The 227,695-nt window shown below is 35.3% G+C and overlaps 5 protein-coding genes across 31 annotated transcripts; 4 read left to right on the top strand and 1 right to left on the bottom strand.

Annotated features, from left to right (window-relative positions):
* Positions 1–1,095: 1,095 nt before the first annotated feature.
* PIG-O (Phosphatidylinositol glycan anchor biosynthesis class O) lies at positions 1,096–9,838 on the top strand. Of its 2 annotated transcripts, XM_074186408.1 has the most exons (7): positions 1,096–1,191; positions 1,251–1,692; positions 2,303–2,583; positions 5,831–5,907; positions 5,964–7,643; positions 8,812–9,206; positions 9,581–9,838. In XM_074186408.1, the coding sequence occupies exons 2-7, from the start codon at positions 1,513–1,515 to the stop codon at positions 9,773–9,775; spliced, it is 2,808 nt and encodes a 935-aa protein (XP_074042509.1). In that variant the 5' UTR covers positions 1,096–1,191; positions 1,251–1,512; the 3' UTR covers positions 9,776–9,838. The 2 variants fall into 2 exon arrangements, with proteins under 2 accessions (XP_074042509.1, XP_074042507.1); XM_074186406.1 differs by having other exon boundaries at positions 1,099–1,692.
* A 12,269-nt stretch (positions 9,839–22,107) lies between these two features.
* On the top strand, positions 22,108–108,345 carry Cpap1-h (cuticular protein analogous to peritrophins 1-H). 7 transcript variants are annotated; one of them, XM_074186416.1, is made up of 7 exons: positions 22,108–22,342; positions 42,313–42,356; positions 60,922–61,040; positions 77,151–77,369; positions 90,990–91,123; positions 98,008–98,457; positions 101,776–103,244. In XM_074186416.1, the coding sequence occupies exons 2-7, from the start codon at positions 42,317–42,319 to the stop codon at positions 103,142–103,144; spliced, it is 2,331 nt and encodes a 776-aa protein (XP_074042517.1). In that variant the 5' UTR covers positions 22,108–22,342; positions 42,313–42,316; the 3' UTR covers positions 103,145–103,244. The 7 variants fall into 7 exon arrangements, with proteins under 7 accessions (XP_074042517.1, XP_074042516.1, XP_074042523.1 ...); XM_074186415.1 differs by having other exon boundaries at positions 22,109–22,342; positions 98,008–98,453; positions 101,772–103,244; XM_074186422.1 differs by lacking the exons at positions 90,990–91,123; positions 98,008–98,457; positions 101,776–103,244 and adding exons at positions 105,498–105,631; positions 105,821–106,311; positions 106,879–108,345 and having other exon boundaries at positions 22,128–22,342.
* Positions 108,346–109,417: 1,072 nt separating this feature from the next.
* Positions 109,418–114,014, top strand: LOC111511894 (DNA repair protein RAD51 homolog 3). Its single transcript, XM_023167908.2, has 5 exons — positions 109,418–109,698; positions 111,548–111,654; positions 113,085–113,257; positions 113,313–113,438; positions 113,693–114,014. Exons 1-5 carry the CDS (start codon positions 109,496–109,498, stop codon positions 113,879–113,881), a joined length of 798 nt encoding a protein of 265 aa, XP_023023676.2. The 5' UTR covers positions 109,418–109,495; the 3' UTR covers positions 113,882–114,014.
* Positions 114,015–117,607: 3,593 nt separating this feature from the next.
* Positions 117,608–176,874, bottom strand: PIP5K59B (Phosphatidylinositol 4-phosphate 5-kinase 59B). 20 transcript variants are annotated; one of them, XM_074186385.1, is made up of 18 exons: positions 176,582–176,874; positions 175,410–175,450; positions 166,148–166,289; positions 162,599–162,810; positions 159,961–160,102; positions 159,683–159,858; positions 159,362–159,577; positions 156,613–156,845; positions 153,168–153,300; positions 153,019–153,106; positions 150,813–150,875; positions 140,563–140,640; positions 136,301–136,351; positions 133,759–133,974; positions 129,538–129,733; positions 127,005–127,201; positions 122,431–122,531; positions 117,608–118,130 (listed from the first exon to the last, which is right to left on the bottom strand). In XM_074186385.1, exons 1-18 carry the CDS (start codon positions 176,700–176,702, stop codon positions 118,086–118,088), a joined length of 2,451 nt encoding a protein of 816 aa, XP_074042486.1. In that variant the 5' UTR covers positions 176,703–176,874; the 3' UTR covers positions 117,608–118,085. The 20 variants fall into 20 exon arrangements, with proteins under 20 accessions (XP_074042486.1, XP_074042489.1, XP_074042487.1 ...); XM_074186388.1 differs by having other exon boundaries at positions 127,047–127,201; XM_074186386.1 differs by having other exon boundaries at positions 136,301–136,348.
* Positions 176,875–212,191: 35,317 nt separating this feature from the next.
* On the top strand, positions 212,192–213,712 carry LOC141487325 (uncharacterized). The gene is made up of 3 exons (XM_074186258.1): positions 212,192–212,707; positions 212,767–212,988; positions 213,048–213,712. Exons 1-3 carry the CDS (start codon positions 212,537–212,539, stop codon positions 213,357–213,359), a joined length of 705 nt encoding a protein of 234 aa, XP_074042359.1. The 5' UTR covers positions 212,192–212,536; the 3' UTR covers positions 213,360–213,712.
* The last annotated feature ends 13,983 nt before the right edge of the window (positions 213,713–227,695 follow it).

The following is a 227,695-nucleotide window of genomic DNA, read 5'->3' as shown; positions in this document are numbered from 1 at the left end:
TTTCTGACATACTGGAAAAAAATCGAGAGGTGTCAAATCCGGTGAACGAGCAGGCCATTCCAATGGACTGCGCCTACCAAGCCATATACCTGAGTATGTATGATACAACCAATCCCTTACAGGACTGAAAAAATTCAGAGGCGCACCATCTTGTCGGAGAGAGATTTGAATTTCGAATTCATCTTGATTGCTGGCCATAATTTCTTGAATTTGTGGATGATATATGGGACCCACAATATGACTCAATCAGAAATAGTGGTACAATGCGAGTACTTGGCGTATCCATTTTTTTGGACAGTAGGTATCTTTTGTATACATTATCTATGTGTTTCAAAGATATTTAAAAACGATACTATTTTTATTATTCGACAGTGGTAATTATGGTTTATCACAATAGTCAAGTCACCTTGCAAATATAATGAACTGTAAAATATATATCTCGAACAGATTCTCTAAACTCTTTTTTCATTCGAAATATTAAAAATTGAGAAAAGCCTTGAATTCGAATAATTTTTCCCAAAACACTAGAACCACTCATGGTTATCATGTGAAAATTCATTAAAATCTGACTATAATCATTTTTATAATACCATTGACTCGAGTAATGATGAATCATCAATACTTCAAATTTCGTCTTATCAACAATAATAAAGACAATCCTTAGAAGACGTCATATACTTGAATATTGACAACTCTGTAGCGCCCTCTGCGAAAATTGAAACTAAAGGAAGTAATAGTCCATTATAATGAAGAAATCAGTTTTATTTGTAATTTCGAGCTGTTTTCCGAAAATAGTTGAAGAAAATTGGCATGATTCTCTCCTTATGTGATTCACGTCAAAGTCTGACTTCCACATCTATAACTATCTCTCTGCAGCTTTCAGTGTAAGCATACAACTAGAGATGACCAGTTAGGGAAACAGGTGGCATTTCAAAGTCCAATTTCTTGTTTGTTAACGATTATAAATTACATATCGAGTTTTGTGACCATTATGTTCGGCCACTTCTACAATTTTCAAAATCATCGGAATGATCTCTCATTAAAACCATTCTTTGACAAAATTCCCATTGGAATATTAGTTATAAAAAAAAGAGAAGAAGATCGGATAAACAACTAACTTAACCTCAATTCCAGATTCCAATTAACCCCGAAATGGGGAGGTATTTATATTATTTCCTTTTTATGTTATGGGTATGTTATTTAATAACATCATCAATAATCCTATTTACCAGAGGATTTTTACTCACTAGAACTGTTCAGCAAAAAAATGCTACTTGCCTTTCGCCGAACGAAATTCCATGTACAACAGTGGATTCAAATGACTACCAGGAACAATGTTCCTCTAATGATAAGGTTTCCAACATTCTAAGCGAATATACTAGTGCCTCTGCTATATGCCTGCCCCCCAAAGCAAGAGTTATTTTGATCATTGTTGATGCTTTAAGATATGATTTCACCACTTATGATGACAGAAATCTGGATCCTTTACCTTTCCAAAATAAGTTACCAGCTATGAATGGCTTATTAAAAAAATTCCCTAATAATACTCGTCTGTATAAGTTTGTAGCTGACCCACCAACGACGACAATGCAGAGATTGAAAGCCTTAACCACAGGAAGTCTTCCAACTTTTATTGACGCGGGTTCAAATTTTGCTACCTCGGAGATCAGTGAAGATAACATCATCGATCAGGCAAGTACTCAGTGCTCTATTTTACAAGCCAGCATTTTTTATTATGAACCTTGTAATTAAGATATGGTTTACAACTAATTGAAATGTAATGAAAGTTTACTGGGTCAAAAAATATTTTGACTTTCTAACTCCCCATCTTCATACAAGAAATTGTGGGGAACTTTCCAAGGAATGAAAAAAGTAATTCAATTCAAAATGAATGTTTTACATAGATGTATCGATCATGCATAGAATTTGCTTTCATATACTAACTGGAAGAAAAAGCACCATCCGAAACAAGTACTTTCATATGAACATTGAATTACACGAAAATAACTTTCTCCTATTCAATTTGTTATCTATACATTTTTCATGGAATTGAATCAAATTACATTCATGGGAACTCTACTCAATATAATATATGAAAGAGTTACAATAAAAAATTCAACTTTTTTTCCCAAAAACTAGTATGTCTTAAAAAATATACCCCTTTCAATTCAAACAATTAATTCTATTATCTGTAGTTTAATGTATAAAGAAAATACTAAGTTATTCTAAAGAAGTTAAGTTTGATTAACATGCAAGTCTTAGCATAATTATCTGAACTATTATGAGTTCCTTATATTTCTAGTTAATTAGACAGAATCATCAAATAGTATTCATGGGAGATGATACTTGGAATGGATTATACCCAAACAGGTTTACAAGAAGTTTTTCTTATCCATCCTTCAATGTATGGGATTTGGATACAGTAGATAATGGTGTGAGAGAACATTTATACCCAGAAATGAATAATTCTGATTGGAGTCTGCTCATTGGACATTTTCTAGGAGTTGATCACTGCGGTCATTGTTATGGTCCAAATCATCCTGAAATGCAGAGAAAACTGAGTGAAATAAACACAGTTATAGAGTAAGTTCAAACAGATACGGCCAAATTCTCAATTGATTTAACTAGTTGTTTATTTCATTTAATATTTAATCACTTCATGAAAATCACACTTTCACCAAGTTGAATTGAACCAATATTGAAACATACAAATATATTTACAGAATGAAACCTTAAAAATTTTGAAATACATTTCACAAGCATAAAACTTCTAAAACACTCTTTTTTACAAAATAGAGGGCAGAAACAAAATGTTCACTTTGATAACTGTAATAAGGCTTACAAAAAAATTACTATTTCAGCTCCTTTTTTACTCCTTAGCCTGTTTTTGACATCTGAATGAATTAATCAGAAAACAGTTTAATGAAAACAGTCCAAGCTTCCTTTCAATGGGGAATGTTCCTCCTGACGAAAATCAAGTAGTTTTCATAAAAGAGCTCTTAAACAACGCATTTTAAACTTATCATTTCAACCTTTTTCTTTAAAAAATTATTTAATTATTAAAAAAAGAGAAATTAAATAATGCATTCAACATTTAAAGGGATTCGTTTCTATTTCACCATTTGGCAACATCGGTTATAGCTAATAAAGGACAATGAATCTGTTACCTGTATGAGACAAACAAATATGACATATTTCAGAGGCGTGTTGTTATGTTTACTCATGTTCCGAGTTCCGAGACATTCTGTGACATATGACATTTTGTGCACCTAACCTATCTATCCTCTATATAAATAAATAACAAAACAACTGTTGTTTATGTGGCTTGTGGAGGTGGTATTGAACTGTAATTTATATTTTGCCTTAAGAGTTGATTTATAAAGATAATTTTCCTTTTTTTAAGGTAGAATATCTAGGTATTTATAAATTATTTCAACTTGATATAGGCGCTGTTCCCAATATATGAATTAGAAACAAATCCCTTTAAAACCCAACATTTGAAACATCAATTTGAATACTTTTAGAAGTGAATTTGAAAAACTCATGAATTAAACTCAACTTTATTTTGTTCAAACTTGCATTTGCTGTAATAACCCAAATTGAGGGGCATTCCCCATTGAATCAGCAAACGTGATAACCCGATGCCTGCAATATATTCAAAAACAATAACTAGAGCATTATTGCACTCATTTCAATTGCTAGCTAATTCAGCAAAATAATTTGTCCGTTTTTACGAATCTACTTCAAACTGTAATATCTCAGTGAATACTTATTCAATTTAATCGAAATAAGTGTCATTTGACAAGTCAAATAATTCCATTAGCATAAAAATTGAGTGCTCGGGTTTCGATGTAGTCGACGAAGGCTGTTTTTTGCCTGGTCCTGGTTGGCGAAGGTTCTACCGTTGAGAAAGTTATCGAAGTGCTTGAAAAGACGGTTGTCGATTGGCGGGGGATCTGGGAAGTATGGTGGATGAAGCAAAACTTCGACGCTCACTTGGCTCAATTTTTGGACGGAGATTTGTGAAACGTGCCAATAGGCGTTGTCGTGGAGCAGGACCGGACCTCTTCTGTTGACCAGGGTCGGCTGATGCGACAGTATCAGCCGGCAATGGTGCATTTTGTCAATTTCCTCACAATAGGACTTTGCTGTGATGGTTTGGCCCGGTTGCGGAAAGTTATAGTGAATCACACCAGCCGCGGACCACTATGTAATTTTTTTAGTAGCTTTCCGCCTTTGGGAAGTTATTAGGTGGCTCATCGGTATCCAACCACTGCCCTGAACGTCTCCTATTGTCATAAAGGATCCTTGAAACAGTTAGTCTGATTCATAAAAATATGTCTGCCCTTGATGATACAAACGAGCCGCACTATAATACACGCTAAGCTAACTTGATCAGATTTCCCGTGCCCACAACAACTATGATTAAGGATTCATTGATAAACAATGGAATAAAGATGTACAATAAAATTCCCATGCACCTGAAGAGTTATTCTTTGAATATTTTCGGGAAAATTTAAGCGACATTTTATTTGATAAGGCCTATTATGATTTGGATGAATTTTATAATGTCCATTCATTTTATGAACTATAGGATTTACTAAAGTATCTCGCTGTATTATAACATATATTTTTGAAGAAAATTTTAGTTTGTTCAGCATTTATATGCTCTGTGAAAATGTGTTTGACATTATATTTTATGTAGATAGAATTTTAGGTACTACTTTTATACTAACTTGACATAGGTCAAAAACGTCTGCCAACAAGAAATTTTTTCTTAGGACAATAAACGTATTTCTCTCTCTCTCTCTCTCTCTCTCTCACTTTTTATCTCACGCGAGGATCCGATTAAAAACATTATTGTTTCGGTTGCGCAAAGGCAAAGAAGAACAGACCTCGAAACGTGACTATTTCTGTCAATCGTTCAAATCGTGGATCATCCACTTTTCGAGATTTTTGACCTTTACAATACGTTTTAAACCATCTAAAACCGCATTGGAGCTGACGCCCAGTTCTTCCGCCAATCCACGCACATTTTGTGATGGGCCAGTCTCCACCTAGATCCCCAAATCCTCGTCCTGGATTACTGCAGGTCGACCACTTCGGGGGCTCATCTTCGTGGCTAATATCTCCGGAATGAAATGTCGCATAACAACGTCGAACAGTGCGTTCATTAACACTATCATTGCCAATTGCTGGATTGATTTTTCAGTCTGTTTCGACAACGCCTAATGACATCAAAAAAATTAAAATTTGGAAGAAATTGTATAGCATCAATGTATAGAGTACAAAATTCTCTGTCGATTAGTATTGTTACGTTACAACGTTACAACAAACACTTCAACTATTATTTGAATGTCTATCGCCTAACTAGATCACTTCGCGTGCCGCACTGTAACGTCCACTTGACTGTGTACTTGACTGTCTCGATACGCTTGCAGCCAGCGAACATCATAGAATTTTCGCCGAAGTTACATCGACATCGGTAGCATGACTCTCGCTGCTTCTTGAGCGGCAGGGAACATTGGGCATTCCCGCGCTCTTAGCCACGTCACGTTTGGTTTATGGTTACCAGTGGCGACCGGCGTTACTTTTTTTCGGGTATGATCTACAACAGTATATACTACGACATGGTAGAATAAATATTTATTGAGATATAGAGCTACAAAAACTTTTGACATTAAAACGGACAAAACCATTATTAGTAAAAATTTCAATATGAATATTTTGAGAGTCATTCTGATAAAGACACTAGGTCACAAAACTTTATCTAGTTATGATTTTGAAGAAAAAAAACTCTTACATATCAGTACTTGGGCCTAATTTTTAGAAATATCGTCCAACAAATGAGCGAAATTGAAAACACAATCCTCTTTGTTATTGGGGACCATGGTATGACTGCGACAGGTAAATTCCATTTCAAAGTGCAAAGAGCTCTACTGAATCGATGTTTTTTGTTCAAGGTGAGCACGGAGGTGAGGGTACCGACGAAGTTACATCCGCTATGTTTGTTTATTCCAAAGAACCTCTATCGAATTTTGAATATACGAACTCGGTGAAGCAGGTAGATTTGGTGCCCACTTTATCTACCTTACTAGGAGTTCCAATACCCTTTCAAAATTTAGGAATACTCGTTCCGAATTGCTTGCCGAAAACAAGTGAACAAGATAATTGGCGAATGATTCTTTATTCCTTGTGGGCGAATACTCAGCAAATGGTAGAGTATATAAAGGAATACTCTGAAAACGAAGGCACTCTTGATCAGAATAGGTTGAACTCGTTCTTCCAGAAGTACTCCATTCTCAATGGAAAAATATTTTCCGTTGACAACGAAGAGAAATTCACAAAATTTTCTGAAGAAGCAATTAAATTTCTCGGCGAACTGCGTCACTTGTGTGAGGAAATGTGGGTGCAGTACGATGCCTTCTCAATGGCCAGAGGACTCCTTTTCTCGTTTTTGACAGTCTTTTTCGTATTCGTCATAACCGACGGTATTCCTTACGAAACGCTTGTTGCAATATTTTCGAGCTCTTACGTGATGTGCTCCTACGCTATGGTGCTTGTAGCTGCCATGTGCGGGGCAGTTTTTTATCATTTCGGTTTGGCAGAGAACTTGTCATCGGTGATATTTTTCGCTACAGGCGGAATGTCGCAGGTTATGTTGGCGTTGATTATCCTCCAGAACTGGGAATCGATAACTCTAAATTGGTATTCGAAGGGTAAATCAGACAGGCTGTCCAATCTGGTATGCCGCCTCGTTTTGGTCTGCAACTTATGCGGGCTGTTTTCGAACAGCTTCATTGTAGAAGAATCCTTTGTTCTTCTCTTTCTACTAATAACTGTTATACTTGTTGGGTCAGTAGGTATAGCTTCTTCGAGTAACCAAACAGAAACCAAGCGGAAGCAAGGCGTGATTAAAGTCTTCAGTTGGTCCAAAGTTAAATTTCTAATGTTGGCAGTAGCGATCGCCGCCTTGGTCAGAAGTTCTATGTATTTCTGGAGGTGCAGGGAAGAACAACACTGGTGTTTCTCGATGCATCACGAAATTGGTTACACAACCAAAACTGAAACCACCAAACTGCAATGGACAATCACCGTGATCTGCCTGGGGGTTTTTGTTTTTGCCACCAAAGAATGGTTGAAAAACGCGGGAAATTTAAACGGCTACTCGCTGACAGTCACGCTTTCCAAGTTTTTGCCTACCGCCATCGTGGTATGCATCGCCGGGTTTTGGGCATTGAAAAGAGTGCCCCCTAACAAGAAACATTCTTTTTCTTTCAAGTCGATTAACATGATGGCGTGGGCTGTGTACGGCTTGACGTTTTTAGGGATTATCACGTGCATATTGAAACCCCTCTGTGCTTACATCTTTCCGTCTAGAGAGGCTAGTCAAACTGACAACTCGATTCCTTCCATTCTGAAGAAACTGAAGAGCGAGAAGAAATCCGAAGATGTTCCGGTGGTGTACGGATTGGGTACTGTATACAGTTCAGTATTTATAATAATGGGGGTGTACATCACACTATTCATAGCTTTACTTTTGGGCGATGCAGTGGCGCCATCTGCTGTAATTATGTTTATGACAGCTTGTTTTATCCTGATAGTAATTTCCATTCTTCGGGTAGAGAAAGCGACTTCTGTAGGTAAGATATCGATTGTTTTTTTTTGTTCAGTTTTGTTTTCTTCAAATGTAGGATGATTCTTGATAACCCTAGTTAGACATATTTCAAAATGGCACAAAAGTAATAATTTAATGTGATCACAGATAATTCTAATGGAATGTAAGTATCGATATTGGTGTGTCACACAAGAGAATATTGACTGCATAATCCTAATTATGAAAAGTTCAGTACACTCATCGAAAAAGTGTTTTTCAATTGTCTGATAAAAAAAACATTCAGAGCTCAACCACCCTGCCACACTATATTGTTGAATATGTTTCTCCTGTCATCTCACTATCCACTCTCATTCCTAAAACTTTTTCATTCAATCTTACCAAACTATCTACTATAATCGCGACAAATGTTTTTTTGCTAAGGAAGCCATGGAGGATATTTTTAGGGGTTTCCAGAGCAAGTCCGTTGCTCAAGCATTGGTGAAGTTTTTCAATATTTCCATTGGTGACATTTATGACTTCACTTTGTTTGCCATCAATGCGAAAAGTAGTATCATACACATAAATCATTTTTTGAATTTGGAGCTGTACATATTTCTTTTATATCATTCACAAACAATATGATCAAATGACTATGACTCACGATTGATCCCTGAGGTATTCCAATTCTCACATAGCTTCTTCGGATTTGAAAAGCAAAAAGATAGATCAATAGATACATTTATTATCCTCTTAATTTACAATAATAGACAGATCACAAACAAATTATTACTACACTAATAATAATTTGAAAGTTTAAGGAACTGATGAACTAGACTTAGAATTCACTTGTTAATTGAAAGTTTTTTCTTCAGGTGGCCCTGTGTCATATGTTTTCATTATATGTTCATTATCACCGACACCTCAAGGGTTGAAAAAATACATTTCATACACTATTCAAAACTGAAAATGTTTTGAAGTGAGTCTAACTAGCTGATATCATGTTTTGGATAAGATGTTTTGTATAAGATGTTTTGTATAAGACGTTTTTGGATAAGATGTTTTGTATAAGATGTTTTGTATAAGACGTTTTTGGATAAGATGTTTTGTATAAGATGTTTTGTGTAAGAGGTTTTGTATAAGACGTTTTTGGATAAGATGTTTTGTATAAGATGTTTTGGGTAAGATGAAATATATGCGAAATCTTTTCTTTTCAGAACAATTATTCGAGGTACCGAATATATTTATATTGATTTGGATTATTTTGGCCCAGTACTTTTTTTATGCTTCCGGACACCAACCGGCTCTTCCCAATATAGCTTGGGAGGCAGCCTTTGTAGGAACTTCAGAAATAGTTTCAAACAACTTCATTCCAGGAACTTTGATAATAATAAATACTTTTTGTTCGAATGTTCTGATTGGATTTTTGTTGCCGTTGGTATTGATCGCACCATTTACCATTTTCGTAATGATACCGTCAGTGTGCGAGAAAAACACTGCTATCAAGCACGTTCTGTTCAAAGGAGAAGTCATATTGTTTGAAAAGAATGGTCTCTTTATGAATTCCTTGTTCACGCTATGCTGCAAGTACATTGTGGGGCATGGTATAAGGGTTAGTATGTTTATTTATTTATTTGTTTCAAATACTTTTCCATTCCGAACATTGCAATAGAGATGTTCACTGTATTCAAATAAAAATATAATCTTACCCGCGAAATGATGAGGAGATAAAACAAGTATCTTGCCCCAAAACTTCGAATTTCACCAATATATCAATTATGAAGTATTCAAATGCATTACTCGAACTTTAAAAAACAAATAATTTCAGCTGTATTACGTCCAAAAAAACTCGAGAATCGACAGAGACGTGACAGTTTGTTTCCGATTTAATTAATCAGGAATATTCAACATCTCTATTCAACGTGAATTTTTAAGTTTAGAACCTTCACAGTTAAACAATTTTTATTATCCTTTGATTTTTTTTAGGTTTTCGTTAGCATGTTAGCCGCTACAATCCACTGTCGTCACTTGATGATATGGAAAATATTTGCTCCAAAGCTGATCTTCGAGTCGATAGGAATGCTGGTTACTCTGGGATCCGTGATGTTGAGTTACATGATACTAATAAGAGTTAACAAACAAGTTGAAAGACTTATTACTGCTCTCAATAAAATGAGTTGACCTCACACACCTGTGGGTGTTCACAATACTAGTCTGAAGTAGTATTAAAGTAAATTTATGATAGGCAGTATTTTATTTCAATCCTTTTGTGTCAAGAAGTCGATCCAAAACAAACACTTTTCCAATCACCAGAACCGCAATAGGTACTGTTTTCGACACGTGTTTCACCAACTGAATTTGCGTGGTCAGGAGTTGCTGAAAACAGATTCCCAACTGCAAAAATGATTTCGGGTAGGAATTTGCGAAAAAATTTCCCGCTAATTTTAACAGAGTGCTTAGCTTTTTCACCCATTAGATTCAGAGGTTTATACGAGAACGAAGTATTTTTATTTGGATTCTGTTCAAAATTATTCGCTACAAACCATTCATCAGCTTTATCCTCTACTCTTAGAATAGAAGAGTCTCTTGTTACTTGATTCATATACCTTTCGGCGAACATAATTCACGAAAAAAGCTTTTTTTTATACAACATGTTACTTAATAACGTGGGTTATAAACAAAAGGACGGTGACTTGAGAAACGTGCGGATGGCCGTTGTCATGGAGCATGAGTGGACCTCTTCTGTTGACCAATGCGGCTGTTGCTGACGCAATTTTCGGTACATTTCGTCGATTTCCACACAATAGGACTTTGCTGTGAGGATTTGGTCCGGTTGCAGAAAGTTATAGTGAAACACACCAGCCGCTGACGACCCCACAGTATCCATGGTCTTTTTTTGTTGGGCTTTCGCCTTTTGAAAGTGCCTAGGTGGTATATTGGTGTCCAATCACTATCCTGAACATCTCCTGTTGTAGAGGATCCACTTTTCACCACACGTGACGATCCGATACAAAATAGATCGCTTTGTTGCGCAAAAGCAAAGAAGAACATATCTCAACGTGACAATTTCTGTCGATCGTTCAAATCGTGGGGCACCCACTTTTCAATATATCCAATATGTTTTATATCATGAAAACCGCGTGGGAGCCGATGATACATTAGTATCATCGGCAAAACACACCATACGTATATTAAAGTTGTTAGTCATGTTGAGATATCTTATGAGGTCATTTGCATAAACTACATAGAGAAATGGTCCCAGGATCGAGCCTTGCGGTACTCCTTGAGGTATGTGTGAGTAGGACTGATTAAGTTTCACAACTTGCTTTTGATTACTTACAAAAGACTCTAGAAGGTACAGGGGTACTCCCCTGACACCATATCTCGGTAACTTAGTAATCAGTAGTTTATGATCGACGCAGTTGAAAGCGCGTGAGAAGGCCAGAAATAGGCCCATCACAAATTTGTTGTTGTCGAGATATTTCATTACACGGCTCTGGAATTCACAGAGAGCAGATTCTGTGCTTTTCTTTTTAATGAAACCATGCTGCTATGACGAAAGCAGATTATATTTGTCGAGGAAAACACACAGCTGGTTTTTCATATTCAGGTCAAATAGTTTTGAAATACTAGAAATAATGCTTATTGATCTATAGTTATTCAGATCACTCTGGTCTCCTTTTTTGTATATTGGACACACCCTTGCGTATTTTAGTTTTTTTGTAAAAATCCCCTTTTGTGCTGATAAGTTAATATATACTGTTAACGGTTTGCATATACTGGGACCAATTTCTTTCAGAATAGTATTACTAAATCCATCTATGTCAAGGGATGTTGAATTTTTCAAGCTGAGAATTAATTCTAATAGGTCATTTTCTGTTATTGGGGACATATAAAATGTGTTAGGGCACAGAGGTACATTGTTATTTATGAAGTCCATGTCATACACTAAGTTAAGGCTAGTTCATGTTGGAACGAACATCGCATAAAAAGTGCGATTTAAAATGGCGTCGTGTTTATCGTAAAAAAGTTGACAAAACTGAACTTTTTTGCGATTTCCGCAAAATGTTATACGTCAACATACAAAGTAGTTATATTGCTTTGACTCTCATTTTTTAAGCCCATACATCGAATTTGAATCCGAAATGGACGAATGTGTCAGGTTGCCAAATTATATCAACTTTACCGTAAAAATCTTCATTGAGAAAACCCCGTCTTTACAGTGGGAAATATTTTCAAAAATAGAAGAAAATATGGAGAATATCACAATCTTGTGGCTGAAGTGAATGAGAATTAGTGATCCAGAGAAATATTTCAACTATTTCAGGCTCACTCTCTCATTATTCAATAAATTATTGAATTTGGTTGGCCCCTCATTAAAGAAAACTCATTTTGCAAAAGAACCCCTCGCCCCTGCAGGCAGTAACGTTAAGATAAGTGGTTTGAGGACACGCTCCTATCAAACAAAACTTGAGCAAATTGTTAGTCCTATATTCTGATATGATGGAGTCTGGTCATAAAAGTCGTAATTCATATGAGTCGTATGTCATTATTCAGGTTCATGTAATAAAATTTAAAATTCAACAATGAAATCCCTAGATATTGCCCGCTTCAACATGAACAGGGTATTTTGACAATTGAGGCAAATTTGCGGAACCGCAAAAATATTATCGCAATCGTTCTTTAGCCACAGGTGCTTTTATAATACAAATGGTATTCGATAGTTTCGGACAAAGAAATATGAATTATAAAAAATGTCTCGGATTTGCTCGGACATTTTGGAGGTTCTTTTCATGACGAATTGAACGAGCAAACAGGCCACACCTTATCGTCTACTAGTTCTGAACAAGAAGTGATAAAATCAAATATTCTGCGCTGGAAATTCCAAGTTCCAGCACGTGCCAAATTGTATTATAAGAAAAAAGCCTGAAAAAGTGATTCTTTTAAATAATCTGGCATTTTAATATGACAATCAAAACAATTTACTTGAGAAACGACAAGCTCGGTACTTTACCTTAGAGCCACAAGGCTACACAGTCACTAGATCATGAAATATAGCACCATATATTTCCCCAATGACACTTTTTGAATCTTTTTTATTAAGAGTTCTCAGACCTCGGATGCGGACTATTCAATTCAAGTACAAAATAACAAAAACAATGAGAAGCCATCAAGCGGTCGCCACTTTGCCATTGTTTGGTATGCAAATAAAACAAACTCATTGCGAAGCCTGCTATTAGCAAGATAATCACTCTTCGCTTATCGGTTTTGCATCTACACCTCCAACTTCTGATGCACAATCTACTTCAATGACGATAACAGAATCGACGAATGGTATCTTAGAAAGTGGCTGAAGTTTCTTGCACCATCTGTAAGAAGCAGCTTGGTCGCCATCATTATAGTCTAGTGAAATTAATATTTCAGTTTATAATGATTCGAATTGGGCAGAAAATTGGTGTGGGTTCTAATTACACTGTTATGAATAAAACGTCGAAAGTCCTGACGATGACATGTGTGCTGAAAAATCTATCGAAGGTCAAACGTTTAAAATATCGGTTTTTTGGTTTTTTATCGTCACAGCAAGTGTTATCGCAAAAACAGATCAGTGGTAAGTTTATAGACCAAGCGATTATTTACAAAAATCGTTTCACTTATTTGTTTTCTACGATTATTACTGAAATATCGCCATTGCAAAAGTTGAAGAAGTTGTGAGAAATGAGAAATAGAACTTGCTATGTTGTTGAAGGAGTTGATTTTCATAAGCTTTTATTTAACTTGCAATGTTTGTATGTTACTTCGGATCAAATTTTGTAATAATAATAATAATGATGGTACTGGATATTTATTTATTTATTTATTTGACACTTTGGTACATTGAGTACATGTGCTAAGTCATAATTAAAAAAACAAAAATAAAACTACAGAAGTTGAACAATACAAAAACAATAAATATGGTTCACATCCACAAACTTTCACAACATAGAAGTATTATATAAAAAATCGGAGAAGCTCTAGCAAATACTCTCAAAATGTCATGAAAAAGTGTCGTGCAAGAATTCCTCAAGACTGTAGTAACACTTCTGTAAGAGAAGTTTCTTCACCTCAATTTTAAAAAGTTTATCTGACTCGATTTTCCTAATAGATGCCGGCAAGTTATTATAACAGTTTGTTGTATTAAATAGTGGGGAGCATCTAAAGTGAGCCGTTTTGTGTGAGGGGTTTTTTGACAGTTTCCCATGACGGGTGTCTCTACCATGTATATCCGTGTTTGTGACAAATTCAGTTATATTGTTACGGGCAAAAGTGACACACTTCAAGATAAATAAAGAAGGTGCCGTCAATAGGCCCTCTCTTAAGAAAATTGGTCTACAACTATCTTGAAAATCTATATTAAAAATTAGTCTCAGCAATCTTTTCTGAGCAACAAAAACTCGTGGAAATTCCCTTGCACATCCCCAAGAAATGATATATTAAAGCTGATGTGAGAATAAGCCATAGAAAAGTAGACATTCATCAATCCAGAATTATCTAGAGTGTTTTTCAATTGTTTGATTGAGTAATATGCGGAATTGAGTGTGTTGCAGACCTTCTGAATATGACCGCTCCAGGTCAAATTTTCGTCTAAAGACGTTCCAAAAAACAAGACTTCGCTGGAAGATCGATACAGCCTGTAAAGTCGTTAGGAGTTCGGATCCCCTTCTCTGCATGGTCCGTGACCATGAGAGACAAGGAATTGGAGCATTTCTGATGCTGATGAACTCGATATAGTTTTCGACTCTGAACGAGGTGACCACAACTCTGTCACCGAGTTGGAACCCGTTCAGCAAAAAGCTCAGATGAAAGCCGCAGAGATCACCTTACTTCTGCGGAGACACAAGGATAAGCCAATGCCTGGGGTATTCTTCAATAACATTGGAAACCTTGGCTTATCAAAGCGCCTGACGTTCGCTTTTCTCAGGTCGAGTGGCATGAAGTCGGCAACTGAGGAGTTCATCATGGTTTGCCAGGATGATGTCTTTAACACCTTAGTCTACCGCAGTCGCGTGATGGGTATAGAGGTTCCTGACACAAGGTGCAGGGCCTGCCGCGAGGCGCCCGCAGCAAGTCCAGCATATGCGGTCTCGGCCTTTGATCATTTAACAATGATATAGGAAACGTCAAGTAAAAAAAACATGTAGATGTATAATACGGAATTAATAAATAACATAGAGATTACAGTACTATGATCACAATTATTTGGAAGTGTACTCAAAATACTCATTAATAGAATGAGAACGTCCCTCTAAAAGGTATTCTTTAACTTTCCGTTTGAAAGTAGACATTAATGGGATAGTCTTTATATTTGAAGGCAGACAATAACTTGGACCCTACTAGAGAGGGTGATTTTTGAAACAATCTCGTACGATGTTGCTGCAAGTTAATTAGATTTCCATTTCTTGTTGGGTAATTGTGACACTTTTAATTAGTTTCAAATTCAGACTCCTTCTTTTTAACAAAAAGCAGACAATTATAAATGTATATAGATGGTAGCGTAAAAATGTTTCTTTCCCTAAAAACGGGTCTACAGGAATCTGTGTGTCGAAGACCATACAACATACGTATTATCCTTTTTTGAGAGATGAATGCTCGACTGATGTTAATTCCCTCTCCCCACAAAAGCACATTGTAAGATAGTACTAAATAAACCATCGCACAGTAAATGTTCAGCAAATGCTCTTCATTCATAACCTTTTCAAGTTGTACTAATGTCTAAAAACTGGTGTTGATTCTCTTGCAAACATAATTTATGTGAACTTGTCAACTCAACCCAGAATCTATATGAAGAAGTGTTTTCCGACGGATAGATTTGAATTAACACCGTTTTGTCGGCATTGACTATACGTTTATTTGTGTGACACCATTTCGTAAATTTACGACTTATTGTGTTTAGTTTCGACAAAAAGTGATATTGATTTTGTACCTAAATGTTGAGGTAAATCATTGATATAAATCAGAAAAATTAGTGGCCCCAAAACTGAGCCTTGTCTACATTGAATTGAATTATGAAGCAATGATACTCAACTAATTGAGCTGAAATTTTGACACGTTTAATTTGGATGACAATGCATGGCTAGCTAAGTGTCGCCATTTTTTCATGAACCCCTTTGATATCGGTATCAAATGAAATGGTTCGCTGAAAATATCACGATAAATTCAATATGATGGGCTAGTTTATTTATGCACAACCATGGAATAAGTATCAAATGAAAGGTTTCGCTGAAAATAATACGAATATTAACATGACGTCACTCTATATCCAACGAACAGCCAAATATACCGGATTTGTTTTTTATGCACCCTCATGATTTGGCGATAGATCGATATGGTTTGCTGAAAATTATGCGGTAAATAAGTTGAAGTCTCTCTGATTTAGATATTGGAGTCTCTCATGATAATCATGATATGGATATAAAATGAAAGGCATCAGAAGGAAAACATTCAAAATGGCGAAAACAAGATGACCGTCATACCGATTTTGAAGGGTTATAAATCGAAAAAGGTTAGAAATAGTTTTGGCCTTCCTCTGTTAATACGGGGCTCTGCCAGAGGTGACCAACTCTTTCCCTGCTACTCGTGGGAACACACATGAATAAAACAAACATAAAAACCGACACAACAAAAACAAAAATCTCGAGGCTGAACAGAAGTGCTCTCCTCAATCTATGGCAGTGGCTGGGGATGAACAGAAATGTCCACCCCAATGTACCGCTTGGAATGAGGCTGGACACGGCAGATGACCTCGTGATGTAATACAAAGGCCAAGGCGTAATCGCATTCGTGGCGCCGAGGCCAAAAATGAGAAAGAGAGCGGTAGAGGCAGGAGTGGCAGCAACTATAGTGCACCCTTCTCCTCCCCCACTCCACCTCCAACAGAAAGGTCACTTCCTGCGGCGGGCGCTAAGAGCTCCGCCTTGAATAAAGGCAAGGAAGCAAGGAAGGCAAGGAAGAAGCCGCGCAACGACAGTAATGTCGCTGCACCTTCCAAAACCTTCACGGAGGCCGCTGTGAGACAGCATAAGGTTGCCAATGAGAGTGTGTGTTAGGCGAGTCTTGGCCTTCACCTGCCGATATAAAGAAAATGTCTCCTAGTGAACTGTTCACCTTCGTGGATAGGACAAGATGGCCTATGACCTAGGAGGACAACTCCTCGGGAGGATGTACAATGGGTCACATGTAGCCTAAGTGCTGTGGGCCTATACTCACCCTCCCTACTCTACAGATACACAATTTATATGAGGTCCGTTCAAAAAATAAGGTGAATGTTCAAATTTCTCGGGCTACGTACATTCGATTAGCGATTTTTTGTATATTTTATGTTGGTACACTGGACTTGAAAATATGTTCACAGTTTCAGCTATTTAGCTTGTTTAGTTTGTTGGTGAGAAGCATGAAATTTAGAAGTGTTTTGCGCGTTCGGCGATGATTTTCTGTTATCGAGAAAAAATGGTTCAAAGAGTTTAAATAAAATTTGTGTAAACAATGGAATTGAGTGCTCAGAACACTTGAAATGTTGACAGTGGCATACGGTGATTGTACTCTGAGTCAGAAAAATGTGAAGCTTCCCACAGAAGGTCGAGAAGATGTGAATGACGACGCTCGCTTTGAACGCCCCAGCCTATCAACAACCGAAAAAAATGTTGAGAAAGTGAAGAAAATTGCTATGGAGAATCCTCGAATCACTATTAGAGAAGTTGTTGAGGATATCGGCATATCCGTTGGCTCATGCCATGCAATTTTTTCGAAAATTTTGGGCACGAAGCGTGTGGCAACGAGGTTCATTCTGAAATTGCTGAATTTTAACAAAAAAAAAACCATAGCATAAGCAGAAAGTGTTGAATGACGTCAACGGCGATCCAGATTTGCTTAAAAGGGTCATATGGTTATGACATCAAAACCAAAGTCCATTTGTCCGAGTCGAAGAACCCAGGAGAGCCAAGATCAAAAGAAGCACGCCAAGTTCGATCAAATGTTAAGGTTTTGCTCACTGTTTTCTTCAATCTCCTAGTTCACTAGGAGTTTTTGCCACATGGTCGTACCGTCAGTAAGGATTATTATGTTGGAAGTTATGCGCCGCTTGCGAGAAGCAATACGAAGAAAACGTCCGGAACAATTAGAATTAATAGTAATTGCAGTTTATAGATCAACATTCTGCCAAAATGTTGATGAATTTCTACGAATTATGGTAAATGCTCTTGACATTGCTGAATCTTATAAGTCAAATCTTAAAAACCGAATACTTCTTGCGGGAGATTTTAATGTGAACTTCTTGGATGTAAATGATAACAATAGCAGCAAAGTAAAACAGTTATTCTCAACATATGGTCTAAATCAAGTTGTGTTTCTGAATACTAGATTTCAAAATAATAGAGGTAAATGTCTTGACAATATCTTTGCTAACTTCAATTATTCTGACGTCAATATAATCGATATTGGCTTGTCGGATCACTACGGTCAGCTAATGAATTATGTGTGTGATTATGATAAATCCCTAACACAATATATTAAAAGTAAAAACTATAGCAAAGGCAACATTGAAATGCTAGTAAATTACCTGAAAGCTGAAAAGTGGCGGGACTCCTATAATGCTGTCTCGAGCGAGGATAAATATAATGCGTTTTATGAAACATTTTTATATTACTATAATATTTGCTTCATTGGTCCAAATAAAAAACGTAAAAATATTTCTAAAAAATGGGTTACAGCTGAAGTGACTGCTGCAAAAAACAGATTGCTCTTTCTGCACTCTTACTGTAAAAAATATCCATCTGATAATAATAAACAAGCTTACAATGAGTACAAAAGAGTGTACAATCTTCTATTAATATCAGCTAAACAAGCTCATAATCAAAAATTCTTGGATGAATCAAATAATTATAACAAAGCTGTATGGCAAGTTATAAATCGTGAAGCTGGCAGAACCCAAAAAAAGGTTTATCCCAATGACATATCTGTAGACAGGTTAAACTCTTTTTTTGTAGAAAATGCTGACAGAATGATTCAGAAAATACCTAAATCCCCGATTGACTCTGAAACTTTACTCTCTAATATGAAACTTAATTCTGCACAGTCTCTATTCATTAAACCAGTCACTCCAGATGATGTGAGAGTAATAATAAACGGTCTTAAAAATAAAAAAACTGAAGATCTTGATGGTATAAATATTTTTATTATAAAAAAATGTGTATTATGGATTATTGATCCCCTGGCTGATATAATAAACTCCTGTATATCACAAGGTCACTTTCCTACTAAACTAAAAAAAGCTAAAATCATCCCTATTTATAAGAAAGGAGATCCATCTCAACCAATAAATTTCAGACAAATATCAATACTACCTTCGTTTTCAAAGATCTTTGAAATAGCAATCTATAGTAACTTAAACAGTTATCTTAATATGTTTAATACAATAATACCTCAACAGTTTGGATTCAGAAAAGGTGTTTCAACTTCTGATGCTATTCTTTCTTTAACCAAATTTATTGAAAATTGCTTTGAAAACAATCAACATTGTATAGGATTATTCACTGACTTATCAGCAGCATTTGATTGTGTTGATCACTCAACTTTATTGAGTAAACTCAATTATTATGGTGTTCGGGGAAACACGCTTGACCTATTCTCCTCTTACTTATGCAACAGAACTCAGACTGTTGAATGTAATAATGTAAGAAGTAATCCCCTTGAAATAATGAGGGGTGTGCCTCAAGGATCAGTTTTGGGACCATTACTCTTCCTAATTTATATCAACGATATGACGTCTTCTGTAACCTACCATAATACAGCAACAGTTCTCTTTGCTGACGATACTACAATCAGTGCTAGTATTGATAGACGGGAGGATCCCGAAATTGCCCTTGAGGCAATTATGAATCAAGCCAAAACATGGTTCTCGGCGAATGATCTCTTACTGAATGAAACAAAAACTGTAACTCTTAATTTTGATTCGAGAGCCTTAAACAACAGCTGTAATTATACTTCCACCAAATTTCTTGGTATTCTAATCGATAGTCACTTAAACTGGTCTGAACACATAAGTACTCTCTGTAACAAACTTGCTAAATGTGTATTTGCAATAAAAAAAATTCGAGAAGTAGTCAATCAAGAGGCTGCTCTTACCACCTACTTTTCTCTGTTTCATTCTCTTCTTCGCTATGGTATATTAGCCTGGGGAAACTCAGCTCAATCACATTTAATGAGAGTATTTATCTTACAAAAATCTGCTGTACGAAAAATTGTCAAAGCAAATTGGGACTCGAGCTGTAAAGTAATATTCCCAGCTCTGAAGATCATGACTTTATATGCCGTCATTGTATATGAAAAATTACTATATGTCAGGAAACATATTAATGAGTATTCAGCTCATTCTGATGTTCACGCCCATGACACCAGGTCAAAGAACAATCTGATAAAACCACAATTGAGGTTGCAAAAGACGCAAAAAGTGGACACTTACCTTTTCAATGCCCTACCCATCCATTTTCGCAACTTATCGTTTAAAATATTTAAGTACAAATTGAAAAACATACTGACTGAGCATTGTCTTTATAGTATTGACGATTTTACTAAAATAGCAACTGATAAACGTATTTTCTTGTAACTTGAAATTGTTATATTTAATTGTAGTTTGTATTATTGTGTGTAGTTTGTATTTTATTAACTGACTGGTCCATAAAATGTAAATTTTCTTAGCGACTCAAAATAAATATTATTATTATTATTATTATTATTATTATTTGTGGAGAAACAATTCATTGCTTTTGATCACGATAGTGCACCTGCTCACTCATCGTTGCTTGTTCGTAATTTTTTGTCCAAAAACAACACCGTAATCATGCTCCAGCCACCGTATTCATCAGATTCACCCACTGCGATTTTCTTCTGTTCCCAAGGTTGAAGAGAGCCATAAATGGACGGCATTTTGTGACGATTGAGGAGATAAAAATTGAATCAAGGACATACCAAAAAAGCATATCAGAACTGCTTCGAGGATTGGAAAAAACGCTGGCAAAATAGAAATCGATCACAAAATGAAAACACTGTCTGCGTTTGTAATCAACACATCAAAATGAAGGCAGTGTTTCATATGATGCGGCAATGGCAAATGGCAATCGTACTGCAAACACAGTAATGAAGAGTAGTTGGTAAAAAATAAGAGTTTAGTAAAGACTAAGCGGCATTGTCCAGTATGCCACCTCATAATTATTGATCCGTTGCTATCAATGTATCGGTGATTCTAGAGAAGGCCCGGCACTAAACCGACTATCAAGTTTTGCTGGGATCCTTATTTTTGTATTGAAATATTCCATTGCTGTTTCATTTGTATTTGGGTGTATATGTGGACCAACACCTGCGATGGGAGGAACACATTGATAACACAGTAAATTATATCAAATCAGAAATCTGATTAATAAAAAGCTTTTACTTATGATTTACCACTCACTCGCTGAATCTTTATTGAGGTACTGTATCATTATATGGGGTGGTCTCAGTAAAACATTATTACACGGTCTCGAGTTTATGCAAAATACCATAATAAAAATAATTTTTAAGAAAAATAGAAGGTACTCAACTGAAGACCTTTACAAAGAAACTGGCTTATTTGATACAAGAAAACTCACGTACTAAATCTGAGCAGAAAACAAATGTTCCCCTCTGTAGACTAACACACACACAGAAACTTATACCATACTTTGGTCCAAAATTGTTAAACCTAGTCCCTTTAGAAATCAGAGTAATTCCTAATAAACGTAAAATGAAATCAAAACTGAAAGAATATGTGAACCAAAATTATAACAAACTGAAAACAGTATATGAACTCGAATAAAAATACAGACCTCACGGTCTCGAATAAAAATACAAACAAATAACGATATTCTCTCTCCCTCGCAATTAATTTAACTTTGTTTTTTTTCTTTCTTTCTACTCACCACTCATTAAATGAATAATCAATGTAACCCAGTTTGTTGACTACAACACAAGCATTGCTTAGTTAGCTAAGCTTGGACTCAAAATTTCCAGTTTTAGTTAGTTCTTTCCTTTTTTTTCTTCTAGTTTATCAAGTTATCTAGTTTTAATTTTGAATTCATATTGTAGATTATACTTACCTAAATAAAATTTACTTTACTTCACTTAATTTATGAGAACATTCACGTCTTTATTTGATTGTAAAATTGTACAATTTTTTGTAGACAATCGAATGATTTACCACTACAATTTGACTCATTTCTAGAATAACACGTATCATTATGGTATCATTAATTGCAAAAATGCAAGAAAACGATATTTTTGACTTCTTTCGCACGCACAGTATCGGTGGGAAAATTTGGTATTTTTTTTCATAACAGTGTAATTAATATCTGTGCTGAAGCTCAGCTCTAAGTGAATTACCATAAGCTCACAAACTTTTCTCTCATTTCGACTGGACTAATAGTACATTATTTAGAAAGTAAGCGGTGCCGCATGATACCGAGCAAGACAGAATTAATGATCTTGACTTTTCTTTAGTTCTTGTAGTCACTTGGTGCTCGATGCTCAGGTGAATGCCGTCGAAAGAAAGAGACAATTTCAGTTTCGTTTGACGTTTCACGGTGCGCGAGGTGAAAATCGGAAATCCTGTGTCTTTTTCCATGTGGATTTATCTAACGTGGTAGGATAGTGCAGCGAGTGTTTCAAAATTGCCTTCCAGACGGCGACGGAAAATTTTGGATTGTACGTATCGTTATTTTGATTTTGCCATATTTTTGAATGATGTGGCATATTTGGTGGAAGTTTTATAATAAATGTACTGGTAATTTGGATCGCTCTCAATTTTGTTTTATGTTTATACCTTGAAAAGCTGGCATTTTTGCGAAAGTGAATTGTGTTCCAAACTAAAAGAGTGGCCCTGTTATTATACGCCAAAGTATTAATAATATTCATTTCATAATTAGTCGCATGAATGCGACTAATTATGAAATGAAAATTTCTACGAAAAATGTTTTGAACTCAATGTACGAAGGCGTAGAAGGACTAAACATTATTTTGAAAATAAAATCACGTGATTTAGAGTTTGAATTCTAAATTCAGGAAAAATTCCGAGTTTCGAGTCAAAATTTAGCAAAATGTCGAGTCCAAAGCCGGAGTATAACAAAATTTCCAGTTCAAAGTAAGAATTTACTGAAATTCCGACATTAAAAAAGTTTTAAAGTCATAATTCAACAAAGTTTCGAGATCCAAGTAGAAATTTACAAGTTTGAATTCATAATTCAAAAAATTCCGTGTTCAAAGTCACAATTTAAGAAAAATCTGAGATCAAAGGCAGAATTTAACAAAATTTCTAGTTCAAAGTAAGAATTTACTAAAATTCCGATATTAAAGTCGAAATTCAATAAAATTCAGAGTTTTACAGTCCTAATTTAACAAAGTTTTAATCTCAAAGTAGGAATTTACTTCAGGTTTGAAGTCATAAATCAAAAAATTCTGATTTTGAATTCAAAGTTCAACAAAAATTTGAATTCAAAGTCGGAATTTAACAAAATTTTGAGTTAAAGTTGGGATTTGAAAAAATTCTGGAATTTGAAGTCTTAATTTAGAGAAAAATCCGAGTTTGGAGCTATAATTTAGGAAAAGTTACAGTTCAAAGTCAGAAATTCTCTAAATTCTGAGTTCAAAGTTAGAATTTACAAAAATTCCGCGTTTAAAATTGGAATTGGAGAAAATGCCGAGTTTGAAGTAATGATTCAACAAAATTTCGAGTTCAAAGTTGGAATTCACTTCAAGTTTGAAGTCATGATTAAAAAATTCCGACTTGAAAGTCATAATTTAGCAAAAGTCCTAGTTCAAAGACGGAATTTTCCAAAATTCCGAGTTCAAAGTTAGAATTTACAAAAATTCCAAGTTTAAAGATGAAATTCAATGAAATTTGGAGTTTGAAGACCTGATTTGACAAAATTTCGAGTTCAAAGTAAGAATTTACTCTAAGTTTGAAGTCATAATTGGAAAATTCCGAGTTTAAAGTTATAATCTAGTAAAAGTCTTAGTTCAAAGTCGGAATTTGACAAAATTTCGAGTTAAATGTCGGAATTTTATAAAAGCCTGAGTTCAAAGTCTTCTAAAATTCCGAGTTCAAAATCGGTATTCGAGAAACTTTCTAGTTTAAAGTTGGAATTCACTAAAATTGCGAGTTTGAAGTCATGATTTCAAAAAATCCGACCATAATTACTAGTTCAAAGTCAGAATTTAACAAAATTTTGGATTCAAAATTGAAATTCACCAAAATTTCGAATTTAAAGTCGGTATTCAATAAAATTAAAATTCCGAGTTCTTACTCAGAATTCACTAAAATTCCGAGTTTGAAGTTTGAATTCAACAAAAATTCTGGAAGTAAAGTCAGAATTTAACAAAATTATTATTCAGTGTCATTACTTTTCGAGTTTGAAAGCCGTGGATTTTTGGAATTTCTTCCTGACGTTTCGCTGGCGCGAGTGGCTAGCTTCTTCAGAGGTTTAACCATCATGGACAGCAAGCCATGATGGTTAAACCTGGACAGCAAGCCATGGTGGTTAAACCTCTGAAAAACAATGACACTGAAAACCTCAGCCGTGAAAGCCTAAACCATTTTGTCAAAATTATTATTCACTATAATCTAAAAATAACGGACCATCCCTCAAAAAAAGAAAGATATATTAAAGTTTTCACAAAATCGCAACATATGTTTCACTATACGATAGCTTCCGTAGGCGTATTCATACTCAACACGCCTGAAGAAGTTGTATAGTAAAACAAATTAGTGTTTCAGTTTTGTAAACCATTCATTGAAAATCTCAAGATAAATTGTTACTTGAAAACGATATGAATTTTTATCAAATATTGGCCAATTCCATTACATAAAAGAAAATTGATTGACAAACTGCAGACACTCGTTTCGTTTATTATACAAATTAGATTTTTTAGTGAGAGAGAAAACTTCCGGACGAGAAGGTCACACAGGTAGCTATAGCTGCCTTCGTGGATATGTTAGTTATCGCCTTTTAAACATATGCTTCCGTCAGAAGACCCCTGGCAGCTATAGCTATCTGCGTGATATCCTGGTCTGAAAATTATCATACAAAATATATGTTTTATAACATACAGGACAGAACCTCGGACAGGGATGTCACGTGGGTAGCTATAGCTGGCTTCAGCCAGAAGACCCCTAGCAGCTACAGCTATCTGCGTGATATCTCTGCTCGATAATTCTTATACAAAATAGATGTTTCATGAGTGAAAGAACTCCCGAATAAGAAGATCACGCAGGTAGCTACAGCTGCCTTTGTGTATATGTTAGTTATCGCCTTGTAAACATACGGTAAAGAAACGCCTGAAGAAGCCATTGCATGGCTTCTTCAGGCGTTTCATGTTGCGTTTTTGTAAAACTGTTCAGTGGAAACCTCACAATGAAGTGTTTTTTGAATACGTTACATATGGCTTCAGTCAGAAGACCCCTGCAGCTATAGCTACCTGCGTGACAATCCCTGTCAGAAAATTATTATGTGAAACCGGTCAAACCGTTTTGATTGTTTGCAAGAAAACTGTTGAAGTACAATATTGAATCGTATTGGGTCTGATATACCTTGCGGTGAAATTGCACAAAAAGTAAAATGCGACAGAAATGCGCAGTTCAGGCGCTTTTTGAGCATTGTTGCGAAGCCTCGTTTATGTTTGATATTCGTGGATTGATCTTCTATAGGGGGAGTCGTCATCGTCTTTATTTCTCAGGTTTGTCCTTCGAGTCAGTAGGATCCAGAATGATTTCATGGTTCAGCAGCATCACTGATGAGACCTAGGGCGGGTCGAAACAGCGCTTTCCCGTGTAGGATCACTAACACTCCGTTTTTTGGTACTGGTGTCAACTTTTTAAACAAATAATAGTTGAAAATAAGTGAATTGATTAAATATTTCATAAACATGTCAATTTTTCAGCTAATACTTACTTCATGATATCAAGGAAAGATTTTGAGGACTGTTTCATAATGCTTTCAAGAGTTGTTGTGAATTGTAAATTCCAAAAGTGATGGCAAGTTATATAATGATAGTTGACTAATTAACAAACATTTTACTCTTCGTAGATAATTCCTAAATATTTATTAATGTTTATCATTTAGCAATGATTAATATTTGGCTGACAAATCTGGGTTTTAGAAAGCGCTAATGACAAATCCATTGGGATTAAGGCTACTTTCTTCTGCATACTCGGCCCATGAATTGTTGCCATAACATTCGATTATGTCAGACTTAAATTGGAGACACATAATACTTATATACATAATATCATAATGTCATTCATTGCATGTAATTGCATAGTATTGAAGGAATGTTTGAAGAGAAATGCAGATTGTCTCGTTACCTAGTATACTTAGTAGTATTTTTGGAGTTGAAGAGTGGATTTCAACGTTTCATTTGACGAGATACTCAAAGATACATAAAGTATAAGGTCGATTCAAAAGTGACAGAACTGTAATATCTCAATGAACACTTATTCAAAAATCAAAATGAATTTGAAAATCCAATTGTTTTCTAACGAAATGATGATCCCCACATTTTTTTATTTCTTCAAAGGATTGGTTGGCGTGCTCTTTCACCAGATTTGACTCCTCTCGTTTTTTTGAGGTCGAGAGTTCATGTTACGCTACCTGGGGACAATACGGAAATCAAGAGACAGAATTACCAAAAATTGTGCTATCACTACCCCACAAATATTCCAAATTGTTAGATACGATTTCAACGTTTTATTTGACAAGATACTCGTTTCAAAATGTTTGTCCGTTTCTATGAGTCTACTTAAAACGTTAATATTTCAATTTATTCGAAAGCGCCATTTGAGTCAGTGCACTTCTACCAACATAACAAGTCGAATAATTCCATCAGCATAAACATTGTCTGCTTGGGATTCGAAGAAGTTGACGAATGCCGTTTTTTACATGGACCTGATTGGCAAAGGTTTTAGCGGGAGAAAGTTATCGAACTGCTTGAAAATATGGTAGTCGGTTGCAGAGGGGTCTAGGGAGTATGGTGGGCAAGGCTGAACTTCGACAATCAATTCTGTTTTGACCCACGATTGTTTTATCGTGAGTATGAAATGCTTGATCTGTTTAAAATCTGTTTAAAATCTGTTTTTCCGTTAATCAGCTGCCGCCCCCATACGAACGACAACTCTCAGAACTTGTGGGAGCTAAGGACTAACGAGGTCTCACCTTTCAACGTGTGATTCCTAACACAAGAATTACACTATCTCTTGTGAAATGATAGGATAAGAAAAATAACTACACACATCGAAAAAGTCTAGGAATATTTTTATAACATACTAAATATCATAAAAATAAATGCATGAGGTCGTTTAATTTCGATTAAATTGGTACACTCGACCACCCTGTAGATTTCTATGGGTTGAACAAAGCCTGCAAAAACGGTAACTAATCTTTTATCAAGTTTTTTACAAATTGTAGGTTTTCGGCTAAAATGAATAATCTGAAAGTGTCGAGTTTGTACATTCTATGCAGTTCTTGCTCAGCAATTAAACTGGAAATATTGTGCTTTAACATGGAACGCCATCACTTACCATTGGCTGAGATGAATAGAGCTGTAGGGCTTCTTCAAGGTGGCATGCGACAAAATGATGTAGCTCTTCGTTTGGGGGTCTCCCAAAGTGTTATCAGTCGATTGTGGCGGCGTTTCCGTGAAACTGGCAGTCCATCCGAACAACATCCAGGGCGAGGACGCGCTACAACTGCAGTTCAAGACCGATTTTTGGTCTTAACCGCAAGAAGACAACCGACAATCACAGCACCTGAGTTGGTTAACGTGTTGCAGCAGACGCACCAGGTAACCATTCGTCGTGATACTGTCAGAAATCGACTGCATGAAGCAGATCTCCACAACAGAAGGCCACTTAGATGTCCACCTTTGTCGAGAGGCAATCGCGGTAGAAGATTAGAGTGGTGTCAAGAACATCAAAACTGGGATGCAAATGATTGGCCCACAGTTCTGTTTACAGACGAATCCAGATTTGGATTTCATCCAGATTCTCGTCGAGTAAGACTGTGGAGACGACCTGGAAATAATGAACGTTTGAGACACGTCAAGGAAGTCCACACATAAAGAGGTGGAACAGTAATGCTATGGGGCGGAATCATGATTGGCGGCAGAACCGATCTCGTTTTTCCAAATCGCTCCCTCACAGCTCAACAGTACCTCGACACCATTCTTCTACTTATCGTCCGTCCGTTTGGTGGTGCTGTTGGTGAAAACTTCCACCTAATGCACGATAATGCTCGTCCACATGTCGCGCGTCTAGTGACTGACTGGCTCACCAACGAAGGAGTTGATGTATTGCAATGGCCAGTACAATCACCGGACCTGAATCCCATCGAGCATGTGTGGGACATGCTTCCATGAAGCATATGGGGAACATTCACACAACGTTTCAATTGAGAGAGCAATCGCTGAATGGGCAAATGTAAATCTCATTTTGTCGATGCACGATAGATGTAGGGCCGTAATAAACCAGCGTGGAGGCCATACTTTGTACTGATTCCAATTTTTTTTGTAATATGATTTTTTTTCGGGGTGCCAAAGGAGAGCCATATTTTTTTTTTAGTTTTGCTTATATGCGCACTCAGTATTTTTGACCATTCAATAAATTTTGTTGTAAGTTACATTCGTTTAATAATCACCCGTCAACTTTTTTTCCCTAAAGCGATCTAAAAAAAAATTATTGTCATTTTTAAAAATATCCCTAGACTTTTCCGATGTGTGTAGTTATAGTCTATTTCAAAAGAGTGTAGAGTAATAAATCATGAAGTGTCATAAAATTTGCCTGAATTTCGTTGTCGTCCATGGGCGTAGGCAAATCTTAGGATTATTAAACTTAATAATTAAAGTAAATTAAAAATTACAGACATAGATAATAATAAAAGGCCATTTTTGGGAAGTAATTTGGTCTAAAACTAAGTACCTACATGTATTTAGGTAAGTAAAATTTCTTAAAAAAAGATTAAGATTAATTTTAGTGGTTCTTGTAAACTTATTTAATATGCAATTTGGGTTCATATACTTGAGCATGATTTCTCAAAAAAGGGTTAACACTTAGTTCCGAGGTGCCATGTCATTATAATAATCCCTTTTTGACCCTGCCCACCAATCATGCAATACCTATTAAACCCAGGTAATTAAGAAAAAGGGTTTAAATATATTGTAATGGTGTCTTAAACATTCGAGTTATAATAGTAATTGTTACTACACCAATTAAACGTACAGTGATATTGTGATATAGAAATAGTGAAAAAGTTATAAAATGGGGACATTTACTCCAAAGAAAAGAAGTGTAAAAAATTCTCCGCTATCTGTTTGCGAAAAAGTTATAAATTATTAACTGGCTGTCAAATAAAGGTATTCAGTTTGAGACGAATTCAGTAAAGAAGGAACTACTAGCCATAGTGAAACAACATAAATCTCGCTTCATGAAATATGCCGTAGAAGATGTAGCAGAAAAGTATAAAGTAACTGTGCTGCGCCTACCGCCATATCATTGCGAATTAAATCCTATAGAACTTATATGGGCACAAGTTAAAGGATATGTTGCAAGGCACAATACCACATTTAAAATGAAAGATGTCAAGGTATTGTTTGATCAAGCCATTATGGAAATCACATCAGAAAACTGGCAAAAAGCAATCCAGCATGTTTTAAAAGAGGAAGATAAAATGTGGGAACTGGACAACTTGGTCGATCAGGTGGTTGACCCTATAATTATAACACCAGGGGATGATGACAGTTCTTCGGATGAAGACTATACTGATGTAGAATAATTTAATTGAATTGTAAATATACTGTAGCGGGATAAGCAATCTGGACAGAGACCAGTGTATCAGTGACAGTGACACTTTTGCTTAGGTTAGGGTTTAGAATTAAGGGTAGTCTGAATAATTATTTTCTCGGAAGGTTCTCGAAAATTGTACCTAGTAATCTCTAGAACATTCAATTAGGGTATAAATAGAGTGTTGTTAAACGTTAAGGGAAGTTCACAGTTTTAGTATTGTTCAAGTGTCAAATTGTAATAACGTATCCAGTAAAGTTCTTGTCGTTTTTGTGAATGAATTGATTTAAAGTCCCCACAAGTGTTTCAATACGTAAAGTTCGTTCGTGTGTGTTTGTGAGTATTTCCCGATTTCGGTTCGTATATATTTTATTGTTACATTTTATATTTTTTTAATAACACTGTTCTGCTGTATTAAATTTTTATTTCCTTTAATATAATTTTTATGAATGCATATTCTTTTGGCAATTATCCCACTAGCGCGCCTCTGGCTCAGTATTTATCCGTCGATAACAATGGACAAATCCCTTAAAACAGGGTGATACCTACCTGCTCTTTATGAAACGACATAATTTTGCAATGCGGACTAAGGAAGTGACAGAATTTATTGACGGATCACCCTGTAGCGCTTTTGAATACTTAATGAGATTTTATTACTCTACACTCTTTTGAAATAGACTATAGATGTAGTGTAGACAAGACAAGATTTAATTCTAACTGTACTCTTACAAGGTTTGAAACGTAAATGAATGAGTTTTACAAAAATGGCAATGTTTCACATCGATAGATACAGAAGAGATTTCAGATTGATCTTTGGAGGGATAAACAAAGGTTTGAATTAACATAGTTAGGAGAGATCATGATAGCGGGTAATTCCCAAGATAAGGGATACAAGGAAAAATTAAGTAATTAAAAAATTTAGCTATTTTATTTGTAGCTTACAATATTTGCGTGAAATACTCGTAGACTTAAATGTACGGGTTGCTTGAGAAAATATAGTCGAGAATATTGAATTTTATGAGGATAAGTGGATTAAAAAAGACCCGTACATTTGAGAATTATCTGGAAAACCCCGATTAGGAATAATGAGAAAAATTTAATAACGTAAACAATATTAGTTAACAATACATAAAATAAAAATAATGCCACAAAACAGTCTGTTTTGTTATACAAATTTTAGAGCTGGCAACTCTAGGCTGAATACTAATAAATTAAGATTCACTTGATAAACATAATAATTTCGATAGCAAGATTTTGAGACCGAACAAATTCGTTTGATTTTAGGACGGTATTTAGGAAACGTGCCGTGCAGAAATGTATCACCTTTGCATATAGGGGCATTTTTTTGCTGACATTTTGCCTCCAATTGTCAAATACGGACTGCCTTATACAGTACTATTCCCGAGTAGAGGGGACTGAATCCTCCGGGAGAAGGAAATATTAAGAGCAGGTAGTTGTTGGTTCACAGATGGATCAAAACCACCTTCCGGTTCTGATGCAGGTGTTTTCAGTCGCAGAACCAGGACAGAAATATCAACCTGCCTAGGGACCTATGCGACTGTATTTCAAGAGGAAATCTATGCTATTGAATTGTGTGCGGATATATTGGTAGAATCTAACCTCATACACAAGTCTAAAAATATTATCGGACATTCAAGCGGCGTTGGAAGTTCTTGGCTCCTACCGAGTAACGTCTAAATTGGTAAAAAATTGCCAAAAATTACTCCTCAATAGGAAGACTCAACAAATTGTATCTGCTCTGGATTCCTGGCCATACTGGCCTGGAAGGCAATGGGGCTGCTGACTTCCCTGCCAAAAAGGGTGCTGTAAGCAGCTTCATCGAACCAGAACCTGTCATTGGCATCGCTTCAGGCTTTGCCAAACAAACATTGAACACCTGGATGGCAAGAAGATTTATGGACTTCTCGCAAAACCAGGATTGGCTCGCTCCAAGGCGTTAATCCACTCTTCGATGCTTGAAACCAAACAGTTGTTGCACTACAGTATGAATGAACTATGACGTCTAACAGGCCTTCTCACAGGTCACTGTCGTCTGATTGATGAAACAGCAAAGTTCATACTTCGTGACTACCCCGCTGCGGACCAAATCAGGTTTCCAGAGTTTGTCAGAGCCGCACTCTCACCATTTGACCTAAAAGATCATTCACCATATAAACTAATCGGCTTCGTAAAGAAGCTGGGTTAATTTGGTGGAGTGGGAATAGGTGTGAGCCTTGCGAGCCACTCACTTTTAATCTAACCTAACCCTCCACTGCTGGTTCAGGGCCTATATATGGTCCTGTCACACTCATCCGTCTCTGGCACACCCAACAATTTTTTCTGTTGCCTGCGATACCAGAGAATCCTGGCACTAAGTATATAGTCAATCTGTCCGCTAGTTTCCGCAGTTTTTACGGCATTCTCAGACTAGTCTCGATGTCACTTTTGCGTCCATCAGTGCCTCAAGTGTATCCTGGCTATTGATCCGATCATTGTTGAAGCCCCAAATTAATTATCCCTACGCATCACAAGGAATTCCTGGAAGACTGGTGCTTACTGACCGAGTGAGTAGCCGATATGTAGATTTCTCCCAGCACGACAAATGCCAGCTCTCGTCCCATGTTCGGTTTTCGACTGGTCTACCGAAAATGTTCAAGGAATGACTGTTCATCCTCCACTCTTTGCTGTTTGAGACATCGGCCACAAAGTTATATCGGTGTCATGTGGTCCGAGAACGTGTTTAATGTTCCTTCCTCCACATATTCCAAAATTTGTGTTTTGCACGATACCTCATATAACTCAGTGAGTTTTTCAGTTAGAAAATGTAGAGGAGCACCTCCAACGCAACTATATGAGTGGTTTTCATTGTTTCCATAATTCCCAAACATGCAAGACTTTGCCTTCTGCTTAGTTTATTAATAGCATTACCTATCGTTTTTTTAATTTCTGTCTACCAATATCATGGGTTCCATAACCACGGTGTAGAGCCAAAACATCATGTCGGGTTTGAGCCCCCATGTCTTTCCTCAAGGGATTATGGCCAGTATCATTGTTACCTCCGGCATTCTTAGAACTTTTCCTAGATGATGGTTCCAATTCAGCCTGAAATCTGGCACTCCCAGATATTCGACCTTCACCGACGAATTTATCTCTTCACCACGACGTTTTAGAGATCCTAGGTCCACTGTTGTGACTTTCTTGATAAACACTACTATGGTCATTTCGTTGCGCTTATATTCAGCGTTTCTACATCGGTCCATGACATTATATTATAATATTTCCTTGAGCTAGGATGACTAAGTCATCTACGTAGTCCCGTACTTTGTGTTCAATATGGGCCAAAGACGGGTAACTCCTTCATTACTAGGTTCCATAACAGTGGGGACAAAACTCCTCCCTGCTTCTCCCCCTTGCTACCCGTACCATTACTGTTCTAGATGACGGTTGTCATATCAATATTTCTCTAAGCAAACATTCCAAGCATACTTCACGATGTTATAACCATAGTTCTTCTTCTTTGTGAAAGAGTATATAAAGTTAGGTTAGGTTAACACGCTTTCCTTCTTGTAGGTCATCTTCCCGGTATACTGTGTGTTCTTGTAATGTAGTGGCGGGTTAGTTTTAATTAAAATATATATCGTTCATCGTTTGTATTACTATACCAGTTAGTACAATTTTTTAAATGAATTATTGAATTTACATTGGAAAACAACTGGATACTCCGACAAACACCAGATACGAACAATAACCAACAAAATCAATATGCAAGAAGTTTTCGTAGAAGTCGTTTGTGTCTGTCACAGGTGATCAAATACATTGAATATAAAAGAGTGGATTTGTGGTGTGCAGACATAAATGAAAGATCCGAAGCAACTGCATATCTCTCACAGAAACTTCGTGTCAATATCGGAATTCCAAGAAACCTATTCAGATATGCAAGGAACGGGTCCGGACTTTATAAGAAGATAAAAAAGAAGTAGTTGAGTTCACATAATTATTCCAGTTCAATACCTTAATAATACTCAAAGAACATTTGCGGAACCGTTAAAATGCAAATTATATAGATTTAATGGCACAAATTTCAGTAGTTTCAGGCATGAAGGACTATTCCTACTGACAAACAGGTTGGGCTTCCGCATTCAATGCATATTTATAATAAGAATTGAATGCGGACCGGAAGTTCAGCGACTTGCTGGCAAAGTTGATTCTTATTTATGTGTACCTACCCAACGCTAGAGAAAATAAATAATGACGCTCATACCATCAATGTATATTTTAGGGATTGGTATACCTAAGGCATTTTGTACAAAACCTCATTCTATTCGAGCCCCGAAATGCAGATATTTCTATCGAAGTTAATGAGATTCTTGAGAGACAATTTCTTGATATTACAGGGCATTATCCCTTAAAGAAACTTGAGTCTTTTCATACCAGAGCTTGACACTCGCAAAGCAATTGCTCTGCAGTTTCAGAGGTAGGTAGAGTTGCAGCAGCTGCGACTGATCGATCTGCCTATTTTATGGAGGTGTCACTTTCAGTATTGTTATTTAGGGATTTTCAATTGTGCCCAAACTGAAGGAAAAATCACAGAACTCAAAGTTATAGTTCTGTGGGAAAAATATTGGCCAAAAGTGCACACTTGTCATTTTCTTCTTCTCATTTGTCACAGAATCTTAGCGAATGCACTGTTTTCCTATTTCTAATCCATAGGCATGGTTGCCAGTTTTAGTACTTTCGTAATAAATCTATTACTAATAAAATGGAAAACGGGAACTTCCAGCGTAGAATAAATCTAAAAACAAGCAATTGCCCCAATCATCAGAAAAGCGATACTCTTCTCGACGCGCGTTCACTAACCAAGTTGTCGTTTTCAGTTTTCTTCATCTCCTAAAGAGTATTGCATTTCTGGTGATTGGGATAATTGCTTGTTTTTGGATTAGAATCTATTACTATTGGATATTTTTATTATGTTGTTACGCAGAAGCCCAATGTATTACATTTTATAATTCAATTATTGTGATCTTTTTGCTAGTGTTTCCACCAAAAAATATTTTAATGTCTAGGAAATCGGTAACATTAACTTTTCTCCTTCTCCTAGCTAATTCAATAATTGGATCTACTATAACCAGTATCGCAAACTATAAAGCTATATTTGCTGTCTTACGCATATGGACATTTTACAGAAATGTAAATCAGTCTCGTACGCGATAGAGATAGATAGCGGACAGCATAACTATCAATTATAACCAAACCTGTAAGGCGAGACTATAATGAAAGTAAAAGTTGTTTCGTTACTCCATTGCCACTTTGATCAGTTGAAGGCATAGCGAAAGATAAAATTGGTGTAATGTACCTATAATGGTCTAGAAACGGATCATGAGTTTTGGACCATTTTTGCGGATTTTTGTGATATCAATTCGGGAGTAGAAAGTCGAAGATTTTACTGTTTATTACAATAATAAGTATACGCTCATTGTTATTCAGATTCAAATTTAAAAAAATCTGATCGGATTTTAGGCAACTTGATAACGAAAATCGTGAAGTCTAGGATGTACAAAAAAGTAGACTTCTATGAAGTGTGGAAATAGCAACTATTATCAGAGACAAAGGTGCCATTAAAAAACATCACTATTTTCAAACAATTTTCAAATTTGCAAGAACTTTCTAGAGAAATTTCTTCCTAATTTTCATTCAATGAATCATTGATGTGTGACTTTGATAGAGATGAACAGGTTAAGTGTTTGAGAGTTAAAACCATATGTATTTTCTCTTGTATCTCTTTTGGTTAAAAGATAGGATCTTAAAAATTTATACTTTAGAAAATTTGCCAACATTTTCATCAAATGACTATAAAACCCCTATGAAAATCTACGAATAAAAGTAAGAGAAGAATATTGTATGATGAATTATTAGCTATTGGCATATTAAATTATTCTAAAAACACTCACAATAAAGTGTTTTTTTGAATACGTTATGGATTTTTATCGAGTATCTGCCAATTCCATCATACATATTAAATTATGTCAAAATTTAATGAAATTTCTCAATTACATTATTTCTACTTACTACCTGAAAATTGGATTTATCCATTCAGATTTTTCAAATCTCCCGCCAAACAACTGCTAAGATTGTTGTAGATCTTTCATATTTCATATTTTTCGAAAATTTTGTTGGTACATGTTCTTTCTGTGACATCTATGTCAAATTTTATGTACCATGTTTCATGATCACGGATCGATTACATTTTCATTTCACATATTTTTGACATGACAATTGGCAGTGACATGTCCTCCATGCGTCCACCAAGATGGTTCTTTACAGTGACAAAATTCTAAATATAATATATAGATAACTCAATGAGTGTTTCTTAAATATGTTACCATCCATATGATTAATACAAATTTTCAATATTTTCCTCATCCTATTTGATTAATGTGTGCCACAATTAAATGTTTCTTGAGGCTTCTTATGTTTAACCTCATTTTTGGTAAGTACCAATCTCACCTATTTGAATGTGTTCCCTACAATTTTACACCTTTATACCTATAGAGTTTCTGAGAAAGAAGTAATAAAGTTTCGAAAGCGTGAACAGAAAAAAAGTGTTTTTATTTTCTCTTGTCTACGACTGCAATATCTGCTCGAAATTTTTAACTGAAGAATGGAAAAACTAATACAAAAAATCTGCCAGAAGGTTTGAAAATTCATGTAAATTGAAGGTATGGTAATTGAATTGAATACTTGAAGCATTCAAACTGTAAAAAAACTGAGAACAACCTTGAAAATGTTCAACTTCATCATCGAGGTTGTTATCAATTCAATGTTGACGGGCCTCTCATCATCGATAGGGAAACGAAACTTTCCGATCTTTCTGCTACACACAAAATTCAATCGCTTGGGAATTTATGTATATACATCTGTATATGTAGAGTAGGGAGGGTGACTGTAGGCCCACAGCACTTCTACTACATTCTCCTAAGGAGCTGTCCTCCTAGGTCATCGTCCATCCTGTCCTCCATCCTGTCCACCTCAGATGTATATACATCATAAAGCCTTTAATTATTTTTAACTTTAAATGATGCTTATTAGGAAAGTTCTGACAAGTGAAATGATAATCATGTTATACCGTTGTGGTATAATAGACAGTAGTAGTGATCCAAATAATTATAGAGTGCCGTGATTTCACATAATTATCGAATTAGTGACTGCATGAAACTATTCGATATCACTTGCCAGTTGTCATTACTTTTCAATAATCGTATTTAAAAGAATCCATTCGAAATCAGAGCTGTTCATGTTTTCCAAGCGATATTTATTCTTCAATTATTTATTCAAAACACGAGAGGTTTCTTCGAAATGAATTGTCAATGAGATGGAATTTCCTGTTATTTTAATAACACTAACGTCGCGCATTTAAAATTCAATTTGTTTCTACTTCAGATCTGCCGACATTAAATTACCTTTAAAAAATTATATACTTCGAGCCTTCAAGAAGTTATTAATACCAAATGATGTTCTAAAAAACTAATTCAGTTTGAATTGAAAGGGGTATATCTTTCATCATAGAAATAATTTTCAGACACAAACTGGAAGAAACAGTTCTTTCGAAAAAGCTATTTTCATATAAACATGCTTTGAAACAAATACTTTTATATGAGCCGTGAATTATACGAAAAACACTTTTCTCTATTCCGTTTCTATTCCAAACATTCGTAATGGAATCGAGTCAGATATCATTCACAGAATTCCTACACAATATAATAAATGAAAGAAGTAAAATTTTACTCACATGGAACACTGTCATCCTCAATGGCGGACATCCGATTTCTATGATCATTTCTATGATCAATGACAGCTGTAAATATTTAATTCAATCTGACACGTATATCCATATTCGTTTTGCCCTAAGCTCTTAGTTATTTATTTCATCAGTTCGGACTTCCATTGTCTAATATAATATATATTGATTTGGAATCCCTGAAAAAAATAAAAGATTAACCGAAAACAACAATTTTATTCAAACAAAAAACTGAAATTACAAGGAAATAACATACAAGCTACAACCAGAAAATAAAAAATTGAAATATTAATAATCATAATCATAATTTATTAGCCCAAGTATGTATAAAGTACATTTAAGGTTGTCATAACAGAGGTATAAGTATATGTGTAGAACGTAGATTCAGTGTAAAACATAGAAAAAGTAAACGACATATAGTTTAGTGACAAACAGTACATGACATTTACAGTATCTGAGAAACTTTCAACAAAATTATTAACAATTTCAGTGGATTATGGTTGTATTTCATCAAAAGAGAAGTAAAAAAATTCGTCGAGATTGTAGAAAGCATTATACAGTAAAATTTCCATAACTGCAGCTTTGAATCTTTTTATCGGAGCATTTTTTAATCCATTTGGTAATTTATTGAAAAGTTTCAGAGCAGTATAATTTGTTGGCTGCTGAGTTCTTTTCATTCTATGGTAGGGAATACTCAATAAATTTTTATTTCTGGTGTTGTAGTAGTGATATGATGAATTTAGAGATAGTGAATTCTCATTTTCTTTAATGTACATCACGCATTGTAATATAAAAACTGATGGTAGTGTTAATATATTTAATTTTTTAAATAATGGTCTGCAGTGGTCCTTGAAGCCAGCTTGAGCTATTATTCGTATGACTTTTTTCTGCAATTTGAATAATAAAAGCTGAAAATTATTAACAAAAATGAAAAATAAGAATAAAAATAAAAATTAAAAAGATTCCAAACCAAGTTACGTCACGACGTTTCGATTGTTAGTATCCACAATCGTCTTCGGGTGATAACTGGACGTATTCCTCTGAGATCTGACTATTTCGGATGCTTTCACGTTTCACCTATCCCCTCTTTCCTCTTTCCGCTTCATTGGTTTTAGCGGGAGATGACCGTTTGGCGGAAGTTGGTCGTTTTTCGCTTGATAAGAGGTTTCCATATGTTACGTATCCCTACGCTAGCTTGATTGAATGCGTTGTTGGACAACATATACGCGGCTTTCTTGAATTCTCTCCTAAACCAGTGTTCCTCTTTGTGGATGATTTCAGCTTGAGCCTACTTGATATTATGTTGATGAGTCCAAACATGCTCTGCTATTCCGGATTTGCTGGTTTCTCCTCGCTGTGTGTGTTTCTTGTGCTCAGCAATGCGAACTTTCAATAGCCTCTTAGTTTCACCGATGTATGGCCTGGTTTTTGTGTTCTACGGATAGTGTTCCCAGATCTGAAGCAGGTCCTGATGTTATACTTGAACCCAATCCTTCTTATCCTTTCCGTGTGTGTTCCTACGAGTAGCAAGAGGAGAGTTGGTCACCTCTGGCAGAGCCCCGCATTACCAGAGGTAGGCTGATTACAATAAGGTTTCGCCCAGTTCCCCAAGGGGATCGTTCGTGACCGCATACCACCCTGCGGCCATTCGGCTGTCTGCACGATTCCTTACACCTTAGCTTGGGTAGGTTGGTCCACGGTGGCATGTTTTGCAAAGGCTTTTGGGAAGTTTTAGTTCCCCTCACCCTACTTATTTCATGGTGGATATAGTGGAAGACCAAGGACCTTGGTCCAACGTAGAATAATTCCCATTATTATTTTCATAATTACCAAAATTTATTTTTGTTTGTGCATACCCTAACGGGCAAAAGCATTCAGCCAATCTTTGGATAGCTAAGTAAGCAAATTAATATATTATAGTAGTAACTAATCATTCGGCTTTAATTTTTTCGAAGTTTTGCTGGTGGGGTTGGGAAAATTTGGATTCCCTCCCCTGGTTTTTCTTTTCGCTACGGCCCTGTTTAACACCATCAGAGAGCTTCGCGGAATGTACCTTGCCCACATTAAATTTTGCGCTTCGCTGCCACTGCGGTCGTAACAAATAAAAATCGTAGTAGAAATTAGACAAAAGTTTTTTTCTTTATCCTATATTCAATAGTTATAAACGACTTGCCATGCACCCGTTGATTTTTTATTTTTAGCGGTTCAACTTCAAGTTCTAAGTCTTAGGTTTAGTTATTAAGTATGTGGTATAAACCCGTTATTAGAAAGTGTTCCAGTAGAATTCAATTTAACAAAATATCTTTATTTCTTCATTCACATATGTTCTTTAGTTATCAAAAGTGTCCGAGTAATGCCGTTTACTGTATATTGAGAAATGTATAGGTCTGATTTATAAGAATATAAGTATTCCACATAAGAAACTGCCGGTATGGTAAATTGGAACGATGAATGCATTAATATGTGAACATTTCCCTTTAAAAATGTTGGAATCTAGGGTAATGTGAATGGGTCGTGCGACACGCAACCATATCGTTTGTTCTTGGTATCGTATTGATGAATAAGTTTCGTACCCATCAGTTCAAAGAAACGTATAAAACTTAAACAGAAATTGACTTTGAAAGTTTCCGCTGAAAAATACTGTATATCAATAAACGGTGACCTTTAAATAAATTCTCCTAGTTTCAAATAATGATTATTTTTTATTCACAATCTTGGTAAATGAAGAATTATTCAGGAAATTTGGGTTCACAAGACAATTTGTTATATCATTGACAAACAAGTTGAATAGCAGGGGGCGCGGTGAGAACCTTGCGGAACACCTGAAATCACTCTGATTGCGGATGATATAAAGTTGTTGATTCGAACACATTGAAATCCATAAGTATGAAAACTATTAATCCAATTCAGTATACAGTGTGGTCCACTAAGTCTGCAACAAATGGTAAACTTTTTTATTGTCGATTTCTCAGGAAATTTTATAATTGACGAAAGTTGGTGTATGTTCCAAAACTATACCAAGTGTACCTGAAATGGCTTTATGACAAACACCATACAGGATAGGCCAAAAAATATAAAGTTCGTTCAAGAGTGAAGTACCCTTATTTCAAAAAATATAGAAATATGTTGGAGAGAAAAGTTGATTAGAATTTAAAGTTGTATTCAGATACGAAGTCATGGCTTGTTATTCGAATTTTATTTTTCTTTTGGAAAATTTTGAATTACCCCCGTATGATACATATTTCTACTATTTTGATATAATATGTATTTGAAGTAGCCACAATCAAATCAGTCTGAAGTATTTTTTTATCAAATTAAAGTGTATTTGTAAAATTTACTTGGATTTGTACTTTTTTAGGTGACCGTCAACTTCATGTTTGTTGCAACGATATTAAACAGAACTCTAGAATAAAACAAATACTCTTTTTAACGAGGCAAATACTTTACTAAGTATAATGTTCATATGAATAAACTGTCAATAAAAGTATAAAATTTCTTTTATTCTGACAACAATGTCTCAACTAGAATAGATATTAAAAAACAATCCAAAATCTATCGCGGATAGCCATGAACAAAAAACACATACGCCCTAAAACAATACTATAGTTTGATAGTGTAGCTTCCTTATCTCCAAACAGAATACATCGATGAAAATCTCGTTGTTCTTCTATTTCCCTCTGTATCCACATAGAAAAATCATATCTCAAATCATAGTCTCTTTCTTGAAATGTACAAATGAATGTAGGTTTGTAAGCATGGTACTTATGTTTCTTGAGAATACGCTTCACAGAGGTTTTTTATGCCAGTATAATCACTAATTTCTTGGGTGGACCTTCTAGGATTTTCTACTACTGCTTGAAGTACGTCAAGCTGGTTTTCTTCTGTGCATACAGGTTTCGTACGCTCTGTATTATGTTTATATTATAGTGAGCCGGTCTGTTTGAAATTCTTTAAAATTCTACTTACATTTGAATAACAAATTTGTTTGTCTGGATGCCGCTCGTTGATGCAGCTTCGCGCATTGTTTTATAACCATCACCACATATTAAAACTAATTCTGCCTTTTCAGTTAACGTTAATAATACTGGGCGAGGCATTTTTAATTAAGGACAAATATGAAAACGTTTTACAGGAAAGTTTTAAGAAGCCACACTATCAAACTACAGTATTGTTTTAGGGCGTATGTGTTTTTTGTTCATGGCTATCCGCGATAGATTTTGGATTGTTTTTAATATCTGTTCTAGTTGAGGCATTGTTGTCAGAATACAAGAAATTTTATACTTTTATTGACAGTTTATTCATATGAACATTATACTTAGTAAAGTATTTGCCTCGTTAAAAAGAGTATTTGTTTTATTCTAGAGTTCTGTTAAATATCGTTAAAACAAACATGAAGTTGACGGTCACCTAAAAAAATACAAATCCAAGTAAATTTTACGAATACACTTTAATTTGATAAAAAATACTTTAAACTTATTTGATTGTGGCTACTTCAAATACATATTAAATCAAAATAGTAAAAATATGTATCATATGGGGGTAATTCAAAATTTTCCAAAAGAAAAAAATTCGAATAGCGGTCCATGACTTCGTATCTGAACATAACTTTTGATTCTAAGCAACTTTTCTCTTCAACATATTTCTATATTTTTTGAAATAAGGTTACTTTACTCCTGAACGAACTTTATATTTTTTGGCCTAACCTGTATGGTGTTTGTCATAAAGCCATTTCAGGTACACTTGGTATAGTTTTGGAACATGCACCAACTTTTGCCAGGAATAAAATTTTCTGAGAAATCGATAATAAAAAAGTTTCCCATTTGTTGCACACTTTGTGGATCACACTGTACATATAAAATCCAAATCCGGGAGCATTTAGGTTAGCCGAAAGTTTTATAATCAATTAATTTCTACTGAACTATTAGTAGACTGAATATACCACGTCTGCAGGAGGGTCAACAAAAATTCTAATAGTTCCATAAAAAAAAAATTTTTAATTTACTTTAAATTTACAATAACTGACATTTTGATAACAAGTATTTTTGTTTTCAGGAGAATGAAGAGGCCGTCAGGCCTTTGGATATTATTATCGGCAGGTAAGTTCATTTCATTTCAATATAATTTAATTAACAAACATATGTTACTTCATTCCTGCTTACGTTTTTCTTATGACATATGGAAATTTGATCATATTAGTATGAAATTTAAAGAAACAGGATGGCTCAAATTAGATAACTTCCGAAAACTCCATTTACTTACCTTCATATTCACCACCCAAATTTTATAACACTTTCCCCAAGTAGATTTGGAACTTCTCTTTATATAAAATTCAGAAAGAAATTGAAAATGTTACTACAGTCACTGTAGATTTGCTATTAAGACGGACCTGTATATGATAATTATTTACGCTGTGGTTACAAATAAGGTGGAAAATACCTTTTAGAAATTTAGGCACCAACTTAATTTGACTTTTATACTTTTATATTTATACGAGGATAAATTGTTCTAAAATAAGTAGATTGAATATTTTTATGTATTTTTGATTCTATATACCCTGATTCTCAAATAGTACTCATATAGTTTTTTCTGATTTTTTTTGTAAGGTTGAGTTGAAAAGCAGCCTAGGCTGATACTTCCACCTTTTCGTCTACATCTAATTATTGTTCTGAAATTTTTTATTTTATTTTCATTATTATTATTAGTATTATTTAAAGATTGTCACCATTAAAATGAGTTACCTACTTTTGTCGGAATGAGCTGTCGGAATATACTATAGAGCTGAATTCCATATATGGTGCTATGCTATGTGTGGTGGTATCAAAGCTTTAAAAATCATATATGTACACATATAATTATATCATAACATCACCAATTGGTGACGAAACATTTGCATTTCAGAAGATTCGATATTTGATTACATGATTTGAATTTTGAAATCATCAATAATAACGAGAGAAAAGATTGATTCTTCACACAGTGAGATCATGTAAGAATTATGAATATTGACATTGCTTATGAGAAATTTTCAGTTCAATTATTTGGTGTCGTCCCTCATCAACAACGACATTGAATAAAGGTACATATGGTTTTACAGCCGGAGACTCAATTAATGAGAATAAAATCCGGGCTGGTTGGCTGAGACCGAATCGAACTTGCAGTACGAAACGTTTCGTTTGCAACTGCGGCGGACATCATCAGTATGTACGTTGACTGCGAGGACGAAGGTTATATCTCAAAGTATGAGCGATAACGACACTGAACATGAAAAGCGAATAACTAATGAATTTTGAATAATGTTTCAAGTTATTAAACAAAATTAAATTAGAGGAACTGCAGCAAATTTGGAATACTGATTTGGTTTTGTTTTTTGGGAATAAGTAGAGAAGAAAATGGCTTAGCCCAATAAAAAATACATCAAATGGTTGGAAAATTATTAAACTTCAATAATAGACAGGATTGAACAAAACAATTAAGAACATTATTAAAATTTTAATCGACCTAAAAAACTCCAAAAGCTTCATTTGACTTATGGTGCAGATAATTTGGAATATATCATTCCACATTATGATCACCTTTTTTTCTTCGACTTTGCTCACACTTTTCCTTACTATCTAATACATTTCTTATTTTTGTAACAGCTTTACAGTTTTCACTTCTCTTGGTAATACTTTTTATAACAAAATAGCTTACACTATTATAATTATTAAGTAATAATCAGTCACAATAATCACAGATGGAATATCCCAAATTTTATTCACTTTCGGTATTCCAAATTAACAACATGACATCCTAACCTAAAATTTCATATCACATTTTCAATTTCAGAAATATTAACAAAATAAAAGTAAAACCATTAACTAAAAAGATCGCTTATTAGTTTGAATAATTACAACAAAGATTTTATGTATCATAGTAAATGATCATCAATGATTGCTTTTTTACCGAAAAAAGTTTGAAATTAGCAGCCGGAATGTCAAGATGGCGGTTGGTTTTTAGAGCTCATTAGCTCCGTATGGCGTGTGGCGATAAGTTTACAAGAAGAAAACGCTGATGGCACTTATAATAATTAGGTATCCAAGGTATTCCAACTTATCTGAAGTATTCCAAATTTGCTGCAGTTCCTCTATGTCTTTCCGTAATTTTCAGAGTAATTTTCCGTAATTTTTTGTGTGAAGTTAAAAGATTTAGGAGTGTCGACATAGATCTGGGGGTTTACCAACTTTTACCTGTAAACCGAACATTTGAAGAAATGAAGGCATTTTTAGATTTTTTGTTTCATGGCTCATGGAGGCGCAGATAATAATTTTTTTGTCCTCGAAAACTGAATGCGATACAAAAAAAACTCACGAGACCAGAAAGTTGTCATTACAATTGATTAATCGATGCATCTTAAGAAAAAAGTGAACCACAATGTTTTTCAGCATAAATATCAGTCAGGTAACTCTTTCCGATGCCACTGAAATTACTTTTTTGAATTTGACTACATCAAAAGGGGATCCTTATTATTGATATCAAACATACCAAGTTTGATCATAATCGTCTAAATATCTTCTGAGCCATTGATGCAAAAGGGCTTTTTCGTTAAAACTTTAAAACGAAGCAATTTTGGACATGTTTATTTGACCTTTCACGGCAAAGAATCACTCCCTGAAATCAAAGTTACACCCTGTATGTATTGATTTGCAAACCACAGAACACATGCATGGTATAGTTTCTGATATTTCCTTTCTTTGTATATTCTTCCCGGACTACGAATCTTGTCTTCTGGTCTTTAATCGGTCCACCTGCCAACCGTTGCGAAAGCTCATATGACACCGAAATAATTGATTTGTTTCATAATTGTTGTACATACCCAACAAAGTAAAAGTCGAACTATTTGTGATACTGGTCGAACGAAATGGAAAGTCTACTTTAATTTGCCAGCAAATTTATTCTCCACAGGTACGAAAAGAGACTGGTTTTCTTATGAGCATGTCGAACAAATAGAAGAAATATAGTAGTCACTACGTTAGATTACATTCATTAAATAGTTTTTTGTTAATTTGCAGTGTTATCATATACAGGGTGTAACAAAAAGGTAGGTCATAAATTGAACCACATATTCTGGGGTCAAAATAACTCGATTGGATATAACTTATCTCAATGCAAATGTACACACAAAAAAATTTAAGCCCTCCAAAAATAAAAAAATCAAAATCAATTTTTTCCAATATTTCATGAACTGTTCAACATTTTGTGATGAAAATGTTGTGGCTTTCCAGTCCATATAGAACCACGATATATATTACGCCCATAAAAATTAATTGGGTTAATTGAACTCCTAAAATCCCCCAAACTTTTCCATGTGTTAGAATTTAATTGATATTGAGTCACCATTGGTTTGATACATCATTTTTGAATTTTTTTTAACCCCGTAGCACTTTTTCAAAAATCCGGTTTTTATCGAGATGCATGCTCCTTTTCATTATCCTTTGAAAATTAATTAATTGGCTGTTCAACACTTGCAGTTCATGTTTTTTTGCTCAGAGCGGTGCCTGTGCGAAAGTAGGGATTGACATTGGATTTGATTCGCTGGAAATTAAATCCATTTGGGAAAATGTTCTCAGGAAGTGTTTTCCACATAAACGTGTTCTCCAGATGAAAGAGTTCTTAAACAGTGAAGTTCGAGGCGTACTGAATTGAATCTCAAAACGATGAGCAGCCACAGTCCGTCGCGTATTTCTGATATGTACCGCTCTTGGTGGAATCAAATGTTCCAAGAACACTTCATGTGAAAGTATCTATAGAAAACAGACAAATCTCTAACAATAAATTGATGGATGTAGCCGTTACTACGTGGTAGGAGATCATAGTGAAAAGAGAAATGAAAATTTCTATGTTTTTCACCACTTTTAATTGTAACTAACGTTACTGCAGTTTCGTCCTATATGGACATTCTCAAACTAATACAATAAACTAGCAATGATTCATTACATTCGCCAATATATACTATTCCGGTACTTGATTGAGTTCCTGAATTTACAGTTCACAATGCGGATGTGCCAATTTAAAAACCAGTGAGTGAACTAAATCGATTTGATCATTTAACAGGTTGCACCCGCAATGTTTATGCTTGTAAATTTCTAAGGATTCTAAATAATTAAGTTTGAAACCCTTCCTTGCATAGTGCAGAATTTCCGTATCGTTTAGATTCGGAAACTTGTGGTTGCATGCCAAGGAATGGTTTGAAAACGTCGAATAATTTTTTCCTGTGAAATATAAAAATCCGTACAGGTAATCAAACCCTCCTAATTACTGGGACAACTGACAAAGCTTTGCTCCACCTCGCATGATCTAGTGTGCCTGCGGCTGGGAGGATGGCAGAGTCATGGCAATTACAAAATTCGTCGAATTCGTATACGGACACGTATACGTTTTTTTCGGGAGGAGATCGTCTCTCTTCACTGGCTTCAACCATAAATATGGTACAATATCGTATAAAACCTTCGGAAGGGATTCGTACAACTCCATTATATCATAATTCCATCGAGCACCGTCTAAAAACAATCCATAGACATAGACACCATCTGCAGGAGGTTCGGTGAATTTAGATCTAGATGAACCTCATAATCGAAAGTCAGGAGATCGATAGGAATCGTATATTTTCTGGCATAGTTTTGTTGTGCACCTGTTAAGAAAGCTTGTGTGAAGAAAAATCCTGATAGCCAAAAGGTGGGGGGCGCTCCTTCATCCATCCATTTTTGTAAAAAGGCCAATCTAGCCAGAAAATCGACATAACTTCTCAGAGGTTTCATAGAAGGACAACTTCTTCCAGATCCACTGACATAACAATCTGACCTTTAATGGCTTTTTGAACGTTCTTCAAGCTGGTCCTGATGGCAGTTAACAAAACGTTGAAACGAGTCATTTCCTGAACCAAAACGGTGTTCATACTCTGCGTGTACGATACGGGGTACTTCTCCATAGCGGCATCACGGTCGAAGTTTGGTGGCAACTTTGCCAAAATATCTGAAGAAACCTCCATCACCATGTCTGAAGGACCCTTCATGTTCAGCATACCGTTTTTGGAAATTTCGGCCGCATTGTCCCACATAAAAACTATTACACTCCGGACACTTAAGCTTATAAACTCCAGATTTTTCCAACTTGTCGACCTTATCTTTGGCATTGAAAAGGAAATGAGATAACCTAGCATGTGGTCAGATGCTACTTCCACATTGTTTTTTCTGAAGAAAGCTGCGATTATTTCTGTTCTTTTTCCAAAATATGTTAGCGTTACCTATTTATTGATTTCTGGTTGTTTGACCTGAGGATATATTAATCTGTAAGTGATTTGTTTCCTGACCAACTTCTGGATAGTATCTGCGTTGAAACCATTATTATGACCTATCTGTGTAATTGTATCAATTTCCCTAGCTAGATTGTCTGCAGACAAAGGCGGTGAGAATGTTCTGTGCAACATTGAGTTGTAGGCTGCTAATTTATGACTGTCTGGATGGAAAAAATCGCTTGGGATGGTGATGTCTGTATAGCTAGGTTTTCTAAAAACATTGAACTCGAATTTATTCTGATTGTGTGTAATGGCCAGGTCTAAGAAATGTATCTGTTTCTCTATCTCTGTTTCCAGTGTGAACTGAATATTGCTGTTGAGATTGTTCATGAATGTCATAATTGGTTCAGCTGTCGTGTAGTACCTCTGAAACAGGCAAGAATATCGTCTACATATCTGTACCAAAAATGAATGTTTTTTACCCAGGTCGGAGTTTACTATAGTGGTCTCCAAGTTGTTCATAAATATGTCTGCTAAAAGTGGACTAAGGTGTGAGCCCATTGATAAACCTGAATCCTGTTTATAGAATTTGTTGTTGAACTGTAAGGAGCTCTGCACATATTGAAAGCTGTTGAAACTTCAAAGGAAGTGATATGGTCTACTTTGGCTTGATCTAATGTCTAAAATGAGGGGCTTACATTCGTTGTACGGTATGTTGGAGAACATACTCTTAACATCGAATGAAACTAAAATTGAATTATGTGGCGTGGTTTGGTTCCTTATATTTTCTACTAAAGTCAGTGAATTTTTAATGCTGTGAGGTGGGAATTGGTAATATTTTTAAACAACTTGTTAAGACGTATTCCTAGTTCTCTAACCGGACTATTCATATACAAAACTACCGGTCTTATGGGGTTATCCTCTTTATGTGTTTTTATCAGGCCATATAGTTTAGGGAAGAGGGGTTCATGTTGGTGATTCTCCGTTGCTCTGATTCCGTGAAAATGATTTCATCATCTTTTTTCATCAATGTTCCAGGCTATCAAGGTTGGACGTGATGTTCGCGTCTCCAATCAGACGGATGGCTCTTTTCTGGATGGAATCCAGCAACTTGAGGGTATGTTTGGGAGCAGAGCTCCATACATGAGAACAATACTCCAAAAAAGGTCTGATCTGAGCGTTATAAAGCATCAAAAGTTGCTGAGGTGTGCACAGTTTTCTGGTTCGGAACAGTGTTCCAAGCTTTTGAGAAGCATCCTTCGCAATTTCAGCGATATGATTGTGTCAAGACATATTGGTGTTCATTTTGATCCCCGACAAACTTATCGAAGCAGAAAACGGAATTGTCTGACCTGACATTATTATATCCGGTTCGGAGACATTTATTTTCTTGAAGAAAACCCATGCCTGAGTTTCTGTGGCATTAAATTGAACGTGGTTACTTTCACCCCAATTTGAAATCACTTCTAGATCCTAATTAAGATCTACAACCTCCTGCTGCTGGTGAAGATGTGCCTCCGTATCTGATGTCCTGGAATCCAAATAGAATGACGAGACAAGTGTGCTGTCTTCAGCAAAGCAGTATATTGGATTCTTGTTTTTTCCAATAGGTCTTTGATATACAATAAAAATAAGGTTGGAGACAATATGGATCCCTGGAGAACACCAGCGTTGATGGTGAAAGTACTCGAGATATATTCATCGACGGCCACTTGCAGGAAACGTTCTTTCAGAAAGTTGAAGAGTCATACACAAGCCATAGTATCGAAGTTTGTGCAGCAAACCCTATGACACACACGGACAAATACCTCAGAAATGGATAAATAATAAACAGTTGCTTCAACAATTACTTGTCAGTGAAAGCTTTCGATTATAACGCATTTTGAAAGTGTTGAGAACAATTAAACTTTCTACAATGTTACGTTTGCAGAAATGGCGGATATGCATTCAATTCTGAGTAAGTTTGGTTAGGCTAAGACAAGGTTTCAGATGATTATCTGTGATTTTGGTGATCACTGGTAAATGACGAAGGAATAGTGCAGCTGCTAGAAGGCGTTATGCGGAAACATATCCCACAATCGGAATACACCAAACAGAAGATAACTTCTTTCCATTGATCATCGTTTACGGAAGACGGGTCCTTTGCTACCGCAAGTTGCTAGTAATAGTGGCCGTTCAAAAATGGATACAAATGATGAGGAGATTTTAGAATTTGTCGAAAAAAAAAACCCTGGAAGCAGAAGAAGGATAGATAGATAGATAGACTTTATTACCTCATTAGCCACATAAGTGTAGGTTCGTTAGTTACAATCATCGGATACAACCGGATACAATCTTTAAAATTTAACATTATATTGAAAAAAAAAATAAAAAAAAAGGTAGAATTAATGACATAAAAATGTTAAAGAAACAGTACAATAAACAAGTATTCTCACCCAGATTTGAATGCAAAATTACTATTTATTAACATTTAGAAGATCTACGAATTCTTGAATATTATAAAGCGGATTGTCAGCCAGTAGAGTTTTTACAAGCTTTTTGAATCTGTTAACGGTGGTATTTTTTATTTCCTTCGGCAGCAGGTTATAAAAGTAACTTCCTGCCCACTCTGGTGATTTTTTATACGAGAGGTGCTTGAAGCTTCTGAGATGTATATTCTCCTGTTTTCTCGTAGAGTATTGATGAAGATCTGAATTTTTTTGTAGGTTGATGATATTCCTATGTGTGTCTATCAATAATTTGAATAAATATATACCTGTTGCGGTAAGAATTTTTTGAGATTTAAAAGTTGGTCTACACGATTCACGGTATTCCAGGCTTATATTAATCGAATAATGCGTTTCGGGATCATGAATACCCGGTTCCGTTCTGTAGCTTGTCCCCATGTGGTGATATTATAGCTAATAGCTGAGTAGGCTAAGGCGTAATAAACGTTTAGCAGGGATGATCTGTTCAAGGTTGATTTCAGTGAATATAGGGCAAAAAACGATAATAGCTGTTCAATTAGATGTTGGTCACATGATGGTTTGGAGAAAATTGAAAGAACAGCAGCTTCATCCCTATCACTTAACAACCGTTCAAGAATCGCTACATGAAGATTATCTTCAAAGAATTGGATTTTGCGATAGGTTCTGAACGGAAAGCAATCGAAATATCAATTTCATCAATCATATTTTATTCACCGATGATGCTACTTTCAATAGAAATGCCATTACGAATCACACATATGGACCGAAGAAAAGCTTTACGTAAAAAACGATTCATCACCAAAATACTTTTTGAAGTCAATGTTTGTTCAGGAATTGTGAATATAAATTTAATAGGACCAGTATTTCTTCCGATTTATTTACAGTCCCTACAAAATAACTCACAATAATACTTGAAAGGTTAGATTAGGTCTAAAGTGAGTGGGTCTATTTGACCCTCCACCTCAACCCGCAAGGGTTTATTGTGGCTCACACCTATTCATACTCGACCAAATAAAAACAGCTTCTTAACGAAGCCGATTAGTTTGTATGGTGAGTGGTTTTTCAGGTCAGATGGTAAGAGTACGGCTCTGTCGAACTCTAAAAACCTGATTCGGTCCCCAGCGGGGCAGGCACCAAATATATGCTCTGCTGTTTCATCGTTAATGAGGTAGTCGGATAGTTAAGGTGCAAGATTCCCACCTTGATATCCGCAACAATGAGGGTTTTTGCACGTCAGCTCTACCTGACGATGCCTTGGAATCAACCGTGCACGGCTTTTTCTCCCCTGGTTTTGGTGAATCATCACTTGAGCGCAAACGTTCGCTAACCTGCTCATGGGGGGTTTGTTCCTGCACCTGAGACAGATTCTGCGTACGCCGCTCAAGAATTTGGTGCAAGGTGGTTTCATAAGGTACCCCGCTCTTGAGTCGTTTCCTGGCTGCACCACCAAACCTTTTTTTCAGGTTCAGTTACTGGATCAGGACTTGGAGAGTTGAGAAGCTCTCGCTCCTGATCTAAATTTACAGGGAGGTCAGTTGGAGTAGTAAGCTCGACATCCATCTCCTCCATAGACTCTCTCCTGATCTAAATTTACAGGGAGGCCAGTTGGAGTCGTAAGCTCAACATCCATCTCCTCTGTAGACTCAGCGCCAGAAAGAATTTTTACGTTCACTCTGTCCAAATAAGTCCCACGCGTATCTAGGAAAAGAAGGTCAATCACGGCAGAGCCCCGCATTACCGTGACAAGGCGATGCTACGACGAGAGGTCGCCCGGTATGTCGAAGGTTCCGTAGAGACAGCTGATAGGCTCAGTGAAATTCATCCTCTCGGCACGGATACACACACCTTAGGATTAAGCTATCGTTGGGATGCTATTCAGTTAGGGAAGAACAGAACCACAAGTGATTCTGTCATTCCCGTATCCAGCGGGGCTACGTGGAAGCAGGCATCCGATGGCCAGTTTGCTCAACCCCCACATCCCAAGCCAATGTACTCGCCAAAAACAGTATGCACAGTGGTTCAGGCAGTGAAAGATGAACAAGGAAGAGGTAAATTTAGGAATGAGGCAGAATATGTGGTATTCAGGTACAAGATGGAACTCTAGCGCATTTCGGTGACCCATGAATATTTATTGAGTGCTGTAAGAACACATGACATTAAAACGGATAAAACTGTTGAAACAATATAATACTTTGGTAGTTTTTTCATCTTGCTTTGCTGGAAGATGGGTGACTTTAAATTGGTTGAATAACTTACTTACAGTGTCGTACCTATAATTAGTTTCAATTAGAGTAGCAAAAGGAACATGACTTCTTTGTAATTCCTTTTCATATTTTATTCAGTATTTTAGGTAGTCGTACAATTCATTGAAATGTTACATAATGATACACTTATCCAAAAATAAAATTTAATCAGTCACTATCTGAATACAAATTTTCTTCATCTTCACTGCTGATTGTGTTTGTGTTCCTATTGTCATTTAAATTAATAATCACTGGATTTACCTCTGTTTGAACGTCTGTGAATGTTTCATTTTCCTAATATTTCCGCTCTATATCTACTACATGTCGGCAACGCTTTGCCATTCCTCAGAACTGATTTGATTAAACTCGTGCTCCGCCAGTTTCATCACATTTTCCAACTTGAAAGTAATATTCTTTTAGGACACGTTGTTTTTGACAGTAGCCCAAATGAGTTCAATGGCATTCAAATCCGGATGATAGGGTGGAAGTCTCAAAACTTTCAGTGTTCAAGCAGAATCTCATCACATTTGTATCTAATATGATGCTTTTCACTAACCTTGATCAACTCGTATAATTTGGGTTTAGGCATGTTGGAGGTGAACATAATTTTTTTTTCGTGCAGCCACTTCACCATGTCAGCCTTCCTGGAATTTGTGTTGGGGGCTGGATTAATTTGAATATTATGGTATGGGGCATTATCGGTCACGACTATTGAATTCACAGGTAAATTTCAGAATTCATTTCTGAATGATAATTTCCTGATGTTGTGCCTGATTTAAATATAGGCCGACAACTAGGTATAAAGCCAATGTCACCTCCTGCATGGACAATAATGAGTCTTGGTCCCTTCGTAATATTTTTAAATAACCCTTTGGTTGATCCGTCGAGTTCTTGGAAGATGTATGTCCACTATGAAGGTATGTTTCATCAACAAACACAATTGGGAGCTGTTGGCTACGGAAATAATTGCTTTTTTGTAAACACTTGATCCTCAATGCTCTCATGTCCATTTTATCTATTGGAATTTTTCTATTATTCTCAGTCCTTCTCCATTTGACACATATTCTCTTTAAAATTCTACAAAGAGATGTTTCGGAAGCCACAATTCCCAAAACGTCATTAATTTTCTGTTGGAACTTTTTCCGTAAGACGACACCCTTCTGTCTTATAAAAGTCGTAAATAATCCGTCTAATTTTGAAATACTCAAACTCGGGAATATTATTTACTGGTGCTCTTTTAGGCCACTTCTTTCTTGGGGTGGAAAATTTCACTCCTTCGTTATTTTCATAAATTAATTGCTTCTTACTTTCCTTCTTTACTCACTCTTTCAATAGTTCTTATTGAAATACCTTATACAAAATGAAAATTATTGTTGAAATAGTTATTTTTTGAATTTATTTAATGTTTCCTGTAGCGAGAGATGAAAGGAGTTGAACACTTAAAAAATTACTTCACGTGCCTGACTCTGGATGACTGTTTTTCTGTTATGCGATGACATTTTTTCAGAAACAACACAAATTATTCAGACAATGCCAAACGCCAACAGCATTGGAGGACAAGTAATGATACGCCTCTGTGCAGAGCATTTGTATGTCTTGCAAGAGCTCTAGCGGGCGTTATATTGAAAATGAGTTTGTGCGCATGGGGGCGGGCTCGCCATCACGTTTGGCGCTTTCTGCATCTTACTTTTTACATCATCTGATATATTATTGTCATTTTCGCAAGGATCTCTAATTTATTAAATTGAATACAGCCCATGTCACTCACTGACCGTATTTTAGTTTACTAGAGGTGAAATAATTTTTCAATTAGCCTGAGTAATTTTGATTGTATCCTTTACAAACAAAAAAATGGAATATCTTCTCTTCGCAGTATTATTTTGGATGATGATGGAATTTCATAATGGAATTTCATTCAAATATTAATGATCATCCTTAAGATAGTAGACATAATTATTATAATCAACTTTTACAGTCATAAGCGACTGATGGGAGGTAATTTAACCTCTGTCCTAGATAAGATCGCTGCTTAATTTCCATTTTTACCATTAGTGAACGTTCATTTTTATTATGAGTATTACCGTATTACACACTCATTAGCATTGGCGACTGTTCAAAAGAATATTCTTTCAAATATCTTAATCATCTGCGAAATTGAAGATTTCAAGGATCTATGTCCCGATCTCAATGATAATTCGTCGAATTAATTATGCAACATATTTGTATTTGTATTATATTTAAAAATATCTTCGAGTTTGCAACACACCTATTTCTTCATTTGCATTCTCAATAAGGCTGTCCACAAATATTTCACAAATTCATTATCCGTAGATTATTGAAGTCTTACCTTGGCAAATTTGGGATTTTTCATACTTTATGATGAACGATACAGTAGAGGAACCCGTCATTTTCTTGGAGACACATGTGCAGTTTGTTATTATACCATTCCAAGAAATCTTCCATTTTATTCTTGGAATCTTCATCTCAGTCATCAAGTCCGAAAGTTTTTTCGTATTAACAACGAAGGTGAGATGAAGAAATCGTCCATATGCTCATGAAACGACGTGCAAAATGACCTTGTGTGATTCCTCGTAATCACTTGTTTTTTTGGGTCCCTTGTTATTCATTGAAAAACTTCGTATTTCATCTTTCCTCGAATTTTTATTCGGTACTTTGATAAGCTGTCGCGAATGTCAAGCGTTGTCAAGAACTATTACGCTATTCGCTTCCAAATTTGGATTCAATGTGTTTTCAAACCATTCCTCGAAAATATTAGCTTCCATGTTCTTATGATAGTCAAAATTGCAGTCCTCAAGTTTTCTTACATGTCATTTCAAAGAATTGGGAACCCATCCTTCACCTCCGCAATGCACAATGAATAGTCGCGATCCTTTGTTTGCAGACATGTTAGGCGTACACATTCTCGAACCATCAGTCCACGCTTTCGTAACTGTGTCGTGAGTGTCATACAAAGTTTCATCCGAATAGAAAGTTTGCCGTTGTTCTTGTCTATATTTAATTATTTGTTCTAAGTATTCGTTACGCAATTCCACTATTCTTCTGCTTTCCATAACTGCTTGCTTGCTAGAGAATTACAGACCCATATCTATTTTATGTATGTTTTTTAAAATTTTTGAGATTATTTTATATAATCGCATATATGCTTCTGTTCAACGGCAACTATCTCAACATCAACACGGATTTGTTACTAAGCGTTCTACTGTTACAAATCTAGTCATTATTACTCAATTTATTTCCGAGGCATTAGATAACAATGGCCAAGTTGATGTTATATACACGGATTTTTCTAAAGCATTTGATAAAATTGATCATGGTGTCTTGCTCAATAAACTGATGAGTTTTGCCTGTCAGCTGATGCAATCCTATCTGACATGTAGAAAACAATTCGTGTCCTATAACGGTTATAAATCTAGAACACATATAGCTTCTTCTGATGTGCCTCAGGGCTCCAACCTAGGTCTTCTTTTGTTTTTATTGTTTATTAATGACTTATGTGAAAGTTTAGCTTGTGAGCGGTTATGCTTTGCGGATGACTTGAAATTATTTTCTATAATTAAGGAAGTAGGTGATTGTGTAAATTTTCAATTTCAATTAGAATTTCTTGTTGCTTGGTGTAGCAACAATAAATTGAAACTCAATGTGGAGAAATGTAAAGTAGTGAGTTATAGTCGAAAAAAAGAGGTTTATACATTCCCGTATGTATTACAGGATTCAGATCTGCTGAAATGTAATGAGATCGAATACCTAGGGGTAATATTCGATCATAAATTAACATTTGATGTTAATGTTGATGAATATAGGCCGAGACCGCATATGCTGGACATGCTGATAGCAAGTGCATTAGGGTCTCGGGCGCCTCGCGGCAGGCCCTGCACCTTGTGTCAGGAACCTCTATACCCATCACGTAACTGCGGTAGACTAAGGTGTTGAAGACACCATCCTGGCAAGCCATGATGAACCCCTCAGTTTTCGACTTCAGCCCACTCGACCTGAGAAAAGCAAACGTCAGGCGCTTTGATAAGCCAAGGTCTCCAATGTTATTGAAGAAGACCAGGTTATTATTATTATTATTGACGTTTGTTTATTATTTTAAATCTGAATTATATAGTTTCTTTATCCAATTCTGAAGAGTTTTGTCACAACAGCTCACGTTGTGGCCGGAAGTATTCAATTTCTTCCTTATGAAATCCTTATGATCTCATTGCTTTTGTAACAGTCGAATATTGTTGTTTTCAATGATTTTATTGGATGAACATCTAAAGGTTTTGGTAATCCTGTATCGCGTTTTGCGTTCATAAGGTTTGTTTTTGACTGTATTACGTACAGTTGAGAAAGGAATTTTGGTCAAATCTGATGCTGTTTGTAATAGTTTGTTTCCCTCGAAACCAAACTTGAGATGAAGATTCTTAGATACATTGAAACATACTCTCTGAGTTTCAATATTCAAATGCATCCGAATCGTATTCACTGGTATCCCTTCTTCGCATTGTTCACCATCGCTATTGGAATCACTACACTGGAAAAAGTCTTCATTTTTATCACACTCGTTATTACTATTGTCATTTGTCCATGGACGCCACATTTCAAACAGATCACAAAACTGTTAAGTAATTATAACTGCACCAATATCGAATTTCAACAATCAAATCGCGATCCGTTTCTGAACTGAATACGACGGCGATAACCATCCTCGCATTCCCCGATTTCTATTCGTCACCGTAACATGCTTTTGAGAGTGGCGTTTGAGAGTGCTGCCAACTGTAATAGTACACAATATCGTTTATATCGTTTATATCGACTATACCAAACATTTTATCATATTGTATATGTGGTTATGAATAATCTAAATATATCACACATTGTCTCTTGTTCAACATTATCGCAATAACAATATTAAATATAACATATGTATGTCAATCGCCAGTTACCCAATTTCTTAAGAAAAAAACAATCAAGTGAAACCGTCAACAAATGTATCAAACTTGATACGTAACAGATGTCTTTCCATAAACGACGAATGATCTTTTTATACGAATGCAGACCAAATATGTAGGTACGTCTAAGACACGCACCTATATCATATGTCAATGGTAGACTTGGTGCAGCATACCGTTTGATGTAGGTGAAGGCTTCCATGGTCGTCAGAGACTTGATCTCGCAATAAGATTAACATTTCATGTTGTTTTACTGCTAATGAAAATATCTTCAGCGATGATAAAATAACAATGAGCGAATGTGGTTCTTGTTAGTCTCGCTAGATTAAGTGAATGTGGATTTTTCCACAACTTTATCCGAATGAGGCGATTTTTAGAGGCGTGGTTCATAAAGTTTCGAATTATATGGATAGATTGATACAATATCATGTTTCGTAACACATTAACGGTTTTTGCAAGTATTCGTATTACAAAACGAATGATGTCTGAAAAACAAACTGTTGCATATTTGGGTGTCATAATGTGTGTGTAATAATAATTAGCACATAAACGTGTCTATAAACAGTTATGATGGTTCTATAAGTATTTGCTGAAGATAACCAGGAAATAGAATAAGAAAAACCTTGGGTGTGTCGCAATCGTTACCAAATATTCCGAAATAAATATTTCTACACAGTAGGATTTAGTAAATGCCTTCAGGAAAATAACTGCATCCTTGGCTGATATCACGATGTTCATTCAATTACAGTGCATTTCTTTAATGTCCCCCCCTTTCATTTTTTGAACTGGTCAACCCAAAAAATTGAAATTTGGGATGATGAAATTGATGCATGAATACTTTATTCTGAAGTGAAACTGACAGAGATGAAACTTTCAAGATGGCGACTGGGAAAAAAATTAAATGGAAAGGGGAGTCTTATGACACATCATTTTGAAGCTCCTGACGAATACTTCACATGAAGTCAATATCTTCACCTACTACAAAATGGCGAAACATTTAATAATTTCCTGCAGACAAACATATTAATATCGATATTTCTAACAATATTTCTTTTTTATCTGCCATAAGGCAATTTCAACAACACGTGTTCCCAATTTCGCCAAAATCACTTGTGAGCGATGAGGCATATGTCCTCTTTTATGAACAGGAAGGAACGAAGCAGCACCTTTGATGTGATTTTTTTTCTTCTTTCCTTTTTTTTTATAATTTTAGTTCTTTGAATTAATTTGTATTTTTATGAGAGAATATCCGATAAGGTTTGTTGAGTTATTTTTTGTTTATAAAAACGTCAAAAAATGTCAGTACTACAATGAACGTCATTGTTCAGTTAGAATATTCTCATTTAGTTTTCGGGTTTACTAGTAGAAAGGTGCCACGTCAACAATCTTTAAAATGGTCGATTCTCGTCCATTGGAAGAAAAAATTGAAGCGATTTTTATTTACGGTGCGACGCGTAACTTTCACGAGACCGAAAGCATTTTCAATGAACGTTTTCCAAATCGTCCTATCTGTAGAAAATATTTGAGAGAACTTGTATCCAAATTCACAACTACTGGTAGTGTACATAACAAAAAGCTACCGGGTCATCCGTCCATTTCGGAAGAACAGCAAGTGCAAATAATTGGTGAGATGGTAGAAAATCCTAAACAGTCTACTTATTCCGTCGCGAATGTTTGTGAGATGTCTCTTTTTACTATGTGGAGACTTTTGAAGATGAATAGGTATCATCCATACAGAATTGAAATGGTACACCAATTAATTGAAGATGACCCTGATCGAAGAACAGAATTCTGCGAAATCATGACGGAAACCATTGCAAGGCATCCTACCTATCTCCACAATATCTGTTTTAGTGACGAACGTACATTTTTTTCAAACGGCAAAGTTCACAGACAAAATTGCAAAACACATACCCAATATCCAGAAGAAATTAAAATTTGGGCAGGAATATTTGGAAACCATATTGTAGGACCTCTTTTTATTGTTTAAAATTTAACAGGGGAACTGTTTTTGAATACGCTGGAAACTACTGTTGATCCTCTCATCACTGAAGTCGTCGAAGCGAATGCTAATGAATTTGATATTGATATTGTATTCCAACAAGATGGAGTACCACCACATTACTCCATACAAGTAATAAACTATTCCTACAGAATAGCCGGTCAGCTCGCCAGATCTGACACCTTTGGACTATTTTTATGGGGTTATTTGAAACAAAAGGTATACGAAACTGAACCTGCTTCAGTAATGAATATATGGCAGAGAATAATAAATATTTGAAAAGATATTGACGTTAGTATGTTTGAGAATGTTCGGCGTGAAACATCGGATAGGCTGTTCATGTGTCAAGAAGTTCAAGGCAACCATTTCGAGTATCTTCTGAACTGACCTCAAGCTAATTACCTCATATTATATAGTTAAATGTCAATGTGTTCAGGCAATTATTAAAAGTTCCGCCATTTTGTAGTAGTTGAAGATATTGACATTATATTTTAGGGTTGTGAAGCATATGTCAGGAGCTTCAAAAAAGGGCAATAAATATCTTCCAAATAACTATAGACCAGTCTATTTGCTAACGGTGATATAAAAACTCATGGAGAAAGTCGTAAACCACCATATCCTCAAATATTTGGAAGTCTTCAACATCTTGAGCGATCATCTATATGGCTTTCGGAAACAAAGATCAACAGCAAATGAATTCATCAGAGTATTCGTAGCACAAAAGCGCATTGTTAGACTAATTTTCAGCATTGAACACCGAGACAGCTGTAAACCAGTATTCGTTAGGGAAAAATTATTACCGGCTCCCTCCATATACATTCCTAAATGTATAGGATTTGCTAGATCTAACATCCATGAACTAGAAACAAACGCAACGGTGCACAGTTACAACACACGTCATGGTGATGTTTTGCGTATTCCAAGTCATAAGTCAACGAAATATAAAAAGTCCCCTTTGTATAATGCCATAAATCTGTATAATAAATTACCAGAGCAGATCAAATTACCTCTGATAAAGTGTTTCATGGTAGAGTAAAGCAATTGCTGCTGCAGAAATGTTACTATAGTTGTGATGAATTCCTGGAAGATGATTTCCGTTGAGCAATGATTTTACTTAATTTTAAGTTATTGACATACCATATGTACATACTGTACCTCAGTGGCAAATAAATACATAAATAAATAAAACAGGCGACTTTCTGTCCCATATTTGGAACTTCGATGCTGTGGTTGTATGTTGTACTTTCCAAGTAGCACTGCTTTGGAAATATCAAGGTCATACTTACCTGTTTCTTGAAGTGAAGATATCTCAGGAACTTTTTTTATGATATACCTACTTGTAACAGTTATATTGAGGACACCAGATAATGGAAACATATTCCAAAATGCTTCTAATGATAGTGATATACAAATGTTTGATTCAGGTAACATTGTTGAATTGCCTAGAGTTGCGAACTACAAACCCATACATCTTTGAGGCTTTGTTTGTTATATTCAGTATATGATATCTAAATGATAATTTATAATCAAAAGTAACACCAAGGTTGATTTCGATTCTGGAGAGGCATATGTTCGCTTTTAAACAGACGGGAACGATGTAGCACCTTTGGGGTGGATTTTTTCAATACAACAAATTCAGTGAATTGATTTACATTTCATAGTTCTAATGAAGTATATTGAATCTGATAATCAGTCACTTATTCTCTACAAATTTTTGTTTCAGGTGTACTTTGGCTTAGCGTACAAAATGTGTATTGTGCGAGACCGACATCTCTAAAGTTCAAGTCAACCACGACGACTACAACTACAACTACGGCACTTCCTGAGACCTCGGAAGAAGAAGTAAGTTATTATCTGCTGCTTGAAAAAATTATCAGGAGTGTATCTTTGAGCATAACGAACCGTGAAAAATAAATTAAGTATGCACTGCTGCTTAGGAGTGCATTTATTCAGTTGTTATCATTACACATTAATGTGTGCAATTAAACAGTATGAATTTATTCATCTTAATAAAGTCAGTGTCGAATTCAAGGTTGTAAATGCGTTGCTTTTTATTCGTGGAAGAATATCAGGAAAAAAATTCAAACTGATTTGTATTGTTACTGAAAGGGAAAACGTTCTTGACCAAATGTAAACAGATACATATTTTTCCCCAAAAACCTGGTTAAGTAGTAGGTAGTTTTGTCTGTTTTGATATCATGAGTTTTTGCAACTCCAAATCTCAATAAATATTCATTCCACGGCCTCGTGACCCCCGAAATGATCGACCTACAGTAATTCAGAATAAGGATTTGATGACCATGGTTGGAGACTGACTCATCACAATCGGTGGGTGGGATGGCGGAAGAAGTGGGCGTCAGCTTCCATAAATTTTATTTTTATTTCCTCGTTCGTTATCAGTTCTATGAGTTCTTCTTCCAGCTGAGGTGATCCTGATGTGTTGACATTTGAAAAAGGATCCAACACCCAGTCGGGTATTTCCAATTTTAAAATGTCCTGGAATCGTTCTGCGAAATCGCTGTGGAGGTTCTCTGAATGTTGGCAGTAAACGAGCAAGTCGTCGTCGTTGAAGGATACTGCTGACAAATTAGGGAATTTGCGAAACTCACGTGTGCCGATATAATTCTTGTATAAGAGCAATTTGGCTACAAAAGCAGCAATTATATTTTTTGTTTCAATTGAATTCAAGTCGTCACCTTGAAGTTGGAGACTGACATCAATAAATAATGTATACAGATCTGTCAAGTACACCATATCATTCTTTGAAGTGATGAGGTTGTCGTGCAATTCTTCTGTGTGATGACTGTACTGATTTCTCCGAGAGATGACTATTTATGGGTCGTTCGAATACGTTCACTTATCCCCGCTTTCCATTTTTTCTGCTTCACTGGTTCAGTGGGAGATGACAAGTTTTGAGTAGCCGAATCTCTGGAGCTGAAGATCGGTCTAAACGGTAATCCATACAAGTGAGGGGGATTACTATGATGCGGTGTTAGCGATGATCTTTCCTTGTCCGAAAAATAAACTTGGTGTTTTTTCAAAATCTGAAACAACTTTCTTTCAATTGATGCAGTAGGGTCCCGTACGATCTTTGTGTATCGTCCCTTCTGAAGAACCTCTTCGATCTTCTGTTCGTAGAGAACAGTATCCATCATCACAGTAGCGTTTCCTTTATCTGCAGGTAGGATTTTGATTGTGTTGTCTCTACGTATGCCGTTCGGAGCTCTACGTTCTTCATTGATGATGTTAGATGTTGAAACTGGTTCTTGATCATGCAGTTCTCTGATTTTTCATCTGAATTCTTCTGCCTCGGTCTGGTCAATAAGGGAACTGGTGGATATCACTGCCGTAATTATCTCCAAAGTGGGCACAGATGTTGGCGCAATGGCGAAATTAAGGCCTTTCCTCAACAAGGATTCCTCTATTCCCGGGAGCGGTGGGAACTCATGTTGATGTCGTTGGCGGCTTCATAGTTGTCCTGTTTTCGGTCTGTATCTGGGCATTATTTCCTCACTAACTTCCCCCACTTTCTGTTGTGGGTATTCTCTGTGGGTATCTTCCAATGTCTTTCTTCAAATCGTTTCGAGGCATCCTGCAACAAAGTTGACCTCTTCCAACGGTGAAAATTGATTTGAGACCTTATCAGTTCTCGGCTGGCGCGTTCAGCTCTCTCTTCTGGGATTGGCGATTTCAGCAGAAAACCTTTGGGGATGTTGTTGTTGTCTCTCGCTCTACACAGAAAACTGAGGTGACTAAAAATAGAACGATTGAACAAAGAAATAAAAATGAAAATAAAATAAAAAGTTAAGAGATTTCAAGACATGTTAGTTCACGAAGTTTCGATTGTTTGTATCCACATTTATGGTCGTTTGAGTACTTTCACTTAGCCCCGATTTCCATTTTTTTCGCTTCACTGGTTCAGTAGGAGATGACCGTTTGGCGGGAGTTGGCCATTTTTCGCTTGATGATGGGTTTCCATATGTTGCGTATTTCTACCCTAGGTTGGCTGAATACGTTGTTGGACAGCATGTATGCGGCTTTCTTGAACTTTCTCCCAAACCAATGTTCCTCTCTGTGAATGATCTCAGCTTGGGACCACTCGATGTTGGTCTGCTATATTGGATTGCGTCATTCCAAATATGGGTAACATTCGATAGAAGGTCCGGCATTGTAGATTGTAGTGTGGAAATAATAGTGGGCAGTGCCTTTCCCTGAAAATCGACTGTGGAGTAGGACGCAAATTGTTCAGCTAGTCGGTTTGCTTTTTCTATGGCTGTTGTTGCAATGAACCAACCCCCTGTGTTAATGGTGGATTTTGTAAAGTTCTGATTAACAGCTTTAGCTACCGACCAGAAGGATCTAGACCGGTTGGAATTGGCAAATAATATAGGAAATAATTTCCTTGTAACGGAACTGTCACTTCTTTCCTTTCAAGAAATTTCGACGAATGGGAATCGGACTTGTTGAAAATTTGTTTTCTCATGTATAGTAATGACAAATAGATTGTTTTTGTTATTACTTCCGTATAAACACCTATTTTTTAAATTTATCCCTACGGAGTAGGGATACCATTCCGCAAAATTTCGTTGATTAGGATAAATAACTCCACGATCCATTATGGTTTCAGTGTGGCTGAAAAATAGTTGTTTGTAATTCCATTGTGATGGAAATGTGATGGATGTAATTTGCTAGTTTGACATTGTCAACACTGCTTTAATCACACCGGAACGAATTTCTAAGTTTTAGCGGCACGCACTTTACGCGGACGCTTTATAAAATATTACATAGTTATCTTGCCGCTCTCTAATAAACATAATTATCAAAAAATGTAGGTTTATATTTTCCACGTGCAGAATATCGTGCAACGACGACAGGTGTTAAAAGTCACCGTCGTTTATCCTTGCTTGATCTGTAGTTGCAAGAGAACAATGCAATGAAAATAGTATCTAATAGAAAGTGAAATATTCAGACCGCAACCGCGCATGCTGTTCTTTTTCAATATCATTTTCTAGCGAGAATTGTATTCGGTTCGAAATTAGCTCCAGGATCGGACTGAAGAAATTATATTATAATAGGTGGAGTTTACTTTATGCCCACTAACAATGCTTTTCTTTAATGTCTCCCTCCTAGTTTATTTTCTGAATGGTTCAATTCGCAAAATTGCAGCTAAACCCGAGAATACCTACCACAGAGAAGCGACATTAACGTCGGATCCTTTGATGTTCGGTGTCCCAACTCCGAACCGAAGATTTTGAGTGATAAACGACCTGGTTCACTGAGAAAAATGACCTCTCAGCGATATACACTAATAAAAATACTTACTCTTACGTCCTAGTATAGTACGTGGGCTCACTGTGAAATATAAAATTATAGTGTGAAGGGCATATTATTCCATTCAATTTGTATATTGCTAATTGAACAACTTTCGCAGTAATAATAGAGAATATTCAACTATGTTGCCAATTTATTATTATTTATGATGAATTGGCTTTTAAGAAATAAATTAAATTACTTTATTTTGTAAATCAAATTCATTAGATAGAAAATTAAAATGAAGTTACGGTAATAGAATAATGCTTATATTATATAATCATTTTATATCCTCTGAAATAAATAAGTCCACTAAAGATGGAATGAATAGAAGTGACTTTTGTTATTTTATGTAATCTTAACTTAAACTTTCATTAACAACATCAATACAATCTTAAGTTTCCTTTTCACAGTTTTACCTTTGGTATTATTGATATCTCTATTGGTATATTTGATACTATAAAAATTTTTTATTCTTATGAATAGCTTAATTATGTACATTTTTGGAAAATTTTCACAAGGATGAAGAAAATCTACATCTTTCATTAGGTTTAATAATATATTCGAAACTGCTCCCCCAGTAGAAATTTCTGTAAATCGATTGTTAAATAAACATTCCAAGTGATGTAATTCAAATAATCTCGTAAAAATTCCCACCAATCAGAAAGTCTAAAATTGTTTTTAAGATTGGAACTCTTAACGTCCTCTACAAGTCCAGCGAATCAGTCCGCAAGAATTACTGACTGTTTTCCGGTATTTCTAATGTCGTGAGCCTGCTACTGATATGTAGATGTCACTGCAAGGGATACAAGGGTTGTAAGGGTTGTACAGAGCTGCAAGAAGATTATGCTGAAAAATAAACACATTTTTTCCCAAAATTTTTGTGTTTTTTTTGTTGGGTCAGTGACAACTCAAGAACAATACTTAACAGTTGTCCGGATCAGCTAAAACTGAACGACTTATCTTCATATTCATTTGAACAACATTAAGGAGTAGGAACAGTAAATTCCAATATCCTGAAGTCACCCACTACCAAAAGTTACCTAATCAAAATGTTCGTGAAACCAAAAAACCTCTTGAACTAACTCCCGATCCGACCCTGTTCCACCTTAGATAAAATTTTAAGCAGACGTATGAGATTTTCTGTTTGAGTATATACGAATGCTCAAGGCCAGATTACATTTATTGATTTCAGAGTTGCGTTAATATAGAAAGTGAATCTCTTGTCTATTGATTTATATCTGGTAAACGTGCAATAAATCACAGTCCACCTTCAGTACTTGGAAACGCCATTTTTATTTCCTCTCAGAACCTTTCACGATGATACAAGATAAAATTTGGTAGCAGGTGAAAATGAAAGTTATGTCACAATTACCTTGGTTTTTTGTAAATGTTACGAAGAAAAAACAACGCTCGTCATTCTCTACAACGTTAACCTTCAATATGTTGTCATTAGATGACTAGTAATTATTATTTTCACGTGGATTTGAAAGTTATTCACGTACCAAGGGTATAAAGTAGATATTCACGTCCTGGGAGAATAATCCACTTCAAACTTGACAGACCATGGTATCATGGTACTGAGAAATTTTTGCTCTTGACCCGATCAGCAGCGAGAACAGTTGAGGTCGTTAAATCGGCATTCATATCCTCTATAGATTCAGGGACGGCTTTTTGGGTTACTTCAAGGTCAATAAAAGGTCGCGCGAGTAGCTAAAGAAGAGGGTTCCATTAGGACAAAGCCCCGCATTGCCGTTAGAAGACTTTCTATGTCGAGAAGCACCCAGTATTTCAGACCATATACACAAACGAATGAGGCCACTTTTTAGAAGGACACTTCTAAAAGCCCACGATGCAAAATGGGGATTACTCGAGCGTCATTGAGACATATTAGGTTGCAAAGCTTAGATGATAAGAAGAAAAAATGTTATATAATATATACCCTTTCATCGGTGGTGGAAGCGGCTATAGATTTTTAAATATGTTAAAAAATACTGTTGCATGGACATACTCGAGAGCGTCATATATTGATATCATCAATGTCCTACGTATTATTAATAATGTTGGTATGTTAATCTGGTCGTTTACATGATGTGGGTGGTTGTACGTAAGGGTTAAAAGTGAAAAGAAAAAGAATTTAATCGAGCGCGTCAGATTTTCTAAGGTGCAACAAAAAAAGCTCTCATTCAATAACCTGACGATTTAGATCTGACGCGGCCATTATTATAATGTGTAAAAAAAATTCGCCATTTTGAAATACTCAAGCGCGTCAGATTAAGATATATATGGTTCATCTTTATGTTTTAGACGTGATGTCTCATAATCTGACGATTATTTAGAGGGATTCGCTTAATCTGACACAAACAATATTTTTAAATATTTTTTCTTATTAATTGAACTCAATTAATTAAAAAGCTCAGGAAATAGCAAACAAATAAATGAGTGTATGTTTTTTAAGTAGAATACTTGTATTTATGAGAATATAATTTTTTTAAATGCTGAAAAAAATTTAATTTTTCATAATCACTTGATTCATTAATGAAGAAAAGAGAAATGAAACTTTCTATGTTTTTTATAGAAAGTTTAATTTCACTTTTCTTCATTATAATTTCCTAACACGTAGTAACGGCTACATCCATCAATTAATTGATTAATCAATCATCATCTTCATCTTCATCATGAACGAGTCTCTGTGATCAGCTGTGATGGTGTCATGGCAATAGAATTCAGAGTGGGGACGGAGTGAGAGAGTAATAGATAGAGAAAAAGTAAATACATCACTCTCAAATTGTCAGATTACTGGAATATTCACTTTTTAGCAGGTAATTAACTCACCCTACCTCAATCTGACGCGCTCGAGAATTTCTGATGATCAATTTTCTTCTACTAATCTGATCCTTTATCCCTGACAGGCGGCCTTATATATGGGGCTCATATTTGGTGGAGATTCTTAACCGGGTACAAGGTATCCCCCTGTATATTAATCTGCCGCGCTTTAGTAAATCCCGAAATTCCCGCTTGGGCTCCCCTATTATATTGTTTTGGTTGGTTTCCGGATTTTGGCGTGGTAGAAATACTCTTCTTGACGTACCTATTAACTGAAACTGAAGCTCTCATTTCTGCCGTGTCACTTTATAGGACTGATTTTCGCGTACTTTCTAATGGCGGATTCGCGCATTTTCTTCAATGGCGGATTCGCGCACTTTCTTTAATGGCGGATTCGCGCACTTTCTTTAATGGCGGATTCGCCGTGCTTCCCGCGCGATTTGAATGACTTGACTTCGTTTTGGCGCTTTTCAATGCTTTGTGCCAGATCTTTGGTAGATATATTCTCTCTTCCTTTCTGTTCAGGTTCTCTCGATGTTTGTGTATTTCTATGGTTTCTAAATACATTCCTGTTGAATAATGATTCGACGTTGCTAGCCTTTCGGTGTTTTCGAACAGGATCTTGTGTTCCCCGTCGGGAATACAAACTTCTCGATCTGTCCCAATCGGCAACTATGGTTGTGCTCGACTAGGCGGGTACCATTGCTTCTTTTCGTCTTACCGATATAGACTTTAGATTAGATTAGATTGTCGGGGAGCTAGCCCGACAATCTAATCTATTCTAGATCTATTGTGATGCTCCTTGGTTGTTAGAGCTCATTTTTCAGCTTGATATCTTTGATGAGACTCCATAGCCTTGACACTGACCCTTTTATATAGCTGGCAGTCTCTGGTTTCTCTTCCCCGCATCTTGCGTGTCTCGGTCTTGCTATCGCTTCCCATTCACAGAGCACATACAGTGTGGTTTATTCTTCTTCTTCTTCTTGATAGAACCTGCATTGGGTTTCTTCTGTCAGACCCATGTTTCCTTAGTCGGATTTGCCCGATTAGTAGATCCACCACTGCCCTTACAACATTACGGTTGTGGTTTAGCAAGTCTTCCATGAATCTGGGCGATGGTTTCATTATGAAATCTTTCGCCTGCCTCATTCCTGGGAGCCTATTCCACCAATCTATCGGCTTGCATCCATGAATTTATGGATGTCTTTACATGTAGACGACTCGGCGTACTTCGAAAATGAAAGTCGTCGTTCATTTTCTCACTGTGTCGACTTGTTTCCTGCCCGGCTAGGCAAGTAGGTCCTTTCGTCGACGCCAAGCATCCCACAAGACCAAAGCTGGGAAGTCCTCTTGACTCCAGGAGGATCTCTTTCGCGTATAAGAAATATACACGAGAAAATAACCTTTAAAATCAGATTCGTAATTATTTTTATTTCCCTACAGAAAAATAATGCTAAACAAAAATCGCGGGGGTACGATCAGCCTCCACGTTGGCCGCTAGGACCGGACTGAAAGGTTCCCTATCGATCCCTGATCTAGAATAAACACAATAAACCGCGAAGTTACCTGCCTAACAGCCTATCCCGAAGGTGAGACAAGTCCCTGGGGACTCAAGGGCTTTAAAGCCGCTGAATATCAATGCAATGAGAGTTTCCACGTGAAAACTCTCGTAGACAGTTCGAGTTGTCGTACCTCTGGCTGTATTTGCTGAGGGTACAGTAAATACGGCGGCGACAGAGGCCTTTTCCTTAGTTCTCCCTTGTTGAATCTAGACGTCCTGGCAGGAACACACTGAGAAACGATTTCACTTGATTAAAAGTTGGTAAAGTAAAGTTAATGTCTTACCAAGTCCGGTTCACTGCACTCGAATCCACTTGTTCAGAACTGAAAAATTCAATTGTTTATTTAGCCTTGAGAAAAGCTGATTTGTTTGTGGATCACTTTGTGATGCATAACGAATCCATTTGGGAAGTAATTTGGGTTAAATTACTTCCCAGCCACTTGAAACGAATCGCCTTTCAACTCCAAATTCAATTCTAAGCAGCAACCAACACCCAAGTATTATATTCAAATCACTCCTCTCGCTGATTGGATCGTTGATACTATTCACTTCTAGTTTATAAACGCAGGAACTTAACTCTTGTTGCTCCACTGAGCAACACCACGAAGATTTATTATAAGTATGCACTACAGACTTTAATAACGTTGAAAACCCGAGAACACTTTCCCAGTAGTTAAAATACCGACTAGTCGTCGTTAAAACTCAATAGTAAAAATCGCACAGCAAACTTTCAACTCATCAAAGTTGACTTCTTGACTTTCCAAAGTCGAATCTCGAATCGCAGTGTAAAACACAAGTTAACATGCTTTCACTACCCTGCAGAAGGGTTACACATCCTGTGGGGTCCAATTACAAATGCACCGATAAAGACAGTTACCTGGAATCTCGCTCATATATAGTACTTCTACCACGCCACTGAAGATGACTGCCGCAGTTGCAGCTGAAACGTTTGGAGATTATAACCAAAAAAGACTACGGCAAAACCAAAACATTGACGCCAGCCATGCAAGCTTAAATTCCTATATTAGGACACTTATTGACACCACATCGGCAGTATTGTTCCAACGCCCTCCAATACAGGATATTTCTTTCCAAATGGCTACCCAAGTCGAAATTTGCTCCACATAAGAGAACTGTTACCTCCACATGTGATGGTCACCACAGAGCAATAGTTCTGTCCAGAGATGTTTCAAAATTAATTCATGACGCATCGAATCATGCGTCTCAAATGACCGAAGCTGCATTCAAATGTGGTGTATTGGTGGATATCAACGACAAGAACTCATGAATAAACACAAGTAAAAAAAAGAAAACCAGTTAACGTACAACAGACAGAAACTAATAATGAGGGCGGTTTCATAGTTGTTACTTTCTACTGTCACATGATTGCTGAAAACAAAACGTTTATTGACTTGTAGGGACCTATTCTCTCTTCACAACAAGTATAAGGGGATGGAAGAATGTAACATACACTGGTTTTTGAGTGGTATAAACGTTTCATTGAAGAACGTAAAGACATCGATGATGATCCAAGAAGTCTTTCATCTGTAGAATTCTAAATGTAAATTGGATTCCTACAAAATGAGCCAAGCATGAAATCCTTGTATTGGAACATCCACCTTACTAACCAGATTTGATGTGGTGAGAAGGGAAGCATTGAAAAGAGCTGGATTTGATACAGTGAAAGCTGTGAAGTGGAGTATATTGATGAAGATAGCATGAAAGTTTCAAAAGATATAAATAAAAGGAGTTTCACCAAAAACCATGTTATTTTCTAGCCAAACTTGGTAACTCATCCTATGATGAGAGACGTAACTCTTGGAAAACATTTTCTGTGTAATCAAAATGCATCTAATGCATCAGATGATTCACATGACATTTTGAAAATGCCTGGGAATAATTGGCACGTAAATATGAAACTTTTGATCAGAATCATAATAATTTGAAAAATACTTGTTGTTTTGCAATCGGTTAACATTTACCAAGCGTGTATTCTAATCTATTAAGTTTGATTAGATCTTAGCTGCATCATAGTAATGTTAAAAACTAACTTTGTTTAACTATTCACGATTTTCTGTCTAATTCAGGAAGTGATTTTTTGTTTATGTCAAGCTATATCGAATCATGATTATAGACATTACCTACCATTATGAAACAGTCTTGAGCGGAAATACAGATATGGTTGTGACCTACTTGAAAAAGAACGGAATCGAAAACTATCGAGAATGCTAATCAATATTTCAACTGATTTCAGTGTGACCAAGGTTATATTTCTCGATATATATTACGTAAAATACCGTAGATCACTTTATTATATCATGTTCAATGGAAAGTCTGTGAAATGTTCTGTATACAGGGTGTCAATTTGGGTCCCAACTTTAATATCTCCCTTCCAGTAAACAATATCAGAAATCAAAAAATAGGTCAATTTTATTGCCAAGGGGACACTTTGTAGCTCTCGTGATTCAACCCCCTAGGAGAGGTAGATGTTACCCTTGGAATTTCCAATGGGAAGGGGGATCAAGTGGCGAATCATCTTGATTGGCGTTCAATTCTGCTTCCAATGATATCCTGTACAATATATCAAGACTGGAGCAATCGATAGGTTGGCCTACTACTTATCCAGACATGAGTCCTATAAAGCATATTTGAGGTATCTTTTCTAGTTAGCAACCGAATAACCCTTTCGCATCTTTCAAGAGTCGGTATTAGTTGCTAGGACAGAATGAAGTATATCTTCCAAAGCATTATCTTGGTAACTCAGACATGTGTTGTTGCTAAGGGTGGTAACATACATAACTGAAAATGTTTTTTTTTAATTAAAATCGCATAAATTAGTATCGTTTTGCGACGAATAAAAACTCGAAGTCGTCTCCACAATTTATCATCACCCTCAGATGATAGAACGGTGAAACTATCAATCAGTACATGTTACTAATGAACAAATGGTCACAATTAAATGTTAATAATAATGAAAAAATATTTTTTTAAAGTAGTAAAAACATCATATAACATCATATCTATATAAGATGAAACTATGGGAGGCTTAAAGCCTTTATACCCACTCAATAACATCAAAATCATAAAACGGTACATGAACACAAATCCGGACTGAATTGAATGAGAATGGAGAATCAACTGTCAAAAATATATAAAGAGATGAAATCGAGATGACATGGAACAATGATAAGAGATTTGCAAACACAGAACACAACAGAAGGACCACCACATACATACCGTCTCGTGTTCTGAGCCAACAGATCCCATACCATCTACTTATCTGTTTGCTCAGATCCCGTACCACCTACTCATCTGTTAACATGTGACAATTTTATTTTTTCCATTATAAAATATTTTTTTCTCCATGTATTTTATACTTCATTGTATTAACTATTGTTATATTATTCTTCTTTTATTGAAGAATTTTAAATCATTAGTTGATGATGATCCTATATAGGTTCGAAACAGGTAATGATTGATGGTATTACCATTGATGGTTTTACCATAAATTATAGAAACGACTTCGAGTTTTTATTCTTCGTAAATCTACTGCACTCCGCTTTGAGATATAAGGGACTTCTACCACAGGTTAGTATCGTTTTGTTGATGTTTTTTAAAGAATTCTTACTTTTTATGTTTTACAGCGAGTTATGTTCTGTTTCTCTACGCTTTCCGGAAATGATTTTATTAACTGGTAGTGACACTCATTTTATTTGAAGATATTTTAAAATATTGTGCGTTGCAAAACGTGTATTTTACTAAAGACAAAACAAGTGATTTCGAGTGAACTTCATTCTTTGCGAAAAGTCATTTGACGGCCTCTGAGAGACTACATTCACATTCCAAGGAGTGTTTACACACCTGTATGAAACGTGATTTTATGCGGGTCCACTGTCGAGCATTCGACTGCTTCAGATTTCCTACAGCTATTTTTTATAAATGTCATGTTTATATAATTTGTAAATTGTGTTTTTTCGCTGCTAATCAAACTCAATGCCGACGAAAGCAACTGCACTCTAAGGGGTGTGGAAAATAAGCAACAAGATAATAGTTGCGGTAGTTTTTACATAACACCTTTCAGTGGAATATTTCGTGAACAGAAAAATAATTGTAATCCAAAATCTCAGAACCGCCAGACTAAGTCACTTCATCAAAATCAATATTTTGAAAATGAATAGTGTGAAATGTAAAAGCATACTTGCTAGTGTGAAAGTTGGTTCACAGATATAGTGGACTGACTGTTCAATAAAATAAACTAAAAAACACGCTTTTAAAGAACATCGAACTGAAAAGTGAAAAATATGTTTTTAAAATAAGTTTGAAACAATAACGAACGGAAAATATCAGTATTATTGTAAAAAAAGCGACAGGCGCTTGATATACAAAAAATATGACACAAAGCGCCTACGCTTTTTTCACAAAAATACTAGTATTTTTCATTCGTTATTGTTTTAAGTTTTCAGAAAAAATCAGAAAAAAATTTTTTTTTTTACTTTCTCGTGTAACACAAACATTAAATACTACCTTCCCCATTTTTTTTAAATCAGTCTGTTTATTGAAATCAGTTTTGCGTGAGTGTGTCGTAGTCTCCCACTCCATATGAATTATTCACATGATCTAAAATAATATACTGGCATGAAACTGGTGCTATAAATTATTGAATGAAAAAATTCAATGTCACGTCCACTACCACAAGAATTGGCATAAAGGAAATTATAATATTCTTATCGTATTGATACATTGTTTTAGTCAAGATTATACAAAGCACGTAGAAGATTCCCGCTTGAAAATTATTATTCTTCGAGCAATTCATTTGAATAAATCGAACTGCATTTTTGTTGATATATTACATCCCGTACCTTTTTGGTATCTTCGTGCATATGAAGTGGAATCAGTTTTTTACATCAGTTACTTGAATTTTTTACAGCCAATTATTATATTTTCATCAATATTACATACAGGGTGGCCCATTTTTGTGAGGAAGCACATGATGCCTATGATGAGTATGATAAAATGTTTCAGATAAAAGTTAAATGGTTCACTGTGTTGCTTATTTTGAAAATATTTTAGATTACACAGAGTGTTACTTTGAAGCGGGGCAATACAAATCATAATTTTTTGAACAAAATGTTTCACACAAGGAGGTATTTAATAATAATAATTAACGTCTTCATTACTACAACCACACAAAAATTCACAGTGTCAAGTTCTAACTACATATAAAAGGTTATAGTAGAAGGCGAAGTTCAATTTTCCCAGCTATGCAAATAACTGCACAATTGTTTCTTTTTTTCGAAAATTTTGCGGTGTTGTCAAGTTATTGCTGAAATTAAAAAATCTTCGGAAAAACAGACCACCACAAATACTATCATAAAAAATTTATGGATGAAATTTAAGCAGAACTACTCGAGACAGACAACAACAAAAGTGAGTTGAAATGTTGGTTTGGACTGGAAGTTAAATTTCTCAAACAGAAGATTTTATACAGAGAGAGGCATTAACTTGACAAACTTTGAATATGCAAAACTTATTTTTTTTTTAAATGAAACACCCAGTATGTTATGTCACAATTTTTTAGAACTATTTCATCGCTGAAAATTTGGAAAAGATGAAATAATCTCTTTTTGAGAAATTTACAATTCAATGTTCAATTTGTCACAAATTTTTATTATTATTATTATTATTACATATAAATAAATACTGACGACAAAGTCCTATGTAAGCCTAAAAACGAAGGATATCAACAAGTTAATACAATGCATGCAAAAAGAAAAGAAAAATAATTAATATATGCATAGAGGTGATTAAGCAAATAAGCAAATGTCTATTTTGTTTTTGAAACTGTTCACTGAGTCGGAATTCATAACATCGTTGGGTAAGTTATTCCATGTTTCGAAAATACGATTCGCCAAAAAATATTGTCTCTGCCTCGTTGCGAATTTTTACTTTTTTATTTGGGTGTGTGACCACGTAACCGCGAATCATGGTTGAACAAAAAGTTATTTCTGATTAGCATAGTTATACTTAGCTATACGGAAAGATATGATGAGGTCCCCACGGAGTCGACGTTGGTCAAAAGCTAGCAGTTGTGCCATCCTCAGTCTTTCGGTATAAGTTGGACGCACTTCACCAAAAGTCATACATGTGGCTCGACGCTGTACATTTTCCAACAAGTCCCTATCGCGCACCAGAACAGGACACCACACTGGACCTGCATACTCCATGATTGGACGAACGTAGGTTTTGTAGAGTTTTATGGAACTTGAATATGATAAATGGAGGAACGTGTTGCGGATGAGGTAAATCAGTGTGTTTGCGCGTTTGCATGTGGATATTAAATGTTCGGACCAAGTTAAGTCAGTATTAATAGTCACTCGCAAGTCTGCATGTGAGGACACTGTACGTAACGATTGACCGCTTACTGTGTACGTATGGAGTGGATTGTTCTTTCTTAGATGAAGCATGAAGTACGACGCATTTGTAGAAGCCAATCCTCGTACCACTAACTAATCGAGTTGAGGTCTACTCGAAGGGAATGATGTTCGACTAAGGCATTATACAGTTGAGTATCATCGGCATAAAACGACTTGCTGGACTTTATGTGAACAACGAAGAGGAGCGGGCCAAAAACAGATCTCTGGGGAACTCCACTTGTGACTTGTCTGTGCAAAGAAAAAGAGTGACCCACTTTGAAAGTTCTATCTGTCATGTAATTTTCAATCCATAGGTTTAGTTGACCTCGAATACCGTGTGTGTCAAGTTTGTGCATTAGCCTCCTCACTGGGACCGTGTCAAAAGCCTTGGCAAAGTCAAGATAAATGATATCTGTCGATATTTTCCTATCGTAAGCTGTCGTCCAATCGTTCATGCACTGTAGTAGATTGCTGGTGGTTGATCTACCTTTGATGAAACCATGTTGTTCTGGTGGTATGATTGCGTTTTTTGTTAAAAATTCTGACATATCTTCTACGATGATGGATTCCATTTCTTTGGAAAGTACGGATGAAAGACTAATGGGCCTGTAGTTAATTGGATTGAATTTATTGCCTTTTTTAAAAATAGCGGTGACAGATGCCTTCTTCCAAGCCCGTGGGATGCGAGATTTTGCGAAAGAGACTGACATGATTGTTGACAACGGAGAGCAGAGAGTTTCGGCAAACTTTTTGAGAAAAAAGGGGCTTATTCCATCCAAACCAGGAGATGAATTCGATTTAATATTCAATAAATGATTTTTAATTTTTTCCGAAGTAGTCACATTAGTCAGATTATCACGTAGTCGTTCTGCTATAATTTTTGGTAATTGGTCATCTCGAGGCTCAACCGTGAAGGAGTTTGTGAAAGAATCGGCCAAAATCTCTGCTGATTCGCTGTCTGTAGACCAAAGAAACCGTCAGGTTTTCGAAGGAGCGGAATGTTTACTTTGGTGTTCAGGTTAGATCGTATGAACTTGTACAATTTTTTATTGTTTTCAGAGTCTGCAATAGATTCTTCGAACTCACGACGTGAAGATCGTATTGTTGATACCAAGTGTTTTGAGAAATTTCGATGAGCTTGGTAATCTTCTGTGGCTTTTGATTTTTTGTATATTTTTTGTGATGTACTGAAATTTAACATGATTGCAATGTCAAACTTGAAACTGAAAACCAGTTGGGAAAAGTCTTGAAAATTCGTCGGTGGACAAATTCATTTCAAATGCTTATTATGAAGCGATAGGTACAAAATTGTATGACATCAATTTTTTGTTTTATGCCAAAATTTATCGATCATTGAATGTCAAATTCAGATCCCACTGGGTGTTCCATTTGAAAGCATCAAGTTTTTGATATTCGAAGTTTGTCAAGTTAGTGCCTCTGTATAAAATCTCCTGTTTAAGAAATGTAATTTTCAGGCCATATCGACATTTCATCCCGAACTTGGTAGTGCTTGTATTCCTGCTTGAATTCTATTCATAAATTTTTTATAATGGCATTCATGGTGGTGTTATTTTTTTTCTTTCAGCAATAACTTTCTTTCAGCGGTGAAAAAATTTACAAAGAGATCCTCTACTGTCCACTCATTTCATTCAAGTTGTAAACAAGGTTTTTTATGAAAAAGAAGATGTTTGAACAGACAGATATTATGAAATAAATTCTATCATAATGAGCATTTTTTACATTTTACTATTAGAAAATAAATTCCTGAAACTTAAAAACGTGACTGTATGGATAAATTCGACATCACCAGTAATAAAGATTAAGTTGTATTTTTGTTTTCAGGGCGTAACAACAGAAGTGAGTTCGGAAGGCAATGTAACGAAACCGACGCTAACAGGAAATCCTCAACTCGACTATATTTATGATCCAAATTTACCCAAAGAATTAAATGGATACAACTTATCAGATTATCCCTTTTATGAAAGGGTTCCAGAAGACATAGACTTCAAGTGTGACGGCCTCCACGATGGATTTTATGCCAGTGTGAAACACAAATGCCAGGTATTTATCTAATGTAACAGTGATTTATTATTATTATAAACTTTTCAATCTCACATCGATGAAAACATGTAATCTTACAATAGTTATTGGATAGTTTTTGTGAAAAAAAAGAGTTTTGGCTTCATAATCGCTCATCATTATACAAAAAAATATGGGAAACTACAGAAAAAAGTAATTAACTTTCATGAAAATTGTTTACAACGATGAGTAGTTCCTGTATTAAAGTTTCTTTGAGATATATTGCGGGAGGAAAAGTCCAACCCAAAACAAACACTTTCAAGAATATGAACATTGAACTAAACAGGAATCACTTCTTCTTATTAGGTTTATAATTCAAGTATTCGTAATGGAATTGGAACAGATATCATTCACAGGAGCGCTACACAACGTAACACATAAAGAGCATTGATATAAACGTTCCTCTTACTTGGAAAACAAGCCCGGTGATCTTTGAAATGTCGTACAAAGACATTGGTTTTCAACATTTCATTACCACAATTTTGGATAACTTCACAAGACGAAGCAATCACTAAGACTTTTCAGACTTTTTTCTGACCGGAGGAGACAGGTTTGCTCTTATTACGATGACAGTTCGTAAAACATTCATATGGTTTTTTGGTTTAATTTAGGCTGTAATGAGATTATCGTTTAAATTGAAAAGGAAATATTTTTAGCAAACAATATGCATTTTTTTTTTGTCTCCACAATTAATTTTTTACTAACTGTCATTGCGACAACCGCAAAATTGTCTTTTCGGGTAACAAAAAGTCGTAATTCAATTCAAGAATTCAGTGCTTCGTTTTGTGTTATCCAAAAAAGGTGTTGATGAGGATGAAGACAAATATCTTTACCTGAATCCGTAAAGTCTAACAAGAGTTCGATCGTTTTCCAGGTATGTGAAATTTTTATATCAATACTTCGTTAGTTAGTAGGTATTCCAGTGATTTATATCTGTTTCAATTCCATTACGAATATTTGGAGCACAACCGTGTACTTCATAGTCTATATCTTTGGAAGTACTTGTTTCGAATGAACTTTTCCTTACAATTTGGATCCAGACGGAACTTCTGTAAATATCTTTGTAAATGAGAGGTATGTTGAACATATAAAGTAAATTTTCATTTTTCTCAAAAAATATTCATTTATTCATCAATTTCTATTTTGTCTCCTTCAAAGTAGGCCGCGTTATGTCGATGAATATAGTCCGAGACCGCATATGCTGGACATACTGATAGCAAGTGCATTAGGGTCTCGGGCGCCTCGCGGCAGGCCCTGCACCTTGTGTCAGGAACCTCTATACCCATCACGCGACTGCGGTAGACTAAGGTGTTGAAGACACCATCCTGGCAAGCCATGATGAACCCCTCAGTTTCCCACGTCAGCCCACTCGACCTGAGAAAAGCGAACGTCAGGCGCTTCGATAAGCCACGGTCTCCAATGTTATTGAAGAAGACCCCATGCATTGCCTTATCCTTGTGTTTCCGCAGAAGTAAGGTGATCTCTGTGGCTTTTATCTGAGCTTTTTGCTGAACAGGTTCCAACTCGGTGACAGAGTTGTGGTCACCTCGATCAGTGTCGAAAACTATACCGAGTTCACCAGCTGCTCGGGCAGCTGCCCTAAAGAGAAATGCTCCAATTCCTGCTCTCTCATGGTCACGGACCATGCAGAAAAGGGGATCCAAATTCCTGACGACTTTACAGGCTGTATCCAGCACCATTCTGTCATGTAGACACTCCAAACTCAAAAGTCCACGGCCTCCCTGTTGTCGGGGGAAGTACAACCGTGGAATGGACAATTTGGGATGCAAACTCCTATAGAGATGCATCATTTTTCGGGTCTTTACGTCGAGTTGATACAGCTCCTCCCGAGTCCACTTCACTACTCCAAACGAGTAGAGTAAGATTGAAACGGCAAGCATATTTGTTGCAGCAACTTTGTTCTTCCCCGACAGTTCCGATGACCAGATCTGTCGAAGTTTGTGCTGATACTTGCCGCGGAGAGAGTTTTTCACTGCAGTTACCTCTTGTGAGTGGCGTTGTTCCACCCCGAGGTAAGTATACGTCTCTCTGGCATCCAGATGGTGTAGGATGCTTCCATCTACGAGCTGCACATCATCTCCGTAGTACCCGCATCGTCCTCTTTTGAGATGAACCATTGCAAATTTGTCTATCCCGAATTTCATACCGATAGCATGCGTGTACTCTTCCACCACCCTCAAGGACTGATGGAGATCCTTCTCTCCAGAGGCATAAAGTTTAAGATCATCCATATAAAACAGATGGGTGACCTTGTGCCTCCGGTTTCCGGGGGTGCCACAGTTATACCCTCGAGTATTTCTGAGCGCAACGGATAATGGCAATAGTGAGATGCAGAATAGAAGAGGACTGAGGGAATCACCCTGAAATACACCCCTTCTGAAAGTGACCCACCCTGTTTGGACTCTTGCTTGACCAGATGTTATGGTGAAGCGAGTTCGCCAAAGTGGTATCAGTTGTTCAATGCATTTCACTATGTTGTCGGGTACCGCAAGGCATCTGAGTAAATGCAAGATGAGCTCATGCGAAATTGTATCAAAGGCCTTACGGTAATCGATCCAGTCCATAGAAAGGTTACGCTTATATTGTATCGAGTCCTGCGTTAGACATCTATCGATGAGCAGGTTCTCTTTACATCCAGCGACTCCTCTCTTCGACCCTCTCTGCTCATATATCCGTTCGAACACTCGATCAACTGCGGCGAGTATTCGTGTGTATAAGATGCTTGTAAACAACTTATAACACGAATTCAAGCATGTTATCGGCCTGTCATTCTTAGGAATCGACAAATCTCCGCTTTTGGGGATAAGAACGGTCCGCCCCTCGACAAACCAATCCGGAATCGGCTGCTCTCCATCCAGCCATGAGTTGAAAACTCTGGCCAGATAGCGGTGGGTACTTGGTAGTTTTTTCCACCAATAAGTGTTCAGCCCATCTGGTCCTGGAGCAGCAAAGTTCTTGAAACCAACAAGGGACCTTCGAACGTCATCCGGGGTTATCGGGTTGCGCAATTCATTGGGTTCAGGCTGTCGAAGCTCTCTGTTGAAAGCTTCGAACTGCGCTAGGGCTGGAGCAACATTTATTATTATTATTATTATTATTATTTACATCTTCTCGCGCTTCTGAGAAAAGCTCCTTTCACTTGTAAACATTTTTCTGGCTCAGAGTACAATCATCGTATGAGCACCTAATTCCATATTTAACACAAACGTTGAACATTCAGCTTATTTTTTTAACAGACTCCGTAATTTATATTCAAGTTAATTATTTTTTCTTTCTTCGTTATTTTCCAACATCTTCTGTATAATGATGCAGAGGTCGAATGCGAAAACGCTTTTTTCCTAAAAACTAAACTATTTTCTTTTGAATTCAAATTGAATAACTTGTTTATTTGAAAAACTTCTTTAAAATAAATATGTATCACACCCACTTGCTTCTGGGTTGTCAGAATATAACTAGTAACTTTTCAAATCAGTAAACGCGTTTAAATTTCAGAGTATTTCATTATAATTTTCGTATACTGAGTGGATAATACCGTAAGGCCCAATAACAAGGGAAAAAACTTTTTGAAAAATTTCAAAAACACTTCAAATATGTAAGTTTTCACCGGACTACCAGCACAAACCCTTCAGTGCTCTAAGCAGGGGTGTCATGCCCAACTGTTTAAATAAGAATGGGAAACGAGCTTACGGTTCTTTATCCACAGCCGCTTTGCTTTTGAAAATCAATCAACTAGTTTAGAAGATATGGCCAACAATACGTGTTCTGAAAAATGTTCAGTTATACTTAGAAACCTACCATATTATCAGGTCAATACTAGAAATGCTGTCCGCAACCTCCATACAATGTTAAAGGTTATCTTGAAACCTTTGTCGTACATTTCGAACCACTTGTGGTCTGCCAATAAGTAAGATGGAGCGCAATACCCTTCGTTTTCAATGTGTGCCCGCAAACGTATCTAAAGAACCCAAGTCGGGTGACCCAGGAGGCCAGTCAATTGCTTTCCAGCAACTCCGAGATCTGCCATTTATATAATTATGCACATTTTGTGAGCAACGTGAAAAAGCACCGTCTTGTTAAAACATCATTTTCTGTCCAATTTGAGCAGGACAATGGCAAGACCTGGGTTGATAATTTTATTCCTGAATGAATCCAGATACATATCGCCTATTGAATTTCCTGAAAGATGAAAAGTGTCTTGGAAGGAATTTTCAAACGTTTAATTCCATACCATTCCATCAAAAACATCACATGCCTTCAACTCTCGAGGGTTTTATGTGCGCGTTTTGTGTGAATACCAGTAACGACAATTGTGGCGATTAGCTACACAATTCAAAAAAGTACCGTTTCATAACTCCTTCATTCATAATTTCTACGAATGGAACTAGTGATTTTTTTAATAACCCCCGGACGACTTCTTGTACCTTCTGTTACATCTACAGCTTTGTTTAGTACCGAATTTTCTCCCTCAATTCTTTATTTTGGACCAGAAATTTTCCAGACAAATGCTATTGAACGCTATAGGTTAAATAGCCCGGCAACCTGATTTAAGTACCTATAACTGAACAGTAAAATGGAAAAGTTATAAAAAAATTAAATCATTTCACCTCAATTCACAATACAGACTATGCCTATTTGAATCATCTTCAACAATGAATTCATCTTCAACAATTTTTTAATCACAAACTCGACGTGTTTTTGAAGTTTTTCAACAGGTTTTATCTCGTCAGGCCCGCTTAGCATTTGAATTTATAGGCTCGGGTTAAAATAATATTAATTCATTTCTACATTTCTGATAACTGTAGAAACTTTTCGTTAACAATAAGTTCTGCTCATATATTCCTTAGTGGTGTTTCGAATTTCAGTAATTTCATACTCACGATTCTCAAGAATTTTCCCTAAAGAGGAGGTCAAAAGGACTTCTGTAGTTTGATATTTTGCTGAAATAGCTAGAATATTGACCAGGACAGACATATTCTTCTAATTTAAGCGAAAACAAAAGCTTGTCAAATCTAGGAAGAGGCTTGGTGATTATCTCTCTCTCGCTCTCATCTCTTTTAATGAACGCACATTTACTGGGCAGGACCATAATTCAGAAAGCTCTTCCTACATTTGACAAACTGTACTAAATTATTACGCACTAACCAATAGGATAAGGGAGATAATTATTTCCTTATCTAGGAGAGCAGTTGAATTTTCTAATTTGTTTTACAATCCATCTTGTATATTAATCGTACTAGAATGTCTAATATGTAATGTTTTCGCCTTCTTAACTGGTTTTCAGCAAAATTTTTACTCACATTGTCACAATAAATAAAAAATTGGTTCTGAAAAATACGAAAAGTTCTATTGGCTTCAGTTACAGCCAAAATAGTGTTGAACCCAAAAATTAGGGATTTTTGCTTGTTGATAAAAATTTGTAAGGATCTCGGATTGAACCTTTCCTAGTATGTAGATACAAACAATTAATATAGTTTGCAATTGACTGGACATTTTTTTTCGAATGTGGAAACCCAAAAATGACAGTATAAAAATATTATTCAATGTGTTTTGAAGACAGGTGGAATTTGGACAAACTGGTTGTCAACGCTCTGAGTAGCACAATATTTTTGTTGAAACGTAACCGAATGTTTTAAAAAATGTATTAATCTGTACAGAAATATACTCACAAAACTACGCTTTTAATTATTCCAAGGGTAAGTAAAATCAGTTTATAACATGTACATAAATGTTTTTAATATACTTACTTGTATCTTTTGTACATATATTTTCATTTACTAGAATAGCAACGAGAAATAATTTCATTTTCCTACTACACAGCATGGGTGTGTGACTTTAAAAAAATCCTGAAGCAGATTCTTCTCGAGGAGCGTTGGACATGACTGCAGGTGATAGCAAGGTATGTAAAAAAGCTTTACTAACTGATAACATTTGATAACGTCTACGTTATTTAGGAATATTTTCATAATCTTTGAATACGTCGAATATTATTAGAATATAAACATTCCATTGTAGTGAAAATAAAATGAATTAGACTCGACAAAAAGAGAAATACTTTCCTACTTATCAGTTACATTTCTCGTTCCATCTCTTCAATTCAATGGATTCTAGAACTGTAAACACTAAAAGGGTTGGTGGATGTAGCCGTAACTACGTGGTAGGAAATCATAATGTTTCTTACCACTTTTATTTGTAACTAACGTTCCTGCAGTTTCGTCCTATAAGGACATTTTCAGATATACTCAGAACCAGTAGTTGATTTATACCGATCCTGAGTCCTTTCCCACCACTCAACCTTGAAACAACCTTGGACCACATCATACGACCTTGATTAGGTTACTTTCAGGTGCTTTAGGTTTGATCTTGAACTGTGTCATATGAACTTGATGAGTCATGTTGAAGGTCATGCAAAGTCACACTTTTAATTTAATCTTGATTATCATCAAGGACGTTCAATGTCAAATATCTGACTCAGCCTTGGAAATCACCCTCAAATGTTTGTCGCATCTGTTTCTCCACCATACACTCTTTGCCTTGCATGGCTACGATTGACCTTGAGCTATGTGCGCGTCATATTACTTTGATGGCCGACTCCTCAATACACGAACTTGAGAACTATATAAAGCGTACCTTCGACTCCTCTCCCTTGTTGATAATTCTCAGTTTAGATTACCTAAAGTATTCGAATAGGTGTTTTTGAAATGGACGATTTGAAATTTGATACTTAAAAGATTAATTTCGCAATAATTCAACAAAGTGAGGCTTTTGAGCAGAAGCCTGGTTATTGATTAAGAATATAAAATTGAAAATATATCAAAGCTTTCCATACGATATGGTAAATCTACTCAAATAGTATTAATGGAAATAGAAAATGATAATTCTTTCAAATCATGGCTTCCAAAAAATGTCACAGAGCAATCCAAGGAAGACATAATTCGTGAAATGAATTCCTCAAAAGTCAGCTTCTGGCTCATTTCGTTGAGGCGACAAACTGATGTTCCTTGCACATTAAAAAATTGCATATTCAGCCTGAAAAACTGGTGGGTTCTGACCGAGTGGGTAACTGAAATGAGGATTTCTTCTCGCCAGCTTGTTCGGTTTTTGACCCTTATGTATACCAGATATTTATGTAGAGCTCGGGATGACTGTTCACTTCAACAACCAAGTTGTGATCCGAATCCATGTTTTATGTGTTCTTTCCTCCACATATTCCGACATTTTCGTTTTGCTCGTCCAGTCAGATTTGGTCGACCCTTCCTTTTCTCTACTATTTGGCTTACACTGATTTTTCATTATCTACCATGATGTAAACGGGTGTAATGTACATTATCATCATCAGATAATTTTAAAAATTGAAAACCATATTTTCAAACACTCAGAGGCATGTTTAGTTTGTCATTCAGGCACTAGGACTATCAGTTCATAGTAAATAACTGTATCAGTTTTCGAGGATCCACATTGCACGCTAGCTTTGCAATTTATTCGAGGTCCTTTTGCGTAAGTTCCAAGGTATTCTTCCACCTAACGAATTTTTTTTATCAAATATACCTTCAATTTGTGTTATCAAAGTCATTTCTATCGCCACAAACTCATTTTCAAACTAGCCAATGTAGATTATTTATTGATAGTGCACATACCAATTGGATAAACAAATTGATCTACTCTTATTATGAAGCGGTTCCCCTGTATATTTGTTTTATCATCTGAGTATTCAAGATGAAGAAGGTTTACCTATATGGGTCTTTCTTTTTGGTTTAGATACGGCTTCAGCTTCCTCTTACACTAGAAGTTTGCAATATAGTTAAAACCTTAACCCTGATGTAGTGAAATTTATAACGACAGCTTAAAGAGACGAGACTGCAATTCAGAAGAATAACTTGAAGTATAATTGATTCTTGTGCTGTCGGATTGGTCGATTTGGAAGTGACAGATTTCGATTAACATTCCTGAATACATATCAAGATTTACGCTTATAACATTTATTGCCTATTAGATTTTCTGGAGATTGGTAATAAATCATTTGAGAATTTTATGTCCTGGACCTAGGAATACTAAAAATTAAATGATGGATTCAGCATTAGTTACTTAGACAACGTATGGTTGTAGAGTTGTAATACCAGTTCCAGTTCAGTTTTGGTCTTTTCTATGGCAGACTATGAAAAGTCGGAACTATCATATTGGCCTCTACTTAAACATATTACCACCCTAATAATATCCAAATTCGGTGTCAGGTTAGATATTAATGAATATATATGAATTATGCTTTACGTTACTTTTTCATATTGGATAATATGATCTATTATTACTGCAAGTCAGATTACAATTCTTCAATTGACAATGTTTGACTTCATTAACTAAATAGGCGCCATTAGGCGCCTATTTAGTTAATGAAGTCAATGTGTTCACAACACATGTTTACAACATGTGAACTTTTACTTTAAGTCATACCTCTGACAACAAACTAGTGGAAAGCTTTTTGTTCTATGAAGCGAGTTGTAATGTGTCGTTTAGCTTGACCAACATTTTCGGGTTACATGACACTTGTTAGAGGAAATAAGTTGTTCTGAAAATCTCTTATATTTAATTTTTGGAAAATTCAATTTTTCAAAGTTTTCAATTGACTTTTTGACTGACAAGTAGAAAAGTATTTCGGTTTGGCTATACAGGGTGTAACTAAATAAGTGTGAAACATTCAAGGAGGTGATTCCTCATAGAAAAAAAGATAAGATCTTGGATATAAATAAATTTCATTGGAGCATCCCTTGTTAAGATACAGCCCCTTAAAGGGGGATACATAAAATTTGTATAACAATGTTTTTCACAAGCACTGACAAAGTTACAATATTGTAATTAACCTGACATTTTGTACCACCAAAAAGACACTTAGCCAGAAATTTATTTGGTTTACCACCTGGTTGTAAGCGGTGGAAAACGAAACCCCTAAAATTTATTTCCAATGTAACTTTTTGTCTTATAATTTGTTTACCATTCAAAAATTTATTTCCGATAGCCTGTTTCATTATAAACAAGAAATGTCTCTTGGGTTTTTTGCCCAAGCAGCAAAATATTATTTTACGAACAACTACAGAGATACATCATCATAAATGTGAAACACGAAACAATCTATCTAGTAGGTCGCTATTAGCGATAGTGACAATTAAATTGGTATGACGCTGTCAGTTTGTGCATTTTCGAAATTGAATTGATACTAATTGTGTGTTGTTGTTCTGTTCTTAATTTGTTACTTTAATAATTCACTAGTTATTAAAATGGCATACACAAATGAGGAAATGGCTGATATGCATTACGTTTACGGTCTGTCGCAGAGGAATCGGTCAGAAGATTCTAGAAGATATGCTGAAATGTATCCTCAACGGCAGCATCCTTCACATAGAATAATTGCTCGACTTCATCAACGATTACGAGAATATGGTTCATTCGACAAAAAAACGCAGGATTGTGGTCGCCATCGAGAAGTACGAATACCACAGCTTGAGGAAGCAGTACTTAATTTGATTGAAGAACAACCTACTACCAGTACTGGAAAGATTGCTTTCCTGCTAAATATTGATCATATGACGGTATTTCGAATTTTAAAGGAACAACTCTTATACCCTTATTGATTTTCATTATTACCACATATGGGTTGATGAAAACCCTCACGCTATTGTCGAAACTAACCATCAAAAACAGTTTTCTCTTAACGTGTGGCCCGGAGTTATTGGGGATGATTTAATTGGGCCTCATTTTCTACCTCCTCGATTAAATGGTGAGGCATAAGTTCAATTTTTAAAAGAAGTGCATCCAGTACTGCTGGAGGAAGTTCCTTTGGGCGTCAAAAGGGATATGTTTTTTTATGCATGATGGGGCTCCCGCCCATTTTAGTCAAGTAGCACTTCAACATTCAACTGAAACATATGCAAATCAGTAGATAGGTTGAAGAGGACCACCGAACTGGCCCGCTCGATCCCCGGACCTCAATCCTTTCGATTTTTCTATTTGGTTTACAGCATTTGGTTTATCGTACTCCTGTTCGCGATGTAGAGCACTTAAGAAACCGCATCGTCGATGCGTGCAGGGTAATCAGAGAGACTCCAGGAATATTTGAGCGAATACGTGGCTCAATGCGCCGACGTCTAGACGCATGCGTAATGTCTGAAGGTAGATATATTGAACATTTACTATGATTTCTACATGTTGTGTGTTTTGTTATTAATAAATTAGTTTTGTTTATTACCCTTTAATCGTTTAATGCAGGTACTAACTACATAATAACAATACATCCAGTTCGCATTTATGACGATGTATCTCTGTAGTTGTTCGTAAAATAATTTTTTGCTGCGAACTGGTTTATTTTGGGCAAAAAACCCAAGAGACATTTTTTGTTTAGAATGAAACAGGCTATCGGAAATAAATTTTCAAATGGAAAACAACTAATAAGACAAAAAGTTACATTGGGAATAAATTTTAGGGGTTGCGTTTTCCACCTCTCACAACCATGGGGTAAACCAAATAAATTACTGGCTAAGTGTCTATTTGGTAGTACAAAACGTTAGGTTAATTTCGAAATTGTAACTTTGTCGGTGCTTGTGAAAAAAATGTTATACAAATTTTATGTACCCCCTTTAAGGGGATGTATCTTAACAAGGGATGCTCCAATGAAGTTTCTTTATATGAAAGATCCTATCCTTTTTTCGATGAGGAATCACCTCCTTGAATGTTTTACTCTTATTCAGTTACCCCCTATATAGAATATACTCCATAATTTTCGAGGGATACAAAATTTGTATTTGATATTTTTGAAACTTCAAGCATGAAAATCTGAAAATTCACTTCAATAAAGCACTTCACGTTTTGGGTTTGAACGGATATTTCGGAGCGATTTCCTTTCCCTGCACTTCTTTTCTAGTAATGCATCATTTCTTTTGTTCCACCTCCTCAATCACACATGGCTGAATAGAACACTTCTTATAAACCTACTCAAGGAAAATTTCACTACGGTGATGATATTTCAAACCACTGAATGAATGAAAATGATAAGCTTAATAATAACAGCTGAAAGAATATATGTTTTATTAGGTTGTTTCAAAAGTTTTGTCCGTTTAAATGTTATATGTTTTTGTAAACTGACCCATCACAAAAGAGTGGGGTGACGGATGAACTGGTCGTCAGCTCCCATGCGGTTTTGATTTTTGAAAACGTATCGGAAAGGTCAAAAAGCTCAAAACGTGTATGCCTTACGATTTGAACGACGACAAAAATTGTCTCGCCTCGAGGTCTGTTTTTTTTGCTTTTGCTCAACCGAAACGATCGTTTTTTTGGATCGGATCGTCACGTGTGATGAAAAGTAGATCCTCTACGATAACAGGAAATGTTCAGGGCAGTGGTTGGATACCGATGATTCACCCAGGCACTTTCCGAAGGCGAATGCCCACCAAAAAAAGACCATGGTTACTGTATGGTGGTTAGCGACTGGTGTGATTCACTATTACTTTCTGCAACCGGGCCAAACCGTCACAGCAGAGTTCTATTGTGAGAAAATCGACGCGTCTGCAGCAGCCAGCATTAGTCAACAGAATAGTTTGAATTAAACGAATTTAGCATCGAAATTCTGCCTCACCCACCATACTCTCCAGACCTCTCGCCAATCATGTTTTCAAGCATTTCGATAACTTTCTCACCGGTAGAACCTCCGCCAATCAGGATCAGGCAAATTAATCGACTTATTAAGAAAAATGAAAACTGAAACGTCCTATGTTTTTATACCACTTATATTTGTAACCAACGTTACTGCTTAACTTTTAATATTATCTAAGAGAAAATTTACATCCAGGTTAGACATTTTGAGTATATTTTCTTTCGAATACCTACATATTGATTTCTCAAAATACTCTTTAAAAACCTCTCTTGTTCTACGTCGTAATGGATAAAACTTTTTTTACTTCCTTTGACTTTGTATTTAGTTTTCTGGACAGTTTCCTGATTTATAAGGCTTTCATTACGATTTTCCCTGCACAAAACGTGTGTCCTTTGAAAAATAAATTCCACTTAATATTTTCTCAGTTTTTCCAAGTTCTTTGTGGAAAAAGTAGTTATACCCACAAATATATTATCCTTTTTGAAGGCGGAATAGAGTTTCAACAATGAAGAATAGGTAGTCTTTGAAAACTATAAGATACATTTTCCCATTACAGAATTTTTGCGTACCATCAGAAAGTTTCAAAACTACCTTTTTTGATTTCTTATATCGGTCTTCATCATTTGAATTTATTTTTTGAAGAGCTTCATGAAGCAAGAGCCGAATTGATCCTTCTACGAAACTCTTCATCTGTCTGAAATCTGTCTAAAATCTGTTTTCCGTTTATCAGCTGTCGTCACCAAACGAACGACAACTCTCAGAAGTTGAGAAACTTGTGCGAGCTGAAGACTAACGAGGTCTTACCTTTTAGCGTATGATTCCTAACACTTGTGAGGATCGATTGCAGCTTGAGAAATGGTTCTTATGCAGATTCTGTGAAACATTTTCTTCCTTACGAATCATTCGAGAGTTGTCCTGAAAATCTTGAGGAGAAAACTGGATTGAATAATTCAGGAAACACTTGCTACATGAATAGCATTTCACAAGTGTTGTTCATGACGACGAAATCCAAGAACGAGGTTTTAATGATGAACGAGAACGAGAATGTTTCCTAGTTATTTACCAAACTCAAACACATGTTCATGCAGCTGCAGTTTCGTAAGAATGTATCATCTTTCCCACCAACCGATTTCTTGGAGTCTTTGAAGACTACTAGATACTCGTTAGGACAACAAGAGGATTGTTCCGAATTCTTGGGGTTCTTGTTGAATACTCTTGGTGAGCAAAAAATTAGCAGAATTACTCCTGACCACTCTGGATTGAATGATTGCGTACAGTCCATCGTCTTGTGTTTGTGAATCTTTTGCTGGAAAAATCCTCACTTGTTTATTTTGTAGTAAATGTTCAAGAGGTAGTAGGTTTCCTAATATGACTAATAACCAGTCCGTGCAAAGCTTATTGTGAAATCATCTGAAAATGTAAATTTCAACAGGTGATGATCGACTGTATTGCCAAATATGCGCCAAACTAACTAACTGTTATAAGAAAACAAGTATAGCTGAAGCACCAGTCAATATAATAATAACACTGATGATTTTCAAACATGACTCAACCTCTGACGGAAGCATCAAACTCTTACGAAGGTTTGAAATAGATGATCACTTCAATCTAGCAGACCACTATTATAATTTTCATGCAATCATTATTCACTGTGGTTCTGGCGTTGAATCTGGTCATTATTACGTCTTGGTCAAAGACGAAACGGACTGGTTTGAGTTTGACGATAGTCTTGTCACTAAGTGTTCTGGCGATGCATTGAATTTAGTAGAGCCTCTGGAGACACCTTAAATTTTGTTTTATGAGAGAGAGGATATTGGCAGATCAAGATCTTCAGATGATGTGGTGCTGCTCCGGAGCGCCAATTAATTTTTGTTGTTGTTTTATAATTTTGTTTGAAGTATTTTCCTTCGAAAATTAATAGGTATTCATACTATGTATTGTTTCAGGTTTATCATCATTGTTTATACGGAACAAGATACGACTTTTTATGTGCTAACTACACTGCTTTTGATCAGAAAACCTTCATTTGTCATTTCGCATCAGAAGTGGACTGTAATAACTCGAAGAAATTTTGGCACAGGTAAGATTTTGATGTTATTCAGAAGATTCTGAATTTTTCATGTCCTAAAAGATGAACATTGAACCTTTGGCGTAGAATAAATCCAAAACAAGCATAATGCGTTACTATTCGTTATGAATTTTCTGTAATGAGTTGAGTTGAAGAAAAGCGTAACGGAACTCTATCGAATGAAATATAGCAATTTTTTATTATTATTATTATTAGTTTTATTTGGAGCGAAATGTACCTCCTTCAACCACAATGACATTAAAGAAATATGATTACAGCATCAATAGTCGTACCAAGAACTTCAACAAACTTCATTTAATGAATTTGGAAGTATTTAAAATAACAACCGATTTCTACAAAATTATCATGTACATAATTAATTCCCAAGTGAAAAACAAATAATCATTACATACATTCTAATGAAATTTCTTATCTATAAAACAACAAAGTCTTGTTTATGTGGAATATCATACAAGAAAGTGTGTTTGTTAACCACGCAAATTGCTCGTAACAGTGATGAAATACACTTCATTTAGAACCTGGCCTTGATATACTGAACTTTTCATTATCCTATCAACAGCTATTATATATCAATTACTATTCATTATCGTGAATATGCAGATTATTTCATTAGTCACGACATAAACACAAATATTTAATATTTATTATCCTTTCTTCGCTTATAAAATTTATCTTATAGTAATAATTCCGTGCTAGGAATCGCACGTTGAAAGGTAGGACCCCATTAACCCTTAGTTCAAACAAGTTTCGACTTTTCAGGATTGTCGTTCTAAGTCGTGAAATACCAATGGGTATGCCGCAAGTCATGGTATTCGGGCCTAAACTTTTTTTTCTCATAAAAGTATCAAAGAAAAATTCTAAAGGCGATACAGCGATAAAATACAAGGGCAACAAGTATATAATATCACTGAATTCGGCCTTCCTAAATTACAAATATGGTTAAATAATCTTAATTTATATATAACCAAAACAAAATATAAGACTTACGTTTTTTTACATTTTTCGATCAGTTAAGTTCAGCGTTCACATATACAAGTAAATCGTTTTAGAATCGCCTCTAATTGTTCAGCATCGACAAGTATCAAAAATTAAATATCTTGGAGTTGATGGATTTGTGATCCAACATCTATGGGATCGCCGGAAGACTGAAACCCCGAATATCAAGAATAATTGAGGCTCCCCAAGGCGGTCAGCTGCAGTGAAAGATAAAGGACCAATTTCATCGGCAATCGATGTCGAAGCTTGGCTTTGCAACTGACCGCCTTGGGGAGACTCGTTTATCTTTGATATTCGGATATTGAGTCGAACACACTCAGACTTATGATGCACTGTTTGGAACCTTTGGTGTAGTAATGAATATTACTGGTGTTTTTTCCCAACATCAAATCATTATTTCTAACACCTCGACACGTGTTTCGATCACCAAGTGATCATCTTCAACCGTATCTAATTTCAATCTTCCTCTTTGAAGATGATCACTTGGTGATCGAAACACGCGTCGAGGTGTTAAAAATAACGATTTGGTGTTGGGAAAAAACTCCAGTAATATACACTCAGACTGTTAGTGTATGAAATATATTGCCTGTCGTTGGTAGATAGACAAATATACAGGTTACTCATAATACATTCATCAAAACGATATGGTACGAAACTGTTTTATGAAGGAAGTGAACTACTTACACTCAGAAACCTATATGTATATCCATGCCTCATTTGGATGTTTCGAAATCATTATATATTACGTGCCAATACAATATTATGCCTATGAAGAATTTGAGAACTGTTACGGATCTCATCATGATTTTCAAAGGATCAGTTCACTGTCCGTGTTTCGTTCCAAAATCGAGTTCAATATTCAGGGTGGAACGTTAAGGCGTACAGAATTCTTTAAGTTAACTTGTACGAGGACATATGCTGCCCAAAATTCACCACTTTATAGGATGCTTAAAACGAATATTGCAACAATATTCAATATTTTGAAATTTCTTTACACTGTTTCAAATGCAGGGCGAAAAAATATTCATTGATGTGTTGTGATCATTTCTGTAGTCGCTGTAACTCTTATGATGATTATGCTCTCCTTCGATCGTACAATTTATTTTTTTCCTACTCTTTTTTTCTCAAAGCCCACCTAAACTAAAATTATGAAGTGGGTTCTCTATTGGATTAGTTAATCTGTTTAGAACCCCTATATTGGTAAATCTAGTACTAATATAAATGTGAAAGTTTGTAAGGATGGATGTATGTATACAGGGTTGGCCATCGAAAATTTGACATGTAGGTTTTAATAATAATAATAATAGATAGATAGATAGAATTTATTTATCCTTTGTGCTACATTACATAGATGATACGTCAAATAAAATCTTGATCGGAAACATATAAAAATTAAATACATATAGTATAATATATATACATATATGTATATATATTATACATATATGTATATATATATATACAGTACATAATAAAATATAATAAAATAAAATAAAAAATATTATAAAAAATATTGAATATTTACAACTTCAAGTAAAAATTCGTCAAGTGTATAAAAGCAATTTGTCAATAAAAATGACTTGAGTTTTTGTTTGAAGGCAATTGGTGGCAGTGTTTTTACACTGTTTGGCAATTTATTATAAATACTCGTTCCAACAAACACAGGAGACTTTTCATATTTTGTATAGAGGTGTTTTCGAGTTGTGAGCATATAGTTTTTATTAGTACTATATTTATATACTTCTGATCGTAGGTCGAAGTGCCTTTTATTTTCATGGATATATGTCATTAGTTTTAAAATAAATATGCTTGCCACAGTTAATATTTTATTCTCTTGAAATATTCCTCTACACGACATTCTTTAATCAAGGTTAAAAATCAATCGTAACAGTGCCGTTTGTTTTACGAATATTCTGTCAATTTCAGTGGCTAATCCCCAGATAAAAATGTTGCAACATACTATGGAGTGAAATTTTGCATAATAAACCATTAGTAGAGATTTGGTATTTAATTTACTTTTCACTGATTTTATTAAGTAATAAGATTGGTTCAGTTTCTCAGATGTAAACTCTATGTGTTCTCTCCATGTGAAAAGGGAGTCAATCATTGTTCCTAAAAACTTTGTACAAATTGTTGATCTCAGAGATTCGTTGAGAAAATTGAAGGTGAAGTTATGTAGACTTCGAAGAGAATATGCAAATTCAATACAAACAGTCTTATTAACATTAACAATCAATCTGTTTTCAAAACACCACTCAGTGATTTCTTGCAGTACAGTGTTGACTTGGGTATTCATTTCATCTGGTGTTTTGCTCGATAATATGATAGACGTCGTAGCATCTGCATAAAGGTATACATTACCATAACTTATGTTATCAGGAAGATCATTAACATACAGTAAAAATATCAGTGGACCAAGAATACTACCCTGTGGTGTTCCTGTTGTAACAGAATACTCGTCAGATAATGTATTATTTTGTTTCACATTGAAATAAGAAGGACACGATGAGCCTATATTGATATTGCCTCTGATAGCAATGTTGAAGAGTTTTTTAGAAATTATTTCAATACTCAGAATATCGAAAGCTCTGCTTGAGTCGAAAAAAAGTCCCACAACGACTTTTCTCTCATTGATTGAACCATGGATTTAGAGAAGACGCTGATAATCGATATGGGGCGATAATTTTCTGTGTTAGTTAGCCTCCAAAAGAAATACATAAGTTTATTAGTTGCGCAATTGGTTCACATTTAATATCAATACATTCTTTGACAAGTTACTAATCTTGCAAATCCGAAAAAACGCTCATATGTGTCGTTTTTCATTGGGAGGGGGGCAGTTTTTCCCCATTTACAGCTTCAAAAAGATGTTTCACAAGACCCCCTTTTTCATTTAATGTTTTTCCCAGATGGCTCCCAGTCGCCATCTTGAAAGTTTCATCTGTCAATTTCACTTCAAAATAAAATATTCATGCATTAATTTTATTGTCCCAAATTTCAATTTTTTGAGTTGACCTGTTCAAAAAATAAAAGGGGAGGACATTAAAAAAAGCATTGTATATCACTCATTATCTGTCAATTATTTTCCACCTGCACAAAGGGAAGAATTGGGGTTCCTATTCCCATATGTTTGATTTTCAACATTCTATTCCCGAATGAACTTCCGGATAAAAGTTGGTAGTGGAGACAATTAACATCTCTCTTTATAGTTCACGCATCTGAGAGACACAGCTAGATCTGTCTACATAAATGCATCTTAATCTGTTCCATCTTTAAAATCTGATGCAACATTGGAAATTTAAATAATTTATTACTGGAATAAAACAATCGCCAACCAACAGAATATTTGAACTTTACTATCGGATCATCAAAGGATTTACCCATCAATCGATTTGTTACACCACATCACTATTAGTATTCCAAACAATGCATCTTTAAAAAAGAGAATGGGCAAATTACAAATGCACAACTAGTTATAACCTTCGAATGAAAAACAATGAAAGTTTTCGCCATCGAAGAGATATTCAGAATTGCGTTAGCCGCTATCACGAGGAAACATTTCAAAACAATAATTTCAAATTTCCGATCGTGAAAATGACCTTTTTTATTGGGTCTGAAGCACTCTCTTGGACGTAATTTTTAGTGGAAACCATTGCTATTTTAGCAATGAATACCATTCCCACTTGAACTCAATCAAGATAGTTTTAAATGATTTAAAATATACTTAGCACAGTAATCAAATTTGATTAATTATGTTAGACTAGTTGTTGCCTGCGGCTTTGCCAGCTTAGAATTTGGTTTGTCACATTGATTTTCGTGACAGACCATTTTAAACATATAGCTACAATATTTTTTTTACTAACCTAGAATTTTACGTTTCCAACTTCAAAACTGACGAAATATAATACAATCTCCGTACCATTATTTTCCACCTTGCGGGTGGATATTCCTGATTCCCTTTCTTGATGCTTATTTATGCTCTACAAAGAACCTACCTGCATATTTCAAGAGTCTAGGTTCAGTAGCTCCGGCTGTACGTTAAATATAAGAGGGGGCAACAGCTATTAATGTATATTTTTGCTTCAAGAATACAGTAACTTAAAAAAAAGCCACCTACACTAAGTTATGAATAGCTTCGTGAATAGAATTATGTTACCTATAAAGAAATTCGTAAAACTAACACAACCGTCAACGACGTCTGCCCTCATGCGTCTGCCCGCGTTCGGGTCGCTTTCTCGGCGATGGCGCTTCATCGCTTATACCGCCCCTCTACCCCCACGCATCGTCCCTCGTCGTCTTACAGTAGACGCAACGCGTAATGGCTTACTGCGTTGCGTTAAGTTAATCTTATCGTTCAAATTACTTAGTGTAAAAGACAAAAATTTATCTATATCAAACACTTGAAACGACAATTGTATCAATTTTTATAAGAGTTTGACAGATATTCTGAAATGTGCATTGTGAAAAAAGTATCTAATTCAATTAAATTTATGGCTCAGTATTTTTCATATGGTGGCTACCACATAAGAGGTAAATATATGCTATCGCGGATTTTTATTTACAACTATTTAAGATAAACAATCTTACGGTACATCATTTGTATGTAACTCCAACGGTATAGGCAGCGCACGTCAGGGAGAAAGAATTTTTCTGATTATATTATGCCCAAAATTACACAAAACCTTTGTAAATTGTAGCCTATATGTTATTCTGATGTATAAGCTGTATTTTGTGAAGTTTCATCTAAATCCGTTCAGTCGTTTAGGCGTGAAAGAGCCACAAATACATACATACATACATCCTTACAAACTTTAACATTTATATGAGTATAGATAGATATTCATTTCTATGATACTCGAGAAAATAATTTTGATTTGCTGAAGTTATACGTTAACAGTAGACAAATATTAATATTTATAAACAGTCTACCGCGGCAAAGTCAACAGAGAAGTACCTCAGGGGACTGCCCTAGGCCCTCCCTAGTTTCTGATTTACAGGGAATCTCTTAATTTTTAATTTTTTGTTCAATTGTTCTATTTTTTACTTATATTTTATTTCACTTTAATTTCATTTCAGGGTTTTTTTCTTAATATATTTGTTATTTTGAGCTATTCTTTCTAATTTTTCATTTGTATTGGTTTTTTCAGGGATTTCCAATCATTCTATATAATATTAGACAATGAAATTCCGAACTGATGAAATTCATCATTGGTATCTACGACTTTTTCTGTTGATCTTGTGGTTATTTTCAATTAACTTAAAAAATGTACTAGTTTCTAGTGATCTATTTATAAGATGACACCAGACATATCTAATTACTGCATAGCGACTTTTCATGTAATTTTATTGCAACCTGAAAATCCCTTTCCAATTTATAAAACTATTCGTCCTGAAGGGTTAATATTCAATAACTTGAAACTACTGAGAATATTTCAGTTATATCATTCTTTACTAGAACAACCCTCCCCTGGTTTTCAAATCGTTTTTCTTTGAAGAAGCTATGATTGGAAGTTTAAGGATAAAATAATTTTTCGATGTCGTTGAAATAAAACAGTTGTAAAGTTCCTCTTCCGTTGTCGAAGGCAGTGGACGTATTGTGGCTTTCTTGTCGACGGCGAAACGCAGAGTTCATTTTGTACACGTTTTATATTTATTGTAATGCGTAAATGTCTGCCGTCCGTGCATCACAATTTTATTGTTGTATTGTTGTCGGCCGTGATACGATCAATATCGTACACATGGCTTGCACTGAATGCCACAAGAGGAAGGGTGATGGTTGGATCCCTGAAGTCTGGCAAGCAAGCAGATTACCTCAATAACTATTTGGCCAATTTTGACTCCTCATTGACTCAGACGCTGAACTATATCATTTTCTCTTTCAGAAATGATGCTCTTTACCAAGCTGCCTCAACTACCACGATTAGAACCATTCCGACCACGGTCGCATACACTCCGCCTCCAGTGATACTTCAAACTAGCAAACCTATTGGTGGACCGCGAAGAGTGGTCGGCAGGCCTTACCGCAGACGTAGACCCCAATTCGAGTACTACGACGAATATTATGACGATTTTTATTACGACGACCGGCCGAGGTCCCGCGGAAGAAAGAGACCTCGTCCTCGACCTAGGCCTGTTTACGATGACGACTACGATGAAGAGTATGACGAAGAACGGTATGAGAAGAGGGGGTCTGGGGCAAGGAGAAAAGAACAAAGGAGGCCTTATAGTAGAAGGCCCAGCGCGAGAGGAAGGAATAAGGAAAGGGTTAAGATTGATTACGATGAGGAAGATCAGTTCGATGAAGAGGGTCAAGTCGAAGATGACCGTGGTAAGTACTATTTCAGAAGGTTCGATATCAAAAAATTGTACACAAGGTGTCGCAATATAAACGTGATTCTCTTTGTAGCTAAGAGTCCAAGTTTATTATGAAATTCAGGGACTTCAGCCGCTTGCCGATAGCAGCTACTCCTTTTTTTTCTCAGTGGCGTGGGAATCGATTGTTACATAGTTCGAAACGTATCTTGTGATGGTTTTTTTTTGTTCGAAATTAATTCTCTCGCTTTCGATAAATTCTCAGGCATTGGAACTGCCAAGTGGTCTAGTGGGGTTAGCCACCTGATCTTTCAATTATTTTTCAAATGCCTAAGGTAGTAAGTTTTCATCACTAGAACTCCCACAAATCAATGAGAGCTGCGTCAGAGAATAATGGATTTTTTGTGGGCCGGAACCATACAAACTCGATCTTGCAATCCGATCTTTCAGGTCAGATGGCAAGAGTGACAATGCAAATACTGAAAACCTGATGTGGTCAACGGTGGAACAAGCTCTGCTGTTTCATCATCTTCCAAAAGAAGACGGCATGCACAGTCATCCAACAGTCCAAGTCTCTTCATATGATGAAGTGGCCTGTAGGTAGTCATATCAGACAACGAACATCATCCCTGATGTAATCTAAATAATTGTTCAGTAATATACTTCGAAAGATATGTAAATGCTTTGGAAAGTGCCAATCCTTGTAGATGTTGGTAGAAGTCTGAACTCTCCCAGTCCAGATATACAGTGTTTGTTTGGTAAAGTCTAAAACGATGCGAATGACAGATTCTAGACCGATGAAACCGTTTGCATCGTCCTCCCTTACACCGGAGTCGATTTGTTATTGGGGGGTATTGTTTGATAGTTTATGGGTCTAGGACTATATACACTGTATCAAAATCAAAGGGTGTTTTGGTCCATCTGGGAACCATCAACTATCTGCTTTTAGCATTTCCTTCTCGCGAAGGATTTAGTTCTATCTGCTTAGGTTTAGGTTAGGTTAGGTTAAGTTAGGTGGTTATTTTTTGTCAATTCTCCTCAACAAGAGAAACGAAAGCAAATTATAGTTTTCCCCAAATAAAACTTTGAACATCGTTCTTGATAACGAATAAACCAATTTATTATGAAAAAGCAGACCTTTCTAATAATGTATTACTCGACCCCTTCAGCCAAAAATATAGGGGGAGCTGCTATCCCCAAATGGGTGAAGTATCAAATCAGAAGTAAACCCCCTAGAAAAAAAATTGACGTGTTCTTTAAAATTATTATAATCACACGTCTTTTTCTGATAAAAAGGTTCACAAAGAGGAATATTATCGGCTATGTCAGAGCATATCTTCTTAATCAAACGTTATAGATATGAACTAGTTATCATCGTCAGAAGCAAGTATGAAGAGGCAATCACATAACTGAGCATAATTCAAAGATATACTGCAAGGAGCTACAGTAATGCACGAACGATAAAGAGAGATGGTACCTGTCCACTACCAACTTTTATCGGGAAGTACCATCGGGAGAAGAATTTTGGCCTAAATAAATTCGGCAAGTGTTGACAATAACACATGTACCAGTAGGGATCAGGAACCCTAAGTCTTCCTTTCATGCAGGTGGAAAATGATTGAAAAATAATGAGTGTAACTACACGAGTTCCTCGATGTTAATGAGCTCTCGCCCTACTCCACCAGCTGATCTACTGGACATCCAGGGGCACAGCTGTACTCACGTCAATCTCAGCAGGGCTGGATCTGTTTTTTACTGAGGCAAAAATATGAATTTAATGCACCAACTTTGAATTGAAATATATGCTCACATCACAAACGTGAATCACTTAGATGTAATAGTCAACAAAAAACAGAGAACAACCATACGTATAATATTACGGCCTAACCTATAGCGACGAAATAAATAAATTGCTGGGTATTGAAATTGAAGTTTCCCCTTCTTTTTATCCCACGAATAGTATATCGGACAATAATTTCTCAGCCAAAAACATCTTGGTGAAAATCAAGTCCAAAACATCACGCGCCAAAAAATCTCAATACAAAAATATGCCACTAACGCGCTCAAAATAAAGAGATCTGGAAAATGTACGGCGATCAACAAAGGAAATACCTACATAAAACGCCGAAGTAAGAGAAGTTTCTGTATGAGATTTCATTTGGCGAGATGTTTTTGTCACAATAGTACATTAGGGATTTTTAGGGAGTAAGCTCCGGGCTTAGGAGCGCCCTCTGCCAGAAAACCAATTACTCACCTGGCTAATACCACGATGAGTATTGGATTATATCTGATAGACTTTTGTGTTTCATCACAAAAACAGTCTTACAGATACGTCTTCCGAATATTTTTCAGTAAATGCGTTAGATACGGGAAAACAAAGATTTCAGAAGTTTCATTACACAAGTATCTGTGATTTCCATCACATTCTTATGTCATATATTGCCAGTTTCTCGAATCCTTTGAAGATTCTATGTAGATTTCACTAGTTCGGACTTCCATTGTCTACTATATAAAATGATTTGAAATCCCTGAAACAAGTAAAAAAGAATAATTAAAAAAGAATAGTTGAAAATAACAATTATATTAAGCAACAATAAACCTGAAATGAAATGATAGTGAAATAACCTACAAGTAAAAATATAATAATTGAATAAATAAAAATTAAAGGAATGCAAAAAAGAAAATAATAAAAATAAAGTGTAGAGATTCCAAGTCACGTTAGTTCACGACGTTTCGATTGTTGGTATCTACAATCGTCTTCGGGTGATGACGAAGACGATTGTAGATACCAACAATCGAAACGTCGTGAACTAACGTGACTTGGAATCTCTACACTTTATTTTTATTATTTTCTTTTTTGCATTCCTTTAATTTTTATTTATTCAATTATTATATTTTTACTTGTAGGTTATTTCACTATCATTTCATTTCAGGTTTATTGTTGCTTAATATAATTGTTATTTTCAACTATTCTTTTTTAATTATTCTTTTTTACTTGTTTCAGGGATTTCAAATCATTTTATATAGTAGACAATGGAAGTCCGAACTAGTGAAATTCATCACGAAACATTGTCAATCACCTTCAAACATTCTATGTAGATATGGGGATGAGTTTCGATTTTATGGTCAATGGCAGACCATTTTGAATGACCCACGTTATAAAAAAAAGATTTTTGAAATGTTTTCAAAAACACTGGTGGATTTTTTCAAGCTCTGTCTACTGCTACAACCTTCTTCTGCAAATATTTGGGTATTGAGAAAGATGAAATAATATCCATAAAACTGCCAATACAGATATATTTTCTACAAATAATAATGATAATTATTTTTTCAGGTAGCAGAAGAAAGCCAGCTGTTTCAGGAGAATCTAGATCGAAGAATTACCAGAGACGACGTCCGTCAGAAGATGAATTAGAAGAAGACGAAGGCATTATTGATAGGCCATCATCTGCGAAAAAGGAACAACGAAATAAACAAACTACAGACTCGCGAACAATCATAAAACCCGTCAGTGGAACAGTGTACGATCGTCCAAGATTGGCCCCTAGAATCAAATTACCCGTACCAAAGAACGAAGCTAAGAAATATGCGTATAAACCAGAATCGTCATCTGAAATTGCATCAGAGGATGTTCTGGAATACGATGACGACTACGAAGAAGTGGAAGCTGTATTTAACTCGAAGAGGAATAAACCAAGTAATGGAGATAAAGTAGAAATAAGCAAAAATAGCCGAAAACAAGAGAGTTCTGCTCCTCGTTTTGTTTCTAGAAAACCCACTGAGAAGACTGAGAACCGGTATGATTCACGGCAATCGGAAAAGAAGAAACCTGTTATTGATGATTATGAGAATTACGAATACGAAGATGATCAGCCCGTAATATATGCGAAGAATGAAAGAAAAGTTAAGCCAACGTCAACTAAACCACCATCTACTACGACAGCAACCACCACAACCACCACCACGTCTACGACAACAACCACGACTATGGCACCGATAGAAAAACTAGAGCAGCCTCTGATAAGGTTGGTCAAGAGACCGTTTTTACCCAGTAGAGGAGGTAACCCGTACCTACCAAGAGGCCTCCAGCCGGTGGGTGCCAGGGTTTTGACCAAGTCGAGGGGAACAAGCAGTGATTTTGAGGAGCAAATAGAAAACATCAATAGACAACGAATATACGATGATTTCGCACCGTCGACAGTTAAGACAGAGGTTCCAGAACCACCAGTGAAAACAATGTTCTTACCATCTGATGCAGTAGTAGATTTCCCTGTTAATTCCGACTCCAGACAAAAGTATATGACTCAAGGGGTTTCTGTTCATCAACCGAAATTTTCCCCCAGGAATCCATTGGATATAGACATAGACGAATACGATGTTACCCTCAATGACGCACTGAATCCGACTCTGCCAAATCTGCCAGTCAGGGGATATCCCTCTGGGTTTGACGTAAGGAATGATTACACCTTCAGTAATTTCCAGAGGGGCAGTTATCCCTCTGATCAAGCAGTGGCCACCGCCAACACAGGGTACAATTTCAAATCTAAACCTCCGGATCAGAGGCAGAGGTACGAATTGCATTCTCAAGTTGCCCCCAGTGAGGAGGTATATAGTAATGCAAATTATAAAGGACAGCTCGACCCAATGCGTGATAGTTACCGACCCAGGCAAGCACAAAACACACAGGCTTTCTATCCAGGATATTAAAATTGCTCAACAGCCATACTGAATTAGGATTTATTTAATATTAGTTGATAAGAAATTTGTAAAATTCCTAGAATATAGTAATAAAGTGTATAATTGTTTATTTTTCCGTGGTTGTGACAACCGTAATTCAGTTTCAATTAAGTTTTTGTTCCACCTTTCTTCAAAACACACATAATCTATAATTTCTAGTTTTGCAGACACTGAAAATTTCATGAACGGTGTTTCTGAACATATTTTTTTGAAAAACAGTCTCTGTATGTGATGATTCAAACGATAGTGACATAAAAGAAGGTCTGTTAGACAACATAGTTCATCCCTGCTGTAGTCTAAGAATTGATTGGTAACATACTTCAAAGGATGTATGAATATCTTCGAAAGGACCAATCCTAATGGATTCTCCAAAAGTCTCAAACTCTTCTTGCAGTCCAGTTATTCACTGTTTGTTTTACAAAGCCTAAAGCGATGCCAATGGCAGATTCTGGTCCGACTAAACTACTTGTAGCGCCCCTCTTTGCATAGGAATCGGTAGCCTCGTTACCTTCCAGGCCTGTGGGGTCAAGCACCTAAACCACAGACATTTGTTTAGTTTCTTTAGTAGTTCACTATCAACTAAGGGAGTGTTCGGTGAGAGACAGGAGCTTTTAGGACCGCTTAGGTGTCCTTGTATATTTTATTGACTTATGTATTAGGTTAGTTTCTACCAGTCTCCACACACAAATCAATAACGTTAATTTTCGCTTGAATTACAGTCTCTAGGCAGGTTGATATTTTTGACCTGCATTCAGACCAGAAAATAGAGGTGTTTTTGATCCATCTGTGAATCAATATTTCTTCTCCCGGGAACAGGACCGTATAAGGCAGTTCGTATTTGACAGTTGGAGTAGGGACCATCTAAGTAGTGAGTGAGCATTTGAACAAAGTCAAGTAATTTTTTACGGAGCTATCAAATTCAAAATTCAAAAACCACTTTAAAGGGTATCAAAATTCGATGAGTCTTTGCATTTTCCCGAAGTGTAGACTCGGTCCTGAAAACGGCTATGTTTTGTTTATCTTGAGCTTTACAAGTCGTCTAAGAACGTGCAACTTGCCCGTTCAACATAATATTCTAAGTTTTTGAGAAGCTGCCATTCGCGGTTCTGGCAAAATGATGTTTACATCTTTATAATCGGGTCTGCACCATTTCCCGTATTAAAAAAAATCGAAAGAGTGATATTCTTGGTATAAAATTATACCAATTATATTTTCATACAATTCTTCATCGAGATTTAAAACTTGTTCTCGGAGGGGATAGACGTCGACAAATAATTTTTGGCATACCTGTGAAATTAAAAAAACAAGTGTGCTGTTGCCACCCAACGCCACCTCTAGTGGATTTTTGGTCGTTTCCAATTCGTTATAATTGTTTAATAGAAAACGGAATGGAGACAATGAGGACCCTTGTGGCACACCAAGGTTTGATGTGAGAGAGAAAACTATTGATAGCCACTTTGTAAGGAGGGGGCACTGTAAAAACCTAAAAGCCTTGAATAAAAACTCTCTTCCAAGCCATCACATCGAAGTTAATTTGTAAGCGCTCATGGCGAACACGAACGAAAGCTTGACATTCAACGACACAGCCCGAGACTGTCCATAACTATATAACTATAGAAAAATAATGTAAAAAACAGTTCAATTTTGCTCGTCTACGTATCATTTGCCTTCACAGTACCCTGATCTCTTCTTATTTGTCACCCATGTTTTGTCGTTGTTGAAATATTTTTTAGTATACCTCTTACCACCGAAAGTCGTTTCAAAAACATAAAAACGAATGAATGACGTCATAATATGGACTAGCCATTGAAGAGAGAACATTGACTCCAACAACTAAAAAAAGATGAAGAGATTCGCGTCTTGGCAATAACGTCACTCACACACTCAACGTCAGATACGTCACAATGTTTTACGTTTGCATATTTCCATTGTGATTTGATTTTTCACATGTGATCCGCAGGTGGAATATAATATGTAAAAGTGACGTCTCGGCTAGTCCATGCAGTAGCCAGAACAACTCGATTTTTTCGACGTGAAACGAAAAGCAATGAAGCCGATAAATTCGTCTAGTACAAAGACCGCAAAAATTATTGCTGCATTCGCTTTTATCGACGTCGCGATAGAGTAAACAAAATTAACATACAGGGCGTAGGGAAACAACTGTAACATGGGTTTTGATACACACTTATATAGCCCTCTAGGAAGTAACCACTTGGAAAATCTTTCTGCCTGGTAAGAGAACCACTAGCCTTCAGGTTCTATTTCACCTAGTTACCTAATATATGCAAATTTATTGAATTCTACCATACATTTTTGTTTTCAGGTATATCATCATTGCCTCTTTGGTAGGAGATATGACTTTTTATGTGCCAATTACACAGCATTTGATCAAACCCTTTTCAACTGCAACTTCGTATCAAATGTCGACTGCGTTAACTCGAAAAAATTCTGGAATAGGTAAGTTACATCAATAACAGACCGTGAAGGTAAATACAATCTCTTGAAAATTCCATAATTATTTCCTCGAACGTCAGTAATACGTTGATGAAACGACGGGGAGGGGTCCCATCAACAGTACTGAAAACAAACCAAACATTACAATGAAAGATACTGTTGAAATATTTCTGTATTTTTTCAAATATCCAGGAACGACGAGCTCTACAAGACCAAAAGTACGACAGCAGCCCCCGTCAATTACAACTTTTACACCACCACGTCTTCCCCGGCCTACGTCTTAACCCCTTCGCCCGTACAACGAACTCAACCTGCCCCAGGGTTCGCCCCTTTGCCCGCCGGAGCCCCCATCGAACCGCGAAGGCCTGTAGGTCAGAGAAGGCCCCAACCTCCGCCTCCGAAACGGACACAACAATTCGAATACTACGACGAAGATGACTACGAGGAGCAACCGAGGATGGTCTACAGAAGAAAGAGGCCTCGCCCCAGACCAGTTTATTACGACGATGACTATGAGTATTACGACGAGAGGAGTATTAGGAGAGGAGGAGGCCGCAGGAGGAGGCCGTACGAGAAGAGGCCGATGAGGAAAAATCAGAGCAGGAGAGTGATGTATGAAGACGATGATGACGATTATCGGTTTGAGGAAACCGGTAGATTCGAGGATGATGATATACTTCCAGGTAAAGATACCAGATAGTTCTCAGTAATAATAATCATAATAATGCCACGGCACTTTGACAGTGTTGACTTGACACCGGTGTTGCCCTATGCTCCGTGGGATATTGAATCCATTGTGTGGGATAAGAAGTGCCAAATTGGGGACTATTGATTCCTCACCACCAGGCTCGGACAAGCTAATAAGCGTGATAATTCTTCACGACCATCAAAAGAAGACGATACTGGTCGTAGAGACAAATATCGTCTGAAAAGAGGAGGGAAAACGGATGAAACATTGAGATTTTCTCATATCTCCACAGAATTCATCCAGACCACTCAGTTGAGATGGTTGTTCTGATTATTGGAGTCCTCGGTGGAATGATGCCCTGTCTACTCTCAAATCTCAAGATCATACCGGCTTTTGCCGCATTAAGGCAAAAATATGGCGTCTACGTCATGATTCTCGGATCCATTTATCACCTTCCTCATAGTTTAGAAAATAGTTTTGATGATACTGAAATATTCACATTTTTTTTCTCATTTCCAATACGATTTGATTTTGATATCTGATAACGAAATGTATTTTCCAGGAAGAATAGATCGAGGCAAGAGAAAACAGCAAAATCGAAGGGAAGGATTCGAAAAAAGACGAACCACGGCAAAACCCCTCAGAAAACGACCCTTTGATGATGATTTTGAAGATGACTATGACTACATCTTAGAAAGTAAAAGACCAAAGCAGGAAGAGTCGCCGCGAGCGAAAGCAGATCCGAAAAGAGTTCAAAAAATGAACATGAAGCGATATCTGCCCCCTAGCCTTGAATACGAAGACAACGCAGAAGAAACCCCGCGACTCAGAAAAAGCGAGAGGGATACAACCTCTAGAAAGCAAGACGAATCCAGAGCGATTATCAAACCTACAACTGGAACTCTTTACGATCGGCCAAGGGTAGCACCAAGAATAAATCTACCAGTACCGAAAAACGCGGCCGACAAATTCGCCTACAAATCGATGAACTCTGAACCGCCAAGGGATTTGGAAGAACCAAGTGACTACGAATCTCGAGAAAGTAGTTCAGAAAGCACAACCACCACCACGACAACAGGAAAACCATCTAGGAGAAGAGCTGCTGCGCTTAGAAGAAATGGAAGTCGGGGCGAAACATCCAGAAATGCGAACAGTTCCGAAAGAACTGTCAACACCAAAGTCAGCAACGATAATATCGAAACTGCTCCTAGAGACCAAGAATCAGCAGAGGATGAGGAGATCCAAGAAAGACGAGCCGACAAAAAACAGGCGCCCGTTATCGTAAAGAGTCCTCTGTCATCAGAAGAGGACTGTCCCGATTGCTCCAGAGAAGAGATCCCGCCAATTCCGAAAATCGTCAGAGGCAAACCGCAAAAGCAAGGGAAGCCTCGCGTGTCCGTGTTCAAAACACCAATTAATTCACAAAGGTACTATTCGTCCGAACTTGACGTAACGGAAAAACTCTCCCGTCAAGATATCCTGGAAGGAAGTTATGACGAGTCGATTAATGAAGCTTATTAGGCCTAGTTGTAGGTCGTATTTTCACGCAATCACAGAACTACAACTTGATAAATTATCTTTACCAGTGTATCGACTGACCTACCAATATATTTTCCGATTAGAGAAATAATTATTTTTAATTCAATAGTTTAACCTGCAAAAGAAACATGTGTTAGATATATTGCTGAAAATTTTTTATCCATATCGGATACCTATCAAGTAGGAATCCTTTTTGATACACTATTCAAAGACTATTCAGTTACTTTGTTGATCTCATTTGAATTTTTAATTGCCCCCAATTCTATACCCGAACCTACTTTCGGATAAATGCTTCAAATATGTTCATTTCAAGGTGTGTTAGAAGTTTTGAAATCAATAATATCTGTAAAAATAGAATTGTTACTGTGTCCGAATATCTCATTAAAAATCAATGTGAATCACATATTATTATAGTTGTCCAACTCATATCTTGTTCTGTATTGTACCAAATACCTCGTTTTTGCCATCAATAAAAATAACGTGGTAACAATGTTGTTTTATTGTCAAATTCCTAACATCTGTACTGACGGAAGACCTTCGAAGTATGCTAAGTTAGTAGCTCTCACCAAGGGTCTCTGAAACTTTCTAGTGATGAGTACTGAGAAATAACTTTCATGACCGCTGTTAAAATGTCAATAGTAGCACTGTTTACTTGTCACAAATGAAAAAAATTACACTGTTCAATCGTCATCATTAAACTTACTCCAAAGCACTACTAACAAGTAAATTGGGAGTGTAATTATACAATTTTCACGCGATAAATTCAATTCGCAGACGCATTTCACTGCGTCCCACAGATGAAACTACCGTTTAGTGAAAATTGTATAAATATTAACCAGTTTAATTGACCTTAGCTACAAAAACGTTCAGTCTTAAAAATAATGAACTTGTCTTTAGTTAACTTTTTACTTACCTTAGATATTTACCTCAACTCCTCCTTCTGCTTGTAAATACATAGTTCTGATCTACATGGACTGTTTAAAAAATAAAGTGAATGTCCAAATTTTGCGGGCCCCGTACATTCGATTGACGTTTTTTTATGTTGGTATACTCGTCTCGAATACATGTTTACAGTTTCAGCTGGTCAGCATGTTTAATTTGTTAGTGTTTATAATCAAATTAGTATTTCCATTATGAAATTGAATCAATTATGTGCCCAGTGATAACTGAGGATGGTGTGAAGATATTTTATCTGCAATCAGTTTTAAGGTAGTTCCTAAGAATAATAGTACGAAGTAACTCAGAAAACATTACAGAAAATTCAAATGCTCTATATTTGATATCAAATAGACATACATAGATGAATCCAACGAAAATGCATATCCTATCTGTATCTCTAGAGTAGGAGGGTGAGTATAGGCCCACAGCACTTAGGCCACATGTTACCCACATACCCCAGAACGATTATCGTATTCCATCAATCAAGATGGCGTCATGATTTTCAGACAAAACTAGCCATTTTCTCTCTGTCTTTTAAAATTGAAATGTTTATCGGGACTGGATCAATAACGCAAAAGTTTAGCCAGAAAATAAATGAGAAGAAGAAGATAAATTTGAATATTTGGCGGGATTATAAACGTCATTTTGAATGACACAATGTTCGTTTTAGATTATTGTGATCTTTAAAATAAAAATTAATAATGAATATGATGATGGCTTCATCTAATGAAATAAGTGACGGCAAACAGAAAACAACTGCATTCAGTCTACTCCAAGAAGAACTACTCAATGGGTGTATTTTAAGTTATAATGAAAATCTTGATAGTATTCTAAAACATGTAATTGTACCTCAATCAATCACTGAATTGACCGGGTACCCTGGATCGGGAAAAACACAAGTTTGGTAAGACTTCATTTCCTGTACCAAAACAATTCGTTATTTATTTTTGCTACAATAAAGGTTGTTTTGTGTTTCTAATGAGAACCATTTTGTCTTGAGGAAAAGTTTAAAAACTTACGGAAAACGAACGACGTCAATCCTGAAAAACAAGTAGTATGTCGCTATTCTATTACATATTCTATCTGAAAGTGTTTCAATGTCCTAACTTTCTGTTCCAATTGAGGGTCAATCTACACTGTGAGACCAATCTCAATGTGCTCTTGGTATGATAAAATATTTTTACAGAAGAAACAAATAACCTAACCACACTATTGCTACTGCTTAAGTTTTGGTTCCATGAGGTTCCGATACAGATGGATTTTCAAAAATATTTTATAGGAGTGATATCATTCTTCTATCAATTCGTCATGGTAGTGAGATTACGTTTCCACTCCATTTCCCCGTTCAGCTAGTGCTTTGCTATACCATCAACAAGTGTGTGTGAGATACAAGAGTATTTACACAAATAATTTTTAATATTGTGAATTTTTGAAAAAGATCAATATATAGGCATTATAAATAAATTTGTATACAAGTTTATGTAGTGTATTTTGAATTCAATGTATTTATAGAGAAAAATGTTGGTAAATATAACTGAATGGAAACTAAAAATGATAGGCAATTGATTGATTTTGAAAGGCTTCATTTGTATCATTGATTTTAGATTATTGATTATTGTTAAGAGTGAGCCAGGGCTATAAATACAATTCAAAACACCACCAAACATCAAACTAATGAAGAATATCCATATATGTTGTAACACAATATAAATTGAAAACTGCACATTTGAATATTACAAATATACTTAATATTGTGATAAGAGTATATAAGTTGAGTGTAACTCTTGAATACATTTTTCAAATCTAGTCTGTGGAATATTCCATACCAAATGGATTACATAACGTTAAATTTGTTACCTAAGGCATACCAATAATTTCTGCAGAGGAGTGATATACATATGTAATTCTTCGCTTGAAAAGTGCATACCTATTACCTTTAACGCCAAAAACTCATTTATGAATTCAACTATTTGTGTCTATTTTGTGGCGGAGCTCAAAGTGTAATATAAGAACAAGGAAATTTTATCAAACCGAGCACGAACCAAAAGCATATGGACCATAATATGTATCCAACCATATTTATTTATTTAATTATTTACGGTTTGTAAGCATATAAATAGTATGAAAGAAAAATTAACAATTGGACAATAATATAGAATACTAAGAATACAAAATATCAATTATTTATTAATAATAATCAGCAGTTTCTTCATAGTAGGTTAATACGATTAATCTGATGTTTGAAAGAATATAAGCAAGAATCAAATAAATCAATATATATGCTATTCTTATTTGCTAGCCTAAGCATTCTGGTAATGAATTCATTCAAGCCATAGCTAGTAGAATGGTAAGTAACTTTGAACAACTCCATCACTCTGGTTCTTCTTGAATTTACATTGAAGTCAATCCGTTGCGTTACATATGGACAGTTCATTTCACCATTTATAACTTTATGAAGAAGTATTGAATCAATTTCAGCTCGGCGGTGCTCTAAAGTAGATAAATTCAAAAGGAGTAGAATACTACTTATAATCGGACCTCTGAAATACGAGCTCAAATGCACATGATCTTAGAAATTTATTTTGTACTTTCTCAATCCTAGATATATCTATGTGAAACTTTTGATTTCATATTTTGATAATAATATAGCGAATGGAAACTTTTACTGCTGGAGATAAATCTTTTAAAACTTTTTTCTGATTAGAAAGCATGCAAAGCTTTGACACCATATGTAGGAACCGTATCAATTTCAGTTTTCAGCTGTGTATATCTGTTCAATTGCCAAAATGTTGTGGTGGATATGGAGGAGCAGCTCTTTACATAAGTACAAATAGAAATTTTGCCGTCCAAAGACTAACAGGTAATGAACATATATTTAAAATTCATATGTAGTTGGTAGACTACACCATCATCTGTCGGTATATTTTATGTTCAATTTTTTTATGCTTGATAATTTTAGGTTTTTTCTGTTTCATCCTGTTTCTCTTTATTGCTTCTCTTATAAAAGAAAACGTCAACCATATTAGAAAGAGAAATATACAAAATTATTTAATTAAAATTAAAGTATACAGAAAAAAATTCACAAAAATTTCAAGTGGCTAAAAAATCATCAAGACAATAAAAACATTTATCCACTTAAAATATTTTTTAGTTTGAACTTAAAGGTACTCTTAAGCTTCATTACCGAAAAAGTCAGGTAGCTTGTTATAAATTTCACCACCTTGCTTCTCTATCTCAGTGGGGTCTAACTAATGATTTTTTTGGGTTCCAATCTCATCTACAGGATATGTCAAATCCTAGAAAGAGATATTTAGTATGCCTCAGTAAGTTGGAATCATAAGGAAAACATTTTCTGTTAATGTACACAAATTACAGTTGAATTTTTGTTGTTATTGTGTAGATAAGTTACGAAAAAAAAAATAAATATATTATTCATTAATAAAATTGTATATTCGAACGGGATTTTCAATTCTGATTGACTTTTTCAAATAATGATTTTCGATATTATCAGAAATGAAGGTAGATACTCGACTATTGAGCAAAACTAATATTTTTTGTCAAACCTTGGGTACGAATGAAATATTTTGATAACTGTTGGTTACATTTTAGGTTTTAGTCATAGGAGAACTTTTCATGAAGAATATATCATTTTTCTAAAATCAATATTTAAAGTTTTCCATATGGTCTCAACTTCGGGAGGCATACTGTACATATACAATTATTGTCCTATAAAAACTAGTTTCTCTTGACGAATGGAGAATATATGAGTAGAGTATGTTGTATACATTGTAGTTGAAAGTGGTAATAAATAAATTGAAACTTCCTTCAAAATTATGTCACAATATAGAGAGATACAAGTAAATTGTACAAGTCATAAGGTCAGTTGTAATATGACACCACGAAACAGGTTGATGGGAATTTTATTTTTACATTTTTATTCCGTTGTACATTATTGAATCTTTAACATTTGTACGTAGTGACAATCTAGTAAGGTTATCCTTGACATGTAGTAGTGAAAACTATGTTAAAATTCGCTTCAGACATAAATCTGTCTCCAGGTTATTTATCCACTCAATATTCCATTGAGAAATGAAGAAAATAGAGTGACACTGCTTTGGGATAATTTGTTTTTCAAGGAAAGTGTTCAAAAGAATCTTTACAAAAAATTAAAAAACAGTTCCATAAGCTTTTGTAATATTCAAAAGTTTTTACTCTTGTTGAAGAAAAATCTTTCATTTCAATGGTCAATATTATCAGATAATTCTCCCAGTCTAAAATTCTTTTTTCAAGATTTAGCAAAGGATTTTACCAGACAGTTTCACCAGATGGGAATTAAAAAAGACCCAGATGTCGACTTAAACGAAAAGACAATTTTAAAAAATATTCACTGTATCAAGATTGATACAACTTTAGAACTTCTAGCATGTTTGACTTACTTACGACAATATCTTGTGGATAAAAATGTAAGACTGACTCGGATTTTGATTGCAACATCATTGTTAATATTCACTTTTTCAGATACGATTGATAGTAATAGATAGCGTATCATATCTCTTAAGGCAACTGGATGTAACAAATAGGATAGTGGTGATAAGTAAATTTTTTCTGGAATTGAGGGTCCTGGCGGAACATTTCAATTTTGCAGTAAGTTACATGAAATGCAATGCAGTTGAATTCAACTAAAACATTATCTCTTACACGAAACTTGCAATTTTTCTTCCAATATGCGTTTTGAAAAACGAGAATTAAAACTTCCTATGTTTTTATACCATTTGTATTTGTAACTAACGTTACTGCAGTTTCGTCCTATAAGTACATTTTCATACAAATACAGTTTATTGTGGTCATATTCTAGGGAGCAACATTTTCCTATTCAAATATTTTGAATGTTTTTTTAGGTTATATTAACAAATGATTTCACGACCAGAGTTGATGGAGAGGTTACTTTGGTGACGCCATCTTTTGGAGACAGCTTTTATCATCTTGTGAATTCTAGAATAATTCTTTCAAAAACCGGCTTTGCTTTTCGGGCCAAACTGATGAAAAGTATATTTTGCGATTGCAAAGAAGTAGAATTTAATATATAGTTGAACTTGTTGATTGCATTATTTTTTAAAACACTTGTTGATAACATTTGTCAGGTCCTTTCAGTGGCTTATCGGCTACTGTGAATGTTAGACGTTTTAATAGATGTATTCATTAAATTCTTGTTTAATTTTAGTCCAGATGTTTGTTTATAATAACTTCATTTGTTTCTTATTTTGTGTAGTGTTCTTGTTTCGCAAATTTCATTATTTTAACGTTTGTTTGAAGGTGATTGACAATGTTTCAGGATGAATTTCACTAGTTCAGACTTCCATTGTCTACTATATAAAATGATTTGAAATCCCTGAAACAACTGAAAAAGAAAATTAAAAATGAATAGCTGAAAACAACAATTATACTAAGCAAAATAAACCTGAAAAGGAATAATAGTGAAATAAAATACAAGTAAACTAGAACAATTGAACAAAAATAAATAAAAATAAAGAAATGAAAAAAGAAAATAAAAATAAAAAGTTGAGAGATTCCAAGTCACGTTAGTTCACGACGTTTCGATCGTTAGTATCTACAATCGTCTTTGGGTGATGACTGGACTGATTCCTCCGAGAGATGACTATTTATAGGTCGTTCGAGTACTTTCACTTATTCCCGCTTTCCATTTTACGCTTCACCGGTTCCGTGGGAGATGACCGTTTGGCGGGAGTTGGCAATTTTTCGCTTGATGATGGGTTTCCATATGTTGCGTATTTCTACGCTGGCTTGGCTGAATACGTTGTTGGACAACATGTAAACGGCTTCCTTGAATTTTCTCCTAAACCAATGTTCCTCTCTGTGCAAGATCTCAGCTTGGGACCACTCGATGTTGTGTTGATGGATCCAAACATGGTCTGCTATTCCTGATTTGCTAGTTTCCCCTCGCTGTGTGTGTTTCTTGTGCTCGGCAATGCCAACATTCAATGGCCTCTTAGTTTCACCAATATAGGATTTTCCGCACTCACAGGGTATCCGGTAAATACAATACTTGGAATCGCAGTTCGCGTTTGGTGGCTTGGTTTTCGTGAGGCTGAAGCAGGTTCTGTTGTTGTACTTGGAACCAATTCTTCTTATCCTCTCCGATAATCCTCTGATGTAGGGAAGTGCAAGCACTGGTTGTGACAGCTTCTCTTCCTTGTGAGGCTCCTGCTGTCTTTTAGCCAAGGTCTTTTCCAAAGCGATGGTAGAAAAGACCTTGAAGAAGAATTCAATTAAATTCGAAACATTGACAAGAAAACAAATGGTTTTTGAGAAAAATCGGTCCGGGTACCCAACTAATATGTGTAAAATTAAACCTCGTGATTCATGCAGAGACAAATTCGTTGAGCAAAAGATTTTAACAGTGATTGCTTTGTTCATTTTGGAATCGGTTTGCCTCATTTACAAAAATATGTCCCTATTTAAGGTTTCATGCCAAAGAGCACCTGTACCCTCAGATATAAGACCGGCAAATTTGACCAACAAAATGTTTAGAATAAGAGTAAAAACATTTTTGGCTGATAGACCCCATTATAATTTGCAAGAATTCTATAATGATGAATTCACCTGACAAAATGTGCATATTTGAATTTAGGTTATATAAGATTTTTGTTTATATTCTTGTTTGATATATGTTTGATTGTCTGGTGCAATGGGTGTGTTTATTTATGTAATATTATATATAAGTATATATGTTTATAGGTTGTTCACGTTAAGAAGAGAATGACTTCACAAGATGACAAGTTATGGCGTTGCCAACATGTGCACTATTTCGAACTTTCAAATTTTTTTGTACTGTTGATATGTTTTATTGCTATTATCCTTACTTATTTTTTAGTATTTGTTGGGACTATTTCCACAATGCTTCAGGCATATTGAATATACGAGGGTCTTATCAAAAGAAATGATTAGTTCTGAAAAGAAAAGAAAGACTGACAGTTTTCGAGTTTTTTCGATTCGGCAACGTCTGAAATTTTACTAGCAGTTGAGCAACTTACAAAATGAAATGTTACTAGTTTAATTGCTGTTGAACGCATTTCAGTGGGAATTTTAACGTTGTTATGTTGGATATACAAAATTACCAAAAATGACGTCATTCTCTTCTTTACATGAACAGCCTATATATGACTATTATGAGTGTTGATAATATTTTTAAACAAATCTGTACACAACCATGTTGATACAAAATTTCGACGTTGAACTATAGACTGTAGTGTATGTTCTAATTTTACTTTTGTTTAGGTGTTTTTCTTTTCATACTTACATTTATATTTATTTTTTAAAAGCTTTGTCCACAAGATTTATTCTTGAAGATTATTATAACCCTTCTTGAAAAAAATTATTAGATCACTAAACCAGTTAAATTTTAATAATAACCTTAATTTCAAAATAGGACCATAATAACATGAAAAGAAATAGGACAAACCATTCTGAAAACACATCGTTTGCATTTCATCTGATATAAAATGAACAGATCTTAACGATATCGAATTTTTTAATTGTTCTTCCATCACTTGTCTATAATATCAAAATTGCTTTTACTTACCCCATATATCTTCAATATCGAGTTTCTGATAAACAGTAGGTTAGCACTAGGGATTTCAGTACCATAATAAATAGTAAGAGCAGAGAATGTTTTGCTAGGGTTTTTACTAGAGATGACACGGATATCCGATAGTTATCCTCCTCAATACTATCCGGCGAACACCTGATAACTAGCGCTTACCGGCCGAATACCGGATCAATTTTTTTTAGGTAATTGATTTAGTGTCCGACCGAAAGTTCGGTTTCCGACGAGTTTCGGCAAAAAAATGAGTTTCGGTGGCAAACCTGCCGAAACGACGACCGAAACCGAAATTGCATTCGGGAGTTCCCGCGCTGTGATCGGTCATGTTCGACGCGTTGAATTTCATACAAGCGACGAAGACATTTTGCCGCGTCTACGTGCCTAATCATGTCATGACTCGTAACTTACTTTGTTCATTACATAAATATTAAGTACCTATTGTGATATTAGGTAACAACTTAAATAAGTTGTTTGATATTTTTGAAAAACCATCAATAATATTCAAAATAAGGATCTACACCTACTCAAATAAACACCTATTTTAAGTATTTTTAAGGTGCAATTAATATTTTCTCTTAAATAAGGGTTTGTTATGTTGATTATCAATAAGTAAAAATGTCGAAGACTGCATAACGTTGTGATTTAAAGATGAAAAATAAAGACTGACTGATTATAATGTTTTCTTTATTTTTCCCTCAAAACATAATCCTTGTAAGGAAGTTTCGGTTTCGGCCGAAACTGAGACCGTTGTCGAAATTCGTTTTCGGTCTAAAAACCAGTTTCGGTCGGACACTAAATTGATTGCTTTATTTAGTTGGTATCACTTGAGAAATACAATCAGTAGTCACACAATAGTTCTACAACTTACAAAATTAGTTAGTACTCATACTGCACTAAGGGAAAATTATAGTAGATGAATACTAATATCTCTGCACTAAGAGCTAGTAAGCGGTTTCGCTTGTATTCATAAATAAGGCCAGTTTCAGAAAAAAGTCTTTTGCTGTACACGCTGCTGCAAGCTGCTGTTAACTTCGCTTATCAACGAAAATAACTCAATTGGACAATAGGGTTATCGTTCGCGCATGCGCAAGCAAGCGTGCTTTTTTCAACCGAATATCAAGGTTGACCGAATATCCGGTATTCGGCAAAACTGCTATCCGTTTCATCTCTAGTTTTAACATCAAACGATATATCATTTTTAGAGAATCTGTATTTGGCATTTTGAGTATTTCATAACAACTATCAGATATTCATGAAAAGTCTGCATCACAAATGGACTAACAAATGTTTTATAATTACAAAAACAGTGGGTACAAGGTTCCTTTTATGCTTATTCATATATTTATATTGTATATTTTCGATAATTTATGGCAGATCTACAATTTTACATCCTAAAACTGCCATCTTCGTCACTTCCATAGAAATTTTACAACAAAACGTTATGATGAGGTGCCACCAAATATGTACATAACATTGAAGCTCCACAAAAACACCAGCATTTGAATTATATCATATTTCGCGTTAGACCTAGTCCTCATGAAGACTCCTGTGTTGGTTCGCAGTGCAAGCCTAGGACAAAGCGCCATAATGGAATATACGACAATCCGAATTATAAACTTCTTGGCCAAACTCTGCTCGAATGGTGTCCTTTGAAAGTCTGACATCTTAATTCATTGTTTTCTTTTTCGGAATGATTCTGTTAGCCCCGAGGAATTCTGTAAAAAAATACGAAGAAGTATAAAGCTGTCATTTTGGACTGCACATGAGGATATTATCTTTTTTTTTTTTTTCGGTGGGGTGAATTCTCTTAGACAGCTTATGTTACAACTACAAAACCGCAATCGACATGAATCACCTTAATAATTTTAGTAGTAATACCTCGTATATGAGCAAAGGATGATCACAGATCACGTCGATTATGTTAGTGAAAGAGAATTGAACCGTCGTCAGACCTAAGTTTATCCAAATCCAAGATAGAGTAAAACAAAACCGAAGCGTGATGTTCATGTGATCGCCCAGTGTCAGATGGAAAGGGCAGCGTTCATTGGTGAATTCGTTTGTGTGGCGTGCGTTTTAGTATATTGTTTAAAATTGTTTTCCAAGATGTCCAGTACAGACACTTCTGATGACACTGTGAGCTATCCTCTGAGTCCAGCCAGGAAACGATCCAAAAAAAGACATTTGAGTGTTGAGATGAAAGAAGTGATTTAAATGTGTTCAAGAAAGAGATGGAAGAAATTGAGATATCGACTGTCGACGAAGTCGTATCGAAAGTTTCCGATAAAATTGGAGTGTGTTGCGCTTCGATTTACAATGTTTTACGGGAATATAAACAAAATCATACATTTTCCAAACCGAATACAAATCAGAATCGTCAAACCATTATAAAATCAATAGATGATGCTGATAAACATGCAATCAGGAGGAAAGTGCATGAGTACTTTTTCAGAAATGAAATACCCACGAAAGACAAAGTACTCACAGAAATAAATGAAGATGTTTTATTGCCAAGTTTTAAGCGGTCAACATTCCATAAAGTATTGAAACATTTGAATTTTGTATGTAAAAAACGAGGGCGCAATAGTTTATTATTGGATAGAGAGGAAATTGTGTTATGGAGGAGAGAGTATTTGACCAAAATTAAATATTATAGGGAACAACAGAGAACAATTTATTATATGGATGAAACCTGGGTTAATGCTGCTCATACTACCCCTAAAGTAAAGGTCAATGAAACTGTGACATCATCTAGGAGGGCCTTTCTAGATGGACTATCCACCGGATTAACAACTCCATCAGGTAAACTTATATTTATATTAAGACCTGCCTCAATCTCGATATATAAAAAGTAACCCTAGTATTTGTTTTATTTACTTTCATACCTCTTCATAATTTCAGGTGAAGGAAAACGGCTTATTATTTGTCACATCGGAAATGAGAATGGGTTTGTTGCTGAAGGGCTGTGGTGCAGATCTCAAAGTACTTTTTGATGAGGCTTTGAAAAGAGTCACATCGGAGAAATGGGAGAAGTGTGTTCGGCATGTGATATCGGAAGTGGAGACAAAGATGTGGAAGCTTGATAACATAATAGAGGCACAAATCGAACCACTGATAATTCAGATTGGTGAGGATGACACTACTGATGAAGAGACAAATTCACCCAGTTGAATAATTTTGATTAATATTCCTTTTGATTTTACATAAAATAAAAATTATCAATAAAGAAATAATTACGTCTCTTTTCATATAATGCTTGAGTGCGCTGTGAAAAATCCAATGAAAATCTTTTTATATTACACATTATCTGCATTTTTCCCGTTAAACTGCAAAACTTTTGCATTTCACTCTATATTATAAAAAAGTTTTCGTAAGTATGATATAGCATTTGCGATCAACAAGATGTTGGTTCTGAATACGACCCTGGCCAATTCTTGGGATTTTCAATATCACGTGCGTAGGGCAGGTCAATGTTTACATCCACTCCATCTTGGATTTTGATTTGCTTCAATTCCATAGTGCCTTAGACAATTGCACTATGGAATTAAATACCACAGTCTAAGCAGTTTTGAATCGTATTCAAGTTACTAAACCTAGCTGATAAGAAGGTACCCTATTCGATATTGGTCCAAGTGTACCACAAAGATCTCTTCTTGGGCCTATCTTGTTCCCCTTATACTTATACTCATTAATGAATGGTGTGATGCTAATTGATTTCAAAAACTACACCTCACGATTTGATTTCCACAAACTTTATTTGAAAAATATATCACAACATGTTTCGTGATTTCAAATCACTTGAGAAAGCTACCGTGCTAGCGAAACATGTTGTGATATATTTCTCAAATGAATTTTGTGGAGATCAAATCGTCAGGTGTAGTTTTTGAAATTACTATGGATCTTCATCAAGTAACGGCCAAATCAATCAGAAAACTAATTGATTTCCTTGCCAATTAAAAACCACCCTTTCAATATTTCACTGTATATTATTTAACCTTCGGAATTGACAATTTCATCACCTGATGCTGTGAAGTAAATTTTGATAATGATTTCAAACTTGAGTAAAATTTTTTCCAGATTATTTGTATGGTATCAAATGAAAAATTGCGTACCATGTCTTATTGGTGCCTATTCAAGGAAGAACCTAAAGTATCCTGTATGTAATTATTCAAAGAGCTTCAGATTCTTACCATACCATGTTTTGTTCATCTAATACATAAAAATGTATGTTGGTTGGTTGGTAAGTGATTAACTTCTACATCGCTCAACCGATCGTGATGCGTAGAAACGGAAGGTTTATACTCTATCAATTTTTCTGTAACTCGCCACTAGATGGCGCTGTAGATTATTTTTTGGAAAGCACTGTTCTATAACGCTGCGCACGCCTAAGTTCGTTGATTCTGATTCTGTCAAAACATTGGAACAGCAGCGATACAGCAACATAGTACTAGTCTAATATATATAGTCTAGTCCAATATATATATTGGAGAGTGGTCATATTTTTAATTGTGGAATTGGCCGCGGTGGTAGTGCGTCCGACTCACGATCGGAAGGTCGTGTGTTCGATTCCCGCCTCGACCAGATATTTTTCTCGAGAGAATGTATCTGGTTGAAGCTGGAATGATTCTGCAACCGTGTTAGGAATCACACGTTAAAAGGTAAGACCTCGTTAGTCCTTAGCTCGCACAAGTTTCTCAACTTCTGAGAGTTGTCGTTCGTATGGGGGCGGCAGCTGATTAACGGAAAAACAGATTTTAAACAGAAATGTGCTACAGAAAAAATAGAGGCGAGCAATCTATCTGTCCATGTATTATTTTATATGCAAAACACATATCTCGGCTTTGCATGGATTTTTTAGAGATATTATTTGGAAATCGTCCAACAATGAGTCATAGCTATAACCCCTCTCGGGATAAGCACCATGTTTTTTTTAAAATATGCATATTTGAAAAAAAAAATACATTTTCTAAACTAGATATATGTTTCATATGGGACGGATTCCAAACGACACTGCAGTACTCTAATTTACTCCTGATCAGTGTTAGGTAAACTGTTTTCAAAGAGCGAAAAGCCTTAAATTCCTTGCAGTTGCGTAACAAGAAACCCAGACTTCTCATTGAAGTTGATATTACATTCTGAAAATGATAGGAAAACGAGAGTTTTTGATCAAACAAAACCTCCAGATCGTTTGATTCCGTGATTCGCGTTAAACTGTCACCATCTAGTAGTGTATAAAGAGCATTTGCTGCTTTGTCAATAAGACTAGTAGTTCTTTGAGCAACAGAAAACATGAAAAATCAGAAATACTGTTACTACAGTTTTTGAAATAAATATTTTATTCAATAGAATCAAATTACACTTTTGAATATTATAAATAATCACGATCTATGAGTGAGTTCATTATTGTTTTCTGTATAAAAACAATATAATTTCACTGTCACATCTCCTGGACCAAAATTATAAACAATTCTTAACTAACTAATGCATCACCTTACATCTTATATATTACATTTGGAATACCCGTAAATAAATAAAATAAATATTCGAATTGAATCTCATTAGGTTTTCATCAATAAAGTAAATACATAAACTATCACTGTTTGTTCGATATAACGAAAGAAACATTTTCCGAAAGCTTTTCTACCGAGCTCGTATTAAAAATGGTTGCTAATAGCATTTTTCCAGTAAGCTACAATTGAACGACAAGAAAGTCGATTCAGATCAAAGCCAAATTTCACTTGGACGGTTCTTCAACTGTTCAATGGTGTAAACATCTCCCCAGTCAACACAAAAAGATGGTATAACGTATTTTCATTGGTTCAAGTTATACAATATAAACCTCACCGAATCCATTCAAAGATGTGTGACTTCCTCAGGAAGGCTTTCCTGAAAAAAAAGTGAGGCTGGATTTTCTTTTTTTTTGCGAGAAAGCCTTTTCAAGTATGCAGAATTTTCAAAACGCCCTATATAAACAAACCACCACCTCGACGACTGAACATTCATTTGGTTGGTACTCACCATTTCTGTGGAAAGGCAGTTGATAGCGTGTTCTACCGTTTTCTTGTGGTGGAGCTTGGTCGACGTGTGGCTGCTTTGCCGCAAAGGTGTTGTGGGACAACCTAGTATGTATATACAACAGATTTACTTAATGAAAGGTTATCTTGATGGATACGGGGGTTTCTCAGAAGACTGGATCTTTGGTAACAATCTCATTGACACAATGAAGAAGAAGAATAATAACAATTTGATTCTGAATGTTGAGAAAACAAATGTTATTTTATTTAGAATGGCACAGCAAAGAATTGAAACACCAAGTACAATTAATCTGTCAAACAATGAACTTGCAGTTCAGAACTCAACAAAATTTCTTGATGTATATGTTAACGATCACTTGCATTGGTATACGCTTACAAATCTGGGGAAAAAAATTGAATCAAATATGTTACAGTATCAGAGTTATTGGCTCCTACCTCAATGAAAAATCACTAAAAATTATATATTCTGCGAATTTTGAATCTTTACTTGAATTTGGTATAATATTCTGGGTAAGCAGCAGTAATACTTCTGATATATTCCTTATCTAAAAAAGAATTATGAGAGTTATATTCAAACTGAACTTTCGTCAGTCATGCCGGGGCATTCAAGGCAAATAATATCTTGACAATATAAGCGATCTATATCTATGAGAGAGTAGTATACCTATTTAAAAATAAAAGTAGATTTTTGGAAGCTGGACCAAGTCATAATGGGGAATGTTCCTCAATTTGGGTTATTACAGCAAATGCAAGTTTGAACAAAATGAAGTTAAGTTTATTTCATGAGTTTTTCAAATTCACTTCGAAAAGTATTCAAATTGATGTTTCAAATGTTAATTTTTGAAGGGATTTCTTTCTAATTCACATATTGGCAACAGCGCCTATATCATTTTCTACTTTAAAAAAGGAATATTATCTTTATAAATCAACAATTAAGGCAAAATATAAATTATAGTTCAATACCACCTCCACAAGCCACATTAACAACAGTTTTTTGTTATTTATTTATATAGAGGAAGATAGGTTAGGTGCACAAAGGCACAAAATATCATATGTCACAGAATGTCTCGGAACTCGGAACATAAGTAAACAGAGCAGCATGCCTATGAAATATGTCATCTTTGTTTGTCTCATACAGGTAACAGATTCATTGTCCTTTATTAGCTATAAGCGATGTTGCCAAACGGTGAAATAGAAACGAATCCCTTTAAATGTTGAATGCATTATTTCATTCCTCTTTTTTAGGTATTTAAATAATTTTTTAAGAAAATGGTTGAAATGATAAGTTAAAATGCATTGTTTTAGAGCTCTTTTATGAAAAATACTTGATTTTCGTCGGGAGGAACATTCCCCATTATCCTAAGCGCAATATGAATATATCTTTTCCGATTGACAAATTGACAGTGTCAGAAAGGCATCCATTCTATGTGTGCATAAGGTTTTTCAATAAATTACCACAGAGACTTAAAATATTAGAGAGCTTGAAAAAATTCAAAACAGGTGTCAAAGAGCTCTTGATCAAGTTAGAACCTTATTCACTTCAGGAATATCTAGATAATTTATAAACCTTTATGTAGAAATTGTTTGATGTTGTTTCATTTTGTTTGATGTTTTCTTTATGAAATGTAGAACATTTTCTGAAATATATTAATATTAATATTATTATTATTACTATTATGAAATTAGTAAATAGACATGTACGGCCCTGACACTCTCAAAAGAATGTTTAATAGTTTTGATTTGGAGACACCAGTCAAAGATTGAACAACGCTTTCCTGAGCGCTAGGTCCCTAGAAACAGTCCCATAACACAGCTTCAGACCCAAAAAAGCATATTAGAGTTTTATCATGATTGAAGAGAACGAAATCCGGAAAAAAAACGCACACACCAGTGATGATAGCTGCTGCAGTAGCTTGAATTGAACCTGAAATACCAAACGTATTGTCTATACGTTTGGTATTTCAGGTTCAATTCAACTACGAACTAGCAGCCTATGTTTTTATTTATCAGCTGAGTTTTTCAATTTATGTGTGTGCTCCATTTTAAAACTCGAGGTTTTAACAAGTTTTTGTCTATTGTGAAAATATAGATAGTTTGTTTTCTGCGGGTCCAGACCTGGTCATTTGTTTTCTTTGATACTACATACTGATTTGTCGGAATACCCCAAAAATAATTTCAACCAAAAAGAAGGGGGAATTAACATCAATAATGTATGGATGCCTGCACTAAATTACACCCACAAAAAGAGATTATTCATTTCAACCAATAGAAATGAAGCCACGCCCGCCACCAATAAACTCAGAGTCTCGAACCTTGAAGGTGGTATGTGATGTGAGAACAACCAGAGCGCTTTGTTTGATGCCTCATAGCTTTTGATAATGTCTATCACGGTCGTAAACAAAACATCAAACCTTCAGGCCACGGTTAACAGAGCAAATAGCTTTCAACACAAAAGTATGCTGATTTAATATAAATTTTCTGTGCCAAGCACGTTTTAGAAGTAAAGAATGATTTTTGGTATCTCATTTTACAAAACTACTAGAAACAAAGTTTCAAAATATATCCAGTATTCTGAGAAACTTTCATCTACATTTTCTAAATATCTTCAGACTAGTGTAAGACTTTACTTCAAAGACAGGCGATACAGGGCTATTTCAAATTACAATCAATGCAAGCATATAATTGGGAAATGGCATCATAGCTTCTTTTTTACCTTACTGTCAAATACAGGATATCGAGATGTATCTTCCTGGACGAATGTTCGTCAAAATCTGAGCAAATGATAGTGCCAGTTCAATGCAACTGAAATAACGCCAAAAAAAATCACTCAATACATGCGGGTTATCTTGAATGATGAGTAACCCTGTATCTCCCTTTATAATTATTGAATGCAAGTAAAATATGTTTTATTAAAAGCCTAGAGCTAATCATTCCATTCCCTCATCCTCGCTATACTGGGTGACGACAAAATCATTGTACACGGCGCCATTCACTTGTTTGCGGGTTGAAAAATTTCAAATTCGGAACGAAGATATAGTTCATTGAAGCCGATATTTCCAATGATGAAACAATTGAAAACCTATTCTGGTTCAACAAACGAACAAGAACTTCATTAGATGTTTTCAAGAGTTTTGTCCGTTTTGATATTATGTATTTTTGTAGCAATATCTCTCAATGAATATTTATTCCGATGGTTCGTAGTATATGCTGATCGATAGAGAATTTTCTACTCTATACACTGATGCTGTTAATTTTTTTTAATCGTTTTATGTCATCAAGCGATTTTTCGCCAATAAGGAAAAGGCGAAAGCGGCCTTCGTCAACTTCATCGAATGCCGAGCACACAATTTTCATGCTGACGGAATTAATTAACTTGTGTTTCGTTGGCAGAAGTGTTGAATCGAATAGACATTCACTGAGATATCTATGGAAACGTCTAACAGTTTGATATAATGATAAAGAAAAGACAAGGGTTGCTTAGTTTTTGAGGAAAAATGCGAAAGCTGAAATTTTCAACTAATTCACGCACATTTTTTTTTTTGGTTCAATTGTAAATCTTAATAGAAAGTGGTACTTTTTAAACTTCAACATCAAAGTGTAGAAAGAACAATTTTTTTTAATTGTTTTCATTTTTCAAATATTCAAGTAACAATAAATAATGAAATTTGGAACAATCATGAAATACAAATCAATTGAAAGAACTAAGATTATAAAAAAAGGAAAGAAGAAAAAAAAATCACATCAAAGGTGCTGCTTTGTTCCCTCCTGTTCATAAAAGAGGACATATGCCTCATTGCTCACAAGTGATTTTGGCGAAATTGGGAACACGTGTGAATTGTTGTATTCATGCCACGTGCCACTATATGGGTGTCTGCAATCTGTGTAATGCCCGTTGTAAGTAGTCCCACTGTGATTTGAAAGTGCATATAGATTATAACGACAAGGAGCTACATTGTCTGCTGCATAACTGCTCAAATCTAATCCATCTGAAGAAAAGTCAATGGAAACATTCAATTTGCCTCTGAACCTTTCCGTCGGAGAGAATCTTTTCAAATGAATTACTAAAATACGGGGAAACTTATAGATTGATAAGGACTTTGTACATTTTCTCCTTTGCTTGCACCTCGAACACATTGGTTTTTCCATCTCCATCCAGAGTTTCCTCTCTTGTGAAAGAATCCAAGCAATGTGACAATATTTTTGGAATGGATGAAGTTGAAACCGACATTTGAATAGAAATGGCCAATTGTGTTATAGAACTGAAAAAATAATTCGACCGGAAAAAATGTTTGGCTTTATTCTCCATCATTGAACAAAAAATGTGGGAAAAATTAAAACAAAGGAAAAATAACTACAATAAGAACTCTGTACAAAGGTATGTTGTCGTTCATCCTAGTTCTTGCAAATAACATATGGAGCAATTTTTTTATTTTAACTGCCCTAGCCTAGTCAGTACAAAAGATTATATTTACTGCAATATCCATTTATTTGTTGAATTCTCTAGAAATTTGTTGCTTTATCAAGAAACGTCAACGCTCTTTTCATTTAATCACTCACCCATATCTCCACTACTTGAAGATTCGGTAAAAGAAGGTGTACCTTCAGTCCACGTAGGCGTGGACCCTTCTACTGATGTCGGAGGAGTCCATGCGAGCCCCCTTGAGTGACTCGAGTGACCAGCTCCCGAACTTCCTGATTCCACACTCAGGGACGACTTATTTTCGGGTCGAGATTCTAGCTTTATATCACTTATGCTGAAATAACATAAAACATTTGTTCATCGTTGTACAGGGGTAGTACAAAACTTTATAAGGCCAGTCAACAGATGAGTTCTTATATATATCAAACCCTTGCCTCTCATGTGAAATCTACATTATTTTGTAGGTATGTATGGCAGATACCCGACGGAAAAACAACAGCTAACCTAGCGAATGCCGCGCATAAAGCTGAAGTGAAGCCATTAGGCACCTGTGCAACGACTTTTATTTGGAAGATTTGTCGCAAGTAACTTCCTATATATAAAAACCTGAAATAGATTTCATTTGGTCGAGATGATAACCGACAGACCGGTTTCAGAGTACTAGCTCCTTGTCAGTGCTGGGTGGGTCATTTCAAACAGAGTGAACCGTCTGAATACCCCGAACAAACAAAACTAATTCCAACCGTCTCAAGCTCTGCCTACAGTTGATTCAGTAGGATGTACCACTGCATCACCTACAGCCAAGGTCCGGAGGCAAGTCCACAAACGCATACTCCAGGGTGGGAGTCAGAATTATGAACATATTTCTGAGAGATGCATATGAAATGCCTGACGGAAATGCATACAGTAAACTATTTTAGTAAGTTGTCATCCAGTATCGGTCAGTTGCATTCTACATCCCATCATTTTCTTCTGTATGTAATACACTTTACAGTTTGTCAAGAATAGGAAAAAGGGTGAAATTTTTGCGGCGTGCGCGTAATGAAGAGCTAGAAAGCATTCGGAGGAACAAAGATGCAGATATTTGTGATTAAAGTTGTCTCTGCTTAGTGTAGATGTACAGTCTCCCGAATAAAACTGTGAAACCAACGTACAAAGTCCCCACTATTAGTCCATTTCATTATTGAATTCAAAATAATTTTGGTCAAGACAGGAAATGACTTGTTTAATTATGGAATCAGTATTATTTTGAGTTAGAAAATTATGAATAATGGTTATGCCATTACTCGGAGAAATGATTGGAATAAATAGGTAAATACTTGCTTTGAATTATAAAGTTGCTTTTATTTCACTTATAAATATGTATATTTTTTATACTTAAATTAAACGCAAAATACGGCGAAAAATTTCTAAGAACGTAACAATTACAAATAAAACAATACAAAGCAAAAAATTATAAAAGGCAAAAAATGCAATAATTGAAATTAAAAAAAATTTAATCCTAATCTTCGGATAATGAATCTTCGCTAAGGTCTGAACTGATGTAATCTGGTTCAGTGTCACTATCTTCTTGCAAGTTGATTATCATGTCGTCTACCATGAAATCTAATGTTGGTTCCTTTTCCATGAAAAACTGTTAAAAACTTTGAGCATGCTCACATCGTTTTTTCCACTCAGTTAAATTTACGCCAGTTGCCATAGCAGCTCTTTCTTGAACTTTTTAAAGTCCTATACAGGTTTATTTTCTGCCGCTTCTCGTTGCATAAAATAAATTACATAGGCTATGACTTACCTCGATTGGTTTGTCAGCACTTCACGATTTAGGTTTGTTTTAAACTCCATCCTGGTTAAGTAACAATAATCAAATTGTACCCTTTACGCTTTATTTCTGCTCGGACTGATCTTACGGTTAACCCGCGATGCTCCCTTCACAACAGACAAATTCGACTGACTGGGCTGTGGGCGTTTCCACTCCTGTCTTCTGTGCACAGCTAAGGCGGTCTCAAATTAAGATTTTGAAACTTTTTCCTATTCTTGACAAACTGTACTTACATGTATTGAATCTTCCTAGATCAATCCATAGCTATAGGTCAAAGTCTGTATACTGTATACTGATACAGTATACAGTACTGATATACTATGTTCATCATGTGCTATCCTTGTTAACTTCTAATCTACGGTAACACAATAAAATTTGTTTTCAAGGACTTGTTTTATAGACCTGTGGTCACATTTTTTCAAATCATACATTGTGTTGAAAACGTCATTATTAATACTCCTTTTTAATTGCACCAAAGTGAAATTGTACACACACCTATTGGATTTTTCTACAGATAATTCAAAATTATCCTCAGCTATCATGAGTCCATCTGTGTCATCTGAATGTACTATCACTTTACTTGGATAAGTATGAGAGTTATGCCATTCATGAATATAATGAACAACAAAGGATATAAAATCAATGATTGAGATACCCCCATTGTTACGTTCACTGGGACTAATTCAACAGTGTCAAATATGTGCGTTTGTTTTTCTAAGTGAAGCTGGTTGATACAATAACTTTCTGATTTGTTTAACAAACAACTGCATTTTCATTCAATGCAAAATAATGATTGTGCCCTAATTCAGACTTCTAACATATATATACGAAGGTGCGGAAACAAAACTCACCTAACAGCATCGTCTTTGTAACTCCTGACGACAATATGGTGATGGGAAATGTAAGACTGGCTGGAAGAATGGGATCCCAAATGGGCATTCGAGGTTGAGGAAGAAGTAGCGCCTACGGTTAACGGTATATCACCGGTATTTTGATCCAAGGCCTCGTAAGTTGGTGGCGGAGTGCTGCAACAGCTTGGCGCAATACCTTCACAAAAAATATAACAGTTTCAATACCAACTCTGGCCAATTAATTCTCTTCGAACGGTGTTACTTGCAAAGTTCAAGACCGGTATTTAAACTACACTCATGTTAAAAAAGTTGAAAACGACAAATAAGCTCAAAAAACAAACAACACAGCAACTAATAAACATACAGAAAGAGTTACGATATCGAACAAATATTTCTTGGCCATCCTCTCTCCTGAATCGTGCATGGACCTAGCAAATCAAAGAAACAAAATTTAGAACATTGGAATATCAAGCTTCTACAAACCATAACAAACAAATGTAGCATAGGCTAGAGTATCATTTATTATTATTATATTCAAAGGGATTTTCTCAAATGCGAAAGGTCGACTATTAAAAATAATTGGATTTCAGTTATGCGAGTTTAGATTTTGTGTAATTCATGAATGACGATTCTGCTACCTACCTCATCTAGAATTTTGACACTTACTGAAAATTATATAACAATAATAGTGGCAGATTCATACAACAAACTACCAAACTTCTACGTTCCTTCTATCTTTTACTTTACAAAAGCTGACACATTGTAAATCAATCGGAGCATTTATACAGCACACTTCTACTTTAAAGAAAGTTCTACGGGTGCATGTGTGGTCAATATTATTTGTAACATAACCCTGTTTTTTTATATAGGCGTTTTCGTCACGTGACAAGTGCAAGCGAGCCGGCATATTGAAAGAGCGACAGTTTAAACGTTTCATACAGTTTGGCAATATTATGTCCTCAAACAAAACATTCATTAGAACAGATTATTTAGGATGCTGTATTTGTAGATAGTTTAATTGAAGCACATGATTGTAAACAATTAAAAAATCGCTAAAAGGCAAAAAAGTAAACTCGTTGAGAGGTTAGTTATCAATACATTGTTAATGTACGAATTAAAAACGATTGAATGATTGTATCGTATTAAACTGAGACAATTCATTATTAGCACTATTAGAAACTCTCAATGGGTATTTGAAATTGAGGCTAAATGTGAGATCCTATTTTAGAGAATATTGTAATCCTACTAATGATCATAGAATCATCAGAAGTATGATTGGAGTCAAGCCTAATATATCTTGTTAATCAATTTTTCCAAAGATAGGTATTCTCACAGTTTCAAATTACTCTGAATATCAAAACACAAGAGAATTCCATTCTTAAAAATAGCAGTTTACACAAGTACGATACAAGAAAATCTAACCTACATCAACCATACTCAAGATTAACCATTGGGCAAAACTCGCACATATATAAAGGTATTCTCTGCTATAATATATTTATAGATTTGTTTAATAGTAGAACTGATCTTGCCGATCTGAGAATTTTCAAAAACTCCCTGTACAAGTATTTAGAATCCAGGGCATTCTACTCGTTAGAGGAATTTCTGGAGACATGAACTAATATGTTGTAATTAGGTATAATTTTATATATGTCTGTATTTTGTTTTTTATACTTCTTCACGTGCTGATTTTTATATGTAGACTAAATTCTAAATTTATATCATATTTTGTGACGAGTCCAATAAGTTATACATTCTGTACTCCTTTTTGTAATAACTTCAGTGACGAATAAAGTTCTATTCTATTCTATTCTACCTTATTGATTGGTTTGTCCATTTTCTCTATAAAAACACAGGCAGCAAATATAAGTATCTTTTGTAACATCGATCTATGTGAAATATGGGATTTCCACCCATATTTCACATTTTCTGTATTTCAAACATGTTTCAATATAGATTTTACATGATTGTTTTTTTTATGATATTTATAACAAGGTTTTGTGAAGGTTATAAACTAGTAGGTATTGTTTCACATGATTTATAATGTGTATCACTTTTATAAACATCTTAACAGCACCGTTTTGATGTTCTTTTTGGGACAGGGTAACGTGATAATTAATGTTTTAGTTTTTTCAAACTATGCCACTTAGGTTGCGGGCACGAAAATAGCGTCGGTTGAGCGATGACGACCGCTGGGTGGCGCGGCGCGATGAGGAGTATTTCGCGTGGGCACGAAACTTCGGTCGGTCTCAATCGTGCTGGAGTAATAACATAAGCAACATGTCAAGTCGTCGTAACACAAGTTTACGTCGAAGAGAACTATTGGAGCCAAGTTTTGTAATGAGAACGGAGTTATTACCTAGAGATGGTGCTCATTCAATAAATGAAAGAAGAAGTACTTTTGGCGAATTTTCTACCCTCAAAAAAAATCGCAGTATTCACAGATTTTATTGAAGCTACTGCACATAAAATTCAATGGTGATCGTAGCATAACATTTGTGCGCGATGCTTCGCAATAGAACTTCAGATTGTGTCGACCTTCACTTCTTGGTACTAAGAAATTGATCTCGGGCAAAAGAACCGTACTGTCAATATTGTTGTTTAGTAATTTATGCAGGAATTTTATACCAAGGATAACTCTCCTATTTTCCAAAGATGTCACATCAAATCGTGCCAACAAAATGTTATAATCGATGCCTCTCGTGAGGTACTGTACATCAACTTTTAGATATAAGTATTTCAGGAACTTCCTTTGCACGTTCTCAATTGATGTTTCTTGGTAGTCGTAAACTGGATTCAATAACACAGAGCTATACTCTAACTTAGATCTGGCATACGCAAAATATAGCATTTTTAAGGTGGCAATACTTTTGAAGTTTTTGCCATTTCTGTAAATGAATCCAAGCATCCTATTTGCATCAGCAGTCATATTCCCTATATCTGTTGTAAATGTTAATTTACTGTCGTATGTTATACCAAGATCGTTTATCTCGTGTACGCTGTTGATTGTAGTATTGTTGATTGAACAATCGTACATTAAAGTTCGCTGTTTTGTTGCAAATGATATTATTTTACATTTGGCTACGTTCAGTTGTAGACGATTATTATTACACCAAAGTTTGATTACATCTAAATCATGTTGTACACGTTGGCAGTCATTAATGTCGTCGATTTTATAGTATAGTTTCAGGTAGTCTGCAAATAGTAGGCTAGGAATATTTAAAGAGATTGCCAAGTCATTAATAAAAATAAAAAATAAAAGAGGTCCAAGATTAGAACCTTGTGATACCCCAGATGCAACATGTACTGAGCCAATTTGAAAGATTCATATTCGACGAATTGTTTTCTGTTAACTGGATATGTTTCAAGAGTAAGCAGTTGGTTAGAGACTCCCAATTTTGTCAATTTGCTGAGAAGAACATAAAGGTATATTTGATCGAAGGCTTTTCGAAAGTCTAAATGAACAACATCGACTTGTTTTTGCGTGTCCAGGTACGTACAGAGATATTGATTCAAACATGCAAGATTTGTCATACATAATCTTTGTTGTACGAAACCATGCTGAGTAGGAGAAGTAACTTTTTGAATGGGAGTACATTACGAGCTAAGGTGAACATTTTTACTGTCCCAGAGAGCAGGTTTTTACAAAATACACGAAATATATTCCTCATTTTCATTTCCATTTGATATTGGTACAATATGCATCTACACAAAGCTACAGTAATCGCGAACGACCTAAACACACTAGTTTGTTCTTGTCGCTTACATTCCCGCCCGCGCATTGCTCAATCGCCCCACCATCGCTCGTTTCGTGCGCGTCACCTCGTCATCGCTCGGCCTTCGCGATTTTCGTGCCCACAGCCTTAGAAATACACAATTTTTCTAACTTATTCCAATGAAATGTGATTCATTTAATATTTTTTTATTGTTTATTTGTACTCGGATATTCTAACACCACGTTTGTTCACAAAAACTGTGTAAAAAACAGGTCTAATGTTGACGCATTCGCAGAGAAATAATTCACAAATCTTTCCGATTTTTTTATATCATTTCCTGAAAGAATTCTTTCGAAAGTGGGAGGTTCTCACTCCGACACCTTTTATTTATCGTGAAATGTTCTGAAAGATGCAATGATTGCCCCCTAATTCACCTACTACGAAGTCACAATTGTGCAAAGCATGCTTGCCACCAAAAATAAAAAAAACACTAAATACATCACACCTTTGTCGCAGTGATCACCCCGCGGTGGTTTCGGCGTCCCCCTGGGGGGTACCGGGGGCGGAATCTTTGTTTTCGTCTCGGTGTTCAAACGACCTACGAGCACGGCGGGGTAGACGGAGGGTGGCGAAGTTATGCTCGCCGTTGTCGTTTGGGATCCACCAACTGGATGAACGGAAGGTACAGATGTTTTGGCGATGACCGTGTCAGTGACGTTTACTGTATATTCGTCAATTATGGAGCGGTGATAGCGAAAATGATCAATGAAAAGGGATCCAAGGAAGAGACATGAAAAAAAAGTTTAAGATGAATTCAAGGGTGGGTCAGATGAAATGTTATTCATGAATAACTTTATTGTGAGATTTTTATAACAAAATTAACAATTCCGCAACATGGGTTTCACTATATATAAATTTCTTGAAAGGAATTGCTATCGACAAAGCCGAGATGTAGATATTATGGTTTCTTTCTTTCTAGAAATCTACTCTTTAAAAAAAAACTTGAACCAATTTTGTAGAACTATTAATAGATATTAGTTGAAAACAAGCCTTCTGTGTCCGTTAGAGCAGGAGTATGTGAGTTAACTTGTAGTTCTTTCCTAATTTTCAAGTTTATCAAAAGAAAAAGGCAATTTTTGAAACCACCTTTTGACAAAGGGGTATAAGGTGAATGACTGTGATGTAATAATATTCGGAAGAAAAAGGTGTGAAACTGCTTGAAAATCAATAGATGCAGAACAATGTCTCAATGACCAGATAAAATTGAATGTGTCTCCTCCATTGAATTTCGAATTTGATTTCTATTAAAATTATTATATACAGCGTCGACTATATGACCTCAACTGTCCTCCTCAAAGAGCTTACCAGTTCTACATATCTCAAACAAACCTAGTAGGCTGGATATTCCAGCCAGGAAGCGACTTGTCACCTCCTCTGGAGCAGGATACCTGATGAATCTGTTTTGCAACAAGTTTTTGAGCAACAGAAGCAGAATCTGCATCAGGAGAGGTTACAATGCTCAAATGATGAGTCATCTTCAACCACAGGCCAAAAAGCTCCGCATGATTGACTCTAATGTATTATCAGGTATACCTGATGTACAAAACGAAAGATTGTATTTACAATATACCTTGTTCCTATGTAAAAAATTAAATGGGTGAAACCTCAATACCCCTAAATGTGAGAAAAAATTAACACGTGAATATAAAAGGAGAAGACAGATGCCAGGACCGGGGATTCTGGAGCATATTCTGAAATCAACTGGTGATCATGTTATAGAATGGAGTGAAACATGAAAAAATTAGAAAAACTCAATGAAACCGCATATATTCTCCTAGCAGGTAAGAAGTGTACAACTTCAACGTAATTACTTATCAGAAAACATCCATTTCATTATTTTGACGTATGTCAAAAAAATTAAAGCTATTCACAATTTGAGGCAAAAGTTTCAAAGTGAATTTCGGGTGTTGAAAACTGCAAAAACTTTTTTCGGAAACGTTGGCCAAAGTAACAGGCTGACTGGACTCTTTAGTGGTTTATATCAAGCACTTTTCATTTTGCCCTTTATTACACTTCAGCAAATTCTCTATTGATTTAGCTTTTTAATTTTTTTTTTTTTCAAATCGAGGTGCGAAGATGTTACACAATATTATGGCTAAAGCTTTAACATCAATGACAACAACAATTTTTTTAACTTCTCTTGCATCTAAATTATTGATGTGCCAAAAAAATTATGAAGCTCTTTTAGTTGTGAAATGTTTTACAAACTTTTTTATCACATGAATATTGCAACAGCATTATTATTATCTTCTAGATAATAAAAGCATCTGAGAGATTATAATCTCTTTTAGTAAAATCTTTTCCATTAATTTTTAAGCATTGTTTTTTTGTGATGCTTTTCAAGGTGCTTCATATTTTCATTTATTTTCTGAAAGACTAGTTACTAGATATTTCAATTTACAAAAAATGCTTCACATATTACACACACATTAAAAAATCTAGTATATTTTTACACAATTCCTGTGCTGATTTTTCATCAGCAATAAATTCACTTTTGGAAGAATAATTATTCTGTTGAAGGCTCTAAAAGGTGGGGCCCCTCAAATCCGCCTCAGGTTTGTCATATTTAGGAATAATATCTCTGAACAGTTTGAATAGTACTGTTTATAAATATTTAATATATTAATTCCCGATTTCTAGAAGGGGAAAACATTTTTTTAATTTTTATTGGGGGTTAGAGAAAGAGTCAGAAACGTTAAAATTTTTCTGTTTCCGAGACACCTTTTCGTTTGTTGTAAAAATTAGTATAAATAAAAAAAAATTTATATTGATACAATTTTTTTTAATAAATTTTAGAAAAACAGTCACATAAATAATAAAAAACTAAAAATATTTACTTTACAATAATTATAAAAGTTAAAAGGGATCTGGATAAATTAACAAGTTGTGAATAAAAAATCACAACAGTTTTTATCAGTCACAAGCCCAAACATCAAAAAAGTTTACTGAATATTCTTCACAAACGACAAGACACTCAACATACTTACGGTTTTTGCTCACAATACTATGTTGAGTTGAATTATTAGTCTTCACCGCTGCTGAATAATTCAAGATAAAGTGAGTGTTTTCAAGTACAAGCAAAGTTGATCGCAACTATACAGTTACAATCCTAGTTTCACACAATTCATTTTATAATAAATACATGGTGCAAAAACATTATTGAAGTAATATTAATGGAAGATTGAAAAAATTTCAAATTTTTGTACAATTTTCGAAATCAAGTTGGGAAAAACTTTAAAGAAGTCAAAAACTGTCGTAACATTGGTATTTGTCTCAAGGATGACAATGTAAACTTTTCAAAGATTGTTTTTACTCTGTATTAGTTACATTGCTATAATTATACTACAAATTTATTAAATCCTATGGACTCTGTTTGTGGTTTCGAGTTTCTGAGCCATCAGCTATTGCTTTCGTGGTTGGATGAAAATAAAATGGACCTAATTACTTGGCTCATTAGATGAAGTCGGCGTTCGGGAACATTCCAAGGTAGTACTGACCTAAACTTTTTCATCAACGAGTCCCGTTCGTTCCTATTGAAATCACGACCTATTTCGTGGAATAAAAATCGACATCAAACATTTCAGAATTTAAATAAATTAGTGCAATGTGCTTTAAAAATTGTTTTGTGTTTTCAAATATTTCTGAGCGATTCCTTGCAACTCCATACGTAACAACGCTGTTGAATGCCTGTGTGACCATTCTTTACTGTTTACAAATTTCTCCAGTTCGTGCTACCATTGTTGTTCGTGCATGGTATTTATTGAAATAGTGATTTTAAAGGATGACATATAGTGAAAGGATAATAGAGAGTAATAATGATGCTTTTCTGTTGAGTTTGCAAGCAATACAATTGTTCTAACCAAAAATTGAGATCATAGAGAGTACCAACACAACAAAGTTTGTTACTCATTGGCGTCACAGTGGGTATTAAAATTATAATCCATCATGAGGCATCCAGTAAATTAAATATGTCAACACAACGGGTCAGGAGCATTTGAACAAAAGTTGTTTTTTTGTTGTGAATCAATAAAATAATGGTATATAATTCAAGGAATGAGGAATATGGCCATTTCTCGGGAGTCGAATACTATGCTTTTCTATGACTAAAGTACAGGTTATATGTCCAGTGTAAATTTAAAAAATGCAGGAGACTATGGTGTATAAATTCAACAAAAAACGCTATACAGTGTGTAACAACGAAAACTTAACAGAGCCGTTTTTGAATATAAAAAATAAGATTTTTAAAAAAAGCTCGGACACGTAGATTTCTAATTAAAGGGGGACACCTTTCAGACTAATCAGATTTCTTGTAGTACGCACCCCTCGGAGGGGTGCGTCCGACGACCCTTATTTAGATAAGGAAAGTAGGTCAAACCGATACAAAACATAACATGGTGGCAGCGGTAAAGTGCGCGAGATTTTTTTTTAATGCAGTAAACAGAAAAAAAAACCGTCACTGACAAAAAGTTGACTTGGAAAGTTAATAAATTCGTATCTGCTTTATTGTGGTGAACAATTTATATAGGATGGCTGATTTGAAGTCTCCGGAAATGTTTAGTTTTCATGGTGGAAACATTGCCAACAGTTGGAAACTATGGAGAGAAAAATTTGAATTTTACCTGCTTGCCAGCGGAATAGCTGCAAAAGGGGATGAAATCAAGGTTGCAACCCTCATGAATTTATTGGGAGATGAAGGAATTCAGATTTATAACACTTTTGAATATGAAGAAGTCGGAGATTATAAAAAATTAGCTGTGGTTTTAGGAAATTTTGATAACTATTGCAAACCACTTAGAAATCTCGTAAATGAACATTTCAAATTCTTTAAACGAGATCAACAACCGGGAGAATCCGTTGATCAGTTTGTAACTGCATTAAGGCAATTGTCATCCTCATGTGAATTCAAAGAGAAGGACGTTCTGATCAGGGATAGGATTGTTTTAGGTATCCGAGATCCCAGAATCCAGGAGAAGCTGTTGCAAACAGCTGACTTGCAATTGCTACGTGCAGAGCCATGGAAACCAGTGTCGCTACCCAGAAGGAAATAAGTGAATCTTCGGTTAGTGTTGGTGCTATAAAACACGTGAAACAAGTGAATTGTGCTTCGAGACAGTTTAATTGTCGGGACAGTGATCGAAGAGAGAGCAGCTCAGGAATTTACAGTGCAGAGAAAAATAGTGAAACTGGATATACGTATCAGGGATCAAACACTTATAGGAATAGCAATGCAATTTTCATTCAGGAATGCAGAATGTGTGGACAGAATCACCGAAGCGGTAAGTGCTCTGCATTCAATAGAATTTGTTCTGGATGTCGTCAGCCTGGACACTACAGAAGGCTATGTCCAAAAAATACAAGAGACATTCATGAAGTACATGATAGTGAAATTTGTGATGTCGAAAGCAAAATTGAAGAAACATTTGATATTTATCAGGATGATTCTCAATATGAACAAAATATTGTTTGGACAATTGATAAATTAGAAATAGGTTATTTCAATAACTGTTTTGTAGACTCTATTGAGTGGTTTGAAACACTCAAAATAAATGGTATAGATTTCAAATTGAAAGTAGATACTGGTAGTCAAGTCAATATATTCAATTATTCTGACTTCAAAAAATTAAAAATTGGTATTAACCAACTTTTAACAACAAAAACATAAAATAAAGATACAATCCATTCTTATCAGTTTTATGTTTTGAATTCAACAGTACCTAAATCTTTACTTGGCTTACCGGCAGTACGAGATTTGAAAATAATAAAAAACTGTAATATAAGTGAGGTCAATTATGACTGTGTTGTTAAAGATGAACTAAAAGCTATTTTGACGGAATACAAATGTGTATTTTCTGGTATTGGAAAAGTAAATAGGATATGTAAAATATGTAACAGAGGGGACGGCCGGTCCTGACCAATCATGTGTTGGTTGTTCGACCAGTCCAATCTGCCCAGTCAGCCTGGGCATTCTCTCACCTCTGTCCTTTGCTAATCTCAAGTAATGCTGTTATTTGGTGTACTTTCGAAGCAGGCGACCAATCCTGTCGATTACTTTTGGGATGGAAGTTAAGAAAACTTTTGCCTTCGGCTCCTGCTTTGGTTTACATTCAGAAATAATTCTATTTTCCTTCACATTGTAAAAAATCTAAAGAAATGAACTTTAAATGTTCAAGCCCGTCTCGGATATCCCTACAAGGTAGGTTGAATGGACTGACGCCTATCAGAAAACAACTACTCCACTGGCTAATACCACGAAGGGCGTTGGATTATATCCGACAGGCGTCAGTGCAGTAATCTTCACAGAAAATGTCCTGCATATGCAATTGGCAATACAACTGAAAGAGTCGACCTTCAATTTTGGAACGGGCACACTTGCAGACCGGTTTCGGGCTCATTAGCCACTCGTCAGTGCAAGATAGTGGCCATCATCGACCTAAAGTCGATGATACTCCATAATTGAAAATCGAAATTCTTTCAGAGTATTTCATTCCTCGTCTCAAGTTGGACGAACAACAAAAATGTCACTCCATCTAGTGGACGAGGTACAAACCAACTTCATATCCGTAATTTGCCCGATTCCTCTGAATAAGGAAGAAAAACTTTCTTTTTAGTCAGTGGGCTATGCTTGAAGAAAGGCAGTAAACAAGTCTAAAGAAATGAACTTTGAATGTTCAAGCCCGTCTCGGATATACCTACACAGTAGGTTCAACCTACTTCAAGCATAGCCCACTGACCAATAAGAAAGTTCACATTGTTGCCTATTTGGAGTATTCATTAGCTAATTGGTAGCATTGAAATCTACAAATATGACAACACTGGATGAAACAAACCGTTAACTATGCGGAACACCAGTAGAGGGAGATACCCGGACTGTCTGAGTAGACCATTCCAACTGAACAGATTGGACTGGCTGAACAACCCGTATGTGATTGGGCTGACCTCCCCCTCCTCTCATTCTTAAATATAGCCTGCGTCCATGAATGCACCAGTGTACCTCCAACCTTGAAAGCGATAACACAGACTATGAAGATGCCAACCACTCGCGCTGACTGAACATTAGAAAGGAATTGTAACAGGCGGTGGAATGAAAAACTGAAATCAAAAACAGTTTCAAATAACGGCCGCTAAAGCTCAAATTTCTGCAATCCTATTGACAGTTATCAAAATGAACAGAGTTGACCAAACCGATTCGAATTTTCTGAAGGGTTGTATACGAAAAGTGATGAAAATGATCAATAATAATCTTACTCACTTTCTCTTTCATTTGTTTCCTCGTGTCGCCCCAAAGGCCTCGATAGGGATTTCCTTTTCGATGGCGAATGTTTCAGAGCTGAAACAAAGATAAATTCAAAAATATACAGAATCAGAAATCGGATTCAGCGTAACCATTGGTCAATGTCAAAGTATACATGATAGTTACTCCCCAAAAATCTTTTCTGGTATGGCCATTCACATGGCCGAATTTGAATACGTCTTTTTATTAAACACTACCGTTTCAAATATAGGTAAATACCTTGAGAATGGATATACGATGGTTGCCTTTTATATTTCGTGATTAGAGAACAAAAACAAATATTAATCATTGAAAATCACTTTATTGTTTTTCAAAATATTCCCCATGAAGATCTATGCACTTTTGCATGCGTTTGAACCAATTATCGAAGCACTTTTGCTACTTTGATTGAGGTATCTCCAAAACATGCATTCTGAATGCAGCAACCGCTTCTTCAGGTGTCGAAAACCGTTGACCTCTCAGTTTGTTTTTTACGTGCGGGAATAAAAAGAAGTCATTCGGTGCCAAGTCAGGACTATACGGCGGATGACTCATCAAATCGATGTTTTGGGTGCTCAAAAATGCAGTTGTTTGAGCCGATGTGTATAATTTGATGCAGCCATTCGAATACAATTATCCAAATGTTCATCTGTAAGCCGATTGCGATATTTGTTCTTAATAAACTTCATATTGGAAAAAGAAGATTCACACAAATAGGTTGAACTGAATAATGCTTTCACTTTCAAGGCAACACGGCATAGAACTGAATATTTGTCTTTACTTACAATAGGCCAGATACATTCAGTACTTGAGACTAACGATTTTAAGGCTAAATCATTTTGAAACTCAATGACTTCCATTTCTGTTGCAGCGATGTCTTCGCCAAAGTTCTGCATAACACAAGTTGCAAACTGTCGGATATCAATTTCCATTAAGGGTGAAACAACAAACTGCGCTACTAAAACCATTTCATTGAAATCCTTAAAACGATTTTTGAAGTTATTTTTCAGGGTAGAAATTATTTCTACATGATATTTGTTGTCATATGGTTCTAATGGATTTTGAGATATTTTTTCTGAAAGAATAGGAAAATGCTTGGTATCGCTGTTAATTAGGTTTTGTTCCCAAAACTCCAGCTTTTTGATAAATGCTTTTATATCAGACATCATTTCCGCTAGTTCTTTGTCTCTCCCCTGAAGCTGCAAATTAATTTCGTTTAATTTCTCTGTAATGTCCACGAGAAAACCAAAATCTCTAAGCCAGATTGAATTTTCTAGTTCCGGAATCGGTTCATCGCGTTGTTTGAAAAATTGAACTATGCCAGATAGGACATCATTAAAACGTTTCAGCACCCGTCCTCTACTTAACCATCGGACTTCAGAGTGAAGGAGTAGGTCCCCGTATTGACAGTCAACTTCATCGGCCAAGGTTCTGAATAATCTTCTTTGTAACGCTTGAGCTCTAATCTTGTTCACAATTTTTACCACCAGTTTCATAACGTTGTTTAGTTTCAGGAAATTTCCACATAATGCTTGCTGATGGATAATGCAGTGGTAACAGAGAAATTGCGGAAAAGTTTTATCTTTACGACATAACGCCACCAGACCCTTATCACAACCCACCATAGCTGGAGCGCCATCGGTTGTCAAGCCTACCATTTTCGATATTGGAATTTTCTCGGAAGAAATAATATTTTTTAAATGAGAAAACAACTCATGTCCAGTAGTGTGTCCTTTCAGTGGAATGAACTTCAAAAGATCTTTAATCGTAAAATCAGTAAAAACCATCCTGACGAACACGGCCATCTGGGCAGTGTCAACGACATCTGTTGATTCATCCCGTTGAAGTGAAAAATAAACACAGTTATCTAAGTCAGTTCTTAACTGTAAAAAAATATCATTGCTCATTACTTCTACACGTCTCATCACTGTATTAGCAGAAAGTTGCATAGATTTTATAGCTGAAACTATCTCGTCTTTATTACTAAAGTTGGCAAATAACGAATCAACAGCTTCGAAAAACGCCTGTTTTATCATTTACCCGTCTTCATAAGGTTTCTTTTTTTGTGCAATTATCTGGGACACGATGCTTCAGTTGCAGCCTTATTTTTGTCGACTGTTCTTAAAAATATTGATTGTTGTCCAATAAACTGCTTTTTTTACTGTTTCAGTTTCTCGTTTCTGGCGGCAGAATGTAGTGGGAATGATTTTTCAAAATTAGAATGTACACTTTTATGATGTCTCTCAATATTTCCTTTTTTAGCAACGGAGACCGAAATATTACATAACAAACACACATTTTTATCTTTAACTTCTGTAAAAAAGTATTGTTCTTCCCATTCCGAATGAAAGTGGTATGTCTTTACCTTCTTACAACTGCTTGCCATAATATTATTTTTGTTGTTCTCTACTAACCCAACCGCTGGACGTTGGTTACGCGTTCAGTTTTAAACTAAGCGCAATGTCGCCGCGCCGTGCGTATTTATCCCGTTCAAAGCAATCCAGATCGTTCTCGAACACTAACGCGCTGGTCCGGCTGGTCGGTTCTAGCCGATTCTAGCTCGATGGCGTCAGCGGCAGATCGCTCACCGCAACGTTGCCGCTGTTTATGTTTAATGTTATGACAATTAGATTTTTTTGTGGAATTTTCGAAAGCTTCTCTGATTTTTGCAGTTTGTATTTTTTAAAGTAAAATCGTTATGAGAGCTACCAGAATTGCCTCCGCGAGCTACCGGTAGCTCGTGATCGACAGGTTGGCCCACTGTTCTAGTGGTACGGTTGCGACATTTTCAGTTTTTCCGAAAAAACAGGCGACCATTTGCTTTGAAGTGCTTCGTACGCGAACAACTTTTGCTGGATTTGGCTCATCGTGAAACACCCATACAGTCGACTGCTGTTTACTTTCGGACTCATACGCGTAAATCCACGATTCATCACCTGTCACGATATCATAGACGTGTTTCGAAGCACCGCGATCGTATTTTTTGAGCATTTCTTTCGACCAATCGACTCTATCCTTTTTTTGAGCGATTGACAAATTGTGTGGGATCCAACACGAACAAATTTTTTTCACAGTCAAATGTGTATGCAATATTGAATGTATGCTGGTCCCACTCATGCCTAAGGTTGTCTCAATCTCACGATAGGTCACATGACGATCTTGCAATATCAGTTCGCGCACACCATCAATGGTTTTCGGAACAACAACTGATTTTGGACGACCTTCACGAAATTCGTCTTGAAGTGAACTACGACAACAATTGAATTCATCATACCATCGATAAACACCGGTCTTTGATGGAGCTTCATCGCCAAAAATTGAATTAAGTTCATCCATGCACTGTTGCTGAGTTAATCCACGTCGAAAGTTGTAGAAAATAATCGCACGAAAATTTTCACGATTTAATTCCATTTTTGGGCCGAGATGAATCTTTTAAGTTACTTTACGATAGAGCTGTCAGTTGTCAGATTGCAACACTAGGGTTGTCAAATCCCGAAACATAAAAGGCAACCTATCGTATTTGGGAGAAAAGTGTTGTGGGAAACAACTTTTTGGCTTTCTACTTCTCCATTATCAAACAAAAAAATATGGAAACTTCCAAATAAAGGATGAAAGAAAATAACTACAATAAAAACTCTTTACAAAGATATGTAAATCGTGTACAGAAGTTCATTTCGGAAAAAACTTTTTTGAAACGACTACTTTCATATGAACATCGAATTACCTGTAAATCACTTTTTACCATTCAGTTTGTACTCCAAACATTCATTATGGAAGTGAAACAGATTTCATTCAAAAAAATGCTACGAAATATATGAAAAAATATTGATAGAAAATGGCACTTACACGGAACTACATCCTTAATGGTGTACTTCAAAGTTTCGGAAAAAGACACGTATCTTATCACCTCATAACCACCATTTTTAACAACATTACAAGACGAAGGAGTCATTTTTTCATGACACAACGACTTTGTCACCAGAAGAGACAACTCTGCTCTTGTCAATATTACAGTACATATGCACATTCATACGTTTAGTTAATTTAATCCCATTTGAATTGAAGAAGGAATATTTTTTAGAGCGTCATCTACATCTGGTCTATCAAATGAAATCAGTGGAACCGAAATATACTTTGAAATTTACAGTGTACAAATGCACCCAGACCAATTGCCAGTTTAACGGTACAGTTGAGAAATAGATAATAGTATTGTAATCCCAAGTAAATATGAATGAAAATTCACTCAATTGAATATAAATGTCGGTTTTTCTATGGATCTTTCTGGGATTCGCCACCTTCCACAAATACATTGAATTTACGCAGCAACTTATAGCGATGAATTAGATGTTTGTCCCAAATACACCTGTATAAAGTTTTCCATTATAATTTTTTTTTTCAGATTCAGAAAGGTGATAATTCCCAGGAAATACACAGAAAAACTCTGTGGATAACCGTTAGGAAGAAACCGAATATGTTGATCCAACTGAAAACAAGGATTCATACTAAATAAAATATCCTGTCATCTGAGTGGACTGCACACGGTGAAACAACTCCAAAGCGTGCAAAAAAGCAACAGTCGGCTGGTTAGGTTATGGCATCAGTATTTTGGGATGCTCATCGACTATATTGAAAAAGGAAAAATCAGCGACTATTACAAAACGTTATTGGAGCGTTTGAAGGGCGAAATTGCGGAAAACTGGTCCACTGGTTCAGTAAACGATCGACCAACTCCCGTATGTCAACGAAACGCAAGATCTACCCAAAACATCGCCGCTGTCTGTGAGAGTGTGCTGGAGAATCCGAGGCAGTCGATTTCGCGTCGCTCACAAGAACTCAGACCACAACTTGGCGAATTTTGCGTCGTGACTTGGACCTGCACCCATACAAAATTCAACGTACCCAGGAGCTGAAGGTAAACGACAATGGACAACGGCGTGTGGTCGCTAAATGGGCTCTGGAGTAGTTGGCAACCGACCCTAATTTTCACCGAAAAACCATCTTCAGCGATGAGGCCCATTTCTGGATGACTAGGTACGTGAACAAACAAAATTGTCAAATTTGAAACGATACCAATCCACGTGAGATCCAAGAGCGCCTAATACTCCCCAAAAAGTCACTGTTTGGTGTGGATTTTGGGCTTGTGACGTCATCGGTCCATATTTCTTTGAGAAAGACGTTGGTCAGGCCATTACTGTCAACGGCGAGCACTATAGGTCGATGATTACCAACTTATTTTGGCCTGAATTGGATTATCTGGACACCAACGACATGTGGTTTGAGGTATGTGCTACATGCAGATGATACTTGCATTACTGTGTCAGATACTTCATCTGTAAGACTATCTGAAAAGGTCAACACAATCCTAAGAGAGTTCAAGGACTGGTGTTTTGAAAATAAACTTATGATTAATCATAATAAGAGGGAATATACAGAGTGGTCCAACGAAAAGTATGCACCTTGCTTTTCTCCTTTTTTTGTAACTTAATGCGAAAATGCTCGGACCGGGTCAATTTTGCTTTTGAGGGGCAAGTGCTGAAAATGTGACCCATTTGCTTCCATACAATAATACAGATTTTGTTCAAATCTATTCCTAATATTCTGTAGCATATCAGGTGTTATACTTCTGCACTCTGCTGTAATTCGTTGGCGAAGATCTTCTATGGACTCGGGCTGCGTAGCAAAACATCAATTTTTCAAGTGTCCCCAAAGAAAAAAGTCTAAAGGCGATAAATCAGGTGACCTGGCAGGCCATTCGATGGGGCCTCTTCTTCCAATCCACCGTCCAGGAAACCGGTCATCTAAAAACTCTCTTACCGGAGAAACATAGTGAGGAGGTGCTCCATCTTGCTGGAAATGAAGCCGATCATCATTATGATTTTGGTCATTTTCAATTATTTCCGTTATGAGAGGATCAACTGTATCTTCAAGGTCAGGTAGACCTCACCAGGTGAGGTCAGGTAGACCTCACCAGTTAAATTGCCAGGAATAAAAAGTGGCCCTACGATATGACTACCTAATATTCCACACCAGACATGGATTTTTTGAGGGTACTGGGTATGGACCTCTCGGAATAAGTGTGGGTTACTGTCATCCCAGTAACGGCAATTATGCCTATTCACAGCTCCATTCAAAGAAAATGTACTCTCATCGAAAAAGCATGTGTTGAATGATAGGTGGGGATCATCAATTAGTAGCTGGCTCAGTTGTTCACAAAATTGCAGCCTTCTATCAGGATCATCTTCATTGAGTTCCTGTACTAATTTAATTTTGTACGGATGAAATTTATAGGCTTTTAATATCCGTATTATGGACGAACAAGCTGACGGGTACTTTGAGTATGATCCAATTCAACATGTCCCAAAACAGCGACTTCCACTGCTTCATTTCTGATCGGTTTCCGATTCTAAATTCTTTTTGTACACTTATCTCCTGTTGTTATTTGAACCAAAAAACGCACGAGAGAAATTGAGGAATGTATTAGTGATAAAAATGCCGTTTTTTCCGCATTTTCATTAACACCAAAAATATCAAGTAAATGTTCTTGCTTTTTTTATAACTATTCAAGTAAATACAACAAATTCGGTATCATTGGAAAGAGAGCACCTGGTCCGAGCATTTTTGCATTAAGTTACAAAAAAAGGAGAAAAGCAAGGTGCATACTTTTCGTTGGACCACTCGATATAGAGTTTTATAGCAAACGTAGTACACCTCTGCATTTACCGCTCTCATTTGAAGGAGTGTCAATTGAGCCATCTATAACGGTGAAGTTCTTAGGAACACAATTCGACTGCAACCTATCATGGAACTCGCATGTCGATGAAGTTTGTGACAAGCTGAACAAATGTTTTTATGTGGTCACCACACTCCAAAACATGCTGGAACGAGAATGTCTGCTTGAAGTTTTCTATGCACTGGGGTACTCCGCTATTTCATATAGTATCGTTGTCTGGGGTCAAGCGTCCGAACTACAAAGAGTGTTTGTGTTGCAAAAACGTATTATTAGACGTATTTTCTGCTTATCTTATAGAACATCATGCAGAGACACTTTCAAAAGTAATACAATTCTAACGGTGCCCTGTATTTATTTATTAAAACTTTTGACTCACATTTTCAAGAACCTAAACAGCTTTTGAAGGCATTGCGATATTCACATGTATGGCACCAGAAACAAAAGAAATATCCTACAGAAGACAATTTGTCATTCCATGCAAAAAAAAGCTCCGGTGAATACTGGAATTCGTCTATTCAACATTCTGCCCCTCGAATTGAGAGAGAGCAGACGCCCAGATATTTTCAAACGCAAATTAAAGAAGGTACTGGCCGAAGGATGCTTTTACTCCCTCCGTGAATTCGAACTTTTTTGTCGTTAGTGACTTTCAGTACTGATCTTCTCATGCTTCTTTGTGTGATTTTTCACAGGCGGTAAAGTATGCATCACTGAAATACCCGATTCGAATTCGGTTTGACTCGATGTTTCATAACATTCAAGAATGTAACCTTTTTTTTTTTTAAACCATTATTTATGTAATTTTAATTGTATATATCATCAGACACAATTTAATTTGTGAACTTGGGCTAATCCGATCTATTTCTTGTTAATAGGATATGGATGCAATAAAATTTGAATTCAGTCTGATATATGCGTCAGAGAAGCCATAGCGGCATAATGATACAATAGGTCTTTCAAACGAATAAAAAATTTCGATGATATCTCACACACTTTGTTTTATTTAAATTTAGAAAAAGGAAGCGTTCAATGAAAGACCCTATACAATAAATCCTTGCAGGGGTTGGACCTACCTACATAGACCTTTGAAAATTGTTCACATATATAGAGCTTCATCCATAGACATACCCTTTGTCTGAGACTGACCTCCGATCTGTTGTATGAAGTAGCTCAAGTCACGAAAGACGTTTCGCAAATCCATACGTGAAGAAATGTCAATATCTCTAGTTTTTCATGCTTATTGTTCTAAGAACTCACTACATTTCTCCATGCTGATCTTCACAAATTATCTGCGTCATATTAAATAGTTCATATACATTCAACTATAAAAATCGACAGAAACACGAGAAAACTATTTATTGAAACAGATCAAAAATGAAATTGAGAGTATACAGGATTGTGAGCGACAATTCACTAGAATTATCTCACAGCTCATGCAGATACTACGCTATTGGAGGATAAAGCTTATCAAGAGGACCAGAACTGTGTGCTTACTCAATATTCTTTTCAAAAATTATTCATAATAACAGGATTACTACGATTAACAGGAATTCAACTTACCAGTCTATACATAATGTGACTAACTGCTATAACATAGTATTAATGTCACATGATGTAACATAACCTCAAAATTTCTCTCTAAATTGTACACTTAACCCCATTTCCTACCCATTAACAGAAACGCCTCAATCTTGGGTCATTTTCTGCATTGCTTGACATACTGATATAAACTAGTATTATTCCCATATAATGTAACTTAACCTCAAACCTCATTTCGAAAATTTATCTCTAAGTTATACATTGAATTCCATTATCTATCCATACGGAAAACGAGTTTTTCTTCACAACTTAGAAAGCGTTTTGATGTGACGTGAAATTTTAAGAGTTTAGAAGTAAGAATTTTACGATACATGAATGAACACGTGGTTGTAATGATAGATAGAAAACTTTTATCCCGTTTGAGGAAGAATAGAAAGAGACATGCAAGGACCTTATAGTGTTGTATCACATCAAAAATAAAGTTTGTGTTTCAATGATATACATTTGGGAAAACTGTGGTCCTTCAAAATACTGAAATATCTTTGTTTCGAGAGTTCTGTATTGGCAACATTGCGAAATATTTTCATTTTTAGGGCAAGCACAATACCTATAGAGCTGATAATATTCAGCCTCAGATGAACACGTTAATTCTGACAATCATAATGAAATATGACAGATATATTTTCATTCCATGAATCCAAAACAGTTAATGCCCTGCTCTACGAAAAACCGCTTTAGAACATGCCTCCGAATAATTTTGAGCTTCTATATCTAGATGACCTAAAACAAATCTATTCTAATGCATTGAAGGTTATTTCTTGTGTCATGCAAAAATTTTTGATGTAAAAATCCAAATGACCAGAAGAAAATCAGTAAATAATTCATTTCAATTTCAATTCATTCGAAAATAATATTCACAGAATGCAGCAAGATGCAATTGATTTCAAATTTAGGCATTAAACAATACTTTTGGTAAAAATATAGCCTGATTTATTCAAATAATTAAAAACTAGTAAAACTATTAGGCGTTCTGTATTATTTTAAATTTCGTGCCAATTGTGAAAAGCAATCCATTTTAAGCATTATAATGCAAGTATTTCCTTGAAGGCAAAAAAGCAAAAACAAGTTATTCCAGAAAATAAGTCTCTCAAAAATCAAGACATTTGGTATTTTCCTTTCAGATTAGATTCATTAGATTGATATGTGAAGGTTTATTTTTAGAAAAAAATAGCATTCTACAATGGACCTTTACACTAAACCCTACATGTATAACAGTACCTCGTTTTATATGTTTTACAATTGTTTTTTCAAAATCGAGTGAAAACGATAGTCATGACGTCACTGACATTTATATGAACTTGGCAACACCGCAAAACTTATTCATATTGCATAATTTTTTTCTTCTTCCTGTGTTGTTGTTGTTCTAACTGCGTGCGATATTGCCAACTTGATTTTTAGGGAGATTTGATGGTCGTTAGTTCCGAAATTAAGAAACAATTCATATTACGTTACAAAAACTTTAATAAAGTTAGAGTTTTGTTGAAGAGATATTTGACATAGTGATATTAATTAAATAACTATATTGTATATTCATTCATGTACTTTTCCTGCTTTACAAAAATGATATACATTTTGAAACTGGTTTGAAAAGAGGGGTAGTGAGTGACATAATAGTCATTTTTGAAACTTCGATTTTTGTTTGAAATGGAAAAATTTGAGTGTTATTTCCTGGTAATGAATATTTTTTTTATAGAACTTACAAATAATAATGATTTCATTTCTTTTTTTTTTTGAAAGTGTAAAGGTCTATTATAAACGGACTTTGGTTCAACTCTTTCAAGCAGTCTCACGTGGAAAACCACCATATCGTAAATTTTTGAACATTTCTATTTTCTGGAACACCGCAGAAAGTTGTAGCAAAAAAAATATAGCAAAATTGATAATAGAATCAAGTAGGATTTACCTATATAGCTGGAAACCAGGTTACGAAACTTGCGATGATTGCCTTTAATTTCTGGCAAGTCCACTACATGAAGCATTAAAAGATATTTTAATTAAAGACCCAGGGAAGATCATCCTACTAATACTATAAACCCTCATCATATACTAGAACTTTACTGAAAAAAACCAGCGGAATTTGTCTTTGTTTTACAAAAATATATTTGAAAAATGCCAACAGTGATCATAACGATTTAAATTACCCAAAATTTGTTTGGGAAGCGATTTTCCATTCTCAAAAAAAACGTTATACAAGCTGGTCCAAAAGTCAACATTATCTTTTCGAGAGCTAAGAGGTAATCTCCCAGAGGGATCTCACATAGGGCCCATTTCATTTTAACTTTTCATCAACAATATTTCAAATGATGTGAAACGGTATTTTCAATGGTCAAATAATCGGCCCATGCTTGAATTTTCAGATGCCAATTCTTTCTTAGTCTATGGCCTTCTTGGTCTCGGGATATAAACCTACTAGATTGAGAAATGATGTATCATAACCAATTCAGTTTGAAAAAGCACCTGATACGTTAACAAAAGTTTCTTGTTGATATAGTGATGATCACAAAGAGCTTCTTTTGTATGAAAATAGCAATATATTTTATCAAGCAACAAATTTGATCCCTCAGTTCGAAATAAGCACCTGGTATCTCATTAGTTTTTTTCAGTTAAAAACGGTGACACTTCAACAAATGTCTTCTGTTAAAATAGTGATGATCACAAAGACCTTCTGTTGCAAGAAAATAACAACCCTTTTCATCTTGCAACAAGCAATTTTTTCACTTGCCTAGATATTCTGTGATTTATTCAGTCTAGAATAAGCACCTGATATCTCAATTTTTTTTTCAGTTAAAAACGGTGACACTTCAACAAATGTCTTCTGTTAAAATAGTGATGATCACAAAGAGCTTCTGTTGCAAGAAAATAGCAATCCTTTTCATCTTGCAACAAGCAATTTGTTCACTTGCCTAGATATTCTGTGATTTATTCAGTCTAGAATAAGCACCTGATATCTCTTTTTTTTTCAGTTAAAAACGGTGACACTTCAACAAATGTCTTCTGTTAAAATAGTGATGATCACAAAGAACTTCTGTTGCAAGAAAATAGCAATGCTTTTCATCTTGCAACAAGCAATTTGTTCACTTGCCTAGATATTCTTGTGATTTATTCAGTCTAGAATAAGCATCCGGTATTTCAGTTAAAAATGGTGACACTTCAACAAATGTCTTCTGATAAAATAGTAATGATCATAAAGAGCTTGTGTTGCACTTGACTAGATATTCTACGACTTATTCAGTTTGAAATAAGCACCTGATATTTCAACAAATGTTTTCAGTTAAAAATGGTGACACTTCAACAAATGTTTTTGTTAAAACGAATAGGGATGATCACAAACAACTTCTTTTGTATGAATATAGCAATATATTTTATCTTGCAATAAGCAATATGATCGCTTGCTTATATATTTTGTGTATTTGACATTTTAACAAATATTTTATATCAAAATAGTGATGGTCACCAACCCCATCTTTTGTATGGAAATATTTTTTATATCGTAGCAAGCAATAACAACACTTGCCTCATTATTCTGTCATTTATTCAGGTGATGAAGTCAGAGAGCTCCTCAATTCAAAAATAAATTGAGCAATATTTTGTCTCTCTTTATACAAAAAAAGGTGGTGTTCTAGTAGGTTTCAAGAAAACTGGTCAACTTGTGAAAAAATACTGTTGACTTTTGGAATACTCCTTACATCAAACATAAGAGGGAAATTATCGTTATTCCGAAGGAAGTACACTTGTAACCCCTTGTGAAGTTATCGCTCTAAAAGTTTTTGTTTCATGTCGATTCAGTTTGTAAGGTCATTATTAACTAGAAAGTTACTCTTCAATCAAAGAAACAGTTGAAGGTTGAACCCTATAAAGTTAAAACAATTAAGTCATACGGCAGTTCTGAGATTAAAAACATTCTTTTAACAGTATTAGAAAGACTCAAAAGTTTGATAATGAATTAAGACTCTTCTTTCATTTTACAATAGTTTTTTTCAAGTAACAATGTTTAAATCAGATGGATTTAGAAAGAGTTGATATTAGAAACCATCCTCTTAAATTAACCTGAGTTTGATTTGAAGAAAACTTTTATTTTGAAATCAAATGGCTACTGAATAAATACTCACGTGATGGAATCTTCTTAAACACAGTCTGTGACATGAACTTTTGGAATCTTTGGGCATAAAAACTAGGTCTATGTACAGAGACGGTATCCTGTGACAAGAAAAATCATATTCATTACGTTAAAATTAACGACAATGAATATTCTACTTACCCCATCGTGGATCATCGATTTCCAAGTATGTTCTAATTTTTTCTTCAGTCTATAACTCTGCAAAATGTCTATAATTCCTATAAACAATAGCAGACGCTCACCTCTTTCATTTCGAGCTGGAATTCCTCCAGGTCTGGAAAAATATATCTCCTTTAAATAATGGTTTCGACTCTTTGTGTCTGAGGTAATTTCTTCAATTCTTTAGCAACACTAAAATATGATGTACGCTTTTGTCTATTATTCAAATCTTTGACAAAAATTTGCCAGTTGACATCGTACATGTATGTCACTTCATGAACAAGTGGTTATAGAGAGGACTACATTTCTTTATTAGACCACATCAAAAAAAAATTACCACTTTTGGCGCAAGATATATAATGGCTTTCATGAAAATAAGTTGGTAGATAATTTCACAAACAAAAAATTGAAGGTACGAAATACATCCACAAGTGATAATTAGAAAATGGAAATGAGACTTAAAGTGGAGGTTAGGTTAGAAAAAAATGTTAGTTCTCTTTTCCTGAAGATGTTTTTCCTGGAGCATCTCTGAGAAACCTATATACATTCATAACTTTTTTAGTCGACTCTTTGGAGATGATATTTACCGGTCATATGTCAATTTTAAGAGTTCTAGCCACAGATATTTCATGCAAAAATCGGCTGCATAGTTCCTTTTTTTTTACCGCTAATGAGTTGCTCTTCATCACTCCAGAGTCAAAGTGATGCATCATTGATATGAATTAGAAATAATGTAGGGCCCATAAGTGATCCTTGAAAACCTCCATGTCTAACAACCGTTGGATATGATTGGATTGAGTTGAAATATTTCTCAAATCATCTCATAATGATTACATCCTTGGTTCCAAGTGATTGATAAGTATGTGAGTTAGGTTGGAGAGTTCTAAATGGAAATAAAACTGAAAGTAGAGGTTAAGTTTTGTTTTTCATGGAACATCTCCCAGAAAGTTATGTATTTTCTTGACTCTCTAAGAAATTTACTCTATCAATTTTAAGGGTGCCAGCCACAAATATTCAATGCACAAATCGGCTGGACGATTTTATCTGTTTTTACCGCCACCGCGTTGCTCTCTCCTACACTAAAGCAAATTCAAATCCAAGATAGAGTGGATATAAACATTGACCTGCCCTACGCACGTGATATTGAAAATCCCAAGAATTGGCCAGGGTCGTATTCAGAATCAACATCTTGTTGATCGCAAATGCTATATCATACTTAGGAAAACTTTTTTATAATAACGAGTGAAATGCACAAGTTTTGCAGGTTAACGGGCAAAATGCAGATACGTGTAATATAAAAAGATTTTCATTGGATTTTTCACAGCGCACTCAAGCATTATATGAAAAGAGACGTAATTATTTCTTTATTGATAATTTTTATTTTATGTAAAATCAAAAGGAATATTATTCAACTGGATGAATTTGTCTCTTCATCAGTAGTGTCATCCTCACCAATCTGAATTATCAGTGGCTCGATTTGTGCCTCTATTATGTTATCAAGCTTTCACATCTTTGTCTTGACTTCCGATATCACATGCCGAACACACTTCTCCCATTTCTCTGCTGTGAATCTTTTCAAAGCTTATCAAAAAGTACTTTGAGATCCGCAAATTTGACCGTGGTGTTATGCTGAGCTGCAAAATTCTTCACATCTGCCCATATTAACTCGATGGGATTTAGCTCGCAGTGGTATGGAGGCAGGCGAAGGACAATTTTGTTTTGGCCTGTTGCCATCTCATCGACTATATATTTTTGGTATTCAAGCTTGCGCTCCTTGACAATTTTTAGTAGCCGTACTCTTAGCATTGAGTCTTCAATGCTAATATTCTTTGATCGCAGCCAATTTTGGATTTCAACATTCTTTGAAGACGTTGTCGGAATCTTTTCTAACCGTCGCGAATGATAAGGTGCATTGCCCATTACAATCACAGCATTATCCTCTAGATGGGGTAGAACTTTGGAAAACCACTGTTCGAAAGATTTACCGTTTATTTCTTCGTGATAATCTCCAGTTTTCTTCGACTCGAAACACCACAGCCCTTCAGCAACAAACCCATTCTCATTGCCAATGTGACAAATAATAAGCCGTTTTCCTTTACCTGAAATTATTGAGAGGTATGTAAGTAAATGAAACAAATACGAGGGTTACTTTTTATATATTGAGATTGAGGCAGGTCTTAATATAAATATAAGTTTACCTGATGGATTTGTTAATCCGGTGGATAGTCCATCTAGAAAGGCCCTCCTAGATGAGGTCACAGTTTCATCGACCCATACTTTAGGGGTAGTATGACCAGCATTAACCCAGGTTTCATCCATGTAATAAATTGTTCTCTATTGTTCCCTATAATATTTAATTTTGGTCAAATACTCTCTCCTCCATAACACAATTTCCTCTCAAAATTCAAATGTTTCAATACTTGGAATGTTGAATGTTGGAATGTTGACCGCTTAAAACTTGGCAATAAAACATCTTCATTTATTTCTGTGAGTACTTTGTCTATCGTGGGTATTTCATTTCTAAAAAAGTACTCATGCACTTTCCTCCTGATTGCAAGTTTATCAGCATAATCTATTGATTTTATAATGGTTTGACGATTCTGATTTGTATTGGGTTTGGAAAATGTATAATTTTGTTTATATTCCCGTAAAACATTGTAAATCGAAGCACAACACACTCGAATTTTATCGTAAACTTTCGATACGACTTCGTCGACAGTCGATGTCTCAATTTCTTCCATCTCTTTCTTGAACACATTTAAAATCACTTCTTTCATCTCAACACTCAAATGTCTTTTTTTGGATCGTTTCCTAGCTGGACTCAGAGGATAGCTCACAGTGTCAACAGCAGTGTCTGTACTGGACATCTTGGAAAACAATTTTAAACAATATACTATAACGCACACCACACAAATACGCAAACGACTGATTACAACCCTGTGCTGGTACCGAACTTGTACCAAGAAGGCGAATTCACCAATAAACGCTGCCCTTTCCATCTGACACTGGGCGATCACGTGAATATCACGCTTCGGTTTTGTTTTGTTTTACTCTATCTTGGATTTGGATAGACTTTAGAGGTAAACTGGTGAATCATTGATATGAATTAGAAATAATTTGGGATCCATAAATGATCCTTGAGGAACTCCATGTCTAACAGTCATTGTATATGATTGGATTGAGTAGAAATATACATACTGATGATCTGATGAATGAGATTTTAACAAATGTTGTCTGTCTGAAGCAAAAATGTATACTAACAGTTTCTGTAATAATAGAGTATAGAGCAGTATATTTATTTAATGAAAAATGCATTCATTCAGTAACACAATAGGACAAAAGTCATTTCAACGATGATTATTCGTGTACACGTTTTCCCAAAAAATGTAAATTTTTCTTAAGAATTAGGTTATGTCATTTAACTTACGGTGTATCATCATCCTCGTCGATGGGTTCCGACTCTGCCTGTATACTTTCCATGGCTGTAGAATGGGCCACCAGTCTCTGTCTGTTTATTGATTTACTCCTGTTCAATATGGCTGCCGCGCCTATTCTGTCTTCTTTTTCTCTCTCCCTTTCTTCTGTAAGCATAGCTGCACTCATATCTCCTGCTTCTCCTTCTTCGGGTAGTTTCTCCAATTGGGTTTGAGATTTCATCTCCTGCGAGAACATTTTTATAGAATGCAATCATTATTCATACAATAATAAATGTCAAAATTAAGTTTCTGAGAGTTTCTAACACATAAGTGGAAAAACAGAAAAATTACCAATAATTTTTTCATTTTTGCTAAAAGCTTTGAAAAGGTTATTTTACTCCAATTCATTAATTCTTGTGCCTTTCCAATTCTATAGTGAATGAATATTTCTCTATACAGGGTGTAACTAAATAAGTGTAAAACATTTAAGGAGGTGATTCCTCATTGAAAAAAAAGATAGGATCATTCATATAAAGAAATTTCATTGGAGCATCCCTTGTTAAGATACAGCTCCTTAAAGGGGGTACAAAAAATTTGTATAACAATTTTTTTCACAAGCACTAAAAAAGTTATAATATTGAAATTAAACTGACGTTTTGTACTACCAAATAGACACTTAGCCAGAAATTTGTTTGGTTTACCCCATGGTTGTAAGGGGTGGAAAACGCAACCCCTAAAATTTATTTTCAATATAACTTTTTGTCTCATTATTGGTTTACCATTTAAAAATTTATTTCCGATAGCCTGTTTCATTCTAAACAAAAAATGTCTCTTGGGTTTTTTGCCCAAAATAAACCAGTTCGCAGCAAAAAGTTATTTTAGGAACAACTACAGAGATACATCGTCATAAATGCGAAAATACGAAACTAATCTATCTAGTAGGTCGCTATTAGCGATAGTAATACCAATTGTGTGTTGTTGTTCTGTTCTTAATTTGTTACTTATATAATTCACTTGTTATTAAAATGGCATACACAAATGAGGGGAATGGGTTAAAAGCTTCTAGAAGATATGCTGAAATGTATCCTCAACGGCAGCATCCTTCACATAGAATATTTGCTCAACTTCATCAACGATTACGAGAATATGGTTCATTCGACAAAAGAACCCAGGATTGTGGTCGCCATCGAGAAGTACGAACACCACAGCTTGAGGAAGCAGTACTTAATTTGATTGAAGAACAACCTACTACCAGTACTAGAAAGATTGATTTCCAGCTAAATGTTGATCATATGACGGTATTACGAATTTTAAAGTAACAACTCTTATACCCTTACCATCTGTAACGAGTACAGGCACTGTTACCGCAAGACTTTCCGAACCGTCTTGAATTTTGCAATTGAATGCTGGAAATGATTAGAACGAATTGTGACTTTCTGAAGACGATAGAATTCACAGACGAATGTAGTTTTTCTCGGGATAAGATTATTAATTTTTATAATTACCACATATGGGCTGATGAAAACCCTCACGCTATTGTCGAAACTAACCATCAAGAACAGTTTTCTCTTAACGTGTGGCTCGGAGTTATTGGGGATGATTTAATTGGGCCTCATTTTCTACCTCCTCGATTAAATGGTGAGGCATACGTTCAATTTTTAAGAGAAGTGCATCCAGTACTGCTGGAGGAAGTTCCTTTGGGCGTCAGAAGGAATATGTTTTTGATGCATGATGGGGCCCCCGCCCATTTTAGTCAAATAGCACGTCAGCATTTAACTGAAACATATGCAAATCAGTGGATAGGTCTAGGAGGACCACAGAACTGGCCCGCTCGATCCCCGGATCTCAATCCTCTCGATTTCTCTATTTGGGGTCATTTACAGCATTTGGTTTATCGTACTCCTGTTCGCGAAGTAGAGAACTTATGAAACCGCATTATCGATGCGTGCAGGGTAATCAGAGAGACTCCAGGAATATTTGAACGAATACGTGGCTCAATGCGCCGACGCGACGTCTAGACGCATGCGTAATGTCTGAAGGTAGACATATTGAACATTTACGATGATTTCTACATGTTGTGTGTTTTGTTATTAATAAATTAGTTTTGTTTATTACCCTTTAATCGTTTAATGCAGGTACTAGCTACAAAATAACAATAAATCCAGTTCGCATTTATGACGTATCTCTGTAGTTGTTCGTAAAATAATTTTTTGCTGCGAACTGGTTTATTTTGGGCAAAAAACCCAAATGACATTTTTTGTTTAGAATGAAACAGGCTATCGGAAATAAATTTTTGAATGGTAAACAAATAATAAGACAAAAAGTTACATTGAAAATAAATTTTAGGGATTGCGTTTTCCACCCCTTACAACCTTGGGGTAAACCAAATAAACTACTGGGTGTCTTTTTGGTAGTACAAAACGTCAGGTTAATTTCAATATTGTAACTTTTTCAGTGCTTGTGAAAAAAATTGTTATACAAATTTTATGTACCCCCTTCAAGGGGCTGTATCTTAACAAGGGATGCTCCCATGAAGTTTTTTATATGAAAAATCCTACCTTTTTTTCGATGAGGAATCACCTCCTTAAATGTTTTACACTTATTCAGTTACACCCTGTATACACATTTTATGGTAAACAAGTGAATATTTTTACTATATTATACAAGGGCAAGTACCACTAGAGACATCTATTGTTTTTCAAGTATCCCAGAAAATTACTGGATAATATGAAAATTATGCTAACAAACTGAAATAATTACCGATTTTTCTTTTTGTGCTTGATCCAAATTGTGAATAGCTAAAAGCAAGCTGTAATCCATTATTTTAAAACTCTCTAATACTCTACAATCCCTCTGAATCGTCTTGACTAGCGCGTTATAAGTATCTGCTTCCATAAAAATGCCTTCTGGATGGTGTTCCATAAAATCTAAATCTTTGTAAGTTGGCGAACGTTTCTGCCGTTCCGCCTTTGAGGCCTAAAAACCAAAATTACCGCTCATCAAATTTCCTTTCAAAAGTTGTCGCACTAATATTTTTTGTCTCGACAGAAGTCGTATAATGATTGTGGCAATGATATTTACCTTTCGCTTGTAAGTGCTTCCTTTCAGGTCATATTTCTGATGCATAGTAATGTTACTAGGTAATAAATTATTCATAACAACCAGTCTTACATTTTTACTATTACACTGATAACAATAGAGTCCGAAAAACTTTGGTAATAATGTCCTAGGGTTTTGATTCAGGTTCATGTAATAACCTAAAAATTAAAAGTATTAGCAAATTTAGACATCCGATTAGATATCACATTGCGGATGGAACATAGCGAGACCTTCATAAGCTTTTGGTTTAACAGACAAACCTGCTAATAACTTTTGTAGAAACTCTCCCTCCTTGTGCTGTACAGTCTTGATGATGAACTCATCATCACTGGTAACATAAAATATAGAACCACTAGCGCCAGGATTTGACAATTCCGTCAACCTTGCGTTGCACAGCGACATCTATAAATGATAATTAAGAAACTTATTTCAAAGCTACAAAGTATGTCTCATATTTCTTAAATTGTCTAAAATTGTATACAGGCTTTTACTTTTTTGAATTTGAATAACCGATTGTGGAGTATCAATTGTAGACCAGGGAAAATAATAACTTGTAATTTTGCAACCAAAAGAAGCCTGTGAGTGATTGGTTGGATCAGACATATTTGAGAAACAACAGAAGTATTCACACTTCCAAACAAGCGTTATTGCAGCATATCAAAGAAAATAAATTTTAATATATGCGTTTGAGTGCCTCTGTATCTATACTTATTAGTTTAATTTATTTATTTATTTTTTGTGACATTCATGTACTTCTCATTTTTAATTTGAAGTCCACTAGATACTCGTTAGGACAACAAGAGGATTGTTCCGAATTCTTGGGGTTCTTGTTGAATACTCTTCGTGAGCAAAACATTAGCAAAATCAATACTCCTAACCGCTCTGGACTGAATGATTCCGTACAGGTGATGACCGACTGTATGGTCAAACATGCGCCAAACTACCTGACTGTTATAAGGAAACAAGTATAGCTGAGGCACCAGTCAATCTAATAATAACACTGATGATTTTCGAACAAGACTCAACCTCTAACGGAAGCAAGAAACGCTTGGTCAAAGACAGACTGCAGGTTTTTTCGGGTTTTCCTGCAGCTGAAAAAGCAAATGCGCCACTGGAATCAATGAAGTCGCCCCGGAGCGCCAATTTATTTTTATTGTTGTTTTTATTTTATTTTTATCGTTGTTTTAATAAAATGTTTAAATTCAAATTATTCAACTTTCATAAATCATTGATTTTATCATGTTGACTTTGTAAAATAACTATATATTATCATTAATTCATTATTATCTACTTTTTACTTACTCCCACATTATGTATTAAATTTTTATTGAACGTTTGTAAATTAGGGTACCCTAAATAAATAAATACTACTACATATACATGGGTTTGAAGATAACAGAAAATCTCAAATGGAATAAGCATATTGATACGATTTTTTTTTCGGAATCAACTGCTAGGTTATTAGCCGCATTGATACGATTTGTAAAAAGATATCCTCAATATCTTATTGTGTTCAACAACTACGCTGGAATGTACATAGATCATTCTTATTAATATACTACCATGCATACTCTCATTGCAACATTTCCTATGGTATTATAGCTTGGAGAGCATCTAGTGATTGTTCCAGAATACTCAAAATTCAAAAAAGAACCCTAAGGTATATAGCAGGAGTTACTAGAACGACAAGTTGCAAACTCATCTTCCAAAATCTCAGAATATTGAATGTTACAAGTATATACATTTATGAGATATTAAATTATGTACCTAAAATCGCACATAACCAGTTTTCCTACTCTTAAGGGTAATAAGAACTATAATACTAGACATTCCCTACCGTTGGAAATGCCTACACACAAATTAGTTATATCTGAATCATATCCCAGGCTTATGGCCATTAAATTGTACAATAAAATTCCAAGTACAATAAAAAATCTGGTTCTAAAACAGTATAACTATTAAATCAAAGAGTTGCTCCTGGATAAATCCTATTCTTCTCTCAAAGAATATATGGATGATAACTTATGACCCTGTACATTTGTAACATTTTAGGAAAATTTTAATAACGATGCTGTTACATAAATAACAGATTATTTTTGGTTTTGACTTTTATATAGTATGTACATGTCCAACATTTTAGTCCGATTTTAATAACGATGCTGTTTCATAAATAGCAGATTATTTTGGGTTTTGACTATTATTATTACATTACTATTATATTACATTATATGTCAATTGTATATTGTGCCTCTAAGTACACGGAGTTTGTATTTTCAATTTTATATTTGTACACGTTTTGACATACTCAATGGCATCTATAGATGATCCAACTAAATACATATTATTATTATCCAGGCATGTCGGTTGGTAGGCGTGGTTCGTAGAAACGGCCTGCACGATCACCGGATTTGACTCTTGTCGATTTTTTCCTCGGGGATATTTCAAATCGAAAGTTTACATTTTGAAGTCTGGGACAATATTGAAACTTAGAGACAGAATTACTATAATTTAAATATTTGCATAACAAAATAACTGAAAGAGGGATTTCCGTGTAATAAAACATTTATGATCAAAAGTAGTTGTTTCAAATGGATTTTTTCTCCCGGTTTATATCTTTAAGGAACTTAGGTACATCATCTATACATCTTTGTGCTAAGTTTTTTGATATATAATTTTTTTTTCATTCCTCCTTTTTGGATTTCCTCCGCCCTTCTATGATTCTGAGAATCGCAGCTAATTCATTTATGTTTCACAGATTAGACTATCAAATATTAAAAACTAGTAAAAACATTGTCAATGAAATCTTCAACATCACAGATGATGGGTCCACTAAAATGAGAATAAAAAACCTGTTGTATAATTTTTTTATTTCAGTGTGAAGAAAATTCAGATGCTTACCAAAAAATCATCAGGCTGAATACCAAACAGATCTCTAAAATATCTAAAAGCAATCGGTGCGTAATTCTTAAACTTAAATTCGGAAAAATGATGGGCTGGTGTGTGATTGGAACCTTCACTTGGAAAATTTGTTGTTTCTACCGTCATGAAATCTTGCATGAGAAGATCTCTTTCGGGTTTCGACGCCAAGCCTCCAACTGCGTGCTGTATACCTGAAATAGAATATATATCCGTATTCAACAGTTCAATTGAAAAGTCACTCTCCTCACAAATGAAAGCAGTCAGACTCTATTATATGTAGGGTTATGCTGGAATTTACATTGGACCCACCTTATATTTCTTTGGCACACAGATTAGAATAAAGAGAATTGAAGGGTTTTCTTCTATGTTTTTACAAACGACCATTAGATATAAGTTGGCAATACTGAAATGTGGCATCACAAATATTGATGAAACTCGTCTGCTACATCAGAAAAAAGGTTTGCAATTGGTGTGCTGAATTTTATCATGGCCACGCATCTTTTTTTATTAAAAATATAACAACAGAGTACAGTTCAACAACAACAAATATAAAATATGTTGTTATTCTCCCTTATCAGCAAAAATGCTGGTCTGGGGATTCACAAACATTCAACATGACAAGTGAAACACGAACACTAGAATACCACTACAAAGCTCATAGTAGTAACGTATCAGACATGTGCCCCGGGGCTCAAATGTTATTTTAAACTATTTACGAATGAACTATAGCCCGGCAACTCACGTATATGGACAGGTAATTCATTGAAGACTTTTACAGCCTGTGCCGAAAGATTGTATAATCCTTTGTTCGTTCTTACCATGCTCAGGTGTAAGTCATTTCTACCCCCTGTATAATACTGATAAAACTGGTGGTAGACTAGTAGATCGTTGTTGCTTTTGGGTCTTCTGTTTTTTATTTTATATATGTTCTTGCATGGCTCAAGTTTAAGTAGATATTTGATTGGGTGTAGTTCAATCTATGAGAATAGATCATTTGTGTGGGTTCGAAATGGAATTTGAAATAAAATTTTCATTAATATTACTGGAGTTTTTTCCCAACACCAAATCGTTATTTTTAACACCTCGACACGTGTTTAGGTCACCAAGTGATCATCTTCAAAGTGGAATATTAAAACTGCTTTAACAGTTGTAAACAGTTTTAATCTTCCTCTTTGAAGATGATCACTTGGTGATCGAAACACGTGTCGAGGTGTTAAAAATAACGATTTGGTGTTGGGAAAAAACTCCAGTAATATTCATTACTACACCAAAGGTTCCAAACAGTGCATCTTAAATTTTCATTGATTTATTTTGTGGCGTTTGATTTTTTTTAAATTAGTAATGCCGCAATTATCCTATATGATTAACAGATACCTAAGATTCGCCAAAATATATGCATTATAAACAATGCATATCATTGAAGATGATCACTAAAGTCTATCCAAATCCAAGATAGAGTAAAACAAAACCGAAGCGTGATGTTCACGTGATCGCCCAGTGTCAGATGGAAAGGGCAGCGTTCATTGGTGAATTCGCCTTCTTGGTACGAGTTCGGTACCAGCACAGGGTTGTAATCAGTCGTTTGCGTGTTTGTGTGGCGTGCGTTATAGTATATTGTTTAAAATTGTTTTCCAAGATGTCCAGTACAGACACTGCTGATGATACTGTGAGCTATCCTCTGAGTCCAGCCAGGAAACGATCCAAAAAAAGACATTTGAGTGTTGAGATGAAAGAAGTGATTTTAAATGTGTTCAAGAAAGAGATGGAAGAAATTGAGACATCGACTGTCGACGAAGTCGTATCGAGAGTTTCCGATAAAATTGGAGTGTGTTGCGCTTCGATTTACAATGTTTTACGGGAATATAAACAAAATCCTACATTTTCCTAACCCAATACAAATCAGAATCGTCAAACCATTATAAAATCAATAGATGATGCTGATAAACATGCAATCAGGAGGAAAGTGCATGAGTACTTTTTCAGAAATGAAATACCCACGATAGATAAAGTACTCACAGAAATAAATGAAGATGTTTTATTGCCAAGTTTCAAGCGGTCAACATTCCATAAAGTATTGAAACATTTGAATTTTGTATGGCAAAAACGAGGGCGCAATAGTTTATTATTGGATAGAGAGGAAATTGTGTTATGGAGGAGAGAGTATTTGACCCAAATTAAATATTATAGGGAACAACAGAGAACAATTTATTATGTGGATGAAACCTGGGTTAATGCTGGTCATACTACCTCTAAAGTATGGGTCGATGAAACTGTGACCTCATCTAGGAGGGCCTTTCTAGATGGACTATGCACCGTATTAACAAATCCATCAGGTAAACTTATATTTATATTAAGACCTGCCTCAATCTCAATATATAAAAAGTAACCCTCGTATTTGTTTTATTTACTTACATACCTATTCATAATTTCAGGTAAAGGAAAACGGCTTATTATTTGTCACATCGGCAATGAAAATAGGTTTGTTGCTGAAGGGCTGTGGTGGTTCGAGTCGAAGAAAACTGGAGATTATCACGAAGAAATGAACGGTGAATCTTTCGAACAGTGGTTTTCCAAAGTTCTACCCCATCTGGAGGATAATGCTGTGATTGTAGTGGACAATGCACCTTATCATTCGCGACGGTTAGAAAAAATTCCGACAACGTCTTCAAAAAAGGTTGAAATCCAAAATTGGCTGCGATCAATGAATATTAGCTTTGAAGACTCAATGCTAAGAGTACAGCTACTAAAAATTGTCAAGGAGCGCAAACTTGAATACCAAAAATATATAGTCGATGAGATTGCAGCAGGCCAAAACAAAATTGTCCTTCGCCTGCTTCCATACCACTGCGAGCTCAATCCCATCGAGTTAATATGGGCGGATGTGAAGAATTTTGTAGCTCAGCATAACACCATGTTCAAATTTGCAGATCTCAAAGTACTTTTTGATGAGGCTTTGAAAAGAGTCACAGCGGAGAAATGGGAGAAGTGTGTTCGGCATGTGATATCAGAAGTCGAGACAAGGATGTGGAAGCTTGATAACATAATAGAGGCACAAATCGAGCCACTGATAATAAAGATTGGTGAGGATGACACTACTGATGAAGAGGCAAATTCATCCAGTTGAATAATTTTGATTAATATTCCTTTTGATTTTACATAAAATAAAAATTATCAATAAATAAATAATTACGTCTCTTTTCATATAATGCTTGAGTGCGCTGTGAAAAATCCAATGAAAATCTTTTTATATTACACATATTATCTGCATTTTTCCCGTTAAACTGCAAAACTTGTGTATTTCACTCTTTATTATAAAAAAGTTTTCCTAAGTATGATATAGCATTTGCGATCAACAAGATGTTGGTTCTGAATACGACCCTGGCCAATTCTTGGGATTTTCAATATCACGTGCGTAGGGCATGTCAATGTTTACATCCACTCTATCTTGGATTTGAATTTGCTTTAGTAATATTTAATAAGTCATCTCAAAAATAATTGTATTCACAAAGTTATATTGCATTTACTTACCCAACTGAATTGATCCCATGATTTGGGTGGATTGGATTTTCTTGTAAGTGATTTCACCTCCCACACCCACTCGTCGATGACCAATTTTTTTCTCACGCTCTGTTTTTGGTTTTGCATCATTTGTGATCGTTTTTTCGTGGATCTGTAAGCAATAAGATAACTTCATTTTCTAACTGATCCAATGAACATGCAGTGGAATTATCATAGGTAAGATAACAATAACAATAATAATTATTGCAAGACGATATTTGCCGTGGAACTTTCAATCCCTGGCGAAACGAACATCGTTCGTAAAGAGAAGGAAAAACGGATAAAATATAGAGATTTTCTCTTCGAACTCCGCAGACTCTATCCAGACCATTCTGTCAAGATGGTTGTTCGAGATTATTGGAGTCCTTGGTGGAACGATGCCCTCTCCACTCTTGAATCTCAAAATCATACCGGTTTGCCACACTAAGGCGAAAATCTTAGCCGGACAAATGCAGAGGGCAGTGACACTTGGCTCATAGTGCTTGCTCAGGGCACATGATTATTGGTTGGGATTGCTTTGGTTCAGATTATATCTTTCTGAATGCCGGCAGGTTTTATTGAAATAAAAATGAAATTCAGTGAAGTGAGGTGTTTCCCAAGGTTCAGTTTTGGATAGCATTCTTTTCCTGATATTTATCAGCTACTTGATATGTGCCTCCCTTGTTGGGAGGCCCTATTATAGTGTGGACGAATTCTACCAAGGCTCTATCGAGTAATTGGCATGTAGCTTTGTGTAAACAAATTATTGAAACCAACACGAAATGGCTATCAATGTTCATTATGTAGCATTATATATTTACATTTACCTAATATTCATAAATTCATGTACTTATATTTGTATCTGTTCAGCTGGACTTAATATTGTTCTGTCCATATACTCTGCTCTTGTCTCTAAGCAATATATTATAGTTTATATTTGTTAATTGTCACATATACATGTTTTACTTTACTAGACTTTGCCAATAAGATGTTCATGTATTGGGTAATAAAGCATAATTTGATTTGATATGCAAACGTAGTGATAAATTCACCATTTTCGCAGAATATATATTTCAATTATCCGCCTCCAATCTATAACCATCAGCTAGATGTAAGGGGAAAATATAAGAAAGGAAAAACTTAAAAAAAAAGGCAAAAATAAGCTAATCAATTACAATCTTTTCAGTCTTTTGAAATGATTCCGAAGAGGTATTGAAAATTTTTGGGAAAGAAAGTTTTTGGCTCTATAATATTCCATCTTGATACAAAAAAATGTGTGTATCAAGATGTAGTAGTGCCAAAAACTTTCTTTCCCAAAAATTAATCACTCCTAAAAATATAACCATTTCAATTTAAATAATTAAAAAGTTCTAAATCTACATTATATGTGTTTGCAAGTCTCAAAATTGTACCTATAGATTCATTCTGGCCATTCTGGTATGATAAAAAGGTATTTAGAAGATTTCTTTATTTCATGTATGATAAAAAAGAACTTCGAAATTTTCTGTATGTATGATAAAAGGGTACTTGGAAAATTTCTGAATTTCTTGTATAAAAGGGTACTTTAAGATTTCTGCATTTCTTGTATGTTAAAAGGGTACTTTGAAATTTCTGTATGTTTTGTATGATAAAAGGGTACTTTGAAATTTATGTATTTCTTGTATGATATAGGGTACTTTGAAAATTTCGCCATTTCTTGTATGATAAAAGGGTACTTTAAGATTTCTGTATTTCTTGTATGATAAAAAGGTACTTTGACAACTTCTGTATTTCTTTGAAGATATATGTATTTCTTGCTCCGGATTCACACTTGCAGTTATAAGTTCAACAAGTTCCGGGGAGTTAATACTACCATTGATAATTTCGCGAATTACTGTAAGATCTGATTCTAAACTTCTATGAGCCAGAGTATTCAAGGTAAGAATGTCCAATATAGTTTTATAGTTATATTCAACAATAGGATATCCTAGTTTGTATGCAAAGTACCTTAAAAATTTGTTTTGAAAACTTTTAGGCATATCATTATATGAGGGATACCAAATTGTTGGGATGTATTAGATTATTGATCTAACGATTTTCAAGAAAGAGAGAGATAATTACTTTGCAGATCTAAGCACAAATATAAGAAAAAGCTAGTAATGGTGTGACACCCATCTCCGTGAGAAATGATACACACACGATAAAGAATTCAATAATTAGTTCACTAATGTCATATTCAATTCGGGAGATCAAATTCTTATATCAGGCTTCAAAAATATTGTTTAAGATATCTCTTTCGATATTGCAAAGAGATAGTCTGTAAAAACTGTACCTAGTTTTTTACATAATCATTCCATGATTTAGAATCACTGTCAGGTTCTAATATTTCACAATCATTAAAAAACAACATATTCTAATTATGTTTACGATTTTATCTGATGCCAATTAAAGCACTTGACATTATTTTTTATATATACACACGTATGTTTGTAAAAAATATTTATATGATGATTTACTAGTCAGAACAAATTCATACTGGAAGTACAGGCGTCATTTGTTCAATTCGATATCAAACACTGTGTATTTACTCGAACAATTATCAGCTGAAAATTGAATTGTGAACAATAGAAATTGTCGTCGATTGGACTGATTTATTAGCGTGTGGTACAAGGTGGGTAACATATGTCTCAGAATTTCAAAACAATAAAAATGATTTATAAACTTCTACCACGAATGTATTTCGAAAAAAGAAAACTTATTCGAATCAGTTATTCTTTTGAGTAAGTTCTTTGAACTGAAGTTAGATGCAGATTTGAAATTTTACAACCAAAACCGAAACAGCCCAAAAAATTTACCAGGCATTTGACAATGATAGTGTTAATGAACGCACTGTTCGAGATTGGTTTATGAAATTTCGTTTCGGGGATTTTAGCCTCGCTTAGCCAGTTTTTGATCAAATTAAATCAAATCAAAATATACTTTATTGTCCGAAGATTTACATCTTATTGATAAAGTTCAAGAAATACAATGTAGATATAGAAAAAGTTTTTAAAAAGTATAAATATAGATATAAAAAAAAGTTCCAAAAATGTATAAATGTAAATATTAAAAAAAAGTTCTAAAAATGTATAGATAAAACACCACCATGTATAAAGTGATAGACAAAGAAACAAATTGTTAATTTATTGTTAAAAGGATTCGCTAAAATACCAAACTATAACAGGGTCTATCAACAAGTAGGTTATTCACCACCTTTTTGAAATGAATGTTGCTTAGATATGCAGATCTCATTTCTAATAATAAATGATTGAACAACTTACCACCATTATAGTATATGGAATCCTTGATTAAATTCGAAGTTGGCATGGGAAGTCTAAATGTATAATTGCTATTATGAGTAGCATAAGGAGTAGAGGTAAAGTTGAACTTCGATTTATGCTTATAAATAAGGCAAACCATCTCTAGGATAAAAAGTGCAATGACTGTTAAAATTTTATTGGCAGTGAACAAGTTCCTGCACGATTCTCTGGGTTTTACTTTACAGAGACATCTTAGTGCTCTCTTCAGTAATATCAATGCAGAAGAGAGAAGGGATGAGTTGCCTGCTCCCCAAGAAGGTATTCCATAATGTAGTCGAGATTCAATAAGTGCATGGTAAATGGCCCAACTCATTTGAAACCACTCTAACTGCATAACATCCGGAGATCTTACTCCTGAGTTGTTTAAGGTGTTCATCAAATTTCAGCCTATCATCAATGAGTACACCCAGAAATTATGTGTTTAATTCATTTTGTAATATAGCAGCGTCTATTGTAATTTCATCAACAAACATTTGAATGACATTTGCATTGTACCAGCTCTTCACCTTCTTCAAGTCGGATGATATTATTTTATTTAGCTCCACTGAGTTTTTTTCATTCCAAATATGTCAGATATGTCAATCATAGAGATGTCATTCATATATAGCAGAAATAGAATAGGGCCAACACAGAACCCTGTGGTAAACCAGATTCAATGGCTTTTTTCTCCGAGAGTTCTGTTGTCCTTCTTCAAGTCGGATGATATTATTTTATTTAGCTCCACTGAGTTTTTTTCATTCCAAATATGTCAGATATGTCAATCATAGAGATGTCATTCATATATAGCAGAAATAGAATAGGGCCTAACACAGAAACCTGTGGTAAACCAGATTCAATTGCCCTGTTCTCCGAGAGTTCCGTTGTCCTCACCATTTGACTCCGACCTGAAAGGTACGATTCGAACCCAGTGTTCGTTACACCTCTACATCCATATTTCTTAAGTTTTTTTAGTAAAATTTTATGATTGACACAATCACACGCCTTTGAAATATCGCAAAAAATTTTGGCTGCTACTTCACCAGCATTCAATTCAGAGTGAATTTCATATAAAAAAGAGAAGATAGCATCATTTGTTTCTTTTTCCGCCTGAAACCCAAATTGGTTTTTGGTTTGAAACGTATTGGAAACGTCAAAAAGCCCAATAGTAATTGACACGTATCGAACTCTGTTCTTCTGTGCTGTTGTGCAGCCAAAATGATCCTTTTTTTGATCGGATAGTCACGTTTTATGAAAAGTGGATCCTCTATGACAACAAGAGACGTTTAGGACAGTGGTTGGAAACCGATGAGCCCCCAGACACATCCCAAAGGCGAAAACCCACCAAATTGCATCTCTTCAAGCACTTTGATAACTTTCTCACCGGTAGAACCTTCGCCAATCAGAACCAGGCAAAAACGGCCTTCGTCGACTTCATCGAATCCCGACCATACAATTTTCATGCTGTCGGAAGTAATAGACTTGTGTTACGTTAGTAAAAGTGCACTGATTCAAATGACGCTTATTTCGAATGAATTGAATAAGTATTTACTGATATATTGCAGTTTAAAGTAGACTCATACAAATGGACAAAACTTTTGGAACAATGTAATACTCGTATAACCCTACTCAACATATCTACCATTTTCGATCTTCTCATAATCTTAAAACTGCCATTACCATCTAACCTCAACCACGATGGAAAATGACATTATACATAATGGTTCATATTACATAATCACTTATCACTTTAAACAATGGAATTGAATAACTTGAAAATCAGGAAAACTCTCATTACCAGCTCAATATACAGCATTAAGGAATTATACAACTTGAAACCTAATGATGTTCATTTGTGCTGTGTCTGGCAAAACTGCTATTGTCATTGTTTTTACTGTTAGAAGTCATTACGAAGAAATCCTTAGTGGAAATTTCTGCTAACAGTTTAGACATTTTATCATGAATACAATGTTTACAATATGTATGTTGTAGTTATTTTTAGTCATTTCTTAGGAAAGTTGATCAAATTCTAATTTGAACAGGTTTTAATTGTGTTCCATATATACAGAAAAAGCACTATTCATAACATATAATATAAAATATTGTTCAGGAGGATTTGGGTTTCCAGTTGAGGTTTGAAAAAAGAAGTATTTATAATTCAACTTCCTCGATTTTTGTATAGTAATTTTCAATATTTTCCTACTGACGTACATTCTTATCCATCATGTTTTTCACTGTCATTCAAGTAGATTTGAACAAACTCGAATATAATGCATTTCATTTGGTGAACCAAGGTCATCTGTTGTTGTTATTATCAGTCGATTTTTTTCTCATAAAAAGGAAGTATATGGGCACGGCTTCCTGTAACTTTTCGATAAAATGTTTGAACTTGGTTCCAAGAGATAGCAAATTTCCACTGACAATTATTCATGACAAAGACATAAACATATTTGCACAAAATTTGGTGCAAATTTTTTATCAATTTTTTTTCGATAGCATAAATCGCCTGTCACTAAGAAACTAAACATGCTAAACAGCTGAAACTGTGGACATATGTTCGCGATGAGGGTACCAACATTGAAAAAAAATCGTTAATCAAATTTACGTAGCCCGCGAAATTTGAACAATTACCTTATTTTTAAACGTATATATTCTAGGAAAGTACCATTAATAACAAAAACCTATGTATATGTATAATTTTTTTGAATAGATATAAATTCCATTCTTTCTTAGATTTCATTCAATATAATTGGCAGTAAACTATTCTTTCACATTATTTATAAAGTCGTCAATAATTGGTAAGCGGTTGTAACTCCACTCAATATTCACTTCTATTGCCAATTCTATGACAATGACAGCAAAACTAACAATAATTATCACTTATGCCCTGATTATAAATATTGTTCCAGCATTAAAATTAGATTCTACCCACTTAATCAAACTGATGTATTGATAAATTGATAATGTTAAGATATGAATAATGTACATAATTAATGGCTAATGAATATGAAAATTTATGCTGCACTCTTCAATGATGGTTAAAAGCGTCAATGAATGTTATCTTTATAGAGTGAGGACGCAATTAAAGGCCAGATAAGAAAAATGATTAAATGAAGGAGCCAGGCGGTTACTTTATTTGATGATGTAAAATAGTTACATGCTAAATTTAAATGAACCCTGCATAATACATACGAATGTCAAGCACACAACTGGTACTGCACAACCACATTTCTCTCAACAAAATAATTTGCCAAATATTGTGATACATTTCATTAAAACATTTAACAAATTACTGATAGCCTTTCACGAACCATTTCCTATTCCTCTTTTGATTATTTTATTTAATTTCCAATAAGATTCAAGGCTTACAAGCTACTTTAATCTTATCTACAGTTCCAAGGTCCTCCAATTTATAATTAATATTATTCACACTAAGTTATATCAATAAAAGAGCGAGGAAGAAAATAATATTCGGAACTTTTAGTCCATTTCAAATTTCAAAAAGTTAGACTTGTCCGATTTATTTATTTGTCATCACTCCTCAAATAAATATTATTGAGGCGATGGTGTTAATACTAAAATAGTCCTTGTTGGAGAAATATGTTGAAGATATATTTTCATTGGAGTGGTGCAGGGCTCAGTATAAAGACCTGTTTTCTTTATAATTAACATAAAAATAAAACTCACATTTCTAACAAGTGAAAACAATCTTTCAAAAAAACTGTGGAAAAAAGTTATTTACCAGGTTTATCCCACTTCAATAAACATAGGACATTGACATACTGTGGTGAATCCTCTAACAATATTGCTAGTTTTTTGTAAAGAACAAATTTGGTTGTGGGTTTCCGGACAAAAAAAAATTGAAGCAAATTTGTTAAAAACGATAAAGACAAAACTATAGTGTTAGATAGATCAGATGTATATGAGTTGACTTTTGGTTCTCACCCAAAACTTTATATTGGCCAAACGGGGAGAAGCTTTTCCCAAAGATAAAAAGAACATATTACATGTTTCTCCACATTTGCAAACCACCTTGTGCCAGAGAAGCATGAGTTCAACTACGACTATGAAATATCACATCTTTTGGAGTGATTAGAAATAATAGATTTGAAAATTCTGAGAATTTACTGAATGACAAAGTGAAATTGAATTCTTCTCCTCTTCTGAATCTGTTTTCTAATGTCGAAATTGGTAACTGGTTTATTACATCTTCATTTAACAAGTTGGTAAAGTTTTCTTTAATCATCTATATATTTTCAATTAGTTTTCACCTAAACCATATATAAATCTGGTGATGAGTCTGATATTACAAGCTACGGAGCAATCTGTATCTTAAATAGCATTCCCAAAGTCTTATATTTCCTTATTACTCAACACCTAACACTATTCTTAGACCCATTACTTCGTAATCAACAATTTGAATTTTGTCCAGGGAAGTCTTCTGAGCTTAATCTTCTTGTCTGTGCAGATTATCTCTCTAACGTCTTGGACGTACGTGACCAAGTTCATTCCATTTACACAGATTTTCCAAGGCGCTTGATGAAGTCAACCATACTCGATTAATGCAAAAACTCAAAAATATGGGAATTTGTGGCAAACCCCTATCTTGGATACGAAGTCATCTCTAATCGGATTTAAATCTTCTGGAAGTTTATTACTGTCCCGTGTGACCCAAAGATTCCATTTGTGACCATTGCTGTACAATGTTTTAATGGACGACATTTGAACTGCTTTTCTAATGGAGAATTCCTGTGCTTAGCAGATGATTTAAAAGTTTACCAAAAAATCGATCCACGAGATGGCTGTGTTGAACTCCAGAGTAAACCGAACCAACTTTCTGCAAAGTGTTTTGTCAATGGTATGGGACCTAATACACGTAAATGCCATTCCATAATTTTTAGCAGCATGATTAGCCTTCAGCATTCTCTTAATAAATCAAGTCCCACTCAATAATGTTATGGAATAAAAATATTAGGTTTACTCCTGGACAACATACTTGAATACATATCCTCCGTATGGAACCCATCATATGCAAGCCACATCAATATGCAAAAACAATTTCAATGAAAATTTCTAAAATTGGTTGCGCTTAAATCCTGAAAGACCCCTGAGGACTACGTATAAAAATATCCACAGTTATATTCTCTCACCGATATCCAAACACTCCATAACAGAAGGGACGATAAAGACTTGAATATATTCTTTAATGAGATGAATAATTTTATATTAAATCATCTCGAGTACTCTACAAAGTTCTACTCTAAGAACTCTGTTTCATATAATTTAGATTTAGATCACCGAATCTGCAGAAAATTTTGATAGGTAGTTGTTTATTGATTAGCACTATAAAATAAATCACACATATGCAATGAATTTTTCTCACAGTGACACTCAATAAGTGTACAACTTGAAATATAAATTGTATTGTATAATATTCATCTGACTGTTTACATTTTTATTCATTTATATTCCCATTTATTGACTTATTGTGTCATCATATAAGATCATGAAGGACAAATTATGCAATATTTATTTACACAAATCATCTGAAAGAACAATTCGTTTAGGCTAATCTCAACTCCCAAGACTGAAGGTTAATGGACTGACACCTATCAGAAAAGAATTACTTCGCCAGCTAACACCACGAAGAGCGATGGATTATATCTGACAGGTGTCAGTCGATGATTTCTGATAATTGAAAATCGAATTCCTTCAGAGTATCATCTATTGTGGCAGTTGTATTGCTAACAGCATATGCAGTTGTATTGCCAACAGCATATGCAGGAATAACTTCTAACTAACATTTTATCATCGTGGTATCCTTAAGTGTGCATACAACTAAAACCTGCATCTGAACAATCAGCATCTGTACTTAACTCACTGGTTCTATATAAATACTTTTTGTTATTTCATCATAAATAAATCAATATCATACTTACATCTTGCAAACTTGTATTTGGCAAAGAATTGTCATCCCCATCTGAAAAACAACAATAAAATAATTAAATTGGACAACTATGACATTATGTTTTAGAGGGTTAAGGGGGTTGCTAAGTTAGCAGCAAGGTTTGGTTTCATTTACTCTAGAAAAAATACATTAAGGTTCTGAGAAACAAACTTGTTGAAGAAGCAAGACGAAAAAGAAATTTATGAAATCCTTGTCAATCATAGATTACATACTCGTTTGAAAATACTGTCTCAGGATGAGAGATAGGTAAGTTGGACACGAACAATTATGAAGAAAATTATGTAAAATGCGATTAGATTTTTTTCTACAAAGAACCAAATAATTCAATCTTAATGCTATATTTTTTTCCACTTCTACCCTTACTGTTCTATTCTGAAAAAACATTTTTTTCCACACCAGGCCAACGGCGTTGTTTCTCAACGCACATATCGGTAACCAAGTTGGTATCATCAGGAAATGACTAAAACTCTGATGATGCCAACTTGGTTATTGAAACACTCATCAAAAGACAGTGCTTTTGTTCTGATGCGGAAAAAGTGTTTTAATTTTATGCCAAAGATTCCATTTCTACATTAAGTACTGTTATTTTACTTGATGATATTCACTTTGCAGAAAAATATGTAAACATAACAATTTCAAGTTATACATGTTTGCAATGAAATACTGGCTGATTTTCAATATGGTCTACTTGTTTGAAATTACCCATGAATCATCTGGTTTGGGACGTACTTTGTTACTGAAAATGAAGGCCAGCAGAGGGTCATTTATTACAGAATGACATCCCAAAAGTTTTTCTCAAAGGAGGAAATATGTTTCAGAAAATTCATCAAGCTCAAAAAATGTATGATCTATGATCTAAAAAATGTACTTCTCAACATCACTAATGGACAAAAGAAATTATGATCAAACAGGTAATTAGGTTTTAATGAGTTCTGCTGTCAGAATTGTTGTCCACACACCCATTACAAATAACTCACCATTGAATTGTTGCAAAATGAAAACGAGGAAGTAGGACTAGGTCATGAAAAATTAGTAATGGGGTTTCCAGGAAGGACACAGGTAATTTCAGCAAAATCAGCGTAAAATAAATATTTTTCTGAATAACAAATCCTCGAGTTACAAAAATATGAATCTCTCAATTACCTTCAATTTCTTCTGTGTCTGCTGACTCACGGTAGGACGAGATCTCCTTTGAGTTGTTCATATTTGTCATCAGTTTTGTATCCACAGTTGGTATAGTTTCGATAGTATCACCAGAAGCCATTTCACAGTTAGCTGTCGCTAATCTAATTTAAAAATCACACACTGACTTCGCCAATGCAGAACACCAAACACACCATATTAACATTATTTATCCTCTACATGGGAAACATGTAAAATTTCTCTGCATTCCACACCTTTCCTACGACCTTTGACATGTCAATATTGACTTGACTTGACGGAACTGCCAACAGTCAAAAATATGCATTTTTCGGAAATACATTTGATCGAAGACCATTACCGCAAGGTGACGTTGCAAAACTAAGGGATAGAAGAAAAACTTGTTTCTGGTGTAACAAAAACCATAGAATATCTCATTTTCACTTGAAACTCCTCTTCATAAAGAGATATCCGCCAAAAAAAAACATTAATGGGAAATGCTTAGAAAGCATTCAGACAAATTGAAGAATTCTAAGTGAACGTACGTGATAGTCGGTAAAGAATTATGAATGCAAACTGTTTTTCAAATAATGAACTGAATTTATGCATGAAATGAATTTATATTTTACAGGTTTTATCTTATTTTTTTGGAGCTCATTATACAACATAACATACATATTCCCCGATTAATAAAAAGAAAGCTATATTTCAAATAGATTTTCAAGAAATTAAAATAGCATATCCTTTTACAGAATCCTGCGATATGTATTAATTAATGAACGTGCTGACCGAAAATTAATAAAAACAGATGTCGCTCACAATTATTCATCATCAGCCATTGTCATCAGCTTAGCTACTTTTCAGTAACAAAATTCGACAATAGATGTCGAGAGTTGCAAAGATTTAATAGATTTCTATGACAGTTAAAACAGAGTACTGCTCACTAGATGTCGACAGTTCATAAAAGAATAGAACAACGGCCCTATTCTTGAATCACTCGCCGTTCGCTGAACGCTTCCATAGATTTACATTATGAGAACTTTCTTAACGTGAACTATTAAGTGAAACACATTTGATCTATGAATCAGCCATCAGTATGCATGCCTGGATCTTTCTTTACGTTATTAGATAAGAATACAAGATTTCGTTTTGTGCTATAGTTGCAAATAGAGACTTGCACGTGTCTAAGAGAAGTGCTCTTCTCTTTTAATGGTAATGCCAAGTGTTTTGTTTGACAGCCAGATTATGAGAAAAAAGTGGTATATCTAACATACTCGTATAAAAAAGTCGAAAATATCACTTGCGCTATTTATAACTCACGATTAGCTAGACTGAATTTAATAACTACGAAAACATTCAAAGAATCAGGAAAAAAAATGAAGTTCATATAAATTGACGACGTTTGATTTGTTAGCTGTTTATATCTATTTGACATGTATAGATTATGAAGTGAACGAACAAATCTGTCCTAAAATAACACTGGGTCGTCAATTGTTTTCTCCCATTTTTAATTTCTGAAATTTATTTTTTCTTGACAGTGACAAACGTCAAAGTTGTTCGAGTTTTGTTTGACAGTGACGCTTTGTAACGATAGGATCCTGGAATCAGTTTCTGCACTTTAAATTCTAATGTATTTCTAGTATTCCTCGTCAGAAGCAAGTTGGTCATGCCTTTAATATATAATTCTTTAAAATTCATTGACCTAGCAATATGACATTATAGTTTTGAAGAAATGTTCTTCGAACAGCCGTTTTGGTGGGACTCTTCACAAATTCTTGCAAGATTTTCTCAATGTTGAGAGATGATGGGTTCTCAGTTGGGTTGAATTTATAAGTAAGTCAAGTACTAAGGTAGGTACTATCTATTTAAGTAATAAACCTTTACCTTTCATACTTCTTCATCGTTATATACAAAGTGAATGCCAACAGGCAATACCTACACAACTACTGAGTACACTCCTAAACAAAACGGAGTTTTGAAAAAACCACGTTCAACGTTATACGATGCTGATTCACCGCCAAAATTATGGGCAGAAGCTGTCAGTAGTTTAGAAGAACATCGCCCCTGAGGAAGTATGAAGTGGCAGAAAACCCGGCTTGAAAATTCTGAACATTTTTAGATGCACCGCCTATAGTTATGCATATACGAAAAAAAACGAAAGAAATGTGGTTTGTTTATATAAGAGAGGACATTGGCAGATCAAGGTCTTCAGATGATGTGGTGCTGCAGGTTTTTCCGGGTTTTCCTGCAGCTGAAAAAGCAAATATGCGCCACTGGAATCATTCAAGTCGCCCCGAAGCTCCAATTAATATTTGTTGTTTCATAACTTCATAATTTGTATTACTTTTTTTATATGTTTCTATAATTAAATTTTTTTTTCAGGAAAAAAAAACAGTACAAATGGTTCATTGTTTGTATACCTACAATTTTCAAAAAGTAAATGCTCATAGGATGTAAATACTCCATTACTTTACAGAGCTTGTTTACGGAATGACATATTTTCAACAGCTTATATAGGTTTTTGGAAGTAGGTATTTCTGGATGAACATCTCTCTTGGAAATTCCATTGACAACAATTATCTTCCAAACTAAATTCTTCGAAATTTATCTTTGTCAATCTACAATCTGTTTTAAAAGTGAAACAGATGATGAATGTTTATTATGTCCAAGTCGAATCGAGACTCAGATTCTGCGTACGCCGCTCAACAATTTTGTGCGGTTTCACAAGGTATCCCATAAGGTTCAGTTATTGGATAAGGAGGTGAGAGTTGAGAAGCTCTCGCTCCTGATATACATTTACAGGGAGGTCAGTTGGAGTCATCCATCTCCTCTGTAGACTCGCTCCTGATCTAAATTTACAGGGAAGTCAGTTGGAGTCGTAAGCTCAACATCCATCTCCTCTGCAGACTCAGCGTCAGAAATAATTTTTGAGTTTACTCTGTCCATAACAGTCCCACGAGTAGCTAGGGAAAGGAGGTCAATCACGGCAGAGTTCCGTATTAACGTGACAAGGCTACGACGAGAGGGCGCCCGGCATCTCGAAGGTTCCGTAGAGACAGCTGATAGGCTCAGTGTCATTCATCCAGGATTGAGCCATCGCTGGTAGGCATCCGACGGCCGGTTTGCTCTACCACCACATCCCAAGCCAATGCACTCGCCAAAAACAGTATGCACAGTGGTTCTGGCAGTGAAAGATGAACAAAAGGACAGCCAATCCGCCAGAGCAAAGCAATAACTTGGATTCTTGTTTTTTTGCAATTCCATTACTATTTATTAATTATATTTATATGTATACTGAATAAATATCTATATATATTTCTTCGCTTGCTTTGAACGGTATTTTTCTCTATCAAGAAGCAGTGTAAAATTAAAACACGAAAATGTTTTTGATCCATTGTTTTGAAAATGACAAAAGTAGTGTCACTCTTAGCACAATAACACACAAACTTAAGAGTAGAATATCATGAAATTTCAACAGCTTTCTTTTGAAGGTCAGTAAGTAGTAAGTATAGGTATACTAACTGAAAAAAAGGTAAATAGGGTTCTAATTCCGGTGCGTGCTCAGTTCCGTTTTAGATTTTCATTTCATTGTTATATTACGAGACAGCCCTAGATTATTCTTCAGCTTCTTGGTCAGCTTCAAACAAAGCATAAATTCCCTGACATAAGGAAGCTACTGCTTCTGTACCGATGACAGCACGTTCGTCTCGCTATTTTCGGACAACGGATGCAGATAACGATGTGTTGAATGTAATAAAACTTGTAACACATGTCATATGTGGGTAACATACACCAATAAAAGATCGGCCGGAGGAGATAGCGACCGCGTTATGAAAAAATCTTCATAAAACAAACTCATTTGGGATGAGAGATGTTCGATACAATATCCCCATCGTAAAATGTTGGATTTTATTATCACTAAAAGGATTTCTACCCTGGAGTATGAGAAAAAGTTTGTTTAAGTCGTTCATGTAGGGTAGACTGGGTACGGTTGAAACGATTTAACTTTTATCGTTTATAATTTTGTTGTTTATAAACCAAGTGACGATTATGATACGTGAAATTCAAATGTGAAGTTTTAGCTACGACATGGCTGTATCATTAAAGTTACCGGGTTACTATTTTCAGAAATATACAGGGTGTTTCAAATTCGATCCACACCATTGGGATCTCGGAAACTATGAGAGATACGAAGATGGTTAAATTGGGGCAAAGTCAGGCATTTACCTGACTAATAATATGCCATCGAGAAAGTTCTAAAATTCCGAGTATACCCGGAGATATCCGGAAAAAACAGAAGTTGAAGAAAATGGTTTTTATTTTTCGAAGGATTCGAAAATAAATTGCACTTTCGCATTGCCAACTATTTTCCTGCTACATATATTCATTATATTCTTTCTGTTTTGAATAGAACCATATTTTATCTTTTCAATAATGTATCATGAGTTATCATTCTTTTTCGAAAAATTGGAGATATTGAAAAAACATAATTCTTATCATAATAGGCTTTGACTTTGATGTTTCTAAATTTGACTTTCAATTTGTTACACTCGATGACAATTTGTTATTGCACAAGTCATTGAATTTTTGGCAAAAATGGCTTTCACGAATGAAAAAAAAAGATATATTAGATACAAATACGATAGAAACAGTGTTATGACATCGGAAATGTATTTAAACTTGTATCCCAAAAGAGGACAAACACATCGAACTATATTCAAGTTACTGGATCAAAATCTCACCGAGTTTGGTTCATTTGAAAAGCCGAGGAAAAAATACGGGGACAGAATGGACCAGAAAACTAATGAAAATTTGATAAATGAGGTATGTATGAGGTAAGTTAGACATTGTGTCCTCTTCAATAAAAATTAATAATTTGCAGATAAACATGAACCCAGGGAAATCTACATGTCAAATTTCCTCCGAAATGAATATTTGTCATACAAGTGTTTGGAGACATATAAAAAAAGTGGTTTAAAATGTTACAAAATACACATATCTCAAAAATTGTATTCAGGTGATGCCGAAAGGCGATTAGAATTTTGTGAGTGACTAATAGGAAGACCTGCTTTTCCTGTTTTTCTGGAAAATGTAATTTGGACAGATGAAAGCACTTTTACGAATTTTGGGATATTCACCCGAAATAAAGAACACATTTGGAGCATAAACAACCCCTGGCAGTTCCGAGAAATTCGACCTGAAGTGCGATTTAGTATTAACGTGTTGACGGAATTCTGAATAGAGAAACCTATCACCAGTTTTTAATGTCGATTTTCGAAGACTGTTTGGATGATCTACCTTTGGCTAATAACTATAACAACATCTGGTTTCAACATGATGGTGGTCCACCGAACACTACCAGATGAGTATCTAATTAGCTGACTGAAAGGTTTGGTGATAAATGGATAGGGAATATTGGGCCCGTGAGGTGACCAGCAATGTTAAGTGTTATGGATACATTCTTAAGGGGTACACTGAAAAATAGAGTCTATGGTCCTCAAAATATTGAGGACCTCCAACACAGCATTGTTAAAGAGTTCAGAAGTTTGAGGAGGAGGGAAATTAATCGTGCAATGAATAATATTCGAAGATGGGCATAGTTGTGTTGTCATGAACAAGTTTTTTCAAAAACTACACCTCACGATTTGATCTTCACAAACTTCATTTTAAAAAATATATCACAACATGCGTTTCGCTAGCACAGTAGCTTTTTCAAGTGATTCACTTGCTAGCGAAACATGTTGTGATATTTTTTTCAAAATAAAGTTTGTGAAGATCAAATCGTGGGGTGTAGTTTTTGAAATTACTATGGATCTTCATCAAGTAACGGCCGAATCAATCAGAAAAATCATGGACAAGGCCAGCATTTGCTGTGATTTACTTTTGTCTTCATCATAGAGGAGCACAAGCGGGGATTTCGGGATTTACTAAAGCGCGGCAGATTAATATACAGGGGGATACCTTGTACCCGGTTAAGTACCTCCATCAAATATGAGCCCCATATATAAAGCCGCCTGTGAAGGATAAAGGATCAGATTAGTAAAAAAAATTGATCATCAGACATTTTCGAGCGCGTCAGATTAAGGTAGGGTGAGTTAATTATCTGCTAAAAAGTGTATATTCCAGTAATCTGACAATTTGAGAGTGACGTAAAGACAGGGGAGGGCAGCAAAGTTGTAAAAGAATAACGTCATTTCGACATTCTCGAGCGTAGCTATTTTTATTTTTATTTTGAAGGAAATAATTCAAGGATAACGAAAAATATATAATCTGACGATTTCCGCAAGCCGAAATAACAAATTTCGTCGATAAAGTTTAACGCGTGCAACTGTGTGATACCTATATTTTCCTCTCCGAGTTTCTATTCCTCTATTCTCTATTCACTTTTTCTCTATCATCTATTACTCTCTCCCCACTCAGATTTCTGTTGCCATGCCGCCATCACAGCTGATCACAGAGACTCGTTTGTGAAGAAAATGAAGATGATGATTAATTAATCAATAAATTGATGGATGTAGCCGTTACTACGTGGTAAGAAATCATAATGAAGAAAAGAAAAATTGAACTTTCTGTTTTTTACCACTTTCTTTTGTAACTAACGTTACTGCAGTTTCGTCCTATAAGGACATTTTCGAACTTATACAATATATAAGGACATTTTCAAACTTTTACATTATATAAAATTGAAAATGTCCTTATAGGACGAAACTGCAGTAACAAATAAAAGTGGTAAAAAACATCGAAAGTTCCATTTCTCTTTTCTTCATCAATTAATCAATTGATTATAAAAATTAATTTTTTTTGAACATTTAAAAAAAATTATTTTCTTATAAATACAAGTATCCTACTTAAAAAACATACACTTATTTATTTGCATGCTATTTCCTGAGCTTCTCAATTGATTAAGTTCAATGAATTAAAAAAAAATATTGTTTTTGTCAGATTAACCGAATTCCTCTAGATAATCGTCAGATTATGAGACAGCACGTCTGAAACATGAAGATGAACCATATATATCTTAATCTGACGCGTTTGAGTATTTTAAAATGGCGAATTTTTTTGCACATCGTAGTAACGGTCGCGAGTTTGCGTCAGATCGAAATCGTCAGATTATTGAATAAAAGCTTTTTTTTGTTGCACTTAACACCCCCTTAGAAAATCTGACGCGCTCAATTAAATTTTTTTCTTTTCACCCTTACGTACAACCACCCACATCATGCAAACGATCAGATTAACATACCAACATTATTAAAAATACGTAGGACATTGATGCTATCAATATCTGGCGCGCTCGAGTATGTCCATGCAACAGTATTTTTTACATATTTAAAAATCTATAGCCGCTTCCCCCACTGATGAAAAGGTATATATTATATAACATTTTTTTCTTCTTATCATATAAGCTTTGCAACCTAATATGTCTCAATGACGCTCGAGTAAATCCCCATTTTGCATCGTGGGCTCCTCTGCTATTATATTTAAGTCATCTATTGTTATTTGTTCAAAGTTATATTTTCATTGAAAAGGACATAATGTCTAATCTACCTCAAACACACCTCATTTATCAAATTTTGATTGTTGATTCTGTCTCCGTATTTTATCATTGGCTTTTCAAAAGAACCAAACTCGGTGAGATTTTGATCCAATAACTTGAACATAGTTCGATGTGGTTATCGTCTTTCGGAATACAAGTTTAAATACATTTCCGTATTTGTAATAGATTTGTATCATATCTCTTTTTTATTCATTCGTAAAACCCATTTTTCGCCAAAAATTTAATGACTTGTACAGTACAATAACAAAATGTCATTGAGTGTATGTAATAAATTGAAGTCAAATTTAGAAACATCAAAGTCAAAGCCTTTATAATGAGAATTAATTGCTTTCAATATATCCAATTTTTCGAAAAAGAATGATAACTCATGATACATAATCGATAAGGTAAAATCTGGTTCTATTCAAAACAGAAAAAAACATAATGTAGCGCCCATAAGAAAAAAGAAAGTTGATGATGGTGGCCGGAAGACGAAACGTCAGATAGCAAATCTGAAAACACTATTATGTAGCAGGGAAAAAGTGGCAATGTGGAAGTGCAATTTATTTTCGAATCCTTCGAAATATAAAGCCAGAAAAAAATTAAAACCATTTTTCGAATTTTCTGTTTTTCCGGATATCTCCGGATATACTCGGAATTTCAGAACTTTCTCAAGGGCATATTGATAGTCAGGTCAGATCCAATGCCAGGGGCGATTGAAACAGCAATTGGGGTCAGTTGAAACACATGTAATAATACAATTAATACTAATGAAACATGTTTAATTTATCATCAATGCTAATTATACGAATAATTATGACACCACAAGACAACATTATTCAGTTCTCACGATTTCATTACTTCTAAAACATCATTTTTTGACGAGTAATAAGCAATTGAAGTAACTTCAAAAAACAATAATAATTTCAGAATATTACAGTTTGACGTAGATTCATAAAAACGGACAAAACTTCTGAAACAACCAATATATTTATTGTTCCCTTACGAACACTTTTCATTGATGACATAAAAAATACTGACTCCTCATTATTTTGTACTTGTTAGAGATATTTTCGAAGGTAAGGGCGTTGAAAACAATGACGATGATCATCATTATATTTGCATGAGCCAAACTTGACTAGCGTATGAAAAATCATGATAACTAGAAAACATGGAGAAAAAATAATCTGAATGTTCCAAATTGTTATTTCATAAACTACACTTCACGATTTGATCTTCACAAACTTTATTTGAAAAATATATCACGACATGTTTCGCTGTAACACAGTAGCCTCTTCAACAGTGTTATAAATAAAATAAATAAAATAAAATATTTATTAATCCTTTCAACTATTGTTAACAATAGATAGGATGAGTCAAAAACAGTGTCATTAAGTTTTAATTGACAAAGAGGACGAAACAAGCACAATGATGACTAACATAGACTATGTATGAATGTTTGTTATTGAAAATATATGATAATAGTTTCATTAAATAAATTGATGTAACCGTGAGGATCCGTTTAGTTTTGAAAACCTGTCTGCATGATTGGCGACTACTAATGTTAAAGATAAGCCTTATAATTCTTTTCTGAGCAACAAAAATTCTTGTTATGTCTGATGCCTGACCCCATACTATAATATTGTAGGAAATTGCGGGATACACAAATGCATAGTAAAACTGTAATAATGAATCTGTGTTCAAAATATTTCTTAGTGTTGCCAAAATATAAAAGCTTTTGTTGATTTTTTTACATACTATTTGTATTTGATCTTCCCATGTTAGGTTACAATATATGAGCGTTCCTTAGAATTTAGATGAAGTGGAGGTTTCAACAATATTATTATTGACTTCGAAGGTGAAATTAGAAGGTATTCCATGTTTTGTGTGAAACTCAATTATTACTGTCTTACTTTGATTCATTATTAGTGTATTCTGCATACAGTAATCCGCAAAATCTTTCAAAACTGAGTCAGTTTTCTGCTGTAGTCTTTGGCGATCAGTGTCAGACACCACAATAGAGGTGTCATCAGCATACATGAAAACTCTACCGTCCTTTATGTTATGAGGCAAGTCATTGACATAGGTAAGGAAGATCAAGGGACCCATGACACTTCCCTGCGGTGTTCCAAGATCTAAATCGTATTCCTTCGATTTGGTTTCACCGATTCTCACGATGATCTTTCGATCTTCAAGAAAGGACGTTATCCAGTCGTTCACTGGGCCACGTAGACCTAGGTTGTTGATTTTTTCGGAGACGAAATTACGATTAACCGTGTCGAATGCCCGCGTTAGGTCAAACGATATGACAACTACATACTCATTTTTGTCCATCAGATCATTAATGTGTTGGACAAGTTCTGTTATGGCTGTTTCGGTAGATAGGCCAGGGCAGAAACCATGCTGGCAAGCAGTAAGTATTTTATGCTTTGTGAAGAAATCTGTAATTCTTTTGCAAATGATTTTTTCAATGATTTTGAAAAATATGCTCAGGAGAGCAATTGGGCGGTAGTTCTCTATGTTGCTCGTATCACCTTTTTTGAATATGGGAATGATGGCAGCCGATTTCAGAACACTAGGAAAAGTGCCTGAATTCATTGATAGGTTTATAATGTCAGCAAGGTATTGTGATATAATACAAGCACACTTTTTTATTATATCAACCGGGATTTCATGTAATCCAGTAGATTTTTTATTAGGTAAGTTAGCGATAACTTCTTCAACTTCCTCTTTAGTGGCCGATATGAATACAAGAGAATTACTTATGCTGTTGGAGGTTGTGCACGACTTCGATATATTATTTCCGAAATGTTCAGTCTTTTTTTTTCAATAACAGTGGATAGGTAGTTGCCAAATAGATCTGCGATAATCTTTGGATCCGTGGTTAAATGACCTTCATAAGAGATTTCTAATTGTTTCTGTTTTTTGGATTTCGCTGAAAAATTATTTGTGATAGTCCAGATTGCTTTGGATTTATTGCTGATTTATTGATGATTTAGTACTGTTGATAACAGTACTATGGATCTTCATCAAGTAACGGCCGAATCAATCAGAAAATCAAAATTGTTTCTTACTTATGTCCCCTAAAATTTATAAATAGATCAGATTTGGGCTGAAGAGTCTTTTTGCAGGTAGTAAATTCCGCTAACCCACTCATTTTTTAATTTCACGCTGTTCACAGATTATCCATTAAATTATTACCTACATCATCAACAAACTAAGTTTGCAGATTGTATCATCTTCTGCGAAAAATAAATAATTTCATCTTCATAAAAGACCTAATACCGAGGGACCTATTCTGTACCTCCATAAAAAAGAACCGAGGGTAGAAAGAGAGGATATGAACAATTTGGGGTTCGTCCACACACATTTTAACCAAATATTGGCCTCAGTGTGCTTTAATGGTCCTCATTAATAGCTCTCGATGTGCAGCTGTTATATTTTCCATGGACCAATCAAGGGTCTACCGCCTACCGGACGCCATGTTGCGATGTAATTTAGAGTTTTTCGGATTTCGCTGCATTACCCTCTGTCATTTCATTATGTGTGCCCCCAAGACAGTTATTACCTACCTCCGCTGATTCTTTAAATGCGGTTTGCTTTTTATCTTTGTATTTGTTCCATAATATAATACGAAAATATATATAGATACTTCCTGTTTGCAATTTCTTTGAAACATCTGCTGTTTTGAAGGTGAACCAAAATTTTCATGATTTGTCTCAATGATTTTTTGGATATTTTCCATAGTCTTTTATAAAAATCATAAAATCTATATCTTATAAAAATGTAATGAAAATGAATGTAAATATTTGAAACAGAGCTTAATTTTAACTTAATTTTAACAAAAATTTTTATTTTATAATAATGGCTTTATAACGAGTCCCTATAAAATAGAGATCTGGAGACCAAAATCAAAATTTCGAGAAAAAAGACGAGATGTAGAGAAAAACAATGATATTTCGAAAAAAAAATCGAGATTTCGAGAAAAAATGAGATCTAGTAAAAAAGTTGAAATTTCTAGCAAAAAGTGAAGATAAAACAGACGAAATTAGAAATTTTGAGGAAGAAATCGTGATTTCGTATCAACAAAATCGAGTTATTAAGAAAAAAGTCAAGATTTTGAGTTGAAAAACAAAAAATATACTAGGAGATAGTGTATATGAAAGAGCCAGGCTTTGAAACACTCGCGATGTGATTTTCTACCGCTAATCCTACCATAATTCAATTTCAATGTTTGTATGGCAACACTGAATAACTGTCATCCATAAAAATTTGACAGTTCTGCAAAAACGAATGGCGTCAGTAGACCACATCAAAGATTTCAGTACCAAAAAGTATGTTTGTTTGCGTTTACTCAATTTGTTTGACAAAGAAAAGTGCAGCATGACTTGATAAAATTGTTATGTTATGAATATATTTAGCATTATTTTACGATAATATTGATGTCATAAAGTTTACGCGAAATAGCTGTATTTCAAGGTTACAACTTAAATGACAAAATGTTTTGAAAGAGTCACTTGTGGAGGCTTTGAAACCGGCTCTTTCATGGCACGAAAACTGGCTCTTTCATGGCACGAAAACTGGCTCTTTCAATACACTATAAACTACCAAATTGCGAAGCTTTCAGCATACAAAATGTTTTTCAAGGATTCATCAAAACTGGCGTATATCCCTTAAATTCCAACATATTTTATGACGATGCGTTCCTTGCAGCATATGTGACCGACAGACCTAATCCAGCTTTAGAAAAAATAAACGAGGATAGAAAATGAGAGAAGAAAAACAAACATAGAAAATTTGGTGTTAGGAAGATGTCAACAAAACAAAATATGAAAAAACGAATTCCAAGGAACATGATGAAGCCAGTGATTCCAGCGCCAACATATCTTTGCACGATGATTCGTCATTAACAAGGTCAGATAATGAAATTAATCTACTGGAATTGAAAACCAAGAAGATTACTTCACAGAAAGATAAAAATGATGGCATTGTGTGTAATGAAGTTTATTCTAAGAGCAAAGTAGATTTGTGGCATTGAAGGTGTTACAAATTCCTTTTGCCAAAAATGTTTCTAGTTAATCATTTCATAAGGAGACTGATTTTAAAAAAATCACAATTATATTAAGATGCTCAAGAATATTGTAAAATTGTGATTTGAAACTGATGATTTTAATAGAAATAAGCAATGTTCAAGTTTGGTTAGGTTTTTATAAGATATGAATAGTTTATTAAGAGATTGTTATTACTGAAAGACAGTTTTTTTGTAAAGAGGCATTAAAAGATTTCTAGTTAATTAATTATTTCATAATGGAGAGTGATTACTAAAAAAAATATACATTATATTGCTTAAGATTGTTGAAAGATTGTGATTTAACTGATAAATAACTGATTTTCAGAGAAATAAGAAATTATACAGTTTGATAAAATTTATATAACAGTTGATAGTTCATTAAGTAATTTTTATTTGCTGAAAGACTGTTTTTTTTTGTAAATAGGAACCCGGCTCTTTCATAGCGCATGTCCAGCTCTTTCATACACATGTTGCTTTGAAAGAGCCGATTTCCCTTCTTTTTTTTAAAAGTTGCCATATTACTTTCTATTATTGTACCTCGTTTTATTTTGATTAGATAACCATGACTATTAGACTAATTATTTACAAAAAGCAATTTTATTCAACAACCATCATGACGTTAACTTTTTTCGATGTTTCTCAAAACTGACTCTTTCATACACAGTAGATATCTCTAGAAAAAATTTGGTATCTCGAGAAAATAGATAAGGTTTTGACAAAACAGTCAGGAAGAAACAAAAAAAAATACAGGTTAACGACACAAAACAGTCAAGATTTTGAGAAAGTCTAGATCTCTGGGATTTTTATACAAAAAAATGTGGGTAACTTTCCTAAGACTGGAAGGAAGTAATCAATTTCAAATTTTTAACTCTATACCAAAATGTGTAGGTCATGCAAAAAATATAGTGTTTGTACACTGAAAAAATTACGATCTTGAGTAAAAATCGAGTTCTGTAGAAAAAAGAAGAGGTATTAGGAAAGAGTAGAAACTAGAGAAAAGAGTCGACATGAAATCAAAAATATGACACTTTACGAAGTTGAAATTTCTGGACAATGTCGAGACTTCGAAAATAAAGTCGAGGTTTCCAAAAAAGTAAAGATTCCGATAAAAAATCGAAATGAAACAGAAAATATTGTGTATGAAGAAGAGATATCCAAAGAGTGTCAGGAGTTCAGGATTTCGAGAATGAGGTCGAAATTTTAAGAATATAGTCGGGACATATACATAAAAGTCGATGTCTCGACAAAACTCTCGATTTTGAGCAAAAACCTAGATATCTATAAAAATCGAGATTTTGAGAAAAAGTATCGAACTTTGAAAAAGTCTTTAATAAAGTCGATATCTCAAAAAACAGATCTTTGAAAAGAGTCTGAATATCTGAAAAAATTATAGATCTAGAGAATGAAATCTTGACTTAAAGAAAAGTCGAGATATCTAGAGAAATGCGCGATCTCGAAGAAAAAACTTGTCTCCATCATGAGAAAAAACTGAAGATCTCGATTGAAAAAATGAAATAAGGCCCTCCTATACAGCTTCGTCCTTCATTCGCCATTTTGTTGCGTTTCCCCCTTAATGGAATCCGGCCCGCCGCTGAATCTCATCCTATTCACCGGAAGATTTGTGGTTGACCTTTTGTGCAGATGATGAGTTTGAGCGAGAAGGAAGTCAAGCGACGCCGCGTGTTTTGTGCACGAGAGTTTCAGCTCGACAGCTGCAAAATTTGTAAGAGTTTTCTCAGCCCGTTGCTCCACGCCATCAATTTCCTTTTGCCCCCTAATTGATCGCAACAATTGTAAACAAGATAGATAAATGATGTCCCGTCGGGAGTCTCTCATGTAGTTTCTGCGTTTTTCGACAGGTAAACATCCGTGATTCCATTATCCTCGAAGATTATTGCTTTAGCGACGTCATCCTGAATTGGTTTTTTTTGTTAATGGTCTTCTGTCGCTTTGCACCATCCCATTTGTTGTTGTTGTTTGTACAGAGTTAAGGAAGTTTTAATCAACGCCAAGAGTTGTTTTTAATTATTTAATATATTACTTGAACAACGGTTCAACTACAACTTCTTCTTCTTCTTAAAAATAAACATCAAAACATAAAACTATTTTATATTTATGACAAACAGTGTTGCCAATCCTAATACCAACTTAAAATAGATTTTTCGTTGCTTTTCTTTATTAATTAGGTTATACAACAGTTGTAAGTTCAGGGGGGTGCATATTGTTAGTTATTTTTTGAAACATACCGAATTGCTTCGGTTAGTCTCGGACATAACACATAGATGGCGGTAGTCTCATTGCATTCATCGCTTTTGCAGTTAGTACTGACCTTCATAAGAAAGCTGTTGAAATTTCGTTGTGCTAAAAGTGACACTAAGTACTTTTGTTATTTTCAAAACAATGGATCAAAAACAATTTCGTGTTTTGCTTTTACACTGTTTCTTGATGGGAAAAAAACCGTTCAAGCGCAGCAATGGCTTGAAAAGTGTTATATAGGTATGGCCTCCAGCGACTTTTTTCTGTTCGCAGACCTCAAAAAATGCTCTAAAAAATTTTGCTCGAATAAAGAGGTTATTGCTGAAACAGGTCTATTTTGAGGCAAAAAATAAATCGATCTACAAAAGTGGTATTGAAATGTTGTCTTCAGAAAAAAATACTGTATTATTCAACGATCGAGAAATGACAGATAGATTTTATTTAACTACTTTACAATATGTTTGTTTGTAGCACGTCAAAAAAGAAAGTCCAATAAAAATTTTTTTACATAAAATTTGACAGCAAATACAGTAAAAACAGGAATTTAAGAATTGAGTTACAATATGTTATTGAAGTATCACAGCAGAGATGCGGCAATGCGTTTGGCTTCGCAATGCGCAATGTAATCTTCAACAGTGTAAAAACAATATTTCAGGAGATACTTTTTTAAGTATTTTTTAAAGACATTAATACTCAATTTTTTTACATTTGATGGCAATGTGTGCTGTCCCAATTAGTTAACACATAATCAATTAAGATCTTACTGTTATTAGTAATTCTTGTAAAGGTTGTTACTTTCTGAGATAAACCATATGTAATAAAAAGTTCGTAAGTGTTTTAGTTCAATTATAGGTAGTGCTTCCTGCTTTTGTTTAATTGTGTCAGGGTTTTTTACTCATGGTGCCCCAGTCACGTATGAAAATAAAATTTTAGAATGTCACTATTTCAACAGTGGTTAATAAAATTTTCCTCAGGGCAAATATATTCTTCGCCAGATATTTTAATTTTACTTTCCAGTGTTCCGAAACATACGCATTAGCAAAGGGCCGACTTCAATAGGAGCCGACTCTGTACAACCCTCGTGGAAATCACCATTCCAAAACCCGAGCAAACATATAATTATGCCAAACCCTCGATCCCCATATCCCTTTCAAATACGAATGTTTTTGGTGAAGATACGGTCGTCCAAACACAGATGCTCTCGGTTTGAACTTTTGGTGTTGCTAATTAATGCAGAACCGTGTTCTCGCGAAAGGCGTGGGCTATTATTATTATCCTAAGTAGCGTGTAGCCTACCAACTTTTCGTTTATACAATTCAACCGAACTCGGAAGGGTTGTTTATCGTGTGGTTCTTCTTGATAAAGTAGTCTTTTGTATTTCGAACGAGGTTCATCGCTATTGTACCTCACAGTATCGTATTGTACGGCGAGGAAGCTAAATAAGGCTGACGTTGAGTTATGTGTAATTTTTGTGACGCCTCCGCATTGTCGACAACGCTGAGGTTTTCAACAAAACGATTGTGGATACTGAGTGTTTCATTACTTTGAAACGTTAAACCAACTAGGTTGGTTGAATAAGACGTGTTGGAACATAGTCAAGGAGTTAACCAGAAATGATATTTCTGTTTCCGTTGACGGTGGAGAGCTTATAGATGATGGCGTTACAGTGACGCATGTGTTCAATAATTTTTTCAAACAAATGCCTTACGATGTAATAAAGAACATTTCACAAACACAAACATATTTTGATAAAGGTAATTGTTTTGATTATCTAAGAATGTATATACCTAATGATAGTAATAGTAAAGGACTCGATATAATATAAGCGTAACTTCTCTATGGCCAATTAATCAAATGACCAAAGTAATTAACCATAAGTATTTTGAATGTGTTGTTAGTGATTAAGATCGGGATTGGGCTCCTCACGTATGTTGCCAAACCTGTGCGGCAAATCTAGGTGACTGGTTAAATGACAAACGCTCTTCTATGCCTTTTGCAGTTCCGATGATTTGGCGAGAAACAACAAATCAGAACAACGACTGTTACTTTTGCATGACAAACGTGTTTGGTTTTTCAAGAAAGAGTAAACACAAAATTGTATTTCCGGATATTCCTTCTGCAAGAAGGCCGGTTCTTCATGGAGAAGGTTTACCAGTTCCAACACCCCCGGCCAATTGGGAGGAAGATTTGGAAATGTTTGATGATCAGGCCGGTTCCCACGATGTGGCAGAAAAAGACTTATTTTCCCAAGAGTGAAGGAAGAGCACCCCATTTAATCGAACAACCTGAATTTGATGACCTAGTTCGGGACCACTTGTCCAAAGAGAATGCTGAACCATTAGGGTCTGGATTACAACAATGGAATTTACTAGCCCCTAAAATCAAAGTTACAATATTTAGGAACCGTAACCATGAGCTATCCTCGTTTTTTACTAAGCAGGATAAAATATGTATTTGTGTAAATCCAAATGGTGTGATGGAAAAGTTAGGATTTGCACATAACCCGGACGAATGGCGTCCGGGTTCGGGATTCGTCCGGGTCCGGGATTCGTCAAAAACCAGTTTAGAAGCCGTTCTGATCCTTAATGGTAACAAAAGAATCTCTATTCCTCTTGCACATGCAGTTACCATGAAGGAAATACACGAAAGTGTATCACTTATTTCAAATGCAATAAGTTATAATACGTATAAGTGGCAAATATGTGGTGACCTAGAAGTCATAGGACTATTACTAGGTCTTCAGGGCGGATTTACGAAGTTTTGCTGTTTTCTTTGCCTTTGGAACAGTAGTGCAACACAGAGCCATTATCTGCCTCCGACAGATAAATATATTCCAGGTCAAGCTAACGTGAAGAATATACCATTTGTTAATCCCAAAACCTTTTGTTACCTCCATTACACATTAAACTAGGGTTAATGACAAATTTTGTAAAAGCATTAGACAAAGAAGGAGATGCGTCTAAATATCTTAAACACGTTTTTCCAAAATTAAGTGATGCAAAGTTCAAGTAAGATATAGTTGTTGGACCACAAATTAGAAAACTACGAAGTGATCAACAGTTTGATAAAAAATTAAGTAATGCTGAATTAGCTGCGTGGAGTTTGTTTTGGAGTTTATAGGGAACAAGAAAGTAGAAAAGTACGAAACACTTGTAGAATAACTACTTGAAAACTACTGCAGAATGGGATGTCACATGTCTCTCAAAATCCATTTCTTGCACTCCCATTTGAATTTTTTCCCAGAAAATTTAGGTGCTGTCAGTGACGAACAAGGGGAAAGGTTTCACCAAGACATACTGACAATGGAGCAACGTTACCAAGGCAGATGAGATGCAGCAATGATGGGAGATTATGAGGGAAAACGATGAAATTAATAAACGAAAGTCAACATTTGCAAGAAGGTTATGCACAAAAGACTTTATATGAATGTTTTTTCATGTGTATTGTAAATGAAGTCTGTTATCCATAAAATATATTGGTTTTTTCTTGTTTTGATTTTATATTTCCCTATAATATGTGAAAATTTGTGTATAAAATAAAAATACTATAACTCAAAATCTTTACGTGATGGAAAATTTTTGATGTTGAAGTCGCCTTCAGTATGCTTTAAACTATTCGTCGCATTTTTTTCTCTTATTTGTTGGCTAGTATATTTTTTAAACATCAAACAATCAACAGAAGGCGTCTTCAAAAATTTCAAGCTGTCAGAGTTCACTATGTATGTATATGTGTGAAACTGTTGGTTACTTTCTAATTGTTTCGATTTTTGGTTTAATTATAAGCTTACGACGGTGAATTATAGTATCCAAAGATTTATTAAGTGAACGTGCCGAAATTCTAACAAAATTGGGCGGGCTTAACGCTGATGATGAAATTCGTGACGAGAGATCAAAGGCTAGTGTTGAACATAGTGATAAAAATTGTGCAGGTTTTATTTTATGTTTTTTAATATCTTCTCGTTTTTTCACGTATATAGACAACACGTATAATAATAATGATAATAATAAACGTCTTTATTACTACAACCACACAAAAAATAACAATATTAATTTCTAACTACATATATAAAGTTATAGTAAAAGACGAAGTTTAATTTTCGCAGCTATGTAAATAACTGCTAAAGTGTTCTTTCACTTATATCATGTAATATCTTGCATAAAACTGACAACCAATCATTGTGATATTTTAAATATTGTATTATGTGCTACATGAATGTTTTTTTGTCATTTTTTTGAATCTTTTCTAGAGGCTATATCACGCACAAGGAGCAATCTTGCGATTGTTTCTTCAGTGATGCCATTGTTTATTTATGCATCTCTCAAGCACTACTGATATATTCAATATTGTAATTTTTTGATAAATAAACATTATTATTATTATTATTATTATTATTATTATTATTATTATTATTATTACTTAACTTAAAAAAGTCTCTGCATGGGTATTAAAGTAACATAGCATTAACATAAGTATATGAATACATGAATAAAGATCAGTGACTGGCGATGATACAAAACTAGGCAAACTAATATTGGCCAGGAATTGCTCAAAGAGGAAAAAAATAGAAGAAGATAGAAAAACGGAATGGTAAAACGTTCATCATGTTATTGATTTTGGAAAAGATATAATTTCAATTTGATTTTGAACTGAGAGGTTGGCAGTTATGTTACAAGTTCAGGAATAGCATTCAATATACTTTAGCTATCTGGTAACTGAAGGAGCGTTTGACTAACTGAGTTGTGAAAATGTGAGTTGTTAAAGAGCCTTTGAACCTGATGTTAATATTATGAACATCGGTTCGAAACGTCGCTTTCCTATGCAGGTACGAAGGGATTTTATATAGGAGAATCTTATGATAGAGGCAAGCAACATGTAGTTTTCTCCTATATTCCATATTCAGCCATCCAACTTCCTTGAGCTTGTGGGATATTCTGTTTCTTCTTCTTATTCCATATTATAAGACTCAAATAAGAATTTTGGACTTTCTGAATTTTTTGTTAATAGTGACTTGTCAGGTTCGGCACATGAAGAGTATCTGCAATTTCAACTTTATTGATGATTTTACTCCTATTGATTTTTGACACGAAAAACTTTAGATTTTTCTGTGTTAATAAATAGTGAGATTCCGCAGGCTTCTTTGACATCTTCTGGATGAAAACTGTGATAAAATTGAGCGTCGTCCGCATAAAGATGTACATTACAGGTTTCAAGTTTCCTTAACAAGGTTGGACCCAAAACTGATCCTTGTGGTACTCCCGCCTTCAGTTCCAGATTATTCGACACTTGAGAATCCAACCAAACGTGCTGCTTTGTACCTTCCAGATAATTGCCCATAAGTTTGACAGCGTTATCAGATATCCCCATATAATGCAATATATTTAGTAGGTTTTCCAATAGGGACTTCCGAACTTTGATTCTTGAGTCTTTTTGGTAGTACAAAACGTCAGGTTAATTTCAATATTATAACTTTTCTAGTGCTTGTGAAAAAAATTGTTATACAAATTTTGTGTACCCCCTTTAAGGGGCTGTATCTTAACGAGGGATGCTCCAATGAAATTTCTTCATATGAAAGATCCTATCTTTTTTTCGATGAGGAATCACTTCCTCAAATGTTTTACACTTATTTAGTTACACCCTGTATATATATTTATATATACATATATTTATGAACTGAACAGAAAAACCCCAAATTAATTCTAAATTGACATAGTTTTTTCTTCGATTAGCATGTTTTCTTTTTTTAAGTTACCAATCTGTGATAACGTGAACATATTTTGTTTCTGAAATAAAAAGGGTGTTTTGATATTATGATGGGATCTAAATAATTCATAACTTTGCACAGTTTATAGAGAGGTGCATTTTTGCCAAGAAGAAGAAGTATAGGCTTCAGGAAGAGCAAATAGAGATGTGGTTCTGTGATTATAATCAGATTGCCAGTAACTTAATTCTCCTAAGAAATACAAGGGGTCAAATTCATTATTTTCATGTCGAATTTGGGACGATACCAATCTACATATCCACTAGAGATCCAAGAGCGTCCAATGCATCCCAAAAAAGTGACTGTTTGGTGTGGATTTTGGGCTGGCGCCGTCATTGGTCCATATTTTTTCGAGAACGACGTTGGCCAGGCCTTTAGTGTCAATGGGGAGCACTATATGTGGATGAATTGGCCTGAATTGGATTATCTGGATACCAACGACATATGGCTTCAACACCCCAAAAATAGCACTATCCATCTTTCTGAAGTTACGAAATTTCTTGGAACTTATAAAGTTGATGCCATAATCAAAAAATGGAACACATGTTACTATGCTATATTGCAATTAAAACATAGCTCATCATTCTATGAATGATGAGCTATCTGGATAAGATAAAGTTTTTCAATCATCTTCCGGCAAACCTGAGAGAGCAACGGAAAAAAAACATCTTCAAATCAAAATTGAAAATACATTTGCAAGACAAATGTTACTATAGCATCAAAGAATTTTTTGATGCTAAATGAAAATGTGTTTGCTCATATGAATGAATATAAATGTAATGAATGTTTTTATGTATATGTGTACAAATCTATTGAATAATGATATTTTAATATTGTTGATTGTAAATTTGTCTACCATCACACGGTTTTTTTATTTGTGACATATGCTATATCATGCTGTATGTGATCTGTAAGGATTGAATAAAGATTATTATTATTATTATACATCCTCATGTAGCCCCCACTACTTGTTGACAGTTGATAGCTAACAGTAACTCATAAAATTCATCTGCTGTGGTTTCTAGTAATTGATAAACTTATTTGATGTAAACCGATGGCAAAAGAAAGTTCGATTGAAAGCCAGTGAAAAAAGGACCAGTTCGCTTGGATTCCGATTACATCGGTGAGTTAATCGGTGAAAAAAGAACACGGGCATTGAGCGATTATAGATGCCAAAGATCCATTGTTTTCCTATAGAAATATCAAACTGCACGCAAGAGGGGGCCCTATTTTCGAGCAAAACACTCTGGTGGGTAGAGGTAACCCATAGAGATATCTGTTTACCTGCCCTTCTCGTGGTCAGCCATTTTGAATCGATCATGATGTTTTGAATAAATAAGCTATTAAGAGTTAATAAATCAGCGGTATGTGGTGCATAAAGAACACCCTGATCGTAAATTATGTTGTTTCAGTCCGTGTGTGTTGTAATAAGCCATAATACGTACACAAAATAAAAGGTTTACGATATCGTTAATGCCAACAACTATGTAGTCGGTACGAACATCACTATATAATTATCGATACGTTGTTACGAGCGAAAGTGGACCATGATATTTCGTAGAGAAATTATTATTCTACGCGTCTGTGGGAGAGAGAGAGACCTCCCACTCGTTACGGCCAGGTGAACTTTCTAGTTCCCGACGCGCATATTTTGGGCCAGCAAAAGAAACGATTTGTTTGATGGTTATCGGCTCAGAGGCTTATTTGTTGAAACACTTGTACTTTGTGCGTTGAAGCCTTCAACTACAGCAAGTGTTGATACTGTTAAGTTTTCCTGGTTCTTGGTGCTTTGATAAACATCTGAAATTCTATTGAATCTAATTAATCACTCTATAATGGAAGGCGTGTTTCCGAGTGTCTTCAAAACAGCCAAAGTTATTCCTATTCATAATAAATACAGTTTTAAAAAACTAAAAAACACGCTTTTCAAGAAAATCGAACTATAAAGAAGAAAATATTTTTAATAAGCTTAAAACAATAACGATCGAAGAAATATCAAGAAATATTAAGTAAGTTACATACAGCGCCATCTGCCCGCGAATAGATCAAGAAATATCAAGTAGGTAAATCCTTAGACACATAAGTATGTTGCATATAGCGCCATCTGCTCGCGAATAGATGAAGCAATAATGCCGATAATTCTTACAAGCAAACATGCATACAAATAATCATACATACATACGTACAGGTGAGATTCCATCTAAACTTATTGAAAAAATACTAGCAAATAGAATTATTGCGTTTCTCGAAAAATACAAGATTCTAACCGAACATCAACATGGTTTTAGAAAAGCTAGATCAGTTGAGACTGCAATTGCTAGAAAATTCGAGTTTATTTACAATTAAATCGATAAGGGGAAGTACGTAGTTTCAATATTATTTGACTTGGCTAAGGCGTTTGATTCAGTAAATAGTGACATAATGGTTAGTAAGTTATATAACATTGGCATTAGAGAGTTCCTTCTAGAATGAATAAAATCGTTCATGGAAGATACGAAAATGGTAGTGACTGTGAATAATGCAGTATCTGATATTTAAGATATTATTCTTGGTGTACCACAGGAGTCCATTTTAGGCCCACTGCTTTTCTCTATCTATATAAATGATTTTCCGAAGTATATAAAACAAGGTTTCATTTCATTTCATTATCCTATTCGCAGTTGACACTACCATAACAGTTTCCGGAAATACTGCGGAGGAGCTAGAAAACAACATTAATTCAGTTATGGATGCCATGATTTCTTGGTGTGATAGAAATCAACTAAAACTGAATGAAAGTAAAACAATACATTCAAGCTTCGCGTTAAGGAAAAGGGTGAAACTCAACAACATCCAACTGTCGGAAACAGCCAAACTCCTTGGTATGTTTATAGATAAAACCTTGTCTTGGGAGCCCCATATCGATCATGTCTGCAAAAAATTGAATCGAGCGTTATTTGCAATATGACAGATCAAAGACGTGCTTAGTTTAGATGGTATCAGGATTGTCATTGGTGTACAATGGCTCAAAATGTATTAATGTGGGGTTCTTCTGTGTTTTTATTGTTCAAAAAAGAATAATTAGAACTATCTTTAATATTGCACCCAGGGATAGCTGTAGACCTGTTTTCTGCAAGAACAAGATGCTAACGTTACCGTGTATCTATATAGATATAAAGCTCTGCTCCATGTGAAAAATAATGTACCCAATCTGAGAGATGAATCAATAGTTCATAACTATGCAACACGAAATGGACATTTATTAACTATCCCAAAACAAAACATCGACATTCAAGGAATCACTTGTATATAATGGCATAATATTATTCAATACGTTGCCTCAAGATATTAAAGATATGCATATTTAAAAAACAAATAAAGGAGCTATTAACTAATAAGGGATATTATAGCGTAGAAGAATTCTTAGAACGGGATATACTGTTATCATTATTATTGCTTTCACTGCATTTCTTTCATCCTAGTTGAAGATAAATTTACTTGTATGTATATTTATGTATCTATATATATATGTATATATATATTTTTTTTTTGATTGATGCAACTAATTTTCCTTTATATATAATAATATATATTAACATAAATTAGGTACTTTTGCAATAGTTCACAAATTCTTCAAGGTTGTAGAAAGCATTCATTGTCAGCATTTTTTAAATTTTTTTCTTGAAGAGAGGGTGCGATAATTCTTTTACATTATTTGATATATAATTATATAGTATATATCAAATCGACCTCGAGGGTTGATATCTACAATTCGAAAACCCCTTCTTGATACAGTACTTCGGTCAACAGCAGAGTCCCTTCTGATTATAAACCCATTTCATGATATATATTTTCTGAGAAAAGTTAAACTCCATGATGAGTTTGTTATGTATACATGAATTGATGACAATTAACCGAACTTGTTTTTTAAAATAAAGGGGATATCTGTCAAAAATAAGCAAAACGTTAACTTTATCCTAGTTGCATAATATTCGGCATATGGATATAAAATTGCCGTAGACACAAGTTTTTCAAGTAACTTTTTGTTAAATTCGATCTAGAAATGCACTTTTTCAATTAAAAAAAAAAGTTGAATTTGACAAACACTGAACGTCAGTGGTTCGCAGTTGGCCGCATCATTTTAAGTTAAATACAAAGCACAAACAAGTGCCGAAGTTGAACTTCATTGAAACTTTTCGAAAAAAAAGTTTCCCATATGGTGCGCACTTTAATGGTGACACTGTATATTTCCAAAGTATAATAATGCATTTTCATACAAATAATGAAACCGTAAGGTGTAATTTATGAAAATTGTAAAAGTAGAACTTTTTTTGAGCGAATAGATAATGTATATAACTCGATAAATGAAGCAATAATAACTGCTATACCAAAAGTTGAAAAAACTTCACCACAGAGACACTTCACGTACCTAGGACCCATAATATACCTAAAAATACCAACAGATCTCACTCAAATCCATTTGGAGCCATTTACAAGAAATTTATGTGACTTGACGCCTTAGTTCCTTAGTTAAATCTAAGGAGTAGGCAGACTGAGACCTTACAGAGAACTCATGACGAGACCTGGGGAGTAGGCAGATTGAGGCACCGGCGTCGAGTCACATCAATGTCTGTGTATATGTGTATATACTCTATACTTTATTATATATAAAAAATCACTAGTTGTATTATCGTTTACCTTATAACCCCACGCACAAGGATATATCCTTTTGTGGGCTACCTGTTGTGAATATTTTATTACAAAATCATGCACCATCCCCCCAAGGACTCCAATAATCATAAATATTATTATTATTATTTGAACGATACACACTTAAGTTCCAGAGGTAAAGAGTTGTATATGGTGCATATTTGATGTGAAAAATAACGTTTCAAAATTTCAGGAGGGCTTTTTTGGAACTAACAAGCAGCATGAAAAAGTCTTCTCCATAGTGATGGGAATATTATTATTAGAAGAAACATAGTAGTTGGTTAGCTGATGAAAATGAAAAAAAAAGTTGTACTCGTCCTGAGAAACGCACTGGTCATTGTTTTCGTAATTCTTAGCTTCATTTGTCAATTTGCCGCATTGCTGAGATTAGCATTCTAGAAAGCATGGAGGCTGGAGCTCCACTTCTGTAGTTGAAGGCTGGAACACCCCAACAGAAAGTTGAATCTATTGCAAACTCTTTTTACACACCAGAACAAAAATATTGTCTCTCGATGCGCGTTTCGCTAACCAAGTTAGCATCATCAGGAGACGACTTGAATGCCATAACAATTTTGTTTTTTGTTTCGACAAACAACTTTCATCCATATCCAATCGGTTTTTCTCATAATTTGCCTTTTTAACCGTACAAGCGCTTATATAATACACATAAATCCCTGTAGGGAAGTTGAGAAAGAATTATTCGAGCGATTACTTATAAAAAGCCCGACATTGTTATCAGGATCGGCGTATAAAGATCTCATTGTATGGGGAGAATTGAAAGAAATGGCATAATTAACACATTCAGTCTTTTAGAGAACGGCTCACAAAAGAAACGGTAAGTTAGTGAGTTGAAAACAAACCAGTTAAAGAAAAGACGAGTTGTCTACACGATATCGCCGGGATAGATTTTTTGAACACAATACTCAAACCAGCTATTAACGCTGCTTTATAGCGGTACGGCCGGTTACCTGGTCTACCTATGGTCGGCCATTTTGAATCGTTCACGTTTTGAATAAATAAGCTATTAAGTTTTTGTAGGTCGGCAGTGAAGAACACCCCATGTCGTAAATTATGTTGTTTTCAGCCTCTATTATAAACCACAATGGTCAGAGGTTTTTTACCGCTTCTATATATATAACGATCACGGCCTATCTGAGAGCGAGGCCACTAGCCATAGATCTTACCGAATGCTTTTTCCTAAGCTTAGACCCTATTTTGTAAAATTTATTTGAGAAAAAACTCTTGAAGAGATCTAAGGTTTGCCGTTTCCAGTCCTTACAAATGATCTCTTCGACTGTTTTCCATTTTTTAATTGACACATTACTTTCAGTAGATACTTTTTGCAGTACCACATATTAGAGTTCTACACAAATAATCCCTGTTATAATTACTATATTACATTTAATTATTCTTTACATCTAGCTCTTTGACATTTTCTATTTTTTCTTGATTTTTCTGCTGTACGTCAATGACTTACCAAATTATTTGAGCACTGAACAAATTTTTTTGTATGCAGATGATACGACAATCGCCACTGATGTTGAAACCCCGGAAGAACTTGTGCAGAAAATGAATAGTTTGTCGAAATAATTTACTGATCGGTGTAGTGACAATTCCTTAATTGTCAATCCTGACAAAACAGTATGTCTACAGTTTTATTCTCGTACAAAAATCTCAAATGACTATTTTGTTCGCGTAAACAACAAAAATATATATTTTTCGGATTCAATAAAATTTCTGGGCACATATTTAGATGTAAATTTGAAGTGGAATACACATGTTGATCAGGTGTGTAAGAGGCTCAATAGTTGTTATTATGCAATTTTGCAACTGAAAAATATATTCACACTAGAGCAATTAATAAATGTGTACTATGCTCTCTCATATTATAATATTGTCCTTTGGGGAAGTACGGCCAATGTTCGCAGAGTTTTCATCAGTCAAAAAAGACTAATTCGTCTAATCTTTGGCTTAGATTACCGAATTACTTGTAGGAATCATTTCAAAAAGTTTAAATTACTAACAGTACCATCGATCTACATTTATAAAACTGTAACATATGTTAAACTCAACATCAAGAGCTTCTCAAAAAATTCTGACTCTCATGACCATGCTACGAGGCATGGTGACTTATTTAGAAGTATAAAGCACCGTACATCACTTCACGAAAGCAGTCCTAAATATAATGGAATACGATTTTTCAATCATCTTCCAAGTGATATCAAAAAAGAAACAAATATTAATAAATTCAAAACAAGATTGAAAAAATATTAGTGGAGTCCTGCTTTTATGACATTAATGAATATTTTGCTAATTCATAGTTTTTTTTGATTTGTTGTTTGCTTGTTTGTATGGACGATATGTTTGAAGTAATATAGTTATGTGTACCTATATATGTATGTGAATATACATTTTATGACTTGTCCTATATCATTTGTATGATCTTAAAGGATGAATAAAGATTATTATTATTATTATTATTATTATTATTTATTATATGTAAAGCAATTGATTATCAGCGCACTCGGAGGGGGGGGCTTTTGAAAAGAAGCACCGTCCCAGATATATGAAATAATTCAATCATTCAAGTCACACTTCATTGTGAAATTTTCACTGGAGGGTTAACAAAACCGCAACACGTGTTTCGCTATACAATAGCTTCATCAAACTTTTTCATACTGAGGCACTATAATTAGCTTCCCCGAACGTTTTTATAATCAGTCACTACTCAGTAGCTTCCTTAAGCGTTTTCATGCTCAATTGCTATACAATAGCTTTCTAAAGCGTTTCTATACTTAGTTGCTTTAAAATAGCTCCCTCGAGCGTTTCCATACTCAGTCGCTACACACTAGCTCCCTAGAGCGTTTTCCCACTCAGTCGTTATACTATAGCTTTTTCAAACATTTATATACTCAGTTGCTATACAATAGCTTCCTCAAGCGTTTCCATACTCAGTCGCTATACACTAGCTCCCTAGAGCGTTTTCACACTCAGTCGCTATACTATAGCTTCCTCAAACATTTATATACTCAGTTGCTAAACAATAGCTTCCTCAAGCGTTTCCATACTCAGTCGCTATACACTAGCTCCCTCGAGCGTTTTCACACTCAGTCGCTATACTATAGCTTTCTCAAACATTTCTATACTCAGTTGCTTTACAATAGCTTCCTCAAGCGTTTCCATACTCAGTCGCTATACAGTAGCTCCCTCGAGCGTTTTCACACTCAGTCGCTATACACTAGCTCCCTCGAAATTTTTTATACTCAATCGCTATACAATAGCTTTCTCTAGTGTTTCCATACTCAGTCGCTATACAATAGCTTCCTCACGGATATTCACACTTACTCGCCATACAAACAGCTTCCTCGAGTATTTTCATGATCAGTAGCTATAAATAGCTTCCCCAAGTGTTTTCATAATTAATCGCTATAGCTTTCTCAAGCGTTTCTATACTCAGTTGATATACAATAGCTTCCTCAAGCGCTTCCATGCTCAGTCGCTTTGAATAGCTGAAATTTTTTGGATGACCTCGAAAATGAAAATCACAATAATAAGTTAATCAACAGTTTACTTTATACTGTTACTTGAGGGAGCTACTGTATAGCCATTGAGCCTGAAAACGCTTGAGGAGGCTATTCTATAGCGACTGAGTATGACAACGCTCGAGGAAGCTATTGTATAGCAAGTGAGTTTGGAAACGCTTGAGAAAGCTATTGTACAGCGACTGAGTAGGAAAACGCTTGAGGAAGCTAATGTTTAGTGACTGAGTCTGAGAACGTTCAGCAAGCTATTCATAGCGACTGAGCATGAAAAAAAACGTTTGAGAAAGCTATTGCATAGCGACTGGATATGAAAACGTTTGAGGGAGCTACTATATAGCAACTGAGTATGAGAACGCTTGGGGTTTCCCATTAGCCCTTTGCTGCAATAAAACTTTTCATTGAATTGAAAATAATTTTGAAACAAATAAATAATGAGTAGGCCTAGAATTTTCTGTTTTATTTAAAGATTAATATGGTTTCTGTCTAAGAGACTAATTGTTTCAATTGGGCTACAAACGATATTATTATACTATATCGAGGTTTGAAATTGATGTGAATTTTAAATCAATTGGATGGATCGAGCCGTTACAAATGACACCACAGGTCTAATTGGAAAATCGGTTTCATGTAATTTAATGAGGGAATAGAGTCTGGTTGATTGCAGGTTCATTGCAGGTTGATTGCAGGTTCAATAATATTTAGCTCAATTGACTTTAGGGTTTCCTCCACCTCTTTCTGGTACAGAGTTGTAGGATGATCCCCAGAAAAACTGAAATCACAATGAAGTAAAACACAAGCAACAGCCAAAAATGAAAAAATTGAACTATTAAACATGAGATGAAAAATAAAAAGTAAAAGATTCCAAACCAAGTTACTTCACGACGTTTCGATTGTTAGTATCACCTGAAGACGATTGTGGATTCCATCCAGAAAAGAGTCATCCGTCTGATTGGAGACGCGAACATCACGTGCAACCTTGATAGCCTGGAACATCGAAGAAAGGTTAGACATTTGTCTCTCTTCTATAGATACTTTCACGGGAGGTGTTCAAATGAATTGGCACATTTGATTCCACCAAGAGCGGTTCATATCAGAAATACGCGACGGACTGTGGCTACCCATCGTTTTGAGGTTCAAATCAATACACTTCGAACTTCACTGTTGAAGAACTCTTTCATTGGAAGAACTACGTTTATGTGTAATAAACTTCCTGAGAATATTTTTTCAAATGAATTTATTCTCCAGCGATCCAAACCCAACGTGAATTGCTACTTTCGCACAGGCACCGCTCTTAGAATGGCTTGCGGATTTTATTGTAGTGCTTGAGTTTTGTCTTTTGAAAAAAATCTGACGTTGCCTGCTTTGGCGGGAGCAAGTCAAGCTAGCGTAGAGATACGTAACATATGGAATACTCTAATCAAACGAAAAACGACCAACTCCCGCCAAACGGTCATCTCCCGCTGAAAACCATTGAGACGGAAAGAGGGAAGAGGGGATAGGTGAAAGCCCTCGAATGACCTATAAATAGTCGGATCTCGGAGGAATAAGTCCAGTTATCACCCGAAGACGATTGTGGATACTAACAATCGAAACGTTGTGACATAACTTGGTTTGAAATCTTTCAATTTTTATTGTTTCATTTTTTGTTAATATTTTCAATTTGTTTAGCTTTTATTAATATTTCAATTTTTATTTGTTTGGTTGTTGTTGTATGTTATTTCTTTGTAATTTCAGTTTTTTGTTCAATAAAATTGTTATTTTCGGTTAATCTTTTTAATTTTTTTCAGGGTTATCAAATCAATTAGACAATGGAAGTCCGAACTGATGAAATACACCACGAAACATTAATTTCATTATCCCAAATTTTAATTTTTTGAGTTGACCCGTTTAGAAATGCACTGTATGTTCGACAGGAGTGGACTAACATGAAAAATCGCTAATCGAATGTATGTACACCGCTAAATGTGAACATTTACTTTAATTTTTGAATAGTTCACGTGTATGTACAACACCCATTCAAAAGGTACTCGCCAATAATAAACAATAAAGTTCAGATTTTTTCATGACCATTATTTTCCTTAGTTATAGCTCTATATTTATATGTTTTGCAATAATTTGAATGTAATTTCCAGATATACTGCTCATACACGCCATAAGCATATCTTGGCGATTAACATAATGTTCTCGTATATAATTACGTCTGTTCGAATTAAAATATTCCGCAAAAGACTTAAAAACTCACTCCGACCGTTTTTCCAGGATGAATTATGGCATAGTGAATGGCAGAATTGTAGTGATCGCCGCAAAAGTGGCGAGTTCGTGACGAACGCGAACCAATTTTCTTGGGCCAATTTATCGGGCTTGTTTGGGCCTTGCGAATGTAGTTATCGCGTGGCACCTCAATCTACTTGCCTTCCAACAGACACTGTGAAATTGGAACTGATCGTACGTTTGCAAAATGGCATTTGCCAAAACGGTCGTTATTAGTGCTTACTACTATTATTACGGTAATGAAAATGAGTTTGCCACCGGTGGCGTATCGTTGAACGAGAATGCAACAATCAAAATGCACGAATCAAACAAACCTACAGTTTGGAGGTAACTGTACCTGTTCTTTCACTATAGTTAGTCTTTTGCTTCAAGCCCATATAATTTAGTAGCGTCAAAGCCGTTTTGTAGATAGAACTTTCGACAAAGTATTATAGAATTCAAATGAATCTTCCAGAACTTTCTCATTACTTCCTCTTTTTGCTCTACAGAGTAGAGCAAAAAGAGCATATGTGGCTTATGAGCAATTTCGGAGGACAGTGGGACGCGCATGGGGTCTTTCACCCCGTGTGGTTACCTGGATCTACACTACAATAATAAGACCTATGTTAACATACGGAGCCATTGCATGGGGACCGAAAGTTCTACAAGCAATGGCCATCCAAAAATTATATGAAATACAGCGACTGGTTTGTTTAAACATCACAGGAGCCATGAGAACGAACACCAACTGCGGCAATGGAATTACGGGTCTGACCCCTCTGGACCTGTACGTTGCGTTAATGGCCATGTTACGATTACGCACTGCTGGTGTGAACCTCGAAATAGGAATGAGTCAATTGAGGCTGTGCCTATGGCGAGAACCGCTTACTGCGCAACCTCTGCTGCAGGAAACCAGTGATGCAATTAAACCCATGTTTGTGTTTAATAAACCCTACAAAATACAAATAAAACAGAACACAGAGTCAAATGCTACAAATGCAATACACATATATACAGACGGCTCAAAAACCAAGGAAGGCTCAGGATGTGGAGTGGACTCCAGATCACTAAGCCTAAGGATTAAATGGGAAATGGGAAAAAATACCAGCGTGGTCCAAAAAGAACTGAATGGTATCTCAATCGCCACAAAAGAAATAACCAGGAAAGGAATTTCTGGCAAACACATAACAATCTGCACTGAGAGTAGACAAGCCCTATTAGCCTTGAACAGACAACGTGTTACCTTAGGGCTAGTACTACAGTACTAGTACTACTAGTAGTACTAGTACAGCTAGTACTACCACCAAGATTTGGCCAAAGCCTTGGTAGATAATAACATTATCCTGAGGTGGGTTAAAGGGCACGACAAGAGTAAAGGTAATCGCATTGGCTAACATGCCTACTCTTTAGCCAAGGAAGCAGTTGGACGAAGAATTTTAGGACCCAATGGCACCTGCCGCCTGATGACTTCAACAATTACAGAACTAGTGAAATGTTACACCCATGCTCAATCCCTAAAGAGATGGGATGGAGGAGTCAAAGGATGTAATCTTGCCACCTTGGGCCACCTTGGGAAGCTGACGCCGAAGGAATATCTGGCGATGACCAGGAAAAATCTACGCTTACCAGTAGGATTTCTGACTGGCCACTGTCAACTAAGGAAACACCTCCATAATATGGGGCTAGTGGACACACCTCTATGCAGGATGTGTGAACAGGAATATGAGACTGTCGAGCACGTCCTATGCGAGTGCTCGGAGTTATCGTCAATAACAGAGTGTGTGTTCGGCGAGTCTCCCAATCCGAGTCTCCCAATGACCTGTCTACCTTCCTGGAAAGGACAGGATGGACGATGACCTAGGAGGACAATTCCTCGGGAGGATGTACATTGGGTCACATGTGGCCACAGTGCTGTGGGGTCACACTCATCCTCTCTACTCTACAGATACAGATACCCCTGCGAAGTGAGGTATCACCCTTGGAGTCTCCCTAAATGACGCCTCATAAAGTTTGTGTATCCATGCCAAAAGGATGTACGACTCTGAGCCCATTCAGTGTCAATAATGGAACTTTGGAGATATAGGCTGTACTCTCGTGGAAGAAAGCATGAACACGGTATTGCAGGCTCTTTCATGAAGGATATCCTTCTCCTAGCTATTCGTGGACCACGACCCAATCAAAGAATTCGACAGAGGAGATGGACGTCGACTGAAGGACTTCAACTGTTTTCTCTGCTCAGATCAAAGGCAAAAGCTTCTCAGTTCTTAATCTCTTGATCTGTTGATACATATAGGAAGATGGGTGGAGGGGCCGCCTCCACAACAGCAGATATATCTGTTTAGCACAAAACTCTTGAGCAGTAGAGCACAAGCTGCATCAAGAGCTGAGGGGTAGTTTGTTTCACCCAAGCCAGACGCAAAATAACTCTGTAGGGCTAAGTCTAAGGCATCTTCAGGTATTACAGAGAGTTTCTATGGTTATTAAGATGGAAAACTTGCATCTCAAACACTTGACAATTTCAGCATCGACCAATCAAGTGGCATCTCTCCGGTATGCAATTATGACCACAGTAGAGGATATTTCAGAAAACAGTCTACAGGTACGATTCCGAACATTCCAGGCTGGAAGTCTACAAGTTAACTGAGAAGATCAGGAAAACATCTCTCAGAAATGCGTGTTAGGAGACCTACCTCCAAAGTCACACATTCGTGTTGCTTACCGAGCTGACGAAAGTAGACTGATCGCCAATCAGGTCCTCAATAGGTTGAGGAAAATGTCAACCATTGACTTCGTTGAAGAGCTGAATTTGTTTGGACTTGTTTGAAAAGGTATGAGCTACTATAAACGTTACCGGTTACAGAATAGACCTACTTACTTTATGCCTACCTACTTAGAAATAGTTCTACACATAACAAGGGGACTGTAAACTTTTGAGTTCAAAGTATACCTAAAAGATTTATCCTAGGCTTTTGTTTTTCTTAGATCGAGCGGGCTGAAATCAGAAACTGAGGAATATATAGTGGCCTGCTGAGCTGTTATCCTGAACACCATGAGCCGACGTGGGATTAGATAATCTTGACAACCAGTACAGGTGTTTTGAGGCTCTCATTCATTCTGTTTCAGCCAATACATCCATTTAAGGTGATACTAATAATAATCTTTATTTTTCTTTTTGACATGATTGAACACGTATAGAAATCGTCAGGTACATAGAAAATAGCATACGTAATAATAGTGAAAGTAAAAGTAATACATGTTACTAAAATAAGACAGTAATTAGTCACGTTTATAATAAAATAGAAATATAAATAGAAATATATAACTTTTATTTATGTATACACGTATGCACAGATACACACACATATACATATACATGATCTACATATACATAAGAATGTTTGTTTGAAGGTGGTTGACAATGTTTAGTGTTCTGTTCTGTTCTACAAACATCAGTTCGGACTTCCAATAATAAGTATGTTAGTATCCACAATCGTCTTCTGGTGATAACTGGACTTATTCCTCCGAGATCCGACTATTTATAGGCCATTCGAGTGCTTTCACCATCCCCTCTTCTCTCTTTCCGCTTCATTGGTTTTTAGCGGGAGATGACCGTTTGGCGGGAGTTGGTCGTTTTTCGTTTGATAAGAGTTTTCCATATATTACGTATCTCTACGCTAGCTTGACTAAATGCGTTGTTTGACAACACATACGCGGCTTCTTTGAATTTTCTCCTTAACCAGTGTTCCTCTTTGTGGATGATTTCAGCTTGAGCCCACTTGATATTATGTTGATAAGTCCAAACATGCTCTGCCATTCCGGATTTGCTGGTTTCTCCTCGTTGTGTGTGTTTTTTGTGCTCAGCAATGCGATCTTTCAATGGCCTCTTAGTTTAGTGCTGAGCACAAAAAACACACACAGCGAGGAGAAACCAGCAAAAAATCCGGATTGATTGTGGATACTAACAATCGAAACGTCGTGACATAACTTGTTTTTCATTTTTTGTTAATAATGATTTTGAATTTTCAGCTTTTATTATTATTTCCATTTTTATTTTTTGGTTGTTGGTTTGGTTTTTGGTTGTTTTTTGTTCAAATAAAATTGTTATTTTCGGTTAATCTCTCTGATATTTTTTCAGGAATTTCAAATCATTTTATATTATATTAGACAATGGAAGTCCGAACTGATGAAATAATACATAAGAATGTTGGCAGTGCTACTTCAAAAAGAACTCCTGTATCGTGTAGGGATTTTTGTTGATTAAAAATCTCAGGCACCCTGTTTCCCTAATCTCTTGTGGAAGATTATTAAAACGTTTTGGTCCCAGGTAACAAGCAGAGTTTTCTGTCACCTTGTACTTATAAAATGGAATATAAAGTTTGTCTTTATTTTGTCTGGTATTAATGCTGTGAATATTCACATTCAAAGTAAAGTCTTTTCTATTATTAAATTCATAAATGCATAGCTCTAAGATAAATGAACTTACTATTGTTAAAAGTCTGAAGTGGAAAATAGTTATTTATGTATCAAGGGAATTAGAAGGGCCTTAATTACCGATGGCAAAGTTTGCGTCCCGAGGGCCTCTGGCCCGAGGGACAGCAATTGCCTGAGGTTATTAAGGCTCATTAATTCCCGTGGTACATAGATAATTTTATTTCTGACCGATTTCAATAAAATTTTGTTCATTTTTGAAAAGGAAAAATGTACCAATTCATTACCTTCCCGGTATATTTGAATCAGGTACCGTTGATTATAGTAGAGTTTTCTTGTTGCTAGGTTGTTGCTATGTTACTTGTTTATAAACAGAACTTTGTTATCAAGCTGTGTTTGCGGTGAAAACGTGTTTTCTACCCCAAATATAATGGAGGATATTTTGAAAAAAGCTGAACAAGCAAGAGAATCATTAATTCCATCGAAAAGTGAAGCCGTATACCAAAAAGAATACAAGATATATCTGGACTGGCTGACACGGAAAAATGTTATGCCAAAAGATGTCACTGAAACTGTATTTCTGGCATATTTTCAAGAACTGGTAAGGAATTTTCTATGTTTTTCGGTAGATTTGGTAGTAATTGTGTTTATTCGTTTCAGTCAGAAACGTATAGTCCGAATTCTTTATGGACTAAATGGTCAATGCTAAAATCGATGGTGACTATACATGAGAAACGAGATCTCACCAAGTTCCATGAACTACAGGCTTTTTTGAAACGGAAGAGTAAGAGTTATAAGCCGAAAAAGTCTGCTGTTTTATCTCCTAAAGATGTTATCAGATTCCTAAAGGACGCTCCTAATGATATTCATTTATTGCATAAGGTAATTTTTTTCTTATTTTCCTTTTTGTGTGTATTTATTTCCTTTTTTTTTTGTTATAGGTTGTTTTGATTATGGGTTATTTTGGAGGATGCAGAAGTCAGGAACTTTTGAATATGAAGATATCGGATATAGAGGACCGGGATTCCGTTATGGTAGTGAACGTACCGGAAAGTAAAACTGGTGTATCGAAGAAATTTACAGTTGTGGATGAAAAAGAGTTCTCCGCTTTGCTTTTATTAAGACTTTATATGTCTTTGCGTCGTAAAGGTATTGAACGATTTTTTTTGAGCTTCCAACAAAATAAATGTACATCTCAGCCAATTGGAAAAACATGTTTGGGAAAATCCCCAGCAAAATCGCAATGTATTTAGGATTGCCAAACTCATCTTCCTATACGGGACATTGCCTTCGTCGCACTTCTGCTACTGCTCTAGCCAATGCAGGAGCAACTATGACTAACTTAAAAAGACACGGAGGTTGAAAAAGTTCCACGGTGGCGGAGGGGTATTTGGAGGATAGCATCGAATTGAGAAATAAAACGGCGCGTATGTTGTCTACTTTGTCATCAGAAGAGGCAGGTACCTCGACTGTAGTGAACAGAAGCTCCAGCCATACAAAAGAAGAAATTGTTTCCAGTGGCGGAAGTAATTTTCAGGGAACATTTCAAAATTGTACATTTATTATTTGTAATGACGTGAATAAATAAAATATGGTTCAGTTTTCATTTCTATTTATTTTTACTTGTGAAAGGTAGAGGGAATTATAAAATCTATAATGTCCCAAGGGAGTTATGACCCTCTTTATTGATAGCGTAACTATGACGATATAAGCTTATAATATCCCGGTCAGAAATAAATATATTTATACATGAGTATGTACAGGGTACCCTAGCAATGAGTCGCAGAATCTTTTTTTGTACCAAGAAAACATCTCGTGCTAGTGTGGATCCTCTCCAAAGGAGGATTCCATATCAAGGATACGATATGGGATCCATAAGCGTGATATATCATGAGTAATTGTTCACATTTAAGAAAATTCCGGATTCGAAGTTGGAGTTTAATAAAATTTCTATTTTGAAGTTGAAATTTAAGAAAATTCAGAATTTGAAATCGGAATTTAAGAACATTCTTCAGAATTTTCGGAATTTAATGAAATTTCGAGTTTGAAGACAACATTCAATGAAAGTCGAAAGCCGTGTTCAGAACTCAAAATTCAAAATAACAATATTTGTTTGAAATTCCCGTTTTGAAAACCGGAATTTTGTGAAATTCCTAATACTTCAGACTGGGAATTCAGTGATTTTTCTCAGAATTATTTTTTATTATTCTTACATTGGCAGTTCTGAAAATATTGAAAAAAAATTGGTTTATATCTTTCAGAATTTTTCAAATGATCCAAGAGTTAAAATTGAAAGGGACATATTTTTAGGAGAGGTTAATTTTTGGTAACGAAATGTTTTTGTTTTCTACTTCTCCACCTTCATACAAAAAAATATGGGAATCTTTCAAAAAGAAGAAGAAAGCAGTCAAGTTCAAAATCAACTCTTTACAACGATGTGTAAATCATGCATATTCGTAGAATTTTCTTTCAGACACAAACTGGAAAAAAGTCCTCTCATACGAATATTGAGACACTTTTTCTTATTCAGTTTGTACCCCAAACATTCATTATGGACTTGTTCTTCATAAAATAAAGACCCACAGTGAAAAAGCATTTGGTAGATTAACTTCCCAGCCCTGAGAATTCGTAACTGAAGCGATACATTTTCCTTGCTTGACCACTCCTCCTCTCTGAATTGATTTCATGGAGATTTGCTCATCAAAAAATTACATCTGCGATAGATTCAATGAATATTATTTTCGGATCTCGGCGAAATTTCATGTGATTTGAAAATTTCCGCTTTTTGGCGATAACCCATTTACTGGCTTTGTACAAGTTTCTTGTGCGTGATGTTCGCACACAACTAGAAAAGCCCCTAGTGATTCTCTTCACTGTTGGTCGTCCTTTATGCAGTACACTCTCAGGTACGTGTTTTCTACCTGAGCATAAAAGAGGAATCACTGTTACACGGCCATTGCCTGCGCTCACTTACAATTACTTAACCTTGTTTACCACAATATGTCAAAACGAACTAATCTTCTTATTTTTGGTACACAAAGACCCGTTTGTGGACGGGCCGCAGATCGGCATCTCTTTTTTTCGCTTTGATTTTGCGACTTGGCTAGCATTGTGTATTCTTTTGTCGACAAGATGATGCCACCCGGGCTGAAGGTGATATTTTGACTTTTTGGTCTTGAAGGCGGTATCTTTGACGCCCAGTGATAAGGTAAACTGGTCTGCTGTTGTTACTTTGTAGTTTATTTTGACTTGAGGTGTCTAATTCATTCGAGCTGAATCTGTAGGAATCTTTGTTCTTTTGTTACGGTCAAGGTACGAGAAAGTTGATATATTTCCGCCTGGTATTGTGTTACTTGTTCGAAGGTAGGTAATTCTGGTTTCATTATTTTTGAAAAATTAGCTCTTTAACGTTAATCTGGAGAGTGTTTAGATTTCTAATTTGTATTTTTACATGAAGATTACCATTTTCAAATCCTCCTACTGTATATGAACGATTAAATAATGCGAATTCGCGACGAAATACATACTTTTTATACAGGGTGTTTCAAATTCGATCCTCACCATTGGGATCTGGGAAACTGATAGATACGAAGATGGTTAAATTAGGGCAAAGTTACGCATTCACCTGACTAACAATATGCCGTTGATAAAGTACTGAAATTCCAAGTATATCAACCTAATTTTTTCTTATGGGCGCTATAAAATAAAAAAAATATTTATTGATCCCTTAAGCTAGTATATAAACAAGATGGGACATTTTTTGGGAAAGAAAGTTTTTTGCTTTCTACTACTCCATCTGATACAAAAAATCACTCCTAAAAATATAACCCCTTCAATTCAAATAAGATTCCTCTTGGCTGGGATTAAATCAAATAGGTGAATGAATGTCATTACGATGTCATCGATGACATAAGCAGATCAAGCTTATTCCGTGACATTCAAAATCGTAATTCATGAATGAAGTGTGTGTATTTTCTATAATGTTATCCAATTTGGTACTGAAGAGCCTTAGGGCAAGTGTCTTAAGGCGAAACATCGGTGTATACCAGTGAGGGTGACAGTGTTCTATGTGAGTACAATTTATTACCATTCACTCAAAGTAGAACTCATGTGAATGATATCTGATTCTTATTCCACAACAAATGTTTGAAATACAAACTGAGTAGAGAAAAGTATCTTCTGTATAATTCAGTGTTCATATAGAAGTATTTGTTTCGAAAGAATTACTTTCTTTCGTGTAATTCAATGTTTATACGAAAGTAGCTGTTTCAGGAGGACTTTCTTTCAGTTTGTATCTGAAAGTTACTTCTTTGCATGATCTACACATTCATGTATGAGTTTCAAATTGATTACTTCCTTCCTTTTTTTGGAAGATTCTCTCATCCCTTTTTTTGTATCAGATGGAGTAGTAGAAAGCCAAAAACTTTCTTTCCCAAAAAATTAATCACTCTCAAAAATATAACCCCTTCAATTCAATATGGGACATGTCGTTAAAATTAATGAGAGTGATGTAAAAGTACCAACCCAAGTAAAATACATTGAGTATAAAAAATATGCATACAATATCAATTACAATTACGTCGTCAGCTTACTTACAGTCGATATAAATACGTCTCGAATTCATCGAGTGAATAAAAACATTGTGTGACTTAAGAGTTCTTTCAGGTGATATTCAAAAAGTGTTGGGGAACTCGCTTTTTTCATATTGTCTGGTAGGCCATTGAAGAAACGGCAGCCAGCATTATTCGGTGACTTTTTATAAAACGAATGTTTGTGTTTGGTCAATTTGATGTCGTTTTTACATCTAGTATTATGGGAGTGAGAGTCACTGTTCTCTCTCTCTATGATGATGGCTTTTGCTACCGTTGAGGTGCATTAAGCCAAACGAGAGTCACTGTTTAGATGATACAGATGCTTATTCTTGAATATGTAACACAGAATTTTAAATAGGTAAATAGATACGACTGTTAGGATTTGGTATTTTTTGAAAATATCCCTACAAGAGTTGCGATTTTTTATGCCAAATATTAGTCTGAGTATACGCTTTTTAGCAACAAAAACTCTAGTGATCTCAGATGTCTGTCTCCGCGCTATAGTATTATAAGATATAGCTGAATATACCAATGCGTAATATATTTGAAGAAGTGAGTCAATGTTTAGCATATTCTTTTGATTAACAAGTATATAAAACCTTTTATTCAATTTCTTACAAACGAAATTGATTTGTTCTTCCCATGAGAGGTTGCAGTCAATGTATATGCCTAGGAGTTGTGACGATATAGAGGTTTTCAAAGCAATATCTTTAAATTCATATACGTAGTTTATTGGAGGTCTATATATTCTTTGTGTAATATTCTATTACTACAGTTTTGCTGTGATTAATGATCAACATATTTTTCATGCAGTAATTTGAGAAATCATTCAGCACCAGATCTGCTTCTGATTTCATTTTATGTGCGTCAACTCCGGATACCACAATGGTGGTGTCGTCCACATACATAAAGGTTCTACCACTTCTAATGAGCTCAGGAAGGTCATTCACATATGTTAAAAAAATTAAGGGGCCTAGAACACTTCCTTGGGGAGTTCCAAGTTCAAGGGAATATTCGTCTGATTTTATGTTATCAATTTTGACGATAATTTTTCTTTTCTCCAGGTAGCACGTTATCCAGTTATTTATTGGACCACGTAATCCAAGTTTATCGATTTTTTCTGATACGAACCTTCGATCCACTGTATCGAACGCCCACGTCAGATCGAATGATCTATATTGGATTCTTTCTGTTTTGAATAGAACCAGATTTTACCTTTTCAATGCTGTATCATAAGTAATCATTCTTTTTCGAAAAACTGGAGATATTGAAAAACATTAATTCTTATCATAATAGGCTTCGACTTTGATGTTTCTAGATTTGACTTTCAATTTGTTGACATTTTGTTATTGTACAAGTCATTGAATTTTTGGCGAAAAATGGCTTTCACGAATGAAGAAAAAAGATTTGTTACAAATTTATAACAAATACGATAGAAACAATGTTGGGACATCGGAAATGTATTTAACTATATTTCGAAAGACGACAACCACATCGAACTATGTTCAAGTTATTGGATCAAAATCTCACCGAGTTTGGTTCGTTTGAAAAGCCAGTGAGAAAATACGGAGACAGAGTCAACAATCAAAATTTGATAAATGAGGTGTGTATGAGGTATATTAGACATTGTGTCATTTTCAATGAAAATAGAACTTTGGAATAAATAACAATAATAAACTAAAATGTAAATCAAAAGTAAATCACAGCAAATGCTCAAAATGCTGGCCTTGTTCAAGATAACACAACTGTGTCTTCTTCGAATATTCTCTGTATCTGTAGAGTAGGGAGGGTGAGTATGAGCCCACAGAACTTAGACCACATGTGACCCATCCTGTCCTTTCCAGGATTTTCTGCGGCTGGCTTGGGTGAAACAAACTCAGCTCCTGAGGCAGCTTCTGCTCTACTGCTCAAGAGTTTGATGCAAAACAGATATATCTGCCTCGTGTGGAGGCGGCACATCCACCCATCTTCCTAGAAGTATCAACAGGATCAAGAGTTGAAGAACTGAGAAGCGCTCGCTTTTGAGATGAGCAGGGAAAACAGTTGGAGTCCTTTAGTTGACGTACATCTCCTCTGTCGGATTCTTTGATGGCCTTCTGGTCCACGAATAGCTGGCGAAGGAGATCCTCCATGAAACAGCCTACAATACTGTGTCTTTACTTTCTTCCACGAGAGAACAGCGTACCTTTTGGCATTGATACACAAACTTTATGAGGAGTCATTCAGGGAAACTCTTACTTCCAAGGGTGATACCTCACTTCGCAGGAGTATCTGTATCTGTAGAGTAGGGAGGGTGAGTGTAAGCCCACAGCACTGAAGCCACATGTGACAAATTGTACATCCTCCCGAGGAGTTGTTCTCTTAGGTCATCGTCCATCCTGCATTTTCTAGGAAGGTGGACAGGTCACTGGGAGACATCAACTTTATATCGGCAGGTGTAGGCCAAGACTCGCCGTACATACACTCTCTTATTGACCTGCCTGACAGTCTCATCTTCCTGTTCACATATCCTGCATAGAGGTGAGTGCACTAGCCCCATATTATGGAGGTGTTTCCTTAGTTGACAGTGGCCAGTCAGAAATCCTACTGTTAGGTGTAGATTTTTCGTGGTCATCGCCAGATATTTCTTTGGCGCCAGCTTCCCAGGGTCGTCCAAGGTGATCCTGGCAAGATTACATCCTTTGATTCCATCCCATCTCTTTAAGGATTGAGCATGGGTGTAACATTTGACTAGTTCCGTAAATGTCGAAGTCATCAGGCCGTAGGTGCCACTGGGTCCTAAAATTCTTAGTCCAGGCGCCTCCTTAGCTAAAGAGTCGGCAATGCGATTACCTTTACTCCTGTCGTGCCCTTTAACCCACTTCAGGATAATATCATTATCTACCGAGTCTATGGCCAAATCTTGGTGGCACTGTAGTACTAGCCCTGAGGTAACACGTTGTCTGTTCAAGCTGATAGGGCTTGTTTACTGTCGGTGCAAATTGTTATGTTTTCATCAGAAATTCCTATCCTGGTTATTTTTTTTTGTGGCGATTGAGATACCGGCCAGTTCTGTTTGGACCACGCTGGTATTCTTTCCCATTCCCCATTTAATCCTTAGGCTTAGTGATCTGGAGTACACTCCACATCCTGAGCCGTCTTTGATTTTTGAGCCGTCTGTATATATGCGTATTGCATTTGTAGCATCTGACTCTGAGTTCTGTGTTTTTTGTATTTTGAAGGGTTTATTGAATCTGGGTTCAATTGCTTCATTTGCTGCCTCCAGCAGAGAATGCGCAGTAAGCGCTTTCCGCCATAGGCCCAGCCTCAATTGACCCATTCCTACTTCGAGGTTTACACCAGCCGTGCGCAATAGTATTGTCAAATATAGAAAATAATCATGAAATAATTCAGATTCATTTAAGTAAATACATGAATTGAAAGATGTTCCAACCTCACTTCAATATTTTAACACAAGAACACTCAGTATTCAGAATTCCATCTTTTAATATTTCAAGTTCATAGACATCGAAATTGATCCGATCACAGGATATGGAATATAAAACAATCTCCAAATACGCAAACTTGGCACAGATTGCATGCTGTGCATTTTACCTCAGTACAGTGACCGGATCAAACTCGCAATGTCAGCGTATAATTCTTTATAAATATTGAGGGAGGTCAAGATCATGGATCATAGTTAATAGTTAACAGTCAACAGACAACAGACAGTATTCATTTGAGTATCGATTGATAATCAGCAATGCAGCACATCTCCTTCTCTTCGATCCTGCTGGGTGGCAGTATAATGTAAGTTTTTGATTTACATTTGAGTGTGAGTTTATTTTTTCTGTTTCTTCACAATAAATATTTAATCAAGTTTCAAATGAGTTCTTTCATTATTTTTAATGAATGAATGAATGGGTGAAACAGCAAATAAAAATCCTCTCGTTAATAGCCAAGCGAGTACTGAGTTGCGACAGTATCATGGCCATTAACGCTTTCCTCCTCAACCTACAGATCCAGAGGGGTCAGACCCGTGATTAATTTCTTTGCCGCGGTTGGTGTTGTTCTCATATCTCCTGTGATGTTTAAACAAGCCAGTCGCTGTATTTGATACAGTTTTTAGATGGCCGTTGCTTGTAGAACTTTCGGTCCCAATGCAATGGCTCCATATGTTAACATAGGTCTTATTATTGCAGAGTAGATCCAGGTGACCACACGGGGTGAAAGACCCCATGCGCGTCCCACTGTCCTCCAACATTGCTCATAAGCCACGTATGCTCTTTTTGCTCTACTCTGTAGATGAGAGTTCCATGTTCTGTCGAGGACAGTCAGTAGCAAGGTATTTCACCTCTTCAGAGAAGTTTAGTTTGCTTTTGAAGATTTCGGGAGATTTTAAGCCCATTAAACTTTTTTTCCTGGTGAAAAGGACCATCTCAGTCTTCTTAGGATTGATCGACAGTGAGTGTTCCTTACACCATGTTCCTATTAATTTGAGCCCATCCTGCGCTCTATCGCACAGTGTGTTTACAAATTTGCCGGTCTGCAAGATAACTATGTCATCTGCGTATGCAATTGTGTAGAATACATTTCTGTTAAGATGATTAATCAGGGAATCCAGAACTATGTTCCAGAGAAGGGGTGATAAGATCCCTCCCTGTGGACATCCCCTCATGACCAGTCCTTTCACTGTGATGTCTTCTACATTAATACTTATTACTCTACTAGAGAGCATCTTGAGTATCCATTCTCCCACTACCAGGGGTACATTCCTGGAGTGTAGTTGCTGGGTAATCGTTGGAAAGGTTGTTTTATCAAACGCTCCCTCGATATCTATGATTATACCCTTTGTTGTCTAATGATCTCTCGATTCTGCCAACCACATGGTGAAGGGCCGAATCAGTAGAATATTATTCACTGCACGATTAATTTTCCTCCTCCTCAATCTTCCTAACTCTCTAACAATGCTGTGTTGAAGGTCCTCAATATTTTGATATCCCCTCTAACCATAAACTCTATTTTTCAGTGCACCCCAAAAGAATGTATCCATAACACTTAAGTCTGGAGACCTTGCTGGCCACTACACCGGCCCAATATTTCCTATCCATTTATCACCAAACCTTTCAGTCAGGTAATTAGATACTCGTCTGGTAGTGTGCGGTGGAGTACCATCATGTTGACACCAGATGTTGTTATAGTTAGCCAAAGGTAGATCATCCAAACAGTCTTCGAAAATCGACATTAAAAACTGGTGATAGGTTTCTCCATTCAGAATTCCGTCAAATAAATGAGGACCCGAAATTATATCTTTGTAAATTCTTGTCCATACGTTAATACTAAATCGCACTTGAGGTCGAATTTCTCATAACTGCTTGGGGTTGTTTATGCTCCCAATGTGTTCATTATTTCGGTTGAATCTCCCACAATTCGTTAAAGTGCTTTCATCTGTCCAAATTACATTTGTCTTTTTGAGATGTCTCCAAGCAATTGTATGATTTCAGAACTTTCTCAACGGCATACCTACCTGTTGTTAGTCAGGTAAATGCGCAACTTTGTCTCAATCAAACCATCTTCGAATCTCTCATAGTTTCCGAGATCCCAATGGTAAGGATCGAATTTGAAACACCCTGTATAGACTACAAAATTCTCTTTGGATCAATATATATCTAACACAGTAGAATGCCATGAAGAACTGAATGAACTTGCAAACAGGAACAAATTAACCTTGTACTGGGTGCCAGGGCATACAGGAATCACAGGTAATGATAAAGCTGATGAATGCGCTAGATGCGGATCATCAACTTCATATATAGGTCCTGAACTAGCTTGGGGGTACCAAAATAATTGGTAAGAAATCAGATTAGGATATGGACCAATAAGAAGCACACAGAGTACTGGACAAATGTACCTGGCAACAAACACAGTAGAACCTTCATTAGGGAACTGTCCGAGAAAAGAACCGAAGAACTACTTCAATATAGTAGGGATCGGCTCAGAATAATAACAGGGTTACTAACCGGTCATTGTTCGCTTAGAGGACCCCTGAATAAAATGGGGCTGTACAACGAAGACCTCAGCTGCAGATTATGCAACGAAGGGATATAAACAGCTCTACACATCTTATGCGAATGAGAGGCACTGAATCACAGGAGGCAGGCAATATATGGACGTACAAAATTACGTCCAGAAGAATATGATGAATATCCAACACGGAATCTGTACAAACTTGTACAGGGAACGAGACTGATGGAATGGGTGTCATGAGAAGATGTGAGAATAAAAGCAATAAGCTCAAGAGGCCGCAGTGTTTTCTGAAGACTTGGACTAAATGGACAAGTCAGACAGGTACAAAAAAAACACAGTAGACTGAATATTGAATGAAGGATGTAGAACATAACTTTTGTCCAATTTCTACTAAGTTTATCATTTTTATTACTACCGGTTTCGGTTTGTTGGACCAATCTCAAGTAACAAGTAATAAACTTAGGAGAAATTAGACAAAAGTTATTTTTTAAGATCGATAGATAGATAGATAGATATTCATTCATGCCATTACACAAAGTGTTTTTACATACGTGAAATCAATAATTTGATAAACTCAAAAGAACATACACATACATATACACCAGACACACATAACTCATATAGGCATATACACATTTACATATACATAAATAGAATTACACTATCAATTATTAAATTATTAGATACACCCTAGGATAACAGTAACATTACATCCATCAGACTTCGTAAGATGTACATGATGAAAAGAAATCAAAGAGTAAAAACTTTCCGCAATAAAAATTTTTTTGATTTTAATTTTGAATCGATTCATATTCAGGGCTACGTCTTTTAGATCAGTGGGAAGAGCATTGTAAAATTTTATTGCCAGATATCTGTAAGAGTGCTTAGTTTTGGTTATTCTTGGTTTAGGCAATCTAAAGTCCATTCTCTTTCTAGTGGGGTATTTATGTATTTCTTCATTTCTAATCTTATTGCTTTTGGAGATTTCCTTCCTCATGTAGATTAAGCATTCATATATAAAACAGGAAGGAAGCGTTAACATTCCAAATTGTCTAAAAATTGGTTTACAATGTTCATTGAAACTTTTCCCAGCCATTATCCTGAGTACTTTTTTTTGTAGAGTAAATATTTTAGCTTAGTGACTCGAGGATCCCCATACTATCAAAGCGTACGTCATTGTTGAATGGAATAATGAAAAATATGATATCGTCCAATATTCTTCCCTTAGTTGGCTTTTCAGCTGTCTTATAATATATGTGGCAGTTGAGAGACGTTTTGAAAGATACTTGATATGATATGAAAAATTCAAACTGTTGTCAAGGTGTACACCGAGTCATTTTACTCGATCTTCATCTCTTTGTTCAACTAGTGTAAAGTTGAGATTCAGAGTTTTGTCAGAGTTGAGGAAAACGTAGTCACTCTTATTCCACATCCGGATGAGTTCATCAGAATCTATCATAAGGTCTCCTAATGACCGACTGTTTGTGTCACAATGTATCATTGATACATCGTCAGCATAACCAAAAGGGTGAATAGAGGTGCTTAGGCTCTGTTTATTGAACATCATTTCATTGACATAACTAATAAAAAGAATGGGACCTAGTACAGATCCTTGTGGTACTCCGTGCTCCATGGCTACAAAATCGGATACTTCATTTTCCCAGTGGTGCACTCTGGCTTTCCTATTTACAAGGTATGACTTGAATAAATTTAGTTGTCAACCTCTAATTCCGTAGTATTCAAGTTTTCCAGCCATAATCTTATGATTTACCGTATCGAAGGCACGTGAAAGGTCATAGAACTTCGCGTTACAGTATTCTTGTGTTTCGAAAGACTCCAATACTTTATCACAAACATCACTTAGGGCAGTAACTGTGGATTTTCCAGATCGATAACCGTACTGAAAGTTGGTAAGTAACTCATTTTTTTCAAAGAATTCCACTAGTCTAATTTTTAATGCTATCTCGAAAATTTTTGCTAGGATGGGTATTATAGAGATGGGACGATAACTATTAGTGATAATTATTTTAAATATTGGAGATATCTGGGAGAGTTTGAAAACTTCCGGAAAGGTGTTATGCGCAATACAAAAATTAATTAGATGTGTTAAGGGCTCAATGATAAAATCACTGATCAGTTTTATAATTATACTGATATGATATGATATATTCAATATGAATTTCTACGAAATTAATAGGTCATCCACCGAACAAGAATAAATATTTATCGAGATATGGAGCTACAGAAACACATGACATTAAAACGGACAGAACTTTTGAAACGACCTAATACATAAATATATTCGGTTTCTTGAACCGTGGGAGACATTTATAAAGTCCCAACAGCCATTTTATTGGGACAGTGGTTTTGTTCCGGCAAAACCACAAAATTCACCGGGGAATGACATCGCACAAACAAATTCCCCTTTCAAAGAGACAGATCGAATTGAAAAAAGGAAAAAAGGTTAATTGAAAATAATACTTCTTTTTGGCGCTCACCGACAAGGTTCATAATGTACGAAAGAGACATTTATTTCAGTGCTGACATTGTCGATGCCGGGCAGATAGCGAATGCCACACAGCTCGACGCTACAGGGCGTCTCGTCCATCCGTAAATTATGGTCAAGCCGTTTTATCTGTTTTGACGCTAAACGCAGGCATTTACAAAATACAGGTGAAAGCCAGTCAAAACACGGCATTCCTTTATCGAGGCACCGCCTCATTGTGAGTTTTCGAGATTGTGCTTGCCGTTCGATGCGGGATTTTGACACAATTTATGGAGCCTTGAAAATTATCGTCCTTGCATCTTGTGCAGGTCAGGGAGGACAAAGAGAGTCCTTCGACAGAAACTATCAAGAAATATATGCGTGAAATCTTCCCCGATAAACAAGTTTTTAGTTTCTCCTGTTGAATAATAGAATTTCCACCTGCTGCATCGGAAGTTATCTGGTAGACAATTCATGATCGATATTAAAAGTTTGTATACAAGTTTATCAGCTGAGAACGATCTTTATTCTATGCCTCATTAAACAAAACGTGGCAAGCACCTGCTACTAGAATCGAATCATCGAATAAAAACAGTTTAACACTGATCAGCATTTGCTTGCTTGAAATATACAGGGTCGCAATTTGAAAATATATTTCGGTACTTAAAAACCCACACAGCACCAGATATTCATATATCTGAATGATCAAAGAGTATACTTATCTATTTATTTTTTGATTTTCATGGAATTATTTTCCAGCAGCTTGACTGCAATAATCTTTCTAGATTATATATATATATATATATATATATATATATATATATATATATATATATATATATATATATATATATTTATATACAGTGTGACCCATTTAAGATGGAAGCACCCTTATAAAACTTACATTTTTCAACCGATTGAAATGTTTTTTTTTTGTTAGGTAGATATTCAAAAAGTCTATTAGGACACCAAATATCATGAATAAATCTCAATTTCCAGGGCCAACTAATCTTATTTTTCAAGGTCAAAAATCTAAAAAAATTACTAGCGATTTTTTTAGAAAAACTCTGACTACACCACTGGATTTGTGACATTTTCAAATGGGTAACATGTAAATTACGTTGAAATGCGTCAATCAATAAAAAAGTTATAAAGGAATGAAATTTGAAAAATATGCCGTTTAATCAACCCACCAATTCATGTTCAGGAATTTTATGGAAATTCTGAATACACCACTGGATTCAGGATGTCTTGAAATATCACTGGTCACAGTTTCATCGAAATCTGTTCAGTAATAAAAAAGTTATAAGGGAATGAAATTTGAAAAATATGTTGTAAAATGAAATTTTAACAACGTTCTTACTACACCACTGTTGATTATTGAAAAAATTATTGGGGTGATTATTGCAATGTCGTACAATTATAACATCTGAAAATCATGATGGTAAAAATAGTCTATAGGTATTTCTCGAAGTGGAGTGGATACATAAACAAGTACAATCAGGAGAGAACTCCTGGTTAATCTTCATGAAAACAATTTCAACAATATAAGACAAGTCTAATGTACTCCCAATAGAAATTATAACGAAAAAAATATGCAATGGATAATAATTATTATCATTCCAGTAGGTAACATCAGCTGTGATTTCTTCCTTTTGTTGAATAGCAAAAAATGAGATTTGCAATTTTAACTGCCTGTTATTCAGAATGCATTAATGAAATAAACAAGTTAGCTGTGACTTACAGTTTCTCATCTATTTATTTGCGCATGAATTGTCATTTTGTTAAATTGTCATTTTGTTACGCACCATTAGTGAACTGAATAATTTGTGTTTCAAAATAAAAACAGATAATGGCTCAATTGTCAATTCAAGAAAAAATCGAAATTATACGTCTTTCCGGTGATGATTACCGGAGTGAAAGAGAAGTAACTAGAATATTCAATGAAAGACACCCAAATCGTCCAGCCATAAGTAACAGCACGGTACATAAAATAAACCAAGTTTTCAATCGGACTGGAGCAGTAACCACATATATTTTAAAGAACAATATACGAAGAAGGAACGAAAATAACCAGACTATATTAGATTACTTCAGAAATAATCCAAATAGTAGTTTGAGGGATGCCAGCTTAGATTTAAACTTACCTAGGGAGAATGTTAGGCGATGTTTGAAGAAAAATAAATTGAGGCCATTTAAACCAAAGTTTTTACATACTCTGGAACTAGGTGATCAAGAAAAACGATTGGAATTCTGCTTATGGGCCCAGGGCGAGTATCTTAATGACAGGCAATTTTTAAAGAAAATTTTATTTAGTGATGAAGCTAGTTTCACCACAAATGGAGTGGTTTCATCACAAAATATTGGGCCACTGAAAATCCTAACTGGGTAATAAACTGTAAAAGGCAGTATTCAGAAAAAGTGAACGTTTGGTGTGGAATACTGAATGAAAGGATAATTGGACCATTCTTTTTCGACGGCAACATGAATGGCGCAATTTTCCTAC

Source organism: Leptinotarsa decemlineata, unplaced genomic scaffold (genome assembly GCF_025532065.1).
Source record: "Leptinotarsa decemlineata unplaced genomic scaffold, Ldec_3_MD MMD2_tig00078422_RagTag_RagTag, whole genome shotgun sequence".
Classification (NCBI taxonomy): Eukaryota; Metazoa; Arthropoda; class Insecta; order Coleoptera; family Chrysomelidae; genus Leptinotarsa; species Leptinotarsa decemlineata.
This window is presented reverse-complemented; position numbering and strand designations above follow the sequence as displayed.

What these genes read in the sequence shown, in the direction of transcription:
- PIG-O (XM_074186406.1), top strand. Translation starts at nt 1,153, where the DNA reads ATGGGGAGGTATTTATATTATTTCCTTTTTATGTTATGGGTATGTTAT. An exon ending in CCATGGTATGACTGCGACAG is followed by an intron (nt 5,908 to 5,963) that starts GTAAATTCCATT and finishes TTTTTGTTCAAG; the next exon opens with GTGAGCACGGAGGTGAGGGT. An exon ending in TTGTGGGGCATGGTATAAGG is followed by an intron (nt 9,207 to 9,580) that starts GTTAGTATGTTT and finishes GATTTTTTTTAG; the next exon opens with GTTTTCGTTAGCATGTTAGC.
- Cpap1-h (XM_074186416.1), top strand. Translation starts at nt 42,317, where the DNA reads ATGAAGAGGCCGTCAGGCCTTTGGATATTATTATCGGCAG. An exon ending in TTGGATATTATTATCGGCAG is followed by an intron (nt 42,357 to 60,921) that starts GTAAGTTCATTT and finishes TTTTTGTTTCAG; the next exon opens with GTGTACTTTGGCTTAGCGTA. An exon ending in GTGTGAAACACAAATGCCAG is followed by an intron (nt 77,370 to 90,989) that starts GTATTTATCTAA and finishes GTATTGTTTCAG; the next exon opens with GTTTATCATCATTGTTTATA.
- LOC111511894 (XM_023167908.2), top strand. Translation starts at nt 109,496, where the DNA reads ATGAATATGATGATGGCTTCATCTAATGAAATAAGTGACGGCAAACAG. An exon ending in TCGGGAAAAACACAAGTTTG is followed by an intron (nt 109,699 to 111,547) that starts GTAAGACTTCAT and finishes TATCAATTTCAG; the next exon opens with TTTTCAGCTGTGTATATCTG. An exon ending in TGCCGTCCAAAGACTAACAG is followed by an intron (nt 111,655 to 113,084) that starts GTAATGAACATA and finishes TCTTTTTTCAAG; the next exon opens with ATTTAGCAAAGGATTTTACC.
- PIP5K59B (XM_074186385.1), bottom strand. Translation starts at nt 176,702, where the DNA reads ATGGCTTCTGGTGATACTATCGAAACTATACCAACTGTGGATACAAAA. An exon ending in GGAAACAAATGAAAGAGAAA is followed by an intron (nt 136,352 to 140,562) that starts GTGAGTAAGATT and finishes TGAATTATTCAG; the next exon opens with CAGCGGTGAAGACTAATAAT. An exon ending in TACAAAGACGATGCTGTTAG is followed by an intron (nt 127,202 to 129,537) that starts GTGAGTTTTGTT and finishes ATGTTATTTCAG; the next exon opens with CATAAGTGATATAAAGCTAG.
- LOC141487325 (XM_074186258.1), top strand. Translation starts at nt 212,537, where the DNA reads ATGGAGGATATTTTGAAAAAAGCTGAACAAGCAAGAGAATCATTAATT. An exon ending in TGGCATATTTTCAAGAACTG is followed by an intron (nt 212,708 to 212,766) that starts GTAAGGAATTTT and finishes TATTCGTTTCAG; the next exon opens with TCAGAAACGTATAGTCCGAA. An exon ending in ATATTCATTTATTGCATAAG is followed by an intron (nt 212,989 to 213,047) that starts GTAATTTTTTTC and finishes TTTTTGTTATAG; the next exon opens with GTTGTTTTGATTATGGGTTA.